Genomic DNA, 279830 nt, shown 5'->3' on the forward strand with positions numbered 1-279830 from the left:
AGTGCATAACTTGGGTGGACTTTTGTGGGTGAGGTGAAGGTGAGACACTGGGAGTTAGTAAGGGTGAGGAAGCAGGCATACAGAAGACTGAAGGGTCTGGCTGAGGCAGGGTGGGAGGGAGGAGAGTCAGGCAGCAGGTGAGCGTGTGCCACCAGGGGGGATTCATCTGTCCTGGGTTCAGACAGGGCCTCATTAGTGAGCAGTGAATTACACTCCAGACACGTCTTTATGTAGACTAATCATATTACAGCCAGCGCGCTCAGCTTCACCCCGGGGGAGACAGGGGGAGACGGGGGGAGAGAAAGGCAGCGGCGGTGGAGGTTGGGGAACTTCACAATCTGATTTGTCCGGGAGAACTCAATGTAATCTAGCACCTCCGACTGACACAGTTTTATCTATCTGTCCATCTATCTGGCTGCGTGCGTCATATGACTCCCCCCCGTGCTCACTGGCTAGCTCCGTCTCCCTCTCCACCTCTTCAGCGCACATCCACCTCGCAAACGCTTTCTCATCCCTTCCTCTCGCTTGTTTTCTCTACTCACCCTCCCTCTCTATCTTTCTCCCAGCTCTCTCACCCACCCACTCTCTCCCTCCAAGCCAATGCATCCCTGCCCCCACGTTGTCAGTTCTGACAAGCTGCTTTAATGGGCGATGTGGCGCGTGCCTCTGACCACTGAGCACAGTCATTAACCTTCACTGGCATAATTGAATTCAAGGTTGATTGCTCGTGACCCTCCCCCCTGCCGAGGTCCCTCTCAATGTACATATTCATTACAGGGCCCCGGCTCTAAATGGATTGCACAGGGAAAGCTGTAGCAATCATCCAGGCCGCTCGGCGGGGGCAGCGGCATGCTGCTCGGGGGCCGCGATGGGACCGAGGACGGAGCGATGGGTGGAGGGAAAAAAGGGGAGGGGCACTAATTGCATGCTAGAGGAAGAGGATCAGATTATGAAAAGAGTGAGAGAATGAAGATGGATCCCCGTGACACTGTCAAATTAAGGGCAAGCCTTGTAACGCGGCAAGACACTGAAATGTACAGTGGCACCCGCTACAGCATAGGAAAAGGGGAGATTGGGGGAGGTGATGGAGATGGAGGGAGGAAAGAGAGAGAAATGGAGGGGGGAAGAGATGAGAGAGAGGCCATTGAGGCTAAGAGAGAATTGAATGTAGAAGAATGAAGTAATAAAGACACACACACACACACCCACACACACAAACACACTCAGGCCGGTTTCAGTGTGAAGGGGGAGAATATATCACATCACCCCCCATCCCTTCCCCGAAACACCACCACCTCCACCAGCCACCACCCCCAAGCCAGCAGGTCTCTAACTCTCGCCTCTCTAATAGCTGTCAGATTACTATCAGCCAAACAAGACATCCAGCCTCGCCTCCTCCCACTTTCTCCCTCCCTCCTCTCGCCTCCACCCTCTCCCCAGCCATCTCCCCCTCCGGTCCTCCTCTTTCTCCGCTGTTGCCTTGTTTCTTCCCGTTCACTAACACAACCTCCACCTCCTGTAATCCTCTGCCCTGTGGTAACCATCACCTCCTCCTGCTGAGCTACCCCTCCACTATCTTCCCCTAAAGATGATCTACCTCAGCTGTGAGAGGTTTAAAGATCAGTTGTAAGCTATTAATAAGAACCACTTTTGGGTTGCCAGGTTGTGAAAAAAAAATCTCTGGCAGGTGTTTATCCTCCTCAAGCATGACACTTTAGCCTACTTTGTACACTTGTACTTTTTTTAGCTACATCTACAGTAGATCACCAGACCCTTATATTTATAACTGCAGTATTGATGGCTTATTAGAAAGGAAAGTAAACCCATGAGTATTTTCTTAGTTAGACTTAGTAAGTCAATAATGAAGGGTCATGACTTTTTACCATCCTAGTAGCTATTGTTGTAGTCCACCACTTTGGTCCAGATGGAAATATCTCAACAACTATTGGATGGATTGTCATGGAACTTGGTACAGATTTCCATGTTTCCAGAGGATGAATCCTGATGACTTTGGTGAGCCTCTGAATTTTTCTCTAGTGCCACCATGAGGTTTCTTGGTTTCATATTCATCATATTCTTTCAATATATTCATATGTATTACTATTTGTTGGATCGCTGGTAAATTTGCTAAGATACTCACAGTCTATAGAGGAGGAATTGTAATAATCCAGCCATCAGCAGGTCAAATTCCGATTTGTCTAATACTTTGTTTTATAACTAAATACCTGCAAAACTAATGACATTCCCATCACCCTCAATTAATACTTTTGGTTTACTGCTAATCAGCAAATGTTCACACTCTAAACTAAAATGCCACACATTGTAAACATTATACCTGCTAAACATGAGCACGTTAGCAGTGTCACTGTGAGCATGTTAGCATGCCGATGTTAGCCTTTAAGCACCGTCTCACAGAGCCGCAAGTTTGGCTGTCCTTTATCCTCCAACACTTCTTAAGAAGATAAGTGGTCAAGCAGCCCATTGGATATACTGTCATACTGGAAGAGAACGACCCCCAGTCAAATGGATTTTCCACAACCTGACCAACCCAAAAGCTGGTCTAGCATTTGCTAATTAGTAAATGATTCATTAACTATTAATAAACAACTTTTAATAAACAGCTTTTTAAAGGGTTCCTTGTTAGAAAGCGGTACTGTTTGTGTAAACAGTGAGTTCGAAGTTTGCCCTTTTGTTGGCCTTATGCACCGCTACTGTCGTCTGGCCGGAAACCTCTCCGCCCTTACAGACAGCCAGCGGTCCACAGAGAGTCATCCAACTGTCAGTACTCTGTACTGTTCCAGCCTCGCGTATGTTGGCTGTGTGTGTGTGTGTGTGTGTGTGTGTGTGTGTGTGTGTGTGTGTGTGTGTGTGTGTGTGTGTGTGTGTGTGTGTGTGTGTGTGTGTGTGTGTGTGTGTGTGTGCGTGTGCGTGTGCGTGTGATCATCTTGTATCCCCGCTCATCATCACTAACAGGGTTTCCCAGGCTCTGGTCAGGAGAGTGTGGGTCACAGGGCAGGAATCAAACAGCAGAACAATGGAGAGCTTCCTCTACTTAACCTCCTAATGGGCTCTCAATGGCTCCCCTGGCTCCCTCAAAACTATCAGCCACTGGATTCACTTACCTCACTACACCAACCAGGGTGTGTGTGTGGGGGGTCTGAGTGCTGCGGACGTGGCATACTGCAAAGAAAGCATGTGTGTGAGTGTGTCCGTGTGTGTGAATGAGTGTAGATGTGAGACAGAAAGCCAGACCACAGACAGACAGACAGAAACACAGAGGAGGTCCAACTGTTTCTGATGATCTATGTGTTTTCTGGGTAATGACATGCAGGCGGTGGATGGGAGAGCTGGAAGTCTTACATTCTCACAGCCACCTACTCGTCGTGCTCACATGAAGCGGGCGACCCACCGGCAAACACATGTTTTCAGGTGTGTGCTTGTACTGACATGTGCCTTTGCTGACCGATGTAGATGTCAGCATATGTGAGCACATAAGACTTTGCGCGGAGACGCTCGGCTGTGCTAGTTACACTTCAATAATTACTTTCAGCGTGCGCTCCATCCCTGAGCACCTCACAGCCCCCAAATCTGCAAAGACAAGTGGCCTCATTTATTTCCATGGAGGAAAATAATTTAGCAGTGTCGGGCGCTAACGAGCTAGAGCGGAGGGATTCCTAATTAGATTCACTTTGTTTGTGTCATCTTAATTACGCTGTGGTCCCCAGCAGTGGAGCCACCAGTGATCCTTCGGTCTCTTAGCTCTGCTGCCTTGCATGCTACCGCACCCGGGGTCCCTGCAGAGCTTTACAAAAACCAACAAACTGAACTCTCCTTCCTGTCAACCAAAGCTGTGACAGGCCGGGGGTTAATGTTCATTTGTTGATTCTGAGCATGTTTGGCTGCTGTGTCACTTTAATCTCCGAAAAGCACCACAAAGGTCACCGTCTTCTGATGCAAACAAATACACCCTCTCTAAACTTTTTTAGTGATGAATCATTATTTATTGCGGTAAATGAAAGGCATGGGGGACAGCTTTTCCTGCCTGTGTAGTCTTAAGCGGTGTGTTTATGTTCTGCTTTTGAAGGGAAAGCTTCACTAAGCCGAACCACTTTGAGGTTCCTTTTGAAGTATTCCCCTAAGACACGGTTGCTAATTATTTGGTGTTTCATGATGAATTCAGCTCAGTTCATTAGACTGTTTTAACTGATGTTGCTGTCTCAGATCCTGTCTGCCTCAACGCACACACTGAACCATTAAGATAATTGAGTGATTAATTGAGACCTAATGATCAGCGTAGACCTTATGTTCTACTTTCATTTCAAACTTGACAATTTATTATCGTGCGTGTTTTTGCAGCTGAAAGCGACGTGAAGTATTCAAGTGAGTTTTCTGCAGCCATTAGATGTGTGATGTGAGGAGTTTCTCCTTAAGTCAGTATGTAAAGGATGTATGATGCGAAGAGGTGTTTTGCCTTGTATCAGTATGTAAAGGCCTGTGAAAATGAAATTGAAGAAGAGAAAAAAAACGGACTGAGAAAAATAAATAAAGTAGGAGATACCAAGAAAGAATTTAACCCTTGTGTTGTCTTCCATTCGACCATGCACGCGGGTCCTCCCCACTCAAAACTGAATATTTTTTTTACACTTTTTCTGACATTTTTGTCTCTTTTTTTTCAACACTTTTTTTCAATGTTTTGGCGTTTGTTTTTTACGTTTAATGCTTATTTTCACTACCACGTATAAACACCACTAACAAACTTATTTCCACTAGTTTTACATTTTTTTTTTGGAATTCATGGTCAATAAACCTCATTTATAGGAAACTACCTACATTAATTCTTGATTTAAAAAATGAAAAATTATCAATTATTTAGACTAATATTATAATATATAAAGAAAGGATAATCACAGACTTGTATATGTCAACGTTCAGTGACGATGCTATTTCGAAACAACACAAATATTCAATGAAAGTAGAATATTTTGTTGTACTTGCAAAGCCCGTTGTATGGAATCATCCATGTTATTTTGGGGGAAATTAAAATTAGGTAGTTCAAGAGAAACCCATATTTCTGATATAGATATTTTGAAAACGGGTCAAATTTGACCGGAAGACAACACAAGGGTTAAGAAAACCAAAGAGAAAAAAAACGCCCAGAGAAGAGAGAAAGAAAGACAGACAAAGAGGAACCCTTGAGGTGTTGCAGCATCCCATCAGTGTTGTTGTTAGCGAGGGTTTCATCCCATCTGTCCCATGTTGTGTGATAGTGATCAGTCTTCAGGGACACCCCATCCACTGATGAGGTCAGCCCTACCTGTCAATCACACTGCTCTGGGCCAAGGCCTGGTCTGCTGGGGTCACCTCAAGCAGGGAATCCCAAACCCCCAGACCTCTAAATTGTAAAGACTTTTGGATGAAGAGGACCCGAAATAAGAATTTGGCCGAGCGCTGCATTGTGTTAACCAACAAAGTTACGAATCATTCAATGAAACCATTAATTGATCTTGGCTCAAGGGTATTCCCCAGAGCCCTGTGATGGAATGACACACCGGTTTGTTGGCAGACAATATCTGAAATCTGATCATCCAATCAAAACAACATTAACACGTTGTAGTCTTGCATCTCTGGAATGGAAAGGGTTATTATTTCAAAGTGCGTACAACTATTTCGTAAAATGCTGCCCTACATAGCGGATATCAATCAGTCAACAGGTATTTATGTAGCGCTGTACAGCAACAACAGGTATCCAAAGTGCTTTATGACAAGGACCAAGAATAAAATAACAGAACATACAAAAAAAAAGAATAAAACATAGAATACATTAAAATCAGAAAAGGTTGCATAAGAACAGGAGGAAGAAAGGTAAAGGTACTTTATTTGTCACATACACGTACATGTAGCGAAATTCATTCTCTGCATTTAACCCATCCCTCAAGGGAGCAGTGGGCAGCCAATGACAGCGCCCGGGGACCAACTCCAGATCTGAGCCAGTGCCTTGATCAAGGGTACTGACTGGAGAACCTAGTACATGTTTTTGATGGTGGGGGAAACCGGAGCACCCGGAGGAAACCCACGCAAACATGGGGAGAACATGCAAACTCCACACAGAAAGGCCCCGGAACGACCTGGATTTGAACACAGAACCTTCTTGCTGTGAGGCCACAGTGCTAACCATTGGGCCACCAGGGAAAATGTTACACCGCTACTATGTATTAAAAGCCATTGTAAAGTTGTTCAGTCTGATACTGTAACTACTGAGGTGGTTTTAAACCCGGAGTGACCTGGCTGACGCGCTGATGTTAACATGCTGTGTAGCGTTCAAGAATCGTCTGACGATGTTGTATTGCAGATTAACAATATGTTTATTTGGTAAATCGTGCAGCATGAAATGTCCATTATTTCATGTTTTCAGCGATAAATCCATAAACAATTAGACAACCTTAGAACAAAGGCTTTGGCGCCAATGCACTTCAGCATCACAGCATTCGGTGTCACAGCGTTAGCGGTCAAAAACCATTTGCCCTTTCTGGACCAATGGCAACAATTTGGAGCTCACCTTTATAACCTTGCCCCAGGTAATACCACAGCGCCACCCAATGTACATACAAAAAACAACACCCAAAATTTAAACACTTGAAACAACATATTTGGCTCCTACAGCCATTTTAAATAAATACATTTTGAGTTTGGATTTAAAAAGAGCTACGTCTCAAATAGTGTGAATGTCAGGAGGTAACTTGTTCCAAAGTCTTGGGGCAGCAACTGCAAATGCGCGATCACCCCACAGTTTGTACCTTGACTTTGTACCTTGAATGTCTCATAATGAAACTAACCTAAGGCCTAAGCACGATACATTTTATGGTACTAGTGCTGTGATACTCTGTAGTAGACTTAAAGAAAGTGTTTGACATTTTGGGAAATACGCTTATTTACTTATGTTTAATTCCAGCACGCACAACCCTTCGTAAAAAAATTTATTTACACTTTATTTATTTACACTTTATTTATACAGATTATACGAATGTGTAATAATGTGTTAATTAGTGAGCTTTAGAGTTGCTGGTTGGTCTATTTTGTTGGTTTGGACAAAGCCAGGCTAGCAATTCCCCACTGTTTCCGGTCTTTTTTCTAAGCTAAGCTAAGCAGCTGTTGGCTGAAGCCTTGTACTTAGTGGACAGATATGAGAGTGGTATCGACCTTCTCATCTAACTGTCCCAGTAAGCGGGTTTCCCAAAATGTCGAACTATTCCTTTAAAACACTCATTTGGTTTACAGTCTTATGGACGTGACCCCCCTGCTGCATGTGCGTGTGGATGTCTGTGTGTGTCTGCTAAAACACAGCTGATGAGCTGTATAAACATCTGAGCTGATCCCAGATATCTTTTGGTCCAGGAACAACATTTGAATGTGTAGAACAATGCCTGCACAGAGGCTACACAGCTGTGTGTACACACACACCAAGGTCCATCTCTAAAGGGTCATCATACTCAAAACACAGCTTCCAGTCGCCAGAAACACTTTACAACAGGAAAACAGCAGCTCCACACCAGGGAAGTGTTAATGTTGTCACTGTTTTTAAATGTTCTCATTTTGTCGCCGTTCTGTAGAAACTCAGCACATTCAGTGAACGAGTTTAGTTGTTTTGTTCTTCTGTCGATGAGACGGAAGCAGTATGTTGTAATGTGTGGATGTCAGAGCTGATTGCCATGCTGCATAATGCCAAATCATGGATGTAAAGCAGCCTATCTGTGATTGTGAGATCTTAGTCAAGAATAAAGATGCAAACTGTGGGTTGGATGTACAAAAGTTGTATGTTTCTAATAGGACACGACCAAACTCACACATACTGCTGTAATGGACTTTACAATGTTAGCCATTTAGATTTACCAAAGGGAATTGTCATTTCTCTCACTGAAGCTCATGCTCTCTCTCCCTGAATGGATACTATATTAGAGCTAACCTAATGGAGGTAACTGCAAGCACATCTTTAAACTTTTTACCAGCAAACCTAACCCAAACGGTTACTGTGAGATGAAAACCTTGTACATTGTATCTCAGATATGATACATCAGGTGCCTTTCTTTTAGCTTGATTATGAATTTGTAAAATAGTCCAAATCATACCAACCTACAGTTAGTTTAATCTTTTAATAAAATCAGATGTGGCAGAATTTACAAGCATATCAAAGCTGTGCCATGAGTTTGAACCCAGAGATATACCATCATTCATACATCTGTCACAGATACAATAACATTGTCAAGAAGAGCTGGTGGGACTACTCATCTGCAGACCAACAATAACAGCAGTTTATCTGCAGGGAAAAAATAATAATGGCAGCAAAAATGTCACTTAAAACGTATAACGTGCTACACTAAACCCGTTGGTGGGTTACGGCTTCATAAAGGTTTTTCTGCTACAAGTCAACCCATTGTGTCTTACACATATGACCTTTTTGTTTGCATAAATGTTGTGTTTTTTAGTGGGTACATAATTATACTTGAATCCTTAAAGATGTATGAGTAATTTCGCAAACATGTAGAGCACATCAGGAGTCATTTTCACTTCCAGAACACAATAACTTTCAGTTAAATTGATGCAGACTAGACTCATGTTTGAGGGCACTATTGGTTATCTTATAAGAGCTGGTGAAAGTGAGGGCTGGCTGAAGGCTTAATCGATTATCAATCATATTGGCTGAGATCTGGTTCAGGACAGTTTTCTTTCTGAATAACTGTTAGATATTTTGAATAAAACACACAGGCAAACACAAAAAAAAAATAAAATAAAAAATGAACCTGTGAACCAACACTACTGTGTGAGCAATGTTGCTCTATTTTAATCAAAACTTCACTGAGGAGAATAGGCGTTGAAGAATCTAAATGTCTAAAAATCTGTCATTTTGACGACTGTGATATTTGTATAATTAAAAAGGAGAGGGTACCGTCTACCCCATATATGATATGACTCCTGCATTGATGAAATTATCTATCTTGAAATAAATTAATATGTTTATCAGGTACAGAGGACAATTTAATAACTCACCTGTCAAAAGTACCCGATTATGTCAGGGGAAACTGGCAGCTGATAATTACCCACAATTCATGCCAGAGGTTTGAATCTTTGCAAAAGAAAATTGATGAAACACAATCTAAATTAGGTACAGTAATCCAGTCCAAGTTATGATGGGAAAAGGCCTATGTAAGGTGGATAAATGAAAAAGATTGTTGGGTTAGATTTACATAACCATAAGAGCTCTTACAAGCTCAGTTTCATTCATTCAGCCGTCACTCTTAAGTTACACAGTTACTCTCTTTATGTGATCCATTAGGAACTGTTTTCTCCACAGAGTGACCTCATACACACACACACACACACACACACACACACACACACACGCTCCAATAGGACTGACAGGACTCTGTCTCATGTTTAAACCACCTGGATGTGGAAGTGCCGGCCGCTGTCCTCTCAGGCCACACACTAAGTGCAGCCTCGGGTCTGTATATCTTACTGTCATCTCACTATCAGGTTAACGCTGCCTTGTCCTTAAAGATCTCACTTAATGCATCCTGTGGTCATTTCTGGAGAAATAAATAGCAGCCCAAACCCACTCCTATTGTCTCACATATTCAAACATAAGTATGCAGACACCAGCCATGTGGTGACTTGATGTGACATCACTCTTCCTGTCACTGAATGCTGTGACAAAAAAAAACTCCTGTTATTTCATTTATTCCAAGATGGTCACTAGCTAGCTTTGTAGTCACACCAAATAAATGGTAAATGGCCTAAATGACCTTACTTATAACGGCTACATATTCAAAGCGCTTTGAGTAGTCGTTAAGACCATAAAAGCGCCATTTAGCAGTCCATTTCCATTTACTTTTACATTAGATGAAAATATTGATACCACTGTCATGTCTGTATGGGAAATATGTAGCTGGAGCCAGCAGCCACTTAGCTTAGCTTAGCATAAAGACTGGAACCGGCTAGCCTGTCCAAAGGTAATAAAATTTCACCTAGAAGCACATCAGAAGCGCACTAAAAACACATTGTCTCGTTTGTTTGAAGGTATAGTATGAAACGTTTCCTCAACTCTAAAAACAACTAGTTCTACGTTGTATATTTTGTTGAGTTGTGTACTTACATTATCCCAAATGTTTCCAACTATTTTTAAACCTAGAGAAATCTGTATTAATTTGCCTGTCAATCCCTGTGATAATCCTTTCACATCCCCTTTGCACATGTGTCAGGTTTTCTGCCAGAAACTGTCATAAATTGCCACATGCCTTTTTTTTTTTAAGATTTTGGTCGTTTCTCACTATATATTTTAACCAAATGAAGGATTTTAGTAATTGGATGTCTGGATCTGAAGTTATCAGAGTAACAAGCTGAACAAACGTTAGTGGCTGCTTGGTTCGCAGCCCCTCAGGGACGTCCTGTGTCCACTGAACAGCATCAGAGAAACGCTGACTTTTTAACACAAAACTGCTTTAATCAGTGTTTTTACCAGTTTTAAGCAACAGGTTTGTTTGTTTTGGCGATGAGGAGACCTCTGTGGATGATTTGGAGTCCTAACCGGGAGGAGCTGACTGCAATTATGGCGATCAAACCAAACTCAAACCAAAGTGTCAAAATGATAATTCCTTGTTTTGTAGGTGGTCATTGTGCCGGACTATCTCTTGGACGGGAACAGTTGCCAGGCAACCAACTGAAACCAACAGAAGATACTGCTCCAGAAACAAACCAGGTACAAACTAACAGCATTGTAACTGACATTACTGACTCCTTTTCCTTGCTGTTAACTAACTTTTAGCATGTCACAGATAAACATTGCAACTTTTTTATCACAAAAGTAAAACATAAGTGGGCACCTGACCAGGACACACATTGGTTGTTTCAAGTCGCCTAATGATCACGTCTTTAAAGCAACTTGTGTATGATGCAGGTCTCCTCAGCGTCCGTCCCACCCATGTTGGACTCATTCATATGAAACACCTGTCTAGGCTTAATCTCTGTCACGTCTCTGTGTAGTTCAATACATTTTACTGTCAAATTATAGAATCACATTAGAAATAATAATTATTATTATGTAATTGCCTCATGTGGCCACAGAAGTTGCTGTTTACCAAAAAGCTACAGTCTTGCTTTAAAAGATGCTCTACTAGTAGTCTACTGAAGTTTTACAATGAGTGCTGGGATAGATATGTTCAGAGCTCTGCATATGGCGGACAGCTGGACCTTTGGCTAGAGACAAGCCAGCAGAGGAGAGGCATGGCAGGCGGCAGAGTTTTTAATCTATCTGTCTGTCTCCTCTCTGTTATTAACCTCAAGCCCTGACAGCCTGCTCCCTGTGACACTGACCTGCTTCACCTAATGAGCTACCAATTACTACAAATTAGGCGAGAGAGAGGCCACTGCTATCATCCACTCCACACACTCTTCTCAACAGTTCTGTGGGATTTGGATGTAGAGGGATGCTCAGGTAGAATAAATAACAAGGTACACGTGCATTTTGTATTTCTGGAGGTGTGATGTTCAGAGAGGATGCTGTTAACATTGTGTATGTGTTGCTGTGCTGTGCACTTAGCGCTGTGCCTTGGTGCTTTAGGCTGGCACATTGAGTGAGTTTCAAAGATCATTTGTATTTGCACCTGCTCCTGGTGTGTGTGTGTGTGTGTGTGTGTGTGTGTGTGTGTGTGTGTGTGTGTACGCCCACATAGTTGGTTCTTTAACCTTGCACACCTGGCTACTCTGCGAGACCAGCTTCTCTCTGGCCCTTTTCTATGTTTATTCATTTATTTATGGGAAGCCTGGAAATGATCCCCCTTGTCTTGGTCTCCCGTGGCAGCGAGGGAAGGCAGCCCAAATTTATGCATGGCAGCAGAAATTAATTAGGCATCATTTAACTCATGCTAATGTGTATGCATTGAATTTTTTTAAGAGCCCGCCTGTTAACTAATTTGTAAAAACTGTTTCACAGAAACGTCAACAGTCGGGAACAGACAGTGTCTTGTAGGCTATTTTCTCATACACAGAGAAAAATATGAAATCAGAGTGGAATAGAGGAAAGCCTTGAGAAGTTAATAAACAAAGCTGGAGGAGGAGGAGAATGTGGCCTGCAGAGGTCACAGCGCTGAAGCCTGCTTCTCCTCTTCATTTAAATGTGTCCCTGGACTGGAATGGCCTGCAAGCTACACACACACACACACATTCATAGAAAGACAGAGAGAAAGTGAAATGGAGGGAGAGGAAGGGAAAGTGAGGCGTTTATTTGTTGCTTCGCTCCTAACAGTCTGCTGGTTCGACACAGAACCCCCCAAGGTAGAGCTTAAATAAAGCGTGTGTGTGTGTGTGTGTGTGTGTGTGTGTTGAGCCCACATTCGGCGCTCTCTTTTGCCAGGAGGTTTTTCAACAGCTCTTGTGTTAATAGTGGGCTAGCCGCTTCAACAGCAAAGGACACTGGTTGTCTGGTTTTTAGAGAGAACTCAAGGGATCATTGCAACCTGCACATGCAGTCATATATGGCATATAAACAGTATACATGGGGAGTTAACTTTATGCATTCTTTTCACATACTTTATAGAAACAAATATTTCAAACTTCTCCGCTGGTTAGTGTCATCAAGCATACACAATTACATCTCGACTCATTTCTTTGTCTATGGTAGAAGTATCCAGAGAAGGACAGAGCCAAATGTTACGTCAAATAAAATCCAACATCCAGCATCGAGGAACATGCCCTGTGTCTTCTGACTGCTGATATATATATGATGGTTATCTAGCTATCTTGCTGTTTTCTGTTAACCTTAGCCTGCTCACATTGAGGAGCGTACCGACAGCTTGATCAATAGGTCAGCATGCTGACAGCAGTCCTCAGGGTCCTGGTCGAGGGAGAGACTGGCTGGGTTGAGGAAGGGGGGTAGTTAAGGGTGATCATGTATCCCGCAGATACCAGAAGCACCTAAGCACGGTGAACGAAACCCACAAAACACTCACTTAACAGATGACCCTAACCCCAACTGCTTAAGTACTCTGAACTCACCGCTCTAATATCTTGATGCCAAAACCTGAACTGTCAGGCTTATAAAAGGTCATGGTAAAACAATATGAGATTATCATCATCCCCATGATATAGAGTATACAGTATAGGCAATACTATATAATATTTGCCTATATTGTTTATTCCCGGCCATCAGCAGTTTGCATTTCACCCTCTGTGATCCGGCCGTGTAAATTACTAGACACACCTGGAATTATTCCTAATTGTATGTACACGGCCCGAGCATCCACCCTGGCCTAGTGCCCATCTTCATGACAGACATATAAAGCCTGTGTTAGGCACATGGGAGATGCTGGGACAGATAACCCCACATTTACATTCAAACAGAGCTTTTGACAAAGCCTTAGCAACAGGAACCTTAATCAGCGGGCAGGCTGCGCAACCCCGGCCTGCCTTCTCCTCTCTTCTCCTTACAGCCATGATCTTGAGAAGGAGCTTTAAATTGGAAATTATTACACATTAAACCCTCTGCGCGCAGGCCAGGATCGAACTGGATCAATATCTTGCCCAGCACAATAAATCAGATGCTCTCTCTCCCCTTCTCTCTCTTCCCCTTTGCTTTCCGAGTGGCCATAGGCCACTGCTCAACTGGAACATATTTAAATTTTCTTGTAACAAATTAATTCCAACATTTTCTCTTGATTGAATTAGGGCAAGTGCTGGTGCTGTCACAAGTGTTTGGGCTGCTCCTGGGGAGAGACAAATTGCCAGGCCTGGACACGGGTAACAAGCGGTGGTGTTGAGTCGCTGATAATCTCCCCACTAATTCTCCATTACAGCAAAATGAGGCCATAAATCTTCCTGACAGCTGATCGATGTAAACATTGTTTCCCCCATGATTGCCAGCTCTCCCAGCGGAGCTACTGTCCGCTCACAATCCGCTGAAATTACTCCCGTACCAGCCCTCCCTCCCTCCTTCTCCTCTCTGGAACTGGTGTGTGTGTGTGTGTGTGTGTGTGTGTGTGTGTGTGTGTGTGTGTGTGTGTGTGTGTGTGTGTGTGTGTGTGTGTGTGTGTGTGTGTGTGTGTGTGTGTGTGTGTGTGTGTGCGCGCGCGTGTTGGACTGGCCTGGCGGGGAAACCAAAGTCACTGCTGTCCTGCCGAGGTGGCCATCTAATTTTAGCTCAAAGCTTGCTAAACAAATGGAAAATATTAATCAAAATGTCTCCTATTTAACCACTGGCACAAGCAATTCTTTATAGAGGAAGGATTGGTCTACTACCATGTGGTCGCACGTTGTTGCAGGTTGAATGAAATGAAAGAGACTGTTGAAAAATGAAGGGAAGAAGAAATAGAGGGAATAACATGCAGTGAAACAATGATTTCTTTTCTAAATGTAGCCATCACTCCTCCTCCTCCTTCTTCCGTGTGTAATGGCATTAGGCAGAATAAACGGCGGTGAAAGATTGAGTTGTCAAACAGTCAAAGCACAAGGCTCGTTATCAGTGTGTTCACTGTCTGATAATATTCTACACCATTATTAAAATCCAATATGCATGCAATTACAGAGACGGGGATGCTGTTAAAATGGGACGTTTGGCTGTAATCACAGACAGGGAAGGCCATTTTAAGACATGCCACTTTAAGAAATCTCTTAAAATGGCATGTATAAAGCATTTTGGATACTTATTTTATTCACATATAGCAATAAACAGTTTAGGACAATAAAACTAAAATTGGTTTCAAGTAAAAACCAGAGGGTATACTGTTGTGGAAAGATACTGACTGCTGTTGCTTCATTTGTTACGTTTCTTTATCTCGTTATCTTCTTGATCTTTGTCATTTCTCAAAGTTATTCCTGCATGTCAGTATTTTTGCTGCTCTCTGAAATCTTGCTTCTGGCATGATTCTCTGTCTTTGTGTCGCGCTTCATACAGTTACCTGTACGAGTAGGCCGACTAGTCTTTCATTTCAATCATCCCGATCGTCGTTGTGGTCCGGATGCTTTGACATACTGTGATTCGAGACTCTAAATAACCATGAACATGAATTAGCTGCAGCCGTGTGAACCATTTGAAGGGACGTGAACGCGCCATCTGCACTTAAATAACAACCAATAGGAATACCCTCTGTCTGAAATGACTTGTGATTGGCCAAAGTCTCCCGTCACAGGCTAGGTTTCTAAAGCCTGAAAGCAGAGCCAAGAGAAGGAGGAAAAGTCTAGTTTTCTTTCAGACCACTTGAATTACATTATGCTGAAGATTAATATGGAATTTCTGCCCAATGACCCCAAAGAAACTGCCTCAAGGTTAACTGTATATGATGTAGTGGCATCTAACTGTTAGGTTAAAGATTGCAACCAACTGAAAGTGCCAAGTGTTGTGAAAACTATGATGGCTGATTGGAAAACGTGAATGGAAGAGGACTCTTTTTTATTTGTTTTTGGTCTCTACCAACTCCTGAGGGAAAAATCTGTCTGCTGTTTTCAGTGCATAACAGGGAGTGTACAGTGGGTTTTTAAATATACTTTAGATATTGGGTTTTTAGTTTTAGCTGCCTGCTGCTAGCTATAAAAATGTTGAATATAACTACTTTATCCCTACCATCGTGTACCAGAGACACGCTCCGATACCTTTTTAAAAGCGAGAACTTAAGAAAAGAAAATTAAGAAAAACTCTTATTGAACTTTTTCTGGGCTTTTGTAGAATTGTTGAATATAAATGTTCTTTCAAATTGTTATTTTTACATTCTGCAAGATGATACTTATCCTGTTTTAGATACTGTTGCCACTCTTTAATTTCAGATACCCTCGACTTTGCAGCTAATGTACAGCCTCTCTTCTCTCTATTCATTCAGTCCACTTTGGCTGCCTGTACTGTAAATGAGCATTTATGAGTCCTGTGACCACGGAGCACCCAGGAGGCATGTGCAACAGACCAGGAGACTTCCTGCACTGGCTCTAAAGGTTATTCGGGCCAGCACTCCATTGCAATTGGTCCCTGTCTGGCTCTGTCACTAGCATTATGACTTCATCACCCTCGAGAGGAGAGGAAGAGAGGGAAAGAAAAACAGTTTGCACTCATCCGTCAATGTCCATCTCAAATTACAGCTCAACCAATCACCGGCGAGGATCAATAGGGAGCGGCTGGGCAGGTTGGGGAGGGATAAAGAAAGGAAGGGAGGGGCTGAAGATGCACGCGGAAAGACAGAAGAATAACTGATCGATACAGAAGGATGGATTTTGTCATTTTGAAAAGGGCTGTCAGATGGTCGTTCACTCCCACCTGCTCAGAGCTATATCCTCCAACTCAGGTTGCGGATGACACGTCAGTCTATCACGTTGCTCCGGCCCAATTTGCCTCTGCCTTGTCCACCACCATCACACTGTTAGCATAAATCATAACTTTAGAGATAATGAGACTCACAATTAGCAGGTATTATTTTCATTGGCTGTCAATTTGCACAGATCAATGCTACACCTTCAGAGTGCAATCTCAAACAATGCTCCGTCTCCACACGGTTGTAATTGCAAAGCGATTTCATTATATCATTTCATCCTACGCCTCCTCCACATTCCATGTCACAATGTGTGTTGAGCCTGACCCCTGCACTCCTCCATGAACGAGGAGAGGAATATACACTGCCAGTGCCAGTCTGATGAGAGGCTGTGTGTGTGTGTGTGTGTGTGTGTGTGTGTGTGTGTGTGTGTGTGTGTGTGTGTGTTTGTGTACACGCTGGGTGATTAACTCAATAAGAAGCAAAGATCTCCTTTATTTGGATGCTCTCTGCTGTAATGGTTGTTTGATTGGAAGCCAGTGGCTGTATCGACAGGTGAAGTGGACTGATTAATGCGGGCTTAAGCCAGTAAGGATAACAGTCCTTCTCATGGCTTATTTAACTCTGAAAGAGTGACTGATGGTCCACTGCAAGAGTGTCGTCTAAATCACTCCCCATTGAAGCCTCTAAACACAGTAATGGAGCCATTTATGCACATCTCTTCAGGAAACATTGATTTGGAGGGTTTTAATACAACCCACTGCTTATATGTGAATTATACTACTACTACTTGAAGCTAATTATAACTAGATAATGAGAATGATGAAAATTTTCAATATTCAATCTTAAGGTCAGAACCGTTTTTAATTCTAATAGCTTACATAAGGGGATACTTCTTCCCAAAGGCACCAAGAAACTCAATTCTAAACGAAATATGCTTTCAACTAGAAGTAATTACTTTCTGGGTGGTAATTAATAACCGTAATGGTAACCCTGGGTCAAGAATGCATTGATACTTTTAATTTGGAAGTTAAAAGTTATTTTAGAGTGTTACAAAGTAGTATAAAGCCCTTCTTCTATAGAACCACTGTACCTTATAGCCAGCAGTGGGCAAGCTGTCTATTACAGCCCATTTTACTGCTGTATGCTAATCATTTGACCTAATGTGCAGAGTTTTAAATTAAGGCCAGAGCAGTAGAAGGAAAAGTGTTTTTAGTCAAAACAAAGCATGCAGAGGAAGTGAATGAATATAGAGTATCAGTATTATGTCTGTCATGAGGGTCAAAGGTGACTTGTTTGGGGCTTGGTTGAAGCTCTGGTTTCAATTCACTGGATCAGAATAGCTCAAATTGACACCAAGACCCATCTGCCCACTGAATTAATCCTCCACTCTCTTCCATTTGGCTGTTTTTTTTTGTTTTCTTTATCAGCTCCATCCATTTCTTTATTCATTCAGTTAAGTTTTGAAAGGGGAGAGGTGGCATGTCCCGGGGCATGTATGTGTTTTAAAAAAAAGCCAGTTTCAAGTGTAACATTTGCAGACTGCAGGGTCACTGGCAGTTATATTTTCCCTCCCTCCTCCTCTCTCTCTCTCTCTCTCTCTCTCTCTCTCTCTCTCTCTCTCCCTCCTCTCTGTCTCTCTCTCTCTCTCTCTCTGTGTGAAATTGATCGTTTGTTTGTAGGGAGCTCAAACAGCGGGAGAAGGATTCAGAGCTCTGCTGGCAATGTGAGCAGAGCAGAAATGCTGCTGGGGGAAAAAGCAGGCAAAAGTCAGACAACCTCCCTACTCTCACCGTCAGTGCACATGACCTTGGGGCCAGAGCGAGCTAGTGAGCGAGCGGACTGCGGGACCGCCCAGCATGCGTTGATACATACACAGAGGAATTTGGAAAGCAGAGTGGAGTGCAGGTCCACGAGCCCTAGCCCTTTTCTTAAGTGAGTGCAAATTAACTGAAATAAAACTTTTTAAAGGTCAATATAAATTTGATTTGTTGTCTACGTATAAACCTTAATAGCATTAGAATAAAGTTCCCATGCTCTTTGAAAAAGCCTGCTCTGTTCTACTTGGCTGTTAAACATGAAGGGCAAGCAACAGGTGAGGAACCTTTAAGTGTCTGTGTCTGCGGCCCTGCAAATAGAGAGAGACCATAGCGAAACAAAGACAGTAGTCGACAGTAGCTGACACTGGCTATCAAACACACAGCACACAGAAGATGTCTGGCAAGGAAACAGCCACTGTTGGGAAACACAGAATGAAGGAAAAGGGGGAGAAAAGAGCGATAGTGAGAGAAGATGACAGCATGACACACAAGGGACGGACATGTTTGTTTTTGTGTGTGAGCCTGCCTGTGTGAGCAGCGAACACTCTACTGTGTGTACACTCTGTGTCTTTTCCTCTTGCTCTGTCATAGCCGTCTCAGTGGCGACTGAGGCGGTGGAGCCCCACGGGGGTCAGCCATGTAAGGAACATAAAAGGCCAATTTAATTTAGCACGTCCGCGGCTACAAAGTATTTTAATTCCGACAGCTGTGACTGAGGAGTTAATATTTGACTTGTCAGAAGTGGGGCCGGGGCCAGTGAATCATTGTAATTCTCATTAAGAGGCTCTCCCCCAGCAGCACGCTAATGCAGAATAATGAAAGTCAAGACGGAGTGAGCTTCTAATGCCAGTTGAGGCCTATCTTTTAATATTCCCCTCTTGATGGATTAGGGAAGCGGGAAATTCATCTTGGATCATAGGGCCTAATTTAATAAAGGATCATTCCAGGAGTATTGCATTTTATAATAATGTCATTTAAAGTGTCGTCTTCCATTTTTACTGTCCCATATGTATGCTTATATAATGGTGCCGGAGGGATGTGTTTTTACAGTACTCGGATCTCTTCTGTGTCCACACAGCCCCTCCAAACCTCACTACACGGTCTCTCTGCGGTCCGCAGGCTCTCAACTCAGGTTTTCATTTCATATTTTGGTGATAGAGCCAATTGAGCGAGCAACTGTAAGAAGTTCAGTTACTGCAGCATTTTGCTGCTTCCCCAAATTATTTTTAATAGTATTTAGGGGAAATCACTGTGATATGAGTGTTGGGATTGTAAATATCACCCAAAGGAAATATTATAAAGACATTACATTTGCTCCATCACAAGCTTCCAAATGCTCTCTCAGAGAGGCAGAGCTACGTATATTTATTCAACCCACTCACAAAAGAAAAATGGCTTTTAGGGAATAAAGTAAACAGACATGACTAATATGAAGAAGTGTTGACGTTAGCAGCAGCACAGAGCACACAGTTATACCTCGTAAAAGGCTGGCATGAGTGAAAAATGCTGAATGTTTCCGAAAACGCTTTTGTGAATGCGTTCATGTTTTTTATAAACATACAAGGCTCAGCAGTAAAAAAATAAATAAAAAATCTCAATATAATCTTTGTCATTTAGAATTTGCAATTTTGCACATATAACATGTTAAACAAGTCCCAAACCAAGTTACCACAAAAAAGATTACAGTAATGCTTTTATTAGCAGTGGTGCAGGGCTGTTATTGTGCTCTGCACGCCCAGAATATCATATTGCTTATGTTTTTTCATATAAAACACCACCACATATGGACCAATAACATGTAATATGGTTAATTAGTGCTGCCATTAGTCTTCTAGGAGACAGCTGTGCATCCATCCAAAGACATGTAACCAATACTCATAGACTACTTATCTGTTGAAAACTATCTCCTTAGCAAAATAACTTTTTATTTGTCCTTCTGTTTTTACTTGACTATTTTCTTGAGCCAAAACTTTTACAACAATGAAAACCAGGAGGGTAGAAGTAATGCTTAAAGCAATAGTTAAACACTCATGTCCACTTTCTGTTGAGGGTTACATTTTTTTTTTTAAGATTATTTTTTGGGCTTTTTCTGACAGGACAGCCAGGTGAGAGAGAGAGAGAAGACATGCAGGAAATTGTCACAGGTCAGATTCGAACCCTGGACCTCTGCATCAAGGCATAAACTGCTCAGTATATGTGTGCCTGCTCTACCACTGAACCAACCCAGCCACGGTTAAATTATAAGATCAATACCACTCTCTCTCTCTCTCTCTCTCACCCAGGTTCTAGCTGTTTGGCAACACCTGGAAGCAGCTTGACATCACCCTTAATCCATTTTCTTTATATATGTTCACTTTCTATGTATCATTTATCAGTCTTCCACTGTAACCGGCTTCTGGCAGTAGCCACGTATTTATGGTAAAGACATGAAAGCGGTATCAGTCTTCTCATCTTTCCCAAAATGTTGAACTATTTTCTTTAATATTTCCTTAAGTATTACTGCAATAATGCAATAGAATACAACAACACAAACTAGTGCTCCAAAAGTGGCATCAGTCAACATCTCTATGACAGCCTCAGCAACAGTTAAACATTAAAAACCTCCAGAGTTATATTTATTAGGAGATATATTTATTACAATGCTGTTGTATTGGATATTGTAAAGAAAACACAATATCAGAGAAGAAAGCCAGTCTATGGACTTTTTTGAGTCATGAGTTATAGAAGATTTGCTGTCATGTATTTAACTTAAGCCAACTCCTGTCCCAAGCGTTTCTTCGGTGGTTCTACAAGAGCACTTCCAGCACACAATGTGTTACATGTGACCCTTTAAAAGGGTCCCTGTCATCATTAAGATAAGAGGCAGTCTCTCAAATATGCTTTAGCTCAACAAAGTGCTTCCTCTTTGGCACACTCATGTCTTTTGCACCTCCTTCTACTTTCTCCAACACACTCGTCTCTCTTATCTTTCCTGCTCATATCACTGCCCTTGTCTCTTTCTGTGGGACTTTCTTTATGTCCGTCCACCCCCCTCCACATTCCTCGCTCTTCAGTCAATGTCAAAGTCACAATTTTAAATCTAGTTTCTGAATATCGCTGCCAGTTGAGAGATAAAGTTTTTTTTTTCTCGATGCGCTTGCTTCCTTCCTCTCTATAACACAACCAGTTATCTGTCACACCAAGCGTCAGCTATTTTAGGATGCAAATGCAATATCCATTCTCCATACGTGTGTCACTTCCTTGAATTTCTTTCCCCATCGCAAAACAAAAAGGAAGGAAAAGTTTTGTTCGCTGAACACAGACCGCAATCCAGTGTTTTACAGATTCACTCCTGTAGAAGCAAAACCATTTCCCACTCTTCCCATTGTCTACGTTGCGAGTCATAGTCATCAAGGAAACCACTGAGTAAACACTATCTTGCATTAAATTGTGTGTAATACCGGCAGCTACAACGAGAAATTCTAACAGCCACTTTGTTTGTTTAGTTTATATCTAGAGGAAAAATATGAAGAGTGAAAAACAAGAGTGTGAGTAACTCAAAGAGACAGGGAGAGGCTGTCACACACTGAGAAGTAGCGATATCACAGGAGGGAGGGAGCGCGAGTGAGGGCCAAGTTGCGAGATCTATTTTTACATCCCATTTCAGAATGAGATAGTGTCCTTCTCTCACACCTCCCACTGTGGAGGAAACTAATGCAGGCCTATTTAATTAGACGTTGGCAGATTGTTGAGCCAACACTGTAATCCAATAGAACGTCGCACCATTGTGGGGTCCTGCCTCCTCCGATGCCTCCTTGGCCCCATAATGCAGCTCAGTCAGCTCTTCGCATTTTGTCTGCCCTTCTCTCAGCTTGTGACATCAATTTACATTAGCCTCCATTGAAACAAGATGCATTCTTCCCACCGGTGACTTACCCAAGCACACACACACACACACACACACACACACACAGCCCACTCAACCTGCTCCTCCCAGTTGAAGTTGACATGGTCCCCCACCATTATACATTACCTTTCATGCTCATCTTATTAGCCTATAATAAGGCATGTGTACACGTGTGCGTGTGCTTGTGTGTAGTTCTCGTATGTATTTATCTTCCAGCCCGGGGACAGCAGCTTACATGCACTTGCCTGAGGAGTAAATTACCATAGCAATACAGCTGTCAATACTGCTGTATCAATGAGGGGACGCAAGTGACAGGATCAATGAAAACATCTGAATAAGATGCCCTGGATGACACTTTCCTGCTTTAAAATTCTGTTACTGTTACAGCACTTGACCTCTTGCGCCCATATTCTGCTGCCCCAAAGACTTATTAATATACAGGAGAGAACTCAGGATAGGTAAACGTAATGTTCATGGATAATGCTTTAACAATGAATTGAAGGATATATACAGTTGGCTAGAGTGTAATAACTCAGTCCAATGTTATAATGATCTCACGTGGCATTGTAAAAAAAAAAAAAGAGTTGCTGATGTGAAAATTAAAAACTGGACTAAAGGCTTTTTGCCTTTAATTTATGTAAATGAAAAGAAGACAGGAAATGTAGCAAGTTAAAGAAAGGATTACAAATGTCTCCGGCTGGACTCGGGAACCGGGAAAGATGCAGTTTATGTGGTACACATTTTAGCCTTAATGCCACCATGACAAACCAGTATTACATTTTAATCATATAATAAGTCATTGTACCTAATAGAATACAGTGGTGGAATGTAACTAAAGCCCCTTTCACACAGGCAGTGCAAATATGAAATTATCTAGAAATTATCCAGGGGATCGCATATCGGATCGCATATCAAATGGTGTTTAACCTGCCAGCTCCCTAATACAAAGTCTGTGTAATCTTCGATTGAGTGTGAGAATTCACCATGGATGTATAATAAGACCTGGATACAGTGTTTGAGACGGAGCCCCGTTCATTCCAATAAGAGTTGCTCAGTGGTGCATGAAGCCAAAAAAGTTCAAATTCTGTGGATGAAATTAACCGAATGATCTGCGCTGCTTTTGCACTACAGACCTCCAGCCAGACGGAGCCAGCTACTTCCGGTTTAGCGCTCCCCTAATTTGATTGTTTAATCATGCAGCTCTTCTAGACTTTCCAAATGTTATAAGATAAGATAGATTGTATTGTCCCGGAAGAAAGTTTTCTTGGACAAACAATATCTGCTGTTTAAAAAAAATGCTACACAACATAGTGCATACATACATACACATACATAAAGTACACAGACACAGACTGTTGCATCACTCTGCATGGACATGCTCATGTTGCATGATCGGACGAATGGATCAAATTCTAATATTAAACCAAACCGAGTCATTTATTGGCATTTGTGCTGCTCAAAAAAAATCTATGCCCTGATTTACAGATGTCTCCTTGCCATTTAAAGGAACACGCCGAGTTATTGGGAATTTAGCTTATTCACCGTAACCCCCAGAGTAAGACAAGTCGATACATACCCTTCTCATCTCCGTGCGTGCTGTAACGCTGTCCGACGGTTCCAGCCTTAGCTTAGCCCAGCACAGATCCTGCAGGTAACTGGTTCCAACTAGCCTACTGCTCCGAATTGTGACAAAAGTGACAAAATAACGCCAACATGTTCCTATTTACATGTTGTGATTTGTATAGTCACAGCGTGTACAAAAAACAACGTAACATGAGACACAGCCGTCTTCTGACAGTAAACAAACCGGGAACTATATTCTCAGACAGGCTTGCTGCGAGCATATCACTCCGCCCAAGTACTATATTCTTCTGCCTGAGAATATAGTTCCCCGTTTGTTTACAGTTAGAAGACGGCTGTGTCTCATGTTACGTTGTTTTTTGTACACGCTGTGACTCTATAATTCACAACATGTAAATAGGAACATGTTGGCGTTATTTTGTCACTTATTCGGAGCAGTAGGTTGCTGGAACCATTCACCTGCATGTTCTGTGCTGGCCTGATGTCGCTGGAGCCGTCAGACAGCATTACAGCACGCACGGAGATGAGAAGGGTATGTATGGACTTGTCTAACTCTGGGGGTTACGGTGAATAAGCTAAATTCCCAATAAGTCGGCGTGTTCCTTTAAGTCTATGGGGAAAAGTATTTTTGGGCCCCATGGCATCACATGATGAACACAAAGTTGTAATTCCACTATTTGGCGGCTATGTAAAATTGGCTTCAAAGCCAGACGCGCTTCGGGACCTGGAATTCACAACAAACAAGTGGGCGTTGATGACGTTTCATGTGGCTCCCGTAAAACAGGGAGAAAACAAACATCCGAGGGTGAAAAACAAGGGTGATTTACACGAAGACGGCAATGAAAATGTCTAACTCGAGAGACGCCTTCTGTCGGTAAGGACCAATGCGGAAATTGTTGACAAATTCAAGGAACAGCAGGAGACTCGGTTGTGTATGACCAAATTACGAACCATGTATGTGACGCAGTGTTATCCACGTCATGTCCTGTCTGCTTGTCTACTGTGTGCTACCATATACAGTATATATATAAAATGGACCAACAGATCCCGTTGCTCTGGACGGAGACCAGTGAAGGATATTAGAAGCACTTTTCCGGTGATAGCTGAGCGTTACTGCGCACCCTCCAACTGATCTTGAAGACGTAGATGTGACATGAGCAACCTGTTGGAAGTTTTCTGGTAGCTGTGCCAAGAGAAATCTCAATCATTCCCAGTCTTGCAGAGACGGAGAGCGTAGGTATATGTAAGGAGATAACATAGGCACAGGCTAATTATTGCTAAATAAAATGCTAGTTAACATTAGTAATTAAACAGCTAATGTAACGCTTCACATGTAAAGTTATTCACTGTCAAAGTGAGTCCAAATGAATGGCAGTCAATGGAATGCTAACGGCGAGTGATGGCTTGTTAGCATCAAAATGGCGTCATAGGAGCTACATGTTGTGGAGAGAGACTTATCCTCTTGTGTGCTACATGTGTGAAAGGGAAACTCCAGACTTTGTCGGGACCTGATTCCTTGGACATTGTCCGGAGTTCATACTTTATACTTCTACTATTACTGTTTACATGCAAAGAGCTTATATGATGCTATGGTATAGATAAATATAGTCAAAAGTATATAAAATAATTTAAATTAGATCCACCTCGACCAACTACAACAGTAAAATGCTACTTACACATTAATAGGCTACATCGGGAATAATAATCAAGTAATATTAATTATACTAGAATAACAGTCACTGGGGCTATAATTAATGTATTATGGGTACCTTTAACACTTTAAGGTCATTTTGCTAGTAATACTTACTTTCTTAAAACATAATTAAGTGACATTTTCTATGCAGGTAGAGTATTTCTAGATTGCAGTATTGCTACTTTTACTAAAGAGTAACAGTAGGGAGCGGACAGGAAACATGAGGAGAGAGATGGGGGATGATGTGCAACACTTTGCTAATCTTTTTTTTCTTTTTACTTCTCTTTCTTTGAAACAGCAATAACTGGTTTCTGACATAATAAACTTAAAGGAACACGCCGACTTACTGGGACTTTAACTTATTCACCGTAACCCCCGGAGTTAGATAAGTCCATACATACCCTTGTCATCTCAGTGCGTGTTGTAACTCTGTCTGACGCCCCCACCGCTAGCCTAGCTTAGCTTAGCACAGATCCTGGAGGTAACTGGCTCCAACTAGCCTACTGCTCCCAATAAGTGACAAAATAACGCCAACATTTTCCTATTTACTTATTGTGATTTGATATAGTGATATAGTCACAGCGTGTACAAATAACAAGGTCACATGAGACACAGACATCTTCTAACTGTATATAAACTGGGAACTATATTCTCAGAAGGCGAAGCACTGCTACTTGGGCGGAGTGATTAACACCTGAAAAGCACCTCACCACTGGGCTTCTTGTGTGCTGCGAGCAAATCACTCCACCCAAGTAGCAGACCATACAAATCACAACATGTAAATAGGAAAATGTTGGCGTTATTTTGTCACTTATTGGGAGCAGTAGGCTAGATGGAGCCGGTTACCTCCAGGATCTGTGCTAAGCTAGGCTAGCGGTGGGTGCGCCAGACAGAGTTACGACACACACGGAGATGAGAAGGGTATATATGGACTTATCTAACTCTGGGGGATACGGTGAATAAGGTAAAGTCCCAATAAGTCAGCGTGTTCCTTTAAGAAAAATAGTCAATAACAGATTTAAGTTGTCTGATCTTAGTTAAATAGTAGCCTATATATCCCAAACTAACTTGATGGGTAATACAGAATAGTTAGCATAGAAGCATAAGTGCATACGTTGTTGTGTGTAATTGTACTTTACATCGTCATGATTAATATGAAACCTTTTCAGTTTCTTTGGATGCTCCCCATAATAAACTTTGCCTGCTGGAAGGGTTTGCCAATAGTTCTGGGCAATTTCATAAGAAATATAACATACTGTTAATGTTTACAGATTCCTTAGGTTACTCTCTGACACAATCACAATGCATTTCTCATAAAGTTATGATGTGTTTAAATGCAACTACCGAATGAAAAAGTGTAAGTAAATTGCAGCCAACGTATCCGTCATAGAGTTGTATGTTTTCTAAAATCAGTAAGATGTATTGATTTTTGTATTGCACACTCAGATTTATGGCTATGTGAAAACAACTAACAGCTTTATGAGTATAACATTTACAGTACACAGGTGATTGATGCTTATACTGAAAACCAGGGGCTATTTTCCATCACATCTAAACTTTGCCTTGACCGCACAAGTCTGTCACCAGTTCAGAGAGCATTCAAATGCGGTTGACAGATATATAAATGGTCATAAATGCTTCCCTGGACAGAATGTTGAAAAAGCGTTTAACCCCAGGATGAATGATCCCGGACCTCCCCGGATTTACCCACATTAAAAAGACACTTGAGCATCCTGATACAAATATTGGATGATTTGTCGGCTTTTTTGTCATTTCGTGACATTTCTAAATGGCATTTTGTAAACTTCAGACAAGCCTGAATACAATCAATATGAGATGAGTTAGGCCTGTGTTTCCAAGAAGCTTTTAGTAATTTAAGAGTCTGTGTACAAACATCTGATGATTGAAAAGCAAGTACTCGATTATACTCACACACAGATGATTGGATCTTACCAGCTTGTAAATATAGAGCGGCATGGGCCAAATGTTTAACATTTACTGTGTGCCCCTCATCACTCTCCCTCTCTTTCTCCCTCTATTCTCTCTCTCTCTCACTCTCTCTTTCTTTCTCTTTCTCTTTCTCTGTGTCTTTGCATTTCATTTTGTTCTCTTTTCCTCCGAGACCACAAGGCACATACAAAAATGCACACAAACTCACCCGACAATGCACCAAATGTCACCTTTTTTGATGGAAACAATCAAATCCCCTCAGAGCTACTAATGCCCACAGGTCTCCACACATACTGTACACCCTTGTTATGTCTTCTTCCCAGGGTGGGGAGTTATACATTATGTTATCTCCCTAATCTGCAAACCAGCTGCAACTGGAAATTAATTAATAACAAATAAAATGCACCCAGTACATAAAAATGTGTAGATTGCCCTGGGGCACCTAAACAGGAAACGGTGAAACAATTAGACTTCTTGTTTTGTTCTGACCTCTGTTTTGTTTTGTTCTACTTAGCTGCTGAATAGAAGGAGCTGGAGATAGAGACTGTTGTTTTTCTCTGTCTGTAATCACCGTGGTTAAGCCTCCCTGGTCATAGCAGGGGTCAAATCTGTGCGAACACCCACTTTTCATCCTACAGTGAAATTAAATACAGTGTTACAGTCAAGCTCTATGAATGCTGTAATTCTCCACTGACTGCAACCCACACCAAGTGCTGCGGTTAGCCACCCAGGCCTATACGGTGCACGCATGTGATAACAGGCAGCGATATGGCGTCTTAATTGCTGGCCTGAGTGCTATTGGAGGGAGTTTTCAGGCAGGTTTCTTTTTCACTTTCGCTCCATTTGATGTTTTTGAAGTTGGTCTTTTATGTGCCGTTGCTCCTGATGGCTGTTGTCTTTGGTGCGGTGCTGTGTGCGCCCTGCTCTTTGAGCACTCCTAACATGTAACAAAGGCAAGCCCTTAGAGAGAAAAGAAGAGAAAGGGAGCTCTCTCACATACTTTCTCACATAAATTCATACACACAAGCGTGGATACAAACAGTATATACAATCACATTTAGCCACAGCCATTCGCATGCCTCGGCTGTCAGTAAAAACTGCTCTGTAAGATTGTTTAACGTGCCCTAATTTGATAAAGGGCCAAGTGCGGGAAATGAGAGAGTAGTGTATTTGTCTCGGGGGTTGTAGTGGGGTAAATATAGCAACAAGACAGCACCAGTTGATATGAAGGATTTCATGGTGTGGAGTGCTTTTGTGACTCACCAGGCTGATGATGATCTGTGTGTGTGTGTGTGTGTGTGTGTGTGTGTGTGTGTGTGTGTGTGTGTGTGTGTGTGTGTGTGTGTGTGTGTGTGTGTGTGTGTGTGTGTGTGTGCGTGTGTGTTTTTGCTTACATCCATTTGGAGTTATAGATGTCCAGTGTTGTTTTCATTCATTTGATGAACTTGAATAGAATTGGTCTACTCTCGACTCCTCCAACATGGTGTACAATAATCCATTACAACAGAGAGAATGCGTGTGTGTATGAGTTGAGGAGGGAGGGAGAGACCAGGGGTAAAAAAAACAAAAAAAACATGGAGTAAGCGAGAGGGAAAGACAGTGAAAAGAAGCCAGAGAGAGAGCCTGCATGACCGGCTCCTGGCTGGCTGCGTGGGGGTGTGTGTCATAAGAGTGTGTTGAGAGGCGAGTGAGCGCGCCGGTCGTCTCCATGTCTAATCAGGAGAACACTTGTGTGTCCCCGTCTCGTTGTCTCCTGGGCCCCTCAGGGTGGAGGCCCCTCCACTCCACCAATACACCTCAGGACACGCTGATTGCTGCGGGTCCAAGCCACAAGGGCAGGATTCAAGACTTTGGATTGTAGTCATGAAGAAGTGCATAGGGAGGAAAATGTTTCAAAATCTGTTGTGGAAACGGCAAAAATTGAGACAGTGGTATGTACACTGACTCCATTCGGGTAGATGAGTCCTTCAGGTGACACTAAATATTACTGGAAATGAATTATCCCTTCATAAAATCTGTGTTATATTTTTTATTATTTTAATCCTAGCCTATACAGGAATGCCCTTGTGGTTTACTCAATAATAAGTAGTGACACTTATAGTTTATGGCATATTTTCAATATCTTACTTCTATAATAATAGTGTATGAGATTAGAATCTAATTCCTCAACCTCTAAATCACCGTTTTTAATTCCAAAAGAGAATTTGCCATGCCTTGCAAGTAAATTAGATGCCTTAGACCCAATTGTTCTTTATGAAATAACTGTATGTAAATAATGGCTGAACAATGTGATTAATGTGACATAAGCACTCTGATGAACTTGACCTCACTCTGCGGTCTCTACAAGTTAAAACATAGCCGGTCGCAGGACAGGCGCGCCCCCGACCCCGGTGTTTCTGTTCCATCGCAGGGTAGCAGTGCACGCTCCCGGCTCAGCAGTTTCCCAGTTCCGTCTTCTCCATTACTGGCGAGGCTTTGAATCAATAATTCAATAGTTTTGGCGTCTTAATCCTGCCCCAAACGGCGAGATACACAAACACTCCAGACTCTAGTGCAGACTCTGTGAGATCAGTATTAATTAATAGCTAAAGACATTGTGTTTTGTGTGGAAATATCGGAAGGGGTAATGCGATCTGGATTCCTATAATTATAGGCTCCCGTGTCAGGTGTTTATTAAATGTTCAATAAGAGGCGGTTAAGATGTCAGGAAATGAATCAGGCAAATTTGTAAGTCAAGTGAGGCAGGCGATAATAAATGATTTTTACAAAGACCTTGGCTCCGTTTAACTTTGTGAGCTGCCTGTATATTTTTACGCACAATGCCAAACTTGAGGTCATGACACATAAACCGGCAATATTTTAATTCAGTGAAGATGCATATGGGCAGGAGGCCAAACGGATCATGGGGATTCACAACTGGAATTACATCGAATAGCATTAACCTGTAGGCTGTAGTTTTATGTGAAAATGTTTATTACTGACAATATCTCAAATGTTGCTGTTGTGAAAAACATTATCGATTTAGGCTTGATAACACCCAGGCATGTAGGCTGCTATGTGCAAAACCACAAACGGGTATAATTCTATTAAAATGCATCTTTGTTTAGAGGCCTATAATTAATTGGGCTTAGTTTATCTTCTTATTGCAAGAATAACAGAGTGGTTTCAAATCTAAATGAGCAGCCTGTTAGAAAAATATACCCTACATAATTGTGTGCATTTCAAGTGCTGCAAAACTTTAATCTTTGGGCCACTGAACGGCCCATTTCTCTTTATCCTTTATCTGCCAGTTTGTCTAGCTTGTACTGGAAATTACAAGTCCTCCTCTCCAAACGCTCCATAACCAAATATGAATAATGCATTGGTTTGGCATGGGAGCAGCAACAGACACCCATGTTCCTGACTAAACGGGCCTGTCACAACTGTGACGTTATCAAAAGACCTACAGGCATGAATTATTAAAAATATATTGCCCTCAAAGGTTTACCGGCAGCAATAATAATAATAATAATAATAATAATAATAATAATAATAATAATACTTATAATAATAATGTAGCTGATAAATGCCAATTAAGATTGTAAAAAATAATGTCAACTCATTAAGGAAACTTTTGTTAATTTATTATAGGAACGAAAAACAGTTTGTTTAGGTGGATTCACGTTGCACATGTGATGGAGAAAGTAAAACAATTTTATGAGTATTCTTTTTTTTTTTTTTTTTTTTTTTTTTAGAAACCCGTGCCTCAGGTATAAGTTCACTTTCACTGTTATAAAAACATCAAAATTACATACAGAAAGCACATGTTTTTTTTTTTTAATACACGAAATAAAGTAAAATACAAAATGAACAAATTCCCCACAAGGCATTCATAAAGCCACTAAATAATAAAAAATAATGCATGTGTCTTGTGTATAAACATATTTTACACGTGCCCGTACCGTCCTCGTGTTACTGTCATTTGGTCGTGTGTTCACTGTGTTTAAGATGACATAATGCTCCTTTTAAAAGGGGACAAATCACCATTTTACGGGTTATCCTGTGACAAAAGGGTCATCATATATTATATAATCTCACGTTTCTGGTGTGTCGCCTATGGTTTCACCTTTACCAGAGGAGGCCCAAACAAGGTCGAATATAGTCCAAACATTCAAGTGAGAGTGGCCCTTCCTCGGAGAGGGAAGGAAAGATGAAGATAGAGAGAAAGAGAAAGAGGGGTGGAGAGATGGCTGACATCACGTCATCCGTGAAAACTCATGCAAACACTGCTTGGGCATTTTGAATCGTGGACAAGAAACACAAGAGGGAGAATATTGTCCTTTGTTGTTGTTGTTGTTGTTGTTGTTGTTGTTGTTGTTGTTGTTGTTGTTGTTGTTGTTGTCTCTGCTTCGTCAAAGAATTCCCGCTCTGTCCTTTTACAGAGAAAGTGTTTTATAACGAGGCCAGCCTCTGTATGTTCAAAATGAAATCATAACAATTATAATATAATATTAAAACGGAACAACTGCAGAATGGTTCGCCTTGTTTGACAAAGTATCGACCGTGCCAGCTGCATCCTCCTCCACCTTCTCAGGGTGTCCCGCCGCCCTCCTCAGCCATGCGGCTCCAGTGAAGGACCCTGCGTAGCCTTGCTATCCATCCGCCACTTTATTTGGCGTCCAAAAAAAAAATAAAACACACCTGTATAGGCTATTATGTCATAGTCTCTTTTTTTCATTGTCTTTTCTTTGTCTCATAAATAGCCTATATATTTTTTTTTATAGTTATACTCGTCGTCCTTCATTTAAAAAAAGAAAACATAAATATCGTCCTTGGATAATTTTTTCTCACTTTGTTCTTGGATATTTTCACTTTGTAAGCGTTTGTGTTCAGTGTCTCTCAGTCGCGAGGACATGGCAGAAAGCGCGTGCGCGTGCGCGCCCCGTGCCCCCCAGTCTACCTGGCGTCACAGTCCCAGCGCTGCCGTGTGCTTTTTGGCCTTCAGTCTCAGGTCGGCGATGCTCGAGTTCTTGCTGGTGTTCTTGGCGGCCGCGGCGGCGGCCACGACGGACGCGGCGGAGGCAGACTCGGCCGCGAGCGTCGCCAGGGGCAGCCCGAACGGCGGCGCGGGGAACATCATGTATGGCGCGTGCGCCGCCAGGTGAGAGTGCAGGTGGTGCTGCGCGTGGGCCACGGCGCTGTCCAGCTGCAGTTGCGCCTGCACCTGAAAGGAGAAGGGCGGCACGTTGCAATGACTATCCTACGGGACGCACGGGTGGGGAGAGAAGGGGGGAGAACATGCGTTAACTTTGCAGCGGGTTGTCTGAAGGGTCATTTCACTAGTGTCACTGTTGTAGATGTGCTTTAACTGTACTGTAAAGGCTATAATCTCATAGGGAGGCATGGCTGAATGGTTAAAGAGGTCAACATTGCGTTCAATCCCCGAGCTTTTCTGCTAAACTGTCTTTGAGCAATATCACTGGATGCCATCTCAGTTTCTATAGGGACGTTATTTACTACTGCAGCTCTTGTGAGTCAAAGGTGAAATTTCAGTTTTTATTTTGGACATCAATAGCATGAAATCTAATATCAAATCAAACGTTCATTGTCTTTGGAAATCGTGGACCTTTTGCCTTCAAGATAATAAACCCAAACCAGAACAGTGGTGCTCAAAGTGAAGACTGGACCTTACTGAAATGTAATGCAGTGCCCCCCCACCCCCCCCCCTCCCCCACACACACGCACACACACACACAGGTGCATGGTTTAATATATCAAAAACAAACCAGTCCAACCCTGGAATGTATACCTTTATGTGTTGGTAGGAAAACATCCAGAAACTCTTGGCCTTGGCGGGGGTCTATTTTACACTCTGGAGTACTATATGTCTACTAATATGTTTACTTGCTCCAGTAAAATAGGCAAATAAAGCATAACACGATAGAGGGACTTTTCCAATTAGGTTGTACAGGCTACGCTGTGTTGGCACAGGGTTTTTGTCAGTGTGGTAATAAGAGTTTAGTTACCCCCTACATTGGAACTGGAGTCTCTGCATAGCACTTGGGCACAGCCTGTGCCAAGACACCAGTCCTGGGATTGCTCTGGTTTTTAAGACTAGACGCTTCAAAGTAACTTGCCTGTTGGAATGGCATCCGTAAAGCCCCCACGTTGACATATGGCGCTACACGACAAGCTTCAAACTGATTCGCTGCTCCAATCAGGACTCCTGCAAGAAGCACAGATGATAGCCTTATTGTGAGGAGAATATTCAAAAAACCACAAAGAAGTCAACTGCATGGCTGAACAAACGAGCAGTGAGCTGATTGTCGGAGTAAACTTTAATAACGTCCAAGACAAACAGGCACTAAAGAAATCACAGCGCGTTTGCTTAATTAACTGAAAATGAAAACCACGTCCCAAATAGTAACAGTGCGTAAAGATTATGTTGCTGCATGCCGCATGCATTTGAGCGTGTAGTTGCTCTATAACAGGATAGAATGGAATAGAAGAGAATAGAAAAACAGTTCTGTGTGTTGTTGGAGCATGCAGGATAAAAGCGTACCTTTATGTAACTGGTTCTCCTGCTTTCTGCATTTGGCTCTTCTATTCTGGAACCAAACCTGCAGGGACAGAAATTAATTAGAGACCTACTGATTGGCAGCTGCTTGTGGGGCCAGCATGTGTAATTCTTCTCAAAGTGACAACAACCGCAGAAAAAACAATATCCCCAAGGAGCACTGAAATATTAATGACACTGCTTAACCCCAGATTTGAATTATTACATTTAGTCTACAACAAGGGAGAGTGGGGGTTGGAGCAGAGAGAAAGAGCGAGAGCAGAGTGGTAAATCTACGAAAAGAGGGACATTAAAACCCTATTAGGAGAATAGAAACACCCTTGTTGGAAATGTGCAGGACTGGACTATAATAAATAACCTTGTCAGCGTTGGTTTCATCTTTCTATAGATTAGTGTCCCCGAAGAGTTGAATGAACTCTCAGATATCGAATAGCAGCAATGCTATTACGGTTTTGGACATCAGAGCAAGGCGATCTGAGAACATCTCCCTCTTTCTCTTTCCATCTCCCTCTCATTAAATGACCGCTGAAATTAATTACCCTTATCTGCAGAAAATCCATGTCAGAGAAGCGCTTAAATGCCTCGCAGTTTTTGTCTAATCACCGCCATAACACACAATTGCAAAAAAAAAAAAAAAAAACAGCTTCAAAGACGGCTCACTTCTCTTTTTCCTTCTGTTGAAATCGACAAGCGTCAATTTCAGAGAAACGCCTTGGAACACAGATTAAACGATTCATTTCTATGATAATCTGCTTTGAATTTCCCAGACAAAGCTAGGGCTAAATTAGCCCACAATACAACATGTCAATCTGCAATCTCCCTTACATTAGGTTCATATAGGCTCCACACAGTGGACGCATGAATGAAATATTATATCGATTTGGCTGTCAGCTGGCTTCATTTATTGACCACAGTATCGGAAGTCCTTTTGTGCACTCTTCAGCTAATTTATCGCGATGATAAAAGCAAACGCTCTGCTCTTATTGATTGGGGCAGATATATATTTTTTTTAATAAAAAATAAATGTGTGGTCTCTGCATGCAACTGGTAAAACGATATAATGCTCTAGCAGAGAGGAAGAGGGAGAGAGCTGCTCTTGATTTGGGTAGAAAATAATACATAATTTATGTAAATCCCCGAGCTGTGCTCCTTGTTCGGGATACAATACGCCTTATTGGTGAGATTCCAGTTCAGGCCGGGAGAGCCCTGCAAAAAGCTGGCTTTAACTTTTTTTTAGGGGGGTGAAGGGTGAGCTTGGGATGGGGGTCTTTTGGGCCCGTTTTATGATTTATTTTTTTCCACAACGACCGCCATATTGACTATTGAGACAAATGCTCAGCCCTCCCCTATGAGCCGGAGCATACGGGATAAAAGAGTGTGGAATAAGATATTATTATAGGGGGTTTGATCAATCAGATGAGAGGAGTTGTCTATATGTTCATTGTCCCTGTGCTCCCGTTGCACAAGGCATGTCTGAGCTCCCCCCTCTCTCTTATACTGACTGAAGCCTTACTGGGTTTCTGGGCAGATGGTCTGTCCCCATGAAAAACGACAGCATCTCTGACAAACAGGGCCTTGGTAACATACACCCAGAAACCGAAGGCAAATATTTGTAGGCGTATTTGTTACGATGGATTCGGACAATACAGACTCAAACGACTCCTCGTGATACAAGCAAAGGCCTAATTGAGACAATTAACACAACTTCAATCATAAAAACAAACGGAGAGAACCCTGTTCTAATCAGAAAGCGATGAAATAAATAACATTTCGATTGTGAACTCTTGTTTCTTCCTCCTGTTTGTTCCACTTATTTAAACCCACAAACACCCATGGGGGTTCCTCTGAACCTTTCACAAATCCAGGCCTATATACTGTAGTCTGGTAGTGTAGGTCTGTGCACGTGTGTCTTCTACATTCACAGCCTCCATAAAACAAAATGTTATCATGCTCAGATTTTTGTTCATGCGTTATATCAAGCTTATCATAACACAAATCACTGACGATATTATTAAAATCCCTCCTGGAAAAATATGTGCATTTCTTATTCTTTTTTTCTTCTGTTATTCTTATTACTATTATTATTGTTGTTGTTGTTGTTATTATCATCATTTTTATCAGCATTCATCTTATTATTAATATTTATAGTTTGTTTTAATTATTAGGCTATTTCAGTTTAAGGATGTGGGTCACTTTCTCCTCCATTGTTGACACGTATTCATATACTCACGCTGCCATGGTTATGATAATGTTGTTAATGACAACAATATACATAGCCTATACATATATGACAATATTTCAGTTTTTTGATAATTGAATTGGATTTTAGGCTAGACTGAACTCTACGTGCTACTTTGTCCCACCAAATAAGGAATCAATATTCATATAGCCTAATTATTATAATACTAGTATTCTTCCTACCTGTACTCGGGCCTCTGACAGGCCCAGCCGCTGGCTGAGCTCCTCCCGCATGAAGGCGTCCGGGTAGTGGGTCTCGTCAAAGAGCCGCTCCAGCTCGTTGAGCTGCTCTAATGTGAAGTTAGTCCGACTTCTCCTCTGTTTGATTTTAGTCTGTGCCTCGTCCTCTAAAGGCTTCGAATCTTCTTTCCTTTCTTTCACATCTGTGTTGCCTGTGTTGTGCGCAGACGAGAAGAGAGGGAGACATCAACACCGTGGAGCTGCACTGTGACCTCCGATCCGTGCTCCTTCATGGTCACATATTTATGAAATTGTTTAATATGTTTTTACTCTTTAAAAATACGCTTCATTCTCACGTAAATCATATAGGGCTTTAATAACGGATTAATAAGATGCATATTCTTCCATGCAGTCTAAATGAGCCAAACTAACGGCTGTGCAAACTCAACCCCAGATTAAAGGGTAGAACTGAAATAACGTGCACTGCTGAAATGATTATCGACCTACATACATTGAAATAAAACCTAGGCTACATGATAGGAAAGAAAGACATGCCCTACCAGCCCTCAAATATCACAGAGCTATCAGACCTCGGATGTTTTGTAGAGCTACATAAAGCTCTTTAATTATTAACTGCTTATAAATATGTAACGCTTTGCCCACTGTTGGATGTCTGATACGTGCTTGTCGCAGTTCCGCTTCTAACCACGCTGCCCATGACGAACAGATGTCATTTTTTTGTTACAAGCCACCCAGTTTCTAAGATGTCTTGTGTCACATTTTGTCCAGGTTTCATAATGCACAGTAAACATCTGCTTCACTTTCTTAAAATGTAAAAAAAATAATATGCTGATGATTAGAACACAATTGGAATTTGGTCGGTTTGGAAGCATTAAACACAAACGCAATTCTTTATATTTAATTCAATAATTTGCCGTTTAAAGTATGATTGTATGCTGTCTTTAATTACTGATGCTTTTTTAATTTGCCTTTATTTTCGTTTTGCAATTGTATAGCCTATACAATAAACATTGAATTGTTGAGGACAACCACGAAAACATTATTCTTCCACCTAATGTCTATGATATTTATTTTATTTACATGAGATCATCAGATTTTTATTCAAGCCATCTACTATTTTAATGTGCTTTCACACATGAAAACAGACATCTATGTGCACCGAGTGACAGGAAATGACAGGACTCGATTGCCACCTTTCATGTGCAGTGATGTCTGTATGTATGCGCCCTCTTTTAGTTGAAACATTGTTATAATAGCTATATCAAAGATATATCAAGATCTCTGAGATTACTGACAATCAATGACGCGTATGTAATAAACTAATATGACGTTGTTGTTATAATAAATCCGAAGTAGAAACTGCAGCATTTATAGAAAAAAACTTAAGGTAAATCAAGGACCAGAATGCACCGCTATACTTTCATAAAATTGTGATGTAAAAAAATGTAAGACAATGGGCTTAAATCCTGTCTTATGTTATAATAGCATGGTTAATAGTTTGCCATAGGAGGCCTTGGTGTTTATCATAGTTCTGGGGTAGGCCTTTTCTAATGAATTGAAACTTTTTGAAACTGTAGCCTACCACAGTAAGACATCACCATGCTGCAAACATCTTATTAAGATAGAAGATATTACGATGCCTGGTAAAAAGCCTATAAGGTGGGCGGTTTGGACGTTGCAGGCAAACAAACTAAGAAAAATAAAAGGTAGGCTACTTTCAGAAAGCAGCAGTGAATGCTTCTCCTTCCCACAGATCTCGATTGTGCTGTAACTTACATCGACTATTGGGATACTGAAATCTGCTTGGATCGTATCACAAGCTAAAATGCCGATGTTTTAACTGTATTTCGCAAATAAAAACGTTGTTATGATCGGCGCATGATGTTCGATTAGCCTTTCTAGAATAGAATACTCCTCTATGAGTCCTCATCCTGTAGATACAGACTGTGTAGTAGGCTACACCATGCAAATCCTACCGTCTATGAGTTTGGGGCTCCCGGCGTCCCTGATTCTATCCGGGCCGAGCATGTCCGTTTCCCTGCCCGGCGAGAGCGCACCGTTCCGGGTGATGGCTGCAGCCTCCTCTCGGCTCCCCGGCTCCGCGGTTAAAGACTCCCTGCTCCCTGCTCGCGTCGACCCGGTCTCCAACACCTCCCTGTAGGTTATCACTTCCTTCTTCTCCTTCACTTTCTGATCGAAAGACTTAGACACGAAAGCGGTGAGCTCTTCCATCACTGTCTTCTCTCCTTTAAAAAAAAAAAAAAAATCACCACACTCACTCACTCGCTCACTCACTCACTCACTCACTCACACACACACACTCTCTCCCTTTGCTCCACGACAGCTTAAGACATCAATGGTGTGGCTCGTTTTAAAGTCGACCCCTTGAAAATGATAGCCTACGAGATGATGCTGCCAACTCTAGAAGAAGGTAAAAAATATATAAAGAATATATCTTCTCAGCCAATTCCTCCCTCCTTTGGTAGCGGAGTTGGGAACCTGCTGGTGATCCTCTATTGAAGTCACAGTATTTATACTTTGCGGCGCCTTGCCCCCTTGATCCGTGCAAATTACCTCCCCTCAGGATGCCAGGATGAGCCCCCCTTCCCCTTCACTGATATGGGAGAGAGAGAGAGAGAAAGAGAGAGAGAGAGAGAGAGAGAGAGAAGAGGAGTTTAAAAAAAAAACATTAAGCAGCACCGTCGCTATTGGCCATTAATCCGAGATTGACAAGAAGGACTAATTAATTTAATTAAGCGCTCATTCGCTGCTATTGTCCTGAGTTAGTTTTTAAACACCCGGGAGATGGTCATGGATCTTTTTCTCTCTCTCTCTCTCTCTCTCTCTCTCTCTCTCTCTCTCTCTCTCTCTCTCTCTCTCTCTCTCTCTCTCTCTGCAGGGGTGTGGCTTAAAAAAATCGGAAAATGACAAGAGAGAAAGAGAGAGAGAGGGAAGCACATGGATGAGGAGTCCTTCCTCAGTATATCTCTGTGATCTGGGGGGAAAATAAGTCACAACGATGACACGGAGAGAAAAGAGGTTAAAAAAAAAAAAAAAAAAAAAAGCGGACCAGCTGGGATGCCGAGAGGAGCAGCAACGACCTACTAGGAGCTTTTAGAGAAAGCTTAAGCGAACATATTTGGCTTGAACCCCCAGTTGCATACAGTTGGCTGTAGGCCTGGTAAATGTATCTGTAAGTCTTCGACGTGTTTAGTAGGGCTAAATGTATCCACGTTGTCGCTTTTGATTTGAAAAATATATAAAATGAAAGTGTTTATGATAAACGAATTGCGGTGGTTGGAGGCCTAATTTGATATTTTAACAATAATGATAAACGAAATGATAATGATGATGATTATGATTATTGTTATTATTATTGTTATTGTTATTGTTATTGTTATTGTTATTATTATTATTATCATCATTTTTATTATTATTATTATTATTATTATTATTATTATTATTATTATTATTGCACGTGCACCACAGTAGAAATGTAAAATGTGTGATTATAAGCCTGACATGAAAGTTTGGGGACCCTGTGAGACAAATCATTTAATGCTTTAGGTTTCTAATCAGCAATTATGTATTTAAAATTGTCATCATTAGCGAGACTATATCGCTTAATATTTATTCTCAGTGGACGTTTTAAGCCATTAAGATGTTAAATAGCAGCTAAACGTTTAATTATAATGCCTCTCGCGATGCGTTGCCATTGGGCTCACTAATTAACGTTTTCAACTCGCCTTTTCCCGCTGAAATGATTGCCTATATTTGCAAAAATAAATAAACAATGCTTGACTTGCGGGGAAAGTAAGTGAACGCCGCGGAGAGAGAGCAATTAAGTGAGAAGAGGAGGAAACATATAGGCGGACACGAAACCGGATACAGCGTGATTTTGAAAACGCCGGGATGAATTTGATGCAAAGTTAAGCGTGTTTATTGATAATCTATATAAAGTCCTTTTTTCCACACAGGGGCTCTAACAATTCCCCTAATTAAATATTAACCATGTTTTAGCTTGAACCTTAGGCAATAATATTGTTTCTACTGCATCTGAAAGCAGGATGAACACTGTTTGCAGTGAAAACCCACATTAAGTTGTTTCTAGCATTCCTATATTCATTCACTCATTCATGTTGTCAGCGAAACAGTGGTCGTTCCACCTTCATTCCCGTTATGTGTTTTTGAATTCATCATGAAGTAGGCTAATTAATGTTACTTAGCTGGAAATTGTTTGGCTGCTCTGTCTGCCCTTGCAGCTCTCGCTGTGTATATGCTGGTGTAAAACCTTATTTTCTGAAAGGATGACCTCATGCAAATCATTGACAGACTTTCAACTCACACAAGCATTTGCTTATGTTACCATTAGTGGTGTGCGTGTGGGTATCGTCAGATCAAAACGGAACATGAGCCCAGACTGTTGATATACATAAATAAACATGATATAGTCTTATTAATTTTGAATATTTTCAATTGACTGGAGACTTAAATAAAAAACTGGCAGTACAATATAACGATTAAAAATGATAAGTGAAGATGATATGTTGCCGCTCCATTAATTGACCTCATGCTACTTCTAAATTTATGAAAGATTCAGTGTCAAAAGCGGCCACGCTGCAATAAACCAACATATAAGCCAAGCTAACCTAGCCATCCTAAATAGCTTACTTCAGCCATGCAGTAATGAAAATATACTTCTTTACCTGAGGCCTAGGTTCACTGAATCAAAATGCACCCTTAAACCTCTAAACAATACCAACCTGTGTTGGCTTTTATTATTAATATATTATTTTTTTTTTATTACAAAGTGGCAACAACAAAAAAAATACTGCAGTATTTAGGGCTCATTTGAGGCTGAAGATATAATTTAGGGGAAATCATGGATACCTAATTTAAATCTAGGATGATACCAGATGAGAGCGTTTTATGATACATCCATGGATGAGCGCAGTCCCTCAATCGATTGCTCTTTGTTTGATTATTCTGTCTAGACTCGATCGATGCTTTCCGGTTTGACGAGTAGAGTCTCTTTAGCAGTGCATGGCTGGGTTGTGGTGCTTCACAACGATTTAAAGGTGAGGAGCGGGATTTTCATTTCAAGGTATCTTCTCATTTATTTTGCTGCACTTTCGTCCTCCGTGCAACGTTTACTGACTGCAGTGTGAGACGTGGTTACTGTTAAGCGGCTAGAAGGCCGAACTAGAACTAGTTCCAGCTAAACGTTAGTGGAGTTAGCACAGTTAGCCTGCTAGCTAGCCTCCAAAGAAAACAGTGATCTTTAATCTATCTCTTTTATATTAAGGCATGTGCGACAACAGTGTTGTTAGAGCTGTAACGGTGATTTATATTACATAACTGTTAATTTCCTCCATGCATTTGATAAGCTAAGCTACATGTTATAGTAGCTAGCTACCTCTGTTGTTAAAGTAGCTGCATTAATAATACATGATGTTGTGCATAGCTAATTATGTAGCGTTAGAGAAATGTACTATTGGCTTTGGTAAATTGTTGAGTGTGTTCACGTCGATGCTGTAAGTTTACATTCGTACCAAATTGTTGCTAAACGTTGTCAGTGATGGAGAGAGCTCAACGGTAACACTACTCTGTGTGTCAGCCAGCATGGGTCGGCGCTCGTCTGATAGTGAGGATGACAGCCGGAGCAGGAGGAAGAGAAAACAGCGTCGCCGGTCATCCTCCTCCTCCTCTTCTTCCTCTTCATCCTCCAGCAGCAAAGTGGCCGGCAGCCGGAGTCGAAGGTCCAGTCGCCGGAGCCGTTCTCGCTCCAGAGATAAGGACAAAGACAGACGGTGAGAGTGCATAACAAGCTTTTCTTCTCTGATAAGATGTAGAAAGGATGAGGACTGAGAAGTTGCCTGTTCTGCTGAAGTCTCCTTGAGCCAGACCGACAGTGTTTTTATCTCCGGAGCGCTGCTCTGGTGCTGATGCTGCATGTTTCCCAGCAGCCCAGTTCCTGGCTCATCTTCTCTGTGGTTGCAGAAGTAAATCAAAGGTTGAAAATATTGTTTGTGCTAGGGCTGCAACTAACGATTATTTTCGTAGTCGATTAATCTGTTGATTTTTTTTTTCTCGATTAGTTGTTTGGTCTTTAAAATGTCAGAAAATGGTGAAAAATGTGGATCAGTGTTTCCCAAAAGCCCAAGATGACGTCCTCAGATGTATTGTTTTATCCACAACTCAAAGATATTCAGTTTACTGTCACAGAGGAGAGAAGAAACTAGAAAATATTAACATTTAAGAAGCTGGAATCAAAATTTTTTTCCTTTTTGTCTTAAAAAATGACTCAAACCGACTAATTGATTATCAAAATAGTTGGCGATTAATTTAAGAGTTGACAACTAATTGATTAATTGTTGTAGCTCTAGTTTGTGCTTTTCTTCATTTATTAGGTTGGCTCATTGTACCACATGTGGCTTTCTTTCTTATTACAGCTCATTTGAGGCTATATATATATATATATATATATACATACATACTGTATGTGTGTGTGTGTGTGTGTGTATATATATATATATATATATATATATATATATATATATCCCTCCGTGTATTAAGCCACAGTCAGTTTAACAGTTGTTAAACTTCAGGAATCTGATATAATTTTCTTGAAACGACAACCCAGTTGATTATTATAGTGGATTTTGTACCAATCTACCAGCTGCTATCAAAACACATTATCAGTATAGGTCTATAACTGCTAATATTTGTCGGATATGCCTTTTTCCCAGTAGAAACATAGTTGGAAGCACACAGATAACTGTGTATGTAATAACTGTAACGGAATCTGTTCTATTTAAGTTTTCCAGTAAGCCGGTACAGTGAGCCATCATGCACAATACCAAGACCCTGAGCTAAAGCAGTTAAATGGAATTTAACCATCATTAATTTTATTATTTACACTTGTGCTTTATTTTACTGTGAAATGTCAAAATGTCTTTTGTTTAAAAAGGCCTATTGTAGAATTGGCATTTATGTTGTGTTTATATTTTAGATGGGAAAATAACATAGATATAACATTTTTATTTCTATGGAAAATAATGGGTATGATTTTGCTTTGGCTTCAAAATGTATTTGTGCATCCTTAGGGTAAACCCTATATATTTTTATATATTTATTTTATATAGTTCAGTGTTTTCCTCAATATGTCATGCAATAACTTAACTTAAAACATGGAGATCATAAAAAAAGATTGTTGAATTCCAAAAAAGTTTGTTTGTTTGGTATGTAAAGTTGTAAAATAACAGTTGTTTATAATTCAGTTTATAATATTTAATTTTTTAATGTGGTCTAAGAATGCCGTCTGGTATTGTTAGTTTTGGTCCTTGCTCAGGATTATTGAAGACCCCTTTCAGGATGGAATATTTATTATCACTAAGGATTCAAATGAAAAGATGTACAGTGAAGGACGCTCGCACTGTTTACAATGAATGGCAGATAAGGACTCTGCTATGCTAAGGACCCAGATATGAAATTTAAGTTCGAATTTTGATTGAGTCTGCACTATTTTAGTTGGTCATATGAGTTCCACAAAAAGAGTGTCAATATGATCACTATTATAAAAAGTGAAAGTATTACTTTTACTTCTGTGTTTTGGCTAGAGGCCATTTGAGAGATGAAACGTAGCTAAACATATTAAGGTAGACGTGGCTGTTTTTGTAGGCTCATTTTGTGTCTAGTCTCATAAAATAAACACAATCTGAATGTTACTTGCTTATACCTGTTTTATAAGCTTCTCCTTATGTTTTCAAAATACCACACTTTGTTTTTTAGCAGTTACAGAGGGAAGGGGGAGGTTCATTAAAAATCAGACATCTTAACAAATGGTTAGTGGCTGTACCTGGCCTCCTCCATCCAGCCACAGCTTCCACTGGCTGTTCAGACAAGGCCAGTTGATGGTAATTATTTATGAGGCTTGGTCAAGGTCCATTACTGCTGATTGGAAGTCATTGCCTGCCTGTACGGGATGGGGCTGGGTGGGTAGTGTAATCCCTGGGACCACAGTCCCTCATCTATTAGCCATACGTTTTGATCAATTAACCAAGACCTTGTGTGTGGGTTTGTGTGAAACTGGTTCCTTAAATAAGCTCATATAAGAGGACACACATTCTGTGGCATTTTCAACCTGTAAACATACAAACCGTGTAAATAGACCTCATATGTGGTAAAACAGAAGGGTGCTTATGCTCTCGGCTGGTGACGTCATGACCACATAATTAACATGTATGTAGAGAGTAGCTGTGTTAATGGCTATGTGTGGGACATACAAAGCGCGAGCAACACAGGGTAAAAAGTGTGTGTGAGTGGACTTGCTAGGTGTTGCATTCATGTGAAACATCTTCTGTGTTAACCAGCGCTTCCCACTCCTATGTGTTTGAGCCATTATGTTTTTATTACGTTACATTCGCGCAGGCTTCTGAGAAAATGTGTGCGCGAACGCCACCTTCCAAAAACCCTCAGCTCACTACTGTGTGTTTCTTCTGTGTAATGTGTGAAGTGGTTGTAAGAGGGCTGTGGAAGTTATTTCATAAGGCCCCGCTCATGGGATCCAGCCTTTGGAATACTAATCTTTCCTGCGCTGCTCTAAGTGGTACAAATCTGATTTGATAGTTCAGCCTCTGTGTTATTTGAATTGCTTTCCTTTTTCTTCTCTTCCCCTCTATCTTGCTTTGCTCCCATAGGACTGCGTATGTGTTTTTTTTGTGTGTGTGCTAAAAGAATTTGGGTATTTTTGGCTTTGGTGAAAGAAAAGATGAGATTTTAAATAATGAATATTTCTCAAACTGTTTGCGCAGAAAAATAGGGGGGTTTCTGCATTTACATTCACCCCCATGAATGCCTCCTGCTTCATGATATCAATAGGAATGCGGTGTGAGTGATGTTTGGAAAACAGACGCTACACAAACTGTTGTAGCCACATTAAAGGGCAGCAGAGCACCAAAGGGCCCCTGTGGAGGAACTGTAGGGCAGCCTGCATGGCTCTGTTGCTCTTGGACATAGACGAGCGTTTTCCTAATGCAAAGTAGCCGTAAGCGCTGCTCATAGTAGGGAAGGTTGTCTGTGACACAAAGACATATTTGCTCTCGAAATAAACAGCAAAACAAATTAGGAATACAACATTCACTTATACAGGAGAGGAAAGAATTTCAGATAAAGTTGAATGAACACAGAGAATTGTAGAAATTGTGCTTGTCGTGACCGAGTGGAGCATAAGGGTAAAGGGAGGAGAGGGAGCTGATATGGGAAGTGTTTGATTTTGGTGTTGTCGGTTTGTTTTATAGATAGTAAAACAAGAGAAAACGTGTAAAAATGTCAGCTATTTTGAGAACCACATTTTTTCATCGGACTGGGCATTAAGAACAAATTCACATATTTCACTGTTGCTGCATCACAAAATGATTAATTGTCCACAACCCTGCTGTCTGATTGCTGTTTTGTTTTAAGGATCCTGACAATAATGGAATTGAGTTTGTGTGTTTTTGGTCTGTGTGCTCCAGGAGAAGAAGACGTTCCAGCAGCAGCTCATCCCACAGTCCGTCTCGCAGGAGGAGGAGTCGCAGCGTAGAGAGAGACAAAGGGAGGAGCCACCGCTCACACAGGTCACGCAGCCGAGACAGGAGGTAACACCATCTCTCTTGCACGCGCACTAACCATAGTCTAACCATAGTCTAACCATAGTCTAACCATAGTCTAACCATATAATCCAAAGTTTTGTAATTTTACTGACAATCTTGTTTAGATTAATCTTGAAGAAAGTTTCTAGATTATTGCATTTGCAATTTTTTCCTCAGAATTGTATTTGAATTTATATTAGAATTGTATGTAATATTAATAATGACAATTCTTTTTGAATAAATATGTATTTTTTAGTTGTTTTTGTTTCAACAAGGTAATATAAAGTGCTTTAAATAATACAGAAAGGCATTAAGAAAAGACATAAAAGGAACAGAAGGCAATATAAAACGACCGTATTAAAAGACATGAATAGGATTTTAAAAAGAGTAAAATGAAACAAAATAGAAGATTAAAATAATTAAAAATAGAATTTTTTTTATTTATACTGAAGATAAAGTATATAATACCTAAATAGAAGGAGTGATGAGCGATGGTTACATCATTTAGGAGTAGCAAAAAAATGCGCCTTGAAGCGGTCTTTGGGTGTTTACAAATCAGTATGTGGAATGCCATTGCAGACTTTTCTTATTAAAAAAGCAATAAGACTTTTGGAAGTTTACTCCAGTGTCAACAAACACATCATTTCGTATTTATGTCTTATGTCATCAGATGGAGCCACATGGAAACTTGAGTTTTAGCTCTGGTTTAGTCCGTTGCGTGCGCATGTACTCGTGTCTGTTTGCCCTGACTATCTGTCTTACTGTGCGAGTATTAATGAAACCGAGACCCGCAGAGACAGCAGGTCATATTGCAACACTAGTCCAATCCTTCCCAAATCTCTTCTGGCAGCAGCTCTCCTTTCACTCATTAATGCAATTAAAACATCATTACCCATACATACTTTGTTGAATTATGATTATTATTGGTGTAGCTGACTTGTTTTTGCAAGGGAATAACTTATTCATGCAAGACTTATGTGTACACACCTGCACCACACTTCTCAGACACACACACACACACACACACACACACACACAGTCATAGTCAGTCGTGTATCCCTTTCAGAAACATAAAGGCAACATCTCTGTGTGTGGTGGTCCATGTCATTAGCATAGCTAATCTGGTGCTAATGAACCAGTAAACTGTGCTGTTTTTAAATCCCCCACACACACACACACACACACACACATAAAAACATGCACAGATGCACAATTAAAGAAAAGGTTGTCATAATTTATGCGCGAGCAAGGCCTTTGTTTACTTGTGTATGGCTGTGGGGGGAGAGCAGAGATCATTTTAATCACAAAGAAAAAATAGTTTTTATCTCTTCATTATAAAGCTGTCAGGATGAATTGATGATGCAACAGAGATGTTTTGACATAAGAGTGGTTGATATATATCATAAGAAGACCTCACACTTCAGCTCTCCAACCTAATCACAAAACATTTTGTGGCTTTAGAACAAGGAACACATTTCCGTGTTGCACTGTGAACTGAAACCATTTCTGGAGAGAATTTGTCCAAACAGTTTTCACACATTGTCGCCCTTCTCTCTGTGGTACAGTGGCAGTCACTCACAGCGGCACTGGTGATTAAAACATCAGTTGCAAATGGCATTACTGGTGTGGTGTGAGATGAAGGGTGGAGGGGATTTGGGAGATTTAGAACTGCAGTCGATGACATCGGTGTTTACAAACGCTGTACTGTGATTAGGAGTGTTGCGTTGTGTAATCGGCTTAGCGGTGAGCGAGGAGCCGGTGGGTTGGTGTTGGTGGGAGTGTGTGGTGGGGTGTTATGAGGTGGAGGCGGCGTTGGAGGTGGGGATGTGCAAAATGGTGGCATTAATGATGAATTTATGCATTTATTTGTCGTTGGTGGCCACATGTGTGCTCCTTTAGTAGTAGTCGTACTATAGTCCTGTACAGCACTGTGGTTGTGAAACGAAAGCAGGTTGTTGTGCTTAGGTGCCCTGACTGCCGTTAGTGTGTGTGTGTGTGTGTGTGTGTGTGTGTGTGTGTGTGTGTGTGAGAGAGCTGGCGGAGAGGCTGGCTGATGGATCAGAGGAGGATTGAGTGGACAGGACCTCATGATTGATACGCATATAGGATATAAGGTGCTGCCCCCCAGCCACGCTAACCTGACATCACCTTCAGAATATGAAAGACGGAAGCAACAAGAGGCCGAGTGCACTGACTGGAGAGATGAGAAGTTAGAAGAGAATGGGGAAAAGTGCAGAGGGAATAGGTTGAGTTAGTGCAGGAGAGGGAGAGTGCGGAGAAGATCCTGAAGGAGGAAAATGAGGAGGAGAGACAAAAGCGAGCACCGGTAGAGAGAACAGATAGGCTCGAGAGAGGGATATTATTCAGAAGAAATGAGAATAATAATGTCTGGATCAGAGGGGAGAAGATTAGGACCATAGTGGGGCCGTCGTGGGTTGAAGGGAGGGGATTTTATTACCTTCTTTTCTATCTCTCATGTATAAATAAAAAATAAAGGGGTACATGAAATAAGAATAATGCTCTGTCATGTGTTTACCATCTATTGTGGCCTCCTCCTTCTCTACTTTCATTCTCCTTTTTTTCCCCTGCCCTCAATCAGAGAAGGGCCAGGTCCCCCAGAGGCAGTCAATCTTGCCCTGAAATGTAAAACAGACAAGAGGAGCAGATTACCTATTTGCCATTAATGTTTATTCTCTTTGATGTGAGCAGGCTGTGTGTGTGTGTGTGTGTGTGTGTGTGTGTGTGTGTGTGTGTGTGTGTGTGTGTGTGTGTGTGTGTGTGTGTGTGTGTGTGTGTGTGTGTGTGTGTGTGTGTGTGTGTGTGTGTGTGTGTGTGTGTGTGTGTGTGTGTGTGTGTGTGCGTGCGCCTGCCTCTGCCTGTGTGCGCACCAGCATGTGTGAGGTTGATTAAGCGTATGCATGTATGTGCAGATTTGCGTGAATGCATGTTCACGTTCAGGGGGGTGTCAGGACCTAGTCCACTGGGGGAGAACAGAGTGGAGCATGGCAGCAGCAGCATAAAGTGATCTGATGTGTACCCAGTCCAACAAAGACGACACAGCCTCTCATCACAGCCGGATCACAGGCACATCTTTAGGTGAGCTGGGCGGAGCGGTGTAGTGCTGCGCTTTTATGGGCGTCCACAGCAGGGGTTAAATGTGTGTGGCTCAGTCAGTCAGTCATTCTGTCAGTCCTTCATTCACTTAACAGTTCGCTTCAGAGGCACTGTTAGAAGACTCAGATGAATGGCAGGTGTGACAAATCCACCACTTGACCCGTCAAAGAGAAGCTGAGCATTTCATTCACTGGTGCATATTCACTCATGTGTGCATGCACTAACATAGGTGAGCATAAACAGCAAGGCACACACACAAATGCTTACATTTTCCTTATTAATATTTCAGGGGTGTGTTGAGTTAGCAGGGCAGAGTGCTAGCGTCAGGGTTTAGCCCCGCTAAACTGAAGCGTCTTCAACACTGGGCTGCTGTCATGACTAAGCAGAATGAGTTCTCTAATTATCGGTCTCTCCCCTAGAGGAGATACAGTAGATAGCAAGCTAAACGCACCACCCAGCGTGCTAGGATAGCAGACCAGAGTCAGGATAATCTCAGCCATCCTGGAGCCACAGAGGCCGGATGAGTTCAGAACTGGTGCTTAGTTAGAGCAGGGGGAAAGTACTGTGGGTTGGGCCACGACTAGTCTATATCCTCGACGTTCCGCTTCCGGGATTGCTCCATTGCCGACGGAAATTCCGCCGGATTTCACTCATTTATGCCGGATATCCATTACCTTGGGCTTCTTTTTTGTTGCCATTTTGAACTTTGGTCGATTTAGGAGGACTGTGGTTAACCTTTTCTCAGATCTCTGCAGGGTAAATCCAGACCGCTAGCTAGACTATCTGTCCAATCTGAGTTTTCTGTTGCACGACTAAAACAACTTTTGAAGGTACACGTTCCACCAAAACAAGCTCCTTCTCGAGGCTATTTTGCAGCGGCTCCGTTGCTCCATGTGGTGCTTAGCGTGGCCCAAGACCATTTTGATTGGTTTAAAGATTTGCCAATAAACCAGAGCACGTTTTTCTCCCATCCCGGGAATGCTGTGTGGACTCGCCAGACCCTCCTGGAGGAAGGTCTGGCAAAGCGAGACTAGGCCAAGACAGACAGACAGGGGCAGCATTTTAAAAGTAAAAAGAAATGACTCGTTTGTATGACTGCTATCCAAGTCCAAACTGACGTGACGTAAAAGTTTTTGTGGTGTAAAAATCAATAGTTATCATTCATTGTGGATGACCTTCTGAAAACGTACATTTATAGCTTCACACAAGACGTTATTGCAGTGTTTGAGTGCAATACAGAAGTTAAAAGGACGTGTTGTGCATAAGCCCCCAGGTTTACCTGCTAGAGGTTAGGTTCCAGATCTGGTCTCCTGCATTAAGGCTGACAGGAAACATAGGATGTAATAATAACCATAATAAGACACTTGAGTGATCCCACATTCTGCCTGTCATCTTTTAGAGAGGTCAGAGGTCAGGGTTGATGAAAGACCAGCAACCAGATCTAGCTAGTATCATTGCCTTGGTCTTCTGGTTATGAGACAGTCAACCACTAGGCCACCCTGTCATGTCTTGCTGGAACAAGGTAATCTAGATGTTTTAGTTTCCATGACATGAGCTCTGCTTTCTGCAGTGTGTGTGTGTGTGTGTGTGTGTGTGTGTGTGTGTGTGTGTGTGTGTGTGTGTGTGTGTGTGTGTGTGTGTGTGTGTGTGTGTGTGTGTGTGTGTGTGTGTGTGTGTGTGTGTGTGTGTGTGTGTGTGTGTGTGTGTGTGTGTGTGTGTGTGTGTGTGTGTGTGTGTGTGTGTGTGCGCGCGTGCGCGTGTGTGTGCGCGTAGGGGTTGAGCGATGGCCTGGTATTTATTTCACACAGCAATTTTCCCCTGTATGAGATGAGGTGTCGTACATCTGCTAGATAGCTTTTCCTGCCTAGCGTCGACATAGAGCGCGCGCAAGGTCATCCAGGCGGCTTGGTAACGGGGAGGGCTGAGGTGAGGAACTGAAGGGAGGAGTGAAAAGGTCTTTTGAGGGGGAGGAAAGCGAAGGTAGGGCAGTCGAGTGCAAGAAGACCGCGGTGGGGTGAGAAAAATCAGCGACTTTATTGTTGGTGAGCAGCAGCCGGCCGCTCGGCTTTTCATTGCACCTGGATCAGCAATTCCCCTGTCAGGTGACCGGGTGGAAACTGTTCTGCGCATTTGTGTCCAACATTTATTTATTCACACAGGCTAGACTCTGTGATGTAGCAGGTGGTTTTGGGTGTCGCTGGCTTCATAAGGGAAGCAGCCCTGAGTGTGTTTTGAGGATATGACAAGTAAAATCTGGTTTCCTCAACAAACCGCTGAGATCTTGATATCATGAGAGAACCATACGGCACGAATGGTGGCGCTGACGGATAGGAAATAAGATGAAGAAGAATGCAAAACAAACCCTAAATCCTTTTTCTTCTTTAAGTTGCAATATCTCACGTGGTGTTCTCACTCTTTTAAAGGGGTCTCATGTTAGTCTAGACGTATACTATACTGGAATTTAGGAGGAGGCTCCTGGCTGTTTTTCCTCCATCTGTCTGTTATCCCATGTACTCTCAACATCTTTTGGTCTCCCCCCTTCCACAGGATGACATTCAGCCCTTTCTTCCTTCTTCCCCTATTACCGGACTTGCAAAGTGTTGATTTAAACTGAAAGATAACCTGGTTTAGTTCGGCTGCGTCTTCTCTACTCCATAAAAATCAACATGCTTCCAGTCGTGAGATCTGAACGCGTTTGATGTTGTGTTTCTCTCTTTTCGTTTCTCTCTCTCTCTCTCTTACTGTCTTTCTCTGTGTTGTCTTTTTTATTTATCTGCTGTAAAGGCCAGTCAAGCGCTGCTCGGCTTTGTTGTCAGAAACCTTTATTTACCAAAGGGAGGAATAAGTGACTGACACAGACAGCCTCTTTCATCCGCTCCTCGCCGCAAGCAGTGTTCCCCTCTACCGCCAGAGGAAAACACCCCCCTTTCTCACCCCTCACTTCTGCCAAGCCGTCCTCACCCCCCCCACCCCACTCCTCCATCCTGCAGGCTCACAACACACTAGTCCACTCCCATGGGTAGCAACCTAGCTGTAGAGTACACACACACACACACACACACACACACACACACACACACACACACACACACACACACACACACCTCACAAAAGGCATCCCACCAGTCCTCTCACATAGATGATCAAATGAGGGAGTTAGTGCGATGGTCCCAAACAAAGACTAGTTTAACATCAAAGAGTTTTCCCCTTTCTCTTTTTTTTTTTTCCACCTGTTAAAAAAAATGGGAGTTATGACACAAAGTCGGTTACGTTATAGCATGGGTCACCAAACTAAGGCCCGCGGGCCGACTCAGGCCCGCCACGCGCCTTTGACCGGCCCCCCGCCCCTCTGCCCCCCACTACCCCAAAAGTCTTCATGGCCAATTTTTTTTTAAATTGCTTTTTGGAAAATAATAACATGTCTGCATCTGGTATTTTTTCTTTTAAAAATTGATATTTAGTTTTAAAATGAACTATAATATTTGCTGCATTTTCGTCACCCGACATGCTCGAGATCAAGCAATGTCAGCCAGCGCATGCGCGTTGTCGCACGCAACTGTCAATCAGGACAGCAAAATGGCTAGCGTTAAACGAAAAGTTGATAGAGATTGCCGAGTTTTCAAAGAACAGTGGAACAACAATTATTTTTTTGTTCAGTGTAAAGACCGTGCAGTTTGTATTATATGTAAAGAAAGTGTGGCGGTTTTCAAAGAATATAATCTGCGTCGTCACCACAAAACCCGCCACAATGAGTATACTAGCCTGCGCGGGCAAGCAAGAGAAGACAGAATTCGGAGGATGAAAGGCGGACTGGCTGCACAACAGAATGTATTCCTTCGCCAAACTCAGGTCAACCAGGCTGCTGTCCGAGCTAGCTATAAGGTAGCTCACCTATTAGCCACCCATGGAAAGCCGTTTACTGATGGGGACTTTGTTAAAGAATGCATGGTTGCTGTGGCCGAGGAGGTGTGTCCCGACAAGAAGGATGCGCTTAACGCGGTGAGTCTCTCCGCACCTACTATGACCAGGCGAATCGAAGATTTGGGGGACAACGTGTATGACCAGCTGAAGAAGAAAGCGTCAGAATTCAAGTTTCAACGGTAAGCACACTGATTTTAACAATGACTGATTTTAATTATAAATATTAAATATGCAGTAAGGTTCATTTATTAAACATTAGTTGATACGCTATATGTATATGAGTACTGTCATAGCAAAAAAAAAACGAGCCGACACGGAGCTGCTGCGGCTAATGCCCAGAGCTCCCACTCAGCTAAAACGGCAGTTATGGGGGCATAAGATAAATAAAGAGTGCCTTTGTGCCTCTTAACAGACACAAAAAAAAATGCAATTAAAATGTCTGTGCAACATGAACAGGGCCCTTACATGACAACAAGATGCATTTTCTACTCAGACATTGTTTAAATTCACCTACCCTGTTAGCTGCTAGCTGCTGTCTGGAATGAGTGAGTGTTCAGCCTGGCTTCGGTAATAATCAGTGTAATAATCAGTGTTTTTGCTACATATTTTGTAAAATTATGTCACAGAGAAAAGCAGACAGCAGCATGTCTTGCCATTTACTGAATATGGTGCTTCTTGTGTTCAATCTGTCATCCCTCCATCATGCCAGGGCTCCAGAAGGCACCCTGAAGTGAGGAGAGGAGACTGCTGTTGCTGACCCCATCCCAAAGACAGCACAATTCATCAAATACAAATCCAGCTCACCTACATATACTACTGATTTTGATTACCATTATTCTGTATTATTGTTGTGCTTTAGTTTTGAGCCTACTGCTCATTTCATTTTCACCTTGACCTAAAAAACTGTTTACTGAACATGCTCACCTGGATAGGCATAAGAGCTGGCTAGTTGTTCTATTACTCATGTTAAATGTTCCGTTACTCATGTACTCTTGTTAAATGTTCTATTACTCATGTGTAATTTCAATGTTTTTTTAATTAATTAATTAATTTAATTTATAGGCCTATTTATTTGACCTTTATTAAGTGCTGCACACAATTATTATTATTATTATTATTATTATTATTATTATTATTATTATTATATTAATATCAACAGGCCTACCTATAATTTATAATTTTTCCCTCACCTTTGCCAGTGTCAATCACCTCAACTAGGCAGATGTTTCTTACCTTGACAGCTTTGATGTTATTTTTATTAGAAAATAAATAAATGAAATATCTGTGGTATTTCAAATTTAAACAAAGTTTTAAGACTCGATTACTATTTTTGCAAACCACTAAAGATAAACAAATATATGCCAGGAATCAAGTGTTTATATAGAAGTGTGGATATAGCAGTGGGGATGGCTCTGCTACACAATGAGGCCGGCTGGTGGTCATTTTGGTCTGGGTCATACAATTCTGTTATATAGCTGACCTGGCCCCGGCCCCCCCCCATCACAGTCAGGAACGATAATGTGGCCCCCAGAGAAAAAAGTTTGGTGAGCCCTGCGTTATAGCCTTGACTGGAAAGGTAGTTGTTGTGCTTTTAGACATTGTATGAAGGAAGAATCTCTTGGGCATCAGCTGCCCAATCAGTGCGTCAGAAATGGCCCAGGCACACTGATTTGTGTTTAAATCAGATAGTGATATTAAAAAATAGGAAAGAACATTCACAATTTAGAGGTCATCCTTCTCATTAATCTGGTCGTACGAAGACGTAATTCTGTATTTACCATAACTCTTAAATTTAGTAATTTATTTGAATTTGGTAATGTAGGGAAAACATGATTACTATACTTAAAAAATTAGTAGGTTGTTAAATGCACATACTGTAGCTCTTAATCACTATCAAGATGAAGAGAATCGGAATAGTGTCTAATAAAAGGTAACGGCTTTTCTTTTCTAGTTATCCATGCCTTTATTTTTGAGTGTGGAGGTGGGAAGATAAAACCTGTTTTCTGTGAAAAGTTCCTTAAACTGTGGAGTTATTAGCATTTAACATGTTGGTAAAATAAACAAATTAAAATAAATTATAGTTTGTTTATTTTTATTCATAACATACGTTATCATGCCACTCATAGTGATATACTGGTACTCAAGAGAGAGAGTAACAATTTAAAAAGTAACATTTAATGTAATGACTTATACATAAAAAGGAACGTCACAGATAATGAGATGTTTAGTAGTGAAATAATCATTATTTTAATATAATGCAACTTTTTTTTATTGCAGTATACATTTTAGCTCTAATCATTTAAAGTGCTGAGTAATTTTTCCCTTTTGAAAGCTGCTTGAACACAAATCTTTGTGATTCATTTAAGTATCATACATGGCAGACTTTATATACGAAAGACAAAATTTGGCTGTTTGATGACTGAAACCCAGTAGCAGTATGACACTCCCACTGTAATTTCTTTAGAGACACACTTGCAATGTTTTGCGAATATGCCTCTATAATGCCAAAGACTAATACATGCAATCAGCCCTCATTGTGTTCACTTTATGACCGTGAAAGGCCTCATCCGTCTGGCCAGACCAAGAGAAAGACGGAGACAGAAGCACTTTTAGCTCTGGCATAGGAAAATGAACGCCAAATGCATCCCTCTCTCTGTCCTTCCTGCCTTCTCTCTGTCTCTCTCTCCTATTTAAGCTTCTTGAAGTTCTTCCAAATTGGGTTTTAAATGCCAATTAGGAGGTTGAATGTAGTAAAATAAAAGCAAATGCAGGCAGGATGGCCTCACCTTCTGGCTGGTTAGGCTTCAGAGAGAACCGAGCCGGACCTTTGGCTCCCAGCGAGGCTTTGAGAGAAATATCCTGCCTAATGAACACATTAATTAGAACCATAACTATTTATAAGATGATAATTAGAAACGAAGGGAGGTAAACTGGGCTTTTCCTGCAATTAATGGAGGATTAATTACGGAAGCTAATGAAGTGGATTTTTGAAACGCGTGGAGGTGAAGTACAGAGATGTGCAGCTCGCTTTGTGATCACTGGCATAATTATTTTCTCCAGCGCCAAAGCGTTTGAGGCCCTGGTCCTCGCTGGCTCAGGCCGGCTAATAAGCATCATTGCGTCGTTATATATGCACTTAAAAAGACTTGCCACTGAAATGACTGTCTAATTATTTCTAATTGGCAGGCCCTGTGTGTTGTCATTGAGCTGTTTGGAGCTGCAGCGGAGCCCTGGGTCTAATAATGCTCTGGGCGGAGAAGGAGGGGAAGAGAGGGAGAGAGAGACTGTGATACATAGCGAGAGAGAGAAAGTAAAGAGGGGGGGCTCTACCAGTTGCCTGCTGCTCATAGCCAGACCTGCACATTTCACCCCTGTGCCACTCGCCCAGCAGGACAGCAGCTCCTAGAATGACAGTGGTGGCCCTCGGAGGTCACCTTGCCAAGTAGCCGCTTAGCAAAGTTTTATTTTATGTTTGCTTATTTTCCCCTCTTCTAATTAACAGCTTCTGCTCTTAATTTATGCACCGATAAACGCCACCGTCTGTCCACAGTTCTTCTTTTCACTCTAAAACATGCTACACACACAGAGGGAGGGAGGTATCTTTATGTGCTGTGTGTGTGATTCAGTGGCCAGGTTTTGAGCCAGTCCGTAGAGACCCATGCTCAGAGAGCACGCATGGACAAACCTCAGTCAGGCGTGTTTACCTTGTACTCTACTCATACTCTGGCTCAAACCATATGGACACCATAGTTCTCTTGGACTCCGAAGAAGCGTGTGTGGACTTATATAGTTTGGTCTTTACAATATGCTGGCACATGTTCATAGTCCTATTCAGACACTTAGCGTTGACTTTTTAGCACACATTTATCAATGGGTTTATTAAGTAAATATGTGCATGTTTACAATAGATTTACATTTTCATTATTTGAGGCATTGATCTCCATTTAAGCTGTCATATCCACACGTTAAGACCTTGCATGTTTGAGAGTGTGTGCATTACGAGAGTGTTGAATGATGGCCTAGGATTATGTGTGTGAGCACCTCACTTAACTCGTCCTAAACAGAGCCATGTGTGTTGTCCTGCCAAAAAACACTCCTTTATTCCTTCTCTCCCTCCCGGACAACTTGAGAGCAAATTGCCAGTTAATGGAACCACTGCCTGCACTTGTCAGTTCGCTTTGGACAAGCAAAGGAACCACACAAACGCACCCACTGACGCACACGCATAGACGCACACACACGCAAGCATGTGGTTCCACTCACACGTTTAGCAATTTATTTGTGGAAAAATGAGAGAGAATGGCAGAGGAATGAAACAAGGATCATGTGCCCCTTGACTGAAACCATGACAATCTTTTTGAAAGTAATGAAACACTTTCTCAGCATGCACATGAGTTTTTCTATTTGAAATTTGTCTTCCTTTTTTGTTCTGTCTATCCATTTGGGGTTTTGGCAGAATCGAGGACATGAGGAGGAAGTGGAGATAGATGGATCGCCCAAGCGATACGTGGCCAACTGTCGTATGATTGGCTGAACAAAGAGCAGAAGACTTCTGTGACTGGTTGAATAGAGAACTAGACGTCGTGATTTTGGCTTGAAATCAAAGCCGGGAAAATGTAATTATTTTAAATGCAGTCAACAGTTTTGTTGGAATGGAAGTTTGCCAGATTTCTCTGTAAACTCTGTAGGATATTGACACTTAGAAAAAGTACCATAACAAAGAGTTCTCCCCGTCTCTCATGTGCTACTGCAGATGTGTAATGAGTGACATTTCTGCCATCACGGTAATGTGACATTTGGATCCTGCTGTCAATAGCACGTAGCAAATCAAATCAGCTGTTTCTGCGAAAGATTGTTTTGATTTCATGAAATACATACATATAAAATACATAAAATCTAAAGAATTAAATTATAAAAAATAAATAGTGTGGCTGCATCAGCAATAACATTCTGTAGCGATAAGAGAAGAACATTTGTGATGTTGTGAAAGCTGTATGCAGCTTCCAATATATTGTCATCCCATAACACATAACGTATCTATGCAGAGTTTTTCCCATAAGAATGGTGGCCAGAAAAGGTGGCACATGTAGTGGAGGGGAGAGGCTTTTTTCCCCTCGGAGGGTGGAGTGCTTTCTTTTCATTTCTTGATCTCTTTTTCTCCATTTGTCTCCTTTCTCTGTCTCCTTCTTCTTGTTCAGTCTTGACAGCAGTTGTTTTAAAAAAAAAAAAAACTTCTTCATGAGACAAGCCTCTGTTCTGCCAGAAGACAACTTTATGTTATTTCACTGAAGAGGGGAAACTAATAGTTTTTTACAGGGCTCTGTTCCAGTTGTGTCTTGGGTGTTTAATTAAGTGTAGTTTCCCTTTAGTAGTGGAATGTGTGTCTGCTTTTTGTCGGCCCGTTCCTTGGTGCCTTTTACAGTCCACCCACATGGTTTGTCTCAGCGTTTATGATTTTTCTTATACCGGAGTTGTGAGGTTCCTAAATCACTTAAGCACACGGGGCCGAGCAGTCCACATTTAAACAATAAAAGGCTGTTATGCTAAGGGCCCTCAGATCTCCTACCACTTCATAAATACATGCGTATAAAAGGCAGAAAAATACATCTTCCCTGACCAGAGAGAGAGAGAAAGAGAGAGCGCGAGCGTCTGAGAGCGCGAGCGTCTGAGAGCACACCTGCTAATTGGAGCCAGCTTGATGTGAAGCACGGCTGTCTCCTCTGTCCTCTCCATAAGTCCCAATCGTTTTTTTTTCTTTTCTTATTCCCCCTCTTTTTTTGTTACCCTGGTTGTTCTTGACTCCCCAACTTTATGTCACTTTTTTTTTTCTTCTTAATCTTATCGTTACTTCTCCCTCCATAGCCTCCTGCTGTTTTTCACCCATTGTCTCTCTTGTCTAGTCTGTACTCGCTCCTACGGTCCTTCAGCTTTCCACCCTCTTACAGATGGAGGCTCTGACAACCAAAACAACTCTCTCCTAACTCGGCGTAACTAATTATTCGGGGCCGTGATGGATGGAAGGAGGGAAAAAGTGGGTTTCGATTGCGTGAGTGGCTGTGAGCGAGTTGGCAAGTTAGCACCTAGTCTGAGTGTGACCTTCACTTGACCTCGTGTCTGGGCTGAGTGGCTGAGCCAGGGCCCCCCTCGGCTCCAGCTGCTAATGGGTGTCATGTCGAGCTTTGGCTGCATGGAGGTCAAAGGTTGCGGGTGCACACCAGACGGCCAAGTTTAGGATTGCGATGAGGAGGTTGAGTGATACCGGGCATATGCGCCAATGAAGACGCCGGTGTAATCAACACACAGCCATTGCACATATACACACATGCACATGCACGCACATGGAAACCACATCTTGCTGCAGAAAGTCATCTTTTCCCTCATCGCTGGCTGGCCGTTGTAGGTTTATATAGATCTGAGGGGTCTGTGAAGGCCTTTGAACTCTGCTAAATGACTTGACCTTGTGGCTTGTGGCTGTAACCGTGTGTGTGTGTGTGTTTGGATGTGTATGGGGGTTGTAGTGAGTGGGTGGCCTGCATGGGGGCTCATTTCTGCTTCACAGCATAGCACGGCACTGCAGACGTTTGTGTTGACGACTGCTAAATTAAAAGCAAACTGAAGATTATGACAAATCTAAACATTGCTTTTATGAAGCAGAGGGGGACGGAGAAAAAACATTTCTGTGAATCTTTCATGCTCTGTCTTTGCTGTGTTAATTGTGCTCACAATCAGCTACTTTGCAGTGATTTGTGTGTTATTTAGTGTGTGTGTGTGTGTGTGTGTGTGTGTGTGTATATTTATGTTTCTGTGTGGGTGTGGATGATTATGAGTCTGTGTGTACGTGCGCGCTCATGTGTGCATGTACTGTGAACCGAAGGAACAGATAATATGGCTGCTTGGAAGGAGAAAGCAGCTTGGGAAATGATTTCAACAGCTCTCATAATTAGAGGAATATCATAAATTAAACTTGTGTCTGCCGTTGCGTTTGAAGAGCACTCAAAAGTAATAAATTCTGGATGGTTAACATATTTGCATTCCATTCAGCAGGCAGCGTCAGGCAGGAACAGCTGTTTTCCACGTCTTTTGGCAGCAGGAAATGCACATTGCTCACTCAAGGTGCTTTTAGACACATTGAAATGGCAGAAAAAAGAAAAGTGACTTTTAACTTGAACATGAAGTGCTGCTGTGTGCTCTGTCACTGGAAATAACTCGGCGGGGAACAGCGCATTAATGAAGTTCTTCAAATATGGATCTTCTCACTTTCAATAGGCCTGTTTCTTATTCAATCTGTCTATTGCTTGAAACACTCGTCTGGCAAGCTTTTTTTGTGTGTGTGTGTGTGTGTGTGTGTGTGTGTGTGTGTGCGCGTGCGTGGGCGTGTGCGCGTGCATGTGTGTGAGGGGGGGGGGTGTTACTCAAATCTAAGGTTTTACCATTAGGCTACTTGATAGGTCTGTACTACCAGCAGGGTGTGTTTGTCAAGGCTGTGTAGTATAAAATAAATTGTAGATACCAAATATTTGTAAACAAATTTTAGGCTTTCAAAAATGCCTCCTTATTAGTTACATAAGCATTGTATCTAGAAGAAGTTAATCAGAAAAACTGCTATGAATTTTGGATTGTATTTTTCTAGGCCAGTTTAGGCCACCTATTCATGTTAACACATTGTACAGTATATGGCAGCATCTCTGTCTAGTCTATCCAACATTATTCAGTTAATATTGTTTAAAGGCATATTGTAATTTTGTGACACATCTGGTCTAGCTTCTGTTCCAATGGCTTTTGTGGTCCAGTTTTTTGTACTTTTCCATAGACAATTTCTCTCTCCGTTCTGAAAAGCTGAAACATGATACTGCAATTTTCTGTCCATATTTTAGGCTTAATGTAGGTATACTACTGTACGCCGACTGCACCATCATTTTACAAAGATTAGATAATGAATGATAGGGATCGTGCACCTATGTTTTAGACAAGTACAGTAGTAGATATCCATTTAGCTTAAAATAGAATATGCACAGATGACTACAGAGTCACATTTCAGCTTTTCAGAAAGATGATGACAAAAGACAAATACACCTAGCCTGGAGCCTATCTATATTGACACATACATAACATACTGTAGTCAAAATGATGGTAAGATCTAAGAACTTTGAATTAAACAATTCCAATATAAAATCATACTCACATTATTTTTGATCAATCATTTATATTCCTTATCATTGATACAATATCTATCCATGAAACTGAGATGGTAATTTTAAACATAACACACCTATATGTCTGCGTCCCATGAGGACTCCCTCTTCTCTAGCTTTTAGTGTATTGTTGGTGAGAAAGAGCCTGGTCAGAGAAGGGGTCACTGTCGCCAGCGTCCACTGAAATGCGATAGGGTTAAAGTTACATAGCCATTGATCACTGCCCCGCCACGCTGGCCTAATGGACAGGGACGCTGCCCGGGGCATCACTGAGAACACCATCACTGTGTTGTTCTCTGCCACGGGACAAATACAATATGGACATGAACTTTGTTTTGTCCAGCCAACAGAGGATGGTGGTTGGGGGAACGAAGAAACGATATGAATATGGGGCAGATAAGGTTAAACAAACAGTGAGGATAATTGCTCTTTTTGTTTGTTTGTGTGTGTGTTCATGTATTCTTCGTCCCTACACTGCGTAGTATGAATAATGATTTAAATGGGGTCAGATTACATTGGAGACGTTCACCTCTATCTGACACTAGTGGTATTGCGTAGCTGCCATTAATGTCCAATTTTCAATAAAAACAGAAATAGAATACAGACCGATAAGGGTAACACACCATCCAGCTTCACACCCGACCACATAATTACCCCAATGGGCTGTGGTGAGGGATCATATCCTGGCGCGCACCGGGGGGTCAGTGGCGATAAGCTTCAGCCCGGCTCCCAACATGCAGCATAATTACTCTATTGATAATTCACCAGGAAAACTGTCCCAGCCAGTTGCAGAGCTCCGATTTAATGGATTGGACTGTGAAACGAGGGAATGGAGGGAGGAGGCTGCGAGGGGGCAGCACGTGTGTGTGTGTGAGGGAGTTTCTACGTGTGGGCAACCAGCAAGGGCCTTTTATTAGAAATGAAAATATGTTTAGGCCATAGGGGGACCCATTTTCCCTGGAGATAATAAGGCCAATAAAATGTAAAGCAGGGGAAGGGCTTGGCATGGGGTCCAACTGTGGCTGTTTATCTGTGTGTGTCCTGCGTTAGCCCATTTATCCCCAGCCCAAATTAGCTAATCATTCTCCAAGGGGAAGGACTTGGTCAGGAAATTGACATTTAGCAGCATAGGCTCACTCTATTAACTACAGTAAATTTAATTTGCTGCACACCCCAGAAGTGGGCTGTTTGAGAGAAAAGAGAGAGAGAGAGAGAGAGAGAGAGAATTGGAGAGAGAGAGAGAAAGAGAATTAGAGAGAGAGAATTAGAGAGAGAGAGAGAAAGAAAGAGAGAGAGAGAATTGCATCTGCTGCTGCTTCTGGCCACAATTTGCTTGGCTGTAAATATAAGACTTTGGTTTGGAACACTGCAACTCTGTTGTATTTCCCCTCATGTACTGTTGATTACAAACATACGCAGGCATTGTCAACACATAGATTTGCTCATTCCAAGGTCTGTTTGGGCCAATGATGGATTATCTCGCATGGAGACTCCAACCCCAAAAAATGCCAATGTTTTTCTTTTGCTTTTTTCGGTTAGCTGTGATTCTCTGAAAAGCCTAATCGTAGCTCCAGCAAACACTGTATTAGACATGCTAAATCAAATGTCCTGTGACTGATGACTGCTTTCACCTCTGCCTCTGAATCAAAGGTTTCATAATAATTATTTGTGATCATAACTCCAGGGTGTCTGCTTTAGTATCTGTTCTGCAGAATGCAATGAGACTTGCTTATGTGGGCAAAGTTATACATGCAGGAAAAAAAGAGTAGTGCTGTAGTCAATACTGCAGTATTATTGTTACTAGAGCTGAAGTGATTAGTTGATTAATCAATTAGTCTGACTCTGCAGCTATTTTGATAATTAATTAATCAATGAAGTCATTTTCTTTTAAAGTTAAAAATGTACAGGTTTTGATTAGAGCTGCAACGATTAGGTGGTTAATCGTTTAGTACTTTGACAGAAAATGAATCGGCAAATATTTTGATAATCGTTTAACCTTTCACTATTTTCTGACATTTTAAGGTTAACGAAAAATAATTATTAGTTGCAGCTCAATATTTGACTTTCTTAAATGTAAAAATGTGACAGTTGAATATATTTTGGGTTTGGACAAAAGGAGAAATTTGGAGACGGCAGGCTTCACATTTTTCCTCTATTTTCTGCACTTTTGTTGAATGATTAATTGTGAAAATCTGCAGATTAATCAGTAATGAAAATCGTCGCAAGTTATAGCATTGATTGTAAACGTGAAACTAAACTTTCTAAAAGTTTCTTGTTTACTGTAATCATAGTATGTGCTAAATATATGGTGATGTTTTAATGATATTGGTCATTGTTTGTCCTTTGCTTATAAAATAGGTGTATTTACTGCAGATTGCAATTCTGCGGTTTTGAAAAATAGAACTTATTTATATAACTATATATTTTTTTTCAAAGAGAGTATCTTTTTTCGAGACCTTGAACTACTGCAGCTACTCTGCAGTGATCAGGATCCGTCCGGCCTAATTGATTGCAACAGTTGTCAGAGTGTTGTCTGTTAGGATGGTGACAGGCGTCTGAAGAAAATGATTAGTTTTCTGTCGGGAGAGAGACAGCTCTGGATGTCCCAAACTGCAAACTAATAAAGGGGGGGAAGCAATAAAGCTCGTGGACAGCAGGTTTGACTGTTTTTATAGACAAATCAATAAAATGATAGATGATGGAAAATAACGGCATCTCAGCTGCCGATTTCTACTGGGGTTTCAAATCATGGTCCTACACACACACACACACACACACACACACACACACACACACACACACACACACACACACACACACACACGCACAAGCAAGCAGAATATGTAGGACGGACTTAATTTAGGGATTGACACATAAATAAGCGGTGATGTTGTGGTCATTTTGTGTCCCTGTGTGTATGGCACCATTTTGAGGCATGAGTTACACTTTCAATTCTCTTTTTGATGATGTTTAAATGATGTGTGTGTGTGTGTGTGTGTGTGTGTGTGTGTGTGTGTGTGTTAATGTTTGTGTGTCATAACTAACAAAGTAAATCTCCTGCTGTTAATCTTTTTGAGACCAGAGGGCCAGTGTCAGGATCAATACCGAGGACAGGCCTTCCTCTGAGCCCGCCTCTAATTGGCTCAATTTCTTGTGTGTGTGTGTGTGTCTGTGTGTCTCTCTCATGGTGTATGTGATTGTCCATCCACTGAAGGATGAATTTGTCCAAAATGTTATCCTAGTGAGTTTTATTTTAAGTTCTGTTAACCGATGTGAACGTAAACATGTTTCTATGTGTTAAAGTAAAGCCACCACCTCCAGAAAGTTGGTCTATAACCTTGAAGTCTGAAGTCTTGTAACATTGTCTGTTGAACAAATATCCAAATATGTTGAAAGCAAAAAACACTTCTTTTCAGGAGATTTAAGCAGCAATAAAAAGGTATATGCTTACATAAAGAAAGGAATACATGTTGCTTGTTTTACTAGATATTTACTTTTACTTGAGTTGAACGCACTAGCATTAGCTGTTTGTTGCATATTTTGACTAATTTACAGTACAGTCTTAAATCTTACAGGGAGAAATGCAACATTGAAGACCCATACATTTTGTAAACAAGCAATGAACTTAATCAACTGTACTGCAATGCATCCATAAGTTGCGTTTCCCTCAGTGGGATCTAGGGTTGCAAAATTACGGGAATTTTCAAAGTTGGAAACTTTCCATGGGAATTAATGGGAATAAACTGGATATTTTTAATATTTCTTGTTATAATACTGTTAGTCTATACGTTACGGCGATTAGCTCCGGAGTGAGTACCGACTCTAGAGTCATAGTGAGAGAAACAAAGTGTCTCCCCTGTTCTTTCTGACCACGGTGGGAAATCCGGAGCAGGAAAAGTTAACCCTCTCCTTGATTTCATGTTGTTTTTGGAGAAGGAAAACCAGGAAATAAGTCGGGAGAAACGCAACGCTACCAAGCCACAGCCGAGCGACGTGCGTCGCCGCGATGTGTAGTTACATTTCTCGAGAGGTGCACGTCCGGCTACGGCGTAAGGTCCGGCGTAGATGCGCAGGGGTCTGAGTCTACGCCGGACCCTGTGCCGTCGATTCTACGCACAATTATATAAAGGCCTTTAGCCTACTACAGGGCTATTGAGGCCACACCCACTGTACAGATCATTTCTAGAATCCAACATTCTACAGCACATTGACGCTGATTGAAGGCAGTACTGCATTTGAGCCCAAGGACTACATCCAGGACTATACCTGTCTGCTTATTACAAAACCAAATGTTTATATATTAGGTTTGTATAAGATGGAGTTTGTATGAATTACCCAACATTTCCAGTTCATTCTTGTAAATTCCCATTATTCCCATTAACTCCAATCATTTCCATTAATTCCCATGAAAGTTTCCAAATTGGAATGTTTCCAAATTCCCCAGCTAAACTTTCCATGCAAAATTTCCGCCCCTTTGCAACCCTAGCGGGATCACACTTTATTTCTTCGCTACTCCTATCTCTGTTTCTTATCACTGTTGCCATACACATGTATAACTGACAGCAAAGTGAAACATTGTCAGCTACATTTACAGGGAGCAATTAAAAGGCATTCTGTGAAATACAGGCAATAACTAACTGAAGTAGAAGTAGACAAGGAAAAAAGTGGATATAACTTAATAATAAAGACTTAGGACAGGTTGGGACATTGTGGGGAAAAAACTACCAGCATCTCACTTCTTATTCATTGAGGAAAAAAAAGACATTAGTTTGTTTTATTGTCAATGGTTAAACAGCTTCAAACCATGTCTTGTCTTTTATCTCTTCCAGGTCTCATTCTCGCCACCGGCGGTCTCGCAGTAAGAGTGGCAGCCGCAGCCGACGAGGGACCCAAAGCCACAAAAGGAGCAGCAGCCGCAGTCGCAGGAGGAGCCACAGCCGAGAGCGGAACCGAAGCCGCCGCAAGGGCCGCGACCGGGAGAAGGAGAGGGACAGAGGAAGAGACAGAGACAAAGTCAGAGAGAAGGACAAGAGTAAAGACAAGGCAGCCAAAAAAGGGTAAGTGACAAATGACTTTGATACATGTACAGGTAGACACAAACACACCAAACAAGTGTTGGGTTAGCCCAGCTCAATCTAAACTGTAGGCTCCACGTGAGGGCAGAATATTTTGGTCAGTATAATATATACTTAAATATGGAGCTTAGTCTCAGCTTCTCCATTTGTCCATCCATCACTTGATCCTTCCATCCATCAATCCATCGTTCCTTTTCTTCCTCCATTTCCCTTCGCAATCAAGCCACAGGCTACACTGGCCTTGTAATGGGATATAATTCCCTCTTGTAAGAGAAGATATCATGGGGATATAAGAATAGATGGTAGGTAGGAGTGCTGCATAGATTCAGTTTTTAGATAATGTTTTGGTCACCAGATGATGTCTGATGTCTTTAACTCCACTTTTCACCCAGCTGCAATAAGTCTAGAAACATAACAACATCATATGCATCTTTGATGTCTTTGGTGATAAAAAAAACCAATAAACGAGAGCACCTTATTGAGGTGAGAAGTGTTGGCAAATAACATCTTAACTTGCAACTGTATGTCCTCTAAAGGCTGTTATACACACTAGAATACAAGTTCAGAGTAGTGGATCTTTAAACAGTGGTATACTCCACTACAGGTCTAACTACCTTAGAGGCCTCTCTTTGCCTCTACCAGAATAGCACCCTCAATCCCTCCCCAGCGCGGTGTGCTCTAATGTAATTTAAGGCCACTGTAATATGACTGGTACCCAGTTGTTGTCTGTCATAGTGAATGGCGCAGATGTGTGTCAGACAATGGATCCCATGAGCGGTGCAGACCAGCTGCTGTTGCAATACATCAATTTAAGAGATTTCAGCTCCCCAGATATCAAAACACACGGTGCAGTCTATGTTTTGCCCTTGTCAGTTAACAGATAACTTAAGTACGTAGATTGAAAAGTGTATGTTATAATGCACACCCAAAGGTCGATCCAGGTATTGATTAAACTTGTCTAAAAGGCAATATTTATTTATAGGCTCTTCATTGGATTTTCTAACAGAAGTATGCAGTAGTAGTCAAATTGCAATTTAGGATGTATTCTTGATACAACCGTGCAATCAGAAGATGAAACGTATCACTGTAGCAACGGTTGTAACTAGGGCTGGACAATTTTTTTTTTTTTTTATCCTGATTAATCGCTGAATTTCTATAGTTAATCGCATGTTTTATCACATGATTAAAATTCTATTATTTTGCATTTCAGAACAGTTTTTTAAGTACGTATTAACAATGGAAAGCAATTCTTACCAGTGTATCTCTATTGGGAATCAAATGAATGCAAAGAAAGTGACTTTATGAACTTGATTTTAAGATTTGTATTTGTTAATTATTTATTTATTTACTGTAAACAAAATGTGTGAATCTAGTTACGCATTTTAATCTAGAGTCAATATTAAATGGGTTGGGTATTGTTTGGTTTGGATACCGGTGCTAAAGCGGTACTTTTAAAACGGTCCCGGTGCCTGAACCAATGCTTTTTAAGAAAGTAAAAAAAAAAGAAGGGTACTAAACAACAGTTGGCGACATTAAAGAACGGCTTGTTTATTGCTAAGGCCATATGGTCAAAATTAAATGATTTAATAATAATGTAATAATTATAACAATAACTTCTTTCAGTAGTAAATAGCTGTTGAACGACAAAAACAACCACCAGATGGGAAATGGGCATTTAACAAGAACTTTGAATGCACCACGAGGCTGAACGCACCGTCTGTTTTTTTCCGACAACGGCAGCTCGGAATCCTCTACAGTGAAATACAGACACCCTTTACACTGTTTAGCGTTAGCTGTCAGCATTGTAACTGTGTTTAATCCAGCTACTAGCCTAGCGGTAGGCTAACGTTAGCTGCTGTCGAGTGTAGTGTTAACTAGCGTCACGTGCAGCGATGTTTCTGTTGCCTGTAACGTCTGTTTCAGAGTATCAGAGAGAACCGCAGGCATATCAGTGGCACCGGAATGAGGCACCGAAATCCGCGTTGCTATTCCTGCAGCAGCAGGATGTGTTACGAGGTATGGCAAAGTGCGGCAAAGGGTCAAAATAGTAGCCTGTTAGGCACGACGCAAAGCCGAGTGAAGTGAAAGTTTTTTCTGGAAACTGTGTGTGTGCTATATCTCATTAAGTGAAGTAAATGCTAATTATTGAGAAAATGCATCTCTGACAGTGAATCTTAACTGAGATTTTTTATTTAACACAACTCATTTAATGTATTTAACAAGTACTATGCACAGATATAACGGAGGAAAACTTGCACATGATTAGAAATAAGGGTTAAGCGTTGACATATTATTCAAGCTGTGGTTTCTTGTTTATTTAGAATTACACAATTTTTATATGGTCTTTCAAATAATGAATCATAAGTTCAGTGTACTTGTTAGCGGAAGCAAGTGTTGATAATAAAAAGCCTTATCCTTTTAAATACAATTTCCATATATTTAGCACTAGTTTTTTTTATCCTAATTGAGGCTTTATTGGTCATCAATGAAGACCGTGGGGCTCAAGATTTCTCTGTGAACAGAACAACAACAGACATTTGCTTTTAATTTAGTTGAAGCTATTACATATTGCCTTTCTTAGATCTGTATCAGGAAAACAAATAAAGCTAACAGTGAAATGTAAGGCCAGCAGACTATATCTATTTTCTTATTAAGGCTTCAATATCCTTCAGCATCGATAGGAATCTCTTCCTTTATCTCTGACCCCGCTTTAGCTAGTCTGTGTGTGTGTGTGTGTGTGTGTGTGTGTGTGTGTGTGTGTGTGTGTGTGTGTGTGTGTGTGCGCGTGTGTGCGCGTGCGCGCTTGCATTTCCACCTGTTGTAGCGTTAATATATTTCAAACTGTCTATCCTCCTATCTGGCCTTCCAATTTACTGAAACCTGTGGAGGTTTGATGTTGGAATAATTCTGACTAAACCATATGGTGCTGACCTGCCAACATACCAGGTGATATATACTGCATATATATTTATATGATCCTAGTTAACCCACGATAATTTGCAAATTAATCACAATTTCTTTTTGGTCTGTTCTAAATTTACTTTTAAGTTTTTAATGCTCAAGATCGTATTTGAGACTTGTCTACTCCATTGGTATCTCAGTTCACATCGACCGTACAAGCAAATAGCTTTAGTCTTGTGAAGAGAACCGTCTGGAAGGGCTTTGAAACTCAACTTGCCATTCAAAAGACCCTTTTATTTATCCATTTCTGCTCAAGAGGCTGCGTTCGTGGATGTATTATAAGACCTGTAAGACCCGCTCCTGTTCCACCATCTCGTCTCTGCTGCATGCAGTTTGTGGTTAATTTTAAATTGGTGTATATTTTGTGACATGATGAAAGATAATTTTTCCACTTTTGACTTTAAATTGTCAGCATCCTCACACTTACAGTAAAATGAATGAGTAACATTTAAATTACGTTGGTCTATCTGTGGACCTTGATATGATGTTACTATGAGCGTCCAAAAGCTGCCTGACATGGATGTTCCTGTTATTCCCCAGATGCTCCCACAGAAGTCTTTAGCAGAAGAAAGGCAAAGGCAGGTGTTTCAGGAATATGTAAAACGAGGCTTTCTGCACTGTATCCTGTCTATGACAAGTCACATTTTCTTTTTTCTGTCTTTCCCATTATCATTCTTCTACTCTTAATGGTGATGGGGGTAGGGTCTTTATGTAAGCCCCTGATCCTCACACACACACACACACACACACACACACACACACACACCCACACACACACACACACACACACACACACACACACAGTAACACTACAACCTCATTTACATCCAGGTTGCCTTGCTGGGTGTAAGGAGAGGAGTAAAGCAGTGCGATGTTGACGGCGGGGTGGAGAAGAGGCTCAGGAGCTTTATAGTGTCTGTCAGGATGAAAGAGGGGCCCCTCAGAGCAGCACCCTGACACTGACTCTGTGTGTGCACGCTTGTGCGCGGTGTTGTCGTCATTAAACATTTAACACTCCTCTAGTATGACAGCAGGCAACTTGGTGCACCAGCAGCATGTTTTCATGCAAAATTTATTGAAAAAGACTAGCTGCTGTTAAGAGATCTTGTTCACCGGTGGCAAAGGGTAAGTGGGTGATTGTGTGTGTCTGTGTCTGTCTGTGTGTGTGTGTGTGTGTGTGTCCAGACTAGTGTACAGTGTCAGTAGGTCAGCTTTGCTCTGTCTAATCCTCTGGCTTCGTATTTACAGAGTAAACATAAAGAGAGAGTAAACACGTAAAGAATTTAGCCCTGTAACACTTTGTTTGTGTTTTTCTTTCTTTTTTTCCTTGATCAAATTCTCAGCAAGGTATTATGTGTATTGTACATTCAGAATAGAGTTAAATATATTCATGTGGCTCCCAACCTTTTTTTTTTTTTTTTTTTTTTTTTTTTATGATATTTTTGGGGCTTTTCCCTTTTATTGTGTAGTGCAGCAAAGGGCCGCAGGTCTGATTCGAACCCGCACCGCTGCAGGACGCAGCCTACACGGGGGCGAACGCTCTTACTGGGTGAGCTAGTGCCGCCCCACTCCCAACCTTTTTACGTCTGACATACCCCCACAGAGCACAAGTACGCCTTCATCAGCACCACCCGTCATGTTTCAAATATGTTCATTTTAATTGATGTGCTGGATGAAACTGGATTTCATTTAACACAATTATTTATGCAAATGTAGTTACAAATATTTTTTGTTTGGTTACGTTTGCAACTTTAACCATTTCTTCATTAGTTTTAGGGATCTATTTTTATTTCTCTGCTCGCTTGCTAATTCATTTTCATGCCATCTTAATTGCAGTATTTGGTGTTAATGTGTTACAACTGACACAGGTTGGTGGGAAACTGAGGAGTGCTGCAGTTAATTGGTTATAGTAACAATACATTTAGCCTACTTAAGGTCAGCCTCACACACAATTTATAATCCAATTTATTTATAATCCTATTTGTTTTCCCCCAAAACCCAAATATGTAGCTTCTATAAAACATCCAGGTTATTATGATTTAAATTTTTTCTAATTAGATGAGCTACTCAACAATCTTTCCATGTGCCCCTTGGGATTCACTTAAATATACTAGGGACAAATTACAAAGATATGCAAAATAGCTTTGGTTCTCTGCATGGAAGTGGACCCGATCTTTCTCTTAACTCTGTTTGGCCTGAGTCAGGTCCGGTTTCATTTCATTCGTTTTTTTTTTCTTCCCTAAATCAGAGCAGGATAAAAAAAAAGTGTGTTGTCTTGACAAGTGCACATCTGCCCCCAGGCAGATAATTGAGAAAAGTATAATTTGAATGTAACCGCATTCTTCACCTGATGTTCAGACCCAATTCCCACCTGTAATTAATGAGCAGAAATGCAGAATGTACAGTTACACAACGGTTCCTCCACAGAAAGTTTTAATTTCAAGTCACTGTCTTAAAAGGTTTTGGCATAATCAAGATGCAGAGGTTCAGGCTTTGATCAGGCTTGAGGGAATGTAGTTAGGATGAAGCAAAGTCCAGGCCTAGTGTTTTTGCTGATTATGTTAATGCTCACTCTTTTCCATTTCCATGTCCGTCACCCTCCTCAAACACCACTCGTTCGTCAAAAGAATTTGTCTGCTTTCAAGAGAAGTCTTCACCCTTTCCTATGGCAGTGTCGATCTCTTTGCTTTCCTCTGTAACCGATCACCAAGGTAGTGGAAGAACGTGGGCTGGCTGCCTTACTCCACATCCTCAATCAGAGAGGTCTGTCCAATTAGGCTGAACTCCTTGTCTGTGCTGGGTCACGGGAGTACTGTTGGTCCATCTGACTCAATTTCATGTCATATGAGTGTGAAATGGGCAGAGGGTGGGCAGCGGAGGCACAGAGGGCAGTGTGGAGACCTCTCATGGCATCAGAGAGCTGTCTTTTCCCTGTGCATGTAAAACTAGAGTTAGTATAATGAGCTTAGGGTTAAAGAAATGAGATGACTGCCTCCCTTTCATTGGAGCCTGGTTTGATGTCTTTGTCTGTGAAAGAATTATTATAGAGTTTTTCTCTGCTAGCAAGGGGGAGCACTTCAACAGCATCCATTGTTCACACCTTTAAAATAACTTATTTTATGAGGGTGGAGTTTCCTTTTGTCCATATAGCCGTCCCCACCAACCCGCCCATTCCCATCTCTCTCTGTGAATGTGATTGTTTAGTAATTCCTCACATTACTGTGTTTTCCCCTGACAAGCTAAACAGAACCCAGCATCACCACAGGGGTCCCGGCAGGACCCGCAGGCCTCAGTTTGGCTAGCTTTGCTTCATCGCTCAGCCTTAACCTCTGGAAGCCTAGAGGCTGTGAGGCAGAGAGAAAATAAAACAAGACCCTCGACACAAGCATACACACATTCACGCTCACTGCTGTTGATTTTCTCTCCCTCCTTGCCTCACTCTGAGGAAATGATTGTCTGCTTCTTTGCCTCTGTTGAACATCTATCAGCTCATTAGTGTTGGTAATACACAGAGAAAGTAAGTGTGTTTGTGTTTGCGCTTATGTAGCCCCTGCCTGCGGCATCCTCTCAGCCTCCTGGGAGTGTGTGTATGGGTGGTGTGGATGGGACCACTGCCGTGTGTGTGTGTGTGTGTGTGTGTGTGTGTGTGTGTGTGTGTTTGTCTGCATTCTTGCAGGACTCTAGGCTGTGTCTGGCTCTAGGAGCGGGTCTGGGGAGGTAAGAGAGACTTCAAACACCGTCCTCGGAAGGTTAGGATACACTTACATTGACTTAAATCAATGAGCTGTAAGTGTGTGTATTATTTGTGTGTGTGCGTCAAGGGGGGTAGCCTAGTGGCTAGGAGCAAAAGGAGATATGGGTGAAGCTGAAGAGGTGTGTGTGGGTGGGGGTTGGGTAGTTGGATGAGGTTGGGTGAAATAGAAGTGATGCCTACATGCAAAAGGTGGACAGGCGCACACACACATACACAAACACACACAGAGGTCCCAATAGGCAACACACATGTGCACACAGAGCATTGCAGCTGTAGTGTTTCTTGGCCCATGGCTGTATGTAGTCATTAGCTGCTTTATCCACACAAATAATGAGCATATATTGGATAGAAAACAGCCTTGCTGCATCAACTCGATCTTCACTGGACATTTATTCTATCTCTCATGCACGCACGCATGCACGCACACTGACCTGGCTCCATTACCCTGCTCCAAACCTGAGTTTAAGGCAGGAAAGGGTGAACAATATAATAACTATAAGTGCATTATCTAATCTTAAAGACTGCCCAAGACGGTTTGTATAGGTGACTTCTAATAGCTCTTAAGCACCACCTATACCCTCAAATGGACAGGGACACAGCATAGGCCAGCATGTTCACAAATGTGCTTTGTAGACAGTGCATACGGTCTTTAGACATGACCAAATGACAACATCTAGGTTACTTGGACCTAGGGCTGGGCGATATGGAGGAAATCAAATATCCCGATATTTTTGGACCAAATACCTCGATACCGCAACGATATTTTAGTGTTGACTATTGGTGCTTTCACAAAATATTTACACAATGAGATTTTTGATAAATAATCATCTCGATCAATATGACTAAGTGGGTAAAGGCAAATAATAAAACAGTTACAACAGTCTGGTAAGTTCAGAAAATGACATAACTTGACTGTAATGCAGCCTTTTAAAACCAGGAAAAGACAACACTTATGCCATATTACGATATCCAAAATCTAAGACGATATCTAGTCTCATATCACGATATCGATATAATATTGATATATTGCCCAGCTCTACTTGGACCGGACTAGGCACAGAGGGCAGTGTGGAGACCTCTCATGGCATCAGAGAGCTGTCTTTTCCCTGTGCATGTAAAACTAGAGTTGGTATAATGAGCTTAGGGTTAAAGAAATGAAATGACTGCCTCCCTTTTTATTGAGGCCTGGTTTGATGTCTTTGTCTGTGAAAGTATCATTTAGGATTTTTTTTTCTCTGCTAGCAAGGGGCAGCACTTCAACAGCGTCTATTCTTCGCATGTATAAAATTATTATTATTAATGAAAGGCTGACTCGAGTACTGGAAGTCCAACTTGGCACAGTAAGGCTGCATTCACACACTGCGGTGGTCCTCATCTGACAAAAACACAGGTCTTCCCATTCATTTTGAATGGGGGTAGTGTGTTTAGACTGCGGCGGTGTGGGCCGCTGGGGTGGTCAGCAAAAACCTGCAGCGGCCTGTAGTGAGACGTTGAGACAGATTCCACTTTTGGAGAAACTCAACGCGGCCAGCGCTGGACTGGGACAAAAAATGTGCCCTGGCATTTTTTGGCCCAGGCAGCCCACACCCACAGTGATTGGTCAGACACATTCCCTGCAGACAGTCCTCTTAAAATATGCGTGCATTCTATGATATGAGTTGCCTAGTGTTCAGTGTTCATGTGATTGTTTTGGATCCTTCAAGACGGGTCTCAAGACTTATCTGTTGATCTTACACTTAAATAATTCATTCATTCTTAGAGTTATGATTTGTATATTTATGGTATTTTTGTTATATTTTATTATTGATATTTTATATTGTATTGTCATTATTGTTTTTATTACTATTTTGCTGGACAAAAGTGTCTGCTAAATACAATAACCATAACCCTTCCCAAAAGCTACAATAAAGCTGAGAGTAGTATATGCCCTGGAAAAGAGCTAATTAAGCAAGTCAAGGAACACTGATGCTTGTTTCAACTTTTCAGCTACCCAACAGGCTAACCACTAGCATTTTCAATGTAAGCTTAAGCAGTTAGGTTACCTGACCGCCACTAACTTTAATGTTACAGCCAAACTGCGTTATGACATGAGGCGCACACACACACACACACACACACACACACACACACACACACACACACACACACACACACACACACACACACACACACACACACACATTCCCTTCCTGAGAGTCCCTGTCAATTTGCCTACTCCTTACCACATCGTCCTCTATTCTCTTTTCCATCTTTTCCTCACTCGCTCCCGTGGCCCTGTCATGGTCACTCGCCTCCTCCTCGGCTTCTTCCCTGTCATGATGTTGTTTCCGCTTCTCTGTATAGCCAGCCACCTCTCCTCCTCCTCCTCGGCTTCATGTAATGCTAATGTTGAAGCATCTACTACAGCCCCAAACATGTCAGAAATTTTGGCACATTTTGAGGAATCTGCCTGTAGATTCTTAATCTTTTTCTCCCGTAATTTCTCTGCACCTCCCTTGCGCTTTGGTGGTGGTTTGTCCATTTTAACGTGGATGCTAAACTTCCAGCATAACTATTACAACTCGTGTCTCAGGACCGGGAGGCGTGGCCATAGTGGGATTTGTAAATTTGCGGCCCGGAGTGGGGAAGGGGGTTCCTGGATTTGATTGGGTCAGGCCAGTGCCAATAAAGAAAATTAACCAATGGGCCGCTGTGAGTTCTTTATGGGCCGGTGTGGCCCAAAAAAAAAAGCCCTATTTATCGGCGATTCAGCCCAAAAGTGCGTCGGCCCACCGGGAAAATGCCCGGTATGCCAGATGGCCAGTCCAGCCGTGAACCCGGCGTCACCCTGCCGTGGCCAATCATGTAACCGGCGATCAGACTTGTCAGTCTGTTTTGAGGTGGTGTGATAGTCCCATACAGTAAACAGTAAACATCACTGCCTCTATCCTTGCCATGAGAAAGTTAGAAAACACTATGAGGGTAAATAAAAATGAAACCCAAGCCTTTAACTGTCCAGGAGTTTGTGTAACAGCCGGTACAGCGTCCCTGCAACAACAAAGCACAGTCCCTCCATCGCTTTTTTTTCTCTCTTTCTCTGTGAAATGAAGCTGCCTTCAAGTGCTGTTGGAAATGTTGAGATCTACAAACGTTCTGACCAAAAATAGGGCTGGGAAATATATAAACTTATATCGCTATCGTGATACAAGATTAGATATCGTGTTAGATTTTGGATATTGTAATAAGTGTTGTCTTTTGCTGGTTTTACAGGCTGCATTACAGTAAATGTAATTTTCTGAATTTACCAGACTGTTCTAGCTGTTCGGAAATGAAAAACAATAATTGTGCAATTTAAAGTCTATTTGTGCTCAAACAAAAGTTTTTTTTTAAGTTGTCATTATGGGGTATGATTTGTAGAATTTTGAGGAAAAAAATGAATTGAATCCATTTTGGAATAAGGCTGTAACATAACAAAATGTGGAAAAAGTGATGCGCTGTGAATACTTTCCATATGTACTGTACGTTTTGCTGTGTGGCCCCATCCACAGCAGTATATTGCCTAGCTTCCATGCCAATAGTCCTGTCTGCTTCTCCAAACTGGAGCAAACCGCCATCTACTGTGGGTAATACACTGATTATGGATAAGTACCTCATATAACCCCACTTAAAAGAATCCAACCTATCCCTTTAAAAAAAATTGAAAGCAACTGTCGTCCTGGCTGTCAGTTACTGTAGAAAATGCTGTCTATGCCTGAGAATGACCTTTCTCTCTCACCTTGTCGTGTGTGCGTGTGTGTGCGCGTGTGGAGAAAAATCTGGCCACTTTTAATCGCAGGAGAGACACCCTGAGCGAGCGATAGAGAGCTGTGACAATCCACTTAGTGCGCTCTGTAATCTGTTTAACCATTTAGTGAGTTGTTGAGGGAGTATGCAAACACTCACACGTATAAAAAAAAAAAAACACACACTAGACACCCTGCAGGCTTAAGCAGTACACAGGACAGTCTGCCTCCTGAACTGGGTAGCCATTCAATGCTGTTTAGAGTTGTGTGTGTTGATGTGTTTGAAACCTGCTGTAGGCACTGAGAGAAGCCAGGCCTGGAGCGTGATGACAGAGACCAGACCTGGCCAAATAGAAGATCCTCCCCAATCCAATTACCCTGTTCCTCTCTTTTATTCTCTCCTCTCCTTGCCTCCCTTTTCGTCTCCTCTTTTTACGGCCCAGTCTTAGCAGGAGCGGCAGCTAGTGACGGCAGTCCTGGCTGCTGTTGAAGTGGCTGGCTGCTCAGCTTTATGGATCAGAAGAGGATGCAGGCAGGATTATAAGCAGCAGGTTATGAGCAGCAAACATGACAGGCCAGCTCCGATTTAGGAGGGTTATGTAAATGTGCTTGTCGACAAAATATTTTTTTCTGCCCTATTTTCTTTCTCTCTCGGTGGAGGAAGCAGGGCGATGGTGAATGGAGGAAGGGAGCTAAAGGAGAAGTTTGTTTTGGAGAAATATGTGTAAAAGAAACACACTGTTAATGTTGAATTTTCTACAGACTCCAGTGCTTATTCATCTGCACCAGGGGCAAGAGAAGGTGTTGTCTGAAGTCTTGATGAGAAACGCTGAGAGTGAGAATACATTATATAGAAAGATGTTGTTTTTAGTTGGAGAAAGCAGATGCAGAGAAGCGATAGACAGACAGCGGAGGAGGGCTTTCAGTTATCAGAGAGTACCTTTCATCACGCATTTGACCTCTGCTGCTCTGAGACAGAAATACAGCTCTGCAGGTCTTGCCTAATGGCATTGATCATTACAAGAATGCCTCCTTCAGACTGGGTAGACAGCGCTCCTCATTTTTTTTTTTTTTTTTGCACACAAGAGTTGAAACAAAAAGAGTTATGAGCGCAGTTACCAATCATACAAGCGTGTGTACGCTTGATTGTGATGACTGAGGGATGGGCGTACTTATTTGTGTCACTGATACATGATATCTGGGAAATGTCTGGAAAAGAGATGGAGACTGAACAAATGCTGAGTACAATGAATTCAGACTAATGCAGCTTTATTCACAACAAACAAACATACTTTCATAAAAGAGAGAACAGTTGACATGCCCCAAATGTATATGCCAAGGTTTCTCCTAGAAAGGAAGATAACCATGTGTACATCCTCCTAAGAGCATGTACCCATAGTGTCTCTACGAACATCAGAATAACTCCTCCTTTATACTTCTTTTCCTCACAGACTTCAAGCTATCTATTTTAGTGCAACAGTTTACTCTTAAACTACACCTTTTATGGCATGTGCTCCTAATAGATTCTCACATTCCTGGCTCCAATTCCTCTGCATGAAAGTTGTATCCAAACTCCTAATAGATTCTACACATTCTTATGGGTGAAGGTTGTCCCTAGACTAACCTTCTTGTGTAGTACACTACATACAAGATATAAAATACATTTGAAACATGTAGGCTGAAATGTCCAACCTATTGAGCCTCCCTTTTTTATCCTAGTTGAGATACAGTACTACAATGTGATATGCAACAATATGAACCCCTGGAATACATTTTGAATGTTGGTTATAGCAAATACATCACTTACATGAATTATTAACCCTTGCATTGAATTTCTCATGCACATCTTTTAATCAACTTGCACTTGATATTGAAATACCCTACAGTGACAAAGTAATTAAATGATTTCCATTCACATATCTTCTCCTCCTACATCGATGCATCAGAGCAAAATCCGTCCTCTCTCACTCTCCCCGTCTGATCCGTCTGCTGACCGTTCCTCGACTGTCCCTTCTGAAAGAGCCTATTGATAGGTGATGGAGACCTCAGAGTCATCCCCATTCTGGCCTCTCTCATTGTCACAATCTTGCTTTTCAGTCTCGACACTGAACTGCAACTCCAGTTCCTCTCGAAAAACCATCCGGGTGTCCATTTCAACCATGGGCAGTTGAAAATCTGCGGCCTCTCCCTCTCCGCTCGTTCTGTAACACCAGATGTGTTTCTGATGCTGGTGTCTGATAGAGGTGGCCCATGTTGCCCACTGAATGGAATAGAATACTGAGCCCAGGATTCATGGTCCTGGTTCAGCTTTTTACTGGTCCTGCAGCTTGGGGAAGTGAGATGTCCCGCTCTGACACATCGAGGCCCTGAATAAACACAAAACACAACTCCTCCAGAAGCATTATTTGTGCTTTACTCATTTTAGTTCTCTTGATTCTCTTTCTACGTTGTAATCTATGACACTGATTCAAAATGCTGCTACAAAACAGTAATAGTATAGGAACTTCATTATGCTAATTCAAAAGTACATTTATCTTTCTCTGGTCTATAAAGCTGTTAATCATTCGGCTTCTTTTTCCTTTTTTTTTTCTTTAGGCCTGAGCCTTGTGTCACATACTTTTATCCTCAAATCTTTCCCCTTCTTAACTTATGCTTCAGAAGCAAGCATAACTAAGGCACATCTTGTTCTGGTTTTCTTTGTAATGTTAGGGTCTGGCATGACATCTTACTATAATTTTGATCCATTTTGAAATTGCAGATACACAAAACACAAAGCAAAACAAGACAACACTCACAAACAAGTACGCTGCACCTGATCCCGAAATTGGAGTCGGTAATGGTCAATTTTAAATCTTTACTGGCTATGTCCACTCATCAAATTCAACTCCTAAACATCTGTGCACTCCAAAATAATCCGGTTTGAGCTAGTCAAATCTGCTCCTATGCCTTATGCGTCACAATCACTCATCACATTCATTTCGACTCTGTGTACTGAACCTCTTCCCAAACGAAGCACCAATCACACAGAGAAGTCCGCACCAAAATCACACACTAATCAATGTCACCCACCATAGGACATCGGTAATATTTGGGCCACAAACAGTCTAGGGCGTCTCTCATCCCTGTCTCAATCACAAGAAAACAACAGATACGTTTCTGTCTCTCAACGCTAGATTTGATGAAGGCAACATCAGCTGTCAACACTTCAAACACCATTTAAACTTTTTGGAATTTACTCATTCATTTTAGTCTTACCCCAATTAATAATTTCATATCTCCATCCTTTCCTTCCCATCAAACAGTTCTTTCACAGACAAGCTTAAAAGGGAGCAAACTCTTTCATTCACACCGAATGAAACAGCTACTCACCTCTCTTTGTGACGCCAATTGATATCTGGGAAATGTCTGGTAAGGAGATGGAGACTGAACAAATGCTGAGTACAATGAATTCAGACTAATGCAGCTTTATTCACAACAAACAAACATACTTTCATAAAAGAGAGAACAGTTAACATGCCCCAAATGTATATGCCAAGGTTTCTCCTAGAAAGGAAGATAACCATGTGTACACCCTCCTAAGAGCATGTACCCATAGTGTCTCTACGAACATCAGAATAACTCCTCCTTTATACTTTTTTTCCTCACACACTTCAAGCTATCTATTTCAGTGCAACAGTTTACTCTTAAACTACACCTTTTATGGCATGTGCTCCTAATAGATTCTCACATTCCTGGCTCCAATTCCTCTGCGTGAAAGTTGTACCCAAACTCATAATAGATTCTACACATTCTTATGGGTGAAGGTTGTCCCTAGACTAACCTTCTTGTGTAGTACACTACATACAAGATATAAAATACATTTGAAACATGTAGGCTGAAATATCCAACCTATCAAAACACAGCTCATATTAAACATTAAGAAGCCACGGGAAAGTTATGAAGCCTCCCTCCTCTCTCTCATTCTCTTCCTCCCCTCCCCTCCCCTCGCACCCATTTAGCCTGCCACTTTTTCAGCAGAACTTTAGATCTCGGGCCAATGTTTAATTCATTTGTACTAATGTCTCGCTCACTCTTGCTCTCCTTCACTCTCATCTGCTCTGTCTTGCTGTCTCACCGGCCTAGTCCCTGCGGTTATTTTAGTTATTTTACCTTGTGTCTCACTCACTGTCACATGGACGTACTCACTCACTCACTCACCATGGGTGGGCGACTAAAAGGTATATTTTACGATATTGACATGTCACAATATGCCAAAAAACTAAATAATGTATTATATTGTATTATGCGTTATGAGACATAACTCCTCATATCAAGTTTTTTTTGTTAGCTTTTAATTACGTTTTGCTTGGAATAATTAATTTGGACACAGAAGATTTGTTAAGGAATAGATGAAAGAAAAGAATCCCTTAAAACACGATTTACGAGCCACCACCGACTCATTCATTCTGTTTGTGGTCTTTAAGTCTGAGTCAGAAACCTTCCTCTTTCCCTCTGCTCTCCCATGCACTTTTCTTTCTTAACAGGTTTTCATCTATCTTTCAAGTATCTTTCAGCCTTTTTCTCCTTTTTTTTTATGTACCCTTGCCTCTCTGTTCCTGCCTCTTTCTATGCCAACATCTGACAGCATGGAAAGTATGTGTATAAATGGCACTGCTGTTGAATCAACAGATTTTATAAAAAAAATGAACAAATTAACGGCTTTTTTTTTAATATACGTACACACTCATCAATGCAGATCGACGTCTGAAATCTGTGTCAGTGCTGAGCTCTACGTGGAAAATGTTTTTAGGGGAAATGGTGGAGTATTTCAGAAAATGAAACCGAGTAGCGATTCATCTCGTAAAACTTACAAATGCTTATTAATCGGAAGGAATAATGCTGTTGGAGCCATTGTTATGGCACGTACATTTTTACAGGTAAACAGTTGCCACACTTAGTTGAATGTACACTTCATGAGGGAAGTTTTTATATAGTCATGCTGTATGTTGGCGTCTCTGATGTATAGTATTTATGAATCCACTGTTGAATAGGGCTGGGTATCGTTTGAAAGTTTTGGATACCACTACCAATAAAATTCTTTTTTTAATTCCTTGCTTTGAGAAACCCTTTTTTCCATCTTGCAGAAGAAGCCAAAGTTCTCAAGTGTTAAATATTGTCCAAACACAAAAAGATGAACAAGAAATGTTCCTAAATAAATTGGTCTAAACAAAGTTTCAATCAGCACTTCATCACAGAGTACAGCTCTGACCAGACATTCAATGCCAACTTTTGGTGCTTGATAGTTTTCAACTGTCTGTGCTGTGGACGCATTTGGGTCGGTTGCAAGGTGGCTGCGTGTGCGCTGTAGCACCCATTCTGTCCTCGGCGTCTGTGTGTGCATGTAAATCTGTGCTGTGCTCAAACGTCAATTTGCATTAGTGTGAGACTTTGGTTAACATTTCTTTGTAGCACTTTTCCTTGAAGTCCACACACACACACACACACACACACACACACACACACACACACACACACACACACACACACAAGTATGTCTGTGTGTGGGTGAAGGCCTCAAGTGTTCTTCCTCTTCTCCAGAATAATAGTGATTAGTAATTTCAGCTGTCGAGCAGTGCCAGTGAGTGTTGTCCTGCTACAGGGGATAAACACACACACACACACTCTCGCTCTCACGCGCACTCTATCTCATGCACTCTCTTTCATGCTCTCTCTCTCTCTCTCTCTCTCTCTCTCTCTCTCTCTCTCTCTTGCACATACACACGCACACTCTCACACTCCTGACATCTCTCCCTATAGGCCAGACTGCAGAGCGCTTGGGGCCATGTTGTTTTGTCTTCTGACGGACAGACAGAAAGAGAGAAAAAAAAGAGAGACTTACCCTGGCCAGTGATTACGCCAGTTTGACATCATAGACATGGAATCGGGGATCAGTGCACGAAGAGAAGTGAAAAAGGCACAGTAGTGTGGAGTGGAGATGATATGAATAACAATGTAGCGGTGTGTCTCCCTGGACCCTGATAACCTGCAGACCAGAGCCCCGTCCCTGTGACAGGCTGGCCTTTGTGGCCACTTTATCCCGCCTGTACACTTGTAAGGTAGAGCTGGGATAATCGCACCTAATCTAATTAAGGCTAAAGAGGGCCATGACTGAGGCTGGCCAGAAGCAGACTGGGCACTCACACACACACACATTAACAAACCGCTCAGCAGCAAAATCCTGTTTGCATCAGAAAAATAAGGTTGTCATATTGATTATGCAGATGAGGGGCTAACTGGAGCTAACTACCTCTCGGCCAGCCGGTTACAGCTGACACAGGCTAAAGAGAGGGATACAGAGAGAGGAAGAAAGGATTAGGACAAATTAAGCTTGCTGTTTTCTTTTTACCATTTTGGTTGTACCACTTTTAGGTTCAGAACAGCCTGTGTGTATGGAGGGTTTTCGGAGAAGGAAGACTTCTAACATACAGTTATTCAGTTTATAAATCAAAGAGGGTTACAGTAAACGACGAAACAATGCCGAACATGACCTAAAAAACTTTTCGGGACCCTTTGTAACAATTTATATTATTAGAAAAAATGCATTATTTAAAAAATAATTTTTTAGGTTTTGTGACATTATGGTCAGAGACAATTTGAAACATGGCTATGCCGTTGAAAATTTACAGACGGCTTCCTATATGCAGTAACAAATTGAGATGAGAGGAGAGAAACAGAAGGACTGTAACATTTCTCAGTGCTTTGTCTATGCTGAAACTAACCATTATTTTCCCATTATTGATTAATCTGTTGATTATATTTTTAGTCAAATACCGGTAAGTCAAAAATATAGTGACACGGTCTAAACAATTATCAAAATAGAGTGCAGTTGTTGTGTTATGGATACATTGCTATTAATAGTGTGTGTGTGTGTGTGTGTGTGTGTGTGTGTGTGTGTGTGTGTGTGTGTGTGTGTGTGTGTGTGTGTGTGTGTGTGTGTGTGTGTGTGCCTGCCTGCCTGTAAATGTGTACACACTTGTCTTCAGGTGTGTGTATTGTGTGTGCAGCCAGATTGCTATTTCCCCCCTCTGCCCCTATAGAAAAGCCTGGGTATTCTCTGGATGAGGGTGTGATGTACAATTGAAGGGCAGGATTGAAACTGATTACCTTGTTAACTCCTGGCACCCACTGGCAGCTTGAAATAGACCTGAGCGCCAGGGCCTGATTTGCAAATGAATTACCTCTCGCCTGGCCCTCCCTTTCCCCTCCCCTCCATTCTCCCCGTCTTCCTCCCTCTCCCTCGTTCTTTTTTTCTTTTTTGTCCATTCGGTGCCAAGATCATCTTTTTATATTGTGCCATGACAGATGCTGTGCCGGGCTGCCATTGTTCCCCATCAGTTTTTCTGGGGCCACGAGGAGAGCCAAAAGATTTCAACATGTGATTTTAACACAAGCGTCCCCCATGCCGTATAGCCCAGTGCTTTATCCTTTGTGTACCAGTACTGCAGTCGCAAGAGTTTTGGAGCAGGCGGAAATGTTGGGGAGTGTCATTGTCTCCGTCTCAATAATGGAGAGGTATTTCTCTGATTAGGAAAGGTTCTAATTGGGAGGTATGAAAAGGACCGCCGGCTATTGAAGAAACCACGGGGATATTGATTGCTCTCCATGTCTCCCTTTGGCTTTTTCTCTCTCTCTGTCTTTGTCCTACTTTCCCTCTATGTAACACACTAAAAAGAAGTCAATTTACTTTAAAAGTTGGCCCCAGCATTCAATTCCCTTCAGCACTGGGTTGGTGTGTATAGGCTGAGAAGAGGAAGATATGGGCAGTCTGTTGGGAGACGCGCTCTGTCTATGACGTTATATGTGTGTGTTTAAATACGTGTGTGAATGGATCTGGGTCGGTTGAGTCGGCTGGCTCAAAATGTGATGAAGATGGTTCCTCAACCATGACCTACTGATGCATGATTTGTTTCTTAATAGCAAAATAAATGTGAACATGTGCCAGGTCCTAAGCACTAAAGTAGAGTTGTTTTTTTTCCTCCATATTCAAAATGCGACAGAAAACATATTGTTCTTTGGTGACAATCTTCTTACTTATCAGCAGACATATACAGCGATTCCCATATATCCGCTAATATCAGCTGATATATCGGCCTGGCATATTAAGCAGTCTAGTTCTAGAAAAAAATAAATTAAGTATTCAGACAGAGAAAGTCACCAGTTCACACAAAAACGGTTTGATCTTTAACATTGGCACCATTACTCTCATCTCCATGTTAGTCCTCTCCTGTCCTTCCTGTCCTTCTCTTCTTTCTAATGTCAATTATGCTCTTAATGTCCTCCTCATTCAACAAGCTAGTAGTCTTAAAATAGGTCTTATGTCACATTTTTTGAAAAGGTGGCATAAAATGAAATCACGTCAAATTGTTTGTGTAGGATAAACAAGTGCCGTTTGGTTTGAAGGGTACTGCTTATACCGTAGCCATAAAAGTGCTTATTAATAAGACGTTCTCTCAAATGTTTGCCTCTGGTGCAGAGGGACAATGTACCTTTTTTGTAATGTAAATGATGATGATGGTGTTAAGTAAACATGATAAGCACTCTCGTCTGTTAAAGTGATACAAATTTGCAAAGTTTTAAGAAGTCTAGTCCTTAGATTTTTGCTCCACAAGTTGTTAAACGTGTTAAATTGTATGTGATGGTGTTCCAATCACCTGTGATTTCCCTGTGCCTTTTAGAGCAATTAGATGGGGTGATTTGATTGCTTGTTGAATAATTGGCTCCTAGCTGGAGCGACTCTGCCCTTGTATGTCTACCACTGAATTGAACCTGATTATTTCAAATGCTCTGAAGAAAGGCTTTGTGCCGAAAAGCATAAGCGTTGATTTATTATGATGCGAGCATAATTAAATAAGCGAAATGAGAGTATTTTGTCCTCCTTAACTTGGGAACTCACCCTTGGTTTTTGGTTTTAGCACTCCACCGAGAATATCCATCGTTGAAGCGCAACCTCCTTTTTCAACTCGGATGGTGTTAAGTAATCATGATACGTACTCTTGTCTGTTAAAGTGATACAAATCTTGCAAAGTTTCAAGAAGTGCACTGCAGTCCTTTAATTCCTGCTCCACGTGTTTCTAGCTCTTTCACTCATGTGTTGTCCATGACCAGGTGTCAGATATGGGCCACATATGAACAGGTGCGTGCGAGAGTGCATATGTGCATGCATGCAAGCGCGCGTGTGTTTATTACAGAGAGCAGAAAGGCCAGCCATAAATCAGCTTGTTTCTTTCTTCTTCCCCCTTTTCTTACTTTTTTTTTATTGACTGCACTTAACCCTCCCTTCAGAGAAACATAAAGTGCTGAATTTGTTAGTCCCATTTTTAATGGACTGCTTTTCTCCACCATTTTGGGATTATGCTAAAGTGGAGCCCCTCCATTGAGAAGGGGGACAGCGTGTGTGTGTGTGTGTGTGTGTGTGTGTGTGTGTGTGTGTGTGTGTGTGTGTGTGTGTGTGTGTGTGTGTGTGCACGCGCATATGCTGAATTACATAGAAAGCATGGAAGATTAAGTCAATGTTTTGTTCCCTCTTGTGTGTTCTGCATGGAAGAATGACAGCCCCTGACTTACCCCTGCATTATCCCTTCTGTGTGTGTGTGTGTGTGTGTGTGTGTGTGTGTGTGTGTGTGTGTGTGCGTGCGTGTCTTCCCCCCCCCCCAGCCCTCCTCTTAGCTGTATAAAACCCTGAAAGGTAGCTCTACTAGTACACACACAGAAATACAATTTCAATTTCAATTGGCAGCCCTGTTAAAAAGGAGCTATGGAGATGGCAATCAGGCCTGGGGAAAGCTGAGTTCCCTGTATTATTGTGTGTGTCCCTCGAATGCTTAATATCAAGCTTTTGCCTTCTATTAGTTAAACAGGCAGATGTCACTGATGTGGACTGTGTATTAGTGCAGTGTGTGTGTGTGTGTGTGTGTGTGTGTGTGTGTGTGTGTGTGTGTGTGTGTGTGTGTGTGTGTGTGTGTGTGTGTGTGTGTGTGTGTGTGTGTGTGTGTACTTGCTCTGGTGTCCCCATCACATTGAGTCTTTAATAAATATGCCTGCCATTCTATCAGCAGGCAAACAACATATGAATGCTCAATGACACGCTTGACAAGGCATGCAACTGTGGCAAATGGGGTTCACACATGCACACACACTCTTATGAATGATGTCTCTTTCATAGCGTTACAGTGTCCTGTCTTCCCTTTGCTCACTATCTCTGACTGATATCTGGTTGAGGGCTGAGAGGCTGCTGTAGGCTGAAATATTATTTCTGCAGCTAAGGTGTGTAAGAAAAAGAGATAGGTACACTTAGAAGAAAAAATAAAACTCATAGGTTATAGGTCATAGGTTATTTTACTAGGTTTCCCCAGTAAAAAATGATATGTTGTCCAGCACAGCTTAATTCTGGACTCTTACGTATTAAAACTGAAGACATTTCCACAACTGTTTAAATGATGATGATTTCATAGCACATACACAGCAATGTGATGTTCTAGGCATTTTAAGATTAAACCAACTGACAGATAATTCAACTTTAACTATTATGATAATCTATTTAATTGATTATTTCATTTTTCAAGAAATAATGCCAAACAGTCCCTAGTTCTGGCTTCTCAGTTGTTACAATTTGCTGCTTTTCCTTCTCTTATATGATAGTAAACTGAATATCTTTTTGTTTTCAAGAGTTGGTTAGACAATTTGAGCAGTTTATTGCCATCATCGTTGGTAATCGCTAATGAAAATAATCGTTAGTTGCAGGCATTAGTGGAAAAACAATAGGATTTTGTCAAACTTCTTTCTTCAAACTGCTTTAAATTTTGCTTAAAGGTTAGTGCTAGACCTTCTGGTTCAATAGTGTAATAACTTTAATCTCAGACTTGTGAAAAATGATCGAGCCATTACAGGGACACAAACAGCCATTGGTGTTGAGTTTTTAACAATGTTTGTTTTAAATTCTTAAATTGGATGGTGTTTCATCGTTTTGCAGTGCAGATTTTGATTGACCAACCCTTACTGCCCCCACACTGCCGTTGCTAGTAAAGGACAGTTAAGTGGTTGCTGTCACTTAAAGGGGACAGTTAAAGGAGGTTAAAATGACCAGTGGAAGAGAGCAAAGTATGCCTGATAATACGTGGTAAACCTGGCCAGTAGTGGACAGTGAAAGGGTTAAAGCTTCCACACTCAGGACAGCAGGCCTGAGAGGTAATGCATGGCTGATGAGTGCTGGGCTAATGGGCAGCTCTGTTAGCTGGAAATCAAATGACTGCCTCTGCATTTTAAGTCCCTCTGTCGCCTCCATTGACTGACTGAAGATATTTATCTCCGCCGTGTCAGAGGATGGAGGGAAAGAGGAGGAGAAGGCAAGTAGAGAGAGGAAGAGAAAGAAAGGGGGGTGATGGCATCTTAGAAAAAGACCTAATGCAATTATTAGAAACTTGACCACAAATGACAACTCATCTGGTGCTGGCTCTGTAATTAATTGTCTGTTAGCAGGTGCGCAGGGTTTTTTGGAGGATGAGGGGTGGGGTGAGGGGGGAGAGAGGCAGGCAGATGATTGTGAGAGGGCAAAATGACAGGTGAGGAGAGACAATGAGGTAAGATGAGTTAACAGCTGAAAGATCCTCTTTAGAGTGCAAGGGTTCGAAGGCAGTGAAACGGAACATGCACTGTGAGTGATAGAGGCCGAAGGAACGCACAGGTGAGACAACGAGAGGAAAAAGTATGCGATTTAAAGAAGTGTATTAAATAAGGAAAGGCGAGGGAGAAAAAAAAGCTGGAATGAGAAAGCAGAAAAGTGCAGACAGTGTGATGGATCCAGTGAGAATGTTAAATTGGTTATATTGACCTTGCCTGGGCTCAATTTAACACTCACACTTGTTTGTCTAGTTTTACTTAATTGACCTCAGATAACTAATTACCATTTCCTGGAACAACAGTACATTACTCACTCTCTCTCTCTCTCTCTCTCTCTCTCTCTCTCTCTCTCTCTCTCTCTCTCTCTCTCTCTCTGTCTGTCTGTCTCTGACCCCTCCCTTTCTCACTTGTCATTCTTTGTCAGGCTCTCTTTCTTTCTGGCTTGTAGCTATTTTGAAGGAAAAAAATAAGTAGTCTGCACACAAAGTATTGCAAGTTCCCAAAGATGTAATGATGCAGTGTGTCCTGTCCACCTTCAATATCTTTGTCGTGTCAAATGCAGAACCTAATGCCTGACGACTGTCTATTTTGCCTGACATAGAGCTAGAGATGCATGATATATCGACTTAATATCGTTATCACGTTGCGCAATATTATATTGAAAGTGTCCCGATAAGTATGCAATATTTTATTTATTTCGTGGAGCGCTGCGTCCCGTCCGTTGGCTGTGTGTTAGGCCGGTTACACACTGCAGGCGTGGCGGGAGCGTGGCGTTTCTGTTGCGTGTCAGCTGCGTGTCAGCTGTGTGGATTTTGTCTGTCTTTACACACCAGAAACGTGTCTGGCGCGGCGCTGCTGCTGCTAGCCTTGTCTGGACACATGGATGTTTCCCATTGATAAAATGAAATACCATGTTAAACATAAATATATACTGATTTGATTTCAGCAAAGACAACGTCGGCAGTATTGACGGCAAAATAGGATACATAATATTTCGTTTTGTATTGACAGGTGCAATATTAGAAAATCGATTAAAATAAACATTCATATAGGCCTATCTGCATTTATATCAAAACCTGGAGGCTTTCAAACATCAACATGTCATTTGTTAATATGTATTTGTGTCTAAATGACATATAAACATATTTTCCTATTCTATTTGGCCTGGAAACGCTTCCAACACGCTCGCGTCTCGCGTGAAAAATAGGCGTCGGTTCTATTTCTAGCAGGCACGCGTCTCACGCCGGCAGTGTGTAAGCGCTAACCTGTTAACATGGGAGCCAAAATATAAACGGACACGCCACGTGGCTGACATGCTCGCGTTACGCGTCCAGTGTGTAACCGGCCTTAGTTGTGTTCGATTTAGAGCCCGCTTGAAACGCTAAAATGATCATGTTTCATTGGCCAGTTACCGTGCCACTTGCACATGTTAGTACACGTCAGCGCACGGGTCCACTACGTGACAAACCCTATGTAGCGCACCACGTGTGTGCATATTTCGACAGAGTGACAGTGTAAGTGAAGAAATAGATAGAGACAACAAAACGGAACGAATCAGAAAAGTGAAAGAAAAGTTATGTCCTGTTCTCTTTATTTATTTATTTATTTTATACTGTACAACCAGTAAAACATGTCCTGTTCTGTAGACATGGTTGTTATTTATCTATTCATCTTGTACCAGTCCAATATGACAGTCCGTTGAAATAAACCTTGTTGTAAAAAAAATAAATAAATAAACAAGTTGTGTAATTTGTTATGAATCTATTTTGATGCGTTTTCCCTTAACTTTTGTAATTTTACATATGTTTAAAAAATATCAAAATTAATATCGTTATCGCCATATTCATAATCAGTATCGCAATATCACATTTTGTCAATATCGCGCAACCCTACATAGAGCTCAACAGTGTGGTCCTGGAAGTAAAAATCCCATTGATTTTCTCCATAAGTATTTAGATTATCAGCCGTAATGTCTAAACCATCCGCGGTAGACTGACCACGAGCTACGTGGTTGTGATATGAAAGTTTCTGCTCCTGTAGAAGCTAGAAGTCTGTATGAATTCAACCTTGTTTTAAGAAAAACATGTTTTATCCGCGTTCTTACGGCGAAAAACTACCTTAGCGTAACAGCGACGTCTCTGATTAGTCCATCTCGCTGTTACCATAGAAATGTTTGCCGTACCAACGAAACAGCGAACAACAAGAGCGAGCTTCTACCATTTGAAGTCTGTGATAGTTTCTGTACATGGTCTTGTAGCTTTGCCTTTTTTTTTGTGCCGAATCAAATGTTTTATGCTCACTAGTAACTACTGATCTTGTAGCTGGTGTGCTTGGTGCCAGACTTAAAACTCTTTATATAAGTAATTTTTGAAACGTCAATGAAACAATTGAATGGGGGAAAAAAACACTTCCGGAACCAAAGCTGTTAATAAAGTGGACGGTCACTGTTGAGCTCTATTAAAGGTTGTAAACGTTGCGTCATAAACATTTTGAGAGCTTACAATATTTACTCTCTCTTTTTTTATTTGCTGAGTTTGTCCTGCACCTGTATCCATGGTTAAGTTTTTTTTTTTTAAGATTTTTTTTTTTTAGGCTTTTCCCTTTTATTAGTAGTAGAGACAGTGGATAGACATGAAAGGGGGAAAGAGATGGGGGATGACACGCAGCAAAGGGCAGCAGGTCGGATTCGAACCCGCACCGCTGCAGGACTCTGCCAACATGGGGCGCACACTCTTACTGGGTGAGCTAGAGGCCGCCCCACCATGGTTAAGTTTTGACTTGCCTGGTAAAGAATTTGTTTGAAACTTCATAGATCATAGGTCCAGGGTCAGTGTTTCTTATTGAGAATGTGTGTGTCAGAGCTGACTCACTCACTTGAACAGAACAGAGCCCCTAGTAACCCCTGTGCTCTTCCTACTATAACAAGTCAAAATGTCTGGTGTGAAAAAGACCTATTGCACTAATATTCTCGTAATTGAAGTCAATGACTAAATTGTTAAACATTACATTCATTTTATCTCCACACATTTGGAGAAAAATATAGGATACTTAAACAGGACGTAAACAGGATTGTATCATCAACCCAACCAACCTGCTCAACCACCTGAGCTATAGCAGTTCCCATTATCTCCGTCTAAAATGTCTATGGACAATTATTTACACACAAATTCTTATAATCATGCTGTAGTAAAGCGAAATAGGTGTTTAGGCAGTATATGTAAATTAATACATTCATATTTACACTGTATATAGCACTAAGTAAGATTTTTAATGTGCCACAAGTTCCGTTTCTTGATTGAGGGCAAACTCCTTCTGCGTAGCAAGCCTGTCACAGCGTATCAGGAATCACTGACTGTCTGCTTCATTGCTGTCTTTCCATGTCTTCACTTCATCTCTCTCCCCATCACTTTTCCCTCCCTCCCTCCCGCCTGCTGTGTGCCAGGGCTATAATGTGCTCCTATGGTTGTAGTAAGCAGGCCACAGTGTCTCTGAGGCCTTGTGCTACACCACCATTACTATCTGGCTTGCCTCCACTACAAATTGGATGAACAGGCACTGACACATTTTCAATATTATTACATTAAACCAAGTGGATTTTGATTGATAACCTAATATTGGCCTAATGCAAAACATCAATCATGGCAAGTATATTAATTATTTAATATTGTGGCGTAATTCAGAAATCGATGCTGCCTCTGCGTTGAAGGCACAGAGAACGGAGGGAGGGAGGGAGGGAGATAAGGAGAAAAGGAAAGCTCTGTCCCTGAAGACCTCAGCAGATTATATGATGTTTTGAAAAGAGGTGTGTGTGTGTGTGTGTGTGTGTGTGTGTGTGTGTGTGTGTGTGTGTGTGTGTGTGTGTGTGTGTGTGTGTGTGTGTGTGTGTGTGTGTGTGTGTGTGTGTGTGTGTGTGTGTGTGTGTGTGCCTAATGGAAAGAGCGATCCCTTCGCCCGGGTGCGGACAGTGCTGGACAGCTTGCCCTTGATGAAGTCAAGACAACAGATGACACAGTGGGAGATTAAATGCAAGTGAAGAGCTTAATAAAGGTTCGATCACAAAAATAAAAGACAAGGTAATAAAAAGGAGTGCGAGGGGAGAGAGAGGGAAGAAAAAAAAACACAGGGAAATGAGTGGAAAAGGAGGAATCGAGCGCTGCGTCTCCCCTGTGTTAGATTGTTTCTCACTAATTGCGCTTCATTAGCGGATTACACACACTGTCACCAAGGTAACAAATGTCTTGCTGTCTGGTTGCCCGGGCGCCCATCATGTATAATGAATGTGGCGGGGTGTTTGTCAGAATGTAATGTAATTACAGCTAGATGAAGTTTGCCTTAAGTGGTTGACTTGTCTGCATGTGGCTCACTGACAGCGCAGAATTAACAAGCAAACATCCGTTCTTCATGACTTCTTCTCTCCTTGTTTCCTACTTTTGTTAACATTTCTATTGAGCGTTTCGGTCATTCCTTCATACCAGTTTTTAGCAATGTTGATGATGTGGGAATGGCTTAGGTTTGTGGGCACAGTGGGTATGGGACCTGGCCGGATGGATGGATGGATAGATGGATGAAAGTGGGGAGGGAGGGAGAGAGAGGCGTGGGGTGGAGGGTGGGATGGATTAGACAGTATGTAATTTTAGAGATGGTGTAGATTTACACTGTGATGCTGCTGGCTGCATTAGCAACTGAAGCCTGTCGATAAGCCTTCCTCCTCCTTAGCACGCACACACACACACACACACACACACACACACACACACACACACACACACACACACACACAGTGAAACGCTACGGCCAGGGTGGAGTTGTCAGTAATGGGGGCCAGAGTTGCATGGAGAGTGCTGGGATCGGGGACGGGGGCTGTTTGTGTTCTCTTGATCTGTTGATTTCCACTACTGCAAATTTGAAATGTGCCAAAATCGCATCTATTATTTACTGCCAATTTGCTCTTTTTAAAACCAACTGCTCCCCCCGCCTCCTCCTCCTCCACTTCCTCGGCTCGCCATTCTGCCGTTGCTACGCTGATAATCGTACACACGTTTTTTTTTTTTTTATTATTATTATTAATTCACACAGATAATAAGCTCCGAGTTCTTTCTCTGTAGTGGAAATTATTATTATGACCGGCAACAGTGAGGTGACCATATTGGTTAACCTCTGTCTGGTGTGGATGCAAACACACACAAACATGCACAGCACTTCAGTCTGAAAGGTTACGTTTAGGGTAATTCTTCATTATCTATTTTTTTTTCCTTTTGAATAAACAAAAACTGTCATCAAGATCAATTTCTTGCATAACCACTCTCCTCATTGTTAAGGAAAAATTTCAGAAAAACACTGTTTTTAGCTTCTCAAATGTGAATATATGCTGTGTTTCTTTATTCTCTAAGAAAAACTCTGCATCTCTGGACTGATGGTCGGACGCAGACCTTTTCAGTTAATTTTATCATCTTGTGCTCTAGAAACCTATGATGGGCAGTTTCCTTTGTCATTTTCTGACATTCTATAGACCAAACAATGATTCAATTGATTGAGAACATAATGGGTAGATTAATTAATAATGAAGAAAAAAAAATGCTGCCCTAATTCTAGCTAATCAGAATTAGCTACAGGTATTGTTCCAATTCAGTGAGAACAACTATTCAGAAATTGGTTCAGAAATGTTAATTCAAGCACACTTAGAGTAGAGTTTGTTATTCTGTGTCTCTCGTGCGTATTAATGTGCGTGTATTTTTTCGGTATATGTGTGTGTGCGTCTGCAAAAAAATGTGTGTCTGCGCTTTATTTACAATTGTGTTGTTGTGTTGCAGGGACGCGGCGAACATCAAAGGCAGATTAGAACATCTGGTAAGTTCTATTTGACTCCCCCCCCACACACACACACACACACACACTTTGAAATCTGCATTTGTAATGAAACCTCCGGAATTGGAGCTGAATACCTGCAGCTAACGACAGGTAGGGAGAGAGGACAGAGAAAACAAGGATAGAGGGAGGGTCTGGTCCACTTTTTATATTAGCGTTTCACACACACAGGTTATCCACTCAGTTCTCCCTCATTTTTGCATTTAGTTGAGGATATTTGCAGGATTTCTGCATGTGTGCATATCTGTTTGCACATGGATGTATAAAAGGACAATTTCTTTTTACCTTTCAGACACACACACATGCATGCACACACACTCCCTCTCTCTTTCTCCCTCTCCCTCCTCCTGTCAGCATGGGGCCTTTCCTCAGTCTTCTCCCATCCATGAATCGAGGACCTGCTGGAAACACTCTCCCGGGACAGCTCTGAAAATTTAATGGCCAACGTTTCTCTTGCTACTCTCTTTAATACGGGGTCAGAGTGGCGTGCAAAAAAGTGAAAAGGTTCTTTCTCCTCTTTTTGGGTGGGAAGGAACCGAGGTTTGATGTGCCCCATATTCCAGGGGATAAATTATAGACAGGGGTCAGCGAGGGTCCCGACTCTCTGTGGATGTCACATGCCCTCCCTCCTTTGCCTCCCTGCATACTAAACCTGCAGCTCCCAGCACCTTACGCAAATGACCCCCCCCCAACGCCCCCCGCCCCACCACGCACTACGCAAATGACCCTGAATATGCCACACAAATGACTGACCCCGCAATTCAAACAGCTCGCAGTAACTCTCCACTTGAAGGAGCAGCAGATCAGATAAAGTAGACCTCAGATTTTAACATCGTCAAACTCCTTCGCAGAATTGTTCCTATAATGTTGTTATTGCCTGTAATCAAACTCTGATTGAAGTGGGATATAAGAGTTGAGTGGTTTTGCCTGTATTTTTCTCACCGTTTACATCAAAACTGCATTGAGTTGCTCCCAAAGTGCATTAATGCAATTGTTTCATGTACAATTATAATACAGTTATTAATTATGTATTTAAAGCATTGTGTTGCACTTACGGCATGTGAGATAGAGAGGCACTGGTTAAGTAAAGTGGTCATTTTGGCTGTCTCCAAAACCATTCCCTCGTTCACTAATTCACTGCTCGCTACTTTTTTGCCCACTGTGGAACTTTTTGAGGGCACTATATAGTGCATAGATTTTTGACTCTGAGTTCAGACACTTAAATAAAATGACGGTCATTAAATATAGTGCACGACATAGTAATGGTGTAGTTTGGCTTTGGAGATGTCTATGGGTGGGTCTGCAGGTGTGATTGATGTTGTACTCCATAAAAGGGGGTGTGAATTATTCAAGAGAGGATTACATGCATAAACAGCATTAATCAATATGTGTATTGGCAGTTACATCTTGGCAAACATTAGGTAATGTGTGTCTCATGTGGAGATGAGTCTCCCTCTTTAAGCCAAGTGGAGGAATGTGAACTAATTTCCATAAGACATAAGTGATACTAGGGCTGGGCGATATGGCAAAAAATGTCAAATCACGATATATTTTCCCATTTTGATCGAAATGAACATTTATCACAGTATAATTTTTTTGCTGATTCTGCCCGTTCGAAGTGCGTCCTAACTGAATCCGGAATAAAACACAGGTTTAATTATACTTTAGAATATAGTTTATTAACACATAAAATAAAAAAAAAAACGTGCCTTTACGATAATCAGCACAATGTTTTTGTTGAGATCTCATATTACAAATTCACATTATGAGATGCCCCACTGGTCAACAACAGTAGTGCCTTTTACTGGCAACAGAAAATTAAGTAGTAGCCATCTTTTTGTCATACAGAGTCATCTTACAATTACGTTTTCCTTTTTGTGTCTGCAAAATAAACAAGTGCAAACTAAGTGAGCAGTCAGTTTTGGCTACATTTCTTTTGATTTAGTAAACAACCTAAAACTTCTTACATTAAAAGCAAAGTAATACATGTAAACTCCTGACAAGAAAGTATCTCAAATGTTTGGAGAGGTGGCATAAAACCAAACAAAGTAAACAAGTGCATAGGTAAACAAGTGTCTTTTCACTGTACAATTAATGTATATTTTTGCTCCTTTTTGAATGTTTTTCATAACACGATTGGTTGTTTTGGTACATCAGCTACAGCGCAGCTAATGCTAGCGCTGTTAACAGCAGACAAACTACCAGTACTACTTTTAATTTGCAAGCTGTGTGTGTGGACTTGAGCCGGCATGAGTTCGCATTTTCATACTCTCTGTGTGGTCGCTGGGATGGTACCTGTTCAGGTGAGGGGAAAAAATGAGTTGTGTTTCCCATCCTGGTTGGTACCAACCGGCGACATATTTAGCAGAGTGGCTTGATCTGCTCCTCGTCACTTTTATAAAATCCGAACCATTATCACACAGCTGACGTCGTGTAACCCTTTTTATCAACAATGTCTTCAGCTTGAGAGGATAGCGCAAGTTCACGTTCACCATGTCCACCATCACTTTCGTTGCCCTCAGCTCCGGTTTAGCTCATTTCTTCTCCATTTTCCAACTTCACCTTCTTCTCCATACCCAAATCTGAACCAGACCTAATCCCTAAGCAGAACTATGGCTAGGGGCGCTACCCATTTTAACAGGAGGAAAACACTATTGGATGGGGGAACACGTTTCCATACAACACCGGTAACAGACAAACAATCACAATAGGAAGTGGGCGTGCCCGGCAAGCTGAAAAGCCAGACTCTGGCAGTTGTGTTATCGGGTAAATATGTCCAAAGCTGACCTGAATTTTATCGCGATCCAGTTTCGAGATCGTTTTATCACCCAGCCCTAAATGATACTGGGTCGGTATATAGTCCAGACAAATATGATGTACTGTATGTACAGTATATATGCAAAGATTTTTCACATTTACATCTGGTGAGAGTTACCTTGAATTGTAATATTATCAATTTATTCTAATTCACTGAAGTTAAACAGAACAGTAGTACTGGAATATAATCTAGATTGTCTTTTTTTACACCTCATGTCCTAGGGTATTGCACATGTGAGTAAATTTGCTGTAATGTTTCTTGGCAGGGGTTAGTGCAGCTCGTTTGCATGTGTGTTTTGTATAGTTTTTTGCACCAAGTGGACCTATAGGAACAGATTATAATATGTTTGCATTTGATTCTTGGTCTTTATTAGGATCAACTCAGAGTTAAACATCTCACACACACACACACACAGACACACACACGCACACATTGGTATGTTTACCCGTGCAAATTTTTTGTATTTATACGTCTGGGGGAATTTGAATACCTGAATACTGAGTGTTTGAATTTATGGGTGTGTTTATGCTTATGGGGAGATTGCACCCCAGTAGTCAGCTACCTGGGGAGCGCAAGACTCTTATTACGATTCGGGACAGAGAACTGTAAATAATGGAGCTTGTCTCCCTCTGAGGGAGAATTGCAGGGCTGTTCAAAAGGCTGGTTCCCTCTATACCTCACACATATATCCCTGCAGATTTCTAAACAGGCATTTATGGCTCTCTGTTGATGTAGTGCTCTTAAGATTAGGGCATCAACCATATTGACACTTGTCATGGTGTCGCCAAGCTCAAGTCACAATACCCTTTCAAGCAGCTGCCTTGGACCTGGTCTCTATCAAGGAATTGCTTTTTATTTTTACTTCCTAATATTAATTTAAATAATTTGCATTAGTTGTCAGAAACTCTTCCTGTGTTTACTCATGACAACAAAATATTTGTAAGATTGTCACACAGATGACAATCAAATGATTCTTGCGCTTGATTTTTCATGATGAATACTAACGTTGCCTCCTCCTGTAAAGTTAACAGTATGAGTGAATGACTGGTGCTGTAATTAGGTGGCCAATTAAGATTTATGTGGTCTGAGGTTTGTGTTATTGTTCATGTTTGTTTTGTTTTCGTATTTCAGCAGATTGACTGAACGCGATCAGTAGCGATGCAGAGAAAAAGACTGAAGTTAATTGCTCCCACTGCTCTGCGTTAGTTTCTGCTTTTGTACGCGCGCGCACAGACACACACACACACACACACACACACACACACACACACACACACACACACTTGGATGATTCCTTGCTCTGGGAGAAATGGAGCGATAGCGAAAGAGGTGGCCTACAGCAGCTAATCAGTCCAGATGCACAGCTTCTCAGAGCGAAGTAGAAGAAAGCCAGCAGCTCAATCAATACATGAGGAATCGGCCTCATCAGGATTACTGGCTCAATCAGCAGCTGTACCCATCATTCCACAACACACACTGGAAGAACGGGGGGAGAGAGGTAGCTCGGCCCTGGGATAGGAGTTTGAATAGAGCGTGTTAGTGGAGAGCAGGGCAGGCTGGTTTACAGGTCAGTCCGGGGTTTCAGGTTGAGTTGAGGTCATGATTCACAGAAAACTGAAATGACACATCTGTGTAGTCATTGGATAACATGCTGAGTCTTGATGGGACATTGCCGGCCTTTCGTAAAAGCAATAAGAAAGTCCTTTTAAAGTTTGTTTATAGAAACATTATGATTTTAAATTGTATTAATGAAAGATGCATTGTTTAGGTGGAATAGTTTGCATATGACTGGTAATTTAGGAACACATAAAGTGTTTCTGCGCTATTCATAAGCTTTACTTGATAAAGTCTTAATGGTTGTCCAGTAACCCTCAATTTCCCTGTAGGATTTCTTACCTATAGTTCACCCACACTGTGTTGTCCCTCTGATAGAAGTAATTTTGGTTTGTAGTCTGTAAATAATTCAAACCATTGTTGCCTAAATGGCGTTCAAACACTTTAATCTATCGATGCAGGGGTGCTCTGCATTACAAGAAAGTGTTTGTTTTATCCGAAAAAGGTAGGATAGAAACAAGGGGTCACCAGACTGCTGTACACATGGCTTTCTTCAGGGATGGCTGATGTCGCCCCAGTGTCCCTTGGTGAGTTGAAGAGTTTACTGAGGCAAATAGCCTTGTTGGCCTACTGACAGACAGGCAACAGCAGCTGTAGTCAGGACAACACACTCACACCAAGAATGTGACAAACCTGGTCTCACTGCAATGAATTGACTTTGAGTCGCCTTAGTGTAAAATACAAGGAGTTGAGGAGAGTTCAGAGCTCAGAATGCGTATTAGCGTTCTTTAATGGTCTCATTAAACACTTTCTCTTCATCTCTCACTATATCTCTTTCTCTCTCTTTGTATTTCTTTGTCTCTGTCTGTCTTTCTTCCTCTCTAATATGATTTTATAGGATAAAGAGGTGAAAACAGCTCAGAGAGAAAGATTCTGTGTAGATAAAGGAGTGGAAGGGGAGGTGGGGGGTGTTGATAATCTGCAAACAGATTTCCATGCTTATTACACTAATGATTTCATGATATTTGATGTGGCGGCGGGGGTTGGAAGGATGTGGAGGGGGTGGGGTGGTTTCTTTCGCTCTCTCATCTCAACGGCGCAGCTAAATGATGGAGTAATTTGAGTGACCTCTGACTCGGGGCAGGCCCACACGTAATTGCATGTCATTCTGGCACGGGAGAGGGGGGGCGCTCCACAAAGTATCCCCCCGTTTTCCCCTCCTTTCTTGCATACCACTTGTTTTTCTGTCTCCTTTTCATGTGTCCCCATCACTGTCTTGCTCTCCATGTTGTTGCCTGTCTCACTGTGGCCCGCTCCTTGAGTATTTCAAAAAAAAAAAAAAAACCCCCCACCCCAAACAAAAGAGAGATTGCATTAATTTTCAAATGATGATATTACATTAAGCGCGGAGATCTCATATATCAAAACGTGAGAACTACTCCCTTACTGTATGTGCTTCATCTTAATGGTATCGCTGGATGTCAAGGGCATGGAGGAAATTAAATCGGAAAGTGCAGATAGACCAAAGAAGATATTATCTCTGGATGATTGCAGTTTTGATAGGTATTCCAGTGAATTTCATTTTCTCCGGATGGGGAGAAGATGAGTTAGCCTGCACATTTGCTCATTTTTCTTCTACATGATTTATGTGAGTTGAGTATAAAACTCTCTCCTCCCCCCACCGCTTCCCCTTTTTATCAGGAACACATACATGAATGCGCACCCACGCACACACACATGCACATGGTGTAGTAAATTACTGCCTTTGAGTTGTATCTTGGCTGGGGCAGTTTATCTATGTATGTGTACTTCTTGTATGGTTGTATGTGTGCAAACTGCAGTGCATAGGGTTTTGTGTATTTCTATGCACGTGCATGTTTTAGTGTGCGTGTGTTTGTATGAATACACGCGCCTGAGATAGCAGCAGAGCCATCAGCGGGAATGATTCCAGGAAGACGGGGGAGTGTCATTACTCAGACTTGTTTACATTCTAAATACGTAATGAAATCTTGTTGGTAATAATGACGGGAATAAAAGTTTGGGAAATTGTAAAAGTGGTGAAGTTTGAGAAATGAGCCCCGGCCTGTGAAATAGCATTTGGGGGCAGGAAACGACATTATTATGCAGTGCTCCTGCCTGCCTGAGACATGAAGATGAACTGCTGGTGGGCCATAAAATGCTGTTAGCCCTAGCCTGAAGTATGGCACATTGTAAAAGAGCCCTGATCCCATATTGCCATTATATATAAAAGTATAGCCATACACAACATTATTTTTCATATAAGATGAGCTCAGATACAGTGGCCCAGGCCCCCCAAATACATACACTGATAGGCAGATTTTCCCCCCCTTCTTATAAAATATATAAATAAACATATTGCCATGGAACCCATCTCTGCCCTGATCTTATAGACCCGATATTAAAAACAGAAATATTGCATTTTCTAGGGGCTCTGTTTTCCCCTGTCCTCTTTTGGGTATGGGATATATCTGTGTGTTTGTTTGGGGGAGTGGGAGGGAGGCGTAGAGGAAGAAAAGATGAGGACGAAGCCTGAGCAGAATACAACGAATGAAAGAAAATGGAAACAGATGAAGACTTTAAAAATATAATGAGATGAATATTGAGCATATCAACTCCAGCATAAAGAGAGTTAGAGAGAGTGTATATTGAACCTGTTCATTGACAGATAATAATGGTTACAGTGGTGCAATTAAGATTAATGTTACAGTAGATGGACTCTGTTTTGGAGACATTTGGAACTGTGAGGTTAGTTTACTCAAACCCACATTTCATTCATGTATTCATTTATTTATTACTTCAGATTCTTTAAATTTTAGATAGGGAGCAGGAAAGCGGGGATAATGTGTGACGAAGGTCCCATTCACCATGTTTACAATACTGTTATTTATCTGTTAACCTTGATCATTTTGTTCTGTTAAACTCTTTGTTTCAAACACTAATTTTATAATAATGTGAAATAATCACAAACTTTTAGAGTAATTTCCCTGAAATATTTTCGGGAGGCTGGCTCTTTGGTCGATTATTTTACCAAGAGGACATAGACAAAGTCACTAATCTGTCCTCCTAGATTTTTTTTGTGCTTCATTCTAACAATGGGCACACGCCATTTTAACAGTGCATGCAATTCGGCTTCCCTCAGCACTAAGATAACTTCAATTATGTTTAAAACCAATCATCTTCAGTGATATGTGGCAAATTATGTCAAAGTGAATGTTTAAAATGACACAAAATTATTTTTGTTATTGAGTTTCTTGCCACTACGTTCCTTATTTTCAGTGGGAATTAACTTGAAAGGGTTTTAAAGGACTGAAAGCAATGAAGTCACTGTGCAGTGGATGAATATTTGGCTGCTCACCTCATATTGCTTTAAAAAATAAGCGTAGCTATGACAGTGATATCTATTTAATCAAATCTATAGTTATTTGAATGCATGTTTACAATGAGATAATAGCTCAATCTTTCAGCAGTAATCTTCATATAACTAAGGCAGTATTATACATGGCATATACTGTACATCTAATGTTCTGTTGAGTTGAGTCTGTGGTAGAGATGAGATGAGCTTCGCTGCTCAGAGCTGCCTGAGAGATGATGGTTTACTGTGTCTGCCGATTGCAGAGTAACTGCATAACTGCATAACTAATCATCAGGAAGACCAGCAGGGCTTCGCTCTGATTCTCTAACCTACAGTATCTGTCTCGCCCTTCATTGCTTCATTGTCCCGCACTCTCCCCTTGGTCTCCTCCTCACTTCCTCAGTTTTTGTTCATGTCTCACCTGAGCCTGAAACTATCTACAATATCCATATTCATAGAGTAAATGATTATAGAAAAACAAATGGATGGACAGATTATGTCCGGAGAGGGCGACTAAAAGTAAGTCAAAGTGTTGCTTGTGTTGTGTCTAATGTCTCTTTCTGCTTAGTCGTGATTTATTTTTGTTGCTTAGGTATGATAGAGGGAGTTATTCATCTGGTGACAAAGCGGTCTGACCGTCTGACCAGATCGGCCTATCTGACCTCTGCTCTTCTTTTCTAACAGGCATTTATTCAGCTGCTGACCCACCATACTTTGCTTTGTCTAGCTGGCCTCAGGCCCAATAATAATATTAACACTAGTGTCTTGGACCAGAGCATAAAAGATGAAATCTCCTGCATGCTGTACCTCATCATACACAGTGTGGCATTGTTTTTACCAAGCCGAGTGAAGGTTATTTATTTTTCTAATGGAGCATGTTTATTTTTGACTAATGGGACAGACGCTGGGCACTTATGCTCAGCTAAGCATGTCTCAGTGTGTCTGTCGTCGCTATGGTGAGGTAAGGGAACAAGCTGGAGGCCTTCCGTGAGCATACAGGACTTCCTGTCACATTTAGGGCAAGAGTTAGCCCGAGTCAAGCGGGTGTGAGTGTCAGAGCTGGCAGTAATATCCCAATAACAGTAGATTCTATTATGACAGCTACTTGAGAAGAAGGATGTTTTAAAAAAAGGTTTTCCTTAGTGAGAGATAAGAAAGAGAGAACATTGTCTACTGCATGTTAGTGATAACAAAACCTGAACTAGACATGTATGACGAGATTTCAGGGTTTCAGCTGAAAGGCACAAAGAGACACATAATCTCAAAGCATGGGCACATAATATTGAAATAAGTATTGCTAGATATAACAGGGCAACACATAAGGCGTTGGTATGCTCCAACCAAAGTGCTTCTCAGAGGGTCACAGCGATTGGCCAGGTGTGTGGAGGACAGGAAGGGCAGGATTTGAACTTCTCTGTCGGGCCCTTTTTCATTCTTCACAACCCTATTTCAGTGTGTACAATTGAGTGCAACACTATGAATTCCCTCCAGGAAGAATTGTCTGAAACAGGGTGCCGTTATCCTCACATTTAAACAATCGGGGTGCCGTTATCCTCATATTTAAACAATTACTGCAGCTCAACCCTCTTTATGATGGTCAGCTTGTCACATTTGAACGTTGCCTCTTGGAAAACAGCCATAAACACTTATGCATTCAATGTGGTTTGATGACATGTTGTACAAAGTACTTTTTAACATACTCCAGACTGCCGTGGCAAAAAAAAGTCTGTACATTTCTACTTTGTAAAAGCTCCTCTCTTGACGGCTATATCTGATCCCGTCCGTCTTTGGTCCCCTCTATGTCTATATTGTTTTTCTTCATCATCTTTTAATTTCTTCCTCAACGTCCCTCTTTTTCACACTCAACCTCATTTTGTCTGCAATAATTCCTGAGCTCTGGAGAAACCAAAGGCAACATTGTGTGTCTGTCTTCCTTGTCTTTTGTCCCCCTCTGCCTGTCTCCCCTCTCCTCACAGTTTGAAAATCTAGAGCCCCTGTAAGAAAAGTGCTGCTCATATCCAACACACACTCCCACCTTACTTCCTCTGTCTCATGTTTGTTTGTGTGAGTCGGAAAGGCGCAGTTCTAATTGAGGGGCGAAGCCACTTCAGATGCAGCGGGTGCCTCTTTCCCTGTGGGGGGAACACAGATCTGTCTCTGGGGAGCACAATTAACGCCTTTTTATTGTTTACTAATGAATTACACACAGACGAAGAGGGCATGCATGTGTGAATTAGAAAGAAAAATAGTGTTTGTTGGGAATCAAAAAACATGCAATGTTGTGTACTGTATGTCTGTGTGTGTGTGTGTGTGTGTGTGTGTGTGTGTGTGTGTGTGTGTGTGTGTGTGTGTGTGTGTGTGTGTGTGTGTGTGTGTGTGTGTGTGTGTGTGTGTGTGTGTGTGTTCTGTATCATTATGTTTGCTTAGTTGTAAGTTGACTTCTGAGTACCTTTTTATATCACTTGATAATTTGATATTAATTAGCCTGTTTGAGCCTTATGTAGTTCTTTAGGCAGGAAGTACACACTTGTCCTGATTAAATTTTTTTTTTTATCTCTTTCTTAACTTCCTTTATTGAAAGAGTAATTCTATGCAGAAAAGTTCTGCGATGTTCCCTGCTAAAATGTTTAAGCACACCTCTGGCCACACGCCAATCATTGATGTTAAAGCAGGTGTTTTTCCATTGACAGGGTGATAGGAAATAACTGCTTTGACATCAGTGATTTGTGTCGTAAGAACAGCAAGTTGCTTGAAAGTTTTAACAGCGACAGACAACGCAGCAGCAGTAGTTTGCTATCCTGTGTCCAAATCAGTGTTGTATTACCCACAGCTGGCTGGCCTGTGTGTGTTTGTGTTTGCCTGCATTGAGGAATCATGGACTTACACATGCCTTAAGGCCAATGTAAACAAATGCTAATGTAATTACTGAGGGGGGCGTCGTAATAAACTGTAACTAAGATGACTGCACAGCACACAATGATCAGTTTAGTTAAGATGTGATGTGTTATTGCTTTAAATGACTGATTCCTGTGTCGTTCTAATTGTTTAGCAGGCTAAGCCCTGTGCCATTTTCCTAGGTTTGAATCCTGCCCAGGACCTTTATTTTATGGCATGTAATCCTTCTTTTTGGTGTAAAGAAGATGCCAAAAAAGAAAAAAAAAGACTAAATTGTGCCCTAATCATTTGTTCATGAGAAGGAATAGAAAGTGTGTGTGTTTATACGTCTGTGTGTGGGTGAAGGCCTCAAGTGTTCTTCCTCTTCTCCAGTATAATAGTGATTAGTAATTTCAGCTGTCGAGCAGTGCCAGTGAGTGTTGTCCTGCTACAGGGGATACACACGCAGACGCAGACACACATGCACACGCACACACACCCATGTTGCATTAAGTGTGCGTCAGTCTGTCTGCAGTGCCTGGATGTGTGTTCCATCTAGAATACAGCACCCTTACATCGCTATATTAAAGGGGGTCATTATATTTCCCTGGCTGCCACCGAAAAGTGACGTTTTTACAAAGTGACAAGTTTACAGTTTGATGAATCAGATTTTTTTTCTGTGGGTGGGGAAGCTGGGAGAAGGAATAGTGGGAGGAAGAGCCAGCCTGTCTGTGAAGGTGGAGGAGGAGGGAGGAAGCGCTGCCTGTCAGCGACGCCCCGGCCCTGTCGTCTAAATGATGCTCCCAGGCAGCGGATTCAGATCCCATCTCCATTAGCATTTAATTTCTCTCTAATCCTACACACCGTCTTCACCGCTGCATGGTAACGAGGGCCTCTGTGCCGCGGCAGCGCCGGGAAAAAACTCAGAGAGCAATCTGTAGCTTGCTCACCTTTTACAGCTCCACGCCCTGTCATAGCCATCAATCTTCCTTGACAATTAAGACCCTCAAATCTAATAGCAGTGATATTGGAATTACAGCAAGACCCTTTTGAGGGCATGTCAGGAGAAAGGGCTGCGCCTCCCAATACAGCTGTCAAAGCACAAGGCCCTCCCCCCGTTCATGCCTGCTAAGTGTTTCTGATGCACACACACACACACACACACACACACACACACACACACACACACACACACACACACACGATAGGATGGGGAATATGTTGAGTCTTTGGCTGTGATCTTTGTAAAATGTGCTCTCTGTGCCCTCTTATCCAACTCTCCATAGACTTGTTAAAGCAGCTTTTGTTTTCTCTCTTTTCCTCTCACTCTCGCTCTTTGTCTCTAAATTTCTCTTCATCTCTTTCTCATTGATTCTCCCTGGTGTGTCAGAGATGTTGTTGCTTTCTGTTTTTCACCAGCAGGTTTTTTATTTTTTTATTTTATACAGATGATTAGACTAGGAGATTGGTGAAGTTGTCCCTTGGTGCTCCGTAAGGACAGTTTAAGGGAACATTCACTTTAATGTTTGCAGTTAAAAATCATCATGGGTAAAATATATTTCAGCCTGATGGGCACAACAGTTTTAGAGCTAGATTACATACTGTAGATACAGTTGTGTCAGTGTGGAGGCAGTCCCCAGTTATGAACTGCGCTTTGTGATATCTCAGGCAGCAGGGTGGTATTATAGTAAACCGGTAGATCATCCTGAGGAAAGCCTTTGTGTTAATGAGTGTAAGTCCTGCTTAACGTGCCCTCGAGCAACATACTTAGCCTTTGTGTAGTTGTCTAAGAAGAATGAGAAACTTTTTGTTCAGTTCAATTAAAACATCACATTATTATTGTTGACTAATTTTCTGTTTTTGTTTTATCTGTCTGTTACTCTTCTGCAGACTCCAGCAGAGCAGGCTAAAGTCCGAATGCACATGGTCCTTCAGGCTGCAGGTAAGTCGATGATTATTCTGTTTCTCTTCCCTCAATTATTTTTGTTACAGTGTGGTTTAAAGCTGGTGCTGTAGTCTCATCCAGGGATGCTAACTTTAAGGCTGTGTGTAGATACTGTGTAGAGCTGCCTCAGTCTGTAGCAGTAATAAAATAATAGTTTTGAATTTTCAATTAGTTTTTATTTTAGTTTTAACTTTTCAATTTCAAGTTCAGTTTTAGTTAGTTGTCAGAGTGTGTAAGCTAGATTCGGTTTAGTTTCATTATTCTTTTTTTTTATTTTTTAGAAAGGTTTATTTTTATATTTTTTTTATATTTAGTTTTACAGTAGTTTTAGTTTGTTTTGTTAGGGCCAGGTATAATGTCTCAGAAGTATGTTGCAACAAATACATACAAAATACATTGTTGGAGAATTGCCATGATGTTTAATGTTTAATCTTTGCACCACTTCAGTGTCCAGAGTGCATGAGCAATTACAGCACAGCAGTTTCATGTCAGACCGGTCAATTTCTGTGGTTCAATTTCACAAGAGTTGACAGAAATTCATGCGGTCTCCTTTTTCAGACAGTGTACTGTGTAGACATTTAGAGCGAGTAAGAGTGGTACCAGCAGAGTAACTAGGCCTTAGACTTGAAGGTGCTAATTTTCATCCCAACGCCTGAGGTCACCGCTCTCTCAGTTCATATGTAATGGTGTAACACCTTGTTAATCTAGTAGTTTTGTTGTAAAATGTGCAAATATCAAGATATACATAATGTATATAAGGGAATAAAATATATAAACATTTTTAGCCATATGTCACAGCCCTAACACACATATTTTGCTGCAAATTGAAATGAGCTGTGAATGAGCCACAGTCTCATATAGGCACACTCCACAGTGGACCTGGACGGGTTTTGTACTTGTTTTTCCCACACACAACACGACTCAAAGCGCACACACACACACACACACACACACACACACACACACACACACACACACCACCACAATCTCACACACACACAACACACACAACACACACAACACACACACAACACACACACACACACACACACACACACACACACACACACACACACACACACACACACACACACACACACACACACAAACACACACACACCACCACAATCTCTCTCTCACACAACACACACACACACAACACACACACACTCTACTGTTCTCGCTCTCAGTGCTTCTGGGCCCATATTCACTGCAGCTTAATTTCAAACACTCCTCCCAGTACATAAGTCATAGATGTCACCATGCACGCGGTGTATATATTCCAGTGTGTATTCGAGGGGTAGAGTTGCGAGCCAGATGTGACAGGCAGAGATTGACTGTGGAGAAAGATGTCTTCATGTTTACAGTCATGCACACACACACGTACAATGGCCCAGCACTTCAGAACAGGGCTCTAATTTCACCACAGGAAATATATGAAAGAAGCAGGCATCTATACATCATCTATAAAGCACCCAGCAGCCACACACTTACCTCACTTAAGACTTGTTCTGCCTTACTGGAGGCCACAGAACAACGCTGCGATCCCTTTTTGTGATTTTACAGATTTTTCAACTTTACATTTTCATGATACTTTGAATTGACTCTCATAGTCTACATGTGGGTATTATGTTTGCGAATGGGGGACAGTTTGACTTCTGTTTTCCCTTGCTTAATTATGTTCTCTATTATATATCAGACACCCCACACTCCCTGCCCTGCCACCCTAAAGACTAATAGTGCACTAATGGTGGTAAAGCAACATAAAATTGAGCATGTGGCTTTGAGTGCAGCGGGCCAGACTGGTGCAGACACAGGGCCAGACGTGGAACTAGAAGCAAGGGTTTAATGCACTGGACATGTCGCTGGTTTTCCTCTCTTTCCTGGAGGCTTCCAAAGGAACAGGTTTATGGCTGAGTCAAAGATTGTCTTCACCAGAGAGCCCATTCTGGCCTGTATCAGGCCTTCGGGTGCCTGTGATCATGAAATGACACCGATTTGAACTTGTGTTTGAGTTTATATTTGGTACTTGGACTGATTTTTCAGTCATGTTTTCTGCTGCCTTTTCTCTGTTTGTGATTAACCATAGACTGCCCTCGCCAATTTATATCATGTTTGTATAACAAGAAATATAAAAAAATATCTTTTTTTTCTCAAGTCTTCTGACCCTGCAGCTGCTAAGCTGCCAAATCTTCTAAATTCATCCGTCTCACGTTTCTTCTTATTTTCTCCATTTGCTTTTCTCTTGTGGCTCTTCGTCTATCTGTCCTCTCACTCTCCGTCTTACTGTCTTTGTTCCAGTGTTGTTAGTGGACAGAGGAAGATAGGGATGGAAAGAGGGAGGGATGGAGGGCGAGAAGGAAGCAGCAGATGTTGGGAGGTTGTGTGAATGTTAATGTCCTGACGTAGCCGTGGAGCTTAACCCTCCTCCTCCGTTCCTCTCTGAGCGCCCGCCAGGCTTTCTCTCCCGGGGTCTCCTGACATCCTTAAAGCCCGTGGCTCTCCTCCCCACTTCTCTCCTCTCCTCCACCTCTTTCTCTCCCATCCCCTCCCTCCCTCCTTTTGTCCGTCTATGGACTCTCTCTAGTCAGTAGAGAGCAGATCATCCCATGGCTAAAGCGGCTCAGGCCTTTGTGTTGGGGGGCTCTGTGGACCTGTAATGAGCCCCCTCGGCTGGCCCGCTGGCCTGCTTAACGCTCACTGGGGGCTGTGTGTGTGTGTGTGTGTGTGTGTGTGTGTGTGTGTGTGTGTGTGTGTGTGTGTGTGTGTGTGTGTGTGTGTGTGTGTGTGTGTGTGTGTGTGTGTGTGTGTGTGTGTGTGTGAGTGTGTGTGAGTGCGCGCGCGCGCTGGGATGATGAGATGAGAGGAGGAGGGCAACACTGGCCCCCAATGAAAGAGCTGGATGGATATGTTTATGGGTCACTTCCTGCTTGGCCTACATATCAAACACACACACACACTACACCTCATATTTCCAAGACAAATTCACTTGCTAATTTATTCAATAATAAGATCATTTTTCACTGTCATTATTTATAACTTTAATAATTCTTACAACTTTTATGTTAATGAAACAAGGCCCTAATATTGTCAAGATGTGCACAAAATACATACATAAGATGTGTAGATAATTGTAAGTATTAATATCAATCACGGTCATTCATTCTGAAATATTGGACTTTCAAAGCTCAGAAAATCACAGTTAACAGAGATTTCTTCACTACTTATCCCAGCCTGCATTGGCCAGATTGCAGGGAAACCTCCTGCACAGGTCGAGGAAATTCAGCTGGATTTAGTTGGACGGGAAATATAGTATAAAGTTTATGTCATAGCAAAAAGCAGCAGCAGTAGTGTCTCTACTTTGTGGCACCCTCAGTATGTTTGAGTAATCTGCTCTCTATGCATCCCATCTCTATGTGTGCACGCACACACACACACACACACACACACACACACACACACACACACACACACACACACACACACACACACACACACACACAGCAGCCACGACACCCTTACATATGTATTATACTCTTTTCTTTTCAGCCACTTGCTGGGTTCTTGGCTCTTTTCAGAGCGGTGTCCATTTCCACTCAAATGAGCATAAGCACTGTGTGCGGCAGCGGGCCTCTCCTTATCCACACATCAATAGGGAGTGTTTGCAGAACACCCACTAAGGACCTGAGGGCCAGGGGTCATCAAAACCTCCGTCTTCTCCCTATTTGAACCTTTGACAGCAGCAAAACAAACAGTCCTTAAGATCTCATCAGAGGCTTGAACTTGGCAGAGGCTGGACTGGTCTGAATTAACTTCCTCTATTAGTTTGTCTATGTTTGACACCTGGCTGGAGTTTGTAGGGAGTAAGTTTCTCATTTCTGATTTTAATAATGTTGAACATCTCAGTATTTGATTTATAACTGAAGCTTCACAATTAAAAATACAACATTGACTACTGCAATTCCCAGCGGTATTTTTTTTAGTTCTAAAAGGTCTAAAATAGAGTCGAAAAGAGGTCATTGCGATGCTAAAGGAGAATATCAGAGATTAGATTAGGGTCTTTATTTAAAGTGGATAAATATGACGCATAAATCATTTGTTTCTGCTAGCATATATTTTAAACATTTGAATGAGTGGTGCAATTTACAACTAAAATGCAGTAAAATAGAAGAATTTTGATTTGATATTTTTTGTGTTTTCAGGTTGTAAAATACTTACAAAACTTAAATGTGTGCTTGTTTGTATCAAATGTAGGCATTATTAGTGTAGTGTAAAAAAAAACAACTTTGAATCTCTCACTTTAAGCAATAATTGAGTTATACATCTTTTACAAAATAAATAAAATAAAAAGTTTAATATTATGGTGTAAAAATTATACAATATTTTACTGTAACTCATTTCCTGGTACTGTTGACTCCCATTTAACAAATGTTGTATTTCAGTATTATTGATATCAATCATTTTGTAATGGGAAACTTTGCTACCTCCATATGAAGTTGGGATTCAGATGCATTGATACAGTTTAAAAACACCACCAATGTTGATGTAAAACAAGCAAAAAGCCAATCCTAAAGTTAAGAATAAACTAATTATGAAATACAACCTCAGCAAATGTCCCTTTTAAATTTTTTTTTTTTTTTTTTTTTTTTTAAACAAATGTTTTTCAGAAGTGATCTGATAAGGAGCAAATGGCGGGAAAAATGAGGGATATTCGTCCAGTGACCCCCCAGCCAGAATTGAACAGGGGTGTTGCGATTACATACATGTGTACAGTATCACCACCACCCAATGTTATGGTGCATGTTGGCTTCTAAGCATGTCTGTAGGAGTGTGTGTCTCTTGTTTGTGTCTGTAAGTTTTTCTGTCTGTTTATATCAGCTCTCTGATCGAGTAACAGACATAAAGAGGCGGGGGGGCGACCAGCCAAGCTTAGCAACATCATGCGATAGGACTAATTCTTCCACAGTAAAAATGGGGTATTAGCCTTCTCAATCGCAGCAGGGGTCCTGAAGAAACACACACACATGCACACCCTTTCTCTCGAGCTCTCCGCTTCTTTCCTCCGTCTTCCTTGTGCTTCCAGTACACGCCATCCCTCCCACTGCCCCAGCCCACCCCCTTAGGCCCTGACAGATGTGTGCTGAACAGACCACATACATGGAGGGTGTCACCTTACCCCCTCTGGAACTAAAGGGCTAATGCGCCACATTTAGGAGGCTGCCACCCTTTGTTCTGCCAGGATAAGAGGTGACGGGGATGGGGAGACTGAGACAAGACCCAGCTCTTTACATGGCCCAAGTCTCCTTCTTTATTCCCCCTCTGCATATTTTTTGTTTTCCTCCATTCTCATTCTTCCAATTTTCTCTCTGCCACTTCTTGTACTTTCATCCTCATCTCCCTAAGATTCAGCAGTCATGCTGGTACGCAGCACGGGATTTGTTAGGCAGTGAATAACAGTTATCGCACATTATCCATCTCAATCATTTTGCCGTCACTCTAGTTGTAGCACCACTTTTAGTGTGACATGACTAAGGTGGTTGTCACAAACGGCATTAAGCGGGGACCTTCATCTCAAAGGGGATTTCTCTTTAAAAAAAACACAAGGGAATTACCCAGTAGTAACTGCCAACTACATGTTCTCTTTGCTAAAGGTGTTATTGTAACAACAGCAGCAGCATGCCACTTGACTCTGAACAGAAAAGAGGGCTTTTGCTGTAGTGGGGTATTTTTTTAACAAAAATATAACATCTTGATGACAGCCTTTTTTTTATTTTGTTATTTTGTTGTGAGATTCAGGGTTGTTTAATGTACTGCTTTGTCTTGCAATGCTGCTGCTGAATTTGGATTTTCTGATTAAACATTAAATGTTCAGTCAAAGATTATAAAGAGCAGAAAAAAAGGGTAGTCGGGAATACAACAGGTAATCATGACTCGAGCAGTTTAATGATTAAAACAGCCTGGCCTATAGAGAAGCTTTGCTAATGTTTACCCTCGCAGCACTTTTTAAACACCAGTTTAAAAGCCTCAACTTAACAAATCCGCGGAGATGCTTCCAGGTTAGCTGCGTTAGTGGGATTTAGTTTGATACATCCATGTGGTTTTCTCTTTATGTTTTGTTAGTTCAACTTTTTTTGTGTGAAATCTTCAAATGCAAAGCTAGAAATCTAACAACATAGCTTGCACCATATTCCAACTAAAGAAACAATTACACAACCGCAACAGAAATCCCCTTTGCATCTGTGCAGGAATGTGTCTCCTGTTGTCCTTTGGTAGAATAATGGTGCTGGGATGTCCTGTAATTTAGTCTCTGTAACCATTGATCAACTGGATTTATGTGCCATTACCTCACTGTTCCAGTCAACAGTCGTAATTATGTCTCACAGAGGGAGAGGAAGAGAGAGAGAGAGGGAGAGAGAGAGAACTCCATTTACACAGGACCTAAATACCTGAATAAGCTTTTATCAAACTGCCCCTGCCGCTCACTTAGTAGCAGATTGACGCTGGTGGCAGGCTGACTGACCTCCAGATGAGAGGGGTGGGTGGATGGATGGATGGAAGGGTTTGTCAAGCTCAGTTAGAGAGCCCTACCTCATAGTAAGAGCCCTGTGCCTCAAGCTGTTTCTCTGACCCTCTCAAAAGAAGTCTGTTTACGCTTTAAAATGTGCATTTGAGTTTCAGGGAAGGATGTGTTCGAGGTGGATCGCTGTGGTCCTCTGCACCTACAAGTGGATTTTATTCATTTCAGTTAGAAATAAGCCTCCCAGTTCAAAGGTATCTGTCAGTGGCGAGGCGGACTGAGTGACCTAAGGACTGCCTGGATCAGAGTTTATGTACAATTGATTTTTGGTTTGTTTTATGGGTCTAATAAATGCAGGTCCTGCTGCGCCCTGGTTTTCTCTTTGCTTTAGTAAGCTGGTGATGATTTGATGATTTTCTCAGTTTTATATTGTTGTAGATTTGATATATTTCAGTTTCAGACTGTTGGTTGGACAAAACAAGAATGAATATGAATTTGACGATGTCTCCTTGGGCAATTTTCATACTTTGTGATATTTCATATCCAAAAAATGAATTGATTAGTTGAGAAAATAATCGTTAGGTTTGATGCTTGAGTAGGTGGTGTTTCAGTTTTTTTGTGGCTAGATTCCTTGTTTTCATATTTTGTTGTCAGTTATCCTTATTTATTTTTTTCTGAGAATGAAGGTCTAGGGTGTAAAAAGTACTTGTCAAATTAGTGGACAACTTTCCTTGCCTTGCTTTAGTGAACACTATATACTGTACTAGAGAGACCCACTTAGAGGAAATTCTCTGATTCTGCATGTGTGTGAGAAAGAGAGGGAGAGATTGAGAAGGCTTTGTTTTTCTTCTGTGGGCAGATTTCAAACAGCATCTGGTGAGCTCTTGAAAAGACTGTTATGAGAATGTTAAAATCCAAACTGAATCATTTTTGGGCCCTCCTTCCTCCTCCCCATTTTTTCTCTCCTTCTTGTCGGTGACACATGGTGATACCCCCTCCTCTCTCTCTCTCTCTCTCTCTCTCTCTCTCTCTCTCTCTCTCTCTCTCTCTCTCTCTCTCTCTCTCTCAACATTTAGACATTTCCATAACAGAAAAAGAATATTTTTAATTTGCTGCTTTCCATAATTTTGAAACATATGGTATAAATGATTTTGATGCAAATGTATGTGCTAATTATTTGCACACGAGCCTTAAACAGGCCAGCCATTGAAGTGGAATGAAAGCAAATTTGCAATCACCTTAAATTTTGCTAACCATTTACTGTTAAGTAAACTTTGCTCAGTAATTTAATTACCTTGGACCGCTGGCAGGCGCTCAGAGCTTTTCGGGAGGGGGTGGAGAGGGAGGCTGAATACAAAGAATGCAGAGTGAGAGATGAGAAGGGGAGAGTAAAGACAGTGTATACTGCTAACAGTAATATTGAATTCTCATCATGTGGAAGGTATAAAGATTTCATTGCTTGGCCGCTTTTGCGAGGGAAAGGCAGGGAAGACATGGGAATCTGTTTGTATTTTTTAGGTTTAGACCAGCTCTTAAGTTTGTAGATGTTTCTACAGCGGTTTAGCTGTCTAATTGTTCTTCTGGATTAGACAAAGTGTAGACCTGTGCCTTCCTGTCTTCATGATTTGTAATAATGTCTACCCTCTGACACACTATTCTTCATGTTAAGCCCAGGGCTGCACAATAATGCCAACAATTAAATTGCATTTTGCCTAATACTGTGGTCATGGTTATTAATCATGATTAAAATCAGTAATTTAATGTTGAAAATTTAGAGGGACTTTACGGTGCTGATGTGTTTTCATGTTTTATTGTAAAACAACATTGACTCAGAGCAGATTTAATATTTTTTGGCTTTTTTGACACTGATCAACAGAAAAATACATTTTAATGTTAAAGTGAAAACCGATTTCAAGAAAGTTCTTGAATTACAAATATTTAATCCCTTTTATAGGACACACCTGAATCATCACTGGTGCAGCCAGTTGGTTTTAAGTCATATAATTAGTCAAATGAATTACCTGTGTTGAATTTTCATTCAGGTAAGGTGAATTGGAAATTCCAAATTCCTCGTAGCTGTGAATGTGTTTCTCTATATGCTGTAATAGACTGGCAGACTGTTTCCCTGCCGTTCACCCCCCCACGACCCTGAATAAGAAAAAGCAGGTATAGAAAATGGATGGATGTTCAGCGTTCCTGTTATAGATGGACGAGGATGGGTTGCCGCAGCAACCTTGGCCTTCGTACACTCATCACACTGGATTCTTCTGATGGCTCTTTAGGTGATTCGATTGATTGGTTGTATTACTCTAAAGGGCAACAACAACTCCAAGGCTTGTTTGGTGTTACTCAGTCTACAAATGAAATATCTCCTAGTTATTGACGCTGACACATTTTGGCTAAAATGGCTGCTGTGTTTACATTTTTATCACGAGTTGTTTTTTCATTATATCCAACATTTGGACTAATAAAGTCCTAGTATTTTAACCAGTTTTAAACTGTTTTTAAAGATGCTCAGGTCCATGATACCTTAATGTGCTACATCCATGCATGACTGAGTCACAGGGAACGGCAGATGTAAATGCAGACAAATGGGATGAATGATGTGGCCAACACACCTGTGATTGCTTGAAGTGCTTCACGTGAAGAATGGAGGAAATTTCATTGTACAGTGGGTGGAGCACGACCGTAGATCAGAGGTTAGAGCGGCAAAATTGCAAGGTTGGAGTTTGATTCCGTGCTCCTCCTAACAGCATAATAAAGTGTCCTTCTGCAAGACACTAGTGATGTAATAGACCATAGCTGATCCGTTGATCCGACACCCACGATTCAGAATGCATGTGAACCACAGGTTAATTGCAATGTTAAACCATAAATACAACCGAAATACATTTTTAGTGTCACTGTTTCTTAAAGTAGGCTGATAAATCTCTATGCAGGGTTGCCGTGAAAAGATACAGGCAACACAGTTTTCTGTTCATGTGAACGGGGCATGTTAAAATCAGTTGTATGTTCACGTGAACGGAGCATAAAAGCAGTTGACAGAGATGGTTATGGCTACTGGAGGAGCGGAAGAACTCGAAAAGCTATGACACCAGCTACAGAGCTCCGTCTTATCAGCGGCAGTTGGTAGTTAAGTTACCCGAGAATAGGGGGCTTTGAGCCGGATACAGATGCCGGCTACAGAGCTCCATCGTATCAACGGCAGTTGGTAGTTGAGTTACCCAACAATAGGGGGCTTTGTGCCGTGTACAGGGCGTGGCGAGCGGCCAGTCTTTTAGGCAGACATTACGGTTAAGTTTAGGCGACAAAAAGTGAGTGCTATGCGGTGACGACAGTTAAGTTTAGGAAAAAACTCCCAAGGAAGACACATTTCTGGGGTGAAAGTCCTTTGTTTTCCCCGGGAAACTCTGCTCCCTGGCTTGAACACGCTGTGTTTTATGACAGTTCTTTAAGTAATACATGGAAAGCATTAAAAAATCCCGAAATTGATCCAATCCGAACCGTGAGTTTTGTGATCCGTTGCACCCCTCTGAGACACTGAATAAATGTTAATGTTTGAGTGATGTATAAATATGGCTATATAAATGAGCACCATAAACTATGTTCAAAACACAGCAAAGTTAAGGCACTTTTAGGCAGAGAAAGGAGACATTTTAAAAGCCTTAATTTAGTCTGCTAGATTATCTTAAAGCTAACCTGTAGAGTTTTTGACCACTAGTGGCGCTACAGTATGGGTTTATGTTTATGTCAAATGTAAACATAACTTTTCTTTGTTTACAAGAAACCTCCACAGGGCAACTTGAAAATGCCATATGGTTTTGACCTTACATGGGTCTAAATAGTAAAAACAGGTAGTTTGCCTCTGGTTCTCTCTCTATATACTGTAGACGACACTATCCCACTCACATGATAAAAATTCTATAACTTATCACAATGATATCAAAATATGAATATCATGACAAATAAGGTGAAATCACGCAGAGCCATTTTTTCTTAAGAGCCTTAAAAAAATATTTCAACATTTTGGGAAATATGCTTATTCACTTTCTTGCTGAGAGTTGGATAAGAGGATGGATACCACTCTCATCAGCTAGCCTGTCTCTCTTCAAAGGCAACAAAATCCACCTACCAGCACCTCTAAAGCTCTCCAATTAACAGGGCTTTATCTCTTTTTATAATTTGTACAGAATATAGTGTAAATACTTTGTTGTGCTGTTTTACAGGACGTTATGTGCCAGACTATTTCTTAGCCAGGAGCAGGCAGGAATGCAACTAAGTGGTTCCCTGGATGTAGTACATGTGAAGCTATAAGAAGAAGTAAATGTCACATTATGCAATTAGACATGGTTAATTGTAATGCCCTATTTGAGGCAGCGTTGGATGTTTGTCATGGCTAAAAGTCAGCGGTATGGAGAAAAAGGCGAATTCCCCGGTGCAGTTCTGTAGTCTGCTTGCTGACCTGCATCAACATGTAGTGTTTGCGTGTGTAAAGTCTGTGTGTATGTAGGTAAATCACGGGTTTAGTTGCTTTTATAACAAGCTCACCCACAGATTTTAATTAGAAATGTAACCGTAACAGACGTTTTCATGTACAAGGCTGTCTTTTGCTATCATATATAACCAACTGTCATTTCAAAGGAGTCAATGCTTCTCTCAAAGTTTTTCTTTTTCTTTATTTTTTCCCTTTTCTTTCATCATCTGGCCTCCGCTAGTAATAAAGTTGAAACGGCTTCTTTTTCTCTCCTTTCACACCAGCGAGGCTCCATAGACACACACAGGAAGGCGAGGGCTCGGATGGAATTGAAGTAATAAAACCCCCTTTGTTTTAGTTTGTATTGGACCATTCATCATCACTTTATTTAATACGAGGCTGTAATTGTGCCATCCCCAACCATCACTAATGGCTGTGTTCGTCTGTGTTTGCTTTGTTGATGGAAATGAATGAAATTAGGATAAACAACCGCAGAGTCGCGTGTAATCAAGCCTTGATTAATGTACCAGCGTTTCAGCGCCGTTTCTCATTCCACAACACCTGATATCTTTCCCATAAACAAATTGTGTTTGTCTAAATGAAGAAATTAAATGACGCATTTGATGAGTTTATGATTGACCCGGTCCGGCTCGTGGCTCATTATTCTCTGTCTGTTGAGGCCAAGAGGTATGTGACTAATGCTCTGTCACTTCCCACACAAGGATTTATCACCACCACTGATTAATGGCAGCCAAACAGCATTTTAATAATTTTATGATTGTGATTTCTGGCAGTCGCAGAGAGAGAGAGAGAGAGAGAGAGAGAAAGGAAGATGGAGGGTAGTAGGGGGTGGGTGTGTTTAGAGGGAGAGGGTCGAAAGAGAGAGAGAGAGAGAGAGAGAGAGAAAGCAACAAAGTGTTCATCCCAGATTAAATGTTTTATGCCATTGCAGGCTGAGCAGACGGAGGCATGATTATGCGCCGTATGAACATTCCAATGAATCTTCCTCTCGCACTTGAAAAGTATTTCATACACATGTTTAATGAATTTCTCCCCCCTCATTATTACATTTACTTTTTCCACTGGAAAGCAACAAATTGGCAACAAATCTGTGTAAAATACCTCAACAGTGAGCGATCGCTTCCCCCAGGGGGTAAAATGTGGAGGTGGATCGGGGAATGGGGCGGATTTACAGGTTAGGAAAAGGTAGGGGTTAAAACGTTGGCGTGACAGGTGAGGATTATGATATACAGTAGCTGGTTGATTTAATGGCACAGGCTGATATCTTGCAGCAGATACTGTAAAATCATTTCAGATGATGAAAAATGAGAAGATTGTCGTGGGCATTAGTGTTTAAGTCCTGACCCAAAAACAGTTTAATCATGCCAAGCTTTACTCCAACATTAGCCGTTCATGTCTTTGTTTAATTCCCGACAGTCTGTCATTGAATACATTTACCTCTCCTGTTAAATGCACTGGCTTCAGACTACATACATGCTAAAACAAAATTTGAGTTGCTGTTTACCATATGAATATAACTGCTAACAAAAATAAGGTGCAACTTGAGACCATGGCAAAGTACACCTCTGTGGTAGTTGCAGCTACAGTTGCAAAAGTACACACACACACACACACACACACACACACACACACACACACACACACACACACAGTAAAAATTACCTTTTTTTTATTTTATATCTACACAATCTAATGACGTTTTTCCATTACATGGTACCTGCTCTACTTGCATTTTTTGGTTTCCATTACGAAAAAAAGTCCCTGGTACCTGCTAACAGGTACTTTTTTAGTACTACCTCCGTCCAGGGTCCAAGCGAGCTGAGCCGATACCAAAAGGTGACGTGAAAACCTGCAGACTACTGATTGGTCAGAGAGAATCGTCACTAATCACTGCGTCATAGCGACAGACGGGGGTGTCCTGAACAAAACCGCCATTTTTAAATAGTTTAGCCAGCGGCGTTTTGCTGCCTCCAGCTTCTTTTGAAACAAAATTTGTCTTCTGGCTGTGGCTACAGCCACATGCCGAGAGTCAAAAACAACACACCTTCGACGTTCTGTGTGTGTGTCGCGTTAGGTCACGGCAGTTTCCTACGGCGTTCCTATGACGACCAGCCACGCTCGCCGCAGGCATGAGGCGGTACTAAATCTGCAATGGAAAATGGAGGACGGGCAAGGGGGTAAGCCTCTCTCCACAACGCGTAGCTACTATGGCGGCATTTTGATGCTAACAAGACATCACCCGCCGTTAGCATTCCATTGACTGCCATTCGTTTTGACGTCACTTTCACAGCGAATAACTTTACATCTGAAGTGTTTATAGACTTTATTTGTCCATTGTTTATAACCACGTGACTTACTGTCGCATAGTAGAGGAATTACCGTACAGTACAGGAGAAGCTCGCAGGCAGTTTCGACTTACATTAGCTGTTTAATTACTAATGTTAACTAGCATTTTAGTTAGCAATAATTAGCCTGTGTCTATGTTATCTCCTTACACATACCTACGCTCTCCGTCTCTGTAAGATTGGGAATGATTATTCTCTTGGCACAGCTACCAGAAGACTTCCAACTTTCAGGCGTCACATCTACGTCTTCAAGCTCAGTTTGTAATGCTCACCGGAAAAGTGCTTCTAATATACTTCACTGTCTCACTCCAGAGCAACGGGATCTGTTGGTCTATTTCTTTAACTGTCTATGAGGACTGGACTTTGCTTTGTTTTTATTTCAATGGAAAAGCTAAATGACTTGGTGGGTGAATATTTCTGTTGAGAGTATGGCTTTGTATTAGGTTTAGTGTAGATGCTGACATTTTGCTTTATTCAGTTTTTAAATAAAATTAATCATGAACTGCTCTTTTAAATCTGTCAGTTTTTAGCTTATTCTTACTTAGTGTTTTATTTCTCAAGCACTTTGTATCATCTCTTTTGACTTTACCTAATTTTATATTTAGTATAAATGTCTCATAAATAATAATAATAAAAAGTTGTTTATAAATCTAAACAAATGTCTCTCTCAAAACTGCAGAACTGATAGAGCACAGTGGGGCCAACCACCTGACATAATGGTGTGCAAATTGGCTCTTTTATACATTTATACACATTTTCTAATCTATTGTTTTAGTTTCAATGAACATTGATTATGTAAGTCATCAATTTGGCATTTGGCAACATTTGCGAACTACCTGCAATATTGCAATACTAAAGACATATTAACTCTCCACATTCTAGGGCTGAAAAATCGGCTACACATTTCTTTCCTGTTTTTGGCTCTACAGTAGATGTACAATTGAATATATCAATTGAATATCTCTTCTTTTTTCTTTTTATTAGCATGTGTGCATGCACATGCTTAGATTTGTGTGTATTCTCATGGGGCTAAGGAGTTAAATTCTACATGCCAAGGCACATACTGTACAGACTGCAATGGGTTATAACAGCATGTGTTTTTATTCCTGCCACACCAGCAACATTTCAAAGTGAATGTTAGTTTGAATTAGATTAGTGTTGGTCATTTTTCCTCCTAACTCAGAGACACAGAAATAAACGCAGCACGGCTGATAAACATTTAGACACCTGTCGTCTCCAATCTCACGTTCCAGGCCTCAGGAACAGATGGAAGTCATGAGTTGTTTTAAACTTCTAATGGAGTCCTAATTTTGTACAGATTGCGCTGTTACCCTTATACACACACACACACACACACACACACACACACACACACACACACACACACAGCTTTTTAGTTCTCTGTTCTCCCTCCTGTTACATGCTTCTGTCTCTCCTACTTCCTTTCTCAGTCTTTCTCCATTTTGAGAGTCTTTAGGCTTACAGTATATGATTAATCTGGGCTGTAGGCGGAAGTAAACAAGCCACCATTACTGTGCTGGCATCTCACTGGTAAACCTGAGCATTAACGTGATGTCTATTAAGGATTTTACTTTTGAATGGCTTTTTGACAACAAAAAACATGTATTCCAGGAAATCCTGTTATATGATGAAAAATGTAGTCAATGCCATTAAGATACAGGTTAGACCGTAACAGACCGTCCGTGAACACTTAAGACCATTAAGCCTGCAACGTGCCACTGAACTCTCGCTAGATGGATAGTCTGTATGTTTGCCGGGTGAAATTCCACTTTTGCAATTTCACGAGTTTCAGATTTTTATTAAATTGTGGTTTTTATCTGATGAAGAAGAGAAAAGAAAAAATGGATTGCAAGTGTGTTGATTTATAATTAGAAGCTAGCAAGTAATGTTGGCTAGCAGCTATACCTAGTCTGTCGTAGGGGGTGATTTCTGTCCATGATTAACCCAAGTATTCATACCTTCACTGCGAGTTTTACTCTTTTCAGTTTGACTACTAGCTCAGTGTCGCTAGAGAGCTGGATTCTCTATTGGCTGTGATTCTGTGTTGTCACTTCACTCCAACACATACTGTACTGTATTTTTTGTGCTTATGTCCCCTGTCTTCAAATGTCCCTCTTCCATACACTGTCCCTTCATGTCCTTTTTCATTCAGTCGTGGCATTCCATGTGCTATCCACACTCACAGACATAACAACTTAAACAGCCTTCCTCTGTGTGGCGCAGGGGGCTGATGACAGAGACATCCACCCACGCTCATTCAAAAAGGCGGCACTGCCACATTATTTACAATAGGCCACACGCATATACACACACACACACACACACACACACACACACACACACACACACACACACACATTTATACCCATCTGATTTGTCCAAAATGCCGCACCCAACACTTTCTTCCTCTTCCTGCATCCCTCAGCCCAATCCTAGTGTTTCCAATAGAGGAGTGAAGAGAAATAAACAGTTAATTAATCTACCATTGGCTCAATCTTGCATATTTCTGCCTAATTAGTAAAACAGGCAATAAGGGGCCTCTGGGTACCCGTCTCCTCCCAACCAGGGCCCCATCTCCCAGACCAGAACTCCAGCTGTGTGTTTAAGGAGAAATAAATATCAGAAAGTACATTGCCCTTCTTTCATCTCCTCATGCTGAGAAGTAGGGAATTGCTGTGGGAGAATTAATGTTCATTTAATTTCCCTTCTTTCTTCTGCTCATATATTTGGATTCTTCAGGTATTTCTTGTCTCTCCATGTTTCCCTCACTCACTCTCTCGCTCATATACACACACAGAAAACAAGACCTTTTTCATAGCTACTACATCTGCAGGACACATGTTCAGCAAATGTACATTTGTGTGAGCGTCTGTGCACCATGAATTAGTGCGTGTCAGCTTAAAAGAAAGATGTCCGGGCCTGTGTCTGCTGATGGTAAAAGTATGTTTTTCTGATGTCTTGAACATTATTTCTTGTTACCAAAGGCTAATCTGTCTCTCTCAGTTTGATTCATGTCTTCTTAGAACCAATGGACGAATCCAAAGCCAATCCAGGCTGCAGACTCCACCACAGAGATTGATGTGATCAGCTCTGTTCATACTCAGAATAAACCTGTCTTGATCTGTGGCTTTGTGGACACATTTTCGCTATCTAGAGGCCAGATCCAGGCTCCACAAGTGGCCTAGAAGTAATAGTGACAGTCGCATACCTGAAAGGTTACAATGGTCTGTTGAACTGTTGAAGCTGAGCTCCTACTCAGTAAAGCTTTTTAAATGTCAAGGGGAGTTCATCTTTAATATAAGTGAATAACTGTCTTACGTACTGCTGGATTACTAATTTCATACAATGTTTTGTCTAAATGACTTTATTCAGGGATTTATTCAATACAGCATTTTGCATTAAATGACTATAATTCAACCTTTTTTTTTTTTTTTTTTACTTCAAGTCCTCCAATGGATCTGTCAGATTTTTAGGTGTGCAGCAGTATTCCTTCCCAGTAATTGTAAGTAATCAAGATAAGTGTATCACTCAAAGAAGTCATTTATATCACATGAAATGCTTTTATGATAGAACTTAAAGGGGCTGTACTCAAAATACAAAAAATAAAAATAAAACGTGGTCTGGGATTGCCTCCACACAGCTCTCACAGACTGTTCCCCAACTCGTCAAATGCTGGGGCTTTGTAAGCGCCCTCTGCGTATGATCCCAAAGTACAAGGCACTAACATGCACGCGGGCCGGACAGGATCTCAAAACAAAGAACAGAGAAACTTGGATTACAACACACACAGAGGGAGTGTGACTAGGGCTGGGCGATATATCGATATAAAAAATATATCGATATATTTTTAAATGAGATATGGAATTAGACCATATCGCATATATCGATATAGTTCAAATGTGATCCTTGCTCCCATAGATATATACACAGATGTCGTCTTGAGGTTCTAAACATACGTCAAAACCGCCGCCATCTTGGAACAGGGGTCCGAAGCATTCAGATCAACGCTAAAGATGCCGGACTTTTGTACTGCTTAATTATGTTCGATAGAGGAAATGAAAAGAACAAACCGCAATGAATAACATTTAACAGGTGACAATGTGTTTTATGATTATGTATGCCGCCTTCGACCAGCAATCTGAGCCCGCGGCAGCGGAGGCGGAGAGCTCCGTGGCCGGCCGCAGCGTCTCTTCCCGGGAAAAACACAGCTTTGCCTCGCTGCTGCGGGTCCCCGCTGATCCGGATCGGACCAGCCAAAGACAGAGTGGTGATCGGTAGGATCTTACACGTAGTCCAGGACGACCTGTATGTCGATATCGGGCGGAAAGTTCCACTAAGTTTGCCGGCGGCAGGCGGACGGAGAGAAGCTACAGCGGGGCAGCAGAGACCGTCTGCAGCTGCAGGATCTGGAGCTCAGTGCCCGTTAAAATGACATGTAACGCATAAATACATACAGAAATAAATAGTGGAGGAATGAGCCTGGACATTTCAGTCTGTTTTAAACTTCACCTTGAAGCAGAAACTCTTAGTTCAGAAGGGTGAAGTTTCCGTTTGACTCAGATCTGTGAACTGATCATAATAAATATTCTTTGTATTAACACATTAATTAGTTTCTTTGTTTTGTAGTCGATAGTTCATCTTTTAGTTTACTTAAGTGGAAGCAGTATCAAGTGGAAAAATGGGACTATAAACCTAGGCTTACAGGCATGAGGCATTACATTTTGAACAAAGTAGATTATATTAATATCAAAAGCTTAATTGACCTTTGGAACGAATCACAAATATGGAGCTTTGATTTCAAAAAAGGTACTCCTGTTATACAGTATTTAGGTTTACATTTTATTGTTATTTGAACAGCTGAGCATTTAATCATGAACCAGGTGAAGAAACCGGTTTATTATTTATTTGATTTTGCAACTGTTTCTATGAAACTACATGTGACATGTCATATTTGATTTTGGCTTTGACTGAACATTTGCTCTCACTTTGCGGAAAAAATATCGGGATATATATCGTATATCGATATTCAGCCAAAATATATCGGGATATGACTTTTGGTCCATATCGCCCAGCCCTAAGTGTGACTTTATTCTCTGCTCAGGATGCCATTACTCCACTATATCTTTACACAGCAAATATTTGTTTACTGCTATATTAGTGCTCTGAATATCGAGTACAGTCCCTTTTAATATCACCAAGTCTCCAGTAAAAAGGAGCAAGTTGCCTTTCAGACCGAAAACTACTGCGTTTGGTGGGTGTTTTGTTTCAGGTGCCAGTGAGACAATAAAATACAATTCAGCAAGTCCAGTTTTTGAGTATAGAATAGATTAGGTTAGGTTGATGAGTATGATGGCTAATCAGACATCAAAACACTACACAGTTTTATTTATTTTATTTTTTAAAGATTATTTTTTCACTTTTAGGCCTTTATTTGGATAGGACAGCTTAGACTTGAAAGGGGACAGAAGGGGAATGACCTGCCGCAAAGGGCCGCAGGTCGGATTCGAACCTGCGGCCGCTACGTTGAGGAATCCACCTCTACATATGGGCGCCCGCTCCACCAGGTGAGCTAACCAGGGGCCCGCTACACAGTTTTTTTTATAAAATCATGATTAAGGTTTTACTGCTCTGGAGAGTTTTGTTGTGGCAGAAGGGAGGTAAACAGTAGAAATACACTTTTCATTTTACAAAGTAATATACCAGGAACGAACACTTGTGTGGAGATGAAAGTTGAGCCAGGTTTTATAGCTTTTTGCCCGAGACCTCTGCGTTAGCAGGAGCCTCATTCAAATCAATGACAGGCGTTTTTTTACACAGTGCTACTGTCGGTTAGCCTAGAAATCTAGACGCACCCTATCGGCAGCAAATGTAATTTGCATCTGGCTTGTCAGGCTAACTGTCGGTCTGAATGCAGCCTAATCCTAAAATCATGCTTAAATGATCACAGAGTCTTCATTACTTTGTAGTCATGAAATTGAGACCTACACACATTTTACATTTAAATTTTGTATCGGTGTCTTAAAGATACAAAGGTTAAGTGGCGTTCTGCCCTGAAACCTTCAAATCAGGGTGATAGTAGTAGTACAGTTTTTGTTTCAGAGATAAATGTTTGTTTTCCCCATAGACTGTATATATTAATTTTAATATTAACAGTCTATGGTTTTCCCACAAAATGAACACTCAGTTGCCGGTTTATTAGATAGACCTAGCTAAACTGAACAGTCTAACACAACGTCATTAAGGTTACAATGAACAGGTTTTAGAGAGGGGGTGATTCAACTTCATGATCATTTTGGAGGATGTAGTTTGCGTGGCTGTTGAATTGTAATGCATTACTCACACACACACACACACACATTTATATCAATGAGGGTAGGTTAAATAACAGAAACACATCTCTGTATGTATCTGTATTTGATCTACGTGGAATCTATCTGAGATTAGTTGAGCTGCAGTAGTGAATTAGATGTGTAATCTTGTTTCTAATCGTGACAAACCTTTTAATCCCCATTCTGCGTTAAAACCTGCCAGGATTTTACAGAACCAGGTACGACCTCTGACCTTGACTTGATAGAGTTTATGTACTTAAAAAAATCTTATAGGGGTCTTGATTACTCCTGCTGGAACCAGTTCACGAACAGTGAGAAACAGATGAGTCGTGACACACAGTAACAGGGGGATCCTCAATTTTGACAAAATGTACAGCGTGTTTGACAAGTGATGGAGGTGTGTGTGTGTGTGTGTGTGTGTGTGTGTGTGTGTGTGTGTGTGTGTGTGTGTGTGTGTGTTGGGGGGTGTCTCCAGATCAGGGCTAATCGGTGGGATCAGCCGCAGTGAATAGGCTCGTCGTTATTCTAAATTGGCCAGGATATGTGGTTATATGATAGAGAGCGAGGGTTTAAATCCCTCAGCCGGCATTGTTGGGCAGTCTATACAAGCTGGCCTTTCACACACACACACACACACACACACACACACACACACACACACTAGTATGAGAGCAAGGATGAGCATTGATGATAAATGTATAATCCCCACACACACACACACACACACACACACTAGTATGAGAGCAAGGATGAGCATTGATGATAAATGTATAATCCCCACACACACACACACACACACACACACACACACACACACACACACACACACACACACACACACACACACACACACACACCATTAAACCCAGTGGATTACAGTTTGGGGAATTACAGCAGGGATTTCTGTTGTCTCTCTTTCTGTCTTGCTCTTTCCTCTCCTCCTCTGCTTTCACTGCCCTCACTTGTCAACAGACCCACTTGGCCCGGGCTTCCAATCCAAAGCTTTGATGAGGCAGTGTCAGCTATTTGTTTGGCCAAGCTCAAATAGATCTCTGAATAGAAAGAGTGTATGAGAAAGAGAGAGAAAAGCTGAAAGAGAGGGAGAATGGCCATCCCGGTATGTGATAATATTGAGAAATAATCTGCCACCTTCTTCTTCCTCTCCAACCTCTTTCTGTTGTGTCTCTCTCTCTCTCTCTCTCTCTCTCTCTCTCTCTCTCTCTCTCTCCCCCTCTCCCTCTCTCCATTCTTAACTCTGTCTCTTGCCCTTTATCTCCTAAACACAGACTGTGCCAGTGTCGGCTTGCAGCTGATTACCGTTGTAATCACTCACATTTTAGATGATCTGATAGGAGAAAAGGCCTACAAATCATCTTAACACCCCCCTAAATTCCCCTGAACTCATTCTCCTGAAGAAGGAGGCCAACAACAACTACTTTATTTTTGTGCTCAATATTTTCTACTTAAACAGCAGGCCAGAAAATTCCTTCAGAAAATCCCAGTAAAAACAATGCCTGGGTAAGCCCATTCTGCCAATATCCGCTGCTCATTTCAGTGTAATGTAAGCCCTGGATTTGCCAATGTAAGTAGATTGGGGCACAATGTAAGTACAAGTGGAGTTGATGTAGCTAACTTTGTACTAAGTGGCAGCTTGCTACGTCTTAGTGAGTGCTGCTCTCTGCCTTTGTAGAGTTTTTAGAGCTTTCACGAACAAACTGGCTTCATCTGCAAGAACTATATACCTGTAGGTGGTTTTGTTTACTGGCGATTGTGTTTGTGCATCCAACTATTGTGTTTTGATACAGAGAGCAAACCGTTTTTTAAAGTAAAAACACTCACGCTTAAACGTTTAAGTGTTTGCTGCTCATACCAATTGAGTTGTGATGGAAATTATTGTATTTGATCCACCATAGTGCAAGGATTGTATGTAACTGGTATTGCCAAAGGACTTTAAATTGAGGTTCATATTTTTGGGGTTTTCATTTGCCTCACAAAGCCATCCCGGAAATTCCATTTAGCTCATTGTGGTCGACTGAGGTGCAGCATGCATTCACTTTGGTTAGTTGCAGTGTCGTTTGGCATGGGCCAGAATCACTTCATCAGTCTTTGAGCCAGACAGCGTATTTTCCCTTTCAAAATATGGTGCTGCTCATACAAGCACAAACAAGGCATTATAACCCCAAACCAGAGCAGTTAAGTTGTTAATTGGCCAGTTGTTGTTTTAGGTTGCTCTCAGGTACGAGTGCTCAAGATTCCCCCTCCATATTACATTAAAACCATTTTCCCTCCAGTATTCAACCTCATGTTGTTACTGTAGTAGTTGGATTAAGGTGTATACATGCTTCAAATATCCTTTAATAATGTGACTAAAATTAGAGCATCAGTAATGATCACAAGAAGCTCAGTTCATGGCAAATTTCTTCAATTTACTTGTTTTAAATGTGCTCTAAGCCAGTGGTTCCCAACCTGGGGTCCGGGCACCCCCAGGGGGGGCGGCAAAGATCAGAGGCGGGGCGCAAGTCTTTATATGGTTTGAGGTTGAGGTAAAAAAAAAAAAAAAATTGCAAATGTTATGATAATACACTAGAATATATAATGTATACAAAAGTCTGTATGAAAACTATTTTGTTGTATCCTCGTTTTTCCTGCCGCCACGGCATCACTATTTTATGAATGAAACATGGCGGAGAAAGGTAACAGTGCTGATAACTCCTCTGTATCAAAAAAGATTTGAAAAAAGAAGGGGGCTCAGCTTTTCTTAGACATGAGCTCTAAGCCAGTGGTTCCCAACCTTTTTTCCTTGGTGCCCCCCCTACTCATGTCTAAGAAAAGCTGAGCCCCCCCCGCCCTCCCAAAACTTGTTGAGGAAACTCTTTAGATAGAGCCTTACTTTCTTTTTTGATACAGAGGAGTTATTAGCACTTTTACGTTTCTCCGCCGTGTTTCATTCATAAAATAGTGATGCCGTGGCGGCAGGAAATCGAGGATGTATTTTGATGAATTTTAAGCGAGAACAAAAATATATAGTTTTTATACAGACTTTTGTACACATTATATATTCTAGTGTATTATCATAATTTGTTTAAGATGTGCAAATATTTAACTAAGCGATGTTGGGTGACGGCACTTCTTGTTGACGTATTTTCAAACAAAACAAGGCTAGTTCGCCCCTCCCTCCTCCTCATCCCGTCGCCTCTCCCTCCCTTCCGTGCTTCAGCGCACTAACCCCCCCAACCCCCACCTCCAAATCCTTCTTGTCGGTTATTGGCTGGAAGACTGCTTGTTATGTTTGGTGGTGCAGGTTGGCACAATTTGTTTTTGTTGCCGTTTGTGGAGCCTGGGTTGTCTACAGAGACCGCTTTTTTTTCCTTTTTTTTTTTTTTTTTTTACAGTGTGTTCAGGGGACAGGCAGCTCGCGGATAGTGAGGAGAGGTTTGCTGTATGTGACAAAACATGTTGTAGCCTAAAAAACGCGTGACATTGCTTAGAGTACCTTTAGTTGAGTTAATATCGGACAAAATTGCAGGCCATGTAAACATAATCAAACGCTCTGAAAAGCACCACATTTTTTCTTTTGTATGTTTGTGTCTGTGTTGCAGCTTGGGAACTGTTAATTACACATGAAGGGGTCCCCTAGCAGCAGGCCGGGAGCCCTAAGGGGCCAGTGGTGGTGCTGGTGGGACGGGGAAACAGATTATGGCGGTCTCGGGGCACAAATAGATGGCCAGATGAACCAGCAGGGGCCCCTATCTTTTATTCATTCCCCCAGTGGACCCTTCCACAGGTCCTGGACATGAGGCCCGCTCACATTAGGCCAGGACTGCTTTATAAAAATGTTATTTTTGTGTAGAACATTTTGTTGAAATAATTGTTATAATAGAGCTTGTGAAACACACAGTTAAGGGTTTGGCATTGACTGATGAGGCTCAAGTTGGCCAAAGTCGTCAGGTACGGTTTTGTATGCAACTGTTGACAACAAAATTGTGTGTGTGTGTGTGTGTGTGTGTGTGTGTGTGTGTGTGTGTGTGTGTGTGTGTGTGTGTGTGTGTGTGTGTGTGTGTGTGTGTGTGTGTGTGTGTGTGTGTGTGTGTGTGTGTGCATCATATAAGTCCTGTGACATACTACTGTATCGTTTTAATGAGGTGTGTATGTGTGTGTGTCCAGGGGTGATAATCCTGTCACCCGTCTGTAGAGCCCCAACGAAACCCCTGCTAAGCCACTTGATTCACTTTGATCCAGTTTTGGGGGGCAGTTTATTTTCTCTTAGTGCCGTTGATCAATGATTTCTTTTCATTGCTGATGTAATTAGTATTTTTTTTTTTTTTTGTGCCCCTATCTGACTGAAAGAAAGATCAATTTCAGCTCACACAGAGGATTACATGAACATATGAACACAAACGTGCGTGTGTGTGTGTGTGTGTGTGTGTGTGTGTGTGGACTGATAAAACACAAAACTTATCCATTAACATTACACTGCCTTTTCTCCTACAGCTACACCAGTTGGTGCAGTTTAAATAACTATGAAAATGAACAGTCACAACAATTAAAATGCTGCCCTAAACAATTCCAGCTCTTATGCATAATTCATCAAATTAATATATAGATCTGGTATTATCCTATTAAGAAAGGGTTGTTTTTATGAATTAACTTGATAAAGTGGTTAGCTTGAGCAGGGTGGCCTGATTGCAAATAGTCAAATGATTAATACAAGCCATTGTTGGTGTCCTCTCTGATGAGTGCTATTAGCTATTCAGTACAAATGAGTTAAACCTTGGTTTTATAACCACATTAAGACCTCATAGCCAGTGAGGAGCATTACAGCCACAAGTATTGCATGAAGCATCGCTGTATCTCATTTTGGTTGTTGAGCACACTGTAGTAACATTGATATTGGTGGGTGTCAGAGGTTGAGTTAATTAACTTGGTTTGTGAACTGTGATGCAACTCTGGAAAACATGGCTCAAATGTCTGATTATGAATGTTAATGATATGTCTCTGAATATATCTGATTCCACTCACCGTTCTATGGAGAATATTTAAATGATTGAGTTTCCTTTGTGCTGCTGTTTGCTGAGCTCACTGTCAGACACACGTACAGTTTCCTGATGCACATTAGAGCAATAATGCATGTTTGTTCCTAAAAGTCTTGTCCGGTGTAGTCTGGATCAACTGAAGTACATTTCCAGGATAAAGCCTGACGAGCTAGCAAGCCACTAATATAATACACCCATCCAAGCCACACGCTGAAAATGGCAAGTTTTGAAGAACATTTGGATCGTTCAACAAGGCCGGACTGCTTGGTTCTTTCGGAGAATGATTGTAAAGATTTACAAAGAATATGTTTACGGCATTTACTCTCTAACTGAGACGTTTTGGGACTGATTGGCGGGTATTGCTGTGATACAAAATCCACCTGGCAGTACACTAGTAAGAACAAATTACATTTAACCATGTATCCAGCTAATTTATATAGCTCACGTTACTGTATTGTGTGAACAGTTAACCTTATTTAATAATGTATGTGGTGTTTTCTTATACGGGTAGCAAAAGTTCCACCAAAACAATTTCCTTCCCGAGAATATTTTGCAGAGCCACCGTCGCTGCGTCCGGAGACGATTGTGATTGGTTTTAAGAAATGCAATCAACCCAGAGCGTTGTTTTTTTTTCTACTCCTATCCTAGAATGTAGGTGTGGTGTAGCCAGACCTTACTCCACAGCGCTGTGGAGATGGGTCTGACAATGCGAATGTCCAGTGTGAATTATGGAGCTGTCTACAGCTTGGAACGACTCCCAGAGCCTCATACCTGTCATTTGGTGGGCAGTGTTGCCCTCCTTTCCACTTTGCAACACAGGCGGAGACCACCTGCTAAATACAGGCCTGTGTGTGTCTCACACGGTTAGTAAACTTCATGACATAACTCCATTAAACCATTTAACTAGAAGCACAATGACCAACCTTTAAGTTGATTGTTGCTTTAATTTGTGCTAAGTAAATGTTAAACGTAATCAAATAAGATATTCATGGTTTGAAAACTGTGCCGTGTTTAGCAAAGTAAGACTTTTAATTATGGATATTTGTCACTGAGTTTTGCATCATTGTTCTGACCAGTTGTCTGCAATTTGTTAGAAAGTAGTTAATCTATTGCCTTCCAATTTTAATGGATGTGGTTTGGAAGATCATTTAGATTTTTAAATTGAGCACAATACAATGTTAAACTTAACCAAGATGTTAGATGCCAGAAATGATCGTGCCAGAAAAGATTCAGTAAAATTATTTGGCAGACTTTCAGGCTTCATCTAATGATTATTTTCATTATCGAATAATCTACGGAGAACATTCTCTATTTAATTAGTTGTGTGGTCTACAAAATGTCAGAAGACAGTGAAAAATGTGTAATAAAAGCCCAAAGTGACATTTTCACATTGTTTGTTTTGTACAACCAACAGTCCGAAAACCAAAGAAATTAAATTTAGTATAACATAGGACAAAGAAAAGCAGCAAATCATCACATTGGAGAAGGGAATATTTGGTATTTCTGCTTTAAAAAATGACTGAAACGGTTAATCATAATCAAAATAGTTGCTGGTTAGTTTTCTGTTGATCGACTAATTGATTAATCTACTTGAGTCTAAATTCAATAAGTGTGAATTTTGTGTATTTATGAGCGAGTGATACATGCAAAAGTTGCTCAAACCTCATGAGACATGTTGTTATTTTTCGACTTGAGGGATAATTCTCTAAAATTAGACCTGTCTATTAACTCTTGAAACTTACCTGACAGCAACCTTGTGGTCAGTACTGACCATTAGCCTTGTCTCTCATTTACCTGACTTTCTTTTGAACTAAGCCCATCCTGTAGGGCTTACACACTTGTGTGCAAGGCCAGAGCCTGAAATTACCATCAGACCTTCTGCCAAAACCAGACCAGGTAGTCATTACTGGAAGAGCCTTCAAGTATTTCACCCGTTTGAAGTGTGTCAGTACTTAGAGAGATAACAATGCCGGTGCCCTTTAACCTTGTTGGGTTCTTCAGGTGTGTGTGTGTGTGTGTGTGTGTGTGTGTGTGTGTGTGTGTGTGTGTGTGTGTGTGTGTGTGTGTGTGTGTGTGTGTGTGTGTGTGTGTGTGTGTGGGTGGACTTCCCCGTTTCCATTGGGCTGGCCGATCTTTAAAGTTGCTCACTGGTCTGGTTACAGCCAGGGGATGAGCCATGGCATTGAGTACTTTCAAATGGAACCAAACTAAGCCTATATGCAAACAAAACCTAGGGAATTAGGGGAACTAAGCTGGCCTGTTCACAGTAACTCCTCGGCCAACGCTGAACCACAGAAGAAGAGAGAGTGAAGGAGAGGAGGGTGGGAGTGAATGAGCGAGGCTCTCTGAATTCTCATGAAGGGCCTGTTCTTTTAATTGTGTTGAACGAAACAACAGGGGCTAAGTAATGGGGTTTTAAAGCGAAGCACATTTGGATAGATTGTGTAACGCCCTGTGTGGGTGTGAGGCGGGGAGCAGAGAGGAGAGAGAGGGAGAGAGACAACGAGGGCGAGTGGGCGGTATTGTGTGGCAAGAACAAAAGGCGAAAGTTGGCAAACGGAGACACCCACTGAAAAGCCTGAAACCAAACTGGCCGGCTAATTACTGACATGCATTGTCAAGGAGGAGGAAACACAACAAAACCGGGATAAAGATTAATTTTATACCTCATCCTCCTCGCTGTCAGACACACAGAAACAAATCCTGTAAATTGAAAAAGAAAATCAAAACGAGGCGAGTAGATAGCGGTAGAAGGGATCACCGGGATAAAGCTATGGGAGTGTAACCGTGTAAAGCAGTGCTAGTAAAGCTTCCTTTATTCTGTCAATCCCTCCTCTCAAACACAGGCTATAGACTTGTCTTCACGTTTCTGAGCTGTCTGCTCTCAGACTCTCCCTAAGAAAAAGTAAAGAGTTTGAGAAGAGGACTGTTTATGAAATAGAAAAGGGAACATAAATAGGCTGGGAGTTCACGTAAAGTTGCTGCTGTATATTTAGGTCAGTTATAATGGAAGTCTCATATATTGGCAAAGGTTGCAGAAATGCCCAGACTTATATTTAGAGGCTGCAGTTAGGAAACACAGAGGTCAAGATCTTGAGTGGGTTGTAATGCAACAATGTGTTGTAAAATAATTTACAAAGAGGGATAAAAAGAGGAAAGGTGGGACTGAGTGCTAGGATTATTAATATTGGTGTCTTTTGGAGAGAGTGCTAACATCTCTTGACATGTTTTTTCTACATCCAGCTCTTTTAGACTTTGGTCTGCCATTTTTCTGATTCTTTGCTTATCTTTTTATTTCTCTGTTCCATTTTGACAAGTGTTTTGGAAAAAAAAATTGCTTGTCATCCCGAACCTATGCCAGGCTGGTTTTATTTTCCCCTTATTATTATTATTTTTTTAGTGTTTTTTGAGGTTTCCCGAGCGTACATCGGCGATTTGGAGATGAAAGGGATGGAATCATCCCGATTCCTGCCCTGCCACTGAGCTGCTCAAACTCCCTGACAAAGCTGTCAGACTCCATTTTTGCTCCAACTGCCAGAGTAAACTTGCTCTGCCATTTGCAATCAACAAGAGGCAGCGCAAAGTCCCGCTTCTGCCGTGTCAGAACCCTCCAACTGCTCCCCATTAAAGTCTATTTCCCCCCCTTCTTTCTCTCTCAGCAGTATGTCTGTCTGCTTATATTTCTTCTTTTTTTCTCCTTTATTTCTGTTTCCGTTGTGTCTTGCATCCACACATGTAGTATATGGATTTTTAATAACTCTGAGGAGGTTGATTTGAAATTCTTAGCCGTAATTATGAAGTAGCATTTTTAAATGTGAATGTTTTACCTTCCAATTAACTCTTGGAAGGTAAACATATGTTATACCACACATTATGCAAGTCTTAGACAGCTAAGTTTAGGAATATCTTATAACAGTCTTATAATTGTGTATAAATTGTGTTTTGGGCTTAAATCTAGCGGTACCTCTTGCAATCCAGAAGTAGGTAAAACAGTGAGCCTCAGTAAAAGGCATGGTTTAAATATATTAGGTCATTAGGCAAAAACTAGGAAAATAATAATAATTTCAATAACTTTTAATAATTGTTTCTCAACAAGAGGCTAATTACACTTGTGAGTGTTCCTTCCTATATACTGTATATTATTATTATTATTTCTTTGTGAGGCAAGTCATAGTCCACTGTGTGTCTATGAGGACACAGGGAGGTTTGCGAGGGACAGCACACATACATGAGAGAGACAGTAATAGAGAGAGAGGGGGAGAGGGAGGATGCTTGGCGTCTCTCCAGCAGTGGTGCTCCTGGTGTGTGAGAGGAAGAGTCTCCATTCTCTGGCTGGGCTTTCATGTAGAGAATGAAAGAGATAGAAGCACAGAGGTGAGAGGGTGCTATGAGATGTTTACGGGCAAACATTTTAGCTTCGCTCCAGGTTTGCCCCCAGTCTTTAAAATAAAGCTGCAAGGAATAATCGATCAGTCAATCGACCGGAAGTTAATCTCCCAACTATTTTGCTAATTGCATAACTAATTCAAATAACAATTAGTTGAAGCTGCAACTGTGACATTCTGAAAAGTCTTTTATTGTCATGTACAGACAAAGAATTGTTTTAGCCTGGCTCTTCTCACATTAATCAGAGCACTTGTTTGCAGATTATGTCTGTGAAATTCTACCTGACATAATGGTTACCGCTGGAGTTGAAGACTTGTTGTAAGTCCACCACTGATGCAACCATATCACAACTCTACTAGTAATGTCTGATTTGAGTGTTTGGATGTGTGACCGTTCGTTTTTGTGCACCTGCACCATGGTCACTTTCATTGCTTTGAAATAAAATACTTTTATTAACTTGATTATTTCCCCCGTTACCCACTGAAATGGACACCTAACCATTACAAGAAATTCTGCACCTCTCCCATTTTCATTCTGCCTCTCTCAGCCCAGCCTGTAACGTCAGCTCGGCCGGTCTCAGCGTGGCCCAGCTCGGCTTGGAATGAAACGGCGCGTCCATAATCTCTGTGCCGGCATGTTAATTTTCAAGTCAAAGGGGCAGCTCCCTTTTCATCACGGCGGAGGCTGTGGAATATTCAGCGCGCTGCAGATGTTCATGAATAATGTCTGTGGCCAAACCCCTGGCTGAGGCTGGGGGAGGAGGGAAGGGGGAGAGGAGGAGGGAGCGAAGCCAGATGAATTACACGTAGGGGGGATCTGACAGGCGGCGTGGAGCTTTGTGATCATTCCAAAGTTCTAATAATCTCTCTCACCTTCTCCATCTCCCCAGTAATGAAAGAGAATAGGTGATTGCACCCCGGGCTATGTTCCCCGCGTAATGACTCCTCCAAAGGCACAGAGCCGCCAAGGAAAAATGAACTTTGAATGAGCGGCGAATTGGCTCTGACAGAGTGATAGACCGTGACACAGATTCTGTAGCAAAACAGACGTAGTGCTAATTGATTATCAATATTTTAAGCAAAGTGATGAAAATAAGCATTAAGAGATGTGAAAGAGAGAAGGGAGTGCACAACGCTACCTTCGAAGGGGGTTTCATTTGCCCAATCTTCCTCACTCTTTCTCCACCCTGTGCTTCTACTCCTCCTGCGGCCAGGCCGTCTCCCTCGTTTCCCCCATTTCCCCGGTGCCACTCTCAGCCTGCCCTCTCCCTCTCTCATGCATACTGTCTTTCTGTTTCTTTCATCTTTTCTCATGAGTTGACATTTTTGCGTTAATTGCCAAATCTGTCCCTGAAATTGTATTCATTTTGTAACGCTTTGCTTTATTTATTTCTTCGCTCTCACCTGCATTTGATGTTCTTTCTGAGCATTGTTATCAGGCCCAGCGATAGTCACCTTGTCCCTCAGATGGTGTCATTTTGGAGTTCAATCACATATTCATTTTTTTCTATCTTTAAAAAAGAAAAGAAATAAAACAATTTATTCAAATACATTGTCGGTAATGTTGGGATGTCTTTACAGAATTTATAAAAACATATCAAAGAAAATGAATACACACACACACACACACACACACACACACACACGACCTACCATTTGTGAAGTCCACACCAAAGAGCAGGCGGGGACCACCAAGTTTGTGTGTCTATTCTGCAGTGTGTGTTTGTTGCTATAATGTGGTCCGTTGTGCTGAGCCCTATTGACGCTGCCAGGGTCCCGGCTCTCCTGCCTTTCTTTTCTAAGTGGCCGCCCTCCTGAACCTCCTTGTGTCAGCACTGCGATTAGCGGCTCTAGTTTACCTTTCATGTGCGGGGGTCCTCATAGACTTAGCCCCATCTCTCCCACCACCACCACCACCACCACACACACATGAGACACACACACACACACTCAGTGGTGTGCCATCACAATGGCATCCAACAGGCTTTCAGCGGGGGGGACAGAGCCTATTCTCTACCATTCAACAACACGCTCAAGTGCGTTCACTCTGGAATAGATGAGCAGATACACACACACACACACACACACACAAATATTTCTGCTCTGAAATTGCAGCACATGTACAACTTCTTCAACCAGGATGGCACAGTTTGATTATTGCGGGCTAAAATTTGAGCGACTTTTCTGGAAAATAATGATGCAATGTGGGACCTCCTTTTTGGAGTTATAGGTAGGCGCAGAAAGTATTATAGGTCAGTATGACCAGCTAATGAGCATTTCTTTAATGGTCAGTAGCTTCAAATAGTTATTCAGAAAAGAAAGTTGTGGTGATTAAGTCTATCAGGGAGTGCTTATTTCCCGTCTGTGTACTCACAATTTGATTTGATTTGACATTTGATTTTTTTATTGTGTTTCTAAATTGGATCATTTTGTTTGGAAAAGGGAAGTACTTGGTCAAAGTATTTTTCTAATTTTTAAATTGCGAAAAGGTTTCCAGCAAATACTGCAAGAGTTGGCTAAATCTGCCCTTATTCTTATATGACATCAACACTTGTTTTGTGATCGTAAAGACAGATTATCTGTGTCAGGGTTTTGCAGAATCTATATGTTGAGGCTCCATACCTCCAGAGGTACTGCTGGTGCTGGCATGCACCCACCCGAAAATCTATGTATCAGTGCTATGGTAATACCATGTTAGTTGCAATGGATGCACTTTATCACATGAATAGAAGAATGTAAGCATGATTACTTCGGGTATGTAATGTGTGGCCTGATAATGTACAACTCCACATTGTGTTGGGTGAAACGCTACACTGAACTATAACAAGTTCCTGTACAGGAGACCTATATGGTGGGACCACTGGATCACCTTGATGGAGAAAAGCCGGCTTAACTGTGCACTTACACCATGCAGAGGCAAAGCAACCGGTACTTACTTCATTTTCCAAGGAGCGCTGTGAGACATGAAGCAACCGAGAGTTAAGCATCAGAGAGCGCGGAGCGACAGCTGGCGGAGAGATCTCTGATTTGGTGGCAATGGATACGGTTTAGCAAAGGCCATTTGAAAGGTGTGAGACCTTATGTTCTTCTGTTGTAACACTTCTGGCTTTAGTACCAGTATCAGTCTGTGCCTTTCTGTCATAAAATGTATGAAAAGCTCTGCCATCTCTTGATATGGCAAAATATTCCTGTTGAAGTTTTTCATAAAACAATGCAACATGAATATGTTCACCAAAAACATGGTAAACAAAATCCCAGATACAATAAATATAGTATACATGAATGTCTGAAGACATTTACCAACAATGTATTGCTACAACAATTGAACTTGGTTTGTCTACTTTAGGGCTGCTCCCTTTTAGTCGATTAGTCGACTAATCGGTCGTTTTGGTCAACTTAGATTTCTTTAGTCGATTAGTCATGTTTTATGCTTTTTTCATGCTGAATGACTTATTTCCAAGAAACATACGAGCACATCTCTGGTAAACACAAGAGTTAAAGTGGCGCTTTTGCATGCCTCTTTGCAGAGAAACTCAGATTTACAGATCTGTCGATTAAATCAACTAAATCGATTAGTCGATACAATTGAATGAGTGTTAGTCGACTAAGAATTTCTTCAATCGAGCACAGCCCTAGTCTACTTCAACTACAAAAAAATCCTATGCCAAGTGAGAGCAGACTCTCTGGCTACAAGAGACAGCTATGTACTTTCTGTTTGAATGACACAAACAAAGTTGTCACCAGTCCAAAGCGCATGGTAACTTATTATTCTGTGACATTAACATACAGTATGCATACTTATTGTATACCCCTTTCACACTGAACCCATGCAATGTTGAACCTCCATTGTAAATACAGTACTGTTGTGGGCCCTTTTTTTCTTTTTTCAGAACCATGCAAACACTGTCTAGCTGTAGCATTTGCAGCTATTTTTTTTTCACCCATGACAAGTAGATGAATGGCCAAATGTGGGCTGAACCTATTTTTTTTTAGCATCCTACTAGGGATTTGTCTGTAAACGTGGTATCTCTAGCACCTAGCACACAAACGTGTTCAAAGGTTACAAGATAGAAAAGGATGCGAAGAAGCAGGAGAGTGTTTAGCAAACGATAACAGAGGAGAAAAGAAGGACATAAAGGAAAAAATAAAGAGGCATAAGAAAGAGACGGTGGCATGTGGAGACATGACAGGGTTGAAGTTGAGGGTGAGATGTCATTCAGAGGCCCCAGGATGCTTAATATTTTACCATGTGATCCCTGCATTATGAATTTGGTCTGATTGCCCTCTCAAGACCTCTGTTATGCACTTACCCACTCGTCTCAGTAAAGTTCTCATGACAGAACTTCTGTATTTATCTAAAAGGCATGCCCACCCTCCGACCAAACCAATTAAATAACTGTAATTTTACTGCTAACGCACGCTTTAATGTAACATTTTAATCTAGTGCTGTAAAAGGCAAGGGCATTTACATATGATACATATGCTGTGTTTTCACATTGAGGTTTCAGGGTTGAACTTTGTTTGACCTGGTGGCTGCATTATAGAGGCTTTGTTGCTGGCTTCACTTTACCCCTCAGGCTTATGTGTGTGTGAGGTGCTCTTATGCCTGATGTGAAGTTGTGGACATCCGTGTGTATTCCTCAGGTGTGTGCATATGTGTGTATGCAGCCTATGGCATTGCGTGGTCCTCAGAGTAACCTCCCTCTCTGATCTCCCTGACCGCTGGAGGCCTCTGCTCCTCCCAGCCTTTTCTGAAATTTTCCTCTCAGGGTTCAGGGTCCGTGGCTCCATCTTTCTGAGCACACAGAGTCAGGGGATATACTTTCGCCCTTGGGTTTAAAGGGTAGGTTGGGGTGCTGGGCCCGAGCCACCCACATGCATTGCGAAGACCCCACTGCTCAGCTGCTTATTGCCCCACGTGAAACCTGTTCTTAACCCTAGACCTCCTATGCAAGGTTTTGCCCAAAGGAAATAAGACTCATACCCGAGTGTGTTGTCTGGAGCCAAGTGGTGTGTGGTGCAGAGGGGTTTGGAACATGAGCTGAGGATTATTGTACTGATCTTCCTAATTATTCACTCTAACTTTAAACTGATTAATACATGTCTTATTTAGAGTCAGACTATTAAATCAGGTCAACCGCTTAAAGGAAGCTGCCTAATTGGATTGCTACACACAGGACAATATGATGCTCAAAGTTGGGCTGTCCTCTCTTGGTCAAGTAGTTGACAAATTGGTCATTAGGGTCTTGATCTACCAAGAATATTTTAGTCAATTAGCTGTTTTTGTGATGTCTTTTTGGGGATATGCTTTCAGTTATTAGTCATTACTTTTAGAAACTGGAGTCTCATCTCTGCCATCACGAAAATATGTAGGAAATGCTTAGCCTTTAAACGGATAGTTCAGATTTTTTGAAATGGGGTTGTATGAGGTGCTCTTCCACAGTCAGTGTACAGTATGACCTACAGTAGATGGCGGTCGGCACGCCCCCAGTTTGGAGAAAAAGGCAGGAGTCCCGGCGCGAAGGCTAAATAACATACTGCTGTGAACGGGGAGCAGCTGCTTAACATATTTAGCCACCTACATTTTTTTTTTAAGTGTAAGCTATATTTAGAATATTTCCCAACTTTACCTTGATGTCAGACAGCCCTGTTTAAGTTTACATGGGGCGAACCTTAGCTGTTATCAAAGCCACCAGACTCCATTGACAAAAAAAAGTAATTTTACCTTGCAAAATACAGGAGTTGCTGTACTCCCGTGTTCTTCGAGGTAAAATTACTATTTTTGTCAATGGAGTATGGTGACTTTGGCGAGAGCATCAATGACAGCTTCAGTTCCCACACATAAAATTAAACGTCTGTTTGACGGCAAGGTAAAAATATTGTAAATATAGCGTACACTTAAAATGATATGATTTTTTTCTTTTTAGATGGCTAAAATATGTTTAGCTGCTACCCCCATCCACAGCAGTATATTGCTTAGCTTCCCTGCCTGCTTCTTCCAACTGGGGGCGGGCCGACCACCATCTACACGGATTATAGACCTCCATACAATGGTAGATAATAAAATCTGAACCATCCCTTTTTAAGAAGCACTAGAATATCTAAACATATTAGGTAAGCAGCTAACTAATACAATTATTAACAGTACATTTGCTGAATAATTTGTATTAATTGTTGGTCTTGGACAATGTATGAAAATAGTTTCAAATGCTCACAAGTTCCCAGAGCCCAAGGTGATGGCTTAAAATTGCTTGTTTTTGCCAAAAAAACTTTAAAAACCCAAAGATCTACTATCAACAAAACACTGAATTGTCTCATTTGAGAGGAACTAACAATTGTTTTGTCATTTTTGCATTTTCCATATTAATTATGGGCATTGCTACTGATTAACTTTTGGTCGACCAATTGTTTCAGCTCTAAAATAGATTTTTTTCCGCATGACCACATTCTGCAATACACTGTAAACACGGAGGAAGATGTTTACATCCAATCTACCGTATGTTGCCTTTACTGAGAAATACTGTATATAAAATATGAATTTGAATTGTTTGAGTCTGTGTTTGTAGTTTGCAAACAAAATGAACTCTGGACAGAGTTACATCCTGTTTTTCCTATAAATAACATCAATCTCTTTTTAATTCCTCACCTCTTTGAGTTTGACAGATGCAATCTCAGCATGATCACTTCGAAGGAAAATACAAACATGGAGCCGGGGTGTCGAAAGTTAAGAGTCCCTTTTTAAAAATGTATAGAACAAAAGTTGCATAAGCAAGCTCCAGAGTTTTGGCTTGTTGGTTCTGACATATTAGGTAGGGGAAGTCTCATTTCTTCACACATTCAGATGAATTATCCAAATTGTCCCTCTGACTTAATGTATAGCATAGTGTACAGTGTTTTTATCAAGCTCATCTACCACAACACTGTGTCAGCATGCAGTACTGGCAACTTGCATCTGGCTCCTTCATTTAGGCAATCACTCCTCTCTGAAGCATCCATAACACCACAGGAGTACAGGCCCTAATTGATGCACCCCCCCACCCCCCCAGCATCAGAATATAGCCGTGGAACAAAACAAAAGCTTTGCAGACGATTGGCAATGAATAATTGATCGATTTTGTAAGATATCTCTCTCTAATTGTTTAGTTTGTAAATATTTCATGGGTTGATGTTAAATCAGCCTCATGACAGATGTAGAGGGCAGCCTACGATAAAGATCATTCAAGTTCAGATCTTCTCTCTTCTGCCTGAAGGAATTCACTCTTATGGCTGAGACACACGGATTCATATACGGTACTTTTGTAAATAATTTCATGTGTTTTTTTTCAAATAATTCATGTTGCTCTTGATGTCTGTGCCCCTCCAATCAGCATGTAAGTACATTAGTGATATATCCCGAGTCAAGTTATATTTTACAGCTACAAGGTCTGGATGAGCTGGTGTTGATGAAAGGTCCTGTACAAGCACACAGGCACCTGCATTTTACACGTATATAAAAGCAAGCCCTGGCTGGAGCCTCACGCTTGTGTTGGCTGTGTGCTGTGCCACCTAGTGGCTGCTTTGGATGTTGCTTCTTCCCGTGATCCATGTAACCGGTACACCTGCTGTACATTTCTACAACATCACATTTGCTCCATCAGATACTGTGGGTTTCTGTCTCATGGTCCACCTTTTTAACCTGAAGAAGCTGAAGCTTTGAGCAAATACTGTATCAATCTGTACTGTATCGGTACGATTCCCTGGTCAGGTCAGATAAGGAACATTTATCCATTTATCAGTTCAGATGTAGTGTTATTCATTGGGTAGTTTTTAACTAATTCACATGGAACCTGTAAGTAATGTACAAGTACAAAGTGGGTACCATTTTTACCTCAAACTTGTCTCAAATGATCATCCCACATTATTTTTGAACTCACTGACAGTGGAAAAAAAAAAATACATCCACATTTGAAGTTCCTCTTATTGGTGGAGTATCAGTGCTGTAGAGCTGCAAAGTTGAGCTTTTATTTGACCAATTACTGTATCACATCTGTCCTGTTTGTCTTGTCCACTAGAGCCAAATGATATTGGAAAATAAATTGCACTGGAATATCTTTAATTAGGCTGGTTAACTGCTGCAGTTGTTCAGTTACCTGGTCAATTCAATCATAACACTTAAACTATAAATTCATATTTGCCTTACATTTAATGTGAAGTTTAGTTTTGCAACCTTGTAAAAAGAAAGCTGTGTAATGGTATTGTATGCCTCACGTTGGTGTAGGTTTTGGCCATTCTTCTGAATCCCTCTTTGGTAACAACCTAAAGTGGGAACAGGGTCTTTCTCTAAGAGTCCATTATTTCTTTGTGGCATTTGAAGCCTTCTTAATACCACGCCAGACCAGTCAAAGCATCCGAAATATGCATTTATGACATTGAATGGCATTCTTTTATGACTTTGCACTCATCATGCTTGGATGGATTTGTGGTGTCAGCCTAAATGTTCAAATACACTAGTTATTATGTCGAATGTTATTCTCATGTCTGCCAACTGACAGATGTAGATGTTTTGACTTCTTCACTTAGTTTAAAGTTACGTGCCAAAAAAAGCAACATATGATATTTAAATAATCTAATAATTTATCAGTAATTCTGTATATCTTTAAAATCAGTCATGAAAACATTACATTTCATTCCTTCACAGGACACTTTGGCACTTGCATTGCAATATTATTGCTGCAGCAATATATCGATGTGCCCGACTATTCAGTTGTCAGTCTGTCTGCCCAGCAATTTTCTGTCTGTCTTTCCACCTGTCTTTCTGTCTTGTCTTACCTGTCAGGCCTGTTAAATGTCAGTTAGTGTGCCTACCTGTCTGTCCTCTCTGCCCCATTGTGTTCTTATGTTTCTTTGTCTCGTCTTTCTGCCTGTCAGGGCTGTTATTCGTCAGTGTGCCTACAGGTCTGTTTGTCTGTCTTCCAAACCTGTCTGTCTCTTATTTATTTATTTTTCATCTTATCTGTCTCTCTGGTATTCAGTGTTGGTCGGAGGCACGGCTGTTGAGCTTCACTGTAAACTGCTCGGCTGATTGGAAGGGACATTTTTCCAATGGCGCTGCGCTGCCTCTAATATTCTGTTTGTCGTCGGGTGTGAGGCTGATTTATCACGCCTCCTCTCCTGCTGACATTCAGATTCACTTTGATTGGCGGCTGGACTGGAATGACACCCACCACTACCAACACCGCTAACATCACCGCGGCTCACACAAATGCACAAACACACACAGTCAAATGTGATGTCACAGTCAGGTATACAGTGGATATGAATGCCTATTACGCCAACACATACCCACTTACATTTAGACATGAAGACATGCCCTGGCATATATATATATATATATATATATATATATATATATATATATATATATATATATATATATATATATATATATATATATACTCACACACAAACACACAGAGACTAAGTGGATAACTGTTGTGTTGACCTCTGTCTTCAGCATTGCTAATTTGTAAGTGTTGTATTGAGTTTATTGAACAACGTGGGCAGCCTGCTGCTCTTCTGTTGTACTCTCACCTCCCGAACTCTATAATATGGTAGCCTTTCTCACTTCTAATACTTACTGTACCGGCCTAAGACCTAAGCTACCACACTCCTGCTGAATAACATCTCTCTCCTTCTTTTTCTCACCCTCTGTCCCTCCCTTCTCCCCCTCCAATCCCTCCTTAATAACTCTATAACTCACCTCAGCCTTGGATTTAATTGCTTATCTGTGTGTAAACGTATTAACCCTCTGCTGTATCTGTTTTGCTGCCCTCCCGGGGGCCTTACAAGCCTCTCTGACTGCCGTGCCTTACATCCAATGAATAGTCCTTCTCTGAGTGGTAATAGGGAATCAGCATCGTAGCAGCAAGCATTGGCGGCGTGTAAGAGATAAATCAGATTGGGGGTCTAGCTTTGCCAGTTTATTGAATCTAAATTGCGTGCGTGCGTAGCCCCCACCGGCCCTACAAGGCCCATCCATCTCCCGGCTGATAATGGAGCGGGCCTGATTCCACCTGGTGGGAGCATTATTACATTTCCCCTCTAACGAGACCCAGCTAATCCTGCCAAGGGAGGAGGACAGAAGAGAAGACAGAGGAGGAGAGAAGAGAATAGGAGAGTAGAAGAGAAAAGTGAAGGAGGATGTTGGGGGAGGAGGAGAAGAAAGGAAAAAATGAAGGGAAGAGAAAAGAGGTAGAAAAGGAGATTCTGTAACAAAAATTGCAAACATCCTGGCAGCCTCCTGCTCCCTCCCACTCTCCGTCTTTCTCTCTTTCTCACTTTCTCCCTTTCTGTTGCTGTGCATAAAACATCTTCTAGCGCCATCAGAGCTACATGGCCCCTGGGCCCCTGAGCTGCAATTACACTCATAATCACAATGCGATTTCACTGACGCTCGCCGCCCCTTCCTGCTGCCATCCCTCCTCTTTCCCTCCGCCCCTGCAGCCAAGACTGAACGAAGTCTAAATGAAGTGAAAGGCCTCTCCTCTCCCCAACACCCGGCCGTTTATTACCCGCTTTAATAAAAGTCCATCACAGAATTATCCTACAATGAACTGGAGCCACTAAGTTGCCAAGAAATATACTTCCAATAAGCAGCCTCTGCACACCGACATGAATATTTCTAGATGGCTACAGCTGTGAGACTTAATTAATTTTATATGCAACTGTAATGTTAACATGCTTTTCATGATAGTGCAGGAAGGTGTTGCTGTAATGTATTTTTTTGTAGTATTTATTTATAAAAAAAAAAAAAAAAAAGCCGAGCTCTTTATTGATGTCATTAAATCGTATCCCTGGCTCAGCGCTCAGGCCTACTTTCATTGTTTTGATAGGGCAGGAGCCCCGTGAGGCCGTGCACTGATGAGAGATGGATAAACAGTTTGATTTGCTGCTATCGCCCCCAGGCACAGTGTACTGGAGAGATGAGCAAGAGAAGGAAGAGAAAGCATAAAAAAAATGGGGAGGGGTGAGAGAGGGCAAAACAGAAGGAGAGAAGACAGAGCGAGAGGATAAGAGAACATGTTGGGGGAGGGATGAAGGGATAGAGGTGGAGGATAAACATGCAAACAAAAAGAGGCGACAAATCACTCCTGTTGTTTGTGTGCACACAGGCAATGCTTTTTCTCTTATTTCTGCTTGTTTGTCTGTTTCCCCTTGCTGTCAGTTCTCCCTTTCCCTTTTTTGCCCTCCTCTTTCTCCCCTGTCTCCCTCCCCTCTCCATCACACCAACAATACCGCTCCGTCTCCTACCTGCCTCTTGGTAGCCCCGAGCAAAGAGGGAACTGTGTACAAACACAAATACACATCTGTGCATACAAACAAGAAAAGTCATGAATGTAGTTGTGAAGAGATGCAGGATGATGCAGCCCATGGTTTAGTTTTTGGTACATACACACAAACTTACTAAATTATGACACACACACACACACACACACACACACACACACACACACACACACACACTAGCTGAGGGAGGTAGAGGAAGGTTCAGTCATCCATGTAGAGTCATTGTTAGTAAAGATGTGGAACCTCCAGATTTAACCACCCGTAACAGCAGTGTGACGGTTCTTTGTCTACGGCAATTACTGAACAAAAACAGCAGCGCAGTCACAGAGAGACCAGCACAACCCATGGCCTCCTGCATCCAAACACACACACACACACACACACACACACACACACACACACACGCATGCATGCGATGTATGTGCTGTATCTTTATGTAACATACTTGCTCTCAGTTCAAAGTCTGACACCAAGTCACATCACAAAACACAAAAAGAGACACAAAACGAAGAGCGTACACAAAACACACATGCAGGCGTCTCATATGGTGCAATAAACCACATTCGGACACCCACAGCTGTGCCCTAACAAAAATTCTGTAAGCTCTCACAAACACTTACACCCACTCTTCTATTGTATTAACTTCCCCAAAACAGTGCAGAGCTCTCATTCTCTCTCTCTCTCTCTCTCTCTCTCTCTCTCTCTCTCTCTCTCTCTCTTCTTCTGCTCGCTCTCGTCTTCTGTTTCTCCCTCTTTTTTTCTCAAAGTTTAAACTCATTAAGTGTAATGATATTGGAGACTCAATTTTACATAGCTCACTCATCAACCAAGTGAGATAGCAATAAAGGCGAATGGCTCCGCCGAGGCCTTAACGCTGCAAAATAAATGATGCGCCGCAACGGAAATGTAATTAATTTAGAAGCAGTATTGATAGTCCTGCCATACACGGCATTATATTTTTTAATGTGGCTTAACATCTTGATTATTCAGGGGGAAAGGCGGAGGAAAAGGGAGCCGAGACAACACGGCTCATGATGAGAGATGCTTAAAATGCCCTGACGAGTGTTTACTCCCGCAGCCTCACTTTCTCTTAAGCTTTTCATTATGCCGAGACGATAAACACCTCTCAGGAAGACTCTGTGATTTTCACAGGGGTACGAAGGGAAAGCAGAGAAGGGGGCTGTCTGGTAGGGAAAGGGGAAAAAAGGCATGATTCATATTTTTGTTGATTTGTACTTTTACTGTTGATCCAGTGATGTGTTCTCTAGTAATCTCCATTGTGAGTATCAAATAACAGTATTTCCCACAGAAATAACTGTTGTTCCTTGCGCGTACAAATATGTTGTTGTTTTTTTAAATGGGATCATCAAATTTAAATAAAAACTGGTCAATTAATTTATTTGTTTTTATTTTATTTTCAGAACATATATTATCATATATCATGAATAATAATCAATTCCTTAATATCTCAATTTATCTTTAAAAATGCTATAAAAGTTTTCTATAATAAAACCATTATGATGTTCCTAATGTTCTGCTTTGCTCCTAACGCTGCCGTCTTCTGTCTTTCTTTTCAGCTAAGACAGACGAGGTGCTGAAGGCCAAAGTAGCCAAGAGAGAGGAGGAGGCGCGGAAGAAACTACAGGAAGGTGAGTTATACGTGTGGGTCTGTCACAGATCCAACATGTGGAATTTGACACCAACAGCAAACTAGTTGTAGAAGTTCCGAATTGACAACACACAAAGGAAAACAAAAAGAATAAACCATAAAAGTGTAACAAAAAAAGTGCAACATCAAAGTTGTTGGCAAGATAACAGCTGAAATAATGAAAAAAATCAAGTTAGCTTTGTTTTATATTTTGTTCTCCGATCAAGTAGCCACTAGCAAAATTACCTTTTGAGGAGCGGGAGCACAAAACACCAAAAAGTATTTAAGCCTATGAGACATCTGTTGCACAACTTCTGTCCTAAATCAGCTGGAGCATGTTTATCTGATAAAAATAAAAAGGCTAACGTGTAATGTGTGCAATTTAACAGGTTGTATAAGGCTTTCACACCATGAATGTGAATGTGTGAGTGCAACAACAAAAACATTTTTATGTGTATATTTAGTTTATGTAAAGCCCCGACTATGCTCGTGTTTCTTGAGTCAGGTATTGCAGTATTTTTGCAGTCCATGCCCTCTCTGACACATTAGTGATGTTACACACTTAAACACATCCAATATGGTTACATCAAGGGATTCATGTAAGCGCCCTTGTCTTGCAAACAAGAATTTGACATCTAAAAATGAACTTGCTGATGCTGAGTATACTCCTTAGTTTATATTAAGACGTCTGTAATCTACATAAAGATGCGTAGGCAGAAATGTGCTTATTATTGCAGGCAGTCAATTTACCCCCATGACATGCAGACACACACACACACACACACACAAAGATTATATCAATACACATTCAAATAAAGTCAAGAGTAATTTGCACTGGATATGCTAGCAGTTATAAAAGTCCTTAGATAGAATAATGACCCTGGTCCTTGCTCCAGAGCATGACATAAATGAGAATATCACATGTGCTGTTATCAACCGCTGTGTGTGTGCGTGTGTGTGCGTGTGTGTGCGTGTGCGTGCATGTGCGTGCGTGTGCGCACACATTGGCATGTGTAGTAGCATAATTTGTTCTACTGTGAGTGTTTTTTATATCGCTGGATTCTCTCTCCAATCTTTTAGTGTCATTCTTTTTGTGCATCGAGCAGGCATGGCACTGTGACCTTTAAAGTTAGCTGACCTTTTTAGCCAAATGAATGTCCAGTCATCAAAAACTAATTAGCCCTGCACTCTTGCTTTGGTCCCCCCAGTTCTGGGAAGGATTTATTCCTTTTTTTTTTTTTTTTTTTAGCCTCTCCACAATTCTCACATTAATGTTATTAATTTTTCTTGGTCTTATCGCTCTGTCTGTCTGTTTTCTCCTCCTACTTTCTGTCTCACATACCTTCTTTCTTCCCACCTTCATTTGTCCTCATCAACCATTTCCACCTCTTTCCTGCCCTCTTCTCTGTGTCTTTCTTACTCTTTCCCTTCTCCTGCTTCTTTCTTCTCTGTGTGGAAGCATTGCCAAAGTGATGACTAAGTACTTTGCTTGGGGCAACAGAGCAAGTCTCCCAATCAAATAGCTTTCTTACGCTAAGTTCACACTGCACTGTTGCCTCTTTTTGGATTCAGTTGACTGCTTTGCTCAAAGCTTCCTCGTCCCCCGATCCATTCGTTTTGTGTGAAATAAGTTGTTGGTGCTTGATTGTGTAGTAGAGTGGTGCAATACAGCATGCTGTGCAGGCGCTGGCTTCGAGGGTGATCATTTTTATTCCCTGCACAGGGACACAAAGAGAGATCAGAGAGGCTTGACAAAGCGGCCCTGACGATTTGCCATTGCCTTGGTAGCGGGAGAAGCCAGTGGCACCTTCCCAATACACATGAACAACACATCCACTCACATAGACACAAGCGGAGTCATCCAGCTCCATCCTCTTCTGGCCTTCCTTCCAGCACAACTAAAATGGAGGAGGTGGGCCACTGCTGCTGCTAAACAGCAGCTCACCAAGGGTCTCCGTATTCCCCGCAGGGCCTCTTAGAGGTCAACACAACTAGAAAGTTTACACTTGAACTGTTAAGTCAACTGAAATGAGAAAACCTTTAAAGAGAATGGAGGGGAGAAGTGAAGAACACTACCACCTACACTCCTCGTTCATAAATAGATTCACATCCTAGACTGGCAATGTGTTTGAGTTAGTTTAGCCCTAATCGAACTACCGAGATCTGATTCATGTGAATGCTATGATATGCAAGCTATTATTGTAGCAAACTGTGCCTGCATACTGCGGAGCCCTGCAAGAATAGAGGTTTTATCAGCAGGGTTTACAGAGCGAAAGAGAAGGAAAGGATCAATAACTGACCTTGTGGTCATCAGTTAACAAAGTAGTCTCCACTTAAAGAGTGCTTGGCTCTCTGGTTAAGGGCATCCAGATGATGCTAGTGGTTGAAAAAGGAAACAAGTGATATGAAAGGGTGTGAATATGAGAGCGGAGGATGGTTCCTTTGTTAGTTGCATGCCTTGTTTAGGCTATTAAAGCTGAGAGATGTTGTTTGTGTGCCCAGGAGGCTTTAAGCTAACACAGTGAGTGTCCAGCTATAATAAGACGGACTGACTGCCAGTGTAACACAGTCCGTTTGTGTGGACTGCACTGTCAGCTGGCACTGTACTCGAGGCAAGGTATAACCAGAGTAGCTGTGTGTGGTGGTACTGTATGTAGGGCTGGATGTTAAACTAAATGTATCAAATGACCAACATTATGAATCTTACCGACCTAAACATAGGGCTGTGCAATAAATCAAAATTTGTATTCATAAAAACACCGTAATCGAGAAAAAAAGATTATTTTGCACATTACGTTTTGCAAGTAAACTTTTGTTTTGTCTTGTGTTCTGAATGAAAAACGAAAAGTTCAAATGGGAAAAGTACAGTATTAAGGGAAATTTCACAGTTCAAGGTGTTTTCACTGTTTATTTATTTAACTGTTGCACTCTTTTTTAAATTAAATAATTGCAACATCTTTCTAAAAGTCGATGAGTAATGTTAAATATTTGTGATTTCAATATTGACCAAAAATATTTGTGATTATGATTTTTTCCATAATCTAGCAGCCCTACCGAAACATACTTACCTACCTGTGCATCAGGAGAACCTGCTTTGTGTTTCATTACAGTCCGATCCAAGTAGTGCTTCCTCCCATTTTTTTGTTAAATTCCCTCATGTTGTCTTTTAATGAATGTCTTTTGAACTGACGATGAATACGACAACCTGTGATGTCTATCCAGATGTGTTACCACCAATGAGCTGGTCGTGTTGTAATTAAACTGGAAGATATGAAACCAAGTCAGCACAAGTAAGAAAACATATAGAGTTGTGTAACTATGTAATTATTGCTATTATTGATCAACCTGCATCTTATTTCTCGATATATAAAACGTATGTATTTTAAATAGTGAAAAATGCCAAATATTATATCCAAGCACCCATCATGATTGCGTATTCTAATTATTTGTTTTATCCAACTGAAATAATCTAAAGCCCAAAATATTCAGTTTACTATCACATATGACAAGGATTCAAATCCTCACATTTAAGAAAAAGCTGGTGCCAGTAAATGTTTGGCTTTGTTAGATGAAAAAAGTTAATTAGTTAAAATTATCAAAATAGTTGCTGATTAATTTTCTGTTGATCCACTAATCAAGTAATCATCTAACCCTTTAAACAAATATTACATGTTGTTAAAGTAAATGGGATAATTTATTTTAATACAGATTTTAGATCATATTGTATGTATTTATTTGTAGCTCATTTCTCAGAAGCATGTCAGTTCAAAGATTATGAGATGTTCCCGTCCAACTGGGATTGACAGTTTGATGGCGAGAAATGAAGTGAAAGAATTATGAGAAAGAGAGATGTCTCCATTACACCCTCCTCACGCGTGCGTGCGTGCGTCGGGCCGCATTTTTCTGTCCGAGCCCGGCCCGCGTCCGACAGAGTAGTAGCCAACCCTTAACCTTTATTAAGCAACTGTAGGAAGGCATTCGGAAATGTCAACAGATGAGCGCATCAGCGCACATGGGGCAACAGGTGCATGTTAACACAGGCACGCACCTACATAATAAGGTGTTTTAAATTTAAAATGTTCAGTGCCTTATTGCGTTGCGTGTGTGTGTGTGTGTTAAGGCTTTATTAAGACCTTGTGTTAATTCCTCCTGCTTTTCTTTATATACTTCATGTCCAGCATATTTTAGGAGAAAAGTAACACATCAACCACTTGACATGAAAATTGGGGTCAAATGCTTGATAACCCCAATTCATCCCCACACCCTCGTTCATGTGTCGTTCATAAGGCACTGACCGAAACATATTTTTATTTATGCAGACACTCTCAGACACAGAGTTATGCAGATATGGATTGGACACTAGCCTATAGCCTGCGGATGGTATTTTTGCCCTTATGCTGCTCTGTCCCCATTACCTCAAACCACCACCAGATTGGGAGATCATATATTTTAATGAGACGTATAATAGCTCTTTAACCCATATCATTAGGGGAATATATACCTACCGTTTGCTCTTTTGGCAGTTAAACGAAAGGACTGTTTCCCTAATTACGCGGTGTGTAGGACAGGTCACGGGTTGGGTGTGTACCTGTCTGTGTGTGTCTCTGTTCAGGAATTATATGACCATTAAATATTCAGTCGCAGACCCCCCTCCTGCTGACTCTCCCCCTCCTCACTTCCTCGACCTAGCATCCATTAACGCCTCATCACAGTTTAACTAGCTCTGTTGTCAATCACCATAGGGCCTGGGCTGAAACAGAAAATGTCTGGATTTGGTTTCTTACCTTACTTGTTCAACATAAATACAGAATACACATCTTCACCGACTGTAGGATGCCTGAGTCAAATCAATATAAGTGAAATATCGTTAGGGGTGCATGTATATATATATATATATATATATATATATATATATATATATATATATCTTGTTAGTTGTGATTACATGCTCTACAAAACAATTTGTCAGTCAGCTAAAATTTCCGCTCTGCATGCAAGCGTCTGCATACAATAACGGTGTGGGTGTGTTCGTCCATAATAAACGATGTGATCCCTTTTCTAATTGAAAATAATAACTAATCCACGGATAACAAGCTCTTGTATAATCCAGAGCCATATCCCTTCAGTTCTGGCCTATCTCGGCTGTAATAAAAGACAGGAAATGAGAGGCAAGTGAAAGTGGTGGCTTGGACATTGACGCTTAATGTAATCTGCCTTGAAATCAAATTATTTGACCTGGAAAGCCTAACAATACAAAACTCCTGCCGGGCTGCTGTTAAATATTTAGCACGTGCCTGTCATGAATACAAATGGTGCACAAATTAGAATCTACAGGCGCGTGACCCCCATATCACACCCCGGGAGCACAGGGGGACTGGCTCTGCTTTAAATGTTTTAATTACCGGGGCCATGGTGTGGCGTGCCACGCTACCTCGCCGATCAGCATCGCCGCTGCTCAGGCTGCCACTTGAAGGACAAGCGGTAAAATTCATCTGCTGGTAAACACGAGTGATCTGGTGTCCATGATCTCATCACATTAACTAAAACATGAGGATTCAATAAGGAGAGTGTCTGAATTATACCAAGCTATAATTATAGTTCCCAGCATCCTCTCTCTGGGTAGAGCATTATACTTTTTGTTAACTGTATTCTTTCCACCGGCTATATGATCTACCTCAAGGCTCGAGGGAGGCACTGTATTGCTCTTGTGCACTCTGCGCTGAAGAAAGATCTGTCTCAGTGATTTTGATGTAAGAAAATCTGGTTTGTATCGATTTGATATTGATTAGTGGAGTAAGCCTCATCTCCTGTCGTTACTTCAGATAAATGGCCTTATTTGTTGTGTTATTATGTTCAACACAATCATGCCGGAAAAGTCAGAGGAATATTGAACCGACACTTCATCGGCTTTATGGGTTCTATTTGTTGCAGGAATTAAAGGATGTTTTGTGCATTGACAATCAATTACGCCTTCACTTAAAGCTCTGTTTTAAACAGAATCTTACAGAAGAACGTTCCACGCTTGTTTCTGATTTTTGTCCTGCCGAAATAATGATTGATTTAGAGATGAATAGTGCCACACACTCGGTCTAGCCATCTCTCTTTTTATTTTCTCCTCTCTCCTCCCAGTGCATTCAGGTTTGTGGTTCCCCCCACCTTGAAATGATTAGTTATGCAAGGCTTGTAAGCACTGAATCAGAGTTATGGTCCCTGGGGAAATAAATTTGGCAGAAAATCAGTGTGAGAAGATTTAATTATCACAAGGAGACCTTTTTTCCTTGTCTTGGCCCACTGAAGCCCAACTACTCTCTCTCTCTCTCTCTCTCTCTCTCTCTCTCTCTCTCTCTCTCTCTCTCTCTCTCTCTCTTCTCTCGCTGGTCCTATGCTCAGCTCCACACACTGCAGCCAAAAAAAACCTGGCGTGCAGCATGGACGCCAGCCCTCTCCTTCCCTTCCTTCTCCTCCCAATTTGTTTCATTGCACGGTGATAAGCCAAGCAATTACTGCTTTATTGATTTTTCATCACTGCAAATTTAAAGTTGATTTTTTCCACCCCCTACCTCTCGCTTCCCCTTTCCTCCCTTGGAGATGGCTCTGCAAGGTGATTAGGTGACCTCCTGTCCTGAGCACTGCTGGTCCCATGAACGAGGGAGAGGCGCATGCCGAATTCTGCTAACCCCACGTGACCCTTTGTTGTCCCGGGGTAATGGGATGCTGATGCTGCCCGGCGTTGCTGTCACTTCTGCAGCTATGGAGCCTACAGCGTAATCATTTCTATAAGGATATCTACGGAATGACATGTTTGACCTGATAGCAGCCTAGCTATCTCTGCCATAGGCTAGATTACACAGAGATTGACCATGCAAGCTTCCAACCTGTGTTCATTCAGGTCAAGAGGACAAATGATTGACAGCACCCTTTTACCCTCTGTGATTGGTAATCGTTTCTTGGGTCACCCTTATCAATTAACCTGCTACCAGTGGACCGATGGGTGTTCAGCAACCTCGCTTGAGTAACCGGGCTGATTTATTTTTTTATATTTAAAAAAATAAATCTGGTTTAACTGGTTTAAAATTAGATATTGAATGTGAAAATGTGTCTTGATTCAATTAATGTTAAGTACTGAATAATTGGTTTAAAAGTGCTTCCTACAGCAACAAATGTTTTTTAATTTTTTAATCTAATAGTTAAAATGTAATTTTATAAGAATTTTACTTATAAAAATCCTGAAAATTGAACGGTAAATGCAGCTAAATAATGTGTGTAACTAGCTTCACTATTAGGAGATTAAAGGTAGAGTATTAGTTTGCCACTCTAACTGAAAACATTCCCAGTATGTGAAAGTGACTTACACACACACACACTGGTATGTCTGGACATGATCATACACAGCAGTAGTGTACTTCTTTCAGTCTGACAGGGTGGTCAGACTGCTGTGATTAGACACACCCGCAGACTGTTGCAGGTCAAAGTGCTGGCATCCTGGGTGGCTCTGGCCATGTGGTAGCCCCCCAAGGTTTGTCATTAGACATCACAGGTCACTTAAGAGGTGTGCGTGCGTGTGCGTGCGTGTGCGTGTGCGTGCGTGCGTGTGTGTGTGTGTGTGTGTGTGTGTGTGTGTGTGTGTGTGTGTGTGTGTGTGTGTGTGTGTGTGTGTGTGTGTGCGCATGCGCACTTTTTGCACTACTGTGTAAAAGAAAGTGTACATGTGCACACGTGAAAAGGTCAATAGACAGCATACAACTACTAATACTTCACTGAAATGTACGAGAGTATATATATAATAATTCATACTGGCACACATCATTGGTCAGTTCCCTTTTTGTCTCTGTTCACACGGGACACGCATCTACACTGTATTTCCAAATACCTCACAAACTCAAACTTCCAGTGTTCAATTTCCCAAGTGAGTGCCTCAGCACAATTTGTATTGATCAACTGTTGAGTACATCAGATTATAGCCTCTTGGGTTTAATGATTTAAACCTCTGTTTAGTGACCCTTATAAGTATACCTTTATACTTGCTGGGAGTACACACCAGTACAGCTGACAGGAATCAAACCTATCAGGACTGACTGGACATTATAGTCACACGACTACATATGCATTTCTTTCCTGTAATTTAAGCCATGAAGGATGATTTTGATTTACATCCAATTGATGATGTCACTCTTGTTTTGTTATTTTTGCACGTCCTTCAATAAGGCAGAATGTGACAGGACAAAAAAAGTGTAATGTATTACACAATGCCAAGGTTATTAGTCTTCTGAGGTCAGAAGAGGAGGAGGTAGAGGGCATTTGTCTAATTAATTACGACTCACACACACACACACACACACACACACACACACACACGACCTTTAATAATATAGTTTGTAGCAGACCACACAAACAGGAGACTCGCTGTCCCTTTTCCTCTGTCACCAACACACACACACACACACACACACACACACACTGTCAGGAGCCAGCAGAGTGAAAGGGAAAATCAATTACAACCCAACTAAGGGGAAAGAGTTGGTTGCTTGATGGCTACACGTCAAGAAGACTGTAGGTCACGAGGTGTGTGTGCCTGTTTGTGTGTCGACGTTCATATATTAGCGTATGTGAAAATCGAGCCCGTTTCCTGGATTCAGATTACATCATTTTCATTTTAAAGACCTTTCTCCAATTAAGTAATTAGCTGCTTGGTGTTTCTCTAATTATAGAGTTGTTAATAAAAGAGCTGCTGACCAGCCCGGGATCGAAAAATGGAGACCACTGCACTTTTTCACACACACACACACACACACACTCAAACACACGCCTATTTTAACGTCAAGTTAATGCAGTCAAATGCATGTTATTTCTGGTAAAGGGCAGGGAAGGACTCCATATTCTAATCACACTAAAACAGCACTGTGCTTAATAAAGAGCTCCTCCTCTCACAGACAGACTGTTATTGTACTCCAGGTTACTGAACACGTAGGAGAGGGAGAGATGAGTTTCAGGTACATGTTCCTTCATCTATGTTCTGCTGTATTTTTACAACACTTCTCCGTTTTCTTTTAAAGCCTCTGCTGTTTTACATTAAATACAAGCTGCCCTTCACTTTCTGTGTTGAAAATGTTTAATAAACCAACCTTAATCAATGAGTATCTACTTAAGTGTCACAGGGACAAAAATTCCTTCATTTTCAAAAAAATTGTCCTTGAGATGTGTTTTTCTTGACATATGAGTCCTGGAGTAACAAAAGCAGAACTTTTTACTCTGTAAGAATTTAAAAGAATGTAAGGGAACAGAATTGAATACAAAATGTTAGGAATGCCACCAGTCCCCTTTCGAGCCCGTTGACAGAGAAAGTGGCTGTGATCTTGAAGATCTCACCACTCAGCCTGTGAAAGCTTCACTATTTAATGAGATTTTGTGATGCTGCCCAGGCACAGGACATCGGCTAACACTCATACCGCTCTCTTTCTCTCCCTTACACATAGCGAGGGAAACACACCCACCTGGTTTTGGTTAGCTCTCTGTTTGCAGTTAGCACTGTGCAGTCAGGTCTTAGCTAGGATTTCAGATAAATAGCTGACTTATATGTAGTAAATATACAGTAGATGTTTTAAGCTTTGTTTGTACTAGTTTTCCAAAAAGTAGACCCTTGTCTTTGGCAATGAATGCATTATTTATACCCATGATAGTGATAGGTACAATGTTCACAACGTAACAATAAACACGTCATCCCTGATGAATGGTAAATTCTCCATCCGAGCCAATTACGAGTAAATACTGTATCTTTTTTTTTTTTTTTTTTGAGCTTTAATGAAAACTGTATTTGAAAGCCGGAATGTAGTTAGAGTTATATCGTTTTTTCAAAAATGTTCTCATCAAAATCTCATAAGTTAATGTCTGAGGTTTGTGTGACACTTATATGAACAAACAAATACTGCAGCAAGTCTTTAGATGAGTCAGTGCAGTTTTGATGGTAGAATCAAACAATTACATGCATCATCATTTCTTATAAAAACAGTCTGTGGCTTCAGAGATTGTGCATGATAGATAGAGGTATAGATGGAAGGATAGACTTGGGCCAATCTATTGTTCCTCCCCATGATTTCATTATGGGCGCAGACAGAAGGAGTCTAAACACATGCATTTAATTGTTGTAGCTGGATTTGTTAGTACAGATGGGGAGAATATACTGTAGAGTAGTTGAACCGGGGTCAGTTGAGGAGAGGAAGTTGAGCGGATAGATGAGCATAATGGGGTTGAATGACAGAAGAGAGGGGAGGGATCAGCGAAGATGTGGAAGGAGATAGCCGAGCACAGCGCGTGGCTGCCATGTCATCCTGTCATTAGCAGGTTGTTTGGGTATTTAATTCATCATTCCGACCTTTATTGACTGGAGAGTGGGAGATCACTATCACTAGAAGACACTAGAAAAGCGTGTGTGTGTGTGAGACACTCAGTCACCAGCTGCTCTTCATTTCCTGATGCCAAATAGAAATTGTCATTATCTGCTAAGGTCAAATAATGCTCAAGGCTTAGTTATCCAAAGTATGTGATCATATATGGTGTTCTCCGTAGGTTTAGACCTGACTATCAATATAAAAGGTTTAAGGAAGACAACTGAGCATTAGGCAGTGACAGGAGTCGACACTACAGGATGGCAAACTCCACATAGACCAGTTGAAACTATAATAAGAATGTGACCACTGCAGAGGATGATCACTCGGGACTGTGTATGTATTTGTGGTTGAAGGTGCATTGTTGGGAGACGTGTGGCATTTTTGGAGGCCGGGGATGGAGATAATGTATGAGTGACGTGTGCATATTATGTGCTTGTGTGGTCTCGTGGGAACACGCATTAGACTGGCTTAGGCAGCTGCTCTGTCATTGGACATCTCCCCGCTCGCACACGCCCTTACAAACACATTACATACATATACGCACGCTCCTCGGGGACACACTCGGGACATCTGGCTCAGCCTGTCAGAATTTCCCTTCATTTTGTGTGACCTGTTGACCCTGGCAGCCACAGGCGTCAGACAGGCATCAGCGTCACATCTCGTCATTGTTGCAACGCCACCATTTGTGGTTCGCTGCCTAACAGACAACCTACAGGTCTGTGCAGAGGAGAGGAAACTCATGGCTGACATTTGGATTGTTTTGATAGTTCAGGTGTTTCTCTTACTCCTACCTCCCTGTTGCCTCTCTGTATTTATCTGCTCTCACCATCCGCATCTCTTCTCTTTCTCTACTTCTTTTCTGTCTCCCTTACTCATTGAGGTCTCATTTTTCAAAGCCTAAAGCTGCAGGGTATTAGTTATGCAAATATTGACGTGCAGCTTTGGCCTGCTAGCTATCAATTGAAATCAGCAAATCAATGGGCCTAATAGCTGCTCATTAGCCACTTGATGCATTTCCAGGGCTAACATCAGAACCTGTCAGCAACCCCTAATCAATACAGTCTAAAAGTATTACCTAACCAAGGCCTACACCAGACACCTTTTTAATAACGTAAGTTGGCTGTTTGGCTCTGGGCCTAAGTTGCACAAGCTTAAACTTCTCTGTCATATCAACAAAATATCTCATTAGCAGCAACATTCGCAGACACCAAGCAGACACATTATGTTTCTTAATTTATTTGTTTTAGTGATGGTATAATGGAAATCCTGATCCGCAAAGCAAAATGTCTCACAGAGAGTAATTTGGTGTAGATAATGAAATCTCCTCGGATTTTAATAAGTAACCTATTGTTGCATTTTTTTCTGTTGTTCAGTCCAATTCCCAGGCATGCTTTGGAGCAGCCTGTTGTTTGGGCCTGGAGAATCGTTCGGTAAAGACTTTGATGCAGCCAGGATGCTGCTGCTGAGAACAGGGCCAGACCGGAGCCCCTCTATCGCCCCTAGCACGCAGCCCTGCTAAGCTTAACTCAGCTGTTTGATGCCAAGCTCTGCGAGTGTGTGCCTGTGTGAGTGCATGCGTGAATGTGTGTGTGCTTACCCAGCTCAGGGGTTACATAAACAAGAGCAGCTAGCCTACAGGTAAGACCCACAGGAGACCAGCCAAGAGAGAGAGAGAGAGATGGAGCGCCAGTCTCTTACCTTGGCATTCCCCCGGTGTTGTCGCCATTGCTGGAGCTGGATGTTCACTAATGAAGGGCGAGCTGGAAAATGACTAAAGGAGATAGTAAACAAAGTTACTACACACACACACACACACACACACACTACACGCGTGAGTGTGTTAATATAGTTAACTTGGTAGAGGCAAGCATCCGTGCATGAGTTTTTGTGCATCCATGATGTATCTGGGGCTGCTGTAAAGGGATGGGGAGAATGTGGGCGGATGGGGGATTGGAGGCGGAGGCTGGCAGCGGGGCAGTTGGCCGCTGGTGGAGAGAGAGAAAGAGCTTGGAAGGGGATTGGAGGTGGGGGGGGGGTACAACGGAGATAAATCATTAGAGAGCAGGTTATTGGAAATGCAGGAAGATAAAAGAGTGAAGAAGCCAGTAATTGCCTTAAAGATCAGAGTACAAAGCATTACTTTGGATTTTACAAGGCCAGCCAGCAACAAAAGAGCAGTAATTTATGAGCTCAGTGTAAAAGAATAGCATAATTACATTAAAAATTAATGCTAATGAGGGCTAAAATGGGGAAGGTGGTTATTATGAAAGTTTGAATTCATCTTCCCTGGGTTGAATGATGGCTAGTGGCTTGATTAATGGCTTAATTTCTATCAATTAGCAGGCAAAAAAAATCTCCTCTGAGACGGGTCTAAATTGAGCATTGAATTACACATCTTTACCACGGTAGAGGGAGGGGGGGGTAGAAGAAGGGAGAGCACATTATTGAAACCTGGGAAACCAAGAGATGTTGCTGTGCGAGAGCGTGTGCGTGCCATGCACATGTGAAAGCCAGACGTGGGTTACAAAAGTTAGATGAAATGTTTATCCTCATGTATTCTATGAACTGGAATACATGGTTTGTATCATTGTTGGTTTTGCAGTAGACTATGTGTCAGTGATGTGGTGTTCAGAGAAACACATACTGAAGGCCATTATTAAATTACATTTAAAATAAAAACTTTGTGAATTTAAATCTCTTCATATAAAAATATTATATTCTATTTCTGACAGGACCTGTCCCAAATATATTTCTTGTACTTACTGTGCTGAATGGAGTCACACTATAAATACAACAGTACAGTTTGCCCTTTCTTCATTTTAACTACATTCATTAAATGCCATTAAGCTCTCCGTTTGCCATATCATTCTCAAACACTGTCAAAGATTTGCCACAATTTGCGAGACCTCAATAAAACAAGCAGTTAGTTTTCCTTATTTATTTTTCTCCACACAACAAGTGCTGCGGTAATTTAGCTGGCACGCTAGTGCACTCAATTACTGGAATTAATCAGCAGCAGCAATATATTCAGCTCGGCTGCTCTTGATTGACAAACTGTAGACCAAAGTCAAGTTTACAAAGACAACGCTGCCTTAGCCCAAGGCCTCTACACATATATAGACATGTGTTGTTGAACAGCTCCCTCTTCTGGCGGGGAAGTGTAACTGCTGTGTAACACTCTCATCTTCAAGGCTGAAGGAGATGAGCTAGAATCTGTTTTCATTGGCTGGTTTGATTTTCTCTCCTCGTCCTCTGGTCGTAATCAATGAAGTGGACTAACAGCTATTTAGAGAGAACAGTAGCCTATTGATTCCGAGCCACTCATCAGCACCACTGTCTGTCCAACTAATTTCAGTAATGAGATGGCAAGTGAGTTTTCAGACTGCCTCTTTTATACACGTACACACACACACACACACACACACACACACACACACACACACACACACACAGGTGTGAACATGCAAGGACATGCAAAACACACGTTAACATACATTGCTCAGTCGCTATCCATTTTTCTAATCTGCAGATACAAAACAAAAGTTTATTGAGTTTGATCCCATTTCCTTGTTCGCTGTAATGCATTTCAGCACGCATACACAGTTGCCATAGAGAGCTAACAGTAACCTAATTTAAAGCAGTACATAGTGTACATTTAATTGTCTAGTTTTGTTTCTTTTCCTTTCTGTCTCACTCCGTCTGTTTTCTCTCTCTCAGCTTTCACTTTATCCTCCTCTCATCACTGACAGAGAAGTGTTCCTAATGCGGTGACAATTGTGTTGGCCTGTTAAATTAATTTGCCAGATAATGTGTCAATATTAAATATCAACTTTGACCTCTCCGAGCTGAGGAGCGCGCTCGCCCAGCAAGAGTATTGATTTTTGTCTGACTCTAAGCTCGCTAGGCCTGCACTCAAAGTCCATTATTTTTGATTTTCTCATGAAATACATATCTTTTTCCACTGACATCTGACAAACAGCATATGGAAGTCATTTTATCTACCAATAATGTGTTTGTCAAAAAGTCTGAGGTCTTAATGGATTTCTGCAGCACACATGGACATCCTAGCAACAGACGGGCCTGCCAAGGAGATGCTTGCAGATATTGTGTGTGTGTGTGTGTGTGTGTGTGTGTGTGTGTGTGTGTGTGTGTGTGTGTGTGTGTGTGTGTGTGTGTGTGTGTTTTAATAAATGTCAGTGTGGTAGTTCTTCATGTAGGGCATTCATGCTCAAAGGACAGCAGAGAAGTGATAATTGAAAAAGTGAATTAATTGTCGGCCAGTCACAGGCATTAGTTTTCATCTGAACACATGCACGCTCATGCAGCCGTGCAGTGAGCGGTGGTGATAGTGGTGTGAAAGACAGGCCACAGTCTCCAGGAGGATATTGGGCCAGTGTTCAGACTTCATCTTGCTGCCTAGTCAAGGTAATGACTATTTTTGGAGCCTCTATGCAATGCTTCTCTGCTCGCATCTTCCCAGCACTGGATGACATGCTGATATTCTGTCATATAGGAAGGCTTAATTCCACTTGTCACTCAGTTGTCCAATTCTGCAGTGCATTTAAATCAAAACCATTTGTTTGAGTGCTATTATGAACTATAATAGTGTGTGTGTGTGTGTGTGTGTGTGTGATAGCCATGTGATGCTTTGCTGTGAAAGCTAGAACAAATATTCATTTATTCATTAAACACCAGGGCCATAAAGATCTGTTGTGACACCCTTTCTGTAGCCACTAATGGATTGAATTAATTCCTGCTATTAGCTCCAATTGCACGCTCTGTGTGTGTGTGTGTGTGTGTGTGTGTGTGTGTGTGTGTGTGTGTGTGTGTGTGTGTGTGTGTGTGTGTGTGTGTGTGTATGTGTGTATGTGTATATGCTTGCTTGCTAGAGTATGCCGCACGTACTGTACGTATTTATGGCAGCCGTAAGTGTGAGTGCAAAGTATGTAAGTTTACGTGTATACGTGCGAGTACCTGTATCCCAATGTTGTGTGTGTGTGTGTGTGTGTGTGTGTGTGTGTGTGTTCCCGTTTGTGTACTTGTTTTCATGACACAGCCGACATCAGTGGAGCAGAGTAGCATGGATGTCTGCTGGATTGACAGATAGAGAGATGGGAGAGTGCAGGAGAGGACGGATGGATGGGGGAGAGAGAGATGAATATTGACTGATCAGTGGGAAGATTGGCAGCACGAGAATAATGGGAGCATTTAGACTTTTAGTTTTTTTTCCCTGCTGCTAACTTTCCTGGCACACCTATTTTTGCCCTCCTACACTACGAACACTGCGCTTGAATTCCTGAAATGATTTGTTATCTGATATGCAGAATCCTGATGTGTTTATATCCAAGAGTAATTTACTGGAAACCCTTTCTATCTTTTTGTTTGATTGGACAAGCCAGAGCAAAATACTTTCTGATACATGAAAAGTGTATGAAACTTAATCACATTTAGTCTCCATAATGAAATTCCATTGCAGTGAGTTTGTGTTATTTTGATTATTTTAGAATGCATTATCTGAGTGTAATTTACTGTCTGGCTATTATCTTGTTAGTATTTTTTTCCACTTGCCTATTGTGGTGACTCTATGCCCTTGGCTGAGCAAGAGTCCTTTTTTAAAGAAGGCCAAGATTAAAATAGGGGAATATCAGATATTTTATATTGTATGTGTCAAGGAGCATTATACAGAGAGATACCATGCAATCAACTAAGCCCAGTCCAAATGAAATCTGGTGCCTTTCATAAATGACGAGGGATGGCTGACCCATGGTGGGCGTGTGTGTGTGTGTGTGTGTGTGTGTGTGTGTGTGTGTGTGTGTGTGTGTGTGTGTGTGTGTGTTCTTGTTTAACTATATTTGTGGGGTCCAAAAAACGGGAGTCCAGTATACTTTTGGGGTCCCGACAGCTTTGTGGGGCCAAAATGCTGGATCCCACAACTTTAAAGGGCTTTTTGAGGGTTAAGACTTGGTTTTAGGATTAGGGATAGAATTTGGTTATGGTTATGGTTAGGGTAAGGGTTAATGTTAGGCAATTAGTTGCGATGGTTAAGGTTAGGTTAATAGGGGCTAGGGAATGCATTATGTCAATGACGGGTCCCAACAAAGATAGTGCCACAAACCTGTGTGTGTGTGTTTCTGGACATGCATGCACGCTTTTGTTCACAGCCTCTCTTCTGTGTAACATGTGTTTCAGAGGGAACTTCTTTAGAGGAGCAAGTGCGAAGGATAAAGGACATTGAGGCCATCGAGAGTGATTCCTTTGTTCCTCAGGCTTTCAAATCATCCAGGGATGATATAAAGGTGCGTTACGTCCCTCTTTCTCTCCCTACCCCTCACTCTCTCTATCTTTTCACTCCGTCTCTTATTGAATTTCCCTCTCTGCAACGCTGTGCCGTCTGTCCAGAGACAACCCAGACCAAATCAAACATTCATTCAGCGCTGTTTGTTCCGACCTGAGATGGTTTCATCAGACGCTCCACTGTTCGCCGCCTCCAAAGCGGCAGCACCCACACAAAAGCCACAGCAGGCAACAGCCATCCTCTGTCTTCCCCTCTCTGTCTCTCTCTCCCCCCTCTGGTTGTGCAGATGCAGACAAAACACAGAAGTCATTATTGAAATGTGCCTGTCTCTGAAGGAGCAGGAATTAGATTTGTTGGGGCTCATGGCTGTTTTGAAAAGATAGGCGACAACATGTGACAGCAAACCTGCACAGACCTTTGGGACACATCCTGGTGAGTCTGACAAAGGTCAAGACCGACGTGGCTGCAGCTTAGACTGCACACTTTTCACATGCACAGTATACTCTGCCTTCCCTGCCCGAAGAGTGTAAATGCCCCTTTCACATATTAAACCTGAAACCTAACGAGGTTCCACTATCCAGCTAGGTAGAGGCTTTAATTTTTCACATCCAGATCTCCTATACTGTATGTCAGATTGTTCTATGTGTATAAAGGTAGATTTATTCTGTAAAATCACCCTGCAAAACATAATGTCACGAAATGTATTTTCTTCAAATTTTGAAGAAAATATAATTTGAAGTACAAACAAAAGGGATGCAATATTTGAATCCGTTGCTTTAATGAAATACAAATTAAAGTTTACACATTCTTTTTATTACTGCTCTGCAATCAAAGGGAATAATGGCTAAATATACTTTACATTTAGAAACTGTATAACAACTCTATAGTAGATATATGTGAGTTATTTGTTATTTAATTAAACTGATAATCCATGAAACATGTTATTGTGTAAGACTACATGCCTATACATTTTTTTTATTTTAGATATAAGTTTATTTGGTTTTAGTATTGATAGCCGTTTAGCTATAAGTTGTGTCCATTAATGATTTTTAAGCCACTGTTAATGAGGAGAACCCGGTGAAACCTTTAATATCTGCTACAGTGTATCTTTTAAGATTGTTTTCCATTTCAAGCCAGCTGCATTCATTAGAAATGTATATTCAGCATTTTATTACCAAGAATTGTGTATTTGGCACATCAACATACTTATTAGCCAGTGTGTTTTCTATCTCTCTCACTTTTTGTATCCTGCCAAATGAATTTTAAATAGATCTTTTCAACTGGGTAAACATTTGCTCTGGGGCTGGTTTGAGGAGTGTTTGAAACATGAATGGACTTGGCAAAGTGTTCATTTTGATATTTCTTCTTTATCAAGTACAACAAGGAAAACAGCCCATCCTTCCAAATGTGGGGCTTATTATATTTTTAAGTAATGCCTCTCCTTCTATCAGCTTGGACTCTACAGATGGAAACATGACGGGGGGGGCGCGAAGAACCTTTTCCTTTACTTTAAGTCCTTTTCAGTTATAAAGAAAAGGTTTGCCCTTTCTTTATAACTGAAAAGGACTTACAGTTACAGATACAGTTCAGTTGGTTTCAACTGTAACAAAAAGTGTCACGACTGACCAAGCAAGCTGATAGTTTAAAGTGTTTGAATATTTACACTGTAGTTGCTGGTTTAGCACAATTAAAACTTACTAATAGAAACTATAAGGTGGATAATATGAAGGTAGAAAGACAAATACACAGATAGATGAGTCAAGTGAGAAACCAAAAATTAGAATTAGGATAAAAGCGGATTACTATCAATACACTGCATTCTAGAAGCTTATTGCATCAGCCAGACTGTCACTGCCATCTGCTGGACAAATGTCATGTTGCATTTCACAATTATTTTCTGTGTCCCAATTCTGTACTACATAAAGTATGTAATATTCACCAATCTTTGTAGTATATTTTTCAATTTTAGTGTACAGAAATCTACAAACTTGGTTTTGATACCAACAGGAAATTCTGCAATACATGCTAAAATACAAGCATTAAATAGCAATTTTGGAAAGCAACATGTTTTCCGAAGATTTTTTTGTTGCTGTTGTCTTGTCTTTCTGGAGCCATTTTCAAGTTATTCACATATTTTGCAGCCATGGGTAGAGCCTCATTTTTCTTTTGCATTGTGTAATACTGTTGTTGCTTTGGCTAATATATATATATATATATATATATATATATATATATATATATATATATATATATATTTCTTTATCATTATTAGTTGCTTCTACCTTCTATTTAATCATGTCTCTGTATCAGTATCTGTTTTTGGTTCTGTTAAAGCTTATTTAAATTTTTGATTGTGCTCATTTTAGTTTGACACATTTTTTGCGTGTTTTGTGAATTTCTGTTGAGTACAGACTGAGCCAGTTGAGGTGAAGCAGGAGTCGGAGAGCGCAGATTCTCAGGACGTCACTCTTCCCTTGTCCATAGTCTACAATGACACTGACACTCTCGCCCATCCCAGTGTAAGTTCTCACCTCGCAAACCCGTTCACTGTTAGCTTTACGGCAGACTTTTTAACACTCTCTGAGCCAATGAACAACTTCCAGTCCTCTGAACACAGCTGAAGTTGATCTCGCTTCTTTTTATTTTATCTTTTGGTACCATCTTGTTTTTATGAGTATGGTGCTTGCCTTTGGTGGACAAACTGTAAACTTGTGTAAACTTTTTCCTTTTAAAAATACCTCTGCTGCTGCTAACACCACCACAGTTTACACCATTCCTGCATATTCTGATACTTTGCCTCGTATAGTATAGGACACTGCACTATAGTAGCTTGTAGCTTAGATAAAACATCACCTCCTCTCCTCTCCTGCCTGAAGACCAATGATGAAAAACGAGAAGGAAAACTTTAAACTCCAATAACGCTCCATGGGGCTTCCCAGTCATCTATCTCCACTGGGGGAAACTTAGTTATGCCCTGACGTATGCAGATAACCCCCTCAAATACACACACACACACACACACACACACACACACACCCACACATACACACACACACACCGCCCCCAGCTCAAACATACACACATACACACCCTAAGACAGGCTGATGTATGGTAGCAATATGCCCAAGGCGGGCCCCGGCCTCAGCTTTAGCTCCAGCTCCGCTTCCAATTAGAACAGATGAGTCCCATTAGCCCAGCCCAGATACTGTCATCCCACACACACAGCCTCATTAGCACCATGACATCAGTGCAGGGCCGACAGACAAGAACTCACTGGTGTTGAATCTAACACACAGATAACATGTGGTGCAGCTGTAAGCAGCATAGGTTAGGAATGAAGGATTGACGTGGCTGGGACTGCTCTACAATCTGCATAATAATAGACACATATCATCACATAGATATACAGTATGTACACATAGCCAGCATGTCAACATTATCTCTCACACAAACACACAGGCAATACAGAAATGTGCCTTGCTTCTCAGTCTCATAGTCATTGTGTTACTTCCTAATAAACAGATGCCTTCATTCATCAGACACTTGCAGCAGCGGTTTTATAACCCTCCTACAATCTATATCATTACTGCTGGTGATTTACTGCGATGAATACAAGTCATATGTGTAGGCCTTTTGCATTGACACACTGCTAGGCCCACAGAGTTTTTTTGTTTTTTTTGTTAGGGAAAGACTAATAAGACACATAAGATACCACAGCCTTTACTCTAGTATTACAGTGTCATCACTGGGACTCAGAAGTCCACAAAAAGGTTGCATAGGTGTCAAAGGGCCGTACTGACAACTCTGTGCCAGGCTCATGAACTCACTAGGAAACATAGCTCATAAATTTCTATCACATTGTTGACGTGAGATGTTTTGTAAGGTAACACTACAGTCGTGAGGAGTTTGGTATTGACTCAAGTGCCAGAGTAGACCATGGAGTAGAGCTTACACTGCTCTTCATAAATCTATAAGAGGCAGTTCAACTATAAATGTGTTTGGGTGGTCAGCAAATTCCACCAGTGTTGGTCAAGTCACTTCTTCTATAGACCGCCATATCACAAATTTGCCTCAAAGTGCTTTTCAATATGTACAACATATGGAAGTCTCTATTCCTACATGGGTTGATGAACTGGGGGGAAACAAATGGTATGTGAAAGTATATAAGGTCTAGGCATGGGGTGTATATTGTGTGTGTTACGTGTTTCTGTGTACCTTTATTTAGACAGGCGGTGGAATTTAAAAAAGAAACACACATTTGCTTTTCAAGGGGGCTAAAGATTGCAAACGTGTTAAAGGGACACTATGCCTAATGTAATCCAACTTTGTTTCATCTTTATGTGGACAAAACGTTGTGTGACTTTCCACCGTGGCACCAGTGCACAGAGCTCTTAGCAGCCGAGGTCTGCCAAGATCATCCGGGGGATCTCTGCAGACCTCCGCTGCTCTGCTCAGCTGGGAGCCCCGTGCACTGCGTCCACAGTGGGAAGCCACACACCGTTCATCTGCACACACTGCCATGACACAGAGCTGAATTTGAATCAGCAAAATATCTCTTTAAGAATTGGGTGCCAGTTTGTTAAATACGTTGTTAACTATTTTGATAATTGATTGGTTGTTTAGGTTCTAAAATGTGAGAATTGACTGCTTTTTGTCCCTGTCTGTACCTTTTGTCTTTTTGCTTACTAAAGTGTCCTCTTTACCTGTCCTGCAGTTGTTCATGGACAAGGAGAGGGCCGAGGAGCTGTGGCACAACAGATTATTCTCGCTGCGGCAGGAAAGGCTCATGGGAAGTCCTGTGACCTGATGGACACCAGAAGATTCTTCCTGTTCCCGGGGCACATTCAGCTTCTTTTATTGTGTCTCAATCTGTCTTGTTTTAGGCCATCACAAGGTTTCTTACTTTACCCTTCCACTGATTTTTTTCTCCTTACTATTGTAAAAACATGTGAGAACTTGAGCAAATGAACAGTTTTTGGTCCTGATGTGCTTATTATTTTTATTAATGTTAATGTAATTCATTTAAACAATCTGCTTTTCTTAATTTGGTTTCATTTAATTTTAATGATTGAAGGATCCTACAGTAAGATAAGGTGATGTTTTACCATTTTGATTTAGCATTTGATACATTGTCTTTTGTCAGCTCTGTAATTAAAGATAGCTGTGATTTTGTTTTTGTGTGAAAACTGACTTTTACTTTTGTGGGTGCATGAGGGAGTTCTCTTTCGACTGGACGGTGAGCTGGGTGGCCTCCGTGCCTGCATTGGTTTCCAGCGGGATGTGGGAGCTGTGGTGAGACTTCGGCGAGACTTGGCTGGATTCTGGAGTGTCAGTCCCATGCAACCGGGTGCCTTTTTCTGTGTTCGATCTGACGGTCACATTCTGCCTTATGATGAGTCATGCACAAGTTTAAGGAGCTGATGGGATTTCACTGGAAATGTACCTTGTACGATTTCATGTGCCAAAAATGTATTAGGAGTAGGACTGAATTGATAATAATAGCATCTCTCATCATGAAAAAAACTGATACTTAGCGTTGTAAAGTAAGATAGCAGCAGTACCTACATATAGATCCAGTAGATACAGATGAATGAGTCACCCTTCCAACTTATTAAAAGTAGCCTGCCTCACCATTGGTTCACCTTATCTTTTTGGTCTACATCTCAGGATTGACATAAGACTGGAGTAAATGTCTTCTCACCTGCCCTTAACTTTTCTATCCTCTTAAATAAATAAATTATTTATATATATAAAATCACTGAATACACATATTATTCAGTGATTTATGTGTATGTTGTGTTGTGTGAGTGGGGATTTAGGGCAGTGTAGAGTCTACATTCAGGCCTATTTGTGGAACAGCCAGATGGTAAATCTATACAGAGTCTGGGACACAGTGTCACTCCTGTACCCTCCAAATAGTCAGTGTTGTAATGACATAATAAATGAGAATGTACAAAATAATTTACAAAAGCAAGCACACAAATTAAGCTTTGCTGTATGAGTGCTTGCTTGGAGTGGGTAAAATGTGTGTATGTCTTCCTGACCGGTGTTATGTGGCTGTCTCAAATAGCTTCACACCTTACAATTACCAAACCAAGAATCACTTTAGAAACACAAAAGTCTTAATAAAATAATCAAATATTAAAGTAATTTAAGCGTAGAGAGTTGCATCGTGATTTCTCCTATACCTTTGCAACCATTATTATTTCTCTAGTTTTAAATTGGTATAACTAGCTGCATAGAGGTTATACAGTCCCTGTCGGGGTAGGTTAGATAACCACGCAGCTATTTTTTTGGTGACATGCACATAACAAGCATAATACTAAAAGACTAAAACTTGAGTTTCTAGAGAAATCTCTCGAATGCCGTTGCCATGACAGCAACTCACAACATTCAGCGCGCGGATAGAACCTGTTCAAAGCTCAAAACAAACAAAAAAAAGCTCCGAATAACCAGCCAATCCGAGGGACGGGTTCTCGTCACGTGGCCGTTGTCAAAATGAGTTTGGTTGGTTCTAAATCCTATTCCATGCCACCTCTTTCATAGTAACATTAGCGGCCAGAGGCTGAGCGGTGTCGCGAAACGGATTTTAAATCTTAGTTTTTGTTGACAGCTTCAAAATCTGTGGAAATGTTCAACAGTGATCGCAGGGAGTTTGATGAGGATCCGTTCTTCTCGTGAGTTCCTAAACTGTTTTATAATAAATATATTAACTATTAACTGTTATTGTTGAATGTATGTCGGCTTGTAAATTGTTCTCATAATACTAAGCTCAGAAGCACTTTATCACGGTAAATAGCATTGGAAATGTGTTAACGTTATATCAAGAAAGCTGTGCATAGAAAACCCAGACAGACAAACACACTCACAATAGCGTTAATGTAGGTTAATGTTATTATTTTTACTGGGCAAACGTTAAATAAACGAGTGGGTTAGCTAGCTATCTAGCTAATTTACTGCCGAAGATATCAAATTCCACTTTTAATTATTTTTATTTAAACGAGACGGTGACCTAACGTTAGCTTAACTATGACTGCTTGTGTACACTCTTGTTTGGTTAACGTTGAATCACTACATTTGTAACATATACAATAACATAAACATGGCTTCCTGCACACAACTAAGATGAACAGATTGTCAACCGTTATACATTGGCTCTGCAATGTTACTGCCACTCTGCATTGAGCAAACTTGAACGTACAGTAGTTACAACACAGTAGCTTACATTGAATGTCAACATGAGCTATTTCTGATACAACTTAATGAAACCGTTATCTAGTAAGAGCTGCTGTAAGATGGAACGACTGCTGTAAGGACCGACAATGTTTTTTATAACTATATTTTTAAAAGTACGTGCAGCTTAAAAGGTAAATAAAAATGCGCCTTTATAAAGTAGAAAGGCATCATTTTGTTTCCATGTTTCATGTACTTTAAATTTTATACAGGTTTGTATCATTTTTAGGAAGTAGTACAGTTTTTAGTGACATAATTTCCAGTACAATTTAGAGAAAGTGATTGATATTTTTTTTAAATAACTATCCACACTGACAATGTGTGCCATAGTCACTTTGACTTATTGCATGAGTGACTACCTGCTGAGTTACTGTGGTCACACTTGACCCAACTTCTAAGGCGAGGTGGCTCAAATTATTTTAGGGGTGCTTCTTATTTCAAAGTGTGTCTTGGTTGAAGAATATGGGCTACAAGATGGCGTCATGGAGGGATTACAGTGTCTGCTGTTTTTTTTATTTATTTTTCCTCTTCAGGAACCATTATCATGGTTTGCAGTACTCAACATAATTTTGCAGATTTGCTTAGAATTCCTTGCTGGATGTTGAGATTCACTTTGTCTTTACTTCCTCTTCTTTTGCCCTAGGGATCCTTTCCGGGCTCACAGGGAACATATGCGGCACATGATGCGAAGCTTCTCTGAGCCATACGGCGGGCCCATGATGCCCAGTATAATGGATGGGAGAAACCGTGGTCGTGACATGGCAGAACATCCAAGCTCATCCCTGGCGCTGAGGGACGAACACAGGGTGAGAACCTGCATTTCAAGAAGCACTCCTCTTACAATTATGAGTGGTTTGTCTGCTTGTGGACTCAAGTGATAGGCAATAAAGCTCTACCCGGTGTATTACAGTATCAATATGTGTTCAGGCACATGCCTGATTAACCTACATACATATCTTTTGGGTCTATGCGGGATGAAGGATGAAGCACCTGCTTCAGCAGTTCGCTCTATGTCCACTGCTCATAGGCCACAGTCTACAGTCCACATCTAACCACAGAAGAATAGTGTTTGGAGGAAGCACTAACTTTACTAAGGTTATAGTGGAAGCTGGCCACTGGCAGCGTAATTGGAGCACCACTCACTGAGGTATGGGGCCATATGAGTCTCTGGTTTTAGTAGAAGGGCAACCCCCTTGGCCTCCCTGGACAGTTATATCTAGCCCTAAGGAGCCCTATTTATAGTGCATTGTTCCACTGACACACTGCTTTCTTGCAAATACACGTACATACTTTTTAACACTCAAACCAATAGGACCCCAGAGACTTCTGCTTTGCTCTACTGAGATGAGCTGCTGAAAATAACAGTTTATTTTTATATCATTCTAGCTGGCCCAGTTGTCATGTTAACTTAAAATATAGTTTATCTTCAAAATATAACTGCTCCCCTAAAAATCTTTGATTTCATACACTTCTGTTATATTAGCTAAGAGAAGGCCGTAAAAGCCATGGCCTTTAAAGGGGCTGTACTTGATATTCAGAAAAAAGTGGTCTGGGATTGCCTCCATACGGCTTTCACAGACCGTTGCCCAACTCGTCAAATACTAACCCTTCGTCATGGCCCTCGGCGTCAGATACCGACGCACAAGGCACTCACATGCAAGTCAAGTACAACTTTATTTGTCCCCAGAGGGGGAATTGGCTTTGCAGCAGTGACAACTACACAAGATCAATACAAATACAACATACAACAATAAATAGCAAAGAAAATGCACTAGCGGCCGCACCTGCTATTAGAACAGAGAAGCTCAGTTTACAACACACACAGAGGGAGTGTGACTTCATTCTCTGCTCAGGACGCCATTGCTGCACTATATCTTTACATAGCAAATATTTTTTTCCTGCTGTATTAATGTTCTGAATATCGAGTACAGCCCCTTTAAGTATGTGTAATAATAACCTTCAGTAATTGTTTGCTCTGGGCCATTTTGGTGTTATCAGTGCAGCATTGTAAAGGCAGGCAGGAGGATAGTTTCAGTCTGCCATGTTTTGCACTTGTTCACCTTTGCCTGTACTGCTTATATAGCCCTGCTAAATCAAATTTAGTCCCTGTCAACTGCTTTAATCCCACTACCTCATGAGAGCCTGTATATTTATCCTTGATAATGACTTTCATCAGAAGCTGGGCCTCAATTGCCAGCAGCCTGGTTTCTCTTTATTAACATCATGCCATTAACTAGCTAATGCCAGCGGAGGAGGAGCTCTGAGTACTTGACTTATGACCTCAGTGACAGTGGGTGAAATGGAGCTACACTGCAAAATGTCAGTCCCAAAAAATTATTGAATTTAATATTAGGAGTAATATACTCAAATGTTTGACCATCAGTTGTTGACAAGATATTGTTTACTTATTAGTATGAAAATACAGGATAAAATGAGGAGTTAGGGTTCTGATGAGCTGGATTACAAGTTGCAGCAATGGCAATTAGCAAAATAATCATCTCTCTATTATATGGAGAAGGACCATGTGAAAGGATCTTTTTTTTCTTGATTCATATACAGACATTTGGAATGGAGATGCAGATGTGAGATCTTTGCGGTTTGAAATAAAAACACATTTCTATAGCCTCACGCTCCCTAGACTGCTTCATTAATTGTCACGAACAATAAACAGAATAGCTACTGTCTGGTAAAAAAACATGAAATTAAGGTTAACTGAATTACCATAAGGAGCCACAGTTTTTATCACACAACTCTGCTCTCTAATTCTCACACACACACACACACACACACACACACACACACACACACACACACACACACACTTATTTATCTGAAGATGAAGAGCAGTCTTGTGGTGCCCAGCAGTGGTCAAAGGGCTGAAGCTCTGGTGCTGTGTTATTGGCTTTGGAAAGGCATGTTTGCGGATGTCATGGACACTCTGTTTTCTCATTGTTGCTGTTTTGGTCCATCTGTTTGGCAGTGCTGGTGCATTAGCAGCTAAATGACAGACAGCTCACACTCATACTGCTCTCCAATATCACAGGCACAAATGTGTACACAAAAATGCATGCAGAAACACACACACGGTATTAAAACACAAGCACAATAACACATAGTCACAGCAAGCAAAATAACACATTAACGTGGGCATGCAAACACACACAAACATTTGCCATGTAAGGCTGGAAAGCTTGTATTTCTTGTATTAACTTGCTAAGCATTAGATTCCCGATGGTAAAATAAGCCCCATCTTACTTTCCAAGGCTGCTATGAGTTCTCATATTTCCACGTTTCTTGCCAACTGTCTGGTTCATATCACCTTTCAAAGCACTCATTCAAAAGGGGATCTTGTTTATAAAAGTAATGGTGAATGACAATCAAGCATCATTAAAAGTTTCTGTGGTTTATACTGAGTATGACTTGTGGTGCTAGGGCTGGGAAAAGGTGGTAACTAGCGAAGGTAGAGCTGATATCGTCCATGTAGATTTATTCCCTTTAAGTCAGAGTATCATCCTGTTTTGGCACTCTACAACAATTAATGTGTGGCAATGTGAAATTAAGCTGTTCTTATGCCAATGATTCACCCACAGCAGCTTTAAAAACATCACACTCACCACAATCAGATTCAGTGCCTCCTTATCTTCTCAGTAGTCTTTTAGTTCTAAGAGCATACATTTAGCTTACTCCCTTGCTGATGCACCACTTCCTAGGAGCAATGCCTTTACACATCCTCACTTTCTTTTAAGTATGAATCAAATCTACAGCACATGTCCCCTATGGTGTAACTCATAGCTCCCCCAGGAGCAGCCTGCCTCTGGGGGCACAGTAGCAGTTCAATATTAAATTGACAGAGAGATAGAAAAGGGAATGTCAATCTGCAGTAGTCCAGACAGCTTAAAATAATGTGTTAAAGACCACCGGGTCTAAGTTCCTTATCTTGTACCCTCAATCTCTCCTCTCCTCAACCCCGTTCTAAATATAATGCTGGCAGATATGTAACCGGCATTTATTAGTTCATAGATGCCACTCTGGGATAAAATTGGCTGTGTGGCTTCATAGATATTGGTCAGGAGAGTTTTACATCAGCTTGACATTTGAAAAAAAGCTGAGAGAGCAGCCTTGGACTCTTTGACCCCTGTTAGATCCCTGTCCTGACTGGTCCGTCCAGCCTTCCTAGAATGAAGCTCAGTTTCAGTGTTAAACCCACGCTAATCTCAGGCAATGCGAACCAATTACACATGGAACACAAGTCATTCAACACCCCACTGATTACGCACAATACCCCTGCGCATCACACCCCCAGAAAATACACACACTCACATAGCGACGGCTGTTGAGATGCTTATCCAGGGCCGCAGGGTCATAAACACCTGCGGATTTGGCCCAGAGAACACAGGGTCTGACTGAAGGCTGCGGGCTGCTCCCTCTATTCTCCCAGAAGGTTCATGGCCTTGAAAGGTTGTGCTTAAGGCCATGGGGAGAGCTCTGTGTAGCCGTGTCAAGGGCTTAGTGACCGATGTAAGACATCCTAACAGCTTATAGGCAACAAACGTGCAAAAAGTCTAGATAAAATTATTTAATAGTAAAAGAAATGTAAACATGCACTGAGTTAAAATCCAGTTATATATAAATAATATATGGCAAATATTAAAAGCGAAGACTAATTCCAGATGATCTTATCTGTAAGATGTCGTGCACTAACTCCAACCTTTATCAAACATGCAGTCAAGTTGATGCATTAAACGCAATACCTTTCAGACAAGTGTTATTATTGTCAACGTGTTGCCACATGGTTTGTTAACACAGAGCCATCTGAGAAGCTGTCATTGGAAACTGTTTGGGAAAGCGCAGGCACTTTCTAATCAATACCTGGCAGGTAACTGGATAAACCATCTGTCTATCTAGTCCGCCATTGTTGCTTTGAACCTATGGTTTTGAGCGAACAGTCGTGGCCGCCACACACACCTAAACCACGTCCGTAGCTGCCAGTAGCTCCTCACTGATCTAGTGATATCGCGGGAATTCACCTGCCGTGCAAGATACAGGTTTTGGTAAAAGCTTGGACTTGGTTTGTAGTTTTGTAATGAATGTCACTAGCTCCCATATGCTGAGGTGATCAAATGTGAAGGTTACAGTGTCCCAGATGGCACATATGTAACCCACATTTAGCTCACGGTACTCTGTGCATGTATGTTTGTACACGTGATGGAGTTGTTTATGAGCTGATAATGCCTTGCGACCGTATGGCATACGAGCCCAGACGTTCAACTCTTAATGGCCTTTGGCTGTTCTTTTTTTTCATTCATTTCATTTCATTTTATTTATATAGCACTAGTAAACACAACAGAAGTTGACCACTGTGCTTCACATAACAAGAGTCAGATAAGAAAATAGAATAAAACATCCTTCAGACAACAAAAAGACATAGATAAAAAATAAAAATTTAAAGAAATGCACGCTCCAAGAGATAAAACTTTAGTTTGAGCTTAAACTCATATAAAGAGGACAGCGATCTCAAGGAGACGGGGAGGCTATTCCACAGCTTAGGACCAATAACAGCTGTTCTTTTTCCTTTTGTGTCGGTGCAGGATTTGATGAGGAACCCTTTCGGCATGTTCGACAATGTGATGTCCAACATGAGAAACAGGATGGAGGAGGTGCACAGAAACTTTGTGAGTTTAATGCTTTTGTATTCTCTTCCTTTTTGTTTTGATGCTTTATTCTCAGACGATTGTGGTACATAAACTGTAACTGCTCAACAGCGTGTGTTTGTGTGTTTCAGGAGAACATGTCCACGGATTCAAACACCCACTCATTCAGATCCTCATCAGTCATGACATATTCAAAGGTTGGAAATGAGCCTCCCAAGGTCTTCCAGGCGAGCTCATTGACACGCCGGGCCCCTGGGGGGGTAAGCACCACATCAGATGTGTTACTACATCATATCACAGTACATTAGACCACAGTTCAGTACATTGAGCTTGGAGAAGTAAATCTGTCTGGAGAAGAACTCAGTCATTCTGTCATTCCTGAGTGATCATGGTGATAACTTCCCCCTGGCCTTTCCTTGTGAGAACATTATCGTAAGCAAACTTTTCTCACAGTGGCATTCGATGTCTCTGTTCCATTAAGGTGTGACAGAAATAATTTAGCTGATCTTGCGTACACAATACCAGGGTCCTGGAACAGTCACTCCTAAATGGAATGCATTCAATACTACTATAATTAGCTACACTTGTGTTTGACTAGTCAAACTGTCCAACTGTCTAATTTCTGACTGGACTTGAAGTAGGTAGATTCAAAAACATCCAAGAAGTTCAAAGGTTGTGCGACTACAGTATGTGAACTAGGAGAACTTGAGAACGAATCACATTTTCTTCTGTATTGTCCGTATTATGATGAGTTAAGAACACCGATCTTACATGAAATGTCTGTCCAAAATCTGGAAATGTTGTGGTGCACGGATGATGACCAATTGGAGTGGTTGTTTAAATTTAATATTTATAAGTTGGCGACTTTTGTTTCTAAAGCTTGGCAAAAAAACACTAGAAGGTTTATTTGTTTAGGGTATGTGGTTACTTTGGCATCTGGTCCTTTGTCCTAGGTAATAGTGTCTTGTAAGCCCGTGTGGCCTGGGCATATTTTATTGTATGCATGACACAATAATAAAATAAAATGTCATTAATATTCATATATATATATATATATATATATATATATATATATATATATATATATATATATATATATATAAGGAGTAAAGGAAATAAATGTTGATTGCTCAAATTAATGCACTTTTTTGGAACAACTGATGGGTTTAATAATGTTTTATTACTAGATCAAGGAGACCCAGCAAGCAGTTAAAGACTCTGAGAGTGGTCTGGAGAAGATGTCCATTGGTCACCACATCCAGGACAGGGGACATGTTGTTGAGAAGAAATACAACAAGAAAACAGGAGAGAAGGAGTTCATCCAGGACTTTCAGAATTTGGATGAATGTATGTTAAAGTATTGTTTCATAAATGTAGAAGGTTCAGCTATATTTGTTGCACTACTCAAAAAACGTAACCGCATTAAGGAGCTATTTCAGAGATCATTCTAATTTTGTCAATTGAATTATGTACCATGATTCACAATATTAAAAAGCCAAGACACCATTACAATTATAGATACAGTAACAGTAAATATGGGGTCAGATCATGCATGTTTGTGTGTTTTGATAAGTTCAGTAGACCAATCAGTTGAACATATTGTTCCACTGTAAGTGCCACTGTCCACATATTCCTAGGCCATCATCAGTTCACAGACAGAATATTTCCTAACATGATCCCGATCCTTCGCCCCCAGCCGAAGCCCAGTCTTTTGACGAAGAGTGGCAGCAGGAGGTGTCTAAGTTTCGGCCATCTGGCCCCATGTCTCGTCTGGAGGAACCCCGACCCCGTGGTGTTCACCGCGCAGCCCTGGCCGGTTCTAAGCAGAAACACAGGTCAGTATGACATGCTCAGACCCCATGTGGTGTTGCAGACAGGCCAGAATCTGCATTTCAGGATCCAATGACAAACGAGTGGGAGATGCGGAGACCCATACAGTATGCTTCCTTAAATTTTCCCATATTATAATCCTGCAGTTAATTTGGTGTTTGAATTGTGATTATTTACTGTTTTGTATTTTCCACAGTGACCAATCAAAGGGCAAGGCTGAGGGTAAAAGCAACATGAAAGGCTTGAACAAGCAGTGAAAACATCTGTTTGTGTGCTTATTAAAGTCTTTTAAGCATCATGCAGTACACTGTGGCGCTCTGTATCATTTTGAAATTTTTAAGAAACTATACGTTTTACATTTCTGCTGCTAATGCTTTGATGTTAAAAAAAAAACAAAAAAACATATGATGTTTCTCATACTGCCCTTTGCTGCAGTGACTCCACCTGAAACGCTCTGTCTGAGCTCTTAGCCCGTCTGAGCTCTTAGCCTGTCTTCCCAAAAAGCCCTGTCTGCTCTGATTGCTCAGCTGGCCCACTCTGTTTTGATTGGTCAACCAAATTCAAACAAGCTACTGGGCTGGCTGTGCTTGCCCAGACAGCACCAATGGGGCAGCACATATAAAAAACTGGGCTGGCATTCCCAATCATAACTAATTGAGGAATTTTAAACAGAAATGTGGACGAGGCGTTTCAGGCAGTTGAGAAAAAGTGCTGTCTGTGGGAGAGAAAACTCCATTTGGAGTGAAATGTGGGTTTTTATCTATTACATACAGTAAAAAACTATATAACACACTAAAAGACAGGAAAAATCCAAAAAAGCATAATAGGGGCTCTTTAATAATTTGAGTCTTAGCACAGCTCACACTTGAGTTTGAAAACAAAAAGATGGCAAGACATATATAACAAAGTCAGGAATATGAAATGTGTTGGCTGTAGACCATGCAAAACCTGCAGTGTAATCATTTTCTGTACTTTTATACACTTATTGAACATTACAATGAAGTTACAAAGGGGTCCTTAATATTTCACAACAACATATAAATAGGTTATTAGTAATTCTATGGAGGTAGCAATATTGAAACAGTACAATACAATGTTAGAAATATAATAATTAAGGGTGGTAGGCACTACTTGTATTATTACACATTAACATTCAAAGAGCAATTAATGTATATGATTTGGCATTAATAGAATAGAAATAAAAATTTGCTTTATGTATGGTATTCTGATGATGCCATCTGTGCAACAAAACACAAAATGTAGTGACTTATTGAGTGTTTGAAATCCACTAATGCACTTAGACAATGTCTAAATTGTCTTTTTGTATTTATAATGGCTAGTACCTGATGCTCGAGATATATGTATTTTATCTGCTGTAATCTTTGTAAAAAGAAAAATAATATTCTTCCCTTTTTATATGTTGCTTTGGTTTCTTTTGTTTTTCATTCGATGAACTCTGTGCTGCATATTACAATATCTTGACAATGTCTGGATTATTCTCAATAATTCTAGCTTTGTTCTTGTATATTTTTTCAAGCTTTAAAATAAGTTATGTGTCAAGGCAGGCTATTGTCTGAAAATAAAAAAATGTGAAAATGAATCTGTTTTTTTATTTATTTTTATCAGTCCCAAATTGATTTTCAGTGACAAGAAAGAAGACGAGTTAAATTCAAGTCTTACAAATGCTGAACAACTGCCTGCAAAGGGTCTATGAGAGCGTGTATTGTGATGAACTTCTCGTTGTGCCTGTCTGGTAGTGACTCACGCTAGTATTTTTGGATCTAAGCATTTGTCAGTAGCTCAGATTGGTCTGAGATGTTACACAGCTGCAACCCCACCAAGCGAGCCTCTCACATGCTTGTGTATCATACTTCATGAATCCCTTGCTTCAACATACAGATAGGAAGGGATCAGGGACCAATATATAGCTCAATATAGATCCAAGTGTAGCCTGAGTCCTCAGTTCTTAGGGTGTTGAACATTAACTTAGTAGTTAAACTTGCAGAAGGGAGCATACTCTGAAATGGGTAATTCATGGAAAAACGGAAAAGGAATCTTTCAAACTTGTAAAAGCACTTTTACATGTTTGAATCTTTGGAAAGGGATTGCACTCTCTTAGCAACCTCCCCAGGCTACTATTCTGTTGCCCCACTATATCAACGCTGCTGCTTCAATATGACTTAAATCAGATACTTCTACAGGATCATCTAAAGAGCTTGGCTTTTACTCTGTGCATGTCAACGCTTTTATTGGAAAGATTCTTCATTCTACTGCCTCTGTACAGTCTGACATTTTCTTCCCTTGTACTACTACTACAACTTTACCGCAGACAACTATACAGTTGGTAATTCCCCTGCATAGTTGAACAAATACATATTTACTCTTTTCTTCACTACGGTCAGTTCTGCATCCACAAACGATGGGTTTTTGCTCTCATGAATCATGCTCTAACATTACATCCTCCTCATCAGTTAAAGATGTTATTGACAGAAAGATCTTCTTTTGGGCATCATCGTGAATAATGAGAAAACATTAGTATCAGTACAAAGGTTTTAATATTCAATACAAATAAACTACAAAAGACTTGTGAATACTGAGTTGGCAGTTAAAACTCCGCCACCACCTGCTGGTCATCTTAGAACATGATATTTTGTCAGGAATATTTACAGAGCGTTTACAAGAAACATAACTTACTTTAAATAAAAAGAAATGAAACAGCATATTGACCATAACTGAGATCTGAATATTGGACAGCCCCAAATATGAAATCCATCATCCTTGTCAAAAATGTCACCAGATTTAGAAAGCGATGGGATAGTTAAAACAGGTCTACATGATTCCCTGAGGCTGCACCTTCCCTGCAATCTTCTTGGAGCACTCCAGCAAAGCATTGTGGATATCTTTGGCACAGGAGATCTGAGACTTGATCATGCCGAGGTATTGGGCATAAGACATGGACTCTGTCTGCACGGTGTCCGGCTTGGTGGCTGTTGGGACCAGGTTGGGTGAATGTTTGGCGCTGTCAATGCTCTGGGAGAGACACTCATATGCCAGCCGCTGCATAGAGGAGACAAAACGTGAGTATATGTGGTATACTTTAAGTGTAGATACAGTATATGTAGCGTGTGCAGTGGTGGAATGTAAAGAAGTACATTTACTCAAGTACTGTCCTTAAGTACACATTCAAAGTACTTGTACTTACTTGAGTGTTTCCATTTTATGCAACTATATACAGTATATACTCCACTACATCTCAGAGGTAAATATTGTACTTTTTACTCCACCACATTTGTCTGACAGCTTTAGTTACTTTTCAGATTACAGTTAGATGTATCTTCCGATGCGTTGCCTTGATTTTGGATATTTATTTAAGGAGTAGGTGTTGCTTTATTTGTTGAGAAAATTCTCTTACTTCTTAAGCTGCATACATTTGCATTGCCACAAAGCTGAGCTCATTGTAATTACAATAAAACTGAGACACTTTTTAGAGATACGTGGTTCTCACAGGACAGCGACGGTACAAAAATATATCTTAGAATATGATGCATCGAACTACCCAACAGTATATAAAGGAGTTAGCACAACCTTAAACATCTACAGCAGTAAAATGCAACATGCACGTTCTTCAAATGACTTTCTTATTTCCAATCTTATCTTGATGCAGTAAGCACAGTGTGTTGTGGCTCGAGGGTATACATTACTACCTTCAATGCTCTATTTCACTACATTCATTAAAATGCTTTTCCACTGCTCCTTGTAAATTGGGTTGGAAGTGTCTTATAGGATAGTGACTCACTCCTCTCAACAATTTAATGTCAAGGATTTTACAGGATTGAGCTTTCTTTATTTTCATATTTACAAAAACAGAAACAATATATTGAAACAGTTGATCTATAAGATCTAAAGAAAAAAAAAAAAAAAATAAGGGAGGGAACTTCCTTTATATCAGCTGTGGTGACCAATAAACGCCAGGACATATCAGTCCAATATTTTGGTTATGTGTGTATTTATGTTGAAGTCTTACCAAACACAGCTCCAGTTGATCGCAAAGGGCATAAAACTCCTCTAGGCTCTTGTCAAAGCGCTGAACAGAGGTGTCGCTGCTTTTGCTAAACCGAAAGAAACAAAAGACACATTCAAAAATCGAACAGAAACGTTCTTCTTTCTTCCAGGACCATTGCAGTAACGTTACCGTTCCCCCAACCGATCAACTTACATGCCGTTGTCAATTGTAGTGTTATGGGCCAAATTCAGGGACGCAATCTTCATTACATTCTGAAAGTGACAAATAAAGCGATATGTTTAAAGCACACTGCTGCATATCTTTAATGTATTTGTGAAACTACGGTATTTAAATTCGTTAAACAAACTTTAGCTAACGGCAATTGTGATCGGATGTTTTGGGCATTTTCGGTTTCAGTTTTTAGCTGGATGCCGCACAATTACCTGCAGACTCTCCTTCAGCTGTGGAATAAGCATTTTAAATCTATGAACTGGGTCAAAGTCTTGCTGTTGGCTCAATTGCTGCTGCTGCTGCTGCTGTTGTTGTTGTTGTAATGAAGAAGGCTGTTGTAATCCGGGCTGAGACATCGGCCCACCGGGCTGCTGCTGCTGAGACGCCATCTTGAAAAGCGGCTGCTATGTACAGTCCGGAAAAAGAGTAACATATCCGGTTCGTCATTTTTCAAAATAAAAGGCGTTTCTGGAACGACATAACTTTCAAAAATGAATATTGTGCGAGTACCAGTAAACACACCACCCTCTGCTGACTAATTACAGCACCACACGATACAACCACATTGGAGTGAAATTCGTTCCAATTAATACCTCGTTTCTTTGTACTACTACCCACTTGTACATTAATGTGTCATTTATTCCTACATTTACTATAGGCCTGTGTGTTGCATGTAGGGGCTACCACTGCTTTTCAGAATCAGAAATACTTTAATAATCCCAGGGGGGAATTATTTTTGTTTCATTGTACAATAATTGTAATTACAATAAAGCTGAGACAGGTATGTCTCATCGATTACAGTATATACACTGTACAGTATATACAATAATAGTTTTGAATTTGATCAATTACACATATTATAGTCGTGTAGGCATCATCTGACTTTAGATTTAGTTATTGAATAAATACATTTGTTTATGTTGAATCTTTTTTAAGATCGTTCTGTACAGTGCGTGGGCCTACTTTTCGTGTAAATAGTTTAGTGGTAAAATACTAAACTAACTACTAAACTATTAATTTTAAATTCAGGACTGTGGCTGTAAATATATATATATATATATATATTTTTATATGTTTTAAATAATGATAATTTCATACTTTTACTTCTGTAACCGTTACTTAATGTATTGAACAATTCGGAGGTTCCTATATTATTGAACGTTTTCTTCGTTCAAGTACTTTGGTTTGTTTTTCATAAAGTATTTAATTTGGTTTTGTGTGATTATGTGCCTACTCAACATGGTTGTTCCTTGGCGGTTTTCTCGCTGGTTTCTTGAAGGCAGCAGCAGCAGCAGCAGCAGCAACAGCGGAGGAGGGAGGGCCCTGCAGCCGCTCTTCTCTGGCAGAAACCCCGTAGTGCAGCACAGATACGCCATTCGATAACTGAAACAGTGTCCAAAATGGCAGGAGCTGATGGAGACGACTCTCTCTACCCTATCGCCGTTCTCATTGATGAGCTGCGAAATGAGGATGTCCAGGTAGTAACACTAGTTTAATCTTTAATCGTTATTTATATTGTTCTGTGAAATTAGGCCATTTTGACGCATTTCAGTAGCATATCAGATCACCAGCTAGCTAACTAGCACATACGTAAGCTAACGTTCCCGGCCAAGGCCTATCAGGAGTATCTTCCTGGCGCACCCTGCTTTGCCTGTCTAGCTAGCTAGCTGGTTTCGGTCATGATTTACGATGTAAATTGTTAATCTGGAGAAACAGTTAATGAAATGCTAGCTGCTTATATTCGAAATGTAGTTAATACAATATTATTAACGTTACCAGTTGTCTGCAAGACAAGCTAGCTAAGCAGGTCATTGGTTTAAATCACAACAGCAGGCCGTTCAAGGCCGCAGTGGGTAGAGAGGCACTGTTGTTAGCCTGCCAATGAATGTAAAGCTATCCTTTCGATTCAGGTAAATCCTACCTGGGTTAACTAACGCTAGGTATAGCGAAGCGTAACATTAATCATTGACATTGTTTTGTTTTTTAAATGTGCTTACACTTTATTATGAACGCGTCACTAGTGAATGTCCATTTTGTGTACAGTTACGACTGAACAGCATCAAGAAGCTGTCCACTATTGCTCTGGCCCTTGGTGTTGAGAGGACTCGCACTGAACTCCTTCCTTTTCTCACAGGTAATAAAGTAATTTTATTTTACCATTAAATTCACCTGATGTTTGACACAGCAGTTATGACCTGTTATTAGCGGTTGTCACATTAAGAAATGCTGAATGAATTGTACTTTAAAATCCGTCATGTTTATTAGAAAAGTTAGTTTTCATTTGCCTGTAGTGTAGTAGGTGCATACAATAAACATTAAAAAGGGATTAAACGATAAGGCAAAGTACTACTACAGTCAAGAACAAATATAGAATATAAGTATTGCAATAAAAAGTATGTAAAAAGCCACTAACAAACATGTTTATGAAAGGGAAAGAAGGAAGGCTGTACAGTTTAGTGCAGGGTGTGCAAACATTTTAATCAGGGGATGTGCAAAGGCTTATAGTATGTATACTATGTGCAATGGTCACAGGTAAGGTCCAGGATGGGCGTTAAACGTAGGTGGGGGGGTTAAGAGCCTGAGACTGGGGGAGAAACTGTTCTTATGACGTGAGGTTTTGGTTCTGATGCCACAGCCTCCTGCCAGTGGGGAGTTGTTCAAAAAGTTTGTGTCCAGGGTGGGAGGAATCTGCCACAATAAACCACTCCAACTGTCAGAGATTTTGTTACATTTTCAGACCTGAATTTATCGATTGCACCTTTTTCACAAGTCTTCCTGTGTTTCTTTAGACACCATCTATGACGAGGATGAGGTCCTCTTGGCCTTGGCTGAGCAGCTTGGCAATTTCACTATGTTGGTGGGAGGGCCAGAGTACGTCCACTGTCTCTTGGTAAGTCACTGGAGAGTTGATTTAGATATCAGGCTGTGGCTTGCAGACATTACTTGTTTTTATGATGAATTAATATCTGGATTGGGGCTCTTCATGGGATTTGTTGATTAAAAAGATAACCAAAAGGCTGCATTATTTTTAATGGACATTTCTGAAATCCCTTGACTTTCTAGCTTAGTGAAATAAACCGTTGAAACCCTTGCCTATTTGGATTTTATATTAAAGGTTTTCACCTGCACACAGACCAGAACCTTTCAGATTGCTTAAACTAAAGAATTTGAAAGATTGGTGTGTTTGATATTGCCTTATACCTTTTTTATATACATTAGAAATATATAATACTATATACACATCCTCATAATGTGTTGTATTTGTGAATAGTTGAAGAACATTAACCTTATTCCTTCTTGATCCACAGCCTCCTCTGGAGAGCCTAGCTACAGTGGAGGAGACAGTAGTCAGAGATAAAGCTGTGGAGTCTCTGCGGAAGATCTCACAGGAACACTCTCCAGTTGACCTGGAGGTCCATTTTGAGCCTTTGGTCAAGCGGCTGGCCAGTGGTGACTGGTTCACTTCTCGCACATCTGCCTGTGGCCTCTTTAGCGTCTGTTATCCCCGTGTCTCCAGCACTGTCAAGGCTGAGATCCGCCAGTAAGTGGCTTCTTAACAAGGAGAAACCCTTTTTAGAGTGCACTCAATCCTTATTTGCAGTTGTGTACAATAAATTACCTGCCTAATGTCATGTCATACATAATGTATACCTGAGGTGTTTTCGGTTAGTCAGGTTTGTTTTCTGATAAAATGTTTATGGTCATCTCTAGGCATTTTCGCACCTTGTGCTCAGATGACACTCCTATGGTGCGTCGTGCTGCAGCATCTAAACTCGGGGAGTTTGCCAAAGTCCTGGAGCTGGATTATGTAAAAAGTGACATAATTTCCCTCTTCACTGCTTTGGCCTCTGATGAGCAGGTATGACCACTCGTCTTCCTTCTTCTCAACCTAAACTGCTGTTGCACTCTGTGTTCTGCAGTACCCTCTTAAAAACCCAGGAATGGCTAAATGGATCCCATTATCTTTCTCCACCAGGACTCAGTGAGGCTGCTTGCTGTGGAGGCTTGTGTCAGCATTGCTACTCTACTGCCTCAGGAGGATCTTGAGACCCTGGTGATGCCAACCCTGCGCCAGGCTGCAGAAGACAAATCCTGGAGGGTCCGCTACATGGTGGCTGACAAGTTCTCTGAGGTAAGCAGCTGATTTATTTCCTTTTTTCCACTCTTGTTGACATCCTGCTTAAATGTAGAATTGGCAAAAAATGTCAATTGAGAATCAAGTCATATTTAGAGTTGACTTCAAGTTGTCCAGTTCTTAAGAATCATTTAGCGCAAACAAAGGCCTATTGCCATGATTATTTTCCATGTTCCAAGTTAGAGGAAGTTATGATTAAGTGTAAAATAAGATTAGAGAGACTTTATTTGTATCCATCTATATACAGTACAGTACATGGAGGAACAAATTTGTCTCCCTGGTCCCGGTTCAAAAACGAAGTTCTTTTGTTATTTAAATGTGTGGTTTTGATGTTGTGCATGTTCTTTTTTTTTTTTTTTTTTTTTTTTTTTTAATAGAGCAAGACAGTGGGCATGCACATTTGGGAGTGGGACAAACTAAAACTGACAACTCTTATGAATAGGCATAACATGCATTAACTGGAGCACATCTTGAAAGCTATTTTTTTCACCTTTTGACAGAGTAAGGCTTCCTGTTCCTTTTTATAATAATGTGGTATGCTGGGAAAAGCATGTCCCAGACAATTTCTGAACTGGATCCACAAAGATTAAGTTGATTTAATTAAATTGTCATCTGACTGTGGGTTTGACCAAAAACATCTCCTAAAAAAAGGATTGATAATGATAACATAGATGAGGATTGATAATCTATTCGGAGGTTATTAAAAGTCCTCTTAATGGCCATCCCTCCACATCGACAGCACTTTGATGAAACTCAAGTTTATCTAATCTTCTTAGTTCATTCTGAAAATATTTACCAAATAATTATATTCTATATTTCTGACCTTTTGTAGGTTAATATCATTTTGTCTAAATGTGTTTGTCAATTTTGTTAAGCCAACTGTTTGCACAGTTTTTTTGTGAAATCTTTATTAAAAGTACAGGTTTTCTAATTGGTGCCAACAAAAAAATGCAGATTTGTTATTTTTATAAAAACAAATGGCCTTGATATAGATTAAGGCCATCAACCTAAAGTGTAGCACAGGCTCAACCAGCACTCAAACCAGACTTTTTTTTTTTTTTTTTTTTTTAAACCGTAGCCTATAACATCAGTTGTTAATAGAAATAATAGTTTTTCCACTTGAATTAAAGTGCTGCGTGATATTTTCATAATGCGGCCAGGGCTTAACGCTAACTTTATAAAGTGGTTGCCGGCTTGGCAACCAGGCATCAGCTTTTGGTTTTTAAGATAATGGCTTGCAATATAATTTCCCAACCCTCTCAAATAGGGGTGCACTCTTTGTTCGGATCACGGTTTTGGAGTCATGGATCGGATCAGCAAAAAGGGGGGAATTTAATAATTTATTAAAAATGTAATTTTTAACCATAATTACTACTTTCACCAGTAAATTGCAGTTAAAAGACAAACGGATGAGAAAACTGTATTTTACAATAACTATGAATGCACCAGAAGGTTAACCAGTTTTAAGTAAACACAACATTAAGTCCCGCCTGTTGTTTTTCCGACAAAAGCAGTGACCAGTGCTAGTTTGTGTCTTTTAGCTCATAGCTTTAGCGGTAGATGGTTGTGTGTCCCGCTGTTGGAATCCTCTACAGTGAAATACAATCACACTTTTACACAGGTTAGCTGTCAATTTTAACTGTGTTCAATCCAGTTACTACTGTTGCTAATGGTAGGCTAACGTTTCCTGCTGCCCAGTGTTAGTAGTGTTTACTAGCGTGACATGCAGCGACGTTTCTGTTGCCTGTAACGTCTGTTTCAGAGCATCAGAGAGCAGCGCAGACATTTAAGTTGCACCGAAATCCGCGTTGCTATTACATCCGGTAGATACTGGGCACCTTTGCCGTATTGGCATCACATTTTAACATGCGCCGTTAAGTGTGTGTGTGTGTGTGTGTGTGTGTGTGTGTGTGTGTGTGTGTGTGTGTGTGTGTGTGTGTGTGTGTGTGTGTGTGTGTGTGTGTGTGTGTGTGTGTGTGTGTGTGTGTGTGTGTGTGTGTGTGTGTGTGTGTGTGTGTGTGTGTGTGTGTGTGTGTGTGTGTGTGTGTGTGTGTGTGTGTGTGTGTGTGTGGGGCGGTCGCACAACAGCTGAAATGTTGTGTTGCGCACAAACGTAGTGCTTAAACTTTAGGGAGACAACCAAATAAAACATTGACTTCTTTGTCTTTTTGTATTGATATTTTCCCCGCATGCTTATTTGGATATTTACACATGTTGATTTCCCTCTGAATGTAGCTCCAGAAAGCAGTGGGACCAGAGATCACCAAGAACGATCTGGTCCCTGCCTTCCAGAATCTTCTGAAGGACTGTGAAGCTGAGGTCCGTGCTGCCGCAGCCAACAAAGTCAAAGGTCAGTACATGAATACACGGTAATTAAAGCCTTAATAGAGAGACTTTAAATTGCATGAGTTGAATTGAACATGTTTCAGCTCCTCTTCCAGTCTTTTTCATGTTTTATTGATGGTGTACTTTTGTTTTGTTAGAGTTCTGTGAGAACCTCCCAGAGGACAATCGTGAGCAAATCATCATGACTCACATTCTGCCCTGTGTCAAGGTAAAAAAAAAAATGTTTTCTGTTTGCCACATTTCTCCGCTGCTTCGTTATTAAGCATGGAAAAGGACCAGAGGCTTATCTTTTTATAGTCTTCCCCAAAGAGTTTATGCAGAAGTGTGGTGTTGTGACGTACACCTTGGGTCTTATTTTGTTAATGTTGGTCATTATTCCTTTTGACACTGACAATACTTTATTTACAAACTCAGTTGCTGATATCTCAAGTGTGATGCTTAGTCCAACAGGGCAAGCAACAGATGTTTTCAAACCAAGTTTAACGGCATTATGAGCCACTGATACAGATATAACACAACGTGTGTACACTAAAATGTTTATTATACAGTTGTCAGTTGCATAGAAAAAGGCGTTGTCATGACTATAAGAGTAGATTTAGCAATAAAGCTATTTAAAAAAATGTAACGCATATTTACAATAAAGTAATGATTTTTCTCATTTTGTAAGTTTTCTCTTCCAGTTGTGGTAAAATTGGAGTTTTGTTAAAAAAGCTGTATATTGTTTGACCTACTAGACTTTATTTCCCCAGATCTAAGTAGTTAATGAGTCAAATATTTAAACTCTGTGTTTGCTTTGATGCTCTTGATTTGAGTCAACTATAAAATCCAATCAGGTAGGCAGCATTCACATACACACGCTAAAGAGAGGAGAGGTGGTCTGACTACAACCTGTAGGGACAGCAGACATTTAGATATCCAAAGATGCCCACTTACATAACGCTAACCATAAATGCCTGTTAAGGGGCCATGTTAAGTGGGGCTTTTGCAAAAGACAGCGATTAAGACACTATGCTGTGTTCCAGTGTTAGTCAGATTTTGAACAGCAGGTGGCACTGTTTTTTTGTTTAACAATAATTTCAGCCTCAGTGCTACTGATCAAAAATTCTTGTCATTGCCAGTGTTTTAAATTAGTAATGATCTTAGTACAGTACTATCTAGACCTGCATTGAAATTCCTGTATCTATAGATTATGGTTTGTAAAATGTACAGATGTCACAAAGGGTCATTGTGCTAATCCTGTTAATATATTAACTGTGCAACAAGGCTATGCATACAAGTAGCAACAAACCAATCCTACAGTTATTTAGTACTTATTCTTTCTTCTAAAAGTTTCATGTAGTATTTGTTTTGTTATGTTTTTATATAATCAATCAGATCAGTGAGCATGACAGTATAATGGACATAATTAAAAATAAAAAATTATTTCTGTGCCCCGTAATTATAGTAAGCTATTTCTCTTTCTGTCTACATCATATTTAAAGTTATTCCACCTACAGTAGTTAACTGCAATGACTGTTGTCTGCACTAGTATTACGTCCACTTTGCTGCATATTTACACAAAAGACAATTATAGCCTCCCTCCCTCTAGTGTGTTGTAAATATGACCCATAGCAGTAGTGTTGATGTTTATTTACGCACTTTCTGTCTTAACTATTTGTTTGTGCTGATCTCTCTGTCTCCTGTGTGTCCTTTCTCTCCCCAGGAACTTGTTTCAGACACCAACCAGCATGTGAAGTCAGCCCTGGCCTCAGTTATAATGGGTCTTTCGACCATCCTGGGCAAGGACAACACAATAGAGCACTTACTGCCCCTCTTCCTGGCTCAGCTCAAGGACGAGGTAAAGGAAATGCAGACTCGTAATCGTGTGCCTCAATTTTTTTCTTTTATACATTATACAGCTGGCTTTGGAAATCGTTATGGCAGTGCTTAGTTTGGTAACCTTCACAACAAAAGCTTTGTGTGAAGTGAAATTCAACCAACTTTTTGGCCTTTAGTGATCAACATATCTGAGACAGGGTGAAGCCACTTAGCTGCAGCCACTAGATGTACCTCACTGCCACCTGGCTGGGTAGGAAGATGATTCATGTTGGTAGCTAGACTGAGACCTTACAATTAGAAGACTGAATTGCTGTGTCTGGAGTAAAGCATAATGAAAAGCTGGACTCGGTGCAACTAGATAAGTTATTGCTAGATGCATTTAGTGGCTTAAGTAGATTGAGCAAGGCTACTTTTTTTTTTTTTTTTTTTTTTTTTTATATATAAATGATTTGATTTGTTGTAGATCAATGTCTTCTACAGTATGAGTCTGCATAAAGTTATAATGGGCTGGGTTTTTAGAGGACATTCATCAGCTAATTTAACCGGTTAATCTAGAACAACTGTAGCCTAGTCACATCTTGTCCCATGAATACATTTCCTTGACATTAATTAGGATATTGAGATTGGACAGGAGTTTGGCAGGTCAATCACAGATGTATATAAATGTTTTGGAAGGCTTGATGCTGTCAGTTCTTTCACTGCTTTCTTTAGTCCTATTTAAAGATGGCCCCATTTCCTTACAGCACAAACTCAAGACCAAGAGTGTCTAATTAGATTTATGTCCAAACTGACAGCTTTGACTTGCAAATTTCAATAATTCAAGGTTCTGAGGACAGTTTAAAGGGAGCAAGCTGGAGAATGTTCTGCAGACGTCCTTTCATTTAAAAGCTGAATTATTTCAAATTGTTACTCTGCCTAATCTGGCTACTTCTTGGTTCCTACTTGGTTAACAATCCTGACAGCGTGTAAAATCATTGTGCAATTTAGTGCTTCTGTTTTTTTGGAATACGTGAATAAAGTTTGTGTTTTTTTGGTTTTGTTTTTTTTAACTGTTCCAGTTAATATCCTGTCCAAATTTTGTGTTAAAGCATATCTCCATTTAAGGCTCTTGTATATAAACATTAGGCCTATGTTACATTATCTAGACAAAACTACTTGGACATTAATTTTGTTTATAGTGACTACAGTGGCTTGGCCGGAGACAAGCGCTTTGGAGAGAGTAAAACAATGCTAGCGTTGTTCAATATAGCGCTAAAAAAAACTTTAAAATTTAGATGATAGTATTACAGGTTTATGAGATGAATAGGATTTGTAAAGCCACAAGAGGCAAGTGTCCCCAATAATTTGGGTCCCTTAGTTGCAACCCTGTGTTTGGTTCGTTGGTGGAAAAGTGAAGTTGAAATGACAAGGGCCCATCCTATTAGATTTGACTTGGAATGAGAGGCAGCATTGCAAGACCTTCAAAACAAAACAAGCCTGGTAATAAGAGGTGCTACAGTCGTCTTGGATTCTGTCTATAATGAACAAATGTTGGCAAAAAATTCATTCATCTCTTATATGTTCAATCCAGTATAACTTTTGAGGAGACTGTAGAAGGAGTTGTTGCTAACATGTTGCAACAAGCATTTCACTGTAATTGGATAACAAACAGAATTTGACTTCATGCATGGTCCATATCCTGTACCTCCTGTACTGTAATGCCCCCCTAAGGTACATACAGATTAGGGCTCGGCAATATATCGATATTGTGAAATGGGACTAGATATTGTCTTAAATTTTGGATATCGTAAAATCTGAATATATTAAGTGTTGTCTTTTCCTGGTTTTGAAGGCTGCATTAGAGTAAAGTGATGTAGTTTTCTGAGCTTAAACTATTCTAGCTATTCTATTATTTGCCTTTACACACTTTGTCATTAAATTGACATTTCTGATAATTATTTATCAGAAATCCTACAATATCGGCATCAAGGTATTTAGTCAAGAATGTTGTGATATTAACAACCCTTCTTTTAGACCCGTTGTCTCTGTTAATTCCAATGGCACTTGAAATGCAGACTTGCCGTCTTTTTATGATTCATGTAATATCTAAATACTTTGTAATGAAGGCGTGCTGCCATAAGCTTTACTTGCTCATCTTTATAATTCTTCTGTCACAGTGCCCCGAGGTGCGTCTCAACATAATCTCCAACCTAGACTGTGTGAACGAGGTGATTGGCATCCGTCAGCTCTCCCAGTCGCTGCTGCCGGCCATTGTGGAGCTGGCAGAGGATGCAAAGTGGAGGGTGCGCCTCGCCATCATAGAGTACATGCCCCTGTTAGCAGGACAGCTGGTGAGTCATCGAGTCTAGGAACACAGCTGAAACCCATATAGAATATGTTTTAAAGATCATTTTAATTAGTACCATGTGTAGAACCAGAAATATTAGCAATGTGCAGGCAGACAATCAGGCCTGATTTGTCTGTAGACATCAGGAAAGCGCTCTAATTACACTGTGTCCATGTTTTCTCAGGGAGTGGAATTCTTTGATGAGAAACTCAACACCCTTTGTATGGCCTGGCTTATTGACCACGGTAAGGCACTTTAATGGGTTAAAGTTTTCCAAGGAGTTATGTCAGATATGAACAAATTGTTTGTGGCAAGACATAGAACATTTTACAAGTGGTTGCTTAAACAGAAATGCTTATGTAGGCAGCTTCTTGGGCAATATTCTGGCAAATGTTGGCCTTGTTTTCTAGTTTTATTTAAGTTCTTAAAACATTACCTCTCCAAAATCCCTAAATTCCCAAACCAACATCCTGGGGAAGGACCCCCAAATACATATTTACCACATTTTCCAGTTGTGATAATTTTACTTGCTTTGGCCCTTGGCACTCTTTAGCAGCCTGTGACTTTATAATGCACTAGCCCTTTTATTAAATATCGCATACAACTCCTGCTACATCTGCTCATTTTCCATGACACACTTTGGCAGTGTTGCATTAGTTGTCAATACTTAACCTGAGCAAAGCCAGTTGGCACAAAGGTTTGGTCTTATCGCTCTGATGCTGTATTATTAGTGAGAAACTTGGAGGCTAAAGGAGGTGTGAGAAGTGGCAATCTGCAGCTCTCTTCTATCATGTGCATGCTAATAGAAGGCTGTGAATAAAAGGCCCTCTTCTTTCTAATGCCATGTAGAGTATACTATTGCTATGAGTATGGAAAAGGCAATGTGAAAGACAACTACATGCTGTAGTAAAAATTTTTTGACTAATTGTCATCAGATCTTTGTGTCACTGGACTAAATTTGTCCAGTGACTAAATTTGTGTCCGCATGAGATAGTTTAGATTAGGGCTGAAACGATTACTTGAATAATTCGATTACAAAAAATCCTCGATGCAAAATGACTTGCCTCGAAGCTTTGTTATATCAATGTTACCAACGTTGTATCGCGGACGGTGTTTCCGCACGGAGCATTTTTACTGTCGCACAGACGCTGCTCAGTCTGCTGCTGGCGACACATGCCAGAGCGTAAATGGCGACGGGCTAAGAGACAGGCTGGAGAAAACGACAGAAAGTTTGGAATCCGTGCAAACGTAATTAAAACAAACTGTACAGTATGTCTACTGCAAAATCAAACTAGCTTACCACGATAATAGCACGATGTCAGTGCTTTAGCATCTCAACAGAAAACATGGAGTCTAACTTAATCATCCATTCCACGAAGCGGACCGACAAAAGTAAATCAGTTGTATGGCCGATGAAACTACACCAAACACAACTACCAAAAACAAAGACAAGAAAATACGTAGTGGTGACCACGATCTGATCTAAAGAGCTGACGCGTTGACTATCCCTTCGGAAAAACAGCTGATCTCTCTCTCTCTCTCTCTCTCTCTCTCTCTCTCTCTCTCTCTCTCTCTCTCTCTCTCTTTCTCTCTCTCTCTCTCTCTCTCTCTCTCTCTCTCTCTCTCTCTCTCTCTCTCTTTACATATATATTTGTATATACAGATCAGTCTCAGGTTGAAACTTGTAGTTCTGAAAGTTAATTTGCCCAACTTAATGTAAAGTTTGTGTATGTTTAATGTATGCCTGAGGTTGATATCTAACTTTAAAAACAATGTAATATGGCACTTAAATGCACTTAATGTTTAGTTTTTTGAGAGATGATATTGTAAGCACTGTAGGCAATACAAATGTTGCTTTTTTTTCCGAAAATTTAGCTTTTTTTGGTTGTTTAAAAACGCAAAAACAAATTATCCGATTAATCAATCAATAAAATGCTAGATTAATCGATTACAAAAAGAATCGATAGCTGCAGCCCTAGTTTAGATATTGTTGCACTCTGTCATACTTTCTCTATGTATTGCTTAACCTACTTAGTTTAACCTTGTTCTTGTATACCACAACCTCGAATTCATGCTGTGGATTTATACTGTACTTAACAGAGTTAGAAATCATAGTTGGGTCCCTGTGTGGCCGAGTTTATATCGGAGTTGGTTCGCCCTGGGCTCTACCCAGCAGTTTTAACTGTTTGGTAGAGACCATCATATTCAATTCCTGGAAGAGCTGTGTTCCTGTAGAGCCACACAACACACACTGTTCCATTTCATAACCTGGAACATTTGTCTTTTGCATAAATTCTTCACTCAGAGTATATAGTGTTCTCTTCACATCAAGTTATCTAATTAGAGACACACACTCATGCTCGCTGTTGAGGACAAAGGGCCAGCTGGGTTACATCATTGGAATGCTGCTGGTGTGAGTTTCTGTGGGTGTGGGTGGCTGGGGTTAGGGCTGTGCCACTCTTACGTAAGCCCTTCAAAGAAAGACAAGACTGCAGAAATCAGCCCAGAATCTTTCCCTCACTGACTCTATTACAAAGATCTGTTTTTATCATTTTAATATTTCACATGACTTACAAATGTCATGATTTCTGCCAAGTTTAATCTTACTGATAGTGTGTGTGAGATCTACTTAACACTTGGTGGGTATGTTTCGGGGTACCCAGTGACGCAGTACCACAGTTGCAACACGTTCAATATTAATGAACTGTAAATCTAATTTTTTTTTTTTTTTTTTTTTCTTCTTCAATGTGAGTGAGGTAAATGTAGTAGTACAATGTTTCCTTCTGAAGAAGTAGTAGTACACAGTAAGTCAATAGTGTTAGGGCTGTGATGGTATTGATTTTTTCTTTTCTTACAACGTATTACCGCGATATGGCAGTTAACCGCAACCCCCCTGTTACAAGAGTAGCGTAAGTTAGATCGAGAATGGCAGCATGCCTTTAGTGAGTGATGTCAGTGCCTGTGCGGTCACGCAAGGAGAGCGAGCGCTGAGAGAAGCGTATGAGTCCTGCTGTGATGAAAAGCGAGAGGAAAAAGATAGCAAAACGTAAAAACATATGTTGCAGCACAGTTTCCCTTTCAGCTCAGTGTAAGGGGCCGTCCACACGGTAACGCGTATTGGTGTAAACGAACATTTTGCATCGTTTTGGCCGATCGTCCAAACAAATCCTGTAAACGCAGCACCTGAAGATGCACTTTTTTTAAAAACCTGGTCCCAGGGTGAAAATAATTCGAAAACGCTGCCCTTGTGGCTTCGTTTGGACGGCGACGCTGCATACTTGCGTCTCAATGATGTCATCGCCACACCGATATATAAGCTGCTCGGTTTCTTCTTTGCCTTCCCTACCGTGTATTATATTAAATGTTTCCTGTAGAAATAATTCATAATCGCACCCAAAAGACGTCCCCCCATATATTTAATGGACTGTCCATCTACTTGTGCAAAGCTGAAGTGACCAGCAACTTAATTTAATTTTTTTTACAATATCTTTATTAGATTTTCATTTTATAAAAAGACATACAAGAACACAAAGCAGAGAAGTGTGTAAAATGGCACAGAAGTGTACAAACATACATCAGAACATATTTTTCACACTATGCACACCTGCTCCAAACAACCGTACCAGTAAGATGAAACAAAAAACATGGCGGTCAAGGGGCCTCCCCAATGAAGGCCCATAGACGTGTCCACAGAAGATACATTAACATCTAGTCCAGAGAGCAGGAGTAGAGGAAAAACTGGGTCGTGCAGCGGGTGCACCTATACTGTTCCAGGCCCAACAAATCATTGTCCTTCATATAATTGATGAAACGCCCCATACATTTTTGAAATGCCTCCTGTTTGTCCTTAAGAGTGTAAGAATTTTTTTCCGGAGGTAAACATGAAGTTAGTTTCCTGAACCACACAGCGATAGCGGGTTTACCAAAGTTTTTCCACAATAAGGCTATTGTTCTTCTTGCTTGCAGAGAACATATATTTATAAACATTTTTTCCTGAAGCTTTATTCTATGACCCTCTGGATAAAGACCTAGCAGAAGGATCCTAGTTTCCTGATGTAATGTAATTGAAAGACTCTCCTGTACAGACAGTCTAACCTCCTCCCAAAACCCCCTCACTCTTGGACACTGCCAGAGGCAGTGAAATAAACTGAACATTTATTGTTTTCATTATATTTCATATCACACGATGTTCTCCTGTAACTTTCGCACCAAAAAAAATTATCCAAAAAAAATACAGTAATTATGTCATCACCGCGGTATTGTCACATGACCACCAGTATTGCGGTGATGCGGTTATCTTCACAGCCTTAAGTAGTATACAGTTAAATTGCATATTAAGCGATTTGGGTCCTTCTGTAAGTAATTTTGGGGTACAGTGCTTCTGAAGAAAGCTACAAGCAGCAATACCACAGGCTCTAGTACTGATTTAAGTCAATATAGACTTTGTAAGACACTTCCATCATATGAATATAGTCTTCAGGAAATAAGTCATAATATATCCTAATAAAACAAATTTGCCTCAAGGGGCTTTACTATTTGTAAAGCATGCAAAGAATATGGGAGTAGAGTGTGTCAGGAAGGACATTGATCAGCAGATAGGACCCGATTCACGCGATGATGAAGCACACCGTTCACACAGAAGGTTGTCACTGTAATTTTCTAGTGTATGCCATCCGTGAGGCGGCCACCTGTAACCTAATGAAGCTGGTGGAGAAGTTTGGAGCGGAGTGGGCTCAGAACACCATCGTGCCCAAAGTGCTGGGCATGGCAAATGACCCCAATTACCTCCACAGGATGACTACTCTATTCTGCATTAACGTGAGTCAACGGCATCATCTCATCAACTTGCTCTCATGTTTAGAGCCTTGGAGGTCTTTGAAGGATTTTAACGTCCATCAGTATCAGTCCAAAACTAAATAAATGAATAAATAAATAAAAAGACGTCAGTTATCTGTAAATGTCGTTGACTGTGACCATCTGTATTGTGCGTCTCAGGCTTTGTCAGAGGCATGTGGCCAGGACATCACCACTAAGCAGATGCTCCCAGTGGTCCTCAAGATGTCCAATGACCAGGTGGCTAACGTACGCTTCAACGTGGCCAAATCCCTTCAGAAGATTGGTCCTGTCCTTGACAGCAAGTATGTTGTCTTTTGTAATTTCATCATCAGCTGTTTTTTCTCCTCCGTGACAGAAATGTGCTATCACACTAAAAACAAGAACCAGCATTGACAATTTGTGTAACAATTCTCATCCTTTGTCCTAAAGTGCCCTTCAAACAGAAGTGAAGCCGGTGCTGGAGAAGCTGGCAACAGACACAGACATGGATGTCAAGTACTTTGCCCAGGAGGCTATCAGTGGTAAGCATTTCTCTCTTCTATCATTATTTATAGACTTTGAATGACCTGAATAATATTTGAGATGTTTTGAAACTTACAGTAATAAGAAATCTTCTTTTTCTTCCCTCCTTTTTACACAGTTCTGGCCCTGGCATAACCAACCCAACATGGCTTAACCAGACAACCACCCAAGACAACAACGCAAACACTTTTACAAGATATTTATTGATGTTCAGGAACAACTGGTAAATGTATAGAGAAATCTGTTAACAATTGTTTTATCTTTTTATCTTTTTGTTAACTGTCCAATAGTAGACCATGTCTAGGCATAGCACAGGCTTCTTCATTAACCTTCCTCTTTGCTGTAAATGGGTACATTAACAAAGGCAAAGTGTGATGAAATTGCATTAAGTGGTGCATGCTGACTTATCTGCTACTGTACTAGCCAGGCATCGCTAGCCAGAACCCTTCTCACATTCCTCCCTTTTACATCCTTGGCCACTGTTGTACTTTAGCCAAAGTGGTTGCAGCTTACCACATGTCTATGTTCGCTACGTAGCACCTAGGGCTGTGCTAACGCTCCATACTGCTGCGCTTTTCTCCCAATGATGGACTCAAACTTTGAGCAGCAGATGGTGGAGCAAGCTGTTTTTGCTGAGCTTCCTCCCAAATCAGCCATTTTCCCTGGGACACTGCTGTGGCTCTCCAGAGAAGTGATTGAAAAGTCTGTGCAAGGTCTACTAGTCCACCACACCAAACCTGTTGTGTCCCCTAATTGCTTCACAGGATTGTTCAGTACAAAGCTAGGACAAAGAAATAATGGGGTGTCCGTTACTGCATGTAATCTAATACACGATTGCATGTACCAATCAATCTCAAATTCCAACTCTCATCTACCAGACTACCATGCCCTTGTGCACTGTTTGTTCTCTGCAGCAACACCGATTGAATTGGTCAAACAAACGAATTGGCTCAGCCCGCTCTCGTGGACCAGCGCAGTCGTAAAGTGTTGCTCATTATTATCGCTCATCCAAATCCTTAGTGATTTTGTTGATGTACTAGGGTGGGAAGTAGTAGTCGGTTGTAATTTTCTGCAAGTTTTCTGCATTGCTCTTAATCTTTGTGCCAATGACTTTGATAAGCAGTGGTGTTTTCGTTTAGGTATACCTGAGTAAACAGTTTTCACCTGTCCGGTTCTATAAAGAGACCGCATTGTTCCTTCTCTGTAAGGGTCACTTTATTCCTTGGATGTTAATGGGATGGTAAAACTAAATTGACTACAGTTATCTGGGCTGTGGCATTAACAAATCCAACGCACTCCTTGTGTCCTAGAGCCACCCAGTTTTCCCTTAAATCCGTGCTAAGTCCTCCACTGTACAAGCGATTTAAAAGCATAAGGTCTGCGAACGTGAAGGGCCACCCAAGGATTCTTGCTTACAAATCTTTGCACGATGGAGAACAAGTGCATGCTTTCAAAGAAAGTGGGATGGGGGACATGGAGCATGTGTACGTAAGGCTGCATAATGTTTTATTATGGGTTGGGAGTTGGGGTGGTTATGGGCGGGTTGAATAAATGTATCGTCTGTGTTGATAAAAGAAACTTTTGTCTTTTCCTGAACTATTCCCACTGTTCCATTCTCCCCCCCTCCCCTCATTTTGTTCTTGAATAAACCTTGATTGTTGATTGTCCTGTATCATGCAGACTGTGCTTTTATTTTTATTTTGAATTCTCTCCACAATTGGGATTCTGTACTACTGTATCTTCATCTGAATAAAGTAACAAATGAACTGGTGTAGCCTGCTTTTATAACTGGTTGCTGCTCAAGCACAAAGGCTTATTGTCACTGTAATTGCCAATTTGCTACGTGATGGACAAGCAACAGGAAATTATCAAAACCACTAGATTAGAATATAATGAATTTACTAGTGAATTGTAAGTGCTGACTTGGTGGATTTTTTTATTAAAAAGATGCTTTAACATCAAAGTTAAAATAGATCACTATATATTGCTAATGTTTGACATTAAACTATAAATGTCAAGACTGGCTAAAATCTGACACTGGATGTGAAGATGGTTAAACTGCAGTGTTCATGTGACTAATCAATGCCATACTAACATGATTAATACCTTTTTATGATTCATAAAATCACTTCAAGTCAAAAATACATTGTATAAGAAAATTATATATGTTGGCTACACTTCCAAGGTCTCCATACTTTGTACTTTGCCACAAGATGATTATGTGTAAATACAGCTGGAAAAGACTAAATGATTGAACTGTGACTAGTAAGAGAAAAGCAGTTCAATGTCAGAGTGAAAGATGGATTGAAGATATTTTTCAAATAGCTGCTGGTGAATGATTAAGTACAAATATTACAAAGATATTCAGCCTCTTCATGACAATATGTGTGGACAAAGGGCTACTTTGGTATGTGGTTGTGTCTCAGCACATCTGGACACTTGTATTTTATGATTTAAATAAAAGAACTGCTCAGTCTCTGTCTAGCAACATTTAAGTCCTGCCAAAAGTTCTGGATTCAAGGTTCAAAAATAACTTTTTGTCCACCAGCCACATGGCTGGTGAATGTTAAAATTTTACCAGCCACTCAATAGATTACCATTTTTGGCAGGTGAGTGAAGCACATCTACCATCCACTTGCATTTTTTTACCAGCACTTGGCTGGTGGATAATGCTAATTTTTGAACGCTGTCTGGATTGGCTTGAGGTCTGGACTCAGCCACTCTAGGACTTAACGTTTTGAAGCCATTCCCGTGTAGCTTTGTTTGGGCTCAATTTCTTGCTGGGAAATAAATCTCCCTAGTTCACAGTTCTCTTGTAGACTGCAGCAGGGTTTCCTTGAGGATTTCTCTCTCTTTTACTGCATTCAATTTTTCCTCAGTCTTTACAAGCCTTTCAGGGACTGCTGTTGAGAAGAGTCCCAAAAGCAGGATGATGCCACCCCCAGGCTTCTTGGTGGGGGTGATGAGGATAGTATTAATGCAATGGAAGAAAATCTCGATTTTGGTCTCACTGGACCATCGACTTTCAAGGTAGTTCGTTATCAAAAAAAAAAAAGTCCTAATTATATCCTGTGTGACTTCCAAGAATTGTAAATACTCATCGTTGGCTTTGCAACTATATCCTTTTAAGCATGAAGTATAGCTTCTCAGCCTATAAACGACTCAAGAAAATGTGGGATTAATTTCACATGTTCCTGTTCTCATATTTGGTCAGCTCTTGGTAGGCAGCTGCTGTGGAGATGAAAGCGCGGGTCCTTCGGGCTGTTTTGGCCACAGGGAACCATGCAGAGCAGGATCTGCAGCTGACACCTGCCCTCACCCTGACTACTGCTGGGGAGAGGAACACTGCAAAAATAAGGGCTGGGCTGAGATAGAATATTTGTCTTTCTCAAACATGAGTTGTTTGAATGTATGAAAAACATAACATCACTTTTTTTTTATTATTGTCTTAACGCAATATTAAAACAGCAAATTGAGCTGTACTTTTTTGCTACATTCAGCAGACATTGTTCTGTTAATTCCAAATATGCAATCAACAGAGAGGATTAGGGCAATAAATTAAATGGCAAAGATCTTTATGAGAATCTCAACCTTCCTTTTTTAATCTCCTCAAATCTCCCACTGGCCCTCCGCAGAGCCATGTGCCCTCCCAATCCTCCACCCAGCCCTTTGAATGTATATACGTCATCGCCTGAGCCCATTATGCACATATACTGTAATGCACAGGTTGGTGCAGCTGCTGTGTGTCAGCACATTCTGCTACAGCTAGACCACTTTGAGAGCTATTGCTAAGTAGGAGGAGGATTGATGGTAGTGGAACCTTTGAGACTGACAACCAAATTATACTTTTGACTTTTTGTCACATATACCGTACTACAAAGAGTGATTTTGTTGTAAGCTGATTGTCTAGACGCAGGAGAACCCTGCCAAAGCTTTGAACTGCAATTTTTCCTTTAACTGAAAATCTTCATTAAAACACGATTACTCCAGGGCGAGGGCTAATCCGCCCCCCTAAATCCACTTGTTCACGAGGCAGTAATGAAGCAGCAGCAACCTATTTCTTTCTATTCAGATCCTGTTATTTGGGGGCGGGGGATTTTCAGCAGCCAGAGCCCTTGACAGCGCTGAGAGCCCTGACGTCAATGCAGCTGCCTCCCGGGACTGTCATTTATAATGAAAGGAGTCAAGCAAAGCCCCCACACGGAGTACGCGCGCGCACACACACACACACACACACACACACACACACACACACACACACACACTTGAGGTCAGATGCTCTCTGGGTGACAAATGACAAACATCAGTCGGGGAGAAGAAGATCATTGGCCTACTCATTTTTTCTTAAGTCACCTTGTCATTTCAGCTCCCTGTCCTCTCTCCATTCTCTCATCTTTCAACAATGCAGCACAGGTTGATAAACCATATAACTTTCTACTCTAGAAAATATCAGGGCAAACATGAGGGTCGCTCAACCAGAGTGTGTGACTCTTGGCTTGGCTTTAACATCCAGCCCAGAGCCTGCAGGAGCCCATTTTTCCAGGCACTACTGGATCATCTGTACTGGGATTTCAGACTGTCCATCTGCTGGCCAGCATGTGTTCAGCGTGTATTCAGAGACACAGGACTAAAGCTGAATAATGGGGGACACATGCTATGAGTACAGTATGACCTTCAATGAAGACCGGAATTCATACAGTATAAGTAAACACACACACACACACACACACACACACACACCATGCAGAGCAACAGCATTTACATCACTTGCTACAAATCCTGTATGCAGCACTGGGCTTTATGGTTTTTAAATGATGATTTTCTTTTGTGCATTGCACTGTGAATATTACAGAAAAAGGTGCAGCTTAGTGCAACACTACATTTTTACCCCTCTGCATTCAAAGCTCGAGCATTTGTCTCCCAGCCTATTTTTTTTTTTTGTGCAGCTCTAATCCTGAACAGTGCTGTGATCTCCTGCTCTAAAAAAGACGCAGTAGGATGTTGTCATCCACCCTCCCCCTGTTGTCATGGCAACCATTGATGTCATTACAGTATACTTTGGCCTGATGAGTGAATAGGCCTCTGATATTGTGATGTTTTATTGAGAAAAAAGATTAGCACTGTCTGTCCTCGTATCGGCTTTCTTTTCTCCCAAGAGTGTCTGTGACAGACAGCCCGCTGAGGGTCTCAATGGCAGACAATGGCACTGAATACATGCTAAAAATAACTACCTTTAACTGGAAAATGCTGCTGTCTTTTGGGGGAATTTGCTGCTAGGTCACACTTTTCAAATATAAAATGAAAGTGTGTCGACATATCCCTTCACATTTTATCTGTAATTTTTTTGTCATCTCGTACCAGAGCATGAGGTATTGAGCAGGGAGGAGATTTTGTTTGAGCAGAGCTCATGGGTGGATCTCATTTAAAGCCAGTGTCTCGCAGCTCTTTTCACCGAGTCAAATTCACTTTGCCTCAAAGGCAACAGATGTAAAATGTGAGGCTATGTCGACTGAAATCTGATCAGTATGAGTGTGACCTATCCCATGTTTCAGACTTATCAGTTTGGATCAGCAGTACCAAACAGTGTGTTGTGCACATGGTCTGATCCCAGGAAAAGAAGTGAGACCCTGGTTTCCATGAACAGACTGACCCACCCTGCCCTCACCTACCTCTGGTGGTGTATTAGCGGGATTAGCTGTTCTCTGTCTGAGTGTACTGACTGGATTGACGTGTTCTCTACATGATCCTTTCCACACAACAAGGACAAAGCTCTGCTCTCAAACAGCATTGAGAAATGCTTTTATTTTCTAGTAGCATATTGATCTCTGAATGTATTCACAGCCTGCAGTCTTCTTCTCAGATGTGAAGCTGAGGTCAACCAATCAGACCTCGGCTCAGGACAGGCCCCCTTTAGCCGCACTTCACTGTCAGAAAAAGGCATTTTAGTTTCCTATAGTTTAATAAATATTGACAGGTGATTGTCATGGAGATGGACTCAATGTGATGTCAGATCAGTGATCTCTGGCTTCGGTGCTTATCAGTGGTGATGAATTATTCAGTCCCTCCTGCTGCCTTTAAACACTGAGTATAACAGAGTTCTGCAAAACGCTGCAGAGGCTCACAGAAATGCACATTTCTACAAACTTTGTCAATTTGCCCAAATGATATATACAAAAACCCTCTAGTGTGCAGATAGTTTTGGTTTTATTTATCCATATTGGATGCGTTTGGTTTTGGTGGATGGACATTTGAAATGTATTTCTGGGAAAGTGGCCCTGCGAAATGTTCAGTAGGGCAGCTAAGCAAACACCAGAGATAGGCATTTTGTGGTGTAGGTGATGAGTTGATACTCACACCATTTAGTGTCTGCATGTTTGACTTTATGTAAATTCCCCTCTTGAAAAACGACTCAGCAGATTTTCTTCTTTTGTCTTCTCACTTGTTCATCAGGCCAGCTAAGTAGTTTACTGCCTCGTTGGTAATTCTTCCCAGGTACATTGTAATTTACTGACGGGTAAAAAAAAAAAAGAAATACTTTCTCTTGACAGCTTATTCCTTTGTCGTGAGTGGAGAACTACACATCTGTCATCTCCTCTGTAGCTGTGAATGGAAATATCTAACACATTTGTGACTAGGACTGTGACAACATTAACCCTATCAACAAAAGTTTTAGTTGGTCATTAAAGTCTGGCTAGGTCATTAACCCATGCCTCTATGACATCTGGGACGTTATCAGATGGCTACAGTTTGTTGTTACAGGACAAATGGATTATGTGGAGAAAGTAGCAGAGTGTGTGTTTTTTTTCAATTGCTAAACGACAGTTGCCACAACTGAAGCCACATGTGCAAAACTAACCACAATCTGTATTACCAACAGTCACCTGAGCTAAACAGTCCACATCACCTAGGGAACTCATTCCAAGCAAAACAAGTCTTCACACGTCTCAAAACAGGCTCAGTGCAGCAAAACGCCTTGAACAATCCTTCTCGAGACAACACACGCTAACACACTCAGAACACACTCAGAGTGAAAACACTAGCATCAAACATCAAAACAGAAATTAGAAACTTTTTTAGCTTTACAGTTTTAACAGTTTTAAATCAATATTTTCATTAAAGAAAAGAGTGAAATTCTTTCACATGACATTTTTTATTTTATAACATACCAGTTTTTAGGTTAACATCAGCAGCTTGGGCGCCTGGAAAGCTCAGTTGGTAGAGTGGGCGCCCATATATATAGGTTTACTCCTCGACGCAGCAGGCCCGGGTTCGACTCCAACCTGCAGCCCTTTGCTGCATGTCATTCTTCCCTCTCTCCCCTTTCATGTCTTCAGCTGTCCTGTCAAATAAAGGCCTAAAAATGCCACAAAATAAATCTTAATATATATATATATATATCTTAATATATTTATATATACATTTACACATACATATATATATATACACACACATATATATATATACATATACATACATACACATACATACATCATATGCATATATATACACATACATATATACATATATATACACACACATATATATACATACACACACATATATATATATACATACACACATATACATACACACACACACATATATATATATATATATATATATATATATATATATATATATATACATACATACATACATATACACAGTACAGGCCAAAAGTTTGGACACACCTTTCAATGCGTTTTCTTTATTGTCATGACTATTTACATTGTAGATTCTCACTGAAGGCATCAAAACTATGAATGAACACATGTGGAATTATGTACTTAACAAAAAAGTGTGAAATGTCTTATATTCTAGTTTTTTCAAAGTAGCCACCCTTTGCTCTGATTACGGCTTTGCACACTCTTGGCATTCTCTTGATGAGCTTCAAGAAATGGTTTTCCAAAAGTGTTGAAGGAGTTCCCGGAGATCCTTAGCACTTTTGCCTTCACTCTGAACTGTGACTGTGGAGGCCAGGTCATCTGGCGCAGCACTCCATCACTCTCCTTCTTGGTCAAATAGCCCTTAAACAGCCTGGAGGTGTGTTTGGGGTCATTGTCCTGTTGAAAAATAAATGATGGTCCAACTAAATGCAAACCGGATGGGATGGCATGTCGCTGCAGGATGCTGTGGTAGCCATGCTGGTTCAGTATGACTTCAATTTGGAATATCACACCTCCTCCATGCTTCACGGTGGGAACCAGGCATGTAGAATCCATCCATTCACCTTTTCTGCGTCGCACAAAGACACGGCGGTTGGAACCAAAGATCTCAAATTTGGACTCATCAGACCAAAGCACAGATTTCTACTGGTCTAATGTCCATTCCTTGTGTTTCTTGGCCCAAACAAATCTCTTGTTTGTTGCCTCTCCTTAGCAGTGGTTTCCTAGCAGCTACTTGACCATGAAGGCCTGATTCGTGCAGTCTCTTCTTAACAGTTGTTCTAGCGATGTGTCTGCTGCTAGAACTCTGTGTGGCATTCATCCGGTCTCTAATCTGAGCTGCTGTTAACTTGCGATTTCTGAGGCTGGTGACTCGGATGAACTTATCCTCAGCAGCAGAGGTGACTCCTGGTCTTCCTTTCCTGGGGCGGTCCTCATGTGAGCCAGTTTCATTGTATCGCTTGATGGTTTTTGCAACTGCACTTGGGGACACATTCAAAGTTTCGCAATTTTCCGGACTGACTGACCTTCATTTGTTAAAGTAATGATGGGCACTCGTTTCTCTTTACTTAGCTGATTGGTTCTTGCCATAATATGAATTCTAACAGTTGTCCAATAGGGCTGTCGGCTGTGTATCAACCTGACTTCTGCACTATACAACTGATGGTCCCAACCCCATTAATAAGGGAACAGTTCCACTAATTAACCCTGACAGGGCACACCTGTGAAGACCGGCGGCAGCCACTAAAGAGGACATACAATTATTGACAGACAGGCTGGCCGCAGCTGAAGACAGATCCCGGCGAAACAACCTCAGATTTGTTGGGATACTGTTGAAGTTAAAAAGTTAAAACCCGGCTTATGTTTTGAAAACAATGTTTAATGGGGCCTGCAGCTAAAGTTAATCAAGTAACTACACTAATCAGCATTTGACTGCTTCACCCAAAACCTAGCTTCTAAAGAATTAATCAGGTCATGTCTGACATTTAGCATATGAAGAAGACTCATTGTCCCCACAGGAAAGGTAACTATTGTTTCTGGTTTTGGGGAGCCACTCCCTGCAGGGCCAGACGTGATTAGAACAAAGGAAATGCAAACTCTGTAAACTTGAACAGAATCGGCACTACCATGTGAAACGACCATTGTCTGTGACCTGGGGGTAAACCTAAAATCAGAGGTGTGTCTTTAATCAGAGACCCACAATTCCACAGGAATATAATTCGGAAACTGAGGTGATTTCGGCAATTCAATCTGTGACCCCGCAAGAGGAAGCAATTGGAGTCCGCTGTTTACAGTGTATTTGTTTTTCATGTCACATGACTGTTCTTCTGTAACTCTGCAAGGAGAAGCATGAGATCAGTCCGCTGTCAGCTGCAGTGTTTTATGTTTTATGTTTGATTGTGTTTTGTCTTGTCGTTGTCATGCAGTTTCATTAAAACTTTTGCTTAACTTTCAATTCGACCCATGCCTCTCCTCCTTCCTCCAGAAATCGAAGAACACGTCTTTTAGATAATTTCTTCACAATACCGGAGGGGGCTGAAAAGAGCAATGTTACTGCATTCCTGAACGAGTTTATCTCAGCGACCCTTGGCATTGATCCAACCCCGCGGGGAATCGAGATGGACCGCGCGCTCACAGGATCGGGACACGGCTGGGAGCGGGGGACAAGAATCATGGTCGAACGATTGTGCCGCGCTTGCTATGATACAAAGATTGTCCAGCCATCCTGGAAGCAGCACGGGAAAAGAAACGCCTGATGCGGAACGGCAAACAAGTTATGATTTTCCCGGATTACTCGAGGGAGACGCAAAGGAAGCGTGAGGCATTCTTACGTTGCAAGAAAGCACTCCATGAGCGCAAGATTAAATTTGGCATGCTCTACCCTGCAACTCTGAAGATTTTCATTAGTGGACAGAGTCCACGGGTGTTTGATGACCCGGATAAAGCTATGGAGTACATCGAGAAGCGCTGAGGTAGGCCTGCATGTCTGGCAAAGTGTGAGTGCATCATGCGATCCAGGCGCGCTCTGGATATGTTTTGGAAACTACAATAACTGGCTGTCCGTCTGTTCGGGAAGATAACGGTATGTGAGGAGGGGGGGTCTATATGCAGATTTGCAGTCTTCTTTTTTTGTTTTTGGACATGGACAGATCATCTCAAATGACTGGCTCTGCACGTCACAAACCACGTTGAAACTGATATGTGAGTGCATATTTTTCATAGCCGGGGCCTATGTTGCCAACAATTTTTATTTTTGTATAGAACTCCTTATGTCTTCCTTAACGAATATCTGAATGCAATTTTTGATACGATACTCAGGGCAGTGGGCTTTTTGGCTGCCCTTGTTCCATTTGTCACGGACCTAAGAGAGTTACTTTTTTGTTTAATTACAACAATGTAACTGGTTCTGTTGTTCTATATGCCAGACTGGTCCTCAGTCTGTTGTTTACTGATATCACTATGGTGTTGGTATTATGGTTCACTTGTCAATGTGTATAATTTATGTTGCACCATGGATCGTATATTGTAATAGAATGGCCACTTATTCTACAGCAAAATACATTGAGATTGCTTATGACTAGCAGTGGGAGGGCAATATGTTACTCAACCTGGAATGTGAATGGCCTGGGCTGTCCAATCAAAAGGAAGAAAATACTGGGGCATTTGAAAAATAAAAAACAAGATGTAGTATTCTTGCAGGAAACACATTGTTGTCCCCAGGAATCAGTTAAATTATGCAGAGATTGGGTGGGACATGTGTCCTTTAGTGCTGGGTCATCTAAAAGTCGAGGAGGAGCTATATTAATTAACAAAGGCTTACAATTCAGGCTCAGGAGGGAGGTTAAAGATGAGGAGGGCAGAATAATTAAAATACTAGCAAAAATACAAGGACAAACTCTGATACTGGCCAATATATATGCACCAAATGCTGATCACCCCAATACTCTTCTCATAAGAAGAACGTCAATGCTAGTAAACTCACAGATCTAGAAAGGAGAATTAAAAACACTGAAGCTAAATTTAAAAAAAAATATCTGAATCTATTTTAAAAGAATTGACCCGCCTTAAATATGATTATAATATTATAATATCCAGAAAAACTGAAAATCTTTTGTTCAGGGCCAGGCAGACTATTTTTGAATCGGGGGATAAAGCAGGGAAGCTTTTGGCGAGATACATTAAACAAAAAGAATCCAAATCTTCGGTAGCAACAGTGACGACTGGGGATGGAAACCTTGCAACTAAATCTAGGGAAATATATGATGTGTTCAAGAAATTCTATATAAATCTTCATACATCTGAAAACACTGCCAAAGACGAAGAGATAATGTCATTCCTCAACAAATTAAACCTTCCTAAGCTGAGTGTCTCACAACAGGAGGACTTAGATTTACCTATTAGTTCACAGGAGATACTTGATGCAATTAAGGCCCTACCATCAGGTAAATCCCCAGGCCAAGATGGGTTTACAGCAGAATTTTTTAAATGTTATGCAGAAGATCTATTGCCATTATTTGAAAATATGCTTGCAGAAGCATTTGAATTTGGCAAATTACCTCCCTCCTTAAACCAAGCCATTATCACACTTATACTTAAAAAAGAAAAGGACCCGACTGACTGTAAAAACTATTGTCCAATAAGCTTAATATCTGTCGATTGTAGGCTTTTGTCTAAAATACTTGCAAATAGATTGGATAAAACACTTGGGTCACTTATCCATCCTGACCAAGTGGGCTTTATTAGACAGAAATTCTTCTGATAATGTGAGACGCCTTATAAATATTATGTGGTCAGTGCGGGACTCCAACAATCCAACAGCAGCTATCTCACTCGACGCTGAGAAAGCCTTTGTGGCGGTATATATTCATACGCTTAAAACTTTTGGATTTGGTCAAAGATTTCTCAGATGAATTGATATTCTTTACAAAGACCCACAGGCCGCAGTGAGAACAAATGGTCTGATTTCCTCTTATTTCACACTTCATAGAGGCACCCGACAGGGTTCTGCATTATCAGCAGGACGTTTCTGTCTAGCTCTTGAGCCTCTTGCGGCAGCTATTCACATGAATCAGAATATTCAGGGAGTTTACATTAATGAGTCTACACATAAGCTTTTGCTTTATGCAGACGACATTTTGTGGCTTGCCTCAGACCCAGCCAGATCTGTCCCAGCATTATTGGACATTATTGAATCGTTCTCCAGGATTTCAGGGTATAAAGTTAAGTCAGAGGCCTTTCCACTGACTTCATACTGCCCAAAAACTTTATTTCAGGCGGGGCTGTTTCAATGGCCTACCGAAGGCATAAAATATCTTGGCATTCTCTTCCCTCACCAATTTAATAAAATAATAGAGAAGAATTTGGACCCACTTTTTAATAAAATTTCATTAGATACAGATAGATGGTCATCACTATTTTTATCATTATGGGGAAAGGTCAACGTCCTGAAGATGAACTGTATTCCGAGGTTGAACTATTTGCTTCAATGTCTTCCTATTGCAATACCCCATAAGTATTTTAAAAGGTTTGACCAAATTGGCAAAAAGTTCGTGTGGAATGGTAAACGTGCAAGGATAAAATTAGAAAGGTTTCAGGTGCCAATCAATAAAGGTGGTATGGGCCTCCCCAAACTTGCCCTGTATCATTATGCCTTCTGCCTGAGACATATAGCTCAGTGGACACTGCCACCCAAGAGAGCCCCTCCCTGGTTCGAGATTGAATGGAGATTGTTTTTCCCACTCAGCCCTATAAATGCTTTGTCTAGCAACATACCATCCATATTAAAATCTCACCCAATCATATCCAACCTCTGTAATGTGTGGAAAAAGTTTTCTAAAGCTTTTAATGTCAATGTCTATCTTAATTCTGAATCTTGTATTTGGAATAACCCAAAGTTGCGTATTGATAAACACTCCCTTCTATGGAAAGACTGGGTGGAAAAAGGTATTACTACACTAGCAAACCTATATGAGAGGGATAATATAAAGTCATTTGAAAGGTTGGCTGGTGAATACAATCTGCCCAGAAATAATTTCTGGAAGTATTTACAAATGCGTCATCTGTTATTTACTGTCATAGGGAAAGGAATAGAACCTCAGCAGTCAAACCTTTTCTCTCAGACTATGAAAATAATGGGTGTGGTCATGAGGCTGCCATCTTTTATGCAATGTTACTCCGACAGACAGTTACCATATCTTATGCAACAATGTTAACTTGGTCGGCAGATTTAAACATTGATGTCACACATAAAGAATGGGATCGTATTTGTGAAAACACTAAGAGGGTTTCAAGAGACATTAAAATTAGATGAATCCAGTTTAAGATTCTTAATCGCTTTTATTGGACTCCGACCCGGCTGTTTAGGCTGAAGTTGAGGGAGAATGCAGACTGCTGGAAGTGCTGTAGCTCGGAGGGCACTCTTATCCATCTGCTCTGGGAATGTCCCACAATTCAGAGCTATTGGCTAAAGATTCATGATCGTATTGAAAACATTACCCGGACTAGTTTGGATTTCTGCCCAAGGCTGTATATTTTAAATGATCCACAAATGACATCGAATTGTAGAGCAGCGGACTTTATTCAGACCAGTATAATGGTTGGAAAACAAATAATAATGAGAAACTGGAGGAAGCCAGGTGAGCCCTCTTTCCAAGAGTGGAACACGGAGTTGGCAAAAGTGGCATCATACGAAAAAATCTCTTTCAACATCAATGACATGGCGGAAAAATATGTGCCAAAATGGGGAAAATACGTGCAATATATTGCTGCTAGATGAAAGCGTAGTGCTTATTATAAAACTGTACATTTGATCCATGTGTGTGTTTATTTTTATTGTTTAATTTGATTAATTTCTTTATCGGATTTCTATTATCTCTTTTGGCTTAGTCCTTTTTATTTTTCTATTTGAAATGTATCATCACTACAGGATACATGTTAAGATGTCAGCTGTACTGTTGTCTACGATGTTGTTCACAGTGATGTTTAAAAACTCAATAAAATACTAATTATAAAAAAAAACATACTATACTATGACTTTTTTTTTTTTTTTTTTTTTACATACTTTATTTAGTGGCATGGTGGCTCAGAGGTTAGCAATGTTTCAACTACACCAACAAGTAGGCAGTAAAGACTGTGACCTCTTGTTTGATAACCAGTCCAGGCTGGACCTTTTGTGTGGAGTTTGCATGTTCCTCCACACTTTCTTTGACATACTATGACTTTTTTTTCGACATACTATACTATTCATTTTCATCACTTTTTTCAACATACTGTACTATGACTTTTTTTTAAATAATTTATTTACATACTATACTATGACTTTTTTCGATAGACTATACCAGTGGTTCCCAACCTTTTTTCCTTGGCCCCCCCTACTCATGTCTAAGAAAAGCTGAGCCCCCCGCCCGAAACCAAAGTTGAGGTAACTCTCGAGATAGAGCCTTACTTTCTTTTTTGATACAGAGCAGTTATCAGCACTGTTACGTTTCTCCTCCATGTTTCATTCATAAAATAGTGATGCCGTGGCGGCAGGAAAAATGAAGATACAACAAAATATATAGTTTTCATACAGACTTTTGTATACATTAGATATTCTAGTGTATTATCATTTGTTTAACATGTGCAAAACAATTTTTTTTTACCTCAAACCACATAAAGACTCGCGCCCCCCCTGTGATCTTTGCCGCCCCCCCTGGGGGTGCCCGGACCCCAGGTTGGGAACCACTGGACTATACAATCTCTTTTTTATGACTGTTTTCGACATACTATAATATGACTTTTTATTACTTTTAATGACATGCTCTACTATGAGAATTTTTCTACATACTATACTATGACTCATTTTGACACAGTAAACCATGACTTTTTTCGACATATTATACTATTGCTTTTTTATGACAAATACTGTATCAAAATGTTCAGCTCTTAAAGGACATTTGGGCTTGTATTCAACTTTTTTCTACCATTTAGACTCCCATAATGTTGGGTCTTTGTAAATTATAGAATGTGGTCTAGTCCCACTTTTATCTGAAGTGTCCCTAGATAACTCCTGTTGTGATTTGACACCATAAATAAAATTGAATCGAACATGCAGTTTTTGTGTTATCACTGTTTAAGTTTAGTGCTTCTTTATGCTTTTTCTGTGTTTTTAAGTGCTGCTCATTGTGGGTGATGTCACAGGTACAGTGCAGTGGAGAGAAACAAATTTTTTCTTTAACTTGCTCTCACGGCCACAATTTTTACTTCTCATACACCATTTATACATTAAAACGTAGATATACTTGTCTACTCTCAGTTCTCATGTAAGCAATTATAGGACTTATACATTTGGCTCTGTGAGCCTCCAAATGACAGGAGTCACAAGCATTCCTTCACAGTCCTTGTTAAACATCCTCAATATTTCTGGACGAAAGTACAGAGAGAGTACCAGTTTTTAAAATCGTGATATATAATTCAAATTATTCACCAATACTTTCACAAATGCTCATGTTGATTATATACATTATATTGATACCACGTATTGCTTAGGCTTTTTGGAGGCTTCTTTGAATGGGAAGTTTTCCAGGGCTCTTTCAGTTAATCTCAGTAGCAAGCAGTTTATAAACAAACCGGTGTGATAATGATAATGATAACCAAAGCCAGGGCAAGGCTTGATAACAGCTGGAAGGACCAGCTGCTGTTCTCCTATACATGACATCGTACTTTTCCCCAGACAGAAAAATTACAATTACAGACCGTAATAAAAATAATAATACATTTGTTATTAATATTTGTATTAATAATTGATATGGCTTCAGCTTTCCATGCTTAATCAAGTCTTATTTAGGGATTCATACTTAATTCAAGCCTAAAAATGTTCCACATCTTCATTTATTAGTTTTATACAACTTATAAATTCTTTTCGTACTTTCTGAAAATATTGAACACAGCTGATTGAGATTTCCTAATTTGACCCACCCATTTTTTTTCCCCATTTCACCAACTCATTCATTACTCTTTCAATTACTACTTCATCCAAATTAAAGCCGGTAATTTGGTTAAGCATCAGTTACCATATCATTACCATATTGGTACTATTCTGCGTTTTAAAGAAATCTTTATTAATTAGAACCATTTCCACTTTTCCCTACAACTTCACTTTACACATTTTAACCAGCGTTTCAGTGTAGCGACAGCTTTAAAAAAAAAAAAAAAAAAAAAAAACTAAAATATTCCACTGTTTTATACATTATTGGTATTATTCAACATTTCAATGAAATTCATACTTATTAAAACCATTTCCATTTTTTCACAAGCATTTTCTGCAGGAATTGCATTTCCTAGTTCATTCTTACTTGGGGTTTCTTTATTTCCAAAAAGTCTTTCTGAGCTCTCCCTAGATATACAATACGTCTTCACTAACTAGTCTAAAACAAGACACCTGCTTAGGCTTTCAGCTGAAACTGCAATCAGCAGTGTTTGAAATGCACTGGGCTGAAATCCATTCTGTTTTGAATGTGTGGTTAACAGTTTTGACAGCAGTGTGTTAGCATTTGAACAAAGTGCTGTAAATGCAGTGTTGTGCACGTTGTGGTTAAAGCCATGGGATTTGAAAACTGTGCTCAAGCAATGAAAAACGATATTAGAGTTTGGTCCACATGAACTGCTGCTGTGCAGACTGTAGTTAGAGTTTTGCACGTGACTCCAGTTGTGCCCACTGTTGTTTAGCAATCGATAAAAAAACTCAGCTCTGTAACCATGTTTCAATAACCAGGATGAACACAAACAGCGTCATTTTAAAGTATTTTACAACACACTAAATGATGACTCATCAACACACAAAAGAAAACGCCCACAATATTTTTATGTTCAATAAACCTTTTAATCTCAACAGCAAGTTAGCTTATGTGTGGTCAACATCAATGAAGGTAAATATAAAACTGGATTTCTATTGATAGATTGATGTTTTTATCAGCAGGTGAAATGATGATACTTAGAAACACGTCCACTAGAATCTTCATGACTTTAGTCTTTAACTAGAGAAATATTGCTATAATACTTTAAAACGGCATACACTGATTGACCAACAAGAAAAAGCATGGCAGAGAAGCAGACAAAGAAGCTCCAAAACTCCACACGGTGGGTCGTACAGGGAAACTTCTGAGGGACTTTGGTTTTGTACCTTTGTAAAACCTCGCTCTACTTATTTTCAGAAACCAAAAATTAAAATAAAATGGATAAAAGGGTCCAACCAGAAATAATGGTGCTATTCAAAATCTTAATTTAGATTGAAAATACGAAAAAAGTAAAAGGCACACTGAACACTTCACGTTGAACACAAAATTCACCTCGGTGCACCGAAGATTCACTACACCACTAATTTGTACAAAGAATGCTCGTCGTAAACTGACAAGTGTTTCTCCTACTTGGATTAAAATCAACAATCAGATAAAGTGTTACTGTGTCTGGTCTTTCTTTGAAAGAAATTTGTTTTGTGTCCATTATTGGTGGGGAAGAGAGAGGAGTAAGGTGTTTCCTACAGATTACGTTTAGTTTCATCTGCCAGGATACAGCAGAGCGATACAAACCTTCTCTCACCTCTTCTCTCGCTACATCTCTTTCTTCCCCTTGTTGTCAAAGTGCTCCAGTATTCAACTTCCACAGATCATGCCTGACCATTGACAAATTGAAAGCAAACAATCAAAACATTCACTTAAAAGGCGAAATCCACCCTTTAAAACTCTCACACTGCCATGTTTCCTCAATTTTAAAGTGCTCATATTATGCTCATTTTTAGGTTCATAATTGTATTTAAAAGGTTATATCAGCATAGGTTTAATTTAAACATATTTTGTTGTACTCCACATTGCTGCAGCTCCTCTTTTCACCCTGTGTGTTGAGCTCTTTGTTTTAGCTAAAGAGTGAGGCATCGCACTTCGGTTCCATCTTTGTTGGGAGTCGCACATGCGCAGTAGCTAGGTAAGGACTACTAGTCAGAGCAGAGTATGAGGGCGTGCCACGCTAGCAGCTAGGCAAGCATTATAACGTGTGTTACAAAGTGACGCACATTCTTCACAGAAGTAAATGCTGGACTATAATAGAGCAGTTTGGAGCAGTTTGTGAACAGTTTCTGTTGGAGATGGAAGTTGGAGAAGTCCCTTTGGGGTAGACTTTGGGCTTTTTTACTTTGTAAACCTATTACATGCACAAAAAGATATCTAACACAATAAACGAAAGGGTAAAAGCCAAAAAGCTTAATATGAGCACTTTAATGTCAAAAATTAGCATTTCATGTTTAACCTGCCTCACAATCTTGTACTGCAGTTCCTTCTCTTTTCTTCTCGTTTTTTACTATTTTATGACATTTTATAAACCAAACAATCAAAAGATAGAATCATAAGATAATCTGATCATTAGTTGCAGCCTTAATATGTTGTTAAACAGTGTTAAAAGCATTTTAGGGTGGATTTTTCCTTTCAGTCATGCACAGGACTACAACAACAGTTGGTCCACATTTTTTAGCCATCTTTTAAGACCGTTAACTGCAACTGTAAAGACTCCTCGTCATACCACTTTGGTACTTTAGAGTCTGACTGTGAACTCTAAGATATCTGCTCAGTCCCGTCTACGTGCTGAGAGCAACCGTCTTGTTTTGAAGGCTGACAAACAAACACTCGAACAGTTGAACCCATGACCACTGAAGGTCACACAGTCTGGCAGATGTTCACAATAATGTCACAGTCCACTAATCTCATCTCAACCCTCTCAATGTAGTTTTTAAATCATCATTATATGCCAGAGAAGATACACCTGTGCGCTTCAAGTAGATTGAACACAGTCTAAGTGTTGTAAAAATAAAAAGTATCTTGTTGCTGGTTTGCTGTCAATCAAAGAGCGGTGGTGAGCCTGTAGTCAAAATCCAGTGTTAGGTGACTGATCTGCTGGTCTTTGTCTCCCAGGGGCCCCAATGTCAGAGAGTAAAACATTCTTTAATGAAATCTAATGAAGGGAATCTTTAAGGGGACATTCCATTATTATTAACATGATTCAGCATTAATACAACTCCGAGGCATGACAGGAGCATAGAGTATGTAAACCCGAATAGATCTAAACGCTACGACTGTGCACTGAGGGGGAAAGCACAGTTTGTTATTCTGAATGGAGACGTCAATACAGTGTTTGCCTTCTTCAGACAAATGATGTGAAAATTTGAACACACACACACACACACACACACACACACACACACACACACACACACACACACACACACACACACACACACACACACACACACACACACACACACACACACACACACACACACACACACACACACACACACACACACACACACACACACACACACACACACACACACACACACACACACACACACACACACACGGCGAGTGAGAGGGAGATTATCTCCTGGTTACATCATCAGCTCAAGTGACGTCACTGCTGAGGACTCAGAGGTCCCCGGGAAGCAATCAGAGTTGGCTCTACAGGTGAGGCTTCCATTCATAATCCCTCAACATTAAGGATTAATATTGCTTGAGTATTGCCACAAAAATAGAATAATATTGACTGTCTAAAACACCGCTACTTCTCAACCAAACACGTTAATTACATCAGCCCTCATTTATCAGGAAAACGCATGATCACAATTCAACTTTTAAACAGATGTGGGCATTAGCCTGCAAAAACTGGTAACTACCCTCATATACCCTATACAGAGTATATTGACACCTGGCAAGTGTGTGCAATAGGAAGGAAAGGCGAAAAAAAGCAGTTCAGTAGTGTAGGAAATAAATCAGGGTCAGTAGTTACAAGTTATAAAAACAAAAAAACTATTACTTATGTCATGTGGTCTACACAAAAGCCTACATGTTTGTGATCATTTTATTCATCAATTAACTAAAACAAAAAGGCTTGGAGAGTTTAACGCTGTTAAAAACACAAGCTCAACAAATGGTGCATTACTCCCAAACCTGGTGCTTCAATCAGCATGTTTAGGCAAATGACCATCAAGAGTTAGGTGTTGTTTTTTGGAGGAGTAGTGTAAATGTTAGTGTTGAAAGCTGTGCACTCATCACGTTAGCGTTCATGTGTAAATTAATTTCTATAAAATGGACGAAAAACACTAACACTTGAATTTGCAGTGATTTCCATGGTATCGTGATAAATGAGGGCTATTTTGTTCAGTTGTTTTTTTATCTACTGAAATAAAAAATAAAAAAACACAAGTGTTTTGAGAATCAGTCTAATGTTGTTGATGGTGCCCTATTTTAAATACACAAAAAACTGCCAGCTATTGTCTTTATGGTTGTCTGACAGTCAGTCCTAAATTAGATCACTTCCAAACCATTTCTAGGTGAAATGCTGCACTCTGGTAGACTCCAGGATGTGCAGCACCACCCAGGCTGCAAGCCGCAGTCCTCACAGGTGTCACAATGTCCGTGACAACGGCAGCCTCGCCAAGTCAGCACGGCGAAGCCTGCATTGTGCCATATTGGACCTGTTCCTGCCTTACAGAACTGATAACAGGGGAGGAGAGGGAGAAAGGGAGGTAGGCTAAGGGATGATTGTGGTAGAAAGGTTGTCTGAGGTTCATCACAACTAAGAAATTAAGTTTGTATTAGTCGTACAAAAATGAACACTTTTCCTTCCCTGTTGCTACACTTGGTCTCCACTTATATCTCCATTCTCTCTGCTCTTAGTGCTGTGTAGGTTCTCATTGCTTAATACTGCTTTCTATTAACTCCTCAGCTGGCTTTAGTTGACCAGTACGAAGCCATGCTGGGAGTCCACGGTCTCCATCATCTCACTGTCCAGGAGGGAGCCCTGCAACTCAGGCAGGCCCAAGCCGTCCGATTGCCCCGGACCTGCCAAAACCCCGGCTTCAGCCTCTCCTGGAGCAGGCGGGGGCAACCAGGCAGGGTCTAGTGGGAACTCGTACTGCTCTGGATATAGACCCTCAGTGGAAGGCCCCAGGGCCTGCTGCTCACAGCCTGCAGGGTAGCTGAAGCCCAGGCCGCTGGAAGAGGCTTCATGAGGCAGGGCATGGTGGAGCTGGTGATGGAGGTGAGATCCAGGGGGCAGGTGTTGGGTGTAGTGGTGGTGGCTCATATAGGGATCATAAACCAGGCCCTCGCCCGGTTCCATCAATGGGCTCAGACTATGGGGGTGGTTGAAGGGAGGCGAGGCCTGAGGACTGCCCTGCTGCTGGGCGGCTGACATAGGGGGGCCCTGAGGGGAACTTTGAGATGCCGCCTGGTCCAGAGCAGGGCCGCCTGTCGGGAAGGATCCTTCAGCTATCTGCATCTGGTTGAAGTAGACCTGTAGCCCCATGCCCTGTGACTGCTGCAGGTACATCCTCTTCTGGTTCAGTCTGTGGGGAGCGCAGTAGATCCCACTTAGATCAAGACAACACTTTGAATCAACACAAGGACTAGCACAAAGCTTGCAAAAAAATTAATTCAAACATGGTATTCACTGTGTTTTGCTGTGATGTTTTACTGGGGCGTAATCACAATACACTATTAAACAATACAATATTCAGAGAGTATCAAATTGTCCCTCCCAATAATAGTATTGATTCAGACTATTTTTATGTGCATCAAATTTGCACCAATCAAAATTAATTTCAGGCAGATTTGGCACAGACGTCCCAAATCCGGGTTCATATGAAAGAGAATCGCAGCGGTTTCAGTTTGTGGCTAAACGGATACGAGTTCTGTCGAGACTGCGAAGCATAGGTTACGTAATCCGTGACCTTATAATTGTAAGATTTAAAAGCTGAACAACAAAGTGACGCTGGGGTGAGCAGGATCTACAATGCTAATAGAAGTAAACAGCAGATGCAAAAATACAAAAATTACATAAACATATGTACACTTTTCCTGTGCAGCCCTCAATTATATGCTGGCTCCCTAAAAAACGACCTCAGTCAAAACTTAGAGAACGTCTGATTAATGAAAATGGTTCTAGAAGGCGCAGACCTCTCCGGAGTCAAGTTGCCTCTCCGTCAGCTCTGCAAAATTGATGCTGAATTGTCAATTTTACAAATATTAGTTGTGCTTGGAGCGCCTGGATCGCTCTCCTGGTTGAGCGTGTGTACCACGAATAAAGGATCAGTCCTTGCCACAGCGGCCGCGGGTTCAATTCTGACCTGCTGCCCTTTTCTACATGTCATTCCCCCCCTCTCTCCCCTTTAACGTCTTCAGCTGTCCTGTGTAATAAAGGCCTAAAAAATGCCCAACTAAATAATCTGAAAAAAGAAATATTAGTTATGCTTTATCTGGCTGACGTTGGCCGGGGATGGCGTGTGACTAGGATTCCCTCAACAGGATCGGGAAATCAACTTGCGAGTATCCAGCGGACTCTGCTAAATCCGCTAGCCCAAACGGCTAGCCTGGGCTAGCTAACCAGCTAGCCAGTCAAGTTTTACAATTTAAGCATCAGAGTAAACACCGATGAAAAGGTGGAAAAGATGAGCACAAGACCATCTCTGCGGCCATCTCATGACTACGAGTCAATCATCAGGATAGGTAAACCAACTCACCAGTCTCCTGCTGACTCTGCTAGCCTGGCCGGTCAACGTTTTCAAATGTAAACATCAGACTAAGCACAGAGGATGACAGAGAACATTGCCATCAGCTACAACCTATTGCTACGATCCCGACTACGTGGACAAGCAAGACCATATCTGCGTCCATCACCATCTCTATATCAGAGGGGGCACCGACGTAAGTGTGGAGGAATTCAAAACCGACTGCGACTTTTCTGCCAGGCATCCTGTTAGCCAGTGTGCAGGCGTTGGACGGTGAGCTCGGTGGCCTCTGTGCCTGTGTCAGTTTCTAGCAGGATGTTGTGTTGCTGTGGTGTCCTTTTGGCAAGACTTAGCTGGATCCTGAAGTGCCACCAACATTTGGCTTTATGATGAATCATGCACAAGTTGAAGGAGCTGATGGGATAACATTTCACTGGAATTGTACCTTGTACGATTCCATGTGACAAACAAAATTGATTGATTTAGAATTTTTGTTTCAAAATGCTTTAATTTTTGATAAAAAATATCCAAGGGGGAATCCTCCCCCAGGCTGCCCTGGAGGGTTGGGCATACAGTCCCCCCAAATGTTCAATAGGTGATTCAACCCTGATGTTTTGCAATAGCCTGGTCCCAGACCACCGAATCGCATAACCAATTTATTCAGTGATGCAAATAGGCCTGTTGTGCTCATTGATGGTTGGAGAAACAGTCAGAGCTTAGTACATCCATGAAAAATAGCGACAGAAAAATGGGGAGAAGCGTGGATGAGAGACAGCTATACAGAAATAACTACTCTTAGTTCTGGTCCTGGTAAAGCAAAAATAAATGTGTTCACACACACCCTGAGCCGAAGAACAGACAGCACAATGCACACACCCACAGCAGTGAGCAGTAACTGTTTTCAACAAGAATTTCTAGCATGTATAATGTGTTTAGAAAGAAATCACTGATTTTGCAGACTTTAAATTAACAAATTCATCAATGTGAAAAATGTTGACTGCCACTACCAACTGCTACAGTTAGGGCAAAACCAAAACCAAAATAACCCCCTATCTAAAAAGCAAACATGAACACAATGTCAGGCTGAATGACTGATGTGAAACAAAATGGCAAAGTAATTGTAGCATTGTAACACCTAGTTTAATTCCTGGGTGTTTTTTCAGTTCTTGTTGGAGGAGTACAATTTTTAACCAACTCTCATTGGAATTTATTTGCATTTAAGCAAATGTTTTTTTGCTCTAAATACAATCTTCCAGCAGTGACCTTTCACAATAGCTACATTAACACAAGGCACTGAAAATATTTCATAAAATGGAGAAAAAAAAATAAAAATAAAATGTGTGGAGAAAACATTTACAGTGTGATTTACCTGTGTTCCTGCAGCTGTTGCTCTAAACTTCGAGTATCCTGACAGAAAAGTTGGCAGCTAGCGGGACTGTTAGCCAAGACGTTGGCCTTTGGGGTAGATAGAAGAGAGATGATGACGGTGTTCAGGATAATTACAATAGTAACAATGGCTACAAACTGTTTCATTATTGTTGCATCATGGCAGAGCTGATAATCCTTACATTTCTAAATGGTATCAATGTTATGCAAAACAGCCAAATAATGAGTGATAGACTGTACCTGTAGTCTATGAGTGAGGTATTGTGTCTCTAAACTCTGTCTGCGAGACAGCAGAGGCGGCTGCAGCCCGCCTTGGTATAAAGCTAGGCCCTCTTGTTGCTTGGATGCTTCACCCTTCAATCAAAAACATTAGAACAAGGGATGTTTACGCTCATGAACACGCATGCATGTGGACATGTATCCCAGATCCCCTTTCCTGTCAGCTAATAAAGCTGTGTCAGGGTCTGGGTGCTTCATCGTGTGGTCTAACTGGATTATCCATGCTGTCTCCTGCCCAAATGCCTGTGTGGTGACTGATCAGCCAGTTGCCTTTCTCTAAATGGCATGTACCACAGGGATAACACAGTAGTTAAATGAAATGAAAGCAAATTAAAAGGATGATGGGGCCCGAGCATCATAACCAACAAAGAGCTGCGTTATTGCATTATAAGAGATGGATAAAACGAAAACAACTAGATCTTGTCTGCTTCCACAATTTATTTTGTGTGTTGTTTTTTTTGTTACTGGAAAGCCTATGGATCTTCCCTTAAATGGTTCCCCTTGCAGTGTGTCTGTGTGTGTGTCATTTTGTGTATATGTGTACCCTTCTTTGTGTGTGATTGCAGCTTGGGCCTACTGAGTGCCAGTCGCTACTATGGGTAAGTCTGATTGACTTCAACAATGGCTACATTCACTTTGGCCTAGGCTCCAGGCCCCAGGGGATGGGAGACAGTAAACAAGCCACAGTTGGCTGCCTCTCCTGGGGTTACACAACAGCCTGGGTGCCTATTTATTCTTTTTTTTTTTCCTGGGCCACATGGGGTAAGGATAGTAGGGACTGAGGCTGAGAATGGATTTGGGAAGAGAACGATTTTGAATAGGTTAGAGTTAAGGAAGTGTGTGTGTGTGTGTATTTATGCAACAGGACGGACCTCCAGGAGGTTGTGTAAGTGGTGCTGAGGTCCCAGGGGTCCCATAGCAGGTCCTTCCCCAGTGCCCATCTGCTCCACTAGCATCTGGACTTTGTTCAGCTCCAGGATGCCTTTGGTCCTCGCCAAGTTCTGGAGGTGCTGACGAAACGCAACCAGACCTGAAAGCATAAACAAATCCCCACAATACAAAAGTCAGTATTGATTCTTGCAGCTGATCAAAAGAATCACTTCTCTCTTCACAACACAATGTCAAAGGCTCTATCCACTAAGAGAGTCAGCCTTTATCCTCATTGATGTTAGCAAACGGGTTGACTGGTTAACACTTTTCATCACCCCTACTGATAATGTGGCTGGATGTACGTCATGAGGAGCTGCCAGTGTGTGTGACTGTGTGTGTGACTGTGTGTGTCTGTGTGTGTGTTCGTGTGTTTGTGTGTGTTTGTGTGTGTGTGTGTTCGTAACAGCAAGTAGCTCTGATAAGACCCATCCAGTGGTGACGAGCTGTGGCTGTGAACGATAGGACCTGACTCACCATGATGGTGGGAGTTATTTAAAACCAGAGTCAGCAGTCTGACGCAAAAGGAATCCACTGCATCAACACTCTCCAAAGAGGATTATGAAGAAAAAATAAATAAATAACTGAAAATACCAACCGGGAGCGCATAGTTCAGGCTGTCAATGTAGTAACAATTAGAAGTAACATTTTTAAGCCATAATCATAGTTTATACTTGGATAAAGCACAGCTGATTTACAACCAGCAAGCACAGAATAATGTAGCTGTAAAGGGAGGGAAAGAAATGGTAGATTGAGGTTGTTTAACTTTCCCTCTCATGTTTGGGCTCCTTTGTCTCTCTGATGTGGAGTAAAGACAAATCCTGCCTGCCACAGACTGAAACTTTGAAAAGAGAAAGAAAGCAAGACAGAGAATGAGCTTGAACAGAGGGAGAAAAAGAGTGAGTGAAAAAGAGAAGGATAGAGAAAGAGAGGGGGGAGAGTGAGATATGTGGGCTGAGAACCTTCAAAAATATCTGTCTGTGATTCATAATGTGAATCATCACCGTCATAGTCGTCAGAGAGACAGAAAAGGATGAGAGAAGGGGAAGAGACAGGAAAAAGTGTGTGAAAGAGAGGAGGGGGAGCAAATGATAGATATATAGATAGATAGATAGATATGTAGAAGGGTTTGAGAGAGCAGCTGCAGCAGGGGTGTTGCATCTATGTCATAAAAATCAATGCTCTTCCTCTTGTCTGATGCTCTGTGGATCCCAGAGCCTCAGACATAGTCACACTTTGCAGCTCGTGGTGACTGGGCTTTAAGAAGACGTGCCGGATCTGGCATCAAATTGACACTTGGCTGATCTGTGATTTTAAAGCATTTCTCTCAACCTGTCTTGTTCACTTCCACTTAGGACAGTGATTTTCTATGTGTCACAGAATATCTTTATGCAGTCTCTCAAGAGCATGTCTGACCTTGCTGCATTCAGCTGTGTACTGTAGATAGAGCAATAGGGAACGGAATTTCATTCAATTGGCTCATAAATACTTACCTAAGTAAAAACAAGTACTACTATATAGAATAAGTATAAATACTGTAAATACTGTACCTCCTGAGCCACAGCCAGCGCCTTAACCCAATATGAAGTCAATGAGTGCATAAACTGAAGTGAAGAACAATGAACGGATATAGGGAAAAAAGACAAATTAACAATGTTGGTCCTGACCTTGGGTGAGGGAGGTGTCGGAGGCACGGCGTCCTTCTCTGAAGCTGATGGGGGAGCGGTTGTGTGTCTCCCTGTGCTGCGAAGTCAGGACAGCCATTGCTGGGTTGGCGGGCCGAGCGTTCAAGAAAGGTGTAGGAGTGACGCCGGGAGAAGAGCTGTTGGCTGGTACTACTTCACTGAGAGAGGGGGGATCCTCCAGCAGGCCGAGGTCGCTGTGCATTGAGCCCATGTCGTGGCCCATGTCCGAGTCCACGCTGCCCATGGAGGGGTTGTGGCCTAGAGCAAATAATTTACCTGTGGGAAATTATTATTTTAAACAGCTTTCCTTTAGCATCAGATGCATGTTTAAAAGTGTGCGTTCAATCAGGTGACATCATACCTTGGTTCCAAGGCCCCGGCTGATTGGTCACCTCAGAGAGGGTGTGTCGCCTTTGGCCGAACCGAGCTGTTTGATAGGCCGAGGGCAGGTGGGGCGGATCATCCTCTGTGTCGGGCTCCTCCGTTTCGATGCCCTCATCGATCGACGTCTCCATCATGTTGCTAGGCGACGAGGTGGAGGACTTGCGCAGGACAGTGGGGGGAGGCAAGGGGTCCAGCAGGCAGCCATTCACCTAGATGAAGGGGGGATAAAAAGGGACAGAAAGAGAGAATGATAATTATACATTAAAAACTGACTGTGCCAGGAAGGAAACAGCTGAACACTGAAGGAACCAGGACACACTGTTTGTCAAATCATGCATCTTAAAAACGCACATAGGGTGCGCGCAAACACGCACAAAGGAGCCCCCCATACTGAGAATGAGGGCTCCATTAGTTACTCTCCTCCCTCGGTTTTCCCTCAACTCACCACAGTTGGTCTCATGCTGGGAGTGTGTGCGTTGTTTGTTGCAGCATGCAGGCCTGTTTGTGTTAGCATAGAGGTGGAGGGTGGGGATAAAGGAATGCAGGGCCAGGAAGTGAGCTTTGACTAAAAGTGCTGTGTGACACACACACACACACACACACACACACACACACACACACACACACACACACACACACACACACACACACACACACACACACACACACACACACACACACACACACACACACACACACACACACACACACACACACACACACACACACACACACACACACACACACACACACACACACACACACACACACACACACACACACACACACACACACACACACACACACACACACACACACACACACACACACACACACACACACACACACACACACACACACACACACACACACACACACACACACACACACACACACACACACACACACACAAAGATCATCTGCATGAGTGGCCGCAGCAACCAGAAAGCCTGGTGTTGGTCTAGAAAGAGCAACTTTGCCTAATTCCCCATCTGCTTTCTGTAGTGTGCTGGGATAGGAATGCAGTTACTCAACGCACAGGCACGCACACGCACAGAAAAAGTGTGTGGGTCATAAGGGGAGAGTGAAGTTGAAGGATGAAGAAGAGGAGCGAAAGAAGCTGAATGGAGAAAGAAGAAGAAAGCCATGAACTAAAAAAGAAAAGATGAGGTGTTGGATGATGGGTAAGAGGTCGCTGTGGCAAGATGGAGCAGCACAGCAGCTTCCTGTCCATGTGTGTTCACTCAGCTTCGCAATAGGTCACATCATCATGACAGCTTACATAACCAGGCTCCATTCACCCAGATAACATGCACTCTGTCTCTGTACACACACACACACACACACACACACACACACACACACACACACACACACACACACACACACACACACACACACACACACACACACACACAGGCAGGCGAGGGGGTGGGATGGAAAAGAAATCTTGACATTGCATCTATGTATGTGTGTGTTTGTGTGTAGCCCTGCAGGTGTGTGAGGCCATCATCTCAGACCACTTGTGTCTGTGTTCTGTAATAGTCGGTCAGCTCAACAACAGGCCTAAAGGAAAAGGTCGCTGGTTGGTACAGATAAAAAAAGAAATAGTGGGAGCACTCTGTGTCAGGAAGCCTTGCAGGACAGGCAGCTGTCCTGTCTGATGTGTGCTGGCTGAGTTCTTACATAAGAGAACAAGTCAACTGCACTGCAAATGCTCAAAACCTCAAAGGAGTCGGTTACACACACAGACACACACACACAGACACACACACACACACAGACACACACACACACAGACACACACCACAGTGAGTGGGTATGCTTGTCAAAGCAAATCAATGTCAAACTTATCGGAATAATGTTTCAGGACATAGTTGTGCAAGCAGATAATGACCGTAATAACTACAACTTCAATAACTGAAAGAGGACGAACACACAAACAGAAAGACACCCTGAAGTCTCAGGCTGTTTTTACTGGTTTTGGACCTACTTTGGGTATGTTGACGTCCTCCACCATGAAATGCTGCTCCAGGGGACTTGTAGTCTGGGTGAAGGAAAAAGTATCAGGGGAGGCTTGGGGCACAGCAGGGGAGCGCAACAGACGAACTCCCTGCGGGAGCAAACCCACCTGTGCTGAACCACTGGTCGACTGCAGAGAGATAGAAAACAGAGACTTTGACATTAAATCAAAGAGCCTTCTCCAATTCATGGCCAATATTTAACAACATCCTTGATAATAATGCAATTATGACTTTGAAATCCAAAAGAGACAAAAAAAAGATCCTAGATGGTGAAGGAAATGAAAGAGAAATTGCAAAGTGTCACTAAGAACACACCGTGGGCAAAGAAAAGAAAATGATGAATAATGTAACTGAGGCAGGCGCATTAAGATCAAGGCTGGCCAGAACAGAAGCTGGCTGGATAAATAAATGAATGGGTGGTGTCTGTCCGTTTGATTGTTCATGGGTGCAGGTGTGAATAATGGAGCTTTGATCAGGGATGCGTGTATAGTAATCTCTGTACACATCATTCAGAACCCCCTCGTTGGCATGACGCGCTGTGGCTACCTTGACGACAGTCTGTTCGGCGATGGTGCTGGGCCGTCGCTGGCGGGGGTCGAGCCGCTGTTCGACGGGGAAGCTACAGCGATGCGCCTTGAGGCGCTCCACCAGCAGGTAGTAGATAGCAGCAAAGTGGTTGTAGCTTTTGTTCTGCAGAGACTGGGGGATGACAGACAACATAAATGGCGGAGTCTGTAATTGAAGTTATTACTAAAGCACACCTTCCATTGTGGATGACTGCGACAGCTCTTAAGATATGCTGAGATAATGCTTTGTTACTGTTCAGTGTGAAATTGGGTTATTGCAGCAGCTAAATAGCAGAGTATAGATAAGAAATACAATACACAGAATGTATTAAAATAAAAGACAGCACATAGAATATTATGCATATAAATTACAGTCTCTTCATTAAACTGATGCAGAAATACTGTTTAATGAAGGAGTGGATATATTTTCCTTTTATTTTTACAATCAGGGCTAAACATCCACATATGATCATTGGGATATTTTTGCTGAATATTGCATACACAAATTAACCACAAGGCTACCAGTGCAACCCATTTACAATTTTTATTTTATATGTAAAATCCATCATTACATACCTGTGTGCAAAAATAAAGTATAGTTATTTTCAATATTTATCTGTGCAAATTCAATGGAGCACTTGACCTTTCCATACAAAAGACAATATATGTTTTTGCATTGTTGTATATTTTTTATGTATGGTCCTAAATTTTAGTTTTAGTTCAGTTACTACTTAAGAATGTAATTTATTTAATTGATGTACTCATGTAAAAAGTACAATATTCTCCTCTGAAATGTAGCAAACTAGTAGTAGAGTAAAAATGGGCTAAAATAGACATACTCAAGTAAGGCAAATTACCTCAAAATTGTACTTGAAGACCATACTCAAGTAAATGTGCCGTTTCTTTCCACCACTAGCTGGTCTTGTAAATTAGGAACTTATTGCACACATTCTCATCCTTCTTGTGTCTGTGGACAATCACCTTTATCATTCTGCTTTGATGCATCTAGTAAAACTGTTATCTGCGTCACAGTCTGAAGCTCTGACCTTTAAACCTGACCCCTTCATACCCTTGTTGAATAAATAAAGCCAGCTAAGTCCTCACCTCTATAGTCTTGTGCTGGTCGATGCCAAGGCTGTGCATCAGGCGAAGGACCTGTTCGCTGTACTCTCCCACAACTGCCTCGCCCTCAGCAGTTGGAGGCTGTTGGTACAGAACAGGCCTCTGTAAGGGAGCGTACAGAGCCATCCACTTGTGCTCCTTGATCTGGGCCACAGACAGACGCTTTGATGGGTCCAGGACCAACATCCTGCGGATCAGGTGCTCACAGTCTGCGAGGGGTGGGAGAGAACAATCAATCATAGATGATGTGACAAGGTTTTTATAGTCTTTCATATTTTAGGATCACCACTTTGAAAAAGGAAGAGGTTGTTTATGTTGTTGTTTATAACGCTGAGTACTGTATAGCAAATTAAGCTACAAAGTGTCATGTCCTTGACAAAGTAGCCCAGATAAAGTGGAGCAAAAATAAAAACGTAAGAGCTTTAAATCTGCTGAATTACCATCAGTTCTGAGCAGTGTGTCTACACTCTTTTCTACTTTCCTCTCTTCCTTATGAGAGCTTCTCACCTCTAGTTAGTGGCTAGATGAGTTTGACGTCAGACACAGCTGGGTTCTTAACAGGATTACAGTTCCCCTGGCTGTGCCGCTTTGGCCTGCCTGCACCCCTACTGCCTGCACTGCATTCCTGCCCGCACACAGCATCTTTACCCATATACCCTGCTGCTACAGTCTTAAAGCAAGACAGGTGTGTTCTTAACAAATAGGCCCTGCAGTTGTTCATTATCTACTTGATCTTTAATACTATCTTCATTAAAATATGTTTTTGAAATGAATTATCTCTACCTTGAGTTTTTTTATATTGATTGAAAATGCATTGACATATAGCTGGAATAAAATCAGCAAAATATTTCTTTAAGTGACTAAAGTTGTTCTCTTTTTGAAGTTAATTTAAAAATCAAATTATGATATTGTCTTAGTCCAATATGGTCACTTTAAAATAAATTATAAAGTCATACTCATTTAAATGTTATTAAACCTTTAGCTATTTTAGAGTTTACAAAGAGTTGTTAATGTCTACACAAGCAACCTTCTGCAGGTCACCTTCTTCCCTTATTCGCCTGCTCTACCAATAGCCTGTCTTCTGTCAGAGCGTTAGGAGAGCAGTTCATAAGCCCAAGGACATGGCTGCCAACAGTTACTCCCTGCTTCACATTCTTCACAGTTGCCCTGCTGTCCTACTAACGTATGTTTATATCACATTTTTTCAACCTTGTGCCTGGTGGTTCAGCCAACTAAATTTTTTCCCCATTATGTACATAACCAGTGTGCCCTTCACTACACTTTTGCCCCATGCTGTGGCATCTAAGCAGCTGCTAAGTTACAATGCTTTAAATACAATATAGTACAATACACTATACTTTGTTTGACCGAGTAGTTACTCGGGCTCCGCTTGTTGCTACAGCCGTGTTTATAGCAACAGTTGAAGCTGAGCACATTTTTCAAAGCTACTAACCACCAGGGAAGGTTTGACTATGTAAAGGGGATGGCACTGCATAATCGTCTAGCCGGCTGGCCGGCTGATTGACACACTTTTCTTAGCCAGTACATTACACCACCATGACTTAACCACAGAACCATCCCAGTTAACACTTGCAATGTCCCAGTGGTGTAAAGTTGCACTAAGTCCTCTGAACTCTGTTGCAAGAAGTTGGAGGGCAGAGACTAGGTACTCTCGCTGACTTCGTATCGTATCTATTTTATTAACTTTATCAGACACATGAGCTTACAAATAACAGACTGTAATTATTACATATAAAATGTAACCATCATGCATGACTGTGAACATGAGCGTAACCTTACAAACAGACATTTATAAATGAAATGCAACACAAACTGCAATTCAAAGCTTTCAAACATCAGTTTTCACTTGAATTCCAAAAAACACCCTATTTTGTTTCAGTGTGGGCTGTGATTGGCTAGCTGTACTTCTGCAATGCAGGACAGAAGAAACAAAATGTCACAAGCAGCAAAACAAGCAGCTGAGCTTCCCATGTGTATTTTTAAATGGGTTCTCAATTAGCTTAATTAGAGCTAAATAAATTAGCAGATAAATCAATTTGTTAACATAAAGCCGTTTTGCAAATCCATTAATAGATTAGTAATTTTTAGTCCAATTGTGCTGCTTTTCTCAGTTTTATATAATGTTAATGGTTTACATCATCTTTGGGATGATCTGACAAAACAAGCAAATTGAGGAAATCACCTTGGGCTCTGAGAACTTGTGATGGGCATTACTTTACTTTTTTATTCTGACCTTTTTTGTAGAGCAAATGATTCTGGTAACATGACTGTTGGCTGTTTGGTACAACTATCTACCAGGTCTGTGCAATATGCAAAAGCAGGGGAGACATAAGACAACCCTTACTGCTGTTATTTAGTCCGTAAGTTGGGAGTAGTCCACAAGAGAGTTTACTGTACAGTGCTAGGCTGTGCTGTGTACGACAGTGTTGACCAGGGAGAGAAACAAGTGGAGATGAGATGGACCATTTCTGGATGAAGAAATCAGCACACTCTGTTCTCCTTGTTCAGGGAACAGGGGCTGGACTGGGGGTGGGGAGGCGGGTTTAAGTGTCAGTCTGGCCACGGAGCTGACATTACACTCCTACATTCCCCTTATGTCTTAATTGTTTCAAGATCCTGAACAAATCTGGATGAGTCTCTCACCCCAACCCCTGTTGAGAAAGTGCTACAGACTTACAGATGGGACACACAGAAACAAGACAAGAGAAATAGACAGGGCCACAGACTAACAGGAATATGTCTCACAGATATAGAGTGTGAGTTAGACACACATACAAACAGGCAGAGTCTCCTCAGAGAGACAGACAGGCGAACTGCTGGAAGGCTTCACTGGCTCTTTCCCAGGTTACATAAACAGCTCCAGCTCTGGAATTAATCTGCTGCCAGCTAGCTAGCACAGCCGCTAACAGCAGGACTGCTTTGAGAAAGTTAGCCAACCTGACTCACTCTGCAGCCTGCATGCACGCACAGAAACCCGGACGCACGTATTCACATTACAGAGGACAATGACAGAGTGTCTTCTACTGTATCCCCTTCAAATGAGCGTAATGCTCTCTCATTAATGAAATGACCCTCTGAGTGGTTGCAGTGAACATTCAACAGTATGGTGACTCCAATAAGAAAGCATGATCTTTTCATCTGAGTGGCAGTATCCCTCACGAGAATTACATGCCATTTTGCCTCAGTTCGAATACAAACCGTGACAAGAGAGACAAATACACTGCATGTGTGTAAATTCACAGCAATGTGAGCTACTGAAAAGTGGGAGTTGGCATAGTCCCATCTTATTGTGTGTTCAATATCCCAGAGAGTCTCTTCTTACCTTCAGTCATGAAGTAGGGGATGCGAAACCTTCCTTCTAGGACTCTCTGTCGAAGTACAGGCAGAGTGGGCCCATCGAAGGGCAACGCACCACATACCAGCACATATAGCACCACCCCCATACTCTGAACATGAAAAGATGCGCACACACACAGAGAACACGGTCAGGGCAGTAGATCAACCAATCAACCAACCAATGGAGACTGTAAATAAGGTTGTAAGAATCACACACACACACACACACACACACACACACACACACACACACACACACACACACACACACACACACACACACACACACACACACACACACACACACACACACACACACACACACACACACACACACACACACACACACACACACACACACACACACACACACACACACACACACACACACACACACACACACACACACACACCCCTTACCCAGATGTCTAGCTGTGGGCCCTCATACTGTTGCCCCTCAAAGACCTCCGGAGCAGCATAAGGCGGGCTGCCGCACCATGTGGCCAGAGGCTCCCCGGGCTGGAAGAAGTTCCCGAATCCAAAATCTACACAGGGCAAAACAGAAGGGAATGGTGGTTGGTTTGAGAGGAAAGGTACAGATAAATCTAAACATGTTGTACTTAAAGTTTGACTGTAAAGTTCTTGTACAGGCCCTGTGCTGTACAAAAGGGAACCTGTAACTAAGTATATCTGTGACTGTAAAAAGAGAAGAGGTTAGGCATATGGTGAATATGTGTAGCTGCGGTGAAAGATTGTGCAGAAGTGGTCAAACTGCACACAGAAAATGTCCAGAACAAAAGGTGGGTTATGCCTTGTGACTAAGTGTCTCCATGGAGTCTGCAGGTTTTACATAATGTAATATGTGATCAACATATTTGTATGTTGAGGAAACAGATCTTTGTATGAGGTAACCTCCCCAGGAGACTGACATGAGGTCATCAATGCTGTGCTCTGATTGGTTGTCTGTAGAGTGACTAAAACTCAGATTTGATTCTTCAGACCAAGAAAGTCTAACTTACACTTGCAGAAATACACACAAAAGCCTGAGAAGTTCCTGTATGCCTTTCATTAAAATCCAACTAAAGTTGCAGTAAAATCTTCCAAAGCCAACTTGCATTCCTGCAATTACTCAGCCAATCCCCTTTTTGTATTAGTTCGTATCTTTCTCCCTACCTCCCAAACCTTTCTCCAGTAAATGACTTGTCTCTTAGTGCTCTAATTTGGTTTTTACAAGACTTGCTACTAGTTTTTGTTTGTGGTGCTGAGATGATTAACCCATTAGTGCATCAACAGACAATTAGTTAATCACTATTTTCATAATTGATTCGTTATTCTTAATACTTTAATCAAGAAAAAAAATCTTAACATTTGCTGGTTGTAGCTTCTCATATATTGGGATTTGATGGTTTTCTCTGCCTCACAAGAATTGGAAATGGCATCTTTTCAACTTGTGACATTTTATCAGAGTTAGGACTAACACGTTATAAAGTAGACAGTTCGCTAGAGAAAACAACAGCATGAAAGAGATGTGAGAAAGATGACAGCATGAAGTACCTGCCCCTGCTACTTTCTGGCTACGGACTGGTCTAACCAAAGTAGCACTAAACATTTTGACTGTGTTTGGATCGACTTACAGCTGTGAGTAAGCTTTCTCCGATATGAACATTATTAAAACCAATTACCGTTCCAGCTCACTAATGAGCACCTACACACGTGCATAAGAATGGACCTAACTCCATTTAAGCCATGATTCAAACTACTAGCAGGGCAGTCCCAGGCCCATTCCTCTCTAGGAAAACAAATGTAAATGTGTTTATTCAGATTCTGTCTTGTTTTCTTTTACTTGAAATGTAGGCATTTGTGCTAGGACTAAGTTTATTCATGGTCAAGATAGCTATTTGTTTTCCATACAAGTGGCATACAAATTTAATGTATCTGTATGTTAAAATAATCCTACTTGGAAAATTGGGGGGAGTGTATTGACAGATAATTATAGAGTGTGAGAGTAAGATACAGTGTGTATAACATAATTCATTTTTCCTTTGTTCTGTATCATGATGCTTTACAATTAACACAATCTACATATATAGCTAGCAGCCACATAACAGCTCACATTGCGTAGAGCTGCATATATCAGCTTTTAATTATCAATTAATCGGTAGATTAGTAGTATAAAATGCCAGAAGAGTGAAAAGCCAATTCTTTAAAGCACAAGGTGTGATCTTCAAATTTCTTGAATTGTCTGATGAACAAAGCCAATACAGACCAAAACCAAAGATATTCATCTAATGCTGAATGATAATGCAGTCTAATACAACAGTTATGCAATAAATCCTCTCTTTGTGAAGGTTAAAATTTCCCGATTTTGTTCAAATTGTTTTAGAGTGGTGTTGAGTCAGCTTGGTCATTTTGGAGAGTGCAGTTGAATTGCACTGCGTTATACAGAGAAGTGTTCCGTTATTTAGTCTATCCTTATTTACATAAATGGGGTGGACAAAACAATGAAAAAAACAAAACACCTGCAATACATAAAATGGTGCAGGAAATTCTAGTTAACTGGAAAAGACATTTGAGAGATTGTTGCAAACTCCAACTGAAAAGGACATGGCAGGTTTGACACTGTGTGTGTGAGTGCATGTATTCAATCCATTCAATTACTGCAGTGCAGTTAGCAGCAGGTGTGTTTGACAAAGTGGAGGGTAAAGCTGAGTGCCATAGCGGGGTTTATTACAAGCATGTTTACTGTCTGATGCTGCTGTGAAGGTGAGATGTGAGACGCAGGCAGAGCAGAGCGAAGCAGTGCAGTTGGTTTATCGTCAGAAGCTGTGACCCATTTCATGGAGCTGATACTGAGCAGACTGGTTGACGTCAAATGCTCCTGCACGCTGCAGGTGACTAACAGCACTCGTAGCTAAACAGGAAGGGCGGGGTGGGGGAGTGTGCGTGTGTGTGTCGCACACTAAAGTATTAGCATAATATTAGCTTAAACAGTTCACTCTGGAATCCACTCCAGGCTAACGGCTTATAAAACTGTGTGTGTGAACATGATGCGTGTAGAACGTGATCATATCACACCGCAGTAAGAGGACAGCATCCAAAGGTTACCATGTCATTTCTAATAAGGTATAAGCATTGACATAGTTATGGCTGCAGCTCAGGATGCACCGCCCTGGATTTAATCTTCTTGTGCCTTCTTGTCTTGTCTCCCAAACTTCTTATTACCAAACCTTTTCTATGTCCAATCAGGATTTAGCAACATTTAAATCTGAATCTGACCACAGTTGGTTTGTCACGGTCAATCCAATCTGATCAAAAGCACATCCGCACAGTCCTGACGAAGCCAATTAGCTGTGTAACGTTAAGATAAAATTACTAAGTAGATTAGTTTCCCCTTGAATTATAACTTTGATTGGTACTTACTTACATTTTGATGCTACTCTTATTGATAATAGGAAGAATAGTGCCCCTTTCATTCCCACTGCACGCCCCTAACGCCTGATTTCGCACTATGTTACTTTGGTGGGTGGGCACAATCTCCTGCGAGAAGTCTGTAACGTTTTACGGCACTACCACTGATTTTGGTAAAACTGGATCTTATTTTATGGAGAAAATGTTTTCATGGTTTTTCCTCCTCCTCCGGCTGCTCTGCCTCGACTATCTGTGATTTACGGAGTCAAGTAAAGCTTTAACTAACTGCTCACTGCTGCTATCTGTATGGCTGCAGTCAGCTATTTAGCTCATATAGCTGGGCTGCCAGGTCTGGGAGATTGAAGCTAATAATTTAAATAAACTACTAAAAATAACTAATTAGCTTGTAATATTAGCTTGCTTGCTATGTCTTGTGATGTACTCCAAACAAATGCACAAATGGTCCTTGAGATGAGATTGTTCTGTCAACTGCTGTTTCCAAAGTCTAGAATTGACTATGAAGCTCAATGGGAATTTTTGTTTAAGGGTAATTCGATAAAACAACATATACCATAATGACCAAATATAATCAGAGATAAAGGTATAGCTACTAGAAAGAAGACATACCAGCAGACAAGGGTCTACCTCTATATATTGTTTCACGGTATATTTTAATTTGCATACCATCCTATTGTCCAACCCTGTGTGTTAATGTATGACATAATGTTTTTTTAAAGTGGTTCTCCTGAACCCTTTTTGTTTATTTGACCATAGCAAATTAAACACAAAATATACATATTTTCCTACTAAGCCACAAAGGCTGCCTCCTCTCCTCCTCTGATCCAGTAATTCTCTTATATTTTAGTTATTTCTCCTGCTCTCTTTCAAACCCCTTCAACTCAACTCAAACGTAATAGGGCTGTTTGAAATTAAAACATAAAAGGCACCCCCTGCCGCCAATTTCCCTCTCCTCTGCAGACACCTTTAAGCATGACCTTTCTTTGACTGACTGCTGCCTGGTTAAGCTTCATACATACTGACCAGAGGTGGCCTTAAGAAAGCAGGGAGAAATCACTGGACTGAATGAAAAACCCAGAAGCATAGGTACTCTGTCCGGACATGCATATGCAGACTAGTGCTTAAATAATTAGTTGATAAGTTGATAAACAGAAAACTTTAAGAGAGTCATTCATCATTCATCATCACTGGTGCGGGGGTTCATGAATGTGAGGATTTGCTGTTTTTACCCATTTTATATTACTGTAAACTGAATATCTTTGGATTTTGGACTGTGATTTTGGCCCAGACCCACATTGGGCCAAAAGGCTACAGGATCACCATGTAACAATTAATTGTTTTTTTTAATTCTGTAAGCACCACTGAAGCATGTTTTAAAACTGAAATGAAATGAAATTCTCTGGAAGATGGTTTGGGGTGGACTTTGGGCTTTTTCACTTTGTAAACCTATAACGTGAACAAAAAGATATACTGTATAACACAATAAAGGAAAGGTAAAAAGCCAAAAAGCATTATATGAGCACTTTAAAGAAAATTGGCAAATGTTTTATGAGGAAGGAAATGCATTCATCATATTTATTAGATTTGAAGCATAAATAAAATGTTTTAGTGATTTATACAGAAAGAAAACATAACTTTAGTTTGACAAGAAAACTCCACAGGGCACCTTTAAGGTCTAAAATAATCAACAGATTAATTGATTATATAAAAAAAATTAGATACAGATCTAGATGCACATTAGCCTAGCAAAAACACAAAAAGAAAAGGAAATATGCATGTACCTCTCTTGAACAAAGGTTGAATGGGTGGCTGATCTTAACTGACACCAATATTACTGATGCAGTACGGAATATGAAGTGAGGACTGTCTTTCACATGTACTGTACAAAGCTAAACTTTATGTACCATTTGCCAAACTTGACAGAGCGTTTTGTGGGTAGGAGAAGCACAGAATGTACCTTACTGCTGATGTCCTCCCTGGAGACCTTTTCTCTAATCACAAGCCAGGTAATGTTCTGTTCATTGTTTTCCTGCTTTAAATCTAATCTGCTGTGCCAACAATCGGCTGTGAGTCAGACATGTTTATGAAAATTACTGCTGCTGGGGTAATAACATCTCCAAGTTATCATCTTGGACCCTTCTGAGAAACAGTGTACAGGATGATGAGAGTAATGATGCAGGTAAAACACTCAGTTCTCTATCAGTTATTGTATAGCTTTGTATAATTTTTTCTTATTTAATTTGACTTTTTATAGAAAAAAAAAAAGAATAAAAATAAAAAATTACTGCTGCTGGGGTAATAACATCTCCAAGTTATCATCTTGGACCCTTCTGAGAAACAGTGTACAGGATGATGAGAGTAATGATGCAGGTAAAACACTCAGTTCTCTATCAGTTATTGTATAGCTTTGTATAATTTTTTCTTATTTAATTTGACTTTTTATAGAAAAAAAAAAAAGAATAAAAAAAAAAAAAAAAAAAGACACTGAACACTGGCCATGACTTGTATGCAGGTTAACTGGGATGCTCATCGGTAATATTTCCCCCATAAAATAACATTTATCAGACCAATAAACAAAGGATTTTAATTCTACTATTTGGAGTCCACTACATAAAGTCCTTTAAGGACAGAAGGACCTGTATTTTTAGCTGTCCTCATGTGATCAGCTCACCTTAGATCAGGGTTGTCAAACTCATTTTCACTAGGGGCCACTCTGAATCCCACCAAGGGCCAGACATGTAAAGTTTATTGACGTGCTTTTGTTACTGCATGTCACTTTTTGAAAAACATTTTGGTAGCTTTTTTCCTAATTTTTATTGTTTTTGTTCCAACTTTTTAGTGGCTTTCTCAGACATTTGTCACCTTTTTGTAAATGTGTTGCTTTTTGTCACATTTTTGTTGACATGAAGCCTTACAAAAAAGTCATCAAAAGAGTTCCTTAGCCATCATAGAATTTAGCAAATCAAGAAATACTATTGTTTTAACAACAACAACCTGTTTCCCAGCCTGAATATGAAAACTCTCTGCTTCTGTGGGAATTTCTGAGTCGCAGTCTGCTTTGAATATCAGGTAATTGCAGTTTAAAAATCACTTTCCTGTGTTTTGGTTTGGCGCACAACTATGTGGGCCAAAATGTATTGTGAACCCAAATTGATGTATGGGCCGGATCTAAATCTACAAGGGGCCGGATTTGGCCCGCGGGCCTTGAGTTTGACACATGTGCCTTAGATGGATTTTAGTATCAGCTCTGACTAAGGCCTAAGATAAACCTTGGCCTGTTTCAGAGCAGCTGCAGCCCTGCCACCCTGCTCTGCACAACTCCTCATCGTTCTCCCTTCACCCTCTACTCTGTCTGCAAAGTAGCCAATCCAATGTATCTACTCCAAATAAACTCAAACCCCTCCACCTTTATTTCCCCACACTACCTTCCAGCCTCCCCTTCCTCCAATCTGTGAAACAGCAGTAGGGTGGCATTCTCACTAGCTAGCTCTAAATGCCAGTTGCTTAATAATGACACTTTGAAGCTTGTACTTACAGACCTCAAGCCTAGTCTCAAATCTCTGCCTCTTTTTGTCCCTTTATCTTTAATGTTTCCTCCTCAAAATTAAAGCTAGGTGTCACTGGGGAAGGATGTTTGATCTCCTCTGATCATATGTTTGGAAAAGGTGGCACAAGCTTTTGGATTCTTGCTGAGATTTTAAGACGTCTATTCTGGCATCTTTCAGCTAACAGCTATCAACCTCCGACCATTTCTCAACACTGTGCAAATGGCTTGGGCAGGTAGTTAAGACATTTCTGAACTACACCGGCACTGAGATCATGGCAGGCAATGGATCAAAACTAAATGTTTCCATGCCAAAATCCTGTATTCCTTATCCATGAATACGTTTATGGACTCCCCTGCACTACGTCGTTACGGTACCTGCAATCTTGATATTCATGTGGCCATCCAGCAGCAGATTCTCCGCCTTGAGGTCCCTGTGGACGATGTTGCGATTGTGACAGTACTCTACAGCCGACAGGATCTGCCAGAACTTCCTCCTGGCTTCTAGCTCACTGAGACGGCCGTGCTTCGCCAGATAGTCTGCAACCAAAGAGAGAGAGAAACAAAGACAGTGGAGAGAGGCGATGTGTCATTTTAGAAGTATATGCAGATAATATTATACATTGACTTATATAAAATGACTCTCTGGGCCTTTCAAATACAGTATCAGATGTCACTTAAACTGATTTCTCATATGAACTCCGGACAATATCCGAGAAATCAGGTCCAGACATTGTCCGAAGTTGTCCTTTCACACATGACAAAATTGTCTGTGTCATTTACCGGAAACACGCCATGGTTTGGTTTAGGATGGCGCCTGGGTTGAGTGTGCAGGAGGCAGGACATGACGCTGATTACACTGTGGTCACATAGGCGGTTTGTAATTTGGTCATAAACAACAGAGTCTCTTGCTGTTCCTTGAAGTTGCCCGAGAATTTTGGCTTATGAATCTCGTCGTCTTTCCAGTTAGAAATTTCCATTGATGTCTTCGTGTAAATGCCCCTTCTTCTTCACCCTATGATGTTTTTTTTTTCCTCCTGGTTACGCGCAAGTAGAATGATAGAGAGGTCATCAACACACCCACTCGCTCGCTGTGAATTCTACAAACAATGACCTGCTCTGTCCACACATGGATTCAATTGAAAATTACACAGGCTTTGTACTAAGGGAGCTGGCAGGTAAAGTCTGTTTAATTTCCAGCAGACATTTGCATTTGCTCATATACAGCTTCTCTGGGTCCACATAATTTCAGGGTTGAAATGCATGTGTGAAAGGGGCTTTTCTAGAATGAAAAACACCTGCATTCTTTACAACTATACAAAGTGTTGGTGGTTGTTTTGAAATGATAATTTACTTTTGATGAGGTGCAGGCCTTGTGCCAATAGCAGTTAACGCTATATTACATCATGTAATGTGTCTGTGTACTGTGTCGTCAAAGCATCAGGAGGAGAGGGGAGGACGAGATTACTGAGAACTGGTCTTCTGCTATATTATGTCCACATTAGTACGGAAAGTTGGAACAGGGTGTGGGGGGGCTTAGTGGGAGGTAGTCAGTGTATGATTGAACTGCACATACACAAACACACTATTAGATAATTAGTGTAAATATGAACATCGGTTCTTATCCACTGAGACAAACAAAAACGGATCTGATTTATCTGTTTATCTGAACACAAGCTGTGCACAGAGCATTGAGACAGACGCAGTTTGTGGTTGTTTAGAAAGATGCATGAAACTAGTCTATGCAGTCTGCGGTGGGGTAAAATCATTCATTTTACTGTCTTCTTTCTCCAAGCATCCAGATCACTGACCTTTTGCTCATTGTCTGCTCTCACAGCTTTTCTATCCTTTCGCACTCAGCTTGGCTGACAGACTATTCTACAGGATGCATGACGTTTTGCAGCCCTGTGAACTTTGGAAAGTATGGTGTTTGTTGCTGTCGGCAGGGTTCCTCTTCACACCTCTCTGTCCAGATAGCTTGCTAACTCTTCAATTCACACTCTGTGGCAAACAAGATAGGACACTGCGTTGGCTTTCCTTCCAGCTGGCATGTATACAGACCACCGACCAAACCTGACGACAATGCACAACAACCACAACACACGCAGCCAACAAAACTTCATATACGAGTAAACAGAATGTGCAAAATATTAGGAATGCAATTATGTGAAGACCCAAAAGGTAAATCTCATAAAAGAGCATTTTTGTAATCACAAAGACAGGGGCTTACAGTAAAATAGGGGTACTAAAGAACTTTTTGCATCATCTTTACATTTGTTACCTGTACCTTATAACTTTTCACTTTTTAACACAAGTAATATTGCTGTTATTTCCCTGGTGTGCACACACATTTATGTAAAGATGAGATCACTGATTCACAACTAGGCCTCTGTCAAGATGCACAGAGAAGTCACACTAAGCCAATTTCACAGCCCATTAACATCAAAAACATTGTTCCATCAACTAACCGATACATTTAAAGTAGAGCAGCGTATGTCCTGAGGCCAGCGGCATGCATCACATTGTAAACACCTCATCTTAACAACTCTGTATTGTCTCAGCTAAGGGTAGACCAAAGGGTCAGCTGCGTGCTGTGACAAAGACCGTACAATAAAAAATGATGGCCATATATATAAAGGCCATAAGCTGCACTATTAAACTTCAGGGAGATGATGCTGTTCTGTCGTCAACAGTGGGGTTGATAAATAGCTAACATCTGACAGAGTGAGAAAACCTGATTAGACAGTGGCTGGCACATTCCACAGAGGAGACCATTTAGTGAACAGGGCTGCTTTCATGCAACGCTGCTAATACAAAAAAACACACTGGGAAAGGGAATGTGTCGAGGTGGTCCAAGTTAGCACCTGTGAGGAGAACAGGACTCTAAAGTAATAACCGTTTTGGGTCTAAACCTCTCCCTTTCTTGGTCTCAGTCTCTGAAGACGTCAGTGTGCTTCAACCGAAGAGCTTGTCAGACAATCAAGCCTCAACAATTTGCACAAACTAGTTCAATTCAAGCATATCCCCACCATGTTGTCTGACCACATTTAACGAAAACATTATCACACTTGCCCTTCAATAGCCATGCCGTCTTCGGCAACATCATTGATTTTTGGAATATATTAAGAAATCTAGGCCTGCAACTGGTGATACTTTTTATTAACAATTTAACTGCAAAATTATTAATAAAAAGGTGCCTTGTCATTTCTAAGAATACGCAGAGAAACAACACTTGTCCTCTGCATTTCATCCATCCTATACATAGGTGCAGGGACCAACTCTTTGCCAGTGCCTTTTGACTGCTCCCTGACCTTTTGGTCAGATCAAGCAGGATTCCTTTTAAGGCTCTGACACACCAACCCGATTATCGGCCGTCGGACAGTCTGGCGAGGTCGGTGACTCGAGTCTGTTCGGTGTGTTCATGCCGTTGTCAGTCGGAGGAGCCGATTTGACTTGTTGAATCGGTCAGTGGGCAGTCGGACTCAATGACCAATCTGATTGGTGGAGTGCTAGCCCTTGACTAGCGAATCAGTGCTTCTTCCACAAGAAGAAGACTGAGAGCTGACAACGCCATTATCTTCTTATTACTAGCCTTTGTATTTTCTTCTGTTCAGCGAGTAATGACAACAACGATCCTTCTCGACTACTATCAACACTCTGATGAAAACAATGCCTGGCCACAGCATGCTCTGCCTTTACTAGGTCTAGAGAGATGTTCCGTCATTTCCGGTTTTCATTTCTTGGGCGACAATACAGATTAGCGCCGCCTGCTGTTATGGAGACATATTACACAGTGTTTCCTCTATGTTTATAGCATAGTGGCAGTGCGCCATGGTAAAATTTCCAGCGCCACAATATCAGAAATAGGGCAGACGCACAACAGGGTTTCCGCTATGTACACCACGCAACACCGTTCCTTCGGTGGTTTATGAAAAATAATAAAAGTTGTAGAGCCATCAGCTCTACTGAACTCAAGCAAACTGTCATTCGCTCTCTCTCCCCCTAGGGTGAGCAGAGCAACTGGAACAGTGACAGGACGTCATCACTCGCGTCCTGGCAACCAAATAAACAACAAGGCTAGTACTGGTACTACTTCACTCAATAAGTGATAAACCGTGACGAAAGCTGCGACATGAAATCCGCACTCACGCGGGTCCCGTGAAATTTTACAGCTACAGTTTATTGGAAAATAGTGTTGGGCACGCTGACTTTGATGCATTTACTGTTTATCAGACCCCAGATGAGAAAAAAAGCTAATGTTAGCCAACGCTGCAGTGACGGCCCCTCTGCCTCTGACTCCCGTTGCAGGAGAACGCTGTATTCCTCAGACATGCTGTATTAACGTTACTGTTTTAAAACAGTTTTCCAGGTTAGTGGGGGTGCATACCGCTCAAAACCAACATGAAAACCGTAGCTAGCTAGTAATGTTCACTCAGCGTTTAGTTGTTGTTGTTAAACTGTGTGTAAAATGAGCGGTAACGTCTATTTACTGGATGGTTTCAAGGTAACGGTCGGCAGCTAACGTTAGCAGATAAGCCCGTACACTGACGTCCAATTCACCCCTCCCCCCGCCGCCACCGCTGAAAACAATTCCAGAGGAAACACTGTTACATCTCGCGCAGAACATACGCTCAAGTCGGCGTCGCTTCGGTGTTCCGAGGCACTTTTCTTTTAAGAGACTGGAGCAGTCTGATCAGTCCGACTGCCTTTTCTGCTGACGGTTGGCTGTCAGGTTGGTGTGTCATAACCTTTAGAGCTAAAGCTGTGTTTTTGGTCAGGGGGGCACTGACAGGAGCACTAATAAACACTTTTAACAATGAAATGCTCAACAAACCAAATACTGAACAAGACAACTAATCTTATTGCTGTATCAACAGATGCACTGTGTTGCTACGGCTTGTTTTACAGTAGCACTTGAAAAACAAGCCATTACTGGCGCGCGCACATGCACACAAACCGCAGTATGTTGCCCCAGTGGAGGGATGAGTAATCCACTGATACAATGTTGGCGAGGGCAAGGGCCTCAGCACAGTGAGGCAGGCAGAGTGGCATTCTGGGAAAGTGAGCAGAACAGCTCAACAACCACTGTGTTCCTCTTCCGCTGAGAGCTGGGTGAGGACCGGACTCTCTTAACAGCTGCTCAAGTTTGGAGGGGACAAACATCATGGGTACAAACTGGCTTGTTGGCTAGACCTCTGGCTGGACTTCAGATAACACTGTGGGGCAAGCATGGTGTGTGTGTGTGTGTATGTGTGTGTGTGTGTGTGTGTGTGTGTATATGTATATATATATATATATATATATATATATATATATATATATATATATATATATATATATATATATATATATATATATATATATATATATATATATATATAGAGGACAAGGGGCAAATGCACATTATTTTTCAGAAACTGATACACAACCCACTTACATACAGCAACATCATTTGCCCAAACAGTAAAAGGTGCAAAATTATGGAACGCTCTGCCAGACCATTTGAAATGTATTCCAACATTAGCCACTTTCAAAAAAAATACCAAATTGTAGCTGATTGAGGAACAATATTGCGCTCATATTTAGTTTTTACACTGTGCTCTCTCTGTATACTTTCTCTCCTTTTTCATTTAATTCCATTTTATTTCATCCCTCTTATTTTTAATAATGTTAATCTGTATTTTTAACCAAAAGCCCTACTAGGGACAAGTGTAAAACAGCTAAAAACACTATGATACATAAATCCGATGACTGTTTGTCCCTATCTAAATAAACCTTTAATAATAACAACAACAACAACAACAACAACAACAAAGTCACGTCTATGTGCGTGTTAATAGATGTTGGTGCTGATTTCATACCAACACTCTCAGGGTTTAAAATGGGCTGGAGCCAGTTGGAGCTGAACACTGTCCTTTCATCCAAGTTATATCCCGCCAAAGATCAGCTGCTCAACTACTGGTTGTGACAGTCAAATTCTCTTTCATGGGATAAGTACTCATTCAAGAGATATTTAAATAAAAAAAACACAACAATCCCATTTGTTTTGCCTAAAAAAATTACTTACTTCTGCATTTTTCACCGACTTAAAATACTCTTTCCATTCAACTCATGGGTTATTCCACCCCAAACACAGAATTCTCGATTTATTTTCTGTGAAGATCACTTGAGGTCCTTAGACAGGTAGTCTCTGAATGTGTAATATCTGGTGTTGGGAAATACATTTATTTTTGTAGCCAGTTCATACTGCTTTAACTGACAAGCAGGTAAAGCAGTAAAACAGACCACTGTATTCTTCAGATGTTTTACAAAGCTCTCTTGCAAAGTGTCTTATCATTTGGCCTTATTTGTGCCTTTGGTAACATGTATATTAAGGACCAGAAGAAACCGCAACGAATAGTCAAAACAGCCAGTAAGATCATGGACGTTGATCAGGTATCCGTAGCTCAACTGTACAATGACCTTAGTTTAAAAAAGACCGAACAAATTCTAAATGATTCAACCCACCCTCTTCATCAGAATTTTTTCAAGAAGCAACAGGTCAAGTGGCAGACTCCTGCAAAGGAAAATTAGGACTACAAGGTACAGCAAGTCTTTTGTGCCTACAGCAATTATACTGCACAACAATAGACTTATAAGCTAGGGATCTTAAACTAGGAGCATACTGTATATCAACAATCAACTTTTAAATATATGCTTGTCATGTTTCCTCAATGTTTTTACTGTCTTGTCCTTGTTTTCCTGTCTTTTAATGTTTTGTATTTATGTTTTTAATGTTATGCAGTAGACTGTATAACGATGGAGCGTGTAATGGTGACCACATGAATTTCCTACTTGCGGATAATAAAGTTTACCTTGACCTTGAAAGTGTGCTTGCAGACACAAGTCCTGCAAGCACTGCAGCGCAATGCCTTTGCTCAAATTGACCTTCGAGGCCAACAGAAACTGAATTATTTAGTTTTCACTGGACACTCTCCGAAGAAGGATTGAGAACCGCCAACGAGTCACTGTTTATCGGGTCGCTGCCTAATGAGGAGCCGGGACAGCAGTGAGAGACCTTGAGGGAAAATGGTGTGTGGAGCCAGCATATTTTTAACATTTTATGGTGAATTAAAGGGTTTAAAAAGTTGCTTATTGTAGGAACAGTGGAAAAACTAACTAAGATGGATTTGGTGAGTTTTATTTGTTTTGTCCCGTTTGAATGAAGTGTGCTTTGTGAGGAGTTAAACTAATCTAGTCTTGGTTTGTGAAAGAGACAAACTTAAATTCAGAAGGTGTACAGTTGTATTTTTGTTTAGGTGTAAGAATATTTCCTTTTCAGGGGCATTTTTGTGAGTGACATCTGTGCTGCTGCAAGCTGGGCATTACCTCACAGGTCTTGGGTGTTACCGACTTATTAGCCCATGGGTAGGCATGTGGTGTGGTGTGGTGACCTTTCTGGGTCGAAGAGGAGCATGCAATTCCGGAGTGGGCACAGCTTTTTCCTTGTAATTTATTGCAAATTTTCCTTCAGCAGGTGTATCCTTGAAAGCTGCCATGTAAGATGCTGCATGTCACTCAACTAAACATTTTTGTAAATATTAAAAAGGGAAGAAATCTGCTCCCGTCAAGCATCACCAAAAAAAGTTAGATAGACAGGCACCCTGAGCAGTTGGGGGTTCAGTGCCTTGCTCAAGAGCACATTGGCAGTGTCCAGGAGGTGAACTGGCACTCTCCAGCTACCAGTCCACCAACGTACTTCCATCTGTATGGTGATTTGACCAGTGACCCTCTGGTTTCCAACCCAACTCCCTACAGACTGAGCTACTGCCAACCCAATCTATTGGAATTTAGCTAGTCATGAATACATTTATACTAGTCATCAAAGTCAATGCAGCCACACCCTGGTGGCTGACACATTAGAAGAAAACTCACCCAGTAAATATGAAGGATGGTTTCTGGTGAAATAGAAATGGACAGCCTAAGTAAATAAGAATGTGTCAAAAAACAGCCATTATTTCTTTGAAGTCAACAGTCTGCCTGTCTCATTCCCTTTCTACCAGTCAGACAAGAGATCTGCATGAGTGATTGTACTCACTGCCAGCTATACTACTCCCTTCTCTCCAGCAGTGCTTTCTTAAATATGCATGCCCTACATTTCCCCACCACCTTCCAAATTCTAATGGATGTCCCCTGCTCTCGCCTCCATTCTCTTCTGCCTTCTCTCTCCTCCTGCCTCTGCTCTCCTCTTTGCAACTGCGCTTTATTTGTGGTTGACCCAATTTCCAGGATTTGATCCATACTGTGGTGTTGAGGCAGACTGTGGAGCAGCAGACTGACAGACTGACAGACAGACATAAAAGGCACATCAACAAGCTGACATGGATGCCTCGGCTGTGCCCACCCACCCCTTTGCGAGAATTAACCCATCACTCTCCGCCTCCTTGTTCCAAACCCAGCTCCGCTTCTTTGTCTTTACAGCTTCAGCATGCGTGCACGCATACACGCACACACACGAGTCAGAAAAGCGGAGGCAACTCTCTGGAGGGCGATAGTGGAGTAAGAGGCTGGAAATCTTGCTTGGCATCTTATCCATTTGTCTGAGAGTACATCATAACTGAAGGACTTGATCCATCTCCGAAAGCATATTTGGAAATCAGAAATGATTGTTCAATTTTATGAGATTGAATATTGTAATACTAGTTTAGTGCTGCAGCTACCAGTCGCTGTCTGCCTGGCTTAGTCATAGCTGCTACTGCTGCAGATGATGACATATAAATGTCTTACATAACGATATTACATTGTGCAATCAGGGCAGAGGGGTCTGAGGAATCAGGACACAATGGTTTTATAATCCCGTGAGATGATCCATGAGAAAACTATGGATTATGGAAAATGAGGTTGAACAATCATTATTGGACATTTTGTCAATATGTTCAGTCACTTTCTTGCCAGGAGTTAAATCAATCAATAAAGCTTTCATAAATGTCTGTTAACTACAGTATGAAGCTACAGCCATGAGACAGTTAGCTAAACTAAGCATAGGGAATGGAAACAGCTAGCATTAGTTTATAAATCAAAAGTAAAAAAAAAAAATCTGCCTACCAGTAACTCTAATGCTCACCAAGTAAAATGTTTGTAGTTCGTGTTTGTTTTGTTGTTAGCATACCTTCATCAAATCTGTACTAAACCAAAACACCAAAATATAGAAACGGTTAATTTTTTTTTCTTTCTGTGGATAGAGTCAGGCTAGTACTTTCCCCCTGCTTCCAATCGTTATGCTAAATTAAGCTACCTCTTCCTGGATGTAGGTTCATATCACCGGGTAACATTATAGCTGCTAGCTAGCCAGGTAGCATAAGGCTCTGGTCGCTACTGCACATTCAAGAACAGAGAAGAAAGTTAGAGAATGAAGAAAGACCGGAGATACACCAGAACAACGTATGCTCAAGAGAGGAGCCGTCTGTTGTTCCGATGTCTTGCCTCGCTGAAATACATCCGCCAACCTACTAACATTATTCAAACACCGAAGGAGGCTGACAGCGGAGCTACGTTCAGTCGCCCACTTTTCTAAAACAACCTAACTTACCTGTGGCCAAGGTAGTGTTTATACAACTATCTTACAACTATTTTGTTTTGAAAGGAAAACAATGATAAAGCTGTTTGTATGTGTATTCATTCAATTTAAGTTTATTTTACTACTTTGCAGTTTGCACAATAAAAATAGTTTAGATTCTGTAACTGTTTCATGCATTCTCCTTCATATAACGTTATTGTATAATGTCGTGGAGCCAAGTAAACCCTTTAGTAATCAAAGCTTTTAGTGATGACATTAAAATGTTTGTGTGATATTCTATGTACTCCTGACAGTAGAATAAGCCATTATAAATCTATATAAAAGGCCCAGTCAAGCAAAAGAAAGAAAATACCGTGTTACAGTGAAACCACCAGAATCTTAAAAAATACCGTAATACCAATTTTTGGTCATACCGCCCAGCACCAGTACGTGCATGAGAACTGGTGTAATAACGGGACAATAATAGATAAACTCTGTTCCCCTGACCTCGAGTACATGTCCGTAAGATGCCGGCCTTTATTTCTACCGAGAGAGCTAACCGTAGTGATCGTCACGGCTGTGTATATTCCACCCGACGCCAATGTAAACACGGCGCTCTCTCTCCTGCTGAACACCATAAAAGAACAGCAGCGGGCCCACCCCAACGGTGTTCACATAATCGCAAGAGACTTTAATAAGGCCAACTTGAAGACTGTAATCCTGACATTTTATCAACATGTCAAGTAAACTTGCTTGCGTTCTATGTTGTAGCGCTTGCTTGTTGTATGTCAGTTTGACGAAGTTGTTGATTCATCCATTGTTGATAATAAGACCAGTCCTACAGGGGGGGTGAGTGCAGAGACTGCTCTCCGTGAGTGGTATTTACGACAGTAACATCAAATACAAGTACACAGCGACTCTAGGGGTAGCCTTTTGACAAAAACGGAAACTACATAGTATGCCTTTAAGCTAATAGCTCTAACCACAATTAGCTGCAGTGGCTATAACATATGTACAGATATAGAGTAGTCTTCTGTTTTTATCTCTGTGCGCTTCCTTCTTATTTTTAACCACACTCTTTTCTCATTCATTTTTTGTGTCTACTTCAAAGCTCTCTCTAGGTCACAGGAGCAGCAGTTGCTGCTGCTGAGTCAACATCACAAGTGGAACACTGGCCTCAGAATCACAAAGACACACACACACACACACACACACACACACACACACACACACACACACACACACACACACACACACTTTGAAAAAAGTTATCCTGAGATATTTAATAAATAATAATAATTGTTTAAAAAGTGCAATAAACTTGCCCTTTCTTTGGGCTCATATCCAGCGTACTGGATTGAGATTGCAGTGTGTACAGATCGTACAAATTGAGTGTGTGTGTTGTGCCTGTATGGTAGCGATTGAGTGCATGCTGTGCTATGGCAGACTAAGATAATTCTTATCTTTGTGTACTATTCTTGCTATGTTCTGCACTGTCTGTCCTTTCCAGCACAAGTGTCTTTATTTGTGCTTTACTCTTAAGATGTGTGTAAACCATGTCTAGAGTAAAAAGTAATTATTGTACCTTTTAAGTTCATACTGTCCACTTGGAAACTTGTATTATGTTTATACAGCAAGTCGGAGCCTACTTCCTTATAGGTCAGGTGTGGTCTTTTAAAATAAAAATAAAAAAAGGGTAAATGACGTTGTCTATACCAAAGGAATTCTCCCCCAACCCCCCCTTATCTGTCCAAAAGGTCAATTGATGTTTTCTTTCTTCATATATTTTTAAACTCTTGATTTGGGGGAAGTTCTACTGTTTAAGGATACAGTTTCTTAACTTCTCCTGTGATGGTTATAATGTTGTTGGTGGTGGCTTAAAAGATGGGCCTTTAATATTGCTACTTGTTACAGATCTGCTCCTTACCATCTCAGCATTGTTGGCCGGCATGTAGAAAGTATTCTTGCATAATCTGAGTAGTAAACCAGTGAGCAGTTCAAGTGCTTCTGCACCACATGTGGTAATAAATCAATATTTTTCTCTTTGAGGCTGCCCCTCTGCGGCCTTAACAGGCCCTCAGTGATGTCATTTTATATGACAAGTAAGCGGTGTCAGCACATTTAGCACGGCAGCCACTGGCAGCACATGACAAGGGCCACATCAGTTCCTTCAATCATGTGAACTTTGAGATTGAGATGGAAGTGCAAACTCAATAAAGACTTTGATACTTCCTTGTTTGTCAAAAACATTACTGACACAACAGTGCAGATTTTTCTGTGCAACTGATACGGGGAGGACGTGTATGACCTGGGTAGGACAATATTTTTAAGACACTGAGGTCAGATTGATTTTGTACTTGTAAAAGATCACTCACCGAAGATCTCCCCATTCTTGGCATACTCTGTGACTAAGTAAAGCATGTTCTTCGTCTCCATCACCTGAGAGAGGGAGAGGGCGAAGGAAGAGGCCAAGGGAGGAGACACAAGATTGGGAGAGTGATTACACACAGAAGACCACTTTTCAATAGCAATATCATCAAATACTGTAATCCAGCAACAACAAAAGAGAATAAGAGAAAGAAAAATAAAACTAACAACAGATACAAATGACCCAAATACTACACAATTGTCCACATGGTTTTCTCTGAGGTTCAACTGCAGTGTCTGTAATCCAGTTTTTTTGTTTGAGAAAAACAAAATGCATGAATGGCACAGGGTCTAAATATGACATCCATGTAAGAGAATGGAGGTGGACGGTTGGTGTTGCAGAGTATATCTGAATGGTGCTTAAAACCTTTCAGCCCTCACACGGTGCAGTGTTGTGTAGGAGGAGAACCGATTTAGAAGCAGAAACACTCAGAAGATCAACGGAATTAAATGCAGAGGGGAGAATCAGATGGAGGATGAGTCAGACACAGAGAGCCAGACGACACTAGAAATCCCACGCTAATAGTTTATGATCAATTTTCCATCTGTTACGCTGACCGATTCATAGATTTAGGAAATGAAAGACAGTTATTTTTGGTTGGCCCTGGTTGTGTAATAAACACGTTTTGTCCCATCTGTACTGTGGAGCTGGAATACAACTGATTGAATGATACAGAGTACCTATACCGGGCTTAATTTATCAATCAAAACAAGTGGCACTGATAGCCAATACAGCATCTAATTTGGGAAATAAACCTTTCTCACAGTGGACATTTTGACTTGTCACAGCAGGAAAAGCACAGGTGTAACTAATAGTATTAACAATGGCTTTGTTTTATTCAGTTTGCCAGTAAACCAGCATGTACAATAGCAGGGCCCTGGCACAGGCACACCTGAGTGGAAGGCAGCCATTATGTTACACCTGTGTTTGACAAGACAAAATATCCACCACAGGAGAGATCTATTTTCTATTGATGGTGGATATCTTATCGTTTGTTGTTGTTGTTGTTACGACAGTAAGCTACATGCTCACTAGCTTCATATGTTGTCTATCGTGGATCTATTAGCTGTCTTAAGCTGTTCATTCATACATTTTATATACCATTTTGGGAAGCATTGGGCAAAAAGCAGGGAGACAGCAGATGTTTCTGGCATTTTTAACTTTAACAATAGTTTTAAAGTAGTTATGGGTGTTGTTTGACATTTCAATCAATGACAGAATTTATTTACTTTTACTTTATTAATGTGTTTATCAGGGACATTACACATTAGTTAACATTAATATGATATAACAGTGTCAGTTTTGTGCAGTCCCTTTGCAGGTTGATCATACATACTTTTTTGATACCTTACTTTGAGAAATAAAAAATGTTTTCCATTTAACAAAAGAAGCCAAATTTCCCAAATATTAAATGTACTTGAAACATAAGCAGCTGCAAGAAAATAATAATTTGCCAAAATAAGACTAAAATTGGAATAGTTATCATTTTTAAATCAGGAACCGTCCTATCAACAAATGAGACAAGAATTATTTTTACACAGTCAATACCAGATTTTGATATCGGTTGTCTATACCCTACTACGGACTAATTTCGGTTAGTACCAAAAAAGGTATTGAGGTATTGAGCCCTACTTGCAAAGCCAGATATCAAGCCAATATGATGCCTTGTGCGTTTGTATGAAGCTCAACAGTTGTGTCTAGCGCTTCACATGTTCTGAGTGCATTAGTGGGCTTTAATTGTAGTGTAGAGAATATCGAATTAGTATCATGATCCATCCAATATCCTCAATTTATTCAAGAATTTCCTGTAACATGATTGATATTTAAATGAAGCATTAATGTTGCATTGGCATCACTATGAAAGTACTGATAGAGAGTGGTTTTGTAATTTTAAGAACAATATCCAGTGATAATTTTGACTCCTTAAAATCTTTGTACTTCTAGGGAGACTAGAATAAGAGGGAAAGTAGAAAGCTTGACCAAGAGAGTCAAAGGATGGGGAGATGCAAAAGCAGAAAAGATGTGAAGAAGTTTACAGCACACTGGGGTCAACAGCAAAGCGGCGACACAACACATGGCAAACTAAAGTGGAGTACACAGTTGGGTTGTCTGTGTGTCCGTATTAGCTAAGGCTTCCCTTTGGGTCAACCACAGTTTATGAAACTAGAAAGGAAATCACTAATTGACCTGGGCTGATTGGATGGATGTCCAGTTAGAAATAATGATACACACCAAAATAACACAGCAGAAAGCTGGAACAGTGCCACATGGTTGTGTAATGATAATGAACACTCATTTACTTTTCCTAAACAAACTAACAGGACCCCAAAGCCTTATGTAATACAACTGAATCACCAAAATGATGGAGTTATTTGTAGTTAGACTATTTTGTTTCCCTTTTAGTCTCGTAAAAATGTACGTGAACTTCCATGCACACCTGGACATGCATACAACTACCATAAAAAGCTGTCATGAGGGAAGTAAAATGTATGTTATTAATTTCTATGAAAAAATAGTTTTTAGCACACATCATACTACTAATGACGATGGGCTCTTTTTCAATAACACACATTATAAAGACCACCACACAGCCAGATTATTTTCTTCTTGGCCTTAAAAAAATGAAAGCACATTTCTGCTGCATGAAATCATATCACACTGACAAATAGGCTTCATTTTAACATTTAGATTTTTAACAATGATACAGACATATTTGCAGTTTACAGTTTACAGTTTGGAAAGAAAGCCATGGTGTACAATGCATTTTTGGATAACAGAAAGAGACAAAGACGATTGGAGTTAGGCCTTTTTCACAGCAGACATTGACTTGTCACAGTAGGAAAAGCACAAGTGTTACTAATAACATTAATAATGGCTCTGTAATACTCAAGTGTCCCAGTAAGTAAGGACAGCATACAAGCATGGACTATACAGGATCCTTAATCTGAAGCAGCTAAATTAAATTCAGCCAACGTTAATTTTATTATTTACGCCTATTTTTTCCTACTGTGACTTGACATAATGTCTTCCATGAGAAAGGACCTATGGTAACAAGAGCAAGACGAAGAAGAGTTCACCATTGTGATTCTGTAACTATGAACTGAAGATGCTGTGGTTTCTGTCAATAATTTAGTTTGTTCCTATGGAATCACCAAATTATCAAATTAGTTACACTCCGCTGAAAACTGACAGAGTCCTGAGAAAACTAATCTCAACATTTGGCAAATAATCACTTTCCTTTCAAAATATCAAAAACTTGCTTTGCACAGATTCATCTACATAGATCTCCCATTAGCTTGTAATGCACTCTGGGCATAGAAACACCAAAGGACACTGCTCGTGCTGCAGAATTGCTTGTGGTAGTTGTTGCACAGCCACAAAAATAGAGCCCTTAAATTCAACACACATTAGATACTATGCCATATTTAAAAATGTAAATTAGAAATCTTCTAGGCAACTACAAATCACTTGATTGGGTCTCTTTTTAGCTAAATCATTGTGTAAATAAACACTGACACTGTGTCGCCATATCCAAATAAATACTTTTTCAAGGTCCCATAAGGTCAGGTGCACTGACAAGAATTAATAATTGTTTTTACCAAGCAATGAATCCAATCTGGCCTAGATGAGATGTTTTAAGTAAAATGACTACATAAAAAAATGTAGATGTGAAATAGATCCATATCTGATTTTAAAAGGTCCAATATGTAATATTTGTACTGTAATAAATCCAAAAATGACACCAATGCCTCATCAGATATTAAGGAAACATGTTAAACTGAAATATTATCTTTTCTGACAACAATGCTAATGTCAGTATTTTTTCTTTTTGAAATTTACATTCCGTGACGGAATTTATGTTTATGTTTTGATCTGTGTGTTGTTATCAACGGCCCAGTTTGACAGGCAGGCCGGGTTGCCAGATATACCTGTAAACACGTAAACCCAGCACGCTACAGCTGTAACGGTAGTACAGCCATGAAAGCAGCAAACAAACGAACAGGATCAACGGATATAGATTCTACATGACGAAAAAAAAAAAACAGCATGTTTCTAACAGTTGCGTGACCAGAGACGTAACAATCCCCTGGTAAATATTGGAGATGTATTTGAAAGATGGAGACAGCTTAGATCCCAAAAGGACGCAGAGTTGGCTTATTTTCTCCTGAACAGGTAAGCATTAGCTTCAGGCTAATTTATCACAGCTACTAGGGATGGGCATTTTTTGTCATTTCAACATTTGTGTACTCACATTGAATTATATAGCTAGAGTATCCGAGTTGGTTACTCGCAAAAACAATTGAGACATAGCCAGTAAAGTGATCCCGACTGGTCCTGGCTAACGCCGCCATGCTAACCCTGCTAACTGTTAACATTACCGGGAGGACCAGGCATGCAGCCCATGGCTGTTTACAACGTGTAGTTCAGCAGCTGGAGCCGACAACGGTGAGTTATTTTAAGCCACGAGTGGGGGGCTGTAAATCGGAAAGAGAGGACTGAATTTGCAGTGTGTTTAGCGATTGTTGCCGTAATTCTAAGCCAATGAAGTGTGTTCCGTCGGCAAGGTAGTGGTATTTTTAGTGTTTCGTATTGTAATTCTAAGCCGAGGAAGCGTACCTGACTGGCGTGTGGAGAGGACAGTGAGGTTGTTGTGTTTTTAGCGGTTCATACGGTCATTTTAAGCCGAAAAAGTGTGTCTGTCAGTTGGTTACAGAGCTCCGCGTGAGCACGGGCTTTTAGGACTGTCAATATAGCCAGCATCTACCGTTAGCTACTCTGCTGTGCTGTGGAGTAATGTCTGGCTATGTGAGAAAAGCATCTAGCAACCTTGTTGTGAATGCTGCGGTCTCAGCCTGGCAACCCCCGTGAACTTCGAGTCTGGGCAGGAGGGGGCGGGGGAAACGACTCTCCAGTATTTTGAATTGGTAGTGCAGTAACTATTTTAAACGCTAGCTGCCAGTATTACATACAATATTACATATTGCACCTTTAAAATGAAGGCCTAAATAGAGCCCGATGGTGCAGGTCAGTTCTGATGTCCCAGTATAATAACAAAACATTTCATTTAAATATAATTTTCAACAACTAACATTATTTGGTTTGAAATCATACCAGTCGCACCTTCATACATTGCAGAACACGAACACATGAACACCCACGTCAGTCAGTCATTAACTATGCTCTCATATCTTAAACGATCCAGGGGTGGCAGTTTATGCTAGGCAGCAGTTGTTTGTTAATGCATTTGAAAATGACCTGGATTGGTCCTGTGTTTCAACACCCTGATTGCTAAAGAACCTAGAGAGAAGATCAACAAGCAGCAGTGGTGAATTCTGCTACATTTCATCAAACATCACTGCAACAATTACAGTGACAGACTGCAAGGAGTTGTGATGGGATTGGTCAAAGAAAAAGTTTGAAGCACCCAAGACAGAAATAAATCCTCTAAAAATCTCTTGATTGACACGGCTTCTCGATCAAGAGACAAAAAACAAGAAGAAATCAGAAAACCAGATTAAACCATTTATCTTCACACAGCATTACATGCAGAATAACAATTTACAAAGATATAAGCATTACAGATAGACAAAAATACACAACAGCCCAGATAAAAATCATAATGTACTGTAGTCTAAAATCTGTGAAGGCAGAGAGGAAAGCAAGCATCGCTAAAAAGATCAATTGTTCACATCTTGCATTCTAGGCAGTCAAAAGACATTCAGCTATACTGTAGATAACAGGTACTGAAGCTGGAGACTCACCTGGTACAGCTTGATGATGTGGGGATGGTCCAGCATCTTCATGATCTGAACTTCTCTGTAGATCTTCTCCAGATTGACAGCATCAAGTTGGGTCTTATCGATGATCTTAATGGCCACCTTCAAAACAATAAAACTGTCATCAGTCAGAATCATTGTTAGGGCTCATCCGACTTGAGCAATAACAAAACACACTCACATACACACTAACAGAGACAGCCATTTAATATTCTCCAAGAAGAAAAAGGAGACAGTGTGTTCTTTTCAGAGACACAAGATAAATCTACTTGAATAGAGCTCGTGCAAAAACCTTCATAACACCAAGATACTTTTAAAATTACAACCAAGATGAAATATCACATGAAGGTACAGCGGAGGCAAACACAGGCCTTGTTGGATACACACACAAACCCACAATGACACGTACATGTGTAAATCGCACGCTCACAACTTCAACACTCTTGGCTTTGATTAATGATGTCCGGTGGGTAACAAGGCAATATTAACATCTCTCCTTCAGACTGTCTCATAAACAACATTTCAGCAGTGTGATCTGAAGTGTTTCCAAGCATCTGTGAGCCATGATGGAGGAGTAAACAACAGGAGACCCCAGTTCCCCTCTCAGCAATCGCACCACTGTTAGATTAAGTTAGAAAACTCTTACTGAGTGAGTGTTTAGACCAACAACATCATTAAAAGACGGGCTGCGTTGTTTCAGGTGCCGGTGGGACTTGAGCTGAAACCATTAGTTATTTATTAGATTAGTTCATCAACCAAAAAGGAATCTGGAAACTATATCAATCGTTTGTCTCTTTTTTCAAAGCAAAAATGCACCAAAAAGTTATTATCTTGTTCCAGCTAAAGAATATTTGCTGATTTTCTTTGTCTTCTATGGCTTTTGGACTGTTGGTCAGACAACACAGCCTATTTCAATATGTCAACTTGGGTTTTTTGGGAAATTGTGATTTTATTTTTTACCAAATGATTTATCAATTGGGGCTAGTAGCATAATGGTTAGCATTGTAGCCTTCCAGCAAGAACCACTTGTTGTAAGTGTATGACTATGCATGTGACAAATAAAGAAACTTGAACTTGATAGACCCATGAGTTTATGGGATGCCAAAACACTCCACAGCACTTTATAATACTGTGACACAGGATTTTCCTCTGGAAACTTATCACAGTGACAATCATTCTGGAGAAATTCGATTGGTAACCTCAATGTGTTGCCGGCTGATGGCACACTGTGTTGCAACAAATGTTGAGCCAGGTCTAACGTTTTCTGCTAGATGACCCTATATTTTTTGCATTGGTATTGCTGCTGTGTCAATGCAGTGGTATCATTGAAATAGTCTGAACACAGCCTTATGTTTGGTTTTATTCTTAAAGTGAATTGACACCCCCATTCCACTGACACCCAATTTAATCCTATTTAGCATTATTGTAGTTAGTACTTACAGATGTGCAGAAAAGGTTGTTTGAATACGTTCAACACTCCATTATCATTTTTCTACCCACAGTACAGATAGGTAGGCCTATGCAATTTAACATCAATCTAAACCTTTAAATGGCACTCCAGCTTCACATCAAGACCTCTAGGGCATACAATTTAAAATCGCTGGCCTATTACAGGGATTACAGGGTACTTAGCATGAAAAGCCAACTGTTTACATTGTCAACACTAACACACACAGACACAGAACATAAGACTTCTTGCATACCCTGCTGGCACAAGGTCATTTGAGGACAATGAGGGGAATTTAGCTTGAAAGTTATGATGGCAGTAAGGCAGAAAAAGGATGTGATCAGAGACGGATAAATGTAAGACCTGCTGAGCTGACAGACATAACCACATGGGAATGGGCCAGCACTATGTGAACCCACAAGCTGCAGTATGTACATAATGGGATGAATGGGTCAGTATATCACACAGGAGCCATGAGTCGAAAAAGTAGGACACACACAGACACACACACACACACACACAGACACACAATCTGCTGTTTCATGTGTCATTAAATTCTGGTTTTCTTTACACACATGGTCCAGGCTATCATCTCTTTTGCCCTGGCGAATTTACAAGGCAGATGGCATCACATGAAGTTGATAGCCTGCCTCTCCAGCTGACCTTGGCCATTTCAACAGTCTTGCTCGGACCATAGGCCTGCCCGAGCTAAACAGCTGCAGTGGCTCTCTTTGTCAACCAGTGCTGAGTGACCTCTACCAAATCAGTGGCCTGAAAACAACAGCATGCATGTTTTCATCTAGCCCACATGCCACACCGCCTGAGGTAGAGGTGCAGCCACCTAGTGAAATTACCTGGTGTAGTGTACTGAATTAAAAACCTGCATTCACATAGCTGTTAGTGTTACACGGTTGCAGATAACCTGGCTAGCACTGCACCACTTCACAGGATTTAACCAGATTAACACAATAAGAGAATCCATGTATTGCCTTGTTATTCATTAAACCTGCCAAGGGCCTCGTCTGGATGTAAATCTTGTTTTTTTCTGTACAGCACGATTGCTCACGTTCAACGACAAACCGTTGGAGGCTCTGTGAGGTCAAAGATCAAAGTGTGCAACGGTGTCTCTCAGCCTATTTTTCTATCACTCCCTCTGTCTTTTTCACACACAGACTTGACACTCTCCCTGTGTCTATGCCATTACAATAGAAAGTCATGGCACTCAGTGGTACTGGTCAAGAAAGGCCTCTCTGTAGAGAGCGGACATAAAACTGTATTAGCCAGACAAATCCAAGCCCTGTTCCTTCTGCGCTCATGCTGCATCGCCCGAGAGTTTGTAATATTAAACCTTCCACAAACTCAGTGAAAACCCCAGAGCAGTGTTAGTGGATTGCTGCCTACATGCATGCGTTCATAACGCCTTGCTTTTCAATTAGAGTTTTGGTTGGCATATCCTGCTCCTCACAAAGCTCTCAGCACTGCTGGCACAAGAAACCACTAAATCCCAAATTACATAATGGGACCACCGACCCATGCATGCTGCATGCCCCAGATACAGCGATGTTTACAGCAATCAGACTCTTGAGTTGGTAGCTACACTGTGGCACTGTCTGGGTCATTACCAAAAGCGCAGGTGTATGATGCCGGGTCTGGCTCAGGAAAGAAAGCATGCATGTTTACAGTTTGTCTTTCCCAGCAGCACTGGTGGTCAGACCTCTTACTGGCAGTGATGTTGGCCGGGGGAGGGGGGGGTGAACGTGCGGCGAGTCGTCGCTCCCTGAACCTGCAGGTATTCAAACACACCAGCTGTTGCTCGCACTGGAGCAGCCAAGTGGCCGGCAGTTACCTGATCCAAGTGTCTATTAGCGCATGATGTGGACAGCATTTCGGTATCTGCTGTGGCTATCTGGGGTGTCAACTAGTGCATAAAAGTTATGTAACTCAGCCGAACAGTAGCCCAAGTTAGCTTCCAGGCTAACTAGTTCACCGACACACTCACCTCGGTCTTGGTAATGCGGTGTCGAGCCAGCTTCACGACAGCGAAATTGCCCTTTCCTAAAGTGCGCTCGATGTCGTAGAAGCCCACACGGACCGGACCCCGGATCAGCGGTTTTTGGACACTGTCAGCCATGACCATGCTGTTCTGTATGGGACTGCTTGTGGAAGAGTAGGAGGTAGCCAGACGAGTAGGGGACACACGGGGGGCTCACTTGAGCAGCTACAGATAAAGACGAAAGGAAAACAAACCGCCCGCCTCCGCCGCCGCCGCCGCCGCCGCCGCCGCCACTGCTGCTGCTGCTCGAAGCGTGTCCATTAAAAATAGACAAAGTTGATTTCTGTGTCGCCGTGCCAGCTTGAACGCCAATTTGGCAACACTCTCCCGTTAGTGCAGCGATACGAAGCAGGCCATTTGCTGAACCCGGGGGCTGTCACACCACGTTCTCCAATACAATAGACCTATACTATTTCAGCTCGAGGTGCCTCTATCAGCTACAGAGCACACGAGTTGACTTGCAAAGAGGCATCATGTTCTCTGGTTGACGTGTATTGACGTCAAAGCCATAGGGGTATTTGTACAGGGGGCGGGGCCACGAGGCCGCTCCACACTTCAGTGCCAATTGGTTGCCAAGACAACCAGACCCACCTCTTACGTCAACCGGTAAAATTGCTATTCTGAAATCTGTTTGCTTGCCTGTCCTGCTTGATTGCACGCAAAGGTAACTTTAAAGTTTCGCCCTGCAGGTGTTTAATGAGCCTTTAATCGGCTGCGAGTGAAAAGGGAAAAGGGTTAAATTAATTTTAAATGAACCTGAAACTGCATATTTTACTTTCTGATAGTAATGTGCTCTGCAAAAATGAATGGAATTTTTTTTAAACAAAATAATATGCAAGGATTTAACGTTTAAAAGAAAAAAAAAATTCACAGCATGTCTACTTTTAGTCATATAATCCAAACAAATGTGCAATTGCCATTAAAAATCCCATATATTATTAATATTTAACATTATATAATGTAACATGGCAGGACCTCATGTGAAACTAAACATTTTATCAGCCACAAAGACACTTTGATCAGCTACATAACAGCACCATCTGTTGGAGAAAATAGAACATTTCCAATACAGTTAAAGTTTTCATAAAGTATTTGTACTTACTTTAGTAACAGGCATTTTTCATTCACACCCATCTAATGTCACACAGACACTCCCCTACACAAATAAACACATTTGAATATACTCACATTATTATTAAATAAGGAATGCAACCACAACATCTTGTAACCAAACTTTATTTGACATCTAAAGATCACATCATGTTTAAGATTCAGCACACGTTCACACCCAACAGTTGTTCTCTTCAGCTCATGCATTGACAGTCTAACACAGAGCAGTGGATTACGGGCAGGCAGAGCAGCACTCCGAAGGCCCCCGCTGTCACGCATAGACTTCCTGAATGTAAGAGTTCCAGATGTGCTTTTGGCATTTCCTGTCTAACATTCTCCAAGAACACACTCAGCCTCTCCTTACTGGGCTTGCTACATATTTCTAAGACACAGACCCAGCAGTCCACTCAGAAATAACAAAGGCATTTGTGTTTAGTAATGTATATCCATGATTATTTTACAAATTTACAAGGCAGGCATTTACAAGCAAACACCGATTAATTAATCCATGACATTGACATACTCAAAAAATGGTCACTCCTAAAAACTTTCTGTACTGTCAGATCAGTGGAAGGGTTGAGTTTCCCCCACAGTCAGGTGGGGTCTGGGAAAGCCCACAGCTTTGAGCTTTACTGGGGTCAGCAGAGTTCTGTCATCAGAGTTTCCGCATGTACTGTCCTGTTCCCTGACATCAGAGTCCAAACAGGAAGCCTTACACTGGGCTGACACCACTCTTTAGGTTTAGAGAAAGGGTCAGAATAGTCCCTGAATAGGATAACTCCACTGTTGTAGAAAGACAACAGGATCTTTCTATCCTTGTGTCTCATAATATCTAGTGACGTGATTTGAAAGCGGCTGAATAGACTATTTTTGGATTGTTTACAAGATGCGTAACCTTGCGTGAGTTGTCAAAATTTGCACACCCATGGTTAAATGTGCAATCCACCATACCGAAATATAGCAGCGCTGCTGTACCGCTAACCTGCCCTGACTCAGTAATGCATATTTGAGATCATTCTTTGAAACCAAAGCCTTTGTGCTGCTGTGAAGTTACATAATTTGTCAGAGAATTTGTCCAGATGATGCATCTCAATGTTATAGAATCACCATAAGGTTGACATTTGTGGCTCAGAGTAAAGTGTCTAAACTATTGGATTGGATTCCCTAACTTGTAATCCATTTAATACTTTGGTTTATAACCAAATATCTGCAAATCTAATAATTTCCCTCAACATCTGCTGCACTTTGTCTTTAGTGCTAATTAGCAAATGTTAGCATTTATTTAGCAAACATTTATTAGAAATATCTTAAATATATTACCAATTTTATATAACCCATTTATTAATCTTGAATCCAAATGTATGCCATGCTTAGATTCCCAATTTGAGAACTCTTTATTGTTGGGGTTCTGGGAAGTTTGGGGCCTAAATATGGACTCACAGTTGACATTACTTTGGGAAACCCTGCTTTAAGCATTTATCTGACTTGCAGCTTTGGATGCTGGATGCTCAAGATGCAGCACTGGAGGTACACACAGGAGATTATTTAATATAGGTCTAAGTCCAGGCCGACACAGACGCATGTTTAGTTAGCCTGAACCACACAAGTAACCAGTAGGGTACAGGAAGAAAGGGATTGAGAACATTGTGTTCCTCTGTCTAGCTGGGTCACATTCTATAGCTGGTATGAGGTTGACAGACACTCACAGAGACCAGATATGGCTGCATCAACAGTGTTATCCATAGATCTCATTTTCCACCCAACCAGTCTGCCGGCTCTGGGCTCTGCAGGTCTCATAGATGTCATTGGTCACAAAGCCGCTCTCCCTTTCCGCACATGACACATTCTCATAGTCGTCGCAACAGGAGTCCTGGGAAGGAGCACAGGAGTACTTTTTCATGATGTCTGCTGGTATGCTGCTGTCCAGAGCAGTGTGAGGCGGCAGTTTGCTAATGTCACTAAAGGCGTAAGGTCCTTGTATGGCATAAGGTGATGCTGTTGTTGACGTCCACGGTTTTGATCTGCTGGGGTAGCTTTCTGTTTCGGTCTTCCTCCTGAATATGAAAGAAATGGCATTAAAGAGCGCAGTGTGATAATCACAACATGCTGCTGATTAGTGAACCTCTTTACAGGCCACATGAAGTGAGAAAACACATTTACATTATTTGTTTTGAACCACAAACTTTTCTAAGACCAAAGATACAAAAAGTATTTAAGTTATTGTACCCTTAGGAAATGTGTGCTCACATTGGCCAAAACTGAGTAATTAGTAGAGCTTGGAGTAGAGCTGCATTGATGTGCCATATATTAAATAAATATTCAATAAATGCATTATACACAGATATATTAACATCTTCTGCATAAAAGGAAATTCTTTCTTTTAAAATGCTTCTAAATATGTCATTGTATTACTCTGTATCCAGAATCACAATGTTTTATGTGTGCAGTACAACAAATAAGTACATGGTATTGTTTTTTAGTATGACAGCTTGTACTTTTCTGCTTTTACCTCTTAGCATGCTGTTTATAGCAGAAGAATCCAGCGGCTGCAAACAGCAGCAGTAGCAGAGCAGGCATAGTTGCATAAAGGATGTAGGAAACATACAGGGTGTTGTCTGAGAGAGACACTGCAAAGGAAAGAATATTACTTGGCAATACGTCTTGTTAGAGGACTAGAGCTTTATCCTTGAATAATTAGAGCCTGCCACGATTCTGTTACCACATTCTTTTTTAGTAGTTTCCCTGAAAACATGAAGGGCTTTAACTTTAAGTATCAAGAGTAAATATACTTATAAGTGTTATTTTATTTTTCTTACCTGATGACTCAGGTAGTCCTATTTTTATCCTCTCATCTCTCTCTGTAGTTGACAATATGTTTGGCCTCAGAGATGGAACTAGAGCAATCAGAAAACAAGTTCACCAGTTGAATATGACATGAAAAAATATGACACATGGCATTGTTTATATAACTATAAGAAACAATAAACTAAACATGTTAAGAGTTTGATTTGAAATATTAAAAGAAGCATGTAAAACAAATTCCATGGTTTGAATTTCACATTTTAAATTTCCTTATTGTTAGATGATGTTATCACATGTATCTCTATGAACCGTCAGCTTAAGTAGCCTATTTGAAATTGTTCATAATATATATAATATATCTGCATAATATACATGTGTTGTATAAGTTTTGAATATGTGTTGATTCCCTTTTTGTAAAACTTATTATTTTGACTATTTGTTCCTGAATAACATCTATCCTTAAGGGAAACAGAAAGATATTTGCGATTGAAGACTGAATACATCATACATGTACCTTAATGTACAACTCAAACATTAATACATTTTGACCACTATAGGTTTTTATTTACACAAAAGAGAATTTAACATTTAAAGTAAGTAGTAATGTGGTGGTTTAGTTGGACTTGATCTAAGTATAAACACATCTGGAGTCACTTATGATCTATATCCCAAAAAAACATCATGCATACAAGGACAGCATGTGTGGGGTAGTCAGGTACAGTTGTACCTGCATGTGCGGTGTTCCCTTCCTCAGTAAATACTGGTACTTTTTCTGTAAAAGACAGAGAAAAGTCAGTTAACATCAATCAGTCATTCAATCCTTACAAATTATGTAATCATCGCTACTTCACTCAGCTCATAAAACGATTAAATACATAAAGGCACACATTTAAGAACTGTTTCACATCTGCAATAGAAAAAAGATAAGATAAACAACAGAAAGAATCATTAGAAAAAAAAAGGAAAAATTAATCAACAAAATAAAAAGAGCCCCAAATAGTCTTCAGAGAAGTAAACTGTTTAAATAAAATAAAAATATGCTTAAGGTCATTATATAAATATGACCACAAAGTCTGGACACAGAATCAGTGAAGGGTTGTTTTACAGTTTTTAAGTCCCTTAAAAGGACTTTAAACCAAAACGGTTAATTTCAAAAGAAATATTTAAGATAGCAGGTATACCTTAAAGTGATGGTTCGGAGTAATCTCACCCTAGGTTCCTTTGCACCATGACCTCGAGCCAAACACCCGCCGAGAAGCTTTTTTCACCTGGGTCTAACATTGGGAGAGTTAGCGTAGAGTAGCGTTATCAGCTGAATAGCTTAGCGCAGGGGCTAATGGACCCACGTTTGTATCTCGTAAATGACCCCACTAATAAGGCACGAAATGATACCAAACGTCTACAGTAGTACATATAGGTTATGTAAAACGATTGATTGGAAAGTTTGTAAGTACACCAGAAGTTTATGAACACTTGCATGCTGGCTTCTGCTCTCTGCGGTTGTTGCTGCTGCCGGCAGTACGACGAGTGCTTAGGGCCGTCTACAAATTACAACACCGAAAAGAGATGCAACAAAAATATTTTTTAATTAAACTTTTTTTTTTTTAAAGTAAGTGCTGTAGTATAACTAGCAGGAGACAAGTAATAACTGAGATAAGTTTGGAGACATTACCTTATTTAATCATTAAATTAATAAATATTTTTGTTGTATCTCTTTTCGGTGTAGTAATTTGTAGACAGCCCTAAGCACTCGTCTAACTGCAGGTAGCAGCAGCAGCAGCAGAAGCAACAGAGAGCAGAAGAGAGCAGGCAAGTGTTCATAAACTTCTGGTGTACTTACAAACTTTCCAATCCATCGTTTTATGAGTACATAACCCATTTGTACTAGTGTAGAAGTTTGGTATCATTTCAGGCATTATTAGTGGGGTCATTTACGAGATAAAAACGTGGGTCCATTAGCCCCTGCGCTAATAAGCTATTCAGCTGATAACGCTACTCTACGCTAACTCTCCCAATGTAAGACCCAGGTGAAAAAAGCTTCTGGGGGGGTGTTTGGCTCAAGGTCATGGTGCAAAGGACCCTAGGGTGAAATTACTCCGAACCATCACTTTAAAGACCCAGGCAGATACAGTATATAGATTTCGGGGTTTCCAGAAAGTAGAGCCAAACCAACATTTAAAATTGCACATTACTTGTTTAGTGCTAGTGATTGACTGTGGTGGAAACATTTTAGTAATGGTTTTGGATAAACGGATGGATAAAATTCAGATTTTGTGGATTTAAGAACTAAGTAAAACCAAGAGTGCGAAATGTCAATAATTCTCAGCACTGCGCAGCCAGGTACAACAGCCCAGTGTATGTGATCTACTGGCTCACCTTCCGGGTATTTGCACACAAAATTGTTTTTGGAGTTGCAGTTGTCATCGTTCCACTGGAACAGGAAATGACCTTCTTCGTCAGGTGGTGCAGAGGGCTGGTAGTAGAGAACCACACACATTTCAACACCACACGATGGCTCGTCCCAATGCCAGTTCCTACAGCAAATAAGATTTTGCGAATTGGATCGCATATTGGACAATTCACATTATTGTATGCAGTTTTACTTTATATCTGAATTTCTCATTCCCAAATTCTTGCAAAGGACTGTAGACATCCCATCATTCCCATACAAGCACCACTTACAAACAATTATCTGACTACATCCTTTTTTCACTGATATTTCCTTTTTTGTGCGTGCTGTGTCCCCTGAGATCCCTCATACCATTTTCACTGATGCAGCCGATACATTCATAAATAAAGATTGAAATGATAAACAAAAATGAGAAAGACCTGAACTTGGCCTTGCTTCCATCCAGCCAATAGTACTGCGAGGGGCACCCTGGGCTCGTGGTGCCTGCCCTGTAACGCTGTGGGCTGCGCCGGAGCCCGATCCAGAAGTCTCCATCTCCAGCCTGCAGCTGCTGTATAAACCTCCCCATCAGCCGCTGCTCGCTTTCTGTTTCAATGCTGAGCAAGTCGCCTCCATCCGACCTGCAGGCCTGCCTGGCATCCTCGAAGGTCAGCCTCTGCCTGCTGTCCTGGATGTACGACACCTTGTAGCATGGACGCTCTGTCCCGCGCCGACAGATCCTTTGGCCTGGACACCACAGTCAGCATCAGGGAGAAAACAAGATGATAAGTGAAGGTTTTTTTTTTTTCTGAAGACTTCCTGTGACACCCACATGGCAGGAAGATTATAAACAACCTAACCAGCATCACAGACAAATTAGGAACCAGAACGTTTATGCCTGTCTTTCCACAATTTATTATTTAATTTCCACAACTATATGGTAGTGAAATTACAGTGTAAAAGCTATATTTTTAAGGGCTTAAAAAAGAATTGTTTTTTCTAGATTGGTATTGTGCCATTCAAAATACTTTTGATGCAGTGGTGTACTGTGAGAGATTTTAAATATGAGAGTCTGAACATGTCTGAAATGCAGTGGTTTGCTGAGGTGGCACAATGAGTTGCTTAATTATTGACTGAAGTATGTTAACTATGGCTTTACAAAATGAATAATGATGGTCTAAGGCACAGATAGAACATCACTTACGGGTCTTTTTTTTTGTTAATATACCAACTAATAAACAGACAACAAATTAAGCCAGTGGTTCCTAACCTTTTTATTGCTTCTGACCAATTGATACAAAGTCATGTCTACCTGTGAGCCCTCATTACAGGTTGTATAGGAGTTGAAAACAAGTGAGAAAAAAAAAGCAAAGAATAAACATTTAGAAAACATTGCTTCTATCATTTCTATCTTTACCTTATAGATTATAGAATATGAGTGATAGTATGGATGTGGGCGTCTGTTGCATATGGTGTAGTTAGTACATGCTGCTGTTATTATAGTAAGCACCGCAGCATTGTTATGGGTAGGGTATAAGATTAAAGTGAGAAAAACTGTGACATCCTGACTTCAAATCACTAATGTGAATCGCAAACACCCTGTTGATGTTCATTTTCCAGCACATCGCGTGCTGCTGTATGTGTAGGACTGCAGCCTGGGCATTAAAACGAACATAGGCCTGCTGTATAATTTAACTTCTTACGGTGGTTCTGGTATCAACCTCGTTACCTCAATCCACTTAAGAAAACACAAAAATATACAGCTAACTTGGGCCACAACAAATGCACAGCCTCGTTCAGCGCTGCATGCAAACTGCAAAAACGTCCTCGGTAAAAACAACAAACAAGTCGAAGTCTTACCTAGGAGCAAAATACACAATGTTACACCGTATAAAAAAATGGAGCTTTAGTTCCTCCGAAATAAATTCTTACCATTTATTTTAGACGCGGATCCAGGGTGGAACAAAACGGCGATAACAGTGCCAAACAGCTTCATAAAATCCATGTCTACATGTTCCCCCCAGTGTGTTGCACGATTAGTCTTGGAATCAAGTGTAAACGAGTTGGTTAGAAGTTAAACTTCAGATTTTCTAACCCTGTGATAACCAGACTAATGATAGAGGCAGCCGAAATGGTCTGTCCAGTCAAAAGTGGGTCGACTAGCGGAGGCGTGCATATGGCGTCTGGCTGAGAGGGAAAAAAAAACATCAAGAGTGAGATAGTCCAAGATTTTTCGCTTTGAAAAAGAGAAAGTAGGCTATTGTTGCTTTTCAGTGGTTCTTTTCCCTCAAGATGTAAACTCAAACCACTGAGGTATGAATTTGTGCAGCGTGTGTCTTTTACTAAATGAACAAAATACCATTCCACATATAGTAATGTCATTATAATGGGATGAATAGAGGTCTTTGTGCAAACTATGCATCATGCTCCCCGAATTAAAATAAAGAATGAGTATCTCTCCTTCCTTTTCCACTACACACACAACACACAACACACTACACACTACACACTACACACACACACACACACACACACACACACACACACACACACAGTGCTGTCTGGGAAAAAATAGCTCAGAGGAGAAAATGAAGCGAGAAAGCAGAAACAGAAACAAGGTTGACTTCAAAAACTTTAATGGTGCGTGTTAAAAGTACATCTCAGTTTTTCCTTTTTCTTGTCTGGTAAACATGTTTATACCTCATAGGCTATGATGTGATTCTGTTCATTCAGTTTATCTGTGTCTGATGTGGCTGTGATTAAAAAAACATCTCCCTTGAAGCAAGTGTAAGTGTTTGAAAGGAAAGTGACTCACTGTGAAAACACCATGAGATACACAGCCAGGACAAAGTGAGATAGGGACAGAGTAAAAGATCAAGAGGAAGAGAGAGAGATTGAAACAGGAAAGCATGCAGAGGAGGAAGAGGAAAGGATTTTTTTTAGAGGCATACTTCCTGTTCATTGCTTTGGTTTGGTTTCAGGCATTGCGGCTTAATTTCCTAGAATGTGAGTGATTGTAAAATTCTGTAGCAGGCGTATGGATTATACAACAAAAATAAATCATTTTACACTGTTTAATCCAGCAAAATCACCAGACTGAAACTTTCCCCCAAATGGCTGAAAGGCTGTTTCATATTAAATGTAGTTGTTTGTAGGATTTTATTTGTGTTATTCATGCAGAAAGTTCATACTTTTATTGCTATGCACTTTTCAAATAGCAGAAAATGGGGAAGAAATTACACGTTAGGCCATATTTATTGGGATTTATATTTTCATGTAAACTATGAAGGTAAAAACTTATTAGGGGGCCAAATATTTTTGTCAAAGGGCCAGATGCGGCCCACAACCCACTATTTGCCCACCACTGCGTTAGAGGAAAAGGTCAGAGTGATCACATTTATCCAACTGTACTTCATAATATTCCCTTCCACAGGTTGCACCAAGTCAGAGTCATTGAATGGTTTGATGAGTATAAAAAAGATGTGAATCATGTGCTATGGCCTTTGCAATGACTAGATATAATTTTTAATAATAATAATAATATAATATTTTGTCACCCATTTACTAAACTGTAGCTCTACTTATTGCATTCCTCCAACTTCCCCAAACTATACAGTTGTTTCACTAAATCCCACATTTCAACCATCAAAATGAAGCGCTGTTATTGATACAATGCTTATCTTTGCAAAACATATGTGCCACAACCTGAAAACACACTACCATAATGGCATACTGCTATCAAAATTATACTCTCTGTACTTAATCCTCTATACTCCTTATCTGTCAAGACATGTAATCTGGAAAACCTGTATTTATCTAACTATACACTGTTGTACATAATTAATCTCTATTGTCTAGATAACTGCACAGAATACTTTACTTACCTGCACTTTGGTATTTAATGCTTCTTTTGCACTTCTGGTTGGATGTCAACTGCATTTCACTGGCTCTGTATCTGTACTCTGCTAAATGACAATAAAGTTGAATCTAATCTAATCTAAAAATACACACATGTAAACCTCCCATTTGAAACATATCTACTAACAATTGCTCTGCAAAATATATACTGCGAAAATAGTACAAAAAACAGAGAGAAAATAACAATGATGCTCTGCCATGCTATGCTTTTTATAGGCTTGTTTATTAGAGGCCTTTATCTGCAGCCCACGTCATTGTATCTAGAACTATAACACAATGTACAGTACACGATTGAACACCACAGCCTGAAGTTAGTCCTCTGTTGTGTAATTTTTAACAACATCCATCAACAGATGACATGGGAAGCCAAGTAATAAACACAAGCACCTCTCCGCTCGGAGCTGAGAGAGGACAGACAATCACAGGCTGTTTTTCAGTGTGTAGGTTTGTTGTTTACTACTCTCTCTATCTGTCTCTCTCTGCTGTTAACACAAGGCTGTCTGTCCTGCGGGAGTCTTGCTGTCAGACGGAGCCTCTGGATGCTTGTCATGTGTGACCGAACGATTTTTCCTTGGTTTGGTCTTTCAAAGCCTTTTAAAGCTTATTTGATTAAGGGTTGATGCACACAAATGTTTGTCTCGTGATGAAGAGCTGTGACTGTTGAGCTTGTCTCAAAGATTATTTGTGCTAAACAGGAATCCACAACAGATAATTTCACATCAGGAGTTTAATGTTGGACTCTATATACAGGTGTTATAATTAAATGCAATTAAACATTTTGAATGGGGCATGAGTATTTGAAACATTGTATATAGATTGATTTGTATATTTGAGTGTCCATATGGGTTTACATGAAACTAGACAGCAACAACCAGGATGGCCACATGACACATCAAAAAGGGAACATTTAAAATAATAACAATTGTAAAATAGATATATGATCAGAAATTCCACCTTCGGGATTAGTGCAGACACATTGTCAGATTAAGCTGCTAGGGGTGCTGAGGCAAAAATTAGCTAATGGGCCCCTATTAACCCCTGTTTCTCCCACTCTCTGTATGCCAGAATACTACCTGCTGGACCTACAACCAAATAAACAATGGCTGTCACTGTTCTGTCTGTTCATTGAGGAGGAAGTTGTGTCTCTTGGCACGCACTCCTCAAGGCTGGTGAATCACGAGTCCAGCAGACAGAGACAACAATTTGGGCTCTGTCTAATTTTGGCCAGCAGATGACACCAAACTACTGATAAAATGAGGCCGAGCAGCGACTCCTATTCACTTTTGAAACCAATCTGTTATTGTCCAAAGACACCGGTGGTGACAAGTAACTAAGTACATTTACTCAAGTATTTTAATTATGTACAATTTTATGGTAATGGTACTTTACTTGAATATGCTACATTGTATCACAGCTGGAGTAACTGGTTACTTACAATATCAATATAAATATAAATATATATAAATATTAATTTAAGACTACATAAAAGATTGAATCTAATTCGCATTTAACAACCATTCACCACATGCTCGATTAAAACAACGATCTGACTGGCTTAACTTAATCTCAATTGGGAGTTTGTTCCATTCCATTGCCACCATGTACAAAAAAAGTATTTTGCCCAGAACAGGTCTTAAATCTACACGGAACTATGTCTGTGGCACTACCTCTAGTTGAGTAGCTATGAGACTTTCTAATAAGCTTAAAATAATCTTTAAAATACCTTGGCTCATTCTTATACAAAATCTTTCTTGTTAATCTTAGTTTCAACTGTCTCACCCTGTTTTCAACTGCCATTTTAATTTCTTAAATTCAGAAGAGCCGACATAATCTCTATAGTTGAGATTTAAAATCAACCACACTAATTTATTCTGTGCCGTTTGAAGTTGAAATTTTATCCTCTTGGGTGTGCTACTGTACCTTGTAGTACAGGCATAATCGAAGTGTGGCTGAATTAAAGCATTTGCCAACATTTTTAAAGTTTCTTTATTTAGAAACTGAGCCTTACGAGCCAGAAATTTAATTCTTTGGTTCACTTTTTTGATAACCTTTTGACTCATACTTTCTCCACTCACAGAACTGTCTAAATCACAGCCCAAATATTTAACACAATTTTTAGCTTCAATCTGGATACCACCCAAAGAAATTTTAAGCTCAGGAGTCCTACTCAACCTTATTTTAGAACCAAATAGAATAGATTCAGTTTTCCCTAGATGCAAAGACAGTTTGTTCTCCATCAGCCATTCACTTATATTTTGTAACTCATCACTTAAATGATTCTCAGTAACGTTTATGTCCTTATTGGAGAACACCAAGGCTGAATCATCCGCATAGAGAAAAAGATTACAATTGCAAACAGATTTCATATCGTTGCTACACAAGAGAAACAACAATGGACCCAGGACACTACCCTGTGGCACCCCACACGTTATTTCTCTTGCCTCAGATAGAATGCAGTTAATATCAACTCTTTGATCCCTTTCAGTCTAATACGATCAAATCCAATTACACGCCATACTGTTAAAACCTAGGGCTTTTAGTTTAATCAGCAAGATCTGATGGTCAACAGTGTCAAATGCTTTCTGGAGGTCTAGCAATACCATGCCACAAAGTTTACCCAAATCGATCTCTCTTTTTAAATAGTCTGTTAGATATAATAAACACGTATCCGTAGAATAAGTTGTTCTAAAACCAGATTGCAAATCATAAAACAAATCAGAATTACTAATGTAATTATATATTTGCTCTTGCATTATTTTCTCCAAGACTTTTGAAACAACTCCCAAAATTGGTCTATAATTACCCTCTTCTAATTTGCTCCCTTTTTTATATAGCGGAACAACCCTAGCAAGCTTCAGATCTTTCGGAAATCTACCTGACATAATTGAAAGATTAAAAATATGAGTGAGATATGGAGAAATGAATTCTGCAGCATCTTTTAAAAATCTGGCCGGTATTTCATCTAGACCAATTGCCTTCGAACACTTAAGTTCATTCAATAACTTTAATACCTCATCCTGTGAAACCATAGAAAGGCAAAAAGAGTCTGCTACAACTCCAAGCTTAGAGTAATACTTAGACATGACCTCACCATCATATAACCCTGGTTTTCTTGGTCAATTTTTAACTATGTCCAGCTATAGAAGTAAAAAAGGAATTAAATTTATCCGCAACCTTTAGTTGATTTGAAGAGAGCTCCCCATTAATATTAAGGCAAATATTATTAGACTTTGTCTTAAGTCTATTACTGAACCCCATTTGTTTCAATGACTGCCAAAGTTTTTTTGGGTTACCTTTATGCTCAGTTAACTTATCACAAAAAAAGTCTCTTTTACACGTTTTAATCATCTTTTGCACTATATTCCTTAACTTCTTATAATTATCCAAGTCAATTTGCTCTTTACTCATCCTAAAAACAGAAAAAGCTTTATTTCTATTACTAATTGCATCTAAAATATCACTCATATATCATTCATCCATGGCTCTGACCTCAGTTTTACTCGAATCGTTTTTATAGGAGCAACTTTATCTAATGCCTCTAAGAACACATTTTTAAACTGCTCCCATGCCTCATCAACATCCAGACATAACACTAGAGGCCAATTCAGTGATTTTAAACACTCAATAAAAACCTCATGACTATATTTTTTTAATGACCTGATCTTAATTGTGTTTTGTTTCTTCAATGCAACTTTAAATTTTTTCCTTGTGCAAAACATTAATGAGTGGTCACTCATAGTACAATTTACAACCCCACTCTGAGAAATCATAGATTGCTCTGATACCAAAATGAGATCAATGACAGTTTGGCTCATTTTAGCTACTCGTGTGGGCTCTTTAATTATTTGCTGTAGATCTAAAACCTAACTTGCTAATGATAGCTAGCATTAGCTAACATGACCTAATTCTAAAAGTTGTCCTCAGCAAAATCCAAATGCTATAATGCAAATGTAAATTCAGTCACATCCAATAAATTCCTTGCCAAACATCATTTGTAACGTTAGCTAATGCTAGCTAATGTTAGCTAATGCGACCTAACGTTAGCTAACATTAGCTATTTTTAAAAGTTGTCTTCAGCAGAATCCAAAAGCATGACAAAGAAAGATATAACTTGAACAAAATCCCACTGTAGGTTAGGGCTTGCCTAAAAATGATGACTAAATTACATGTAGGCTACTAAATTAACATCAGCACACTATGAATAGCCTTGTATTATACTATTTGGTAGTGATTATCTCCTCATTGCAAGTAACAGCATCTCAAATGAGCTCCATTTTAAAGGAATACGTCACCGTTTGTTGAAATAGGGTTATTCATCATCTCCTCTATATTTATATAGGTGGGCAAATGCATTTTTGTCTCAGTGCATGCAATGTCTTAGGCCCCCGCTGCTAGCTTAGCTTAGCGTAATGAATGGAATCCTTTGTTGCCGTTAGCATGTCTTGAGTAAAAGTGACCCAACAACAACAAAAACAAAACCTAATTACTTATTGTGGCCTGTGTATTCACAACGAGTAAAAATAGCAATGCAAATTAAGACTAGGAGATTTCCTAGGCAGATATTGACTTGGGACTATATTGGGGCCGTGAAGCTCTGCGGGCTGCCGATATCTCTGTGCCCGAGTAGCAGTGCTTCGGCTGTAGCCTACTTCCACCCAATATAGTCCCAAGTCAATATCTACCTATCATCTAGTCTCAATCTGCATTGCTATTTTTACTCGTTGTGAATACGCAGGCCACAAAAAGTAATTAGGTTTTGTTTTTGTTGGGTCACTTTTACTCAAGACATGCTAACGGTAACAAAGGATTCCATTCATTACGCTAAACTAAGCTAGCGGCGCCGCCGCCAGACTAAGACAATGCATGCACTGAGACAAAAATGCATTTACCCACCTATATAAATATAGAGGAGACGGTGAATAACCATATTTCAACAAACGGTGGTGTATTCCTTTAAGTAACCAGTCTTGGGTTTGAAATACCTTGTTCATAAGCAAAACATTTCTGATCAGTTTTATCTGAAGGAGTGGCAGTATTGCTATGTGTAATGTTGTATGACACGTTTTACATTGAAATTGTTTAAAAATTATTTGATATAATATCAAAATAAAGACTGATTTTAAATATTCATTGAACTCGTTTTGATTTTATACTGAAAATACTTTGATAAACTGAAGGGCCTGACATGCATTTTTAAAATCATTAATTTACATTTAACTTACTGTAATCTTGAATAAGAAAGATGAAAGGAAAAATTATGCACTGGAAAAATATTGTGTTATAGCAGTAAGATTTAAAATATTAACCAATAAAAAGACACTTTTTATTATATAAATTGAACAGTCCAAGAGTATGTATATGTAAATTGTTAACATTCTTTGATAATCATTGTTCCTTTTTCTGTTTTTGAAGATAGAACCTTATAATTCCAAGGCAGCTGTTAGTTTCAGAACTAAAAGGTATCTACAATTGACCTGTTTCAAAAACCCTAATTTACAATTCATGTAGAATTTTGGTATCTCAGATGTAGAATACATTCATGGTGTATGTAACTCTGGTGCTATAAAGAAATGTGCTCCATTTGTCAGTTTTGCTATTTGCAGTGCTAAAACCTTAAATCTCAATATTTCAAAACTGATCTGAACACAGATAGAACCTTATTATTCTGAGGTAGTGAACAGTTGTCAATGTGACATGCTATATTCACACCCTGAGGGGTCTTTAGCTATTCTAACGATATGCTTTATTGTACATACTCACAGAGTACAGTACTGTATCTCCACTGCCTTCCCAGTGTATCCTCTTTCTTCTAAACTTCTAGTGTTCTGCCCGCTCTGGGCCTCGTTTTCATTGTTTTCTAATGTCATTATACTGTGTGTCAGTAACCATTCTCACTCTTGGTGGCAGACTAATGTATCTAACTTTAGCCTCCCTGATGAAGAAATGGTTGCTTTGTGGTTCATTTCTATTATATAATTTTTGTTTAAAAATAAATAAATATTTAGCTTATCTGAAGTAGGAACATTTTCATATTTCTACCCCATAAAGGAACACTTAATCTTTCTGTTTATCTATCAAAATACCTAAAATTGGAGCTGCATGGTGGTTTCATTGGGGAGTGATGATATGCTATAAACTATGTGCTATTGGCAGTTTACATGATTATCTATTTATTTGTGGTTTATCCAGACCCATTGACCTATGGACAGGTGAACATTATTTTACAGACATCTTCATCCAGACATTATCTTTGACCCATGCAGTCAGAGGAGAACATGAAATGGAGAATGCGATGAATGAAGAATGGCCAACGAGTTGAGAGGTAACATCCCCGGATGCAGACGAGGACAGAAGATATTGTAAAAGATTGACGCATCTGTGGATAGTATAACAAATGTCCTCTCACCATGGGCACTTTAGCAAAAACAGTAATGCTCTTTTTCATTCTATATTTCTGAGGAACAATGGGGCTTCTCAGTTGAGCAGCAACGGTTGTGGCCTATAGCTATAGAGACCTGCAATGCAAGTCTTCGGAGACAATAGCGGAGAGGGTTGTCGTGCAAGGTAT

General features: G+C 40.9%; 7 protein-coding genes across 15 annotated transcripts; 3 read left to right on the top strand and 4 right to left on the bottom strand.

The window, feature by feature from the left end:
• Nucleotides 1-32152: 32152 nt before the first annotated feature.
• shox2 (shox homeobox 2) lies at nt 32153-38494 on the bottom strand. The gene is made up of 5 exons (XM_028574509.1): nt 38179-38494; nt 36185-36393; nt 33749-33806; nt 33324-33412; nt 32153-32446 (listed from the first exon to the last, which is right to left on the bottom strand). Exons 1-5 carry the CDS (start codon nt 38432-38434, stop codon nt 32153-32155), a joined length of 906 nt encoding a protein of 301 aa, XP_028430310.1. The 5' UTR covers nt 38435-38494.
• Nucleotides 38495-41173: 2679 nt separating this feature from the next.
• Nucleotides 41174-170997, top strand: rsrc1 (arginine/serine-rich coiled-coil 1). 8 transcript variants are annotated; one of them, XM_028573498.1, is made up of 10 exons: nt 41174-41280; nt 41824-42012; nt 45718-45840; nt 65891-66118; nt 94078-94114; nt 106642-106693; nt 148724-148795; nt 165369-165475; nt 167886-167993; nt 170189-170997. In XM_028573498.1, exons 2-10 carry the CDS (start codon nt 41825-41827, stop codon nt 170279-170281), a joined length of 1008 nt encoding a protein of 335 aa, XP_028429299.1. In that variant the 5' UTR covers nt 41174-41280; nt 41824; the 3' UTR covers nt 170282-170997. The 8 variants fall into 8 exon arrangements, with proteins under 8 accessions (XP_028429299.1, XP_028429297.1, XP_028429295.1 ...); XM_028573496.1 differs by having other exon boundaries at nt 41178-41306; nt 41820-42012; XM_028573494.1 differs by having other exon boundaries at nt 41178-41306.
• A 993-nt stretch (nt 170998-171990) lies between these two features.
• mlf1 (myeloid leukemia factor 1) lies at nt 171991-180956 on the top strand. The gene is made up of 7 exons (XM_028574557.1): nt 171991-172151; nt 173351-173513; nt 178296-178379; nt 178490-178618; nt 179546-179705; nt 180055-180193; nt 180385-180956. Exons 1-7 carry the CDS (start codon nt 172105-172107, stop codon nt 180443-180445), a joined length of 783 nt encoding a protein of 260 aa, XP_028430358.1. The 5' UTR covers nt 171991-172104; the 3' UTR covers nt 180446-180956.
• Nucleotides 180957-182724: 1768 nt separating this feature from the next.
• med29 (mediator complex subunit 29) lies at nt 182725-184853 on the bottom strand. The gene is made up of 4 exons (XM_028574558.1): nt 184635-184853; nt 184405-184463; nt 184213-184297; nt 182725-183245 (listed from the first exon to the last, which is right to left on the bottom strand). The coding sequence occupies exons 1-4, from the start codon at nt 184809-184811 to the stop codon at nt 183018-183020; spliced, it is 549 nt and encodes a 182-aa protein (XP_028430359.1). The 5' UTR covers nt 184812-184853; the 3' UTR covers nt 182725-183017.
• An 863-nt stretch (nt 184854-185716) lies between these two features.
• ppp2r1bb (protein phosphatase 2, regulatory subunit A, beta b) lies at nt 185717-202171 on the top strand. The gene is made up of 15 exons (XM_028574556.1): nt 185717-185900; nt 186466-186556; nt 187212-187312; nt 187731-187963; nt 188134-188281; nt 188399-188554; nt 190793-190907; nt 191041-191111; nt 192606-192740; nt 194878-195051; nt 195232-195292; nt 199711-199865; nt 200043-200185; nt 200313-200404; nt 200524-202171. The coding sequence occupies exons 1-15, from the start codon at nt 185823-185825 to the stop codon at nt 200538-200540; spliced, it is 1770 nt and encodes a 589-aa protein (XP_028430357.1). The 5' UTR covers nt 185717-185822; the 3' UTR covers nt 200541-202171.
• Nucleotides 202172-219895: 17724 nt separating this feature from the next.
• sik2b (salt-inducible kinase 2b) lies at nt 219896-263554 on the bottom strand. 2 transcript variants are annotated; one of them, XM_028572961.1, is made up of 15 exons: nt 262990-263554; nt 259529-259645; nt 253714-253777; nt 242182-242343; nt 235254-235378; nt 234820-234943; nt 231459-231685; nt 230335-230487; nt 229758-229916; nt 227742-227973; nt 227363-227638; nt 225641-225798; nt 224730-224843; nt 224473-224558; nt 219896-221942 (listed from the first exon to the last, which is right to left on the bottom strand). In XM_028572961.1, the coding sequence occupies exons 1-15, from the start codon at nt 263125-263127 to the stop codon at nt 221327-221329; spliced, it is 2751 nt and encodes a 916-aa protein (XP_028428762.1). In that variant the 5' UTR covers nt 263128-263554; the 3' UTR covers nt 219896-221326. The 2 variants fall into 2 exon arrangements, with proteins under 2 accessions (XP_028428762.1, XP_028428761.1); XM_028572960.1 differs by having other exon boundaries at nt 227363-227656.
• A 709-nt stretch (nt 263555-264263) lies between these two features.
• On the bottom strand, nt 264264-271623 carry laynb (layilin b). The gene is made up of 7 exons (XM_028573202.1): nt 271277-271623; nt 269785-270091; nt 269332-269489; nt 267683-267727; nt 266970-267047; nt 266663-266780; nt 264264-266207 (listed from the first exon to the last, which is right to left on the bottom strand). The coding sequence occupies exons 1-7, from the start codon at nt 271347-271349 to the stop codon at nt 265889-265891; spliced, it is 1098 nt and encodes a 365-aa protein (XP_028429003.1). The 5' UTR covers nt 271350-271623; the 3' UTR covers nt 264264-265888.
• Between the last annotated feature and the right edge of the window lie 8207 nt (nt 271624-279830).

This window comes from Perca flavescens, chromosome 3 (assembly GCF_004354835.1).
Source record: "Perca flavescens isolate YP-PL-M2 chromosome 3, PFLA_1.0, whole genome shotgun sequence".
Taxonomy (NCBI): Eukaryota; Metazoa; Chordata; class Actinopteri; order Perciformes; family Percidae; genus Perca; species Perca flavescens.

Bases quoted from the DNA above. Each gene is read 5' to 3' on its own strand.
- shox2 (XM_028574509.1), bottom strand. From the start codon at position 38,434: ATGGAAGAGCTCACCGCTTTCGTGTCTAAGTCTTTCGATCAGAAAGTG. The intron at 33,413-33,748 runs GTACGCTTTTAT...TGCTTCTTGCAG, and splicing joins GGAGAACCAGTTACATAAAG to GAGTCCTGATTGGAGCAGCG. The intron at 32,447-33,323 runs GCAAGTTACTTT...TGCGTCCCGTAG, and splicing joins TACGGATGCCATTCCAACAG to GATAGTCATTGCAACGTGCC.
- rsrc1 (XM_028573494.1), top strand. From the start codon at position 41,206: ATGCTTTCCGGTTTGACGAGTAGAGTCTCTTTAGCAGTGCATGGCTGG. The intron at 41,307-41,823 runs GTATCTTCTCAT...TGTGTCAGCCAG, and splicing joins AGCGGGATTTTCATTTCAAG to CATGGGTCGGCGCTCGTCTG. The intron at 148,796-165,368 runs GTGAGTTATACG...CATGTGTTTCAG, and splicing joins GCGGAAGAAACTACAGGAAG to AGGGAACTTCTTTAGAGGAG.
- mlf1 (XM_028574557.1), top strand. From the start codon at position 172,105: ATGTTCAACAGTGATCGCAGGGAGTTTGATGAGGATCCGTTCTTCTC. The intron at 172,152-173,350 runs GTGAGTTCCTAA...CTTTTGCCCTAG, and splicing joins GATGAGGATCCGTTCTTCTC to GGATCCTTTCCGGGCTCACA. The intron at 178,619-179,545 runs GTAAGCACCACA...TTTTATTACTAG, and splicing joins CACGCCGGGCCCCTGGGGGG to ATCAAGGAGACCCAGCAAGC.
- med29 (XM_028574558.1), bottom strand. From the start codon at position 184,811: ATGGCGTCTCAGCAGCAGCAGCCCGGTGGGCCGATGTCTCAGCCCGGA. The intron at 184,298-184,404 runs GTAAGTTGATCG...CTTTCGGTTTAG, and splicing joins ACTACAATTGACAACGGCAT to CAAAAGCAGCGACACCTCTG. The intron at 183,246-184,212 runs GTAAGACTTCAA...TCCTCTATGCAG, and splicing joins ATCAACTGGAGCTGTGTTTG to CGGCTGGCATATGAGTGTCT.
- ppp2r1bb (XM_028574556.1), top strand. From the start codon at position 185,823: ATGGCAGGAGCTGATGGAGACGACTCTCTCTACCCTATCGCCGTTCTC. The intron at 185,901-186,465 runs GTAGTAACACTA...TTTTGTGTACAG, and splicing joins TGCGAAATGAGGATGTCCAG to TTACGACTGAACAGCATCAA. The intron at 190,908-191,040 runs GTCAGTACATGA...TTGTTTTGTTAG, and splicing joins CGCAGCCAACAAAGTCAAAG to AGTTCTGTGAGAACCTCCCA.
- sik2b (XM_028572960.1), bottom strand. From the start codon at position 263,127: ATGGTCATGGCTGACAGTGTCCAAAAACCGCTGATCCGGGGTCCGGTC. The intron at 234,944-235,253 runs GTAAGGGGTGTG...TTTCATGTTCAG, and splicing joins GCCCACAGCTAGACATCTGG to AGTATGGGGGTGGTGCTATA. The intron at 221,943-224,472 runs GTAAATCACACT...CGCTCCCCACAG, and splicing joins CAACAGCTGCAGGAACACAG to ACTGAACCAGAAGAGGATGT.
- laynb (XM_028573202.1), bottom strand. From the start codon at position 271,349: ATGGATTTTATGAAGCTGTTTGGCACTGTTATCGCCGTTTTGTTCCAC. The intron at 267,048-267,682 runs GTACAACTGTAC...TGATTGCTCTAG, and splicing joins AGGGAACACCGCACATGCAG to TTCCATCTCTGAGGCCAAAC. The intron at 266,781-266,969 runs GTAAGAAAAATA...TTTCCTTTGCAG, and splicing joins AGGACTACCTGAGTCATCAG to TGTCTCTCTCAGACAACACC.